Here is a 288,358-nt window from a genome sequence, read left to right as displayed (position 1 = left end):
ATCAATTTGAAATCATGCTTTTTATTTGTTTTTGTTTCTAATGTCTCTGTAAAGCACTTTGAATCACCTTGTTGTTGAATTGTCTGTGAAGGTTCTCAGTCATCCAGGTCATCGTAGTCAATGGAGCTTGCAAAGAAAAGCTTCTGGACTTCTTTAAGTTGCTTGAAGACGTTTCACTTCACAGCAGGGGCCCTTGACTCCTTCAGGGGCCCTTGACTCCAGCAGGGGCCCCATGACTCAAGCAGGGGCCCTTGACTCCAACAGGGGCCCTTGACTCCAGGGACGCGTCATTTGAGGTGCAGGGACCCTTCACTGCAGCAGGGGCCCTTCACTCCAGCAGGGGCCCTTGAGTCAAGCAGGGGCCCTTGACTCAAGCAGGGGCCATTGACTCCAGCAGGGGCCCTTGACTCCAGCAGGGGCCCCATGACTCCAGGGATGCGTCACTGGAGGCGCAGGGGCCCTTGACTAAAGAAGGGGCCCTTGATTCAATCAGGGGCCCTTGACTCCAGCAGGGGCCCTTGACTCCAGGGACGCGTCACTGGAGGTGCAGGGGCCCTTGACTCCAGCAGGGGCCCTTGACTCCAGCAGGGGCCCTTGACTCCAGGGACGCGTCACTGGAGGCGCAGGGGCCCTTGACTCAAGCAGGGGCCCTTGACTCCAGCAGGGGCCCATGACTTGAGGGACGCGTCACTGGAGGCGCAGGGGCCCTTGACTCCAGCAGGGGACCTTGACTCCAGGGACGCGTCACTGGAGGCGCAGGGGCCCTTGACTCCAGCAGGGGCCCTTGACTAAAGAAGGGGCCCTTGACTCAAGCAGGGGCCCTTAACTCCAGCAGGGGTGCTTGACTCAAGCAGGGGCCCTTGACTCCAGTAGGGGCCCTTGAGTAAAGCAGGGGCCCTTGACTCCAGCCGGGCCCCTTTACTCACGCAGGGGCCCTTGACTCCAGCAGGGGCCCTTGACTAAAGCAGGGGCCATTGACTCCAGCAGGGGCCCTTGACTCCAGCAGGGGCCCCATTACTCAAGCAGGGGCCCTTGACTCCAGCAGGGGTCCTTCACTCCAGCAGGGGCCCCATGACTCCAGGGATGCGTCACTGGAGGCGCAGGGGTCCTTCACTCCAGCAGGGGCCCTTGACTCCAGGGACAGGTCACTGTAGGCGCAGGGGCCCTTGACTCCAGCAGGGGCCCTTGACTCCAGCAGGGGCCCTTGACAAAAGTAGGGGCCCTTGACTCCAGTAAGGGCCCTTGAATCAAGCAGGGGCCCTTGACTCCAGCAGGTGCCCATGACTCCAGGGATGCGTCACTGGAGGTGCAGGGGCCCTTGACTCCATCAGGGGCCCTTGACTCCAGCAGGGGCCCCATGACTCAACCAGGGGCCCTTGACTCCAGCAGGGGCCCTTGACTCCAGGGACGCGTCATTTGAGGTGCAGGGGCCCTTGACTCCAGCAGGGGCCCATTACTCCAGCAGCAGCCCTTTACTCCAGCGACGCGTCACTGGAGGCGCAGGGGCCCTTGACTAAAGCAGGGGCCCTTGACTCCAGAAGGGGCCCTTGACTCCAGGGACGCGTCACTGGAGGCGCAGGGGCCCTTGACTCCAGCAGGGGCCCTTGACTCGAGGGACTCGTCACTGGAGGCGCAGGGGACATTGACTCCAGCAGGGGCCCTTGACTCCAGGGACGCGTCACTGGAGGCACAGGGGCCCTTGACTCCAGCAGGGGCCCTTGACTCCAGCAGGGGCCCTTGACTCCAGCAGGGGCCCTTGACTAAAGCAGGGGTCCTTGACTACAGCAGGGGACCTTGACTCCAGCGGGGGCCCATGACTCCAGCAGCGGCCCTTGACTCCAGGGACGCGTCACTGGAGGTGCAGGGGCCCTTGATTCCAGCAGGGGCCCTTGACTTAAGCAGGGGCCCTTGACTCCAGCAGGGGCCCTTGACTCCAGCAGGGCCCATGACTCCAGGGATGCGTCACTGGAGGCGCAGGGGCCCTTAACTCCAGCAGTGGCCCTTGACTCCAGCAGGGGCCCATGACTCCAGGGATGCGTCATTGGAGGCGCAGGGGCCCTTGACTCCAGCAGGGGCCCTTGACTAAAGCAGGGGCCCTTGACTCCAGGGACGCGTCACTGGAGGCGCAGGGGCCCATGACTCCAGGGATGCGTCACTGGAGGTGCAGGGGCCCTTAACTCCAGCAGTGGCCCTTGACTCCAGCAGGGGCCCATGACTCCAGGGATGGGTCATTGGAGGCGCAGGGGCCCTTGACTCCAGCAGGGGCCCTTGACTCCAGCAGGGGCCCTTGACTTAAGCAGGGGCCCTTGACTCCAGCAAGGGCCCATGACTCCAGGGATGCGTCATTGGAGGCGCAGGGCCCTTGACTCAAGCAGGGGCCCTTGACTCCAGCAGGGGCCCTTGACTTAAGCAGGGGCCCTTGACTCCAGCATGGGCCCTTGACCCCAGGGACGCGTCACTGGAGCCGTCACTGTCAGTCTTAGTTTTACTGGATCTCAGTGCAGCATTTGACACAGTTGACCACAACATATTACTCAAACGACTGGAGAACTGGGCAGGTTTTTCAGGAACTGTACTAAACTGGTTCAAAACATACTTAGAAAACAGGAAATACTTTGTATCAATAGGTAACTTCACATCTGAGCAGACAAGTATCACATGTGGAGTTCCCCAAGGTTCCATCTTGGGACCCCCTCTGTTTAACATTTACATGCTCCCACTGGCACAGATTATAAAGAACAACAAAATAAACTATCATAGCTATGCAGATGACACACAAATATATATCACAATGTCACCAGGAGACCAAGGCCCTGTACAGGCTCTTGGTAAATGCATTGAGGAAATTAATGACTGGTTGTGCCATAATTTTCTCCAGCTAAACAAAAACAAAACTGAAGTAATACTCTTTGGCGCCAAAGAAAAACGATTACAGGTCACCAGAGAACTTCAATCTATACACCTAAAAACCACAAACCAGGCGAGAAATTTGGGTGTAGTGATGGATGCAGACCTAAACTTAGAAAAACACATTAAGACAATAACAAAATCAGCTTACTATCACCTCAAGAATATATCAAGGATAAAAGATCTGATGTCTCAACAGGACCTGGAAAAACTAGTCCATGCATTCATCTTTAGTAGGCTTGATTATTGTAACAGCATCTTTACAGGTCTACCTAAAAAATCAGTCAGACAACTACAGCTCATTCAGAACTCTGCTGCTCGAGTCCTCACTAAGACCAAAAAAGTGGACCACATCAGTCCAGCTCTGAGGTCTTTACACTGGCTGCCTGTCCGTCAGAGGATAGACTTTAAAGTTCTGATGCTGGTCTATAAAGCTCAGAATGGTTTAGGACCAAAATACATCAGTGACCTCCTGACCCAGTATGAACCTTCCAGATCCCTCAGGTCATCTGGATCCGATCTTTTATCAGTTCCCAGAGTCAGAACCAGACACGGAGAAGCTGCATTCAGCTTTTATGCTCCTTATATCTGGAACAAACTCCCAGAAAGCCTCAGATCAGCTGAAACACTCAGTTTATTTAAATCCAGGTTGAAGACTCACCTATTCTCAGCTGCATTTGAATAAAGCACCAAATCCACACTTTTAAACTTAAATTTCAAAACTAACATTTTAACTACTGATTTTATCTATTTCTGATTTTATCTGTTTTGATTTTATATACTGTTTTGTTTGTTTGTTTGTTTGTTAATTAGTTAGTTAGTTTGATTGTTTTAATCAATTTTAAATCATGCTTTTTATTTGTTTTTGTTTCTAATGTCTCTGTAAAGCACTTTGAATCACCTTGTTGTTGAATTGTGCTATACAAATAAACTTGCCTTGCCTTGACTCCAGCAGGGACCCTTTACTCCAGGAACGCGTCACTGGAGGCACAGGGGCCCTTGACTCCAGCAGGGGCCCTTGTCTAAAGCAGGGGCCCTTGACTCCAGCAGGGGCCCTTGACTTCAGCAGGGGCCCCATGACTCCAGGGATGCGTCACTGGAGGCGCAGGGGCCTTTGACTCCAGCAGTGGCCCTTGACTCCAGGGATGCGTCACTGGAGGCGCAGGGGCCCTTGACTCCAGCAGGGGCCCTTGACTCCAGCAGGGGCCCCATGACTCCAGGGATGCGTCACTGGAGGCGCAGGGGCCTTTGACTCCAGCAGGGGCCCTTGACTCCAGGGATGCGTCACTGGAGGCGCAGGGGCCCTTGACTCCAGCAGGGGCCCTTGACTCAAGCAGGGGCCCTTGACTCCAGCAGGGGCCCATGACTCCAGGGATGGGTCATTGGAGGCGCAGGGGCCCTTGACTCCAGCAGGGGCCCTTGACTCCAGCAGGGGCCCTTGACTAAAGCAGGTGCCCTTGACTCCAGCAGGGGCCCTTGACTCCAGCGGGGGCCCATGACTCCAGCAGCGGCCCTTGACTCCAGGGACGCGTCACTGGAGGCGCAGGGGCCCTTCACTCCACCAGGGGCCCATGACTCCAGGGACGCGTCACTGGAGGCGCAGGGGCCCATGACTCCAGGGATGCGTCACTGGAGGTGCAGGGGCCCTTCACTCCACCAGGGGCCCTTGACTCCAGCAGGTGCCCATGACTCCAGGGATGGGTCATTGGAGGTGCAGGGGCCCTTGACTCCAGCAGGGCCCCTTGACTCCAGCAAGGGCCCTTGACTCCAGGGACACGTCATTTGAGGCGCAGGGGCCCTTGACTCCAGCAGGGGCCCTTGACCCCAGGGACGCGTCATTTGAGGCGCAGGGGCCCTTGACTCCAGCAGGGGCCCTTGACTAAAGCAGGGGCCCTTGACTCAAGCAGGGGCCCTTGACTCCAGCAGGGGCCCTTGACTCCAGCAGGGCCCATGACTCCAGGGATGCGTCACTGGAGGCGCAGGGACCCTTGACTCCAGCAGGGGCCCTTGACTAAAGCAGGGGCCCTTGACTCCAGCAGGGGCCCTTGACTCCAGCGGGGGCCCATGACTCCAGCAGCGGCCCTTGACTCCAGGGACGCGACACTGGAGGCGCAGGGGCCCTTCACTCCACCAGGGGCCCATGACTCCAGGGACGCGTCACTGGAGGCGCAGGGGCCCATGACTCCAGGGATGCGTCACTGGAGGCGCAGGGGCCCATGACTCCAGGGACGCGTCACTGGAGGCGCAGGGGCCCATGACTCCAGGGATGCGTCACTGGAGGCGCAGGGGCCCATGACTCCAGGGATGCGTCACTGGAGGTGCAGGGGCCCTTCACTCCACCAGGGGCCCTTGACTCCAGCAGGGGCCCATGACTCCAGGGATGGGTCATTGGAGGCGCAGGGGCCCTTGACTCCAGCAGGGGCCCTTGACTCCAGCAAGGGCCCTTGACTCCAGGGACGCGTCATTTGAGGCGCAGGGGCCCTTGACTCCAGCAGGGGCCCTTGACCCCAGGGACGCGTCATTTGAGGCGCAGGGGCCCTTGACTCCAGCAGGGGCCCTTGTCTAAAGCAGGGGCCCTTGACTCCAGCAGGGGCCCATGACTCCAGGGATGCGTCACTGGAGGCGCAGGGGCCTTTGACTCCAGCAGGGGCCCTTGACTCCAGCAGGGGCCCCATGACTCCAGGGATGCGTCACTGGAGGCGCAGGGGCCTTTGACTCCAGCAGGGGCCCTTGACTCCAGGGATGCGTCACTGGAGGCGCAGGGGCCTTTGACTCCAGCAGGGGCCCTTGACTCCAGCAGGGGCCCCATGACTCCAGGGATGCGTCACTGGAGGCGCAGGGGCCTTTGACTCCAGCAGGGGCCCTTGACTCCAGGGATGCGTCACTGGAGGCGCAGGGGCCCTTGACTCCAGCCGGGGCCCTTGACTCACGCAGGGGCCCTTGACTCCAGCAGGGGCCCTTGACTAAAGCAGGGGCCATTGACTCCAGCAGGGGCCCTTGACTCCAGCAGGGGCCCCATGACTCAAGCAGGGGCCCTTCACTCCAGCAGGGGCCCCATGACTCCAGGGATGCGTCACTGGAGGCGCAGGGGCCCTTGACTCCAGCAGGGGCCCTTGACCCAAGCAGGGGCCCTTGACTCCCGGGACGCGTCACTGGAGGCGTCTCTATCAGTCTTAGTTTCACTGGATCTCAGTGCAGCATTTCACACAGTTGACCACAACATATTACTCAAACGACTGGAGAACTGGGCAGGTTTTTCAGGAACTGTACTAAACTCGTTAAAAAACATACTTGAAGACTCACCTGTTCTCAGCTGCATTTGAATAAAGCACCAAATCCACACTTTTAAGCTTAAATTTCAAAACTAACATTTTAACTACTGATTTTATCTATTTCTGATTTTATTTGTTTTGATTTTATATACTGTTTTTGTTTGTTTGTTTTTTTGCTTGTTAAATAGTTAGCTACTTTGTTTGCTTGTTTAAATCAATTTGAAATCATGCTTTTTATTTGTTTTTGTTTCTAATGTCTCTGTAAAGCACTTTGAATCACCTTGTTGTTGAATTGTCTGTGAAGGTTCTCAGTCATCCAGGTCATCGTAGTCAATGGAGCTTGCAAAGAAAAGCGTCTGGACTTCTTTAAGTTGCTTGAAGACGTTTCACTTCACAGCAGGGGCCCTTGACTCCATCAGGGGCCCTTGACTTAAGCAGGGGCCCTTGACTCCAGCAGGGGCCCTTGACTCCAGCAAGGGCCCTTGACTCCAGGGACGCGTCATTTGAGGCGCAGGGGCCCTTGACTCCAGCAGGGGCCCTTGACCCCAGGGACGCGTCATTTGAGGCGCAGGGGCCCTTGACTCCAGCAGGGGCCCTTGTCTAAAGCAGGGGCCCTTGACTCCAGCAGGGGCCCATGACTCCAGGGATGCGTCACTGGAGGCGCAGGGGCCTTTGACTCCAGCAGGGGCCCTTGACTCCAGGGATGCGTCACTGGAGGCGCAGGGGCCTTTGACTCCAGCAGGGGCCCTTGACTCCAGCAGGGGCCCCATGACTCCAGGGATGCGTCACTGGAGGCGCAGGGGCCTTTGACTCCAGCAGGGGCCCTTGACTCCAGGGATGCGTCACTGGAGGCGCAGGGGCCCTTGACTCCAGCCGGGGCCCTTGACTCACGCAGGGGCCCTTGACTCCAGCAGGGGCCCTTGACTAAAGCAGGGGCCATTGACTCCAGCAGGGGCCCTTGACTCCAGCAGGGGCCCCATGACTCAAGCAGGGGCCCTTCACTCCAGCAGGGGCCCCATGACTCCAGGGATGCGTCACTGGAGGCGCAGGGGCCCTTGACTCCAGCAGGGGCCCTTGACCCAAGCAGGGGCCCTTGACTCCCGGGACGCATCACTGGAGGCGTCTCTATCAGTCTTAGTTTCACTGGATCTCAGTGCAGCATTTGACACAGTTGACCACAACATATTACTCAAACGACTGGAGAACTGGGCAGGTTTTTCAGGAACTGTACTAAACTCGTTAAAAAACATACTTGAAGACTCACCTGTTCTCAGCTGCATTTGAATAAAGCACCAAATCCACACTTTTAAGCTTAAATTTCAAAACTAACATTTTAACTACTGATTTTATCTATTTCTGATTTTATTTGTTTTGATTTTATATACTGTTTTTGTTTGTTTGTTTTTTTGCTTGTTAAATAGTTAGCTACTTTGTTTGCTTGTTTAAATCAATTTGAAATCATGCTTTTTATTTGTTTTTGTTTCTAATGTCTCTGTAAAGCACTTTGAATCACCTTGTTGTTGAATTGTCTGTGAAGGTTCTCAGTCATCCAGGTCATCGTAGTCAATGGAGCTTGCAAAGAAAAGCGTCTGGACTTCTTTAAGTTGCTTGAAGACGTTTCACTTCACAGCAGGGGCCCTTGACTCCATCAGGGGCCCTTGACTTAAGCAGGGGCCCTTGACTCCAGCAGGGGCCCTTGACTCCAGCAGCGGCCCTTGACTCCAGGGACGCGTCACTGGAGGTGCAGGGGCCCTTGATTCCAGCAGGGGCCCTTGACTTAAGCAGGGGCCCTTGACTCCAGCAGGGGCCCTTGACTCCAGCAGGGCCCATGACTCCAGGGATGCGTCACTGGAGGCGCAGGGGCCCTTAACTCCAGCAGTGGCCCTTGACTCCAGCAGGGGCCCATGACTCCAGGGATGCGTCATTGGAGGCGCAGGGGCCCTTCACTCCAGCAGGGGCCCTTGACTCCAGCAGGGGCCCTTGACTAAAGCAGGGGCCCTTGACTCCAGGGACGCGTCACTGGAGGCGCAGGGGCCCATGACTCCAGGGATGCGTCACTGGAGGTGCAGGGGCCCTTAACTCCAGCAGTGGCCCTTGACTCCAGCAGGGGCCCATGACTCCAGGGATGCGTCACTGGAGGCGCAGGGACCCTTGACTCCAGCAGGGGCCCTTGACTAAAGCAGGGGCCCTTGACTCCAGCAGGGGCCCTTGACTCCAGCGGGGGCCCATGACTCCAGCAGCGGCCCTTGACTCCAGGGACGCGTCACTGGAGGCGCAGGGGCCCTTCACTCCACCAGGGGCCCATGACTCCAGGGACGCGTCACTGGAGGCGCAGGGGCCCATGACTGCAGGGATGCGTCACTGGAGGCGCAGGGGCCCATGACTCCAGGGATGCGTCACTGGAGGTGCAGGGGCCCTTCACTCCACCAGGGGCCCTTGACTCCAGCAGGGGCCCATGACTCCAGGGATGGGTCATTGGAGGCGCAGGGGCCCTTGACTCCAGCAGGGGCCCTTGACTCCAGCAAGGGCCCTTGACTCCAGGGACGCGTCATTTGAGGCGCAGGGGCCCTTGACTCCAGCAGGGGCCCTTGACCCCAGGGACGCGTCATTTGAGTCGCAGGGGCCCTTGACTCCAGCAGGGGCCCTTGTCTAAAGCAGGGGCCCTTGACTCCAGCAGGGGCCCATGACTCCAGGGATGCGTCACTGGAGGCGCAGGGGCCTTTGACTCCAGCAGGGGCCCTTGACTCCAGCAGGGGCCCCATGACTCCAGGGATGCGTCACTGGAGGCGCAGGGGCCTTTGACTCCAGCAGGGGCCCTTGACTCCAGGGATGCGTCACTGGAGGCGCAGGGGCCTTTGACTCCAGCAGGGGCCCTTGACTCCAGCAGGGGCCCCATGACTCCAGGGATGCGTCACTGGAGGCGCAGGGGCCTTTGACTCCAGCAGGGGCCCTTGACTCCAGGGATGCGTCACTGGAGGCGCAGGGGCCCTTGACTCCAGCCGGGGCCCTTGACTCACGCAGGGGCCCTTGACTCCAGCAGGGGCCCTTGACTAAAGCAGGGGCCATTGACTCCAGCAGGGGCCCTTGACTCCAGCAGGGGCCCCATGACTCAAGCAGGGGCCCTTCACTCCAGCAGGGGCCCCATGACTCCAGGGATGCGTCACTGGAGGCGCAGGGGCCCTTGACTCCAGCAGGGGCCCTTGACCCAAGCAGGGGCCCTTGACTCCCGGGACGCGTCACTGGAGGCGTCTCTATCAGTCTTAGTTTCACTGGATCTCAGTGCAGCATTTGACACAGTTGACCACAACATATTACTCAAACGACTGGAGAACTGGGCAGGTTTTTCAGGAACTGTACTATACTCGTTAAAAAACATACTTGAAGACTCACCTGTTCTCAGCTGCATTTGAATAAAGCACCAAATCCACACTTTTAAGCTTAAATTTCAAAACTAACATTTTAACTACTGATTTTATCTATTTCTGATTTTATTTGTTTTGATTTTATATACTGTTTTTGTTTGTTTGTTTTTTTGCTTGTTAAATAGTTAGCTACTTTGTTTGCTTGTTTAAATCAATTTGAAATCATGCTTTTTATTTGTTTTTGTTTCTAATGTCTCTGTAAAGCACTTTGAATCACCTTGTTGTTGAATTGTCTGTGAAGGTTCTCAGTCATCCAGGTCATCGTAGTCAATGGAGCTTGCAAAGAAAAGCGTCTGGACTTCTTTAAGTTGCTTGAAGACGTTTCACTTCACAGCAGGGGCCCTTGACTCCATCAGGGGCCCTTGACTTAAGCAGGGGCCCTTGACTCCAGCAGGGGCCCTTGACTCCAGCAGCGGCCCTTGACTCCAGGGACGCGTCACTGGAGGTGCAGGGGCCCTTGATTCCAGCAGGGGCCCTTGACTTAAGCAGGGGCCCTTGACTCCAGCAGGGGCCCTTGACTCCAGCAGGGCCCATGACTCCAGGGATGCGTCACTGGAGGCGCAGGGGCCCTTAACTCCAGCAGTGGCCCTTGACTCCAGCAGGGGCCCATGACTCCAGGGATGCGTCATTGGAGGCGCAGGGGCCCTTGACTCCAGCAGGGGCCCTTGACTCCAGCAGGGGCCCTTGACTCCAGCAGGGGCCCTTGACTAAAGCAGGGGCCCTTGACTCCAGGGACGCGTCACTGGAGGCGCAGGGGCCCATGACTCCAGGGATGCGTCACTGGAGGTGCAGGGGCCCTTAACTCCAGCAGTGGCCCTTGACTCCAGCAGGGGCCCATGACTCCAGGGATGGGTCATTGGAGGCGCAGGGGCCCTTGACTCCAGCAGGGGCCCTTGACTCCAGCAGGGGCCCTTGACTTAAGCAGGGGCCCTTGACTCCAGCAAGGGCCCATGACTCCAGGGATGCGTCATTGGAGGCGCAGGGCCCTTGACTCAAGCAGGGGCCCTTGACTCCAGCAGGGGCCCTTGACTTAAGCAGGGGCCCTTGACTCCAGCAGGGGCCCTTGACCCCAGGGACGCGTCACTGGAGGCGCAGGGGCCCTTGACTCCAGCAGGGGCCCTTGACTCCAGGGACGCGTCACTGGAGCCGTCACTGTCAGTCTTAGTTTTACTGGATCTCAGTGCAGCATTTGACACAGTTGACCACAACATATTACTCAAACGACTGGAGAACTGGGCAGGTTTTTCAGGAACTGTACTAAACTGGTTCAAAACATACTTAGAAAACAGGAAATACTTTGTATCAATAGGTAACTTCACATCTGAGCAGACAAGTATCACATGTGGAGTTCCCCAAGGTTCCATCTTGGGACCCCCTCTGTTTAACATTTACATGCTCCCACTGGCACAGATTATAAAGAACAACAAAATAAACTATCATAGCTATGCAGATGACACACAAATATATATCACAATGTCACCAGGAGACCAAGGCCCTGTACAGGCTCTTGGTAAATGCATTGAGGAAATTAATGACTGGTTGTGCCATAATTTTCTCCAGCTAAACAAAAACAAAACTGAAGTAATACTCTTTGGCGCCAAAGAAAAACGATTACAGGTCACCAGAGAACTTCAATCTATACACCTAAAAACCACAAACCAGGCGAGAAATTTGGGTGTAGTGATGGATGCAGACCTAAACTTAGAAAAACACATTAAGACAATAACAAAATCAGCTTACTATCACCTCAAGAATATATCAAGGATAAAAGATCTGATGTCTCAACAGGACCTGGAAAAACTAGTCCATGCATTCATCTTTAGTAGGCTTGATTATTGTAACAGCATCTTTACAGGTCTACCTAAAAAATCAGTCAGACAACTACAGCTCATTCAGAACTCTGCTGCTCGAGTCCTCACTAAGACCAAAAAAGTGGACCACATCAGTCCAGCTCTGAGGTCTTTACACTGGCTGCCTGTCCGTCAGAGGATAGACTTTAAAGTTCTGATGCTGGTCTATAAAGCTCAGAATGGTTTAGGACCAAAATACATCAGTGACCTCCTGACCCAGTATGAACCTTCCAGATCCCTCAGGTCATCTGGATCCGATCTTTTATCAGTTCCCAGAGTCAGAACCAGACACGGAGAAGCTGCATTCAGCTTTTATGCTCCTTATATCTGGAACAAACTCCCAGAAAGCCTCAGATCAGCTGAAACACTCAGTTTATTTAAATCCAGGTTGAAGACTCACCTATTCTCAGCTGCATTTGAATAAAGCACCAAATCCACACTTTTAAACTTAAATTTCAAAACTAACATTTTAACTACTGATTTTATCTATTTCTGATTTTATCTGTTTTGATTTTATATACTGTTTTGTTTGTTTGTTTGTTAATTAGTTAGTTAGTTTGCTTGTTTTAATCAATTTTAAATCATGCTTTTTATTTGTTTTTGTTTCTAATGTCTCTGTAAAGCACTTTGAATCACCTTGTTGTTGAATTGTGCTATACAAATAAACTTGCCTTGCCTTGACTCCAGCAGGGACCCTTTACTCCAGGAACGCGTCACTGGAGGCACAGGGGCCCTTGACTCCAGCAGGGGCCCTTGTCTAAAGCAGGGGCCCTTGACTCCAGCAGGGGCCCTTGACTTCAGCAGGGGCCCCATGACTCCAGGGATGCGTCACTGGAGGCGCAGGGGCCTTTGACTCCAGCAGGGGCCCTTGACTCCAGGGATGCGTCACTGGAGGCGCAGGGGCCCTTGACTCCAGCAGGGGCCCTTGACTCCAGCAGGGGCCCCATGACTCCAGGGATGCGTCACTGGAGGCGCAGGGGCCTTTGACTCCAGCAGGGGCCCTTGACTCCAGGGATGCGTCACTGGAGGCGCAGGGGCCCTTGACTCAAGCAGGGGCCCTTGACTCAAGCAGGGGCCCTTGACTCCAGCAGGGGCCCATGACTCCAGGGATGGGTCATTGGAGGCGCAGGGGCCCTTGACTCCAGCAGGGGCCCTTGACTCCAGCAGGGGCCCTTGACTAAAGCAGGGGCCCTTGACTCCAGCAGGGGCCCTTGACTCCAGCGGGGGCCCATGACTCCAGCAGCGGCCCTTGACTCCAGGGACGCGTCACTGGAGGTGCAGGGGCCCTTCACTCCAGCAGGGGCCCTTGACTCCAGCAGGGGCCCATGACTCCAGCAGGGGCCCTTGACTCCAGCGGGGGGACTCCAGCAGCGGCCCTTGACTCCAGGGACGCGTCACTGGAGGCGCAGGGGCCCTTCACTCCACCAGGGGCCCATGACTCCAGGGACGCGTCACTGGAGGCGCAGGGGCCCATGACTCCAGGGATGCGTCACTGGAGGTGCAGGGGCCCTTCACTCCACCAGGGGCCCTTGACTCCAGCAGGGGCCCATGACTCCAGGGATGGGTCATTGGAGGTGCAGGGGCCCTTGACTCCAGCAGGGGCCCTTGACTCCAGCAAGGGCCCTTGACTCCAGGGACACGTCATTTGAGGCGCAGGGGCCCTTGACTCCAGCAGGGGCCCTTGACCCCAGGGACGCGTCATTTGAGGCGCAGGGGCCCTTGACTCCAGCAGGGGCCCTTGACTCAAGCAGGGGCCCTTGACTCCAGCAGGGGCCCTTGACTCCAGCAGGGCCCATGACTCTAGGGATGCGTCACTGGAGGCGCAGGGACCCTTGACTCCAGCAGGGGCCCTTGACTAAAGCAGGGGCCCTTGACTCCAGCAGGGGCCCTTGACTCCAGCGGGGGCCCATGACTCCAGCAGCGGCCCTTGACTCCAGGGACGCGTCACTGGAGGCGCAGGGGCCCTTGACTCCAGCAGGGGCCCATGACTCGAGGGACGCGTCACTGGAGGCGCAGGGGCCCATGACTCCAGGGATGCGTCACTAGAGGCGCAGGGGCCCATGACTCCAGGGATGCGTCACTGGAGGTGCAGGGGCCCTTCACTCCAGCAGGGGCCCTTGACTCCAGCAGGGGCCCATGACTCCAGGGATGGGTCATTGGAGGCGCAGGGGCCCATGACTCCAGGGATGCGTCACTGGAGGCGCAGGGGCCTTTGGCTCCAGGGATGCGTCACTGGAGGTGCAGGGGCCCTTCACTCCACCAGGGGCCCTTGACTCCAGCAGGGGCCCTTGACTCCAGCAGGGGCCCCATGACTCCAGGGATGCGTCACTGGAGGCGCAGGGGCCTTTGACTCCAGCAGGGGCCCTTGACTCCAGCAGGGGCCCCATGACTCCAGGGATGCGTCACTGGAGGCGCAGGGGCCTTTGACTCCAGCAGGGGCCCTTGACTCCAGGGATGCGTCACTGGAGGCGCAGGGGCCTTTGACTCCAGCAGGGGCCCTTGACTCCAGCAGGGGCCCCATGACTCCAGGGATGCGTCACTGGAGGCGCAGGGGCCTTTGACTCCAGCAGGGGCCCTTGACTCCAGGGATGCGTCACTGGAGGCGCAGGGGCCCTTGACTCCAGCCGGGGCCCTTGACTCACGCAGGGGCCCTTGACTCCAGCAGGGGCCCTTGACTAAAGCAGGGGCCATTGACTCCAGCAGGGGCCCTTGACTCCAGCAGGGGCCCCATGACTCAAGCAGGGGCCCTTGACTCCAGCAGGGGCCCTTCACTCCAGCAGGGGCCCCATGACTCCAGGGATGCGTCACTGGAGGCGCAGGGGCCCTTGACTCCAGCAGGGGCCCTTGACCCAAGCAGGGGCCCTTGACTCCCGGGACGCCTCACTGGAGGCGTCTCTATCAGTCTTAGTTTCACTGGATCTCAGTGCAGCATTTGACACAGTTGACCACAACATATTACTCAAACGACTGGAGAACTGGGCAGGTTTTTCAGGAACTGTACTAAACTCGTTAAAAAACATACTTGAAGACTCACCTGTTCTCAGCTGCATTTGAATAAAGCACCAAATCCACACTTTTAAGCTTAAATTTCAAAACTAACATTTTAACTACTGATTTTATCTATTTCTGATTTTATTTGTTTTGATTTTATATACTGTTTTTGTTTGTATGCTTTTTTGCTTGTTAATTAGTTAGCTACTTTGTTTGCTTGTTTAAATCAATTTGAAATCATGCTTTTTATTTGTTTTTGTTTCTAATGTCTCTGTAAAGCACTTTGAATCACCTTGTTGTTGAATTGTCTGTGAAGGTTCTCAGTCATCCAGGTCATCGTAGTCAATGGAGCTTGCAAAGAAAAGCGTCTGGACTTCTTTAAGTTGCTTGAAGACGTTTCACTTCACAGCAGGGGCCCTTGACTCCATCAGGGGCCCTTGACTCCAGCAGGGGCCCCATGACTCAAGCAGGGGCCCTTGACTCCAACAGGGGCCCTTGACTCCAGGGACGCGTAATTTGAGGTGCAGGGACCCTTCACTCCAGCAGGGGCCCTTCACTCCAGCAGGGGCCCTTGATTCAATCAGGGGCCCTTGACTCCAGCAGGGGCCCATGACTCCAGGGATGCGTCACTGGAGGCGCAGGGGCCTTTGACTCCAGCAGGGGCCCTTGACTCCAGGAACACTTCACTTGAGGAGCAGGGGCCCTTGACTCCAGCAGGGGCCCTTGACTCCAGGGACGCGTCACTGGAGGCGCAGGGGCCCTTGACTCAAGCAGGGGCCCTTGACTCCAGCAGGGGCCCATGACTCGAGGGACGCGTCACTGGAGGCGCAGGGGCCCTTGACTCCAGCAGGGGCCCTTGACTCCAGGGACGCGTCACTGGAGGCGCAGGGGCCCTTGACTCACGCAGGGGCCCTTGACTCCAGCAGGGGCCCTTGACTCCAGCAGGGGCCCTTGACTAAAGAAGGGGCCCTTGACTCAAGCAGGGGCCCTTAACTCCAGCAGGGGCGCTTGACTCAAGCAGGGGCCCTTGACTCCAGCAGGGGCCCTTGAGTAAAGCAGGGGCCCTTGACTCCAGCCGGGCCCCTTGACTCACGCAGGGGCCCTTGACTCCAGCAGGGGCCCTTGACTAAAGCAGGGGCCATTGACTCCAGCAGGGGCCCTTGACTCCAGCAGGGGCCCCATTACTCAAGCAGGGGCCCTTGACTCCAGCAGGGGCCCTTCACTCCAGCAGGGGCCCCATGACTCCAGGGATGCGTCACTGGAGGCGCAGGGGCCCTTGACTCCAGCAGGGGCCCTTGACCCAAGCAGGGGCCCTTGACTCCAGGGACGCCTCACTGGAGGCGTCTCTATCAGTCTTAGTTTCACTGGATCTCAGTGCAGCATTTGACACAGTTGACCACAACATATTACTCAAACGACTGGAGAACTGGACAGGTTTTTCAGGAACTGTACTAAACTCGTTAAAAAACATACTTGAAGACTCACCTGTTCTCAGCTGCATTTGAATAAAGCACCAAATCCACACTTTTAAGCTTAAATTTCAAAACTAACATTTTAACTACTGATTTTATCTATTTCTGATTTTATTTGTTTTGATTTTATATACTGTTTTTGTTTGTTTGTTTTTTTGCTTGTTAATTAGTTAGTTACTTTGTTTGCTTGTTTAAATCAATTTTAAATCATGCTTTTTATTTGTTTTTGTTTCTAATGTCTCTGTAAAGCACTTTGAATCACCTTGTTGTTGAATTGTCTGTGAAGGTTCTCAGTCATCCAGGTCATCGTAGTCAATGGAGCTTGCAAAGAAAAGCGTCTGGACTTCTTTAAGTTGCTTGAAGATGTTTCACTTCACAGCAGGGGCCCTTGACTCCAGGGACAGGTCACTGTAGGCGCAGGGGCCCTTGACTCCAGCAGGGGCCCTTGACTCCAGCAGGGGCCCTTGACAAAAGCAGGGGCCCTTGACTCCAGTAAGGGCCCTTGAATCAAGCAGGGGCCCTTGACTCCAGCAGGTGCCAATGACTCCAGGGATGCGTCACTGAAGGTGCAGGGGCCCTTGACTAAAGCAGGGGCCCTTGACTCCAGCAGGGGCCCTTGACTCCAGGGACGCGTCACTGGAGGTGCAGGGGCCCTTGACTCCAGCAGGGGCCCTTGACTCCAGCAGGGGCCCTTGACTCCAGCAGGGGCCCTTGACTCGAGGGACTCGTCACTGGAGGCGCAGGGGACATTGACTCCAGCAGGGGCCCTTGACTCCAGGGACGCGTCACTGGAGGCACAGGGGCCCTTGACTCCAGCAGGGGCCCTTGACTCCAGCAGGGGCCCTTGACTAAAGCAGGGGTCCTTGACTACAGCAGGGGACCTTGACTCCAGCGGGGGCCCATGACTCCAGCAGCGGCCCTTGACTCCAGGGACGCGTCACTGGAGGTGCAGGGGCCCTTGATTCCAGCAGGGGCCCTTGACTTAAGCAGGGGCCCTTGACTCCAGCAGGGGCCCTTGACTCCAGCAGGGCCCATGACTCCAGGGATGCGTCACTGGAGGCGCAGGGGCCCTTAACTCCAGCAGTGGCCCTTGACTCCAGCAGGGGCCCATGACTCCAGGGATGCGTCATTGGAGGCGCAGGGGCCCTTGACTCCAGCAGGGGCCCTTGACTCCAGCAGGGGCCCTTGACTAAAGCAGGGGCCCTTGACTCCAGGGACGCGTCACTGGAGGCGCAGGGGCCCATGACTCCAGGGATGCGTCACTGGAGGTGCAGGGGCCCTTAACTCCAGCAGTGGCCCTTGACTCCAGCAGGGGCCCATGACTCCAGGGATGGGTCATTGGAGGCGCAGGGGCCCTTGACTCCAGCAGGGGCCCTTGACTCCAGCAGGGGCCCTTGACTTAAGCAGGGGCCCTTGACTCCAGCAAGGGCCCATGACTCCAGGGATGCGTCATTGGAGGCGCAGGGCCCTTGACTCCAGCAGGGGCCCTTGACTCCAGCAGGGGCCCTTGACAAAAGCAGGGGCCCTTGACTCCAGTAAGGGCCCTTGAATCAAGCAGGGGCCCTTGACTCCAGCAGGTGCCAATGACTCCAGGGATGCGTCACTGGAGGTGCAGGGGCCCTTGACTCCATCAGGGGCCCTTGACTCCAGCAGGGGCCCCATGACTCAACCAGGGGCCCTTGACTACAGCAGGGGCCCTTGACTCCAGGGACGCGTCATTTGAGGTGCAGGGGCCCTTGACTCCAGCAGGGGCCCATTACTCCAGCAGCAGCCCTTTACTCCAGCGACGCGTCACTGGAGGCGCAGGGGCCCTTGACTAAAGCAGGGGCCCTTGACTCCAGCAGGGGCCCTTGACTCCAGGGATGCGTCATTGGAGGCGCAGGGGCCCTTGACTCCAGCAGGGGCCCTTGACTCCAGCAGGGGCCCTTGACTAAAGCAGGGGCCCTTGACTCCAGGGACGCGTCACTGGAGGCGCAGGGGCCCATGACTCCAGGGATGCGTCACTGGAGGTGCAGGGGCCCTTAACTCCAGCAGTGGCCCTTGACTCCAGCAGGGGCCCATGACTCCAGGGATGGGTCATTGGAGGCGCAGGGGCCCTTGACTCCAGCAGGGGCCCTTGACTCCAGCAGGGGCCCTTGACTTAAGCAGGGGCCCTTGACTCCAGCAAGGGCCCATGACTCCAGGGATGCGTCATTGGAGGCGCAGGGCCCTTGACTCCAGCAGGGGCCCTTGACTCCAGCAGGGGCCCTTGACAAAAGCAGGGGCCCTTGACTCCAGTAAGGGCCCTTGAATCAAGCAGGGGCCCTTGACTCCAGCAGGTGCCAATGACTCCAGGGATGCGTCACTGGAGGTGCAGGGGCCCTTGACTCCATCAGGGGCCCTTGACTCCAGCAGGGGCCCCATGACTCAACCAGGGGCCCTTGACTACAGCAGGGGCCCTTGACTCCAGGGACGCGTCATTTGAGGTGCAGGGGCCCTTGACTCCAGCAGGGGCCCATTACTCCAGCAGCAGCCCTTTACTCCAGCGACGCGTCACTGGAGGCGCAGGGGCCCTTGACTAAAGCAGGGGCCCTTGACTCCAGCAGGGGCCCTTGACTCCAGGGACGCGTCACTGGAGGTGCAGGGGCCCTTGACTCCAGCAGGGGCCCTTGACTCCAGCAGGGGCCCTTGACTCGAGGGACTCGTCACTGGAGGCGCAGGGGACATTGACTCCAGCAGGGGCCCTTGACTCCAGGGACGCGTCACTGGAGGCACAGGGGCCCTTGACTCCAGCAGGGGCCCTTGACTCCAGCAGGGGCCCTTGACTAAAGCAGGGGTCCTTGACTACAGCAGGGGACCTTGACTCCAGCGGGGGCCCATGACTCCAGCAGCGGCCCTTGACTCCAGGGACGCGTCACTGGAGGTGCAGGGGCCCTTGATTCCAGCAGGGGCCCTTGACTTAAGCAGGGGCCCTTGACTCCAGCACGGGCCCTTGACTCCAGCAGGGCCCATGACTCCAGGGATGCGTCACTGGAGGCGCAGGGGCCCTTAACTCCAGCAGTGGCCCTTGACTCCAGCAGGGGCCCATGACTCCAGGGATGCGTCATTGGAGGCGCAGGGGCCCTTGACTCCAGCAGGGGCCCTTGACTCCAGCAGGGGCCCTTGACTAAAGCAGGGGCCCTTGACTCCAGGGACGCGTCACTGGAGGCGCAGGGGCCCATGACTCCAGGGATGCGTCACTGGCGGTGCAGGGGCCCTAAACTCCATCAGTGGCCCTTGACTCCAGCAGGGGCCCATGACTCCAGGGATGGGTCATTGGAGGCGCAGGGGCCCTTGACTCCAGCAGGGGCCCTTGACTCCAGCAGGGGCCCTTGACTTAAGCAGGGGCCCTTGACTCCAGCAAGGGCCCTTGTCTAAAGCAGGGGCCCTTGACTCCAGCAGGGGCCCTTGACTCCAGGGATGCGTCACTGGAGGCGCAGGGGCCCTTGACTCAAGCAGGGGCCCTTGACTCAAGCAGGTGCCTTTGACTCCAGCAGGGGCCCTTAACTCCAGGGACACTTCACTGGAGGCGCAGGGGACCTTGACTCCAGCAGGGGCCCTTGACTCAAGCAGGGGCCTTTGAGGCGCAGGGGCCCTTGACTCCAGCAGGGGCCCTTCACTCCAGCAGGGACCCCATGACTCCAGGGACGCGTCACTGGAGGTGCCGGGGCCCTTGACTCCACCAGGGGCCCTTGACTAAAGCAGGGGCCCTTAACTCACGCAGGGGCCCATGACTCCAGGGATGCGTCACTAAAGGCGCAGGGGCCCTTGACTCCAGCAGGGGCCCTTGACTCCAGCAGGGGCCCTTGACTCCAGGGACATGTCACTGGAGGTGCAGGGGCCCTTGACTCCAGCAGGGGCCCTTGACTCCAGGGACGCGTCACTGGAAGCGCAGGGGCCCTTGACTCCAGCAGGGGCCCTTGACTCAAGCAGGGGCCCTTGACTCCAGCAGGGGCCCTTGACTCCAGGGATGCGTCACTGGAGGCGCAGGGGCCCTTGAGTCCAGCAGGGGCCCTTGACTCAAGCAGGGGCCCTTGACTCCATCAGGGGCCCTTGACTCCAGGGACGCGTCACTGGAGGCGCCGGGGACCTTGACTCCAGCAGGGGCCATTGACTCAAGCAGGGGCCTTTGAGGCACAGGGGCCCTTGACTCCAGGTAACTCTAATTTGTATTTACTTCAGTTTGTTCATCTTGGAGTTGTGTGCAGCTGAGGACAGTCTTATTATTACCAGGTGAGGATATGTAACAGCCACAGTCTGTAGAGATGATGTCACCATGGAGTGGTGATGTCACTGGAGCTGCCAATATGTGCTCCAGCCAAAGCTACACCAGAGGGTTGTGCTGTGTAACAGGTTGGTGCAGGTGGTGTTATCTACATTTGAACATTAGGCAACAGTCTCATGAAGACACTTTATATTGTTCACTAAAGACCAACAATAACAGAGACAAAGGGAGAGCAGCAGAACTAGTGCTAACAATTAGCACTGCTAGCCTGCCCACCAACACCAGCTAATGTTCTAAAAACGATGATCAATGATTTTGCTGTAACGGCTCCAGCTGTCTGTGTCAGGGACACGTTGGAGATGAAGTGAGTGATCCAGTGACAAAGGTTTGGAAAGCTGCAGTCAGCTGAGACTAAAGGAGTCACCTGACCGAGAGACCAAATGTTTCACTGAGAACGTCCAGATGAACAGAATCAACCTTTGGGATAATCTGTTCCACACATCCATGTTTCACTTACTGCATTATATTTCCTCATTGCTGCGCACACAGGCCTGTGGCTTATAACCAACTCCAAGTTCAGACTCAGAGGCTGCTGAAGCTGTTTTCTGGAACAGAGACGTGTTGGATATAAAACCAACTCTTCTTTATGTGTCAGCACTGAGGAAAGGAGCAGCTTCGTTTCTAAGTGTATGAAGGACTGTAGCAGTGTGTGTGTGAGCTTTATTTCACAGACAGAACCATGTCAAAAACACAACTTCAGGTAAAAACAATACAAAATCAAAGAGTCTGATCAGAAGGATTAAACAGAGGAGTGTGGGACTGTTTTTAACAGACAGCAGGTTAAGCCAGGCTGGAGGAGTAAACTGAGCCTCGGTGTGAGCAGCAGTGTGTTTGACAGGAAGCTGAGATAAACAGTCTGGAGCCCATTTAGTGCTTCATATGAAAGTGTGAGGATTTGAAAGCAAATCTAAAATCAAGCAGGAGTCAGTGTGAGAATGATTTGTGCTTTTCCTCAGTCAGATGCTGGGAGTTTCAGTTCATCCATGTTCAGCGTGCTGTGCTTTGTGTAACAGGAGAATATGACAGTATAAATCAAGTCTTCATGTCACTGAAAGCCTCCACAGTCTGCTATGGAGGTGCATCAGTTTGGATTTACAAGAAGAACATTTCTTAAACCTGCCACAAGATGGCGCTCCAACAGAAGGGATGTCCACAGTGTAACACAGACACACACATACTGTGTGAATGTGTGAGTGAATGGGCTTTCAACACAAGGCTTCTGCTGCTACCTTTAATTACATAATTAGCTAACAAGAACAAACTGTTAATTACCACCAAAGAACGGCTCCAGATTTTAGCTGCTGACCATTTTGTGAGACGTTGATTACATCAGCTTATTGTTGATTTTTCAACCTTAATATCAGCTGCTTTAAAGGAGCCTCGTTCTCTCGCAGTAACACTTTTCTTCACTAGATGCAGTGCAGGCACAGTCTGTGTTTCTAAACTACACACTAATGTTCATTGTTGTGCAGCTAAATCCTCCCTCTGGATGGGAAGAATCCCTGTCAGGCTTCAAACACCTGGCTTGGTGTTCTGGAGCTAATGTGTCACCTGTGAGGACTCTGAGATGAACACACAGCAGACACTTCAGTTCTCCGTCTGTGTGTCCTCAGTTTCCCAGCATGCCTTGGCTGTGGTGGTGGAGGTGAATGAGGGGGAACATGCTGCTCTGTCAGCACTCAGGTTTCATACCTGGTGATCTCAGAGGACAAAGCGGCGTTACAGCAGCGCACGTTGATGAGACCTGATGCTCTGAACAGTTCAGACTTCAGCCTCACTCTGAGAAAACAAACGACTGACTGTCAGCAGCAACTACACCTGCTCCATCAGTGACGGAGAGAAGAACTGAGACTGAGAGACATACAGCTGCAGGTCAAAGGTCAGAAACGCCCGCTCTTTGTACGGGTCAGGAGTTAGTACTGCAGAGGTCAGAGGTCAGCTTGCTGACAAACCATTTGAAACAGTTTGGAGCTAAAAGCACAACAGCAGAGGAAAGAAGAGACACTGCAGAGATGATGCAAAATATTGTGTTTTGTTCTCAGCTGTCAAAAAGTGTAACACACGTGTTCCAGCACAGCCTTTGTGTACTTTCACTTCTCCATACTGTCCATTGGAAATCCTGTTTGTTACTTTTTGATTTCAGTCCATGTGTCCAAAGCAAACTTCTGTCCCACACTTTCTCTGCTGACTCTTCACCGATGCTCAGATGATCTCAGATGATTTCACCAGAACTCATCAAAATTCGGGCTCCACAGAAACCCAGACGTCACTAAACAAGCGTAACAAGCAAAGTGAAAACTGGTCGTTCAGCTTTATTGACCAAAGATAAGCTCACATGTCACCTCATGACACAGACACTTATTTCCACAGCATGCACGAGGACTGACAATAAGTGTCTATAAAGCCACTTCTATCTGCCACACCTGTGCTTCTGTCATGGTTGCTCTCCTCTCACTCTGTCATTTATCCACAGTCTGCCTCCCTCTGCTCCGTCAGCTGACGTCCTCTCTACACCACCTGCTGTGTTTTATCCTGCAAAAACACATTTAAGAAGCGTTGCACCGAGTAACGGGAGTAACTGCTATAAAATACATTTAAAGGAGGTGGTGCTGAGTGCTGTGACTGGGGTCCCACCACTGACATCACGGGTGGAGGACATGTTGGAAAACTGCTACAAAGTGCTGTGCAGCCAGCAGAGCTTACAGTCTGTCCTGTGTGTCATACAGGCTCTCACACTTAGTGTTTCTGTGACACATTGAAGAGAAGTTTGTGTTGTTCACAGTTGTGCTTGTACTGAGTGACAGCTGACATGACCTAACAGGAATAATGTGTCTGTGCTGAATGAGAAGTAACACACAATGAAGTCTTGATGCATCTCAATCATCCAGGAAAGTGAGTCTGTTGCTTCTGTTCATCTGGACGCAGCGTTTTGTGGGAGAAACGTGTCGTCATCATCAGGTGACGTCTTCAGTCTCAGCTGCAGGTCTTACAAACAGGACATTTGCATAAAGACTGAAAGCAGCTGCAGGAACGATGGGCTGGGAGCTCCGTTCCTTCATCTTAATTATGCAGATTCTCAGGACCATTGATCAACAACCACTGATCCATGTCCATGAGTCCCATTCACAGAGATGTGGGAATGGCTGCAGTCACAGCATGTAAGATGGAAATAAATGAGAAGTATTTAGCTGAAGTGGATTTGATTTATGTTACTTCTTTTTTAACTTGTAGTTCTACATTGGAAGATTATTGTGATATTGAAATAGAAAAATACATTTATATTCTATTATTTTCTCAAAATAAGCGTCACACTCGTGGAAGCCGGTGTAGCCGCCGAAACGCCTGCATTTATGGAGACTTTCAGCCCCAGGTAGGCCAGTTATGGATCTTCGGATCCACATTATGTCAGCAGCTGTTCTCCACCGTGAACTGTGTTCAAACAAACACGCTCACGCCTCACAGACGACAGCTTACAGTCTGTAGAGATAAAGTGACTTCGTACAGCCCCGTCTTCAGTCTTGTGGAGATGATCTCGACGCTTTGGTGGATGTTACTAGCTCCTGTGCAGTATTTTGTAAAGACATGATTATACCCCGTAAGCGCGTTAAAATTTACGCTAACAATAAGCCATGGCTCACTAAAAGTGTCAAATCCTGTTTAAGGAAAAAGAGACAGGCCTTTAAAGAGGGGCTGTTACCGATTTTCAGACAGCTACCAAGGAAATGAAAATCGAGATGTTGAAAGCAAAACAGACAAAAACCTTCTTGAAAGCAAATTTGCTGCAAAAACTTTTGGGTCTGCCTGGACTTGTATGAAAACCATAGCAGGGTTTCAAAATCCCCAGAGCAGCAGTCAGGTCATTTTAGATGTTTTAATTCAGACAGAGATTTTCAAATGCTTTAAACATGTTTTATGCTCGTTTTAGTTCTTCTGATTTCAGCGAGGATATTTGGGAAGTGAAACAGAAACTGAGAGATACTCAGCACTTTATCATTGAACTCAGCGATGTTAAAAAGGCCTTTCATACAGTCAATGTGAACAAGAGCCAGGGTCCTGATAATATTAGTGGCCGCCTAATTAAACCTTGTGCTGATGAACTCAGGCCTATATTTCAGGTTATTTTTAACAAATCCTTGCAAACACAACATGTGCCCTCTCTTTGCAAAGAAGCAGTCGTGGTTCCTGTCCCTAAATCTAAACGACTTCAGGCCTGCTGCCTCACTTCAGTTGTCATGAAAGTCTTTGAAAAAATCCTCAGAAATGTGATTATGAAGAGACTGAAGGTCAGCTGGATCCAATGCAGTTTGCATACAGGCCCAACAGAGGAGTGGAGGACGCACTTTTGACTTTACTAAATCTGATTCTTAAACATGTAGAGAGTAAAGGGACTTTTGCAAGACTTCTTTTCATTGATTTTTCTTCGGCTTTTAATACAATACAGCCCCATATTTTAATTAAAAGACTTTTAGAACAGTTTGAAATCAGGAAAAACCTGGTGGGCTGGATTTTAGATTTTCTAACTGACAGGTCACAAAGAGTGAGAATAAATGGGGTTCTGTCTGACCCAGTGTTCTCCTCCACAGGTTCTCCTCAAGGCTGCGTCCTATCGCCCTTATTATTCACTCTCTATACAAACATGTGTCAGGGCAGACATGAAAACAGGGTCATTATTAAATATGCAGATGACTCTGTTATTGTCAGCTTACTGAAAGAGGGTGAAACTAACCACGGCCCAGTCATTGATGACTTTGTTCAGTGGTGGGAGGAGTCTTATCTCCAGCTGAACATATCTAAAACAAAAGACATGGTTGTTGATTTTAGGAAACAGCAAAATGGGCACGGAGTCACTTTAATTAAAGGTCAGAAAATAGAGCAAGTACAATCATATAAATATCTTGGGACCATAATCAATGAAAAACTGAACTTTGATCAAAATTGCAAATCAGTTTGTAAAAAGGGTCACCAGCACCTTTATTGCCTTAGGAAACTTGTTCATTTCCACATTGACCAAAAAATTTTAACTTTGTTTATCGTTCTTTTATTGAGTCTGTTTTATCCTTTTGTTTGGTGGCATGGTTCGGTCAGACCTCTGTCACAGAGAAAAACTCTCTGAATCAGATAGTGAGATGGTCCAGTCGTCTGATAGGTGAGCCACAGTCTTGTTTAGCCTCCCTGTACTCTGAGCAGGTACAGAGGATGGCTTTATCAATCCTTAAAAATGGTTCCCATCCTCTAAGGGGTGAATTTCAGCTTCTTCCCTCAGGACGGAGGTTTCTATGTCCGAGATGCAGGACAAAGAGTTATAAAAATAGCTTTGTCCCCGTTGCTGTCACTGAATTAAACAAGAACTGTTTTTGATTCGAAATATTAAAGTATGTGTCACAGTGAGCTTTATATATTTACTAGGTATGTGTGTAAAATACATACTTGGGCAGAATTTTGCAAATATCTATTTTTCATTTTGTAGCAGCATAGAGCTTTTTTCCAATTATTTTTTAAAAGTCAGGTCAAGGCTCCAAAAGCCCAAAGGCGATATAACAGTTTGTGTTTGCTACATGGATCATTGTAGTTCAGCTTTCCTTTGTTATATTTCTTTAAGAGCTCAAAATGTGTTCATTACATAAATCAAATGTAATTTTCTCTGTAGCACTTCATGGATTTCATAAGCAACACACTGTAGTTGTTCACACAAAGCATAAAGGTAAAAACAATATACACAGTGTTATCTTCATTTTAGATGTCACAAAGTATTTGCGGCTCCCAGTGTTTTCCCGAACCCTGACCCTTTGCGTGGAAACCGGGTCCAAAAGGCTCTTTGGGTGTTAAAGGTTGCTGACCCCTGCACTAGGCCCAACTGACACATATATTTGATTCCAAATACAAAAAATAATGTGTAACCTGCTGGAAGAATGTAGGAGGTTGAGACAGGATCTCAACACTTGGTGTCTGCAACAAAAGACAACAATATGTGGGCCGATCGTGGCTCAAGAGTTGGCAGCTCGTCTTGTAATCGGAAGGTTGCCGGTTCGAGCCCCGGCTTGGACATGTTGTGTCCTTGGGCAAAAAAGCACTTTGAGGTCCTTAGGGACGAGTAAAGCGCTCTACAAATTCAGGCCATGTAATGGCAGAAACATTCTCTAGTGTAAATCCTGACTAGTTCATTAACTACAGATCAGTTTCAGTGAACATTATTCACAGAGGGATCTGAGTTCCTTATACCAGACTCTACAGAAACTGTAACACTGTACAGCTCTGCGACTCAACAATATGACAACAATGTAACACACACTAGAATCATCAAATAAAGCCCCACTAACCACTAGAACTAGAACTAACTAACTAGCACTGGACACTTGCATATTAGAGATTTCTACCACCATAGGAGGCGAGATATCATCCTTGAACCAGAGCATCCAGCCCTCAATTTCGGACATAAAAAGCAACGTGGCCAGGCATGATAACACTTTGACTGAACTGCAGGACTGTGCCTCGAACCACTCTGACACCATCGCCACTCTCCAGGCCACTGTGGAGCGTTTGTCTGCGGAGGTAAAGAAGTTAGATGAGAGATGTGGAGCTCTTGAGGCACTCCAGGAGGAATAATTTAAGAACTGCAGGAATACCAGAAGGCACAGAGGGACCCAAGATGACTGAGTTGGTTCACACCTGTTGGCGGAGGCGCTATCTCTCGAGGAGAAGCCACTCATCGATCGAGCACATAGAGTGAATCGCCAGCGTCCCAAACAAAGTCATCTTCCTCGGCCCATCATCTTGAGATTGCACTACTACCACATTGGTGAGGAAATTCTGCTGAAAGCTGCAGAGAACAAGAACCTGATGTATAAGGGTTTTTAAAATAAACATCCTCCCAGATTTCCCTCCCTCTGTTGGAAACGCAGAGCCGCATTTGCAAATATGAGAGGAAGACTACGTGGGATGACCGGCGTCAGGTACAGACTGCTATACCCTGCAAAGCTGTTAGTGACCCATGGTGATGTGAGGAAAAGCTTTACCGATCCCAAAGAGACCGTAGACTACGCGGAGAAGCACCTCTCCCACCCACCTTCAAATGTATTAAAAGCAAGGATATATCTATATGTCTAACGCTGACACAGCACTGTGTTTCTTCTTTTCCTTTATATTCCATGTAAAGGTGAATATGGAGCGTTTATGGAGCTCGTTTATTGACCAGCTGTCAGTTAGAAGGTAAGAGTTACTAGGTTAACAGAGGTTAGCAGTAACAGTACGGGGAAGTATATTGTGTTGTTCTTTTGTTGGTTTTTATTTTATCGTACTTTACTTTGTTATTTGGATTTTACCTGTTGTGAGTGCTTCCCGTAATTCTCCTTTTTCTTGCGCCGCTGCGGCCAGAGTTCACAACATTACATATTTTTGTATCTATAAACAGGAAGCTGACACTCTCCAGACTTTATCAAAGGTGTGAGCGTCACAGCAGAGGCCTTTGTGTCAACGTAGCTGAAGACAAAACACAGAAACACATGAAGGAGATTTTCCTGGCCTGGATTTTATACAAATATTCTGCAGTACATCAAAAATGAAAGAAAACCATTAGTCAACATATGAACATCACCTCTGAAGTTACAGAGCTTTGATTGGAGACACAGCTGAGCGTTTTGCATTTTGCATAATTAATTACATAATTAATTATGTAACCATAATTAAATGGTTACATCATCTTTAAAGTCCCCAGAGATCAGGAAAAGGGCCTGAGGGTGCTGTGTTTGGAGTCTGCTGGTTACAGTGTGCAGGACCTCACAGGCTGCTGCAGCGTTAGCAGAGGGCGGGACATACACAGCTATCATGATCACGTGTGTAAACTCTCGTGGTAGATAGTACGGTCTCATGCTAACCGCTAGCAGCTCAATGTCCTTACAGCATAGCGTCTCTTTGATAGAGAAATGCCCAGAGTTACACCATCTATCGTTCACAAACACAGCCAGACCCCCTCCTCCCTTCTTACCACTCTCCGCTGTTCTGTCATAAGAGGCTCAGCAGCTAAAGCAGCACACCTGGGTCTCCCAGCCTATTAAAAGCAGCCCTTTGCTTCACCTGCTTCACTAAACATTATTATTTTAAGCAGAGTGGTGTGATTTATGTAGGCATTGCTGTGTGACAGGATGACTTTTCTTGCACACCCACCAAATGAGGGCGCACATGCTTCCACGCCCACTGGTGACTGCACACATCCTTTCAAGGAAGCATTTCATTCATCCCTAACAAATGGAACAAAACACTGTGCAGCGTGTTCAGGTTTGAACGTGGCCCTGGCCTCTCTCTGCATCCACCTGGCACATGCAACACACATCCACTCCCTGCTGAACTGCTTGTATTTGGTGTGTTGAAGTTTTGGTAAAGTTTGAATAAATTCCACTTTATTTATAGGAACATTTCATCTGTGGACTCCTGCTTCCCCTCTCCTTGAGCCAGTTTGTGACGGGAACATGACATAAGAAAAGTAATTTATCCCTTTTTGATTCTGTGTATCTGGCGCTCATCCAGTGAGTTCACACTTGGCAGAAACAGACTGAATTTGTCTGGAGAACTTTGGCTTCAGCCAAGTTAGATAAACACACTGTGTCTCTGTCAAAACAGCAGTGTAGTTGTGGCACCCCTGTGAGGGAATGACCACATGAATATTATTTTGTGTAAAACACTCATGTAACGGGACATTTTTCATTGCTATATGTATTTATTTTCAGTTTCTTTAAGAGGATAGAAAATCCATGTAACAGGGATTCATTTTATGTTAGAAAGCAGTGAGGGCGGAACTTTGGTGCTTGCTCCGGGGTTTCGGGGAGCAGTAAGTGGAGCCCACCTTCCGCTGCTTCCTCAGACACGTTCTGGAGGAAAGCAGAGACGCATCGTGTCTTCCTTACTCTGCTCTTCACCTGCTTTTACAGGTCGGTACACGGTGCTCGCACCGAAAATGTTGTTTATTGTCACCATGGTTACCCACGTTAATGTGAATGGGAGAGTTAAGGCGGTCCGCCAAAGTTATTTATATGTAAACACGGGAGAAAACCAGAGGAGTGTCCCGCGCGACCGCACCGCGAGCCCGCTCGTTAGGTGGAGCGCTCGTGAAGCAGAGTCAGTGCGCTCCTATGCTCTGTGCAAACGTGTTGTAATGCTCCAATCAAATCAGTTCTGTGAGATGTGAATGTTAATAGTTCTGTTAAAGTGACTGAGTAGATTAGCTAGTGTAACACAAGCACTCTGAGCAACTCTGTGTAGCTAACAGAGGCATTCATGGGTTGATTAAACAAGCTGTGTTTCATGATGCACTAAATAGTGATTTTGCCAGTAAATTACTGGAGGGAACAAATGTAATGTATTTACCAATGCTGTTATTGAATAGAACTGTTTAGCCAGTAAGACACTGCAGAAGACAATGTGATGTGTTTATTGATATGATAAAAGGATGTAGCTGTTATGGAAAGAAGTGTGAACTTGAGAAACTGAACCAGTTAAAAAGAGTATATTTCACTGATGTTGTGAAATAAGTAAATGTAATTGATGTGAATGAGGAACCAGCTGAACAGTATATTGAAAGCTCATGTTTAGTGTTTTATAGCATTTATTTGTGTGAAATAAATCAGACTCAGACACGTTCTGGAGGAAAGCAGAGACGCATCGTGTCTTCCTTACTCTGCTCTTCACCTGCTTTTACAGGTAACATATTTGTCATCGAGGTCTTCATCCTTGGGACCCGTAACATAGTAACTTCTTCATTGTTATACTTCTATAGTTTTCCCATTTTGTGAGCTGTGGATGTGGAAAGTGTCTCAGTGACACATCCACATGAAAACGGCGTTACCTTCGTTCATTTGCACGTCAAATGAACGAGCTGTTTGGACTTTAACGTCACAGCTGATGCTTCGATACTCGAACTCAAGAGTTCAGCTTCCACTCAGAGGTACAAGTACACACAGCAAAGATAAACGTGTACACAAGGTGGAACCCACAAGTGCACAGCTCCAACCAGAGATGGGAAGTAATCCGATTACTTTTTTCAAGAAACGAGTAAAGTGAGGGATTACTATTGCAAAAAAGGTAATTAGATTACTGTTACTTTGCCGTAAGCACGCTGCGTTACTGCGTTACTAAAACCGCAGCTGTGTGCAGATGAACAATGGATAATCTATCGAGTGTGGAGAGAGTGTGAGCGTGCAGCGTTTAAAGCGTGGAAGCACTGACCTTACTTTGAGTTTGACTCTGTAAAAAGTGACAAAAACATTAGCGTCCGCTGTTCACTGCGTGGGAAGACAACATGCTCACTCACTATGTGTTAATGGGCATGCTTATTTATAACTTTGATAAAATGTCATAAAAATAATTCCATGCCAGCTCACCATTGGTGATCAGGTAGTTTCTGTTCCAGTTCCAGTCCCATAAATCATGAAGCTTGCTGCCAGAAAAGCTTCAAATCTCCTTTGAAAGCTGTTTGTGGTCTTGATTGTGGGAGCTTCAGTTGTCTGACTCCAGCTGCCACACAGTGCTCACTGATATCATTTGCAAAAACCCCAGTGTGACAATATTTATCAGTGAAGCAGAAATCAGGAAGTGACGACTTTTCTTTGAACATTTGCTAAGGCTAAGCTGTGCTTTCTACCACAGTTGGGAATTTCCTGGTTTACAACAAATTATTGTGTCAACACCGCATAAGATTTCAAACTACAGGAAAATCACTGGAGTTATAAGAGGCAGACAACGACACACACACCACATGCATGCTGTTGCTATTTATTGTGGATTAACCTGTCAAGGGCAAGAACAAAATAATTCTGCCTCAAATACAGGAAATCATAGCTTTCCTGTATTTCCTCCATTGTTGGCATGCTGGTTAGTGCTGTTGCTCCACAGTAAGAAGGTCCTGGGCTAAATTATCCATGAATGTAAACGGCTGTGTGTTTCTATCTGATAGACTGGTGAGCTGTCCAGGGTGTACCCTGCCTGGTAACCTATCACTTCAGGGTTATTTCCCAGCCCTGCTGCAACCAGGATAGAGATAGGAGGATGGTAGTTGTTGTAGACCCATTCAATTTCAATTGAAGGATTAAAATGTTCCAGGAGCTCAACTTACTCCATCTGAACATGTTTCAATCGTGTTTTATGAACACAACATGCAGCTTTACTGAATATGAAAAGGTTGTGTTGATTTAACTCAGTTGTTTAAGTTTCTGCCAAAGCAAAACCTTTGTGTGCAACCAGTGTCCACTATTGAATCAAGTCAATCCAACATGTTTTTGTCAGTGCAAAAGGAGTTACGGTGCCTGTATTCCTGCACAATATTGTCCCGGGAGGGAGGAAAACTTTCTGGTGAAGTTTTGGTTGATTTTTGGGTTTTGCTTGACACTAGGTTGATTTTATCAGTGAGGTTTGGATTGTTTTCTTTCTCTAAGAGAGAGAAAGATGGTTTTATCCTTGGACATGTTTGCAATGGGCCCCAGTATTTGTTACTTTATTAGTATTTTATTGGTTGCGTTTGTTTGTGCTTTTGTTACAGTGCACTGAGATAAGAACATCTGAGAGGTGTGATCCACCGGTGGTGATATTTTGGTATTTTGTGAGTTCCCGATTTAACAAATCAGCTCTTTAATCCAGACCTGAGAGGTTGAACTTTAAAGCGCTATAAAATATTCTTACTGGAAACAGTGGCAAAGTGTTTTTCTCCATGATTATAATGGGCTTGGGAGAAATTCACTTATGTGACATTGATCACATGAGAAGTCCTGAGCCTAAAAGGATTGCAGCGAGTCAATCCAGTCCAAAAACAAGGAGCTGTTTTCCTTTAAAATGATGACATCATCTTGCTGGTGATGGAGGCTCGAATAGGCTGCGCGTGAGACTCCATTATCAGCAATATCTGGTATGAATGTGTGTGGATGTATGCATGTGACTGGACTGTGATGGACTGACGACTAAAAGTTTAACTGACTTGATACTGAGACAAAAACGGTGCCGACTTTAGGATTAGTGAATGTCCACAACAATTCACCCAGCCTGTAGAAGAAGGGTGGAGGTTTTGTCTTGCTTTGTTTGTGCAGGAGCAGAAGGATGACAGAGACTAAAGGGGGAGGCTGTAGCTTCACATGAGTGTGAGCTGCAGACTGAACCCTTTGGTTGCTAATGTTGAGTCACTGATGTTTGCATTAAGAAAATTGTGTTTTATTAGCTGTGTTTTAATTAAGGTATCACATTATATTGTTGGGAATGTTAAATGCTAAAGTGAAGAAAAGCTTTGATTTCACTCATGACTGAACATGTCATTATTAACCATAGCAGGCCACTGTAAAGAGTCAATTAGCTTTTATAGATGGAAAAAAAGGCCAAAAACTCTGTTAATACCTATGAATAACAGGGAATGATAGACTTGTCACATTCAAAATAGAGATATGTAATAACAAACACGGGTCCGTGTCATTTAGGTTCTCCATTGAAATAGTCAATCATTTAGAAAAGTAGAATATATATATATATATATATATATATATATATATGTCTCAATGCTGTTTCTCAATAATATTAAAAACCTAAAAACTATTGTTGTGGAAGATAGAAGTCACTGTGACAGCCCTCTGACTGTGGAGGACGTTTGTAATCCTATTTCTGCACTTAAGGCCAACAAATCTCCCGGCACAGATGGTTTAACTGCAGAGTTTTATGAATCATTTTCTAATCTCCTGGCTCCGTTCTTACTGCAGCTTTTCATAGGAAGTGTAGAGAATAACATCCTCCCTCCTACTCTTACTCAGGGTCTCATAACACTTATTCCAAAGCCAAACAAAGACTTACTTCTTATTGATAATTGGAGACCCATCTGTCTGCTCAATGATGACTATGAGATTATGGCTTTAGTACTTGCTAACAGAATGAAAGAGTTCTTGGACACAATTATCGATGAGACACAATCAGGCTTTATGAGAAACAGACACCTTTCTAAGAACATGAGACTGGTTTTAGATCTACTTGATTACTCTGATTTGGTATCTGACTATAGCTTCATTCTCTTCCTGGATTTTTAAAAGGCTTTTGATACAATTGAACATCAATTTATTTTCCACTCTTTGGAAAAATTTGGCATTTTTCTGTAAAGCTATCAAAACCTTGTACACAAATGGCAATAGCTCAATTAAAATGATTAAGACTCCACCCCGAGATTTGACCTGTTATACAAGGAATCAGCACAGCTGATAAGGAGCTCATCAGCCAGCTAGCTGATGACACCACACTCTTCTTGAAGAATGCAAATCAAATCCGTCCAGCCCTTAGTGTTATTAGTGATTTCTCTGAGGCATGTTAATACTTTTAGCTATTTTATATGCATAAATGTAAGTTTATTAATAAAACACCATATTTCTGCCTTTTTATAAGGATATGAATTGTACATACAATCAATTTCAGACTCAACCAACAAAAAGCCTCTCAGAACAATATTTATATTGTAACAGTTGCTATTGTAATGCAGTGTATCACCACATGGCGGCGCCTCCTGTCTCACGACTGGTGTCACCCCCTTTTTGTTCTTCTTTGCACTCCTCCTGTAATGGATGCTCCCATGTGTACGCAGACTAGTGTGCTCTTTAGTAATGTGTGGTAGAGGTAGCACTTTTATTTTTGATATTGTAAATAAATGAGTACTTTTTGGAAAGTCAGAAGCTGTTGCTCATTCGCTATCCACCTGCACACCTCCGCGGCTGGCTTCATCTCCACTGCACGTTACAATATGTTGATTTTTTTCGCCTACTCATATCATCATTTTTTTACTCCTGGTTCTGTATGTTCATGTTCTGTTCTTTTGTAAACTTCATCTGTTTGTATGTTGTATACTCATTGTGTTTCAATAAAGTTCGATTTAATAAAAGGTACGTTCTAAACGAAGCTTCAGACGTCACTGATCACGTGACTCTGGCCAAACGAATCAAGCCTCGACACGGTGCTTCTGAAGCAGCGCGTTGATCTTTCTGACACACGCACCGGAGCGTCAGCTTCAAGCGGACCATCACTACGTCTCACATCTAAAGGTGTCAAGGTAACTTTGAACTGAGTTCAGTCAATCTGGAGTTTTTCCAAGTTTTCTCTTGCTCTCTGTGAGAGAAGAGCGTTAAAGGCGGGGCTCTCCAGAGTCCAGCAAAACAGGAAACCACAGCTGGGTGTGTGTAAGTGTGCAAACCAATAGAATGCATCGTGGTGGGGGGGGCATCACGGGCATTGGCAAGAAAAAAAGAAAATAATCGGTCGTACCCATGCTTCCCCGACGTCATGCCAGCGCATATTGGGAAATTCGTAGGCACCGATCGGTTTTCTATCAGCCATTTGCTGGGAGTAAGGGCGCCCTCCGTTTGCGAGGTGCGCCTGCTTCTGGCGGCACAGGGAGGAGAGGGCGGGGCGGCGGGGAGTCTCTGGCTGGCTGGAGCGGCATCTAATAACCAACTCGCAAAAGAAAATAAAAACAACACAACAAACAGATATTATGATACAGACTTATAATCTGCACCGATGTTTTTTCTAAATTCTATAAAGTGAGCGCGAGAGCCCTCGGTGCGCCTGCGCGCTGCTGAAGTCAAAGTAAACTTTATTGTCATCTCCGCTACAGACAGTCCAGCATATAGAGAGACGAGACGACGAGGCTGCAGTTACAGCGGTGCAAGTAAACAAACAATAAATATAAGAAGAGTAAGAAAATAAATCTACACTTTAGGACTCAGGGTAAAGGATCAATAACAATTTAATTTATAATTTACAGTTTGATGATTTAAAGTCTCACACAACCCGTCAAAAGGGGCGGGGCCGGCTGCTTCCAAGTAGAGCACATTTCATTTATAATGATGTAAATCCAAGCCCATCATGGATTCACGATCTGAATCCTGGGTTGTGTGAAATCCCAGAAATCAACCTTAGACAAAGTGAATCTGTGAACTAAGGTGTAGGTCTGTTAGGTTAATTGTGCTGATCCTCGGGTTGGGGGATTTGTGTTTGTACTGGAGCGCAAAATTCAAACCAATGGAAGATGGACAACAAAAGTTCAAAGCCATCAGGTGCTCAGGTTAGAAAAAAGAGAAAAGATGCAGGTAAGCAGACGTGTGATTGGATAATGGCAGCTCATCCTGAACCAATCAGACTAAACTCCAAACAATACATTATGTTACAGATTTTAATATTAATTAGTCATTGTTACTTGTTGATTTGTCCTTTTCTCATTGTGTGACGAATTATGACGACTGTTTGGTAGCTGTTATTGTCTCTCTCTCTCTCTTCATGTGTGTTTCTCTGGTGAAACAATAGTTTTGTGTTAATGTTAGGGCTGCACGATTTTGCATAAAATGAGAATCACGATTTTTTGGCTTAGAATTGAGATCATGATTCTCTCATAACAATAAATAAACATAAAACAACAAATGTCTCACGTTTTGTTGTTGCAGCAAAATGTTGTCCTGCTTGAAATTCCGTCTCCACCGTTGCTCGACGCTGCGTGTACAGAGCAGGTAGTGCAACAATAGAAAAATAGTTGCGGGACGGCACTGTGTAGCGTTTGTCTAGGGTGTTGATCGTTTTCCTAAATCCCTCGTTTTGCACAGTGTTGATGGAGCCATATCTTTGGTCAGGTGATAAGTGATAGCCTCCGTGATGTCTTTGTGCCTGCGGGAGTTCGACGTGTATAGGGAAGCGCTGTATAAGGTTCCCGTTATTAATGTTTGGGTGGTTGACCGGGACGGATTTTCTCCTGTCACTTTCTCGTCATCCCTGACGTGCTCTCCGTTGTTTTTTCCTGCTAATTTTAGCATCACACGGCACAGCTTCTGTATCACGTGGTATAAGGCTCCGCCCTTGTCATTTGTTGAGCAGGAAGAGTGAGCGCTTGGTTTCATGCAGAGTACGTCCCGGATCAAAATGTGAAGTTTTACAAATCACCACTTCTTTAGTTAATATCATTTCAGTCTCAGACAACCTCGTTTCTCTTACAGAGGTTGAATGCACCTTCTGCGGATGGCGGTACCACACAGTGTGCGTGGACTTCCCCTGCACAGAAGGCAACTACAAATGCTGTGAATGCTAAATAAACAGAAACAAATGATCCCTGTTGTCTTTGCTTGATGATTGGTTTGAGTCTTGACAATCCACATTGCTGGCGTTGCATCTTTCAATGGCAGCAATGGCAGGTATCAGTGCTCAAACCTTTTGTGTTTGTTTCCAACAAGTTGCCCACCTCGGGAAACAAAAATGTGTTCTTTTACTTGTCAGATGAACATATGAGCCACTTTGACTCTTCAGTGCAGTGTGGAGCCTAACAAAGATCTGTTTTGTGTCCCAGCTGATCAGCAGGAGGAGGAGAGTCTGACGGAGCAGCAGAGGAACATTTTCAGCTACTTGGACTCAGCTCAGCCACTACAGAGGAAACAATGAGCTCAACACAGAAGGTGACAGACAGAGCAGGACCATATGACCAAAGATATTTATCACCATATACATTTGAACATTTGCCATAACGATGTAGCTGACGATAGAATTGACACCAGACAAAATACTTTACAGCTGCACAACTTTATTAAAAAGCCATCAATGTATTTTCACTGAAACAAGCAGCTGTTGTTTATGTGCATTAAAGTTATATAAAAATGTAACAGTGCAAATGCAAATTCCTCACTGACAGTTTAACCAAAAGGCGTTTCCAGTGGAAACTGGCCGACACATCCTGAGCATAACCATGTATAATATCCACTAAACTTCAGAAGAGGTTATACAGTCGTGGCCAAAAGGTTTGAGAATTGCATAAATATTGGAACCTGGAGAAGTTGCTGCTTAAGTTTTTATAATAGCATTTTGCCTGCACTCCAGAATGTTATGAGGAGTGATCAGATGAACTGCATCATCCTTCTTTGCCATGAAAACGAACTTAATCCCCAAAAAGCCTTACCACTGCATTTCATTGCTGTCATCAAAGGACCTGCTGAGACCATTTCAGTGATCGTCTTTGATAGGTTTTAGAGTATAAACCTATTCGCTGGAACGTTGAAGACAATATAATTACACTGCAAAAGCAAGACACTTGTAGGCAAGCTTCTTCATGTTACTCGTGCACGGGAGAGAACTGGACAACCGCTTGACTCCAGTTGGTCTCGTCCGTCCTCCCATACCACTGTCCTTTTATTGAGGTTACATGAATATGCATAGGTTCATTAACATATGACGTCCACATACACACAAAGAGTACCTTGCCTGGGTGTGTGTGTGTGTGTGTGTGTGTGTGTGAGGTACTGCTGATCAAAGGGTCATAAAAGCACACAAGCAAACATCCTTGGTCAGGAAGAGGGTAGACTAGACCCCCCCCCCCCCCCCGGTAAGGAAGTCCAGCAGGTCATCTGAACAGAAAAGCACTCAGACTAGAACAGACATAGCTACGTTAATCCTACCATAAATCAGCAAGGGAAGATACGATCTCTCCTCTCTTCATGCTACACAGAGTTGTTACAGACCTCTTAGGATGAGACATTCTTTAAATCTACAAATGATTATATACTTCTAAGCATATGTGAGTAAATGTTTCTAAGCATAAATGACAATCAACAATACAACTCTAACAGTCTTCTTAACTCAGGTGAAAATGTTGGCGAGCACGAGGCTGGAGATCGTCATGGCTGTATCCCGATTCAGGTTCTGCAGCTTTAAAGTCCTCAAGGGCCGCGTACTCAAAGACCGCTAAGGCCGAAGTGCGAGGCTCGTAGGCTCGTGAAATGGGACGTCTAGCCTCCGTCGCGCTGCCCAGGTTGCCTAGCAACCATGATACTAACAGCTGGAAACGTTTCATACAGCTTTGTTTGACAGAAATGAAGGAGAACATATTTAGTTCATTTGTTTCTACATGAGCTCTGTGTGATTTGATGAGTATCTGAGGCTGAGACCACAGGACTGTGAAACATGATTGTTGGGCTTCATTTCTGTGCTGAACAGTCGTTTAAGATTAGCTGTAAATAACAATTAGCTGATGTTGTTCATGAGACTAAAGTCATCTCACTGTGGTAATGTAAATATAATATGACCAATATTATAGTTATTATATTAATCACTTCACTCACAGACAAGTATCTGTGACAGCGTGTATATAGATGTATCATATATAAGAGACAAATATTGTTCATTTAATATGTTGGTACTAAATTTGGCTCAGTGCTTACATATATGTGTAAAAAGCAAATGTAGGAGCTGTGATAACTGTGTCTGATAGAATGAAGAGTAGACTGATATATGAAATATTCCTTTATTGGGTGAGAAAATCAGACCATGTCATAACTGCTTTAAGTCACACAGAATAGATATCAGAGCCTTAAACAGGCTGACTTCTGCTAAATGGGTCAAACTGGGCAGAAAGTCTACAAACACATAACATCCTTATAGAATATGATGTAACACTATAGATCAACTTAGCTCAGAATATATAAAGCATATAAACAGTTACAGCAATACGTTGGCGATTCTGTTCTCAGACATGTGAAGCTAGAGACACCGGCAACCATAGTCAATTGTCTTCCAGGGGCCAGAGCAGGCGACATTGAAGGAAATTTAAAACTGCTGGCTAAGGGTAAACGTAAATTCAGTAAAATCATAATTCACGTCGGCAGTAATGACACCCGGTTACGCCAATCGGAGGTCACTAAAATCAATATTGAATCGGTGTGCAACTTTGCCAAAACAATGTCGGACTCTGTAGTTTTCTCTGGTCCCCTCCCCAATCAGACCAGGAGTGACATGTTTAGCCGCATGTTCTCCTTAAATTGCTGGCTGTCTGAGTGGTGTCCCAGAAACGATGTGGGCTTCATAGATAATTGGCAAACCTTCTGGAGGAAACCTGGTCTTGTTACGAGAGACGGCATCCATCCCACTTTGGATGGAGCAGCTCTCATTTCTAGAAATATGGACAAATTTATTAAACCCCCCCAAAATATGACTATCCAGAGTTGGGACCAGGAAGCAGCGTTGCAGTCTTACACGCCTCTCTGCAGCTTCTCTCCTCCTGCTACCCCCCCCCCCCCCCCCCCCAAAAAAACCCCCATCTCCATAGAGACTGTGTCAGCTTCCAAAAAGACAAAAAACAAACTAAAAACCAGCAACAAACAACTTAAACATAAACAATTACAAAGAAAGAACAATACAGTATCCACATCTGAACCAAAGAGTAAAACAGTGAAATGTGGATTATTAAATATTAGGTCTCTCTCCTCCAAGTCTCTGTTAGTACATGACTTAATAATTGATCAACAAATTGATTTACTCTGCCTTACAGAAACCTGGTTGCAGCAGGATGATTATGTTAGTTTAAATGAATCAACACCCCCGAGTCATTCTAACTACCAGAAATCTCGAAGCACAGGCTGAGGGGGCGGTGTGGCAGCAATTTTTTCACACCAGCCTATTAATTAATGAAAGACCAAAACTAGGGATGGGTATTGATAAGATTTTAACGATTCCGATTAGAGCAGGGCGATATGGCCAAAAATATTTATCACGATATATATTTGAAAATTTGCGATAACAATATAACTGACGATATAATTGATGCGAGACAAAATACAACTCCACAACATTACTAGCGCAAAAAGACAACCTTCCATTTATTTTCACTTAAACAAGAAGCTGGTTTTTATGTACATTAAAGCTTTATAAAAATGTAACAGTGCAAATGCAAATTCCTTGCTGAAAGTTTAACCAAAAGGCATTTCCAGTAGAAATGGGCTGACATATCCTGAGCATAACCATGTATAATATCGACTGAAGTTAAAAAGAGGTGCTTTGCAACATTAAACTGCAGTGTGCAGTACGTATTTTTCGGACCATAAGGTGCACGTGATTATAAGGCACATTAAGCGAAACAAAGCAGTCAGATAAATCAAACTTTATTAAACTCATTCTTCTTGCTTCCTCCACTTCTGTACCATTGATTCATTAATGTTGAATTCTCTGGCAGCTGTTCTATTCCCATGTTGTTGCAGTATATTAATGACTAACCTTGTATTGTGGATGGATTATCTCAGTTGTTCTCCTGACTGAAGTTTGGTCCGTTTACAGCATCCTGCCATGCGATTGCATTTGTCTCTAACTATCAGGCACGTTAACTTTTCTAAGTGGAAAAGTGTTGGTGTTCGTCCTCCAGCTTCACTGTTTATGTTATGCTAACATAGCTGTGTTGCTAGCGATCACGTAGCATATCGTTATATACCAGTTAGCCCACCTTCAGTAACCCTACAAACGTCACTGCTGTTTAGTTTCCTGTCTTCATTTATGTTGGAAGTGATAGCAGAGCTGTACGTTTGAATTTTTCCAGAAATCTCTGTCAGAACATGCTATATCATGCTTGGGTAACTAGCAAAACTAGTGAGCTAACTTCCGCTAGCTTCCTGCTAACTTCTAACTCCGTTAAATGTAATAACTTTTGTTTTCATGGATGCCTGGAAGCTAAACTTCATAGTTACACCTGGTAAAGCAGCAATGCTGATCGTTTTATTAAAGATGAAAGAATTTAGACAGTTTTTAAGTCTAGGTGATGCTGCAGTGTTCGTTTGACCTATAGCATACGGAGTTTAGGACCCAGATTACTCCCAGATTTAAGAGCATCTTAGTCCGACAAATACGACAATAACGACGGCCGCTTGCATGTTCTGCAAAAAATGTGCTTTGTGTATCTGACGGACAAACACCAAACCAGTTCCACATCACTGAAGTTGCACCATTTTTACAAACCAATTCTGGTTCATTTGTTTCACTCAACAATCGGCCATGTGCGTATGAAAACAAAGGCACTGCGCATGCGCGTTTTACTCATATTCTATCGCGATATTTCATTTTCCTATCGTTGCCTAACTTTATACCGGTATTACCGTGAACGGTATAATATGGCCCAGCCCTAATTCCGATTCCATTTTCGATTCTGTTTAACGATTCGATTCTTTATCGATTCTCTTATCGATTCTTATTTTTAAAAAAGGAGAACACTGAGGTCGATTAGCTTAGAACTTTATTTTTTATCTTCTCTTTGAACAAGATAGAAATTTAGGAGTAACATGGCCTTACAAACCCAACAGTGAGATCTTAAGAGATCCAGCCTGCGGCTCTTCAATGGGGTGTCACAGGGTCCCCAGGAAAAAAATGTAAATGTAAAATAATAAAATAAATATTCTCCTGTAGCAATAACAAAGTGTAACATAAATTATTCTGTAGCAATTACACAAGAATATCCAGTAATGTCCCTGCCTACAATTAAACACATTCACTTACCAAAGTGAAATCGGGGGCATCTGCTGTGGCAAACGGGTGCAAGCCTTTGACCACAAACTCAGTCACTGCTCGGTGACATTCGTCTATCCTGGCCTGAAAGGAGACGCTACCGGTAGACTGCAGTGAGAACTGCCAGCATCTGAGCCAGCCAGACTCTGTCTGTCTCATCACGGTCCCCTAAATGCACAGTAATGGCAGGTTTGTAATAAGGCAGATCGCGCTAACATAATATGCACTGTTAGTTGATTATTTACCTGCCGCATTAACGGGAGAGGACGTGCAAACGTTACTGCTGCTGCTGGGTTGAGATTCACGAGTCCGGAGCGGAATTAAAAACACGACATTCATTTAAGGTTATCACGTGTTTTGTGAGCAAATGCTTTTGCATATTCGTAGTGTTTCCTCCCTTAAATGAAATATCTACTTTGCAAGTATTGCAAGTTGCCCTGTTGTCATCCGTTCTCGTAAAGTATAACCAAGCTTTTGAGCATTTGAGCCGCTGGCGCCGTGTTTCCTGCCAGGTAAATGACGCTCTGCAACGTGGTGACGTCATTCGGGGCGACTGGAATCGATAAGGGAATCGTTTGCAAAAATGGCAAACGATTCCAAGGAATTGAAACAGTGGGAACCGGTTCTCAACAAGAACCGGGTTTCGATACCCATCCCTAACCAAGACAGACTTTTAATTCATTTGAAAGCCTGATGCTTAACATTGTCCACCCCAGCTGTGAAACTCAGAAACCAGTCTTACTTGTTATCATCTATCGTCCACCTGGGCCTTACACAGAGTTTCTGTCTGATTTCTCAGACTGTATATCTAATTTAGTTCTGAGCTCAGATAAAATAATTATTGTGGGTGATTTTAACATCCATGTAGATGCGAAGAATGACAGCCTCAACATGGCATTTAATCTGTTATTAGACTCAATTGGTTTCTCTCAAAATGTAAAAGAACCCACCCACCACTTTAATCACACTCTAGATCTTGTTTTAACATATGGCATCGAACCTGAACATTTAACAGTGTTTCCTGAAAACCCTCTCCTGTCTGATCATTTCCTGATAACATTTACTTTTACAATAATTGATTACACAGCGGTGGAGAGTAGACTTTATCAAAGTAGATGTCTTTCTGAAAGCACTGTAACTAAGTTTAAGAATATAATCCACCCACTGTTATCATCTCCAATGCCCTGTACCAACACAGAGCAGAGCAGCTATCTGAACGCTACCCCAACAGAGGTCGATTATCTTGTTAATAATTTCACCTCCTCACTACGTACGACTCTGGATACTGTAGCTCCTGTGAAAACTAAGGCCTCAAATCAGAAGTACCTGACTCCGTGGTATAATTCTCAAACACGTACCCTAAAGCAGATGACTCGTAATCTGGAGAGGAAATGGCGTGTCACAAATCTAGAGGATCATCATTTAGCCTGGAGAAATAGTTTGCTGCTTTATAAGAAAGCCCTCCGCAAAGCCAGAACATCTTACTATTCATCACTGATTGAAGAAAATAAGAACAACCCTAGGTTTCTCTTCAGCACTGTAGCCAGGCTGACAAAAAGTCAGAGCTCTTTTGAGCCAACCATCCCTTTAACGTTAACTAGTAATGACTTCATGAACTTCTTCACAAATAAAATTGTTATCATTAGAGAAAAAATTACCAATAATCATCCCAAAGATGTAATATTATCTACAGTTACTCTTAGTACCATTGATGTTAAGTTAGACTCTTTTTCTCCAATTGATCTTTCTGAGTTAACTTCAATAATTACTTCCTCCAAACCATCAACGTGTCTTTTAGACCCCATTCCTACAAAACTGCTCAAAGAAGTCCTGCCATTAATTAATTCTTCGATCTTAAATATGATCAACCTATCTCTAATAATCGGCTATGTACCACAGGCCTTCAAGCTGGCTGTAGTTAAACCTTTACTCAAAAAGCCATCTCTAGACCCAGCAGTCTTAGCTAATTATAGGCCAATCTCCAACCTTCCTTTCATATCAAAAATCCTTGAAAGAGTAGTTGTCAAACAGCTAACAGATCATCTGCAGAGGAATGGTTTATTTGAAGAGTTTCAGTCAGGTTTCAGAGCTCAGCACAGCACAGAAACAGCCTTAGTGAAGGTTACAAATGATCTTCTTATGGCCTCTGACAGTGGACTCATCTCTGTGCTTGTCCTGCTAGACCTCAGTGCAGCTTTCGATACTGTTGACCATAATATCCTATTAGAGCGATTAGAACATGCTGTAGTTATTTCAGGTACTGCACTGCAGTGGTTTGTATCATATCTATCTAATAGACTCCAATTCGTGCATGTAAATGGAGAGTCCTCTTCACACACTGAGGTTAATTATGGAGTTCCACAGGGTTCAGTGCTAGGACCAATTCTGTTTACATTATACATGCTTCCCTTAGGCAGTATCATTAGAAGACATAGCATACATTTTCACTGCTATGCAGATGACACCCAGCTCTATCTGTCCATGAAGCCAGATAACACACACCAATTAGTTAAACTGCAGGAATGTCTTAAAGACATAAAGACCTGGATGGCCGCTAACTTTCTGCTTCTTAATTCAGATAAAACTGAGGTTATTGTACTCGGCCCTGAAAATCTTAGAAATATGGTATCTAACCAGATTCTTACTCTGGATGGCATTACCTTGGCCTCCAGTAACGCGGTGAGGAACCTTGGAGTCATTTTTGACCAGGACATGTCCTTCAACGCACATATTAAACAAATATGTAAGACTGCTTTCTTCCATTTGCGCAACATCTCTAAAATTAGAAATATCCTGTCTCAGAGTGACGCTGAAAAACTAGTTAATGCATTTATTACTTCCAGGCTGGACTACTGTAATTCATTATTATCAGGATGTCCAAAAAACTCACTGAAAAGCCTTCAGCTAATCCAAAATGCTGCAGCAAGAGTCCTGACAGGGACTAGAAAGAGAGAGCATATTTCTCCTGTTTTGGCTTCCCTTCATTGGCTTCCTGTTAAATCCAGAATTGAATTCAAAATCCTGCTCCTCACATACAAGGTCTTAAATAATCAGGCCCCATCTTATCTTAATGACCTTATAGTACCATATCACCCTATTAGAGCGCTCCGCTCTCGCTCTGCAGGCCTACTTGTTGTTCCTAGAGTATTTAAAAGTAGAATGGGAGGGAGAGCCTTCAGTTTTCAGGCCCCTCTTCTGTGGAACCAGCTTCCAGTTTGGATTCGGGAGACAGACACTATCTCTACTTTTAAGATTAGGCTTAAAACTTTCCTTTTTGCTAAAGCATATAGTTAGGGCTGGACCAGGTGACCCTGGATCCTCCCTTAGTTATGCTGCAATAGATGTAGGCTGCCGGGGGATTCCCATGATAGTGTTTGAACAGTCATGAATTATCTTTAACAGCAGGTTGGATGTAATGTGTTAGAACTACCAGCAGGTGGGGATAAGAGACCTTTAAGGTGTTTGGTGCCACGCTCCACCTTCAGGTTTAAAACTAGTGTTAATGGAGTTTGAAGGTTGAGTTTGTTCCACGACTGCATTTCACTCACTGCCTCTGTTTGTATCTCTGTCACTGCAGGACCAACATGGAGCCAGAAGTCAGCGCTCTCAGGAGGCCGACAAACCTCACAGAAGAAAGGGAGAGAAAAAACACACCTGTGACGAGTGTGGGAAGGGTTTTACTGTGAGGGCTTCACTAAAACGGCATCAGGTCATCCACACTGGAGAGAGACCGTTCAGCTGCGACTTGTGTGGAAAGTCTTTTTCCTTGAAGGGTTCCCTAAAACAACACCAACTCGTCCACAGTGGAGTTAAAGCGTACAGCTGTGATCAGTGTGGCAGAGCTTTTACTCGCAGTAGCCACTTACAGAGTCATCTAGTTACCCACTCTGGAATTAAGGCATACAGCTGTGATCAGTGTGGCAGAGCTTTTACTCACAGTAGCCACTTACAGAGGCATCTAGTTACCCACTCTGGAATTAAGGCATACAGCTGTGACGAGTGTGGGATGGAGTTTACTCTGAAGGCTTCACTAAAACAGCATCAGGTCATCCACACTGGAGAGAGACCGTTCAGCTGTGACTTGTGTGGAAAGTCTTTTTCCTTCAAGGTTTCCCTAAAACAACACCAACTCATCCACAGTGGAGTTAAAGCGTACAGCTGTGATCAGTGTGGCAGAGCTTTTACTCGCAGTAGCAACTTACAGAGTCATCTAGTTACCCACTCTGGAATTAAGGCATACAGCTGTGACATCTGTGGAAAAACTTTCAGCCAGAGAGGGCACCGAAATACACACCTACGTACACACATGGAAGGAAACTACAGCTGTGACCAGTGTGACAAGAGCTTCAGGAATCTCATATCATACTCTGCACACAAACGATACCACGTTACTAATAAACTGTTTCACTGTTACCAATGTGCCCAAACATTCACCTCATTGTCTGCTCTGTGCAAACATCAGCGCGATCACTCAGGGCTGAAATCACTCCCATCACTGGATCACAGTGAATCTGAAGACACAGAAAGATCCTCTGGTCAGACTCAAAAAGCTTGAGATCAGGCTCCACAGAGTTCAGATAGAATCATTTAAACTTGTGTGGAACTGAACTGGTTGCTGGGATGAACTTCTACATAATACAGATCTACATGAGATCTTCTTTTCTGTTGTTTTACTGAGTCAGTTTTGTCCTTTTTTCTCTGTCCTGGTTTTGCTCGTCTGTAAATGATTGAAACTCAGTCCAATAGTTCATTGTTCTCCAGCAAAACGTTTTGGAAACTCATGTTTAACCTTTAAAACTCTAACATGTTTTAGCACACAAGGCTTCATCGGGGAGTTCACTCATGATTGGACCATGAGAACAAAGGTTTGTAGTTCTTTCAAAGAGAGTCTTGGAGATGTTTGATGTTTCTGTTTTTTCTACATAAAGGAATAAACTATTTTTCTTGCTTCATGTAGTGTGGAAGTTTTTAATGTTTCTTCATCTGTTATGTTCTTGAATGTGTTCACGTGAAGATGGTACAAATAAACTGTTGTCAGAGATTTACAGTTATCAAACAGTTAGGTGAATAAACAACACTGAGACACTTGGAGACGGTTAACGTGCTGCACGGGTGAGGGCTCAGAGAGGACTCACACCGAGCTGCAGTAGTCGTTTATTATTTATAGCAGGGTGAAACAAGCATAGCAGTTTCCTCTAATTTTGCATATGTGTGCGTGTGTGTCTAAGTTCGTATAAATGTCATAGGGTGAACTTCCTCTTTCTATAAACAGAGCGAGTAGTACATTTTGTTCTTTTCCTATTAAGAGTAAAATATGAACATATACTTTAATGCAACATAAAACTCATAAAAGCGTTTCTTCTTTAACATCCCCTCCTGATGTTAATATTTTTCACTTAATCATACTTTATTATCAGCCAACAATCACTTGCTTATAACATTTTCAATTGTAGCATCATTCAGTATGTGTGTGTGTGTTTCTATACTAAATCTTCTTCATCCGGTTCATCTTCTAGTGGCAGTCCAACATAGGTAATTACTGTGGCCTGTACCATTTTGTCAATCATGGATCTTATGCATGGTAGGATACATGTAGAAAACAAGCACAATAATAGAAGCAGAACTCCTATCAGTACGAGTCCTTTTATCACGAGGGTCTTCCAGCTGCCACTCAGCAGCCAGGTCAGCCAGTCCTCATTGTTCGTGACATAGTCTTGTTGCTGCGCATTACTCAGTTGTCGCAACTTGTCTAGGGCGGTGGTCATGGTCAAGGATTGCACGTTGTCCGGGATATAGGTGCAACAAGTAGTGTTGAATAAGACACAGAGGCCCCCTCTCTCAGCGAGAATCATGTCCAGGGCGACCCTGTGTTGCATGACCACTATTCTGATCGCGTCGATTTCCTCATTCTGAGCCTTACCAAGAGCCTGCACAAGGCCCTGTGCAGGCTCTTGGTAAATGCATTGAGGAAATCAATGACTGGTTGTGCCACAATTTTCTCCAGCTAAACAAAAACAAAACTGAGGTAATAGTCTTTGGCGCCAAACAAAAAACGATTACAGGTCACCAGAGAACTTCAATCTATACATCTAAAAACCACAAACCAGGCGAGAAATTTGGGTGTAGTGATGGATGCAGACCTAAACTTAGAAAAACACATTAAGACAATAACAAAATCAGCTTACTATCACCTCAAGAATATTTCAAGGATAAAAGATCTGATGTCTCAACAGGAACTGGAAAAACTAGTCCATGCATTCATCTTTAGTAGGCTTGATTACTGTAACAGCATCTTTACAGGTCTACCTAAAAAATCAGTCAGACAACTACAGCTCATTCAGAACTCTGCTGCTCGAGTCCTCACTAAGACCAAAAAAGTGGACCACATCAGTCCAGCTCTGAGGTCTTTACACTGGCTGCCTGTCCGTCAGAGGATAGACTTTAAAGTTCTAATGCTGGTCTATAAAGCTCTGAATGGTTTAGGACCAAAATACATCAATGACCTCCTGACCCAGTATGAACCTTCCAGATCCCTCAGGTCATCTGGATCCGGTCTTTTATCAGTTCCCAGAGTCAGAACCAGACACGGAGAAGCTGCATTCAGCTTTTATGCTCCTTATATCTGGAACAAACTCCCAGAAAGCCTCAGATCAGCTGAAACACTCAGTTTATTTAAATCCAGGTTGAAGACTCACCTGTTCTCAGCTGCATTTGAATAAAGCACCAAATCCACACTTTAAGCTTAAATTTCAAAACATACATTTAACTACTGATTTTATCTACTGTTCTGATTTTATCTGTTTTGATTTTATATACTGTTTTGTTTGTTTGTTTGTTAATTAGTTAGTTAGTTTATTTGCTTGTTTTAATCAATTTTAAATCATGCTTTTTATTTGTTTTTGTTTCTAATGTCTCTGTAAAGCACTTTGAATCACCTTGCTGTTGAATTGTGCTATACAAATAAACTTGCCTTGCCTTGCCTTGCCTTATTCATCTTTGTTGAGCTGTTCAGGAAAAGTCCAAATTGGTAGTCAAGAGTCTCAATTCTTAACGTGTTTTTTCCAGTTCCGACCCATGGGAACAGTGAGTGCAGGACCTTCTGTCCGGTGGTCCACAACTTGAACTCCGCTGGTACATCACTGCCCCAGATTGGGTCATGGGGTTGCACGTCATCAGTGTTCCTCTTGCGTCGTGGTTGGTTCTGATGGAATACTCTGAATGTGTGGTCTGACACTAAAATTGGGGCGCAGAGTCCGGTACTGTTGGGTGGGATGGTGAAGTATGTCCTTGAGCCACATGCCCATGCTGTACCCTGCACCCAATATGTGCCATTCAGGAAGCTTGTCTGTGCCTTTCTGTCCTGCGGCATTCGGAAAGTCTGGGAGCAGTTTCGGTTCCTTCCCAGCTTTCTGTTGCCGTGTGCAAAGTTGAAACACATTGGATGTTGTATTCCTGGTTCCGTTCTGACGTTGAATGTTCCATTGATGGCTTTGGAATATACATAGGGCTTCGGGAAGGCTGGGTGATTTTCCATATAGGGTGGCTTGCATTGCTGTTGTTGGGAGGTGAGAACAGACGTAGCAGCCTGTGTGGTTGTCTTCTGCATGTACTCGGTTGTAGACGTACCGGTACCAGGCATTGTTCAGCCAGGGGTGGTTGTGCTCTTTGTCCATATCCTTCAGGTGTGAGTTGTCATATGACCATTTCTTCTGCAGGTGGTGCTGTGGGACCTCGTCCTTCCAGGTGAGTATCAATAGGCTCACTAGGAGCGCGATGCCAGCCACTATGAGGACAAGTTTCTTCATGATTACCAGGCACACCTAGACTTCTGGTGAGTAGACTACCAGCGAAGTGGAGAGGCGGGATATACCCAATCAGCCCTTCCTCCACCGGTAGATCACCTGGAAGCTAGGGGAACCGGCGTCTAAGCGTCTGGATTGTCACTCACTTTTTTACAGTGGCGTTGGTGGATCCAAGATAGTCTTTCTGATATTTTGCAGGCGGTTGGCGTGGTGAGTAGGACCTGATATAGGCCCTCCCACCTAGGTGAACTCCAATTTTTCCTCTGGAGCACTTTGATCAGGATCCAATCTCCTGGTTGTAACCTGCAAGACACTGGAGAGATATCACTCGGCAGTTGGTTGTTTAGCACAATCTCTTTATTCTCAAGCAAGTGCTTAGGGAGGATATCTGATATTCCCCCCCTTTCGACACACATCCGTGTGTCGCTAATGCTGCTGTCTTGTGTAGGGATTTTAGCAATACTGGTTTGCCATTACAGGTCATTAAGTCATTGTGTAGTTCTGCTCCACACTTTAGCCATTTCTTTTGCTCTGCGATAGGTGCGGCTTTCTGTTCATCTTTAAGTACATCAAGTGGTATCAGCTGTGAAGTTTCAGATACTAAAGTTTGTATTGGTTGCTGTGCGGCCTTCTTTGCGGCTCGGTCATTTTGCCATATTTTTGCAAAATGATGCACTGCTGCAAAAACATATTGACTGTCAGTGTGTATATTTATGCACTTCCCCTTGTGCAGCCTGCACGCTCGCACAACAGCCGTCAGTTCCGCACTTTGTGCAGAGTTTGAGGAAGTTAAAGGCTTTGCTTCTATAACTGTTTTTAGATGCTGAGCCATCTACGAAGACGTCTGTAAAGGTAGACTGTGGTATACTGTAAATATCACTTCTCGGTTTCGTTTCCTCTTCCAGTTTTTTTATACAGCAGTGTTTTTCACCATCTACTGATGCGGGGAGAAGTGTGCTAGGGTTCAACTGACCACAATTCTCGATTGTAATGTGTGACTGTGAAAGCAGAATGCCTACATATGAAAGTTGTCTAGCATGAGTTAAATAAGATAAGTTTTCTTGTAAAGTAAGTAAGTAAACTTTATTTATTAAGCGCTTTTCACAGACAGGCAATCACAAAGCGCTGTACACAAATATTAAAATATTAAAATAAACAATAAAATCAATAGACATTATATACAATGTAAAAGATCAAATGTAGATAATGTAAAAAAAATATAAAATATGTAGATCAACAAAAGGCTTGTTTGAACAGAAGAGTTTTTAACTGTTTTTTAAAATAATCCACAGAGTCAAGCAAACGTAATTGTAGTGGTAAACTGTTCCACAGCCTTGGTGCAACAGACTGAAAGGCTCTGTCCCCTTGTAGCAAGATGGAGGTTACAGCGTGAGGAACTTCAGCTGATTTTTTAACTGCCTCTGCTGCAGCGGCACAAGCTTGTACACATGTTGGTAAACTTTTTAACTGCCTCTGCTGCAGCGGCACAAGCTTGTACACATGTTGGTAAACCGGAGGCGACTGAGTCTAATTTGCAGGAATAGAATGCAAGTGGGCGTTGTTTTTCCCCGAAAGCTTGCGTTAGAACGGCTTTCATATAACTGGCCACGCTGTCAACATGCAAATAAAAAGTTTTTTCATAGTCTGGCAATGCTAAAACTATGCGCGTCTGCAATGCAAGTTTTAGATCATTAAATGCTTTTTCTGCTTCTGGTGTCCATTCTATTTTATCTTTCAGTGCTAGATTTTTTCTATAAATTAAGTTTTGCAATGGTTCAGCTAACAGAGCATATTCAGGTATCCAGCATCTGCAAAAATTGCAGAGACCTAAATAACTCATCATTTGTTTTTTTGTAAGTGGTTTTGGAGCATTCTGCACTGTTAGTTTTCTGCTGTCTAACAGTGTTCTGCCTTCTCCTGTAAGCTTATGTCCGAGGTACGTGACCTCTTTGCTCCACAACTGTAACTTGTGTTGTGAGACTTTGTGACCTTGCTCTGCTAGCTGTTGCAACACTGTCAGTGTGTTGCGTGTCTCCTGTGTGTTTATCCTGGGCTCAGGATAAAGCCCAAGCTCGTCAGGCAGAGTTGGAACTTCGCAGGTTGGAAGCAGAGACAGAAAAGGTGTTAAAGCTGAAAAAGTTGGAGCTGGAGTTGCAGATTGAAAGGGAGGTCAGACTGCGTCAGTTGGAGTTACAGGCACAGACTTCAAGAAGTACTACTACTCAACCTAGTTCTGCAAATTCATCTGTTGGTGAAACAACCTCCTCCCCTGTAAACCCAGGTGGTTTCAATGTGAGTAAAAACATTGTGTTGGTACCTCCATTTCGTGAATCAGAAGTTGATACATATTTCAATGTGTTTGAACGTGTTGCTGCCTCATTGCACTGGCCGAGAGAAGTTTGGCCATTGCTTCTTCAGTGCAAATTGGTAGGCAAAGCACAAGAAGTCTGTTCTGCTTTGTCTTTGGAAGAAAGTTTGAAATATGATGTAGTGAAGTCTGCTATCCTTGCTGCTTATGAACTTGTTCCCGAAGCGTATAGGCAACGCTTTCGCAATCACAAAAGAACAGCAAATCAGACTTTTGTAGAGTTTGCTCGTGAAAAAGCTACTCTTTTTGATAGATGGATAACAGCAAGTAAAGTTCCTGACTACAACTCCTTACGTGAACTGATACTGCTGGAAGAGTTCAAAAATGGCCTGCCAGGACGCATTGTTGTACACCTTAATGAACAGAAGGTTTCCACTTTGAAAGAAGCAGCTGTGATAGCTGATGAATTTGTGCTGACTCATAAAACTGTTTTTGTGCAGAAACGTGAAGTTACCACCAGAGAACCTCCCCCACGAAAGGATCCTTCAAGCCCACGACAGACTTTTGCTCCAAGGACTGAAAGGGAATGTTTCTATTGTCATAAACTTGGTAATGTTGTTGTTGAATGTCCCGCTTTGAAGCGCAAGAACCAGTCACCAAAAGGAGTAGGCTTAATTAAAACCATCCGTGCTGAGAGAAGGGACCAAAGTGAAGGAGTTGATCCCTGCTTCAAACCCTTCCTCTTAGATGGCACTGTGTCATTGACTGGGAAGCCTGAGGATGAAAAACCCATTCGAATACTCCGAGATACGGGAGGGTCAAGATCTGTGATTTTATCTGATGTATTACCCCTGAGTGACCATTCCTCTTGTCATGGTAGTATTCTGATTCAAGGAGTTGAAATGGGCTATGTCGAAGCTCCTTTGCATTATGTACACATCAAGTCAAAGTTGGTTAATGGCATCTTCTCTGTGGCAGTACGCCCCTCACTTCCCATAAAAGGGGTGCAGTTCATTTTGGGAAATGATATTGCTGGTGGAAAAGTGCAACCTGTTCCCGAAGTAACAAATGATCCAGAATCAAACTTGAAGAGCAACGACCTAGCAACATGTTTCCCATCTGTTTTTCCTGCTTGTGTTCTCACCAGGGCTCAAGCAAGACGTAAAGCTGCAGAAATTGATTTGTCAGACTCTTCGTTGGCTCAGGCTCTAGCTACAGATGATTTGCAAACCCTGATTGATCTTAAAAGTGGTTCAAAGGATACTACTGAGAAGTGGAAGGATCTACATCTCCCACAGTTAGACTTGCCAGTCACACGTGAAAGCCTTGTTGCTTCTCAGAAGTCTGATCCCTCATTGACTAAATGCTTTACTTCTCTTTCTGAAACAGGAAATAAAAAGGCTTCTTATTTCTTGGAAGATGGGGTCTTGATGCGCAAGTGGACTGCCCACCCAAGTCTAACAGCGGACGTAGAGGAAAGCTGTTCTGTGATGCCAGCTACCAGAATGCTTAATTCTGAGGTACTGTCCCAGTTGTCTATATATCTGTCTCACTTGACCCGTGAGCAACAGTTGGACATTGAAAGGCTCGTCACCATTCATTTAACACTCTTTGGGGACATGCCTTCCTGTACTACTGTAATAGAGCACGACATTGATGTTGGGAATGCGGTGCCTATTAAGCAGCATGCTGTCACAGGCTGGGTCTCCGACCCAGCACTCTGAGTTTTCTTTGTATTTTTTGATATGTTATTAGTTTGTGTTATTTCCTATTTGCCTTTAGTTTAGGCAGTTATTGTTCCTGGGTTTTCTATGTTTTGGGGTTTTCTATTTATTTCATCACGTATTAGGTCTGTTAAGTTGTGTTGTCATTTCCTGTTTTATTCTGACAATGTCATGTGTTCTTTGTTCATTATATTTAGCTTTCCTCTCCTGGTCCTGTCATTAGGTTTATGTCTGTCAGCTGTTTCCCCCATGTGTCCCTACTTCCCCTGATCACCTCATGTCTGTATTTAAGCCTTTTGTTTTCTTCATGCCATTGTCGGTTCGTCTGTTTACATCACCGCAGTCATAGTTCTAGTTTTCGTCTGTTTATTTCACCAGAGTTACAGTTACAGTTATAGTCTTAGTCTGTTTATTTTCCACCTCAGTTATAGTTTTTGGTCTTAGTACTGTAAAATTATGATATTATTTTATGCCATGTTATACCCCTAATTAAAGATTGTGAATTATTATGTAGTTTTAGTTTGCATTATTCTCCTGAATTAGAAGAAGCTGATAACTATTGCATTAGTTAAACTGATTTGCATTACATTAAATTGCTGACTTGTTGTGAATGAATGATATTGTTTTATGATGCATTATATTGCTGAGTTATAAGAAATACTGTTCGCAGAAGGTTATTGTCTAATTTGTCTGAGTAGAAGAGAACAGAGTGTGCTGGAGTTTTCTGCCCCATTTTAGCAGGAGCAGATAAACAGGGAGCCAAGGTCGTAGCTTAGGCGCTGTGTGAGAGAGAGCATGTGAATGTTTAGGCTTTTTATGATAAGGTGGAGGCACCAGAGGTTATAAAAGTTTGAGCAATGCTCCACCATTTTGAGATTTTGAGGCTGTCTGCATCAGTGTCCATCTCCCACGTGTGTGATCATTAAATCATCGTTTGACTCAACCCGGCCGGACCAGTGTTGTTATTGTGGTTTTTCTCTTGTCTCCATCCCCAATATTTTGAACCTTAACAGCTTGGGGGCTCGTCCTGTGGTATTGGGGTGGAATTTAAAAGTTTGGACGGTCCGAGGTTGTCGAACGGACAGGCACGAGCCAGTGGTCTGATGTGAGTGGACAAAAGCCGGCTTATCTAAAGGTAAGGCACTACCTGTTGAATGATTTCCAAAATGTGCCAAATTGGATATGACTAAATTAAAGTCTACTCACTGAAATTACTGGTAGAGTGTCTGTTTTGATTTTGATGAGAATCACCGTGTGTTATGCAGTTAAAGTTGCTTAAGAATGTTTAATGAAGTTGAAGAAATATGAAAGTAATAATGTTGGGTTTGAGTCCCTGGATATTGAGCTGAAGGCTCAGGTAGTTTGGTAGGGAAATTAGGACAGAAACTGTTCCAGAAGTAACAGATACTGTTTAATAGTTTTACAAATTAGGACAGAAACTGTTCCCAGAAGTAACAGAGACTGTTTAATTGGTCGTAAAAAAGTTATCTTTCTTCGGTGAGACCCGTTATGGTAAAATTTTTCAAAATCGGTTAGGTTAAAATTATTATAGGACGGCACTGGAAGATGCTAAGAAGCACATAGCCCGGAGGTTACGCTCCCTCCTGGCCGTGGACGCGCGGTCTTGACCTGTCGGCGAACAGGGGTAGTTCAGTTTTGGTTTAACTGTGGGGTACAGGGCATCCCGAAATAAGCTAGGAGTTACCGAGACTCCTCATCGTTTAAAACGGTGTCATGTGCTTGTTTGGACAAAGTTAAATTGAGTTAGGGATTTAGAAGTTAGGTCAGAAACTGTTCCCAGAAGTAACAGATACTGTTTAATTGATTACAAAAAAGTGAAGCTTTCTTCGGTTGGACCCGTTATGATAAATTTGTCGAAATTGTTTAGGTTCTTTAGAAATCAGGCCATAGGCTGTTCTGGAGGAAACAGATACTGGTTAATTGATTACAAAAAAGTGAAGCTTTCTTCGGTTGGACCCGTTAACTTAAATTTGTCGAAATTTGTTAGGTGCTGAATCTGTCAGGCCTGTCAGTAATTGTAAATATAAGACGTCTTTGTAATATAAAATAGAAGAGTTTTGTCTGAGCTTTGTGTGACCCTGTGTGTGACGTGCAGCTGCAGCACTGCGAGCTATTTTTAGACGGTGTGTGAACATGCAAATGAGCTGTGACGCGCACAGAGGACTTTGCTTCCTGTTTAGCGTGTTTTTGAGTTTTATAATTTTGATTTGCAAACAATGATACATGCCTGTAAGTAAAACGCTGATTTTGCTGATTATGATACTACAAATAAGGTGTTGAATGACTGGGGTGTGAATGATGTTGGAGTTTAAAGCTGAAACTCAGAGAGGAGTGTGTTGGGAGACTGGCATGTAGTCTGCAGTGCAAAGGTGGGCGTCTTGCCTGCTAGTCTATTTAACAGTAATGAAAATGATATTAAATAAATCTCTCAGTGTGTTGATACAGGTGGCTATGGGGCTGGACCAACTGCCCCCACAAGCACGGCGGCCGAAGCAAAATTATAGTAATGGACACAAAATCAGCAAGAATCAGCAGCTGTGGAAAAGACAGCAGCTAGCAGAGAATTAAAGGAGAAATTAAGAGAAGTTTTACACATAAAATTGCGGCCAACACACTTGTGGAGGTTGGGAAGGCGCCTGGAGCATCACAACAAAAAGGTGAAATAGAAACACACACAAGCAGAGAAATGTGAGAGAGAGGCACGTGCTAGAGAAATGCCTCGTTTGAGAAAAAACGTTAAATTAGCCCATGTACAAACGCACATACACGCAATGAAGAAACAGCTTACACCCATGAACACGTGAAGATTTTCCAGCAAGTTTAAAGCAGTGAAACTTAACATACACCCGCCGTTACACAATAAAGTTTATCCACTACTAACAAATAAACCCTCTGGGTTGCAGGACAACAATTTGACTCAAAAAAAAAAAAAATCACAACCAGTGATTACACGACAAATTTAGTGGTTAATAAAAGTCAAATTGTGACATGTTTTCTTCTGATTGATTAATACAAGTGATTACTGAATGAAAGAAAATTCCATTTTTGTGCTTTAAACATGATCTTAAGAATTTTAACATGTACCTGTGTTGTCCTGTCAGCTTGGTGAGTTATGAGAGGATTATATGGTGAGAAAAAAAAAAAAAAAAAAAAAGGGGGAGAGAAGGCTGACACAGGGCCTGGTCCCGTTGTTTTTCCCCTCTCTGAGTAACACAGCCAATACAACATGATTTTCCTGTTCGTTTGTTTTTGTTTTGTTTTGTTTTTTCTCTTTATGCTTGATTACAGGCTGCTTTGTCGGCCCGGAAAAGCCGAGGCTGACCCTGGACTCCTGCTCTCCCCTCTACCATCTTTGCTCTCTCCTCTACCATCTTTGATGTGACCCTGACTAAATGCTAAAGCAGCTGAACCCGCAACAACAACTTGAAAATGTCAACAGTGCTGCAGGAAAATGATCTCATGCAGCAGAGACGGAGAGCGGTAATCCAAGGCCCGTTTCACTACACGGGGAGATTTCTGTCAGCGTCTTTTCTTTCTGAGAAGATTGAGAAAGGCCCGGCTCCCACCACCGATTCTGACCACTTTATATAAAGGAACTATTGAGAGCATCCTGAGCAGCTATATCACTGTCTGGTTCGGGAACAGCACCATGCCGGACAGACAAGCACTACAGAGGGTTGTGCAATCAGCTGAGCGCACCATCCGCTCCGAGCACCCTGACCTGCACTCAATCTACAGCAGGCGGTGCTGGACCAAGACCAGGAAGATCGTGAAGGACCTCAGCCATCCCAACAACAGACTGTTCTCTCTGTTGCTGTGTACGTGACAAAGAAACATCTGGATTTGGAAAACGAGGCACTCGCAAAGCCACCAGCATTGTGCCTGATTGGACACACCCCTCTCACACACTCTTTACATTCTTGCCATATGGAAAAAGACAGCTTCAGCTGACAGAGCTGTGACGAGACGCCCATCAAGCCCAGATGAAAAGTGAGGCCGAGCAAAACCATGCTGACCTTAACCACTCTGCATTAAAACTGTGCAGGACAGTGACGGACCAACAATGACCAGCGGGCAGCAAAAAGGGCGTGCCAGGGACAGGAGGAGTAACTGAGGTCACCTCAGAATGGACAAAACACCAGGAGAAAATAAGCTGAAGGCACAGGTGTCGGGGCTCGGCCAGGAGCTGACCTCTGAGAAGAGCCGAACAGCAGAGCCGCAAAAGGCCGTGGAGCAAAGCAAGGAAAACATCAATGGACTTAAATCTGATTTCTACGGAAAAGACTCTGAGGTTTCTGCCCTCAATAAGACCTCGAGGCATCAGAGCAGAAACTGAGCATGGCCCAGGAGGAGCTAGCTGAAAATCGAACCCATCAGGCTTGGAGTCCTAGACACCGGACTTGAAATCAGGCCGGAGCATCCTGGAGCTAGATGAGCAGTGTGATTTGTCCGGTCTGCTATGGAGCGAACGTTAGGGGGATGGCTTCCTGTCGCCTCTGCCGTCCTCCGATCGCTCAGCGTCCTGGGCTGCCCAGCTCTGGACTGAACGCTCGGGCCGAGACACCCAAACAACCATGGACTCCATTCCCGTGGAATGGGACCACGACTACGACCTCAGCCGTGGGCTTGAGAGTGTAAGAAGGGATCCCAGAGAGCCTTGAGGCCTGTGTAAAACTAACAGAACAAAGATTGAGGTCTTCCACTGGGGAGGTGGAAGCTGCAGACTCTCCTATACACCTTCTGGATGTCAGCCGTTCCACCGGCAAACAAACGGACAGCAGTCGTACTTCTGCAAGCAACAAACGGACATCCAGACAATTGAGCTGCGTATCAAAACCCTGAAGGAAGACCGAAGCAAAAGGGTCAAGTTAAGGAGGAGCGAAATAAGGAGAAGATGCTGGACACTGGAGAAAAGGACTGCCTCAATTGGGGCCAGAACCAGTATGGACAGAACTCTGAGCAGCAGCACCAATGGATGCAAACAGACTGAAAAGGAGGAGGGCAGGACCCAGGGCACGCTTCAGGCCGTGGTTTACCCAGAACACTACAACAGGAAAGTGATGAACACAAACACCCACACAAACACACACATCTACATGCACCGACTCAGAGTGACAAGAAACATACATATGAACATATGCACTCGTTGATTGAGGGAGAAATGACACACACACACACACACAAATTAAAATGTTGATTCAATGAACTGAGAAGTGATCCACACACACACACACACGCTGATGCAATGAAGAATGCTTTACTAACAAATGCTGCACACAAACATCCAAATACGGAGTTGGTTACAACAGCAAGAACTGATTGATTATTTATTGCTTAAATGTATTTCATGCCACGCAGAGGGCATTTGTGTAGATTTAGAGGACATGGTCTGAAGCACTTTGATAATGAAAACAATGTCTGTGCGTGATGTCTGTTTATGGCTCAAAGCCTCCACTGAATTGTTTACTGTGCTTCACACAGTCTAACAAGGAGCAGTGGTACAGAGCGAAAATGATGAATGAATGGTGTGAGTTTTATTTCGAAGAGATTATGAAAAGGTTGTGTTTATTCAACTTAGTTGTTTACGTTTTTGCCAAGGTAAAGAGTGGTGTGTAACTAGTGTCCACTATTGAGTCAAGTAAATCCAACATGTTTTGTTGGTGCAAAAAGGAGTTTTGGTTGATCTTTGGGTTTTGTTTGACACTAGGTTGATTCTATCAGTGAGGTTTGGATTGTTCTCTTTCTCTAAGAGAGAGAAAGATGGTTTGAACTTTGGACATGTTTGCAATGGGCCCCAGTATCTGTTATTATATGAGTGTTTAATTGGTTACGTCTGTGTTTGCTTTTGTTACAGTGCACTGAGATAAGAACATCTGAGAGGTGTGATCCACTGGTGGTGATATTTTGGTATTTTGTGAGTTCCTGATTTAACAAATCAGCTCTTTAATCCAGGCCTGAGAGATTGAACTTTAAAGCGCTATAAAATATTCTTATTGAAAACAGTCGCAAAGTATTTTTTCTCCATGATTATAATGAGCTTGGGAGAAAATTGACTTATATGGGACACTGATCCTGAAGCCTAAAAGGATTGCAGCGAGTCAATCCAGTCCAAAGAAGGAAAAACAAACAAGGAGCTGTTTCCTTTAAAATGATGACGTCATCTTGCTGGTGATGGAGCCTCGAATAGGCTGCGCGTGAGACTCCATTATCAGCAACTTTTGGTATGAATGTGTGTGGATGTATGCATATGACTGACGACTAAAAGTCATGGACTGACGACTAAAAGTTTAACTGACTTGATACTGAGACAAAAACGGTGCTGACTTTAGGATTATTGAATGTCCACAGACAATTCACCCAGCCTGTAAAAGAAGGGTGGATGTTTTGTTTTGCTTTGTTTTGTCTGCAAGAACAGAAGAATGACAGAGACTAAAGAGCTGTAGCTTCACAGCAGTGTGAACTGCAGACTGAACCCTTTGGTTGCTAATTTTGAGCTACTGATGTTTGCATTAAGGAAATTGTGTTTTAGTAGCTGTGTTTTAATTAAGGTATTACATTATATTGTTGGGAATATTAAATGCTAAAGTGAAGAAAAGGTTTGATCCCACTCATGACTGAGCATGTTATTATTAACCATAGTGGGTCACTATAGAGAGTCAATTAATTTTAGAAAAAAAAAAAAACAAACAAACAAAAAACCCTCCACCGAGGTCTATGAATAAGAGGGGAATGATAGACAGCCACACTCAAAATGGAGATATGTAACGATAAACACTGGTCCCCGTCTTTTGGGCGCTCTCTTGAAGTAGTCAACAATTTAAAAGTAAGATAAAATAACAGGGGCATGTGCTGAGGGGTGGTGCTGCACAAGAACAAGAGTAAAATAAAGAAAATATTGTTTTAGAAGTCCAAATTAAAATGTACCATTACACTCAGAGGATCAATATGAAGCTTAATATTTGTTAATTTTGAATGAAGTACATGACTGGTGACTGTTCTGTCCTGAGCTTTTGTTTTTACAGCACCCGCTTGATCACACCAACAGTTTCTCGCCACCGAAGAGGGGTACTTGAAAAAAATAAAGAACGGGGAGGAATATCATCAAAACTGGAAACAGGTAATCCCCAAAGGGGGTGATAATGCCATAACTTTCACTATGGTCAAATTCTCAAAATTTGACCCTCAAAAATTCTTCAAACATTTAGACACAAAGTGGAGATTTAGATAAATATAATGTCGTAAACCACATAAGCATGAAGTATTTGATTCAATAAGATGGTGAAGTAACAAGCAGCAAAAGGTTGATCATGTTAATGGTGTTTATTCAAGGGTGCAGAGGAGATTATTATTATTAAAGACAACAAATGAAATAACGAAAAGTAGAAGTGGAAAAATTTGCGTTAACGGCAATAAAATCAAAAAAAAAAGAAATACTAACTAAAACTGTACTGAATGTTCACAAAACTAACTAAAATTAACTAGATTTATAGCAAAATGTGTTTGGTTGCATTGATGTGTGCGTGCCCTGCTATAGTGAAATTAAGGTAGTACGTTAGTCGAGTCGTCTGTGTTGCTGCTCCGTCCACGCGCAGAATCAGGTCAGGAAAAGTCGGGAGACAGCGCCAGAATAGAATTGAGGATGATTTTAATATGATTGTGTTGTAGACATAACAAGAGTCTTGTAGTGGAGAGGGACGTAATGTCCTCCTGAGACCCAGAGAATAAGAAAAAACAGGGAGAAAATATTTTCGTTTTTTCTTTTTTCTTTTTTTTCTTTTTTCTTTTAAATGAATCAAGTGTTATTAAAATAACAATCTCATAAGATGAAGATCAGGGACCAACCCAGAAGTCACTGACACTTCACTAACTGTAAACTATTGGTTTAGGAATAAGTGATGGCACTGAACTTTCTATTTCACAAAAGTCAATTTATTTAGGATATCTGAGTAAGTACTGATTTTATTTGGAGACACAAAGGAACATTTGGCACTTCCCTCATCTCACATCTGTTTCATTGTTGTACCCAATCATTCTACAACTGAAATGCCTTGGACTGCTAACCATTTCAGGCAAGTGGAGTGAACCATATTTTGCTAGACTCTCATCAGATTGGGGCTTCCTTTTATTGATCTTTGGAGAGAAGTCTTCATTACTGGTATTATTCAGGTCTTGTTCACATGTTTGTCCCAGGTTTCTCAGCCAAGAGGAGCTTAAACCCCAAATACTGTGAGTTCTTTTCACACGTTGAGATCACTGATAACTCTCAGCAACGACGTGATCTCGTAGAAACAATTAGGTGTTATGGATTCAACTATAATTGCGACTCTTATTTTTTACTTTACTGGAAAACATTTCTGCATTTTACCCATATTTTATTTTTAACTCAAAATCAAAATTCCAGATTCTACTACAGGTTGGTTTTGCACCAGATAGGACGACAGATTTCAGGTGGCCCTGTGTCTTTCTCTATTACATCTGCCACTGCATCTCGATAATCTTTGTGTGGCTTTTAGTGGGTCCTGACCCTCTCATATTTTGAAAAATCTATGTTTGAATCTCCCTTAATAATTGTGTTAAGAATTCTCTCCGCCTTTGTCAAAAGTTGGGTATTAGGAAAAAGTGAAATAAATATAAATATAAAGTCCCAATGTGTAGAGCACACATTAATAAATTAGTCATGTTCCCTGTGAAAGTAAATGAGCCTAATTCTTAAAGACCCCTGAAATTATTTACCAGATGTTTATTTTTTGAATAAAATAAGAATCTGAGTTTAACAAAACATTTTAATTGTAAATATCAAGCTTACCTTTCTTTCTTCCATAAAATGTGCTTGTGGGCACGCCAGCCATTTTGAAAAGGTGGGAAAAACAATTGGCAAGGCCACACCCCCACACATGGGATATAATTTTAAAGGTTCTGTTGTCCTTTCTAAGAAACATCAGGACTTAGAGGAGTGGCAAGTAGAGTATGAGAGCTACAAGCAAAAACTAAATGTGTACTACAGTGCGCAAAAATGAATTACTGGGTCATCAGGGGGTCTTGAGGGACATTTATAAAACAAAAAATCCCACAAACTTTAAAAGTGCACTTGAAAAGCTCACACAAGAAGGTTAACCTAGCTTACCTAGAAGACCTCATCAGGGGGAGCACACTCCCCCTCTTTTTAGAGCTCACCCACTTAACTCGCATCCCAAGAAAATAGCTAACCCCAGATAAGGCAGCGTGATGTATCCCGAGATAACAGGACTGAGACATCTAAATAAATGTGTGAAACAATCGCCTTCAAAAGGTTATCAATTGACTTCAACCAAAATTAGGAACACTCGGTGCGGCAAGAGTTAATAGTTATTAGTCTCAACACCCAAGGATAATTAGAAGAGCATGACTGATATGATGGAACTGAGATTTTGTTACACTTAACTTTTGCAAAACACAAATAAAACTAAATTGAAACTAAGGATTTTCAGAAAATAAAAACTAGACTAAACTAGCAAAGAATTGGTAAAAACTAATTACAACTGGCAAAAAATTGAAAATCTGGAGTCGAAACTAAATAAAAGATAAAACCTAATGAAAATGGCGAAACGTTTAAAACTCTGGTGCAGAGATTGGCAAATCTGACCAGGAACGTTATAAAATTGATTGTCAGAACAGTCAGCGTTAAAGCCACATTTGACAGTCCATACTAGGATGGCATTGGACATCTTGGGGGTGGAAAGGGGGTTGGTGTGACCAAGGTGTGGTTTGGCTTGTTGTATGTATATTTGAGATCATATGGCTCTGGATGGACCAGTTACCAGGGCATGGAAGGAGGACAGACTCATTAAAGGAGGAGAAGGCATTTCCTGGGATTGGAGATCCTCTGGGTGAGTGGTTGATTAAAAGCATGCATAAAATAGAAGTTATCTGTTGTTATTGATTGGTAATAGATTGATAATTGGCCTCATTTACAGCTGTATTGACTTGTTGTGGACGTAGTCGACTTCAGGTTTAAACACTCTCATTAACAGGTTGAAAATAGTGATATTAAAGGAAGAGTATGCAGCACCACCCTGTCAGACGCCAGTGATGGTGGAGCTCACTGATGAATCAGGTGAGCTGGATTCATGGCTGATTCAAAACTAAGATCCCCCTGCTGTGGTCAGTAAGGGGAGAAAAGGGGGAAATAAAATCAAGAATTAGAGAGGCATTTATAAACGTTTAGGTGTCAAGTGAAACGGGACAAAAGGGGGTGTTATACTGTTATTTTCAATGTCAGCATTATTATTGTATGAGAATCATGCAACAAGCATTGCATCGATGATCATTTATTGAAGCTTTTGACCTTATACTAACATCTGTGTTCCTGTGATTGTTATAACCTCTGATGAATCTTCTATTTACAGGTGTTAGGATAATGATATAATTTTTCATTGCAGGTGTAATCATGATCATTTTTATACATATTGCAACTTGTTGCTCATTGTAGAGTTGTGCTCAAGTTAATAAGGGTTAAAAGCTACAGTCAGCGCGAATGTCTGACTGATCTATTGAGGGGAAAGGCTTCGAGCATAGAAGGCCGCACGCGCTTACAAAACACTGATATCATGTTATTCTTTGTGATCTTTTCTTAAATTATGTCTTTAAGGTTAGTTTAAATAGTGGCAGTTAATTAAACGAGATTTATTAAAATATTAAATACCTGAGTCAGAACGTTACACGCGGATCACCTTAAGAGTCTGGGAAACTTTGTAGCTGCCTAACTTTTTTTTTGAATGTTCTAGCTCCGTTGATTTGACACATTGAAATGTGTCAAAAAAGGGGGGGAAGGTTGAGCTTTAACATCAAACCAGGATTATTTGAACATTTTATAACTTCATTTGTGTCTTTAATAACTTAGGAATGGTAAAGCTTAAGCTAATAGCGGTCCGAGAAGACGGACCTTTTAGAGAATCAGTGAAAAAGCATAAACTATCACTTTCATGTTTAATCATTACTCATTGAAATGAACTGAATAGCGTTTAGAAGATTTGTTAATTTTTTGTCTTTTGTTAAAAAGAGGGGTTTCAATAATTTTCAGACACACCTTGCAAATGTGCTTATAACGAGTTGGCACTCGGCCTTTTGAAGGTCAGAAGCTTCGTTCGGCGTGACTGTCCGGACTGATAAAGTGTAAGAAATGCCTTGAGTGCGGAGGGCTAAATGCAAACACTGCTTACACACACATAAGATATGATTAGAATAAGTCCCTGGGACATTCTGAATGTTTTAGACCAATTCTGAATCACTAGAAGGTCAGTAGATAAGAACATTAGATTATTAGGGTTAGGAAGAGAGGTGTTTTGGTTTTCTGTCTCTTACAGAGAAAGGAACAGACACCAGACGAGGTCACAGAGATGCGAGGATCCTCCGTAGCAGAGTCAGACACAGTGACTGCCGAGACATCAACTGGGTCCAAGGGTCATGGCGTTTGGGCTCCAGCTAGTCACCACAAAAGGATGGATCCCATAAACACAGCAATAACCATGAAGGGGTTGGCGGAAATCCGGGAACACCAGACCAACGAAGTTCGAGAGGCTTTTGGGCAAAAAGGGGACACCTTCCTGTTCCTTTTTCTGGAGAATACACAGATCGTTGTTTGAAATCGGAGCAGAATAATCCCCTGATCTGTGTTACAACTGAAAGGTTGTCTAACCCCTAAGGCGGAAGAATTAAGAGCAGAGGATCACCCAACTGGACGACACTGGTAGCTGCAGCAATAAAATAAAGGTTAAGAGCTCTTCGGACAGAGGTTCTAGTCTACGTCTGAATGGTATAAGGGAACACCAAATAAAGCTGTGGGAGAACAGGGGGGTGTCATCTGGACCTGCTATCCTCGCAGTAATAGTTTGTCTTGCACCTGACTTGCGCAAACACAGAGGTCATCTTACATATGGTTTGCCCCTCAGGGGGACAAAGGACCTCAGGAGTGAGAAGAGATGAACCCGGCCACACTGGGCTACAGGGTGTTTGTGAGGTCATTATTCTAATGACCTCATCAGGGGGAATTGTAAAATTATGATATTATTTTATGCCATGTTATACCCCTAATTAAAGATTGTGAATTATTATGTAGTTTTAGTTTGCATTATTCTCCTGAATTAGAAGAAGCTGATAACTATTGCATTAGTTAAACTGATTTGCATTACATTAAATTGCTGACTTGTTGTGAATGAATGATATTGTTTTATGATGCATTATATTGCTGAGTTATAAGAAATACTGTTCGCAGAAGGTTATTGTCTAATTTGTCTGAGTAGAAGAGAACAGAGTGTGCTGGAGTTTTCTGCCCCATTTTAGCAGGAGCAGATAAACAGGGAGCCAAGGTCGTAGCTTAGGCGCTGTGTGAGAGAGAGCATGTGAATGTTTAGGCTTTTTATGATAAGGTGGAGGCACCAGAGGTTATAAAAGTTTGAGCAATGCTCCACCATTTTGAGATTTTGAGGCTGTCTGCATCAGTGTCCATCTCCCACGTGTGTGATCATTAAATCATCGTTTGACTCAACCCGGCCGGACCAGTGTTGTTATTGTGGTTTTTCTCTTGTCTCCATCCCCAATATTTTGAACCTTAACAGTACCTTTAGTGTTTTGTTTCTTAGTGTTTTGCCAGCTTAGTGTTTTGTTTCTTAGTGTTTTTCCTGTTTGTTTTGGTCTCTTGGTTCATTTCCTGCCGTCATCGCAATAAAGGTTCACTTTTCTGTTAATCATTACAATTCCTCGTCATCATCTGCTTTTGGGTCCTGTTTCCACATACATCGGCGCACCACGCCGTGACACATGCTTACCGTGTGAATATGGCAAAAAGGGAAATGATGAACACAGAAGTAGACTACCTTCTGAAGCATGGATTGGCTATCCCAAGCTATAGTCCATGGAGTTCTCCGTGCCTGGTTACGCCAAAATCAGATGGAACACCTCGCTTTTGCACAGATTTCCGCAAGGTAAATGCAGTAACAGTACCTGATTCCTTCCCACTACCCTGTGTTGAGGACTGTATTGACAGCGTCGGATCTGCTGCTTATATGAGTAAGCTTGACCTTCTTAAAGGTTATTGGCAAGTACCTCTGACAGAAAGAGCATCAGAAATCTCAGCTTTCGTAACACCTGATCACTTTTTTTACATGCCATGACTTTTTTACAGTCATGGCATTTGGAATGAAAAATGCTCCTGCTACCTTTCAGAGGTTAATGTCAACTGTATTATCTGGTGTGGCGAATTGTAATGTTTATCTTGATGATGTGGTCATCTATTCTTCCAACTGGTCAGAGCATGTCGACACTTTAACTACTGTGTTCAAGCGTTTAGCTGATGCTTCCTTGACCCTCAACTTGGCTAAATGCGAGTTTGGTAAGGCTACAGTGACCTACCTTGGAAAGGAAGTTGGACAGGGCAAGGTTCGCCCTATCAGTGCAAAGGTTAATGCCATCCTCAACTGTCCTGTGCCAACAACACGCCGTGAGCTGCGCAGATTTCTGGGGATGGTTGGTTACTACAGGTGTTTCTGTAGGAATTTTTCTGAAGTTGTAACACCACTGACAAACCTGTGCAGCCCGAAGGTACCATTCATTTGGAGTCCTGAGTGTCAACATGCTTTTGAATGTGCAAAAGGTCTTCTGTCGAGTTCACCTGTTCTTGTCACTCCAGACTTTTCTAAACCTTTCAAGCTTGAAGTGGATGCCAGTGGGGTGGGGGCTGGAGCTGTTCTTCTTCAGGATGATGGACAAGGAGTGAGTCATCCTGTCTGCTTCTTTGGCAAGAAGTTCGATACTCATCAAAGACGGTACTCGACAATTGAAAAGGAGACTCTGGCCATGCTTCTGGCTCTTCAGCATTTTGACGTGTATGTGGGATCTACTTCCCAACCTGTAGAGGTCTTCACTGATCACAATCCTCTCATGTTCCTCTCTCGTATGTATAACAACAATCAGCGACTGATGAGGTGGGCTTTAATTTCACAAAACTACAACATTGAAATAAAGCATAAAAGAGGATGTGATGTGTAAGGTTAACAAACTTATACGTTTGTTTTTCTGGGTGGGGGTGTTACATCCCCCAGGAGGATGTCTCTTCTCCCTATTAACCCTTTGTTTTGTCCAGGCTCCACCTCCTCTGTCCTGATCGAGGACGCTGAAGATATCTACCTATTCGGAACCATGATAACAGGGTTCATGCTGATCGGCGTTGGCTTAGCCCTGGTTTATCAGAGAAATAAGAAAGCGGAACCGGCTGTTCAAACCCCCCCAAGGCTGCCCGCTGGATTCGAAGCGACGGGACGAGGTGCGACCTCTCACAACGAACGTAATATGGTCAACACTTTGGAGACGCTTACAGCTGCCGTGAAGGCTCAAAACAACACCATTGAGCGTATGACGGGATACATCAGAGAGAGGCCTGCTCAAAATGAGACCCTTGAGCGACAGTTGGAAAACATCGTGGAACGGATCACTGCAGCTGTGAGGTTTCAGAATCAAAAGACTGACAACACCACGGAACAGAAGTTTGATACCATCATGGGGAGGCTCGCAGCTCTTCAACGGGAGATCGAGAGACCAGTCTCGGAGTGCTAGAATTCGAGCTGCTCACAAAGGAGAAATCAACAATATTCAACATTTGGACACCACGGCGCCAGCTGCAGGCCCAAGGCTGGAGCCGAACAATCACTCCCTGATAACGACTGTGTTACGGCTGTTCTTCCCGTCCCATGAAGGACACCTGGATTGGCTGGAGGACTGTTTACTTAGCCTGATAGGCCGAAGGACACTGTCTCAGCTAAACTATGGACACGCACACACACACACTTACACTGATAAGCACTCACTCATCCCCCCTCCCTTCCAAACGCCTTTGATGCTTGTGCCCTACCGGGGAAGATGGCAGTCAACTGGACCAGCACAGATGCTGCAGGACCGGATGCGCTGTCTACGCCGGCTCTCTCTCACCTTTACCCGCCCCTGTTGCTTGTCTCGTGTTTCTGTGGTGTGTTGATAGTCATGTGCTTTTGTGCTGAGGTGTTTTTTCTGTTATCAAACTGTTCTCCCACTAGGAGCTCAGTCTGAGTGGAGTTTTTTTTCTCCTCCTCTTACCTCATGTAGTGTATTTTCGTTGTTTTTTCCTATCAGCCTACCTTCTGACATGTCTGCCCAATGTGATGTTTGTGTGAAGTTGGTCAGAAGGTTCCTTTGTAAGTGCGCATGCGCCATTAGCATGCTGCCTGCTGTAACCCTAATTTCCCTCGGGATGAATAAAGTATTCTGATTCTGATTCTGATTCTGATTGGATGTTGCGCAGAGTCTGGCTGATTGGTAATCAGCAGAGCACTATTTAAGGCCTGTGGAGCTGTGCTTTCTGGGCCCTCCGGCCATTTTGGTTGCCATACTTGTGCAGGCTTGCATGCCTTTGTATTTTGTGTGAGCATTATTGTTTCATGTTCAGACTGCTTGTAGGGGAGAGCTGCCTTTTGTTTTGACACCCTGTTTTCTCCTGTTTATGTGTTGTTAGGTAGGTTATGGTTATAGGTTGTATATTTTGTTTCTTTGGAGTTAGGTAAGTTTCTTTTATTTCTACGTCAGGGATGTTTTGTTTGTTATGTTGGCCTTGGCTCTCCCTGACGTTACACCTCGGTCTGAACCCACGTCCCATCACCAGTATTAAATAAACCTTTTAAATTTACCATCTTGGCTCCTCCTTCTCTATCCACATTTATGTTCGTCACTTCAACCCCCTAGACTAGCCAGGGGACGTAACACCTGTAACGAGAATATCATCAACGTATAGAAAAAAAAAAAAACTGACCTGTGGCAGGGAGCGTGCATAATGACATAGATTTCTTTAATGCCTCTGCATTCAGGGTGGGGCTATTTTGAAAACCCTGCGGCAGTCTGGTGTAGGTGTACTTTTCATTGTCAAAAGTGAATCCGAACAGGTTTTGTAAATCTGGGTGTAATGGCACAGAGAAACGCATTTGAGAGATCTACAACTGAGAACCATTGTTCTTTTGGTGTCACTTGATTTAAAATTGTGTGTATTTGCTACCACAGGTGGGATTTGTTCTGTTACCTCGTTTATTGCTCTAAGATCATGAACTAGACGATATTTTTCTGTGTTTGCTTTTTTCACTTCCTGGTCACTTGCTGTTCCTATCGTCTTCTTCCTCACTGTCATTCCTTTTCCTTTGCCTACACTCGCGGGCAAAATGCCCTTGTTTTCCACAGTTGTAGCAAATTGTATTTTTTGTTCTACGATCTGTGTTCCTTCGACCTGCCTTTCCCTTCCCTTTGTAGGGGCCTGGCTTATGTCTCCTATGTTCACCAGAAAATGCTACAAATCCTGTTGCAGGATCTACGGTAAAAACTCCTCCTTTTTGTTTTTGTACTTTAACCGCATGTTCAGCGTATTGTAAGGCGTCTGGCAGACTTCCTGTATTTTGGGTCCTTACTTTTGGGAGGAGGCCATTTAAAAATGCATTTTTTTTTATTGTTGTTGATTAGATGCCAATGCATTCTAATTAGCTCAACTGCTTCTCTCCACGACTCAAAACCTTCATTTAATGGCAGAACGTCTTTCAAAACATTTTCACTTGAGGCATTTTCAGATACCTCCTAGTTTTTCAAAGAATCCACACATCTTACATATGTCAAACTTTGAAGTTAGGGTTTTGTATGTGTGTGTGTGTGTGTGTGTGTGTGTGTGTGTGTGTGTGTGTACATATAAATAAATAATTAAACTTTACATAACTCACAGCTCTAAAACTGGGCATTTGTAAATCTTATGCCTAATCACTATGTGTCACTGTGATCCACAAGTATTGGCACAAATTTGTTTCCAAAATAATCAAACAAAACAAAAACATACATGAGTCAGGACACAAAAAGACAAAGAAAAAATGCTGCCAGAAAGAAAGCAGAAGTGTGAGGGGAAACTGAGCTCACAGACAGCTGCATGTGTTGGCTTTTAATAGCATGCAGCCTCTGCTCTAAAAAACAAATAAAAAAGAAAATGTGTAACATGCTGTTATGGTTCAAAAATATTGGGGATGGAGACAAGAGAAAAACCACAATAACAACACTGGTCCGGTCGGGTTGAGTCAAACGATGATTTTAATGATCACACACGTGGGAGATGGAAACTGTATGCAGACAGCATCAGATCTCAAAATGATGGAGCATTGCTCAAACTTTTATAGCCTCTGGTGTCTCCACCTTATCATACAAAGCCTAAACATTCACATGCTTTCTCTCACACAGCGCCTAAGCTACGACCTTGGCTCCCTGTTTATCTGCTCCTGCTGAGATGGGGCAGAAAACTCCAGCATATTCTGTTCTCTTCTAATCAGACAAATAAGGCGATGACTTTCTGCAAACAGTATTTCTTATAACTCAGCAGTATAATGCATCATAAAACAATATCATTCATTCACAATAAGTCAACAGTTTAATATAATGCACATCAGTTTAACTAATGCAATAGTTATCAGCTTCTTCTAATTCAGGAGAATAATGCAAACTAAAACTACATAATAATTCACAATCTTTAATTAGGGGTATAACATGGCATAAAATAATATTATAATCTAACAATTCCCCCTGATGAGCTCATTAGAATAATGACCTCACCAACACCCTTCAATTCAGTGTGGCCGGGTTCATCTCTTCTCACTCCTGAGGTCTTCTGTCCCCCTGAGGGGCGAACCATATGTGGGATGACCTCTGTGTTTGCGCAGTTCAGATGCAAGAAAAACTATTATTCCAACAATAGCGGGTACAGATGACACTCCCCAGGTCTCCCACAGCTTTTAGCCTTTATTTGTTAGGTTAGCTGGATTACACAGATGGATTACGTGGCAGAAACACACACGGACGCAGAATAGTTTGTGATGCAAGTTTTTATATACACGAGTAAGGGGGAATATTTACAAGGGAAAGGGCTATATACAGTGATAAATAAAAATGTGCCAGGAGAAAAACACCGAGGCGATGAGATGGAGCCGAAGCATACAGGTAGGTAGCAGACGCACCGGAGCTACCTGACAACAGGGAACAAAACAGGGTTTATGGCGTACCGTTGATAGCCGAACGTTAAACACAAGTGGACGGAGAGAGTTGGAGAGCTTACTTGACCACCCAAACCACAGCCGCTGCGGTGATCGCCGCCTGATGGTACGTAGCACTCCGTCGCGGATCCAGAATAGCCAACACAAAATCCTATGTAGGCGGGCAGGCGATGGAAGAGGCTAAGACAAAGAAAAGTAGGCGAAACGTGGATCCTTTAAAACATACAGCTCCACAGCGTAAAATCAACAGATGCAGCCTGTGCTAACTCGTTACCACTTGTGACAGCGATAATACTCCGACACCAGACGTCCGTGACTCTGCTCCCTAAAAGCGCTCACTGATGACGTCCGATGCGTCGCAGGTGTGTTGGAATGCCATCAAGCCCCACCTCGCCTACCTATAACCAAAAGGAAAACAAAACCCAAACAACAACAGTACACCTACCCACCACCTCCTAACAGTATCCCCCCCTCAAGGAACGCCACCCGGCGGTCCTCCAGGCTTGTCAGGATGCCTCCTGTAAAAATCCACAATAAGCGCTGGGTCCACAATGAAGGCCCTCGAGACCCAGGAGCGCTCCTCCGGGCCATACCCCTCCCAGTCCACCAGAAACTGGAAACATCGGCCACGACGGCGCACATCCAGCAGCCGCCGGACTGAATAGACAGGACCCCCGTCCACCACCCGGGCGGGCGGAGGAGGTTCCACGGGCGGGCACAGCGGGATGCAGCAACCCGGGAGGGGCCAGGTGACGGCTCTTATTGCGCGCACAAGTGTCACAGGCCAGCACATACTCGCGGGCATCCCTCGCCAAAGCGGGCCACCAAAAGGAGCGCTGTAGCAGGGAAACCGTACGACGCACGCCAGGATGACAAGCAAAACGAGACGCGTGCGCCCAGTGCAAGACACACGCGCGCACGGCCACCGGAACAAACAGTTTACCCTGCGGGCCCGAACCCGGGTCCGGATCCTGCCGCTGTGCCTGGCGCACCAAGCTCTCGATCTCCCATGTCACGGCCCCCACCACGCAAGACGAGGGGATGATCGGAACCACCCCCGTAGACTCAGACGCGGGGGAAAACTGACGGGACAAAGCGTCCGGCTTAACATTGCGAGAACCCGGGGGAAACGAGATCGTAAAATGGAACCGGCTAAAAAACAGCTGCCACCTGGCCTGCCTGGAGTTAAGCCGCTTCGCACTCCGAATATAAGAGAGGTTCCTATGGTCCGTCCAAACCACAAACGGCTGTTCCGCCCCCTCCAACCAGTGACGCCACTCCTCCAAAGCCAGCTTAACCGCCAGCAGCTCACGATTACCCACGTCATAGTTCCGCTCAGCCGGAGAAAACCGCCGCGAAAAAAATGCGCACGGATGGAGACGGCCATCATCGGGCGAGCGCTGCGACAACACCGCCCCCGCACCCACATCAGAAGCATCCACCTCCACCACAAACTGTCTGGCACCATCCGGGTGGGCGAGAATGGGCGCGGAACAAAACAACTCCTTCAACCGAGCAAACGCCTGCTCGGCCTCAGGAGACCAACAGAAAACTCGAGCCGAGGACGTAAGCCGGGTGAGCGGAAGGGTGATCTGACTGAAGTTCTTAATAAATCGGCGATAAAAATTAGCAAACCCCAAAAACCTCTGCAGGTGTTTGCGCGAGGAAGGAGTCGGCCAATCAGCAATCGCCCTGATTTTGCCAGGATCCGGCCCCACCCGCCCCTTAGCAAAGACATAGCCCAGGAACGACACAGAATGAGCATGAAACTCACACTTCTCCGCTTTCACAAAAAGTTTGTTTTCCAGGAGGCGCTGCAAAACGCTGCGCACCTGCTGAACATGGTCCTCAAACGACCGCGAAAAAACAAGGATGTCATCCAAATAAACGAACACACACCGATTCAAAAAGTCCCGAAGCACATCATTAATCAACGCCTGAAACACTGCCGGCGCATTCGTCAGACCAAAAGGCATTACCAAGTATTCGTAATGTCCACGGTGAGTGTTAAAGGCCGTCTTCCACTCATCTCCCTGGCGCATGCACACCAGATGGTACGCATTGCGAAGGTCCAGCTTCGTAAAAATGACCGCGTCCTGTAAAGGTTCAAAAGCAGAAGAGATCAGGGGAAGAGGATATTTGTTTTTCACAGTAATGTCATTAAGACCCCGAAAATCAATGCAGGGTCGGAGAGATCCATCTTTCTTATCCACAAAGAAAAAACCCGCCGCCAACGGCGAAGACGATGGACGAATCAGGCCCGCCTCCAGTGACTCCGTAATATACCTCTCCATGGCTGCCTTCTCTGGACCAGAGAGGTTATACAGCCGGCTGGTGGGCAAAGGAGCTCCAGGTAACAGTTCAATGCCACAATCATAAGGGCGATGGGGGGGAAGCGAGAGCGCACAGCGTTTACTGAAAACCGCCCCCAGATCATGATATTGTTCAGGTACAGACGAAAGATCCACCTCCTCGGGCGCCAGCTTAGACGAGCAGACAGGCGAAGGCGGAAGAGCAGACTGTAAACAGTGAGACAAGCAGTGGCTACTCCAACTCTCAATGCGACGGGAGGACCAATTGATATGAGGATTATGACGCTCGAACCACGGATAACCTAAAACAATGGGAGACTCCGGGGAGGAAAAAACAAAAAAACGAAGAACCTCACGATGATTACCAGAAAGAATCAACGAAACCGGTTCACGAGTGGCGAGCTCATCCTTCATGCGATCGTCCAATCCAATGACGAAAGCCCCGCGCAACGCGTCCTCACCCCACCCCGTCTCCGCGGCTTTAACCCGGAAATCAATAGAAAACTCCGCCACCAACCGGCCCCCTTGGCGGAGCCCGTGCAGTTGCCGCGCGGCCTCATCCGAGCGCAGGGGGTGGTGAAAAACCGCCTTAAAATCCCGAACAAACTGCTCATACGTGACAGTCTCCACGGGATGCAGAGCGAGATAAGACTCGGCCCAGTCCAAAGCACGATCATGAAGGGCACCGATAACATGAGAAATCTTAACAGCATCAGTGGAAAACGCTTGGGGATAACGCTGAAAAAGCAGAGAAACCTGAATCAAAAAACCCCCGCAACGGCCCAACTCTCCCGTAAAAGGCACCAGAGCCGGGGGAGCGGGGTCATGAACAGAGCCCACACTCAGTGAGGCAGACGGTACGGGCGGGGGAGCAGGAACAGCGGGAGCAGTAGGAGGAACTAGCCGAGCCAAAGTCTCTTGAATGGCCGACAGGGTCTCATTAACTCGGCCTGCCCATTGCTCGGACGCCGCCAACTGCCGAGACAAGCTAGACAAAGACTCCTCGTGTTTCCAGTGATCTGAGACCGAGACACTAACCCAGGATCATGATATGATGTTGTGAGAGTTTCACTAAGAATTAGCTCTGATTACAAGATTTCAATCTATCGTAACTCTAGTTTGTATTTACTTCAGTTTGTTCATCTTGGAGCTGTGTGCAGCTGAGGTCAGTCTTATTATTACCAGGTGAGGATATGTAACAGCCACAGTCTGTAGAGATGATGTCACCATGGAGTGGTGATGTCACTGGAGCTGCCAATATGTGCTCCAGCCAAAGCTACACCAGAGGGTTGTGCTGTGTAACAGGTTGGTGCAGGTGGTGTTATCTACATTTGAACATTAGGCAACAGTCTCATGAAGACACTTTATATTGTTCACTAAAGACCAACAATAACAGAGACAAAGGGAGAGCAGCAGAACTAGTGCTAACAATTAGCACTGCTAGCCTGCCCACCAACACCAGCTAATGTTCTAAAAACGATGATCAATGATTTTGCTGTAACGGCTCCAGCTGTCTGTGTCAGGGACACGTTGGAGATGAAGTGAGTGATCCAGTGACAAAGGTTTGGAAAGCTGCAGTCAGCTGAGACTAAAGGAGTCACCTGACCGAGAGACCAAATGTTTCACTGAGAACGTCCAGATGAACAGAATCAACCTTTGAGATAATCTGTTACACACATCCATGTTTCACTTACTGCATTATATTTCCTCATTGCTGTGCACACAGGCCTGTGGCTTATAACCAACTCCAAGTTCAGACTCAGAGGCTGCTGAAGCTGTTTTCTGGAACAGAGACGTGTTGGATATAAAACCAACTCTTCTTTATGTGTCAGCACTGAGGAAAGGAGCAGCTTCGTTTCTAAGTGTATGAAGGACTGTAGCAGTGTGTGTGTGAGCTTTATTTCACAGACAGAACCATGTCAAAAACACAACTTCAGGTAAAAACAATACAAAATCAAAGAGTCTGATCAGAAGGATTAAACAGAGGAGTGTGGGACTGTTTTTAACAGACAGCAGGTTAAGCCAGGCTGGAGGAGTAAACTGAGCCTCGGTGTGAGCAGCAGTGTGTTTGACAGGAAGCTGAGATAAACAGTCTGGAGCCCATTTAGTGCTTCATATGAAAGTGTGAGGATTTGAAAGCAAATCTAAAATCAAGCAGGAGTCAGTGTGAGAATGATTTGTGCTTTTCCTCAGTCAGATGCTGGGAGTTTCAGTTCATCCATGTTCAGCGTGCTGTGCTTTGTGTAACAGGAGAATATGACAGTATAAATCAAGTCTTCATGTCACTGAAAGCCTCCACAGTCTGCTATGGAGGTGCATCAGTTTGGATTTACAAGAAGAACATTTCTTAAACCTGCCACAAGATGGCGCTCCAACAGAAGGGATGTCCACAGTGTAACACAGACACACACATACTGTGTGAATGTGTGAGTGAATGGGCTTTCAACACAAGGCTTCTGCTGCTACCTTTAATGACATAATTAGCTAACAAGAACAAACTGTTAATTACCACCAAAGAACGGCTCCAGATTTTAGCTGCTGACCATTTTGTGAAACGTTGATTACATCAGCTTATTGTTGATTTTTCAACCTTAATATCAGCTGCTTTAAAGGAGCCTCGTTCTCTCGCAGTAACACTTTTCTTCACTAGATGCAGTGCAGGCACAGTCTGTGTTTCTAAACTACACACTAATGTTCATTGTTGTGCAGCTAAATCCTCCCTCTGGATGGGAAGAATCCCTGTCAGGCTTCAAACACCTGGCTTGGTGTTCTGGAGCTAATGTGTCACCTGTGAGGACTCTGAGATGAACACACAGCAGACACTTCAGTTCTCCGTCTGTGTGTCCTCAGTTTCCCAGCATGCCTTGGCTGTGGTGGTGGAGGTGAATGAGGGGGAACATGCTGCTCTGTCAGCACTCAGGTTTCATACCTGGTGATCTCAGAGGACAAAGCGGCGTTACAGCAGCGCACGTTGATGAGACCTGATGCTCTGAACAGTTCAGACTTCAGCCTCACTCTGAGAAAACAAACGACTGACTGTCAGCAGCAACTACACCTGCTCCATCAGTGACGGAGAGAAGAACTGAGACTGAGAGACATACAGCTGCAGGTCAAAGGTCAGAAACGCCCGCTCTTTGTACGGGTCAGGAGTTAGTACTGCAGAGGTCAGAGGTCAGCTTGCTGACAAACCATTTGAAACAGTTTGGAGCTAAAAGCACAACAGCAGAGGAAAGAAGAGACACTGCAGAGATGATGCAAAATATTGTGTTTTGTTCTCAGCTGTCAAAAAGTGTAACACACGTGTTCCAGCACAGCCTTTGTGTACTTTCACTTCTCCATACTGTCCATTGGAAATCCTGTTTGTTACTTTTTGATTTCAGTCCATGTGTCCAAAGCAAACTTCTGTCCCACACTTTCTCTGCTGACTCTTCACCGATGCTCAGATGATCTCAGATGATTTCACCAGAACTCATCAAAATTCGGGCTCCACAGAAACCCAGACGTCACTAAACAAGCGTAACAAGCAAAGTGAAAACTGGTCGTTCAGCTTTATTGACCAAAGATAAGCTCACATGTCACCTCATGACACAGACACTTATTTCCACAGCATGCACGAGGACTGACAATAAGTGTCTATAAAGCCACTTCTATCTGCCACACCTGTGCTTCTGTCATGGTTGCTCTCCTCTCACTCTGTCATTTATCCACAGTCTGCCTCCCTCTGCTCCGTCAGCTGACGTCCTCTCTACACCACCTGCTGTGTTTTATCCTGCAAAAACACATTTAAGAAGCGTTGCACCGAGTAACGGGAGGAACTGCTATAAAATACATTTAAAGGAGGTGGTGCTGAGTGCTGTGACTGGGGTCCCACCACTGACATCACGGGTGGAGGACATGTTGGAAAACTGCTACAAAGTGCTGTGCAGCCAGCAGAGCTTACAGTCTGTCCTGTGTGTCATACAGGCTCTCACACTTAGTGTTTCTGTGACACATTGAAGAGAAGTTTGTGTTGTTCACAGTTGTGCTTGTACTGAGTGACAGCTGACATGACCTAACAGGAATAATGTGTCTGTGCTGAATGAGAAGTAACACACAATGAAGTCTTGATGCATCTCAATCATCCAGGAAAGTGAGTCTGTTGCTTCTGTTCATCTGGACGCAGCGTTTTGTGGGAGAAACGTGTCGTCATCATCAGGTGACGTCTTCAGTCTCAGCTGCAGGTTTCAGTCTTACAAACAGGACATTTGCATAAAGACTGAAAGCAGCTGCAGGAACGATGGGCTGGGAGCTCCGTTCCTTCATCTTAATTATGCAGATTCTCAGGACCATTGATCAACAACCACTGATCCATGTCCATGAGTCCCATTCACAGAGATGTGGGAATGGCTGCAGTCACAGCATGTAAGATGGAAATAAATGAGAAGTATTTAGCTGAAGTGGATTTGATTTATGTTAGTTCTTTTTTAACTTGTAGTTCTACATTGGAAGATTATTGTGATATTGGAATATAAAAATACATTTATATTCTATTATTTTCTCAAAATAAGCGTCACACTCGTGGAAGCCGGTGTAGCCGCCGAAACGCCTGCATTTATGGAGACTTTCAGCCCCAGGTAGGCCAGTTATGGATCTTGGGATCCACATTATGTCAGCAGCTGTTCTCCACCGTGAACTGTGTTCAAACAAACACGCTCACGCCTCACAGACGACAGCTTACAGTCTGTAGAGATAAAGTGACTTCGTACAGCCCCGTCTTCAGTCTTGTGGAGATGATCTCGACGCTTTGGTGGATGTTACTAGCTCCTGTGCAGTATTTTGTAAAGACATGATTATACCCCGTAAGCGCGTTAAAATTTACGCTAACAATAAGCCATGGCTCACTAAAAGTGTCAAATCCTGTTTAAGGAAAAAGAGACAGGCCTTTAAAGAGGGGCTGTTACCGATTTTCAGACAGCTACCAAGGAAATGAAAATCGAGATCTTGAAAGCAAAACAGACAAAAACCTTCTTGAAAGCAAATTTGCTGCAAAAACTTTTGGGTCTGCCTGGACTTGTATGAAAACCATAGCAGGGTTTCAAAATCCCCAGAGCAGCAGTCAGGTCATTTTAGATGTTTTAATTCAGACAGAGATTTTCAAATGCTTTAAACATGTTTTATGCTCGTTTTAGTTCTTCTGATTTCAGCGAGGATATTTGGGAAGTGAAACAGAAACTGAGAGATACTCAGCACTTTATCATTGAACTCAGCGATGTTAAAAAGGCCTTTCATACAGTCAATGTGAACAAGAGCCAGGGTCCTGATAATATTAGTGGCCGCCTAATTAAATCTTGTGCTGATGAACTCAGTCCTATATTTCAGGTTATTTTTAACAAATCCTTGCAAACACAACATGTGCCCTCTCTTTGCAAAGAAGCAGTCGTGGTTCCTGTCCCTAAATCTAAACGACTTCAGGCCTGCTGCCTCACTTCAGTTGTCATGAAAGTCTTTGAAAAAATCCTCAGAAATGTGATTATGAAGAGACTGAAGGTCAGCTGGATCCAATGCAGTTTGCATACAGGCCCAACAGAGGAGTGGAGGACGCACTTTTGACTTTAATAAATCTGATTCTTAAACATGTAGAGAGTAAAGGGACTTTTGCAAGACTTCTTTTCATTGATTTTTCTTCGGCTTTTAATACAACACAGCCCCACATTTTAATTAAAAGACTTTTAGAACAGTTTGAAATCAGGAAAAACCTGGTGGGCTGGATTTTAGATTTTCTAACTGACAGGTCACAAAGAGTGAGAATAAATGGGGTTCTGTCTGACCCAGTGTTCTCCTCCACAGGTTCTCCTCAAGGCTGCGTCCTATCGCCCTTATTATTCACTCTCTATACAAACATGTGTCAGGGCAGACATGAAAACAGGGTCATTATTAAATATGCAGATGACTCTGTTATTGTCAGCTTACTGAAAGAGGGTGAAACTGACCACGGCCCAGTCATTGATGACTTTGTTCAGTGGTGGGAGGAGTCTTATCTCCAGCTGAACATATCTAAAACAAAAGACATGGTTGTTGATTTTAGGAAACAACAAAATGGGCACGGAGTCACTTTAATTAAAGGTCAGAAAATAGAGCAAGTACAATCATATAAATATCTTGGGACCATAATCAATGAAAAACTGAACTTTGATCAAAATTGCAAATCAGTTTGTAAAAAGGGTCACCAGCACCTTTATTGCCTTAGGAAACTTGTTCATTTCCACATTGACCAAAAAATTTTAACTTTGTTTATCGTTCTTTTATTGAGTCTGTTTTATCCTTTTGTTTGGTGGCATGGTTCGGTCAGACCTCTGTCACAGAGAAAAACTCTCTGAATCAGATAGTGAGATGGTCCAGTCGTCTGATAGGTGAGCCACAGTCTTGTTTAGCCTCCCTGTACTCTGAGCAGGTACAGAGGATGGCTTTATCAATCCTTAAAAATGGTTCCCATCCTCTAAGGGGTGAATTTCAGCTTCTTCCCTCAGGACGGAGGTTTCTATTTCCGAGATGCAGGACAAAGCGTTATAAAAATAGCTTTGTCCCCATTGCTGTCACTGAATTAAATAAGAACTGTTTTTGATTCGAAATATTAAAGTATGTGTCACAGTGAGTTTTATATATTTACTAGGTATGTGTGTAAAATACATACTTGGGCAGAATTTTGCAAATATCTATTTTTCATTTTGTAGCAGCATAGAGCTTTTTTCCAATTATTTTTTAAAAGTCAGGTCAAGGCTCCAAAAGCCCAAAGGCGATATAACAGTTTGTGTTTGCTACATGGATCATTGTAGTTCAGCTTTCCTTTGTTATATTTCTTTAAGAGCTCAAAATGTGTTCATTACATAAATCAAATGTAATTTTCTCTGTAGCACTTCATGGATTTCATAAGCAACACACTGTAGTTGTTCACACAAAGCATAAAGGTAAAAACAATATACACAGTGTTATCTTCATTTTAGATGTCACAAAGTATTTGCGGCTCCCAGTGTTTTCCCGAACCCTGACCCTTTGCGTGGAAACCGGGTCCAAAAGGCTCTTTGGGTGTTAAAGGTTGCTGACCCCTGCACTAGGCCCAACTGACACATATATTTGATTCCAAATACAAAAAATAATGTGTAACCTGCTGGAAGAATGTAGGAGGTTGAGACAGGATCTCAACACTTGGTGTCTGCAACAAAAGACAACAATATGTGGGCCGATCGTGGCTCAAGAGTTGGCAGCTCGTCTTGTAATCGGAAGGTTGCCGGTTCGAGCCCCGGCTTGGACATGTTGTGTCCTTGGGCAAAAAAGCACTTTGGGGTCCTTAGGGACGAGTAAAGCGCTCTACAAATACAGGCCATGTAATGGCAGAAACATTCTCTAGTGTAAATCCTGACTAGTTCATTAACTACAGATCAGTTTCAGTGAACATTATTCACAGAGGGATCTGAGTTCCTTATACCAGACTCTACAGAAACTGTAACACTGTACAGCTCTGCGACTCAACAATATGACAACAATGTAACACACACTAGAATCATCAAATAAAGCCCCACTAACCACTAGAACTAGAACTAACTAACTAGCACTGGACACTTGCATATTAGAGATTTCTACCACCATAGGAGGCGAGATATCATCCTTGAACCAGAGCATCCAGCCCTCAATTTCGGACATAAAAAGCGACGTGGCCAGGCATGATAACACTTTGACTGAACTGCAGGACTGTGCCTCGAACCACTCTGACACCATCGCCACTCTCCAGGCCACTGTGGAGCGTTTGTCTGCGGAGGTAAAGAAGTTAGATGAGAGATGTGGAGCTCTTGAGGCACTCCAGGAGGAATCATTTAAGAACTGCAGGAATACCAGAAGGCACAGAGGGACCCAAGATGACTGAGTTGGTTCACACCTGTTGGCGGAGGCGCTATCTCTCGAGGAGAAGCCACTCATCGATCGAGCACATAGAGTGAATCGCCAGCGTCCCAAACAAAGTCATCTTCCTCATCATCTTGAGATTGCACTACTACCACATTGGTGAGGAAATTCTGCTGAAAGCTGCAGAGAACAAGAACCTGATGTATAAGGGTTTTTAAAATAAACATCCTCCCAGATTTCCCTCCCTCTGTTGGAAACGCAGAGCCGCATTTGCAAATATGAGAGGAAGACTACGTGGGATGACCGGCGTCAGGTACAGACTGCTATACCCTGCAAAGCTGTTAGTGACCCATGGTGATGTGAGGAAAAGCTTTACCGATCCCAAAGAGACCGTAGACTACGCGGAGAAGCACCTCTCCCACCCACCTTCAAATGTATTAAAAGCAAGGATATATCTATATGTCTAACGCTGACACAGCACTGTGTTTCTTCTTTTCCCTTTATATTCCATGTAAAGGTGAATATGGAGCGTTTATGGAGCTCGTTTATTGACCAGCTGTCAGTTAGAAGGTAAGAGTTACTAGGTTAACAGAGGTTAGCAGTAACAGTACGGGGAAGTATATTGTGTTGTTCTTTTGTTGGTTTTTATTTTATCCTACTTTACTTTGTTATTTTGATTTTACCTGTTGTGAGTGCTTCCCGTAATTCTCCTTTTTCTTGCGCCGCTGCGGCCAGAGTTCACAACATTACATATTTTTGTATCTATAAACAGGAAGCTGACACTCTCCAGACTTTATCAAAGGTGTGAGCGTCACAGCAGAGGCCTTTGTGTCAACGTAGCTGAAGACAAAACACAGAAACACATGAAGGAGATTTTCCTGGCCTGGATTTTATACAAATATTCTGCAGTACATCAAAAATGAAAGAAAACCATTAGTCAACATATGAACATCACCTCTGAAGTTACAGAGCTTTGACTGGAGACACAGCTGAGCGTTTTGCATTTTGCATAATTAATTACACAATTAATTATGTAACCATAATTAAATGGTTACATCATCTTTAAAGTCCCCAGAGATCAGGAAAAGGGCCTGAGGGTGCTGTGTTTGGAGTCTGCTGTTTACAGTGTGCAGGACCTCACAGGCTGCTGCAGCGTTAGCAGAGGGCGGGACATACACAGCTATCATAATCACGTGTGTAAACTCTCGTGGTAGATAGTACGGTCTCATGCTAACCGCTAGCAGCTCAATGTCCTTACAGCATAGCGTCTCTTTGATAGAGAAATGCCCAGAGTTACACCATCTATCGTTCACAAACACAGCCAGACCCCCTCCTCCCTTCTTACCACTCTCCGCTGTTCTGTCATAAGAGGCTCAGCAGCTAAAGCAGCACACCTGGGTCTCCCAGCCTATTAAAAGCAGCCCTTTGCTTCACCTGCTTCACTAAACATTATTATTTTAAGCAGAGTGGTGTGATTTATGTAGGCATTGCTGTGTGACAGGATGACTTTTCTTGCACACCCACCAAATGAGGGCGCACATGCTTCCACGCCCACTGGTGACTGCACACATCCTTTCAAGGAAGCATTTCATTCATCCCTAACAAATGGAACAAAACACTGTGCAGCGTGTTCAGGTTTGAACGTGGCCCTGGCCTCTCTCTGCATCCACCTGGCACATGCAACACACATCCACTCCCTGCTGAACTGCTTGTATTTGATGTGTTGAAGTTTTGGTAAAGTTTGAATAAATTCCACTTTATTTATAGGAACATTTCATCTGTGGACTCCTGCTTCCCCTCTCCTTGAGCCAGTTTGTGACGGGAACATGACATAAGAAAACTAATTTATCCCTTTTTGATTCTGTGTATCTGGCGCTCATCCAGTGAGTTCACACTTGGCAGAAACAGACTGAATTTGTCTGGAGAACTTTGGCTTCAGCCAAGTTAGATAAACACACTGTGTCTCTGTCAAAACAGCAGTGTAGTTGTGGCACCCCTGTGAGGGAATGACCACATTAATATTATTTTGTGTAAAACACTCATGTAACGGGACATTTTTCATTGCTATATGTATTTATTTTCAGTTTCTTTAAGAGGATAGAAAATCCATGTAACAGGGATTCATTTTATGTTAGAAAGCAGTGAGGGCGGAACTTTGGTGCTTGCTCCGGGGTTTCGGGGAGCAGTAAGTGGAGCCCACCTTCCGCTGCTTCCTCAGACACGTTCTGGAGGAAAGCAGAGACGCATCGTGTCTTCCTTACTCTGCTCTTCACCTGCTTTTACAGGTCGGTACACGGTGCTCGCACCGAAAATGTTGTTTATTGTCACCATGGTTACCCACGTTAATGTGAATGGGAGAGTTAAGGCGGTCCGCCAAAGTTATTTATATGTAAACACGGGAGAAAACCAGAGGAGTGTCCCGCGCGACCGCACCGCGAGCCCGCTCGTTAGGTGGAGCGCTCGTGAAGCAGAGTCAGTGCGCTCCTATGCTCTGTGCAAACGTGTTGTAATGCTCCAATCAAATCAGTTCTGTGAGATGTGAATGTTAATAGTTCTGTTAAAGTGACTGAGTAGATTAGCTAGTGTAACACAAGCACTCTGAGCAACTCTGTGTAGCTAACAGAGGCATTCATGGGTTGATTCAACAAGCTGTGTTTCATGATGCACTAAATAGTGATTTTGCCAGTAAATTACTGGAGGGAACAAATGTAATGTATTTACCAATGCTGTTATTGAATAGAACTGTTTAGCCAGTAAGACACTGCAGAAGACAATGTGATGTGTTTATTGATATGATAAAAGGATGTAGCTGTTATGGAAAGAAGTGTGAACTTGAGAAACTGAACCAGTTAAAAAGAGTATATTTCACTGATGTTGTGAAATAAGTAAATGTCATTGATGTGAATGAGGAACCAGCTGAACAGTATATTGAAAGCTCATGTTTAGTGTTTTATAGCATTTATTTGTGTGAAATAAATCAGACTCAGACACGTTCTGGAGGAAAGCAGAGACGCATCGTGTCTTCCTTACTCTGCTCTTCACCTGCTTTTACAGGTAACATATTTGTCATCGAGGTCTTCATCCTTGGGACCCGTAACATAGTAACTTCTTCATTGTTATACTTCTATAGTTTTCCCATTTTGTGAGCTGTGGATGTGGAAAGTGTCTCAGTGACACATCCACATGAAAACGGCGTTACCTTCGTTCATTTGCACGTCAAATGAACGAGCTGTTTGGACTTTAACGTCACAGCTGATGCTTCGATACTCGAACTCAAGAGTTCAGCTTCCACTCAGAGGTACAAGTACACACAGCAAAGATAAACGTGTACACAAGGTTGAACCCACAAGTGCACAGCTCCAACCAGAGATGGGCAGTGATCCGATTACTTTTTTCAAGAAACGAGTAAAGTGAGGGATTACTATTGCAAAAAAGGTAATTAGATTACTGTTACTTTCCCGTAAGCACGCTGCGTTACTGCGTTACTAAAACCGCAGCTGTGTGCAGATGAACAATGGATAATCTATCGAGTGTGGAGAGAGTGTGAGCGTGCAGCGTTTAAAGCGTGGAAGCACTGACCTTACTTTGAGTTTGACTCTGTAAAAAGTGACAAAAACATTAGCATCCGCTGTTCACTGCGTGGGACGACAACATGCTCACTCACTATGTGTTAATGGGCATGCTTATTTATAACTTTGATAAAATGTCATAAAAATAATTCCATGCCAGCTCACCATTGGTGATCAGGTAGTTTCTGTTCCAGTTCCAGTCCCATAAATCATGAAGCTTGCTGCCAGAAAAGCTTCAAATCTCCTTTGAAAGCTGTTTGTGGTCTTGATTGTGGGAGCTTCAGTTGTCTGACTCCAGCTGCCACACAGTGCTCACTGATATCATTTGCAAAAACCCCAGTGTGACAATATTTATCAGTGAAGCAGAAATCAGGAAGTGACGACTTTTCTTTGAACATTTGCTAAGGCTAAGCTGTGCTTTCTACCACAGTTGGGAATTTCCTGGTTTACAACAAATTATTGTGTCAACACCGCATAAGATTTCAAACTACAGGAAAATCACTGGAGTTATAAGAGGCAGACAACGACACACACACCACATGCATGCTGTTGCTATTTATTGTGGATTAACCTGTCAAGGGCAAGAACAAAAGAATTCTGCCTCAAATACAGGAAATCATAGCTTTCCTGTATTTCCTCCATTGTTGGCATGCTGGTTAGTGCTGTTGCTCCACAGTAAGAAGGTCCTGGGCTAAATTATCCATGAATGTAAACGGCTGTGTGTTTCTATCTGATAGACTGGTGAGCTGTCCAGGGTGTACCCTGCCTGGTAACCTATCACTTCAGGGTTATTTCCCAGCCCTGCTGCAACCAGGATAGAGATAGGAGGATGGTGGTTGTTGTAGACCCATTCAATTTCAATTGAAGGATTAAAATGTTCCAGGAGCTCAACTTACTCCATCTGAACATGTTTCAATCGTGTTTTATGAACACAACATGCAGCTTTACTGAATATGAAAAGGTTGTGTTGATTTAACTCAGTTGTTTAAGTTTCTGCCAAAGCAAAACCTTTGTGTGCAACCAGTGTCCACTATTGAATCAAGTAAATCCAACATGTTTTTGTCAGTGCAAAAGGAGTTACGGTGCCTGTATTCCTGCACAATATTGTCCCGGGAGGGAGGAAAACTTTCTGGTGAAGTTTTGGTTGATTTTTGGGTTTTGCTTGACACTAGGTTGATTTTATCAGTGAGGTTTGGATTGTTTTCTTTCTCTAAGAGAGAGAAAGATGGTTTTATGCTTGGACATGTTTGCAATGGGCCCCAGTATTTGTTACTTTATTAGTATTTTATTGGTTGCGTTTGTTTGTGCTTTTGTTACAGTGCACTGAGATAAGAACATCTGAGAGGTGTGATCCACCGGTGGTGATATTTTGGTATTTTGTGAGTTCCCGATTTAACAAATCAGCTCTTTAATCCAGACCTGAGAGGTTGAACTTTAAAGCGCTATAAAATATTCTTACTGGAAACAGTGGCAAAGTGTTTTTCTCCATGATTATAATGGGCTTGGGAGAAATTCACTGATATGTGACATTGATCACATGAGAAGTCCTGAGCCTAAAAGGATTGCAGCGAGTCAATCCAGTCCAAAAACAAGGAGCTGTTTTCCTTTAAAATGATGACGTCATCTTGCTGGTGATGGAGGCTCGAATAGGTTGCGCGTGAGACTCCATTATCAGCAATATCTGGTATGAATGTGTGTGGATGTATGCATGTGACTGGACTGTGATGGACTGACGACTAAAAGTTTAACTGACTTGATACTGAGACAAAAACGGTGCCGACTTTAGGATTAGTGAATGTCCACAACAATTCACCCAGCCTGTAGAAGAAGGGTGGAGGTTTTGTCTTGCTTTGTTTTGTTGTTGCAGGAGCAGAAGGATGACAGAGACTAAAGGGGGAGGCTGTAGCTTCACATGAGTGTGAGCTGCAGACTGAACCCTTTGGTTGCTAATGTTGAGTCACTGATGTTTGCATTAAGAAAATTGTGTTTTATTAGCTGTGTTTTAATTAAGGTATCACATTATATTGTTGGGAATGTTAAATGCTAAAGTGAAGAAAAGCTTTGATTTCACTCATGACTGAACATGTTGTTATTAACCATAGCAGGCCACTGTAAAGAGTCAATTAGCTTTTATAGAGGAAAAAAAGGCCAAAAACTCTGTGAATACCTATGAATAACAGGCAATGATAGACTTGTCACATTCAAAATAGAGATATGTAATAACAAACACGGGTCCGTGTCATTTAGGTTCTCCATTGAAATAGTCAATCATTTAGAAAAGTAGAATATATATATATATGTCTCAACGCTGTTTCTCAATAATATTAAAAACCTAAAAACTATTGTTGTGGAAGATAGAAGTCACTGTGACAGCCCTCTGACTGTGGAGGACGTTTGTAATCCTATTTCTGCACTTAAGGCCAACAAATCTCCCGGCACAGATGGTTTAACTGCAGAGTTTTATGAATCATTTTCTAATCTCCTGGCTCCGTCTTACTGCAGCTTTTCATAGGAAGTGTAGAGAATAACATCCTCCCTCCTACTCTTACTCAGGGTCTCATAACACTTATTCCAAAGCCAAACAAAGACTTACTTCTTATTGATAATTGGAGACCCATCTGTCTGCTCAATGATGACTATGAGATTATGGCTTTAGTACTTGCTAACAGAATGAAAGAGTTCTTGGACACAATTATCGATGAGACACAATCAGGCTTTATGAGAAACAGACACCTTTCTAAGAACATGAGACTGGTTTTAGATCTACTTGATTACTCTGATTTGGTATCTGACTATAGCTTCATTCTCTTCCTGGATTTTTAAAAGGCTTTTGATACAATTGAACATCAATTTATTTTCCACTCTTTGGAAAAATTTGGCATTTTTCTGTAAAGCTATCAAAACCTTGTACACGAATGGCAATAGCTCAATTAAAATGATTAAGACTCCACCCCGAGATTTGACCTGTTATACAAGGAATCAGCACAGCTGATAAGGAGCTCATCATCAGCCAGCTAGCTGATGACACCACACTCTTCTTGAAGAATGCAAATCAAATCCATCCAGCCCTTAGTGTTATTAGTGATTTCTCTGAGGCATCTGCTTTATGTCGAAATCTAAAAAAAATGTGAATTACTAGCAATTAAAGGCTGCACTGCAAATGCTCTCTGTAACATTTCTGTTAAACAAGAAGTCACATATCCAGGACTGTTAATATCCAAAGACCAAAAGTCAAGATGCTCGTCAAACTTGTCAAACAGTGTTGGGGAATTCTCAATGGTGCTTGGTGCCATACCCTCAGGGACTTTAATGTTATATAAAAACACCGACAGCTCAATATCTGCCTCAGTCACTCTCCCTGATCCAGCTGAGTCAGCAGTGGGAAAAATCTGCTTTTCACAGGAACTTGGTAACAGCAATAAGAGAATACGTAGTTTATTCCAAGAAGATATCATGTCTCTCCCATATATAGAATATCTTACTGGAATCGACATGTTCCAGATATCACCTGGAAGACAGTCTGGATGATCCCATAAATATCTAATTGTGAACAAGGTGAAAGAAATCTCATATAAAATTCTTCATAAATGTTACCCAGCCAGTCACTATATGGTAACATTTAAAAGAGACATAAATACTAATTGAACTTTCTGTGGGGATCATCCAGAAACTTTGGCACATCTCTTTTGGTTCCTCTACACAGAGATTCTGGAAGAATTTAGCAGTTTTGTTATTGTCTATAGTTTAAGGGAGTTTTCTTTACGATGGGAAAATGTTTTATTCTTTTTCTTTAAGTTCCCCAGGAAGAATGATAAATGTTTTTTTATAAAAAAATTGTTAATACTTTTAGCTATTTTATATCCATAAATGTAAGTTTATTAATAAAACACCATATTTCTGCCTTTTTATAAGGATATGAATTGTACATACAATCAATTTCAGACTCAACAAACAAAAAAAGCCTCTCAGAACAATATTTATATTGTAACAGTTGCTATTGTAATGCAGTGTATCACCACATGGCGGCGCCTCCTGTCTCACGACTGGTGTCACCCCCTTTTTGTTCTTCTTTGCACTCCTCCTGTAATGGATGCTCCCGTGTGTACGCAGACTAGTGTGCTCTTTAGTAATGTGTGGTAGAGGTAGCACTTTTATTTTTGATATTGTAAATAAATGAGTACTTTTTGGAAAGTCAGAAGCTGTTGCTCATTCGCTATCCACCTGCACACCTCCGCGGCTGGCTTCATCTCCACTGCACGTTACAATATGTTGATTTTTTTCGCCTACTCATATCATAATTTTTTTACTCCTGGTTCTGTATGTTCATGTTCTGTTCTTTTGTAAACTTCATCTGTTTGTATGTTGTATACTCATTGTGTTTCAATAAAGTTCGATTTAAAAAAAGGTACGTTCTAAACGAAGCTTCAGACGTCACTGATCACGTGACTCTGGCCAAACGAATCAAGCCTCGACACGGTGCTTCTGAAGCAGCGCGTTGATCTTTCTGACACACGCACCGGAGCGTCAGCTTCAAGCGGACCATCACTACGTCTCACATCTAAAGGTGTCAAGGTAACTTTGAACTGAGTTCAGTCAATCTGGAGTTTTTCCAAGTTTTCTGTTGCTCTCTGTGAGAGAAGAGCGTTAAAGGCGGGGCTCTCCAGAGTCCAGCAAAACAGGAAACCACAGCTGGGTGTGTGTAAGTGTGCAAACCAATAGAATGCATCGTGGTGGGGGGGCATCACGGGCATTGGCAAGAAAAAAAGAAAATAATCGGTCGTACCCATGCTTCCCCGACGTCATGCCAGCGCATATTGGGAAATTCGTAGGCACCGATCGGTTTTCTATCAGCCATTTGCTGGGAGTAAGGGCGCCCTCCGTTTGCGAGGTGCGCCTGCTGCTGGCGGCACAGGGAGGAGAGGGCGGGGCGGCGGGGAGTCTCTGGCTGGCTGGAGCGGCATCTAATAACCAACTCGCAAAACAAAATAAAAACAACAAACAGATATTATGATACAGACTTATAATCTGCACCGATGTTTTTTCTAAATTCTATAAAGTGAGCGCGAGAGCCCTCGGTGCGCCTGCGCGCTGCTGAAGTCAAAGTAAACTTTATTGTCATCTCCGCTACAGACAGTCCAGCATATAGAGAGACGAGACGACGAGGCTGCAGTTACAGCGGTGCAAGTAAACAAACAATAAATATAAGAAGAGTAAGAAAATAAATCTACACTTTAGGACTCGGGGTAAAGGATCAATAAAAATTAAAATTTATAATTTACAGTTTGATGATTTAAAGTCTCACACAACCCGTCAAAAGGGGCGGGGCCGGCTGCTTCCAAGTAGAGCACATTTCATTTATAATGATGTAAATCCAAGCCCATCATGGATTCACGATCTGAATCCTGGGTTGTGTGAAATCCCAGAAATCAACCTTAGACAAAGTGAATCTGTGAACTAAGGTGTAGGTCTGTTAGGTTAATTGTGCTGATCCTCGGGTTGGGGGATTTGTGTTTGTACTGGAGCGCAAAATTCAAACCAATGGAAGATGGACAACAAAAGTTCAAAGCCATCGGGTGCTCAGTTTATGTATTTATTTTTGGCCTACATCAGTAAGAAATGCCAAATTATATACACAAAGTTACAGGAATCACCACTCCTGTTATTCATGATGATTTCAGTAACATCACATAATAACATGTAACGTTATTATGTGATGTGCGTACTGTTAATGCTGATACTGTGGTGAAATTCTCTGCTTCTTTTGTGTATTCTGCATCTATTACGTCAGATTGTCTTACCCCTCATATGGTTGAGAATTTTGCCAATACCCTGTTAACTACATGTTCCTCCATCCTCGACACTGTGGCACCTATTAAAATGAAGCGCCCCAGAACTTACTCACAATGTTGGTTAAGTGACTCTGTTCGCGCTCTACGACGTGCGTGTCGGCGGGATGAGAGAAGGTGGAGGAAAGATAAACTCCAGGCATCTTACGACATCCTACGTACTAGTCGCTTGAAGTTTCAAACTGCTGCCAAAATGGCTAAAGCAGCTTTTCTTTCAAAAGTTATCTCTACCAATGGTAACAATCCTCGAATTTTATTTAAAATTTTTAACTCTGTAGTCAACCCCTGCCCCACTATGCCGCTGCCGTGCTCCACGGTTCTTTGCGAACAATTTTTAAATTATTTTTTAGATAAAGTCTCATCTCTTAAATCTGCTCTTCCTTTAATGACAGGCCCTGCGTTTACCCCTGACTGTTCCTCTTCCTTCTATCAGTTTGAACCCGTTTCACTCCCTACTCTTAAGCGTCTGGTTGAACAACTGAACAATACTAATCTCGTATATGATGTTCTTCCATCTCGTATAGTTAAGGACTGTTTTAGTGCAATTGGACCTAGTATATTGTCCCTTTTGAACTCTTCTTTGCTCTCTGGTTGCGTACCATCAGCCTTTAAACATGCTATAATTCAGCCTGTTCTTAAAAAAAGGAACCTCGATTATAATGATTATGCGAACTATAGGCCGATTTCCAAGCTTCCGTTCTTGGCCAAAATTCTTGAGAAGATAGTGTTGCTTCAACTCCAGGCCTACCTGGATGAGAATAGCATTAATGATAAATTCCAATCGGCCTTCAAACCACATCATAGCACTGAGTCAGCGCTGCTCCGAGTTCTCAATGACCTTCTACTAATGGCTGACAATGGACGCTCCTCGGTCCTAGTGCTATTGGATTTATCGTCGGCTTTCGATATGGTTGATCATAAAATCCTATTGGCGAGACTTGAGCACACTGTAGGCATCAAGGGTGTTGCCTTGGATTGGTTTAAATCATACTTGTCCAATCGGCTCTCCTCGGTTCACTTGGCCACTTCCTCTTCCTCCGCTGTACCTGTCTGTTGTGGTGTCCCTCAGGGATCTGTGTTAGGCCCTACTCTGTTCTCATTGTACATGCTTCCATTAAGCGCTATCTTTGAGAAATATCACATCGCTTTTCATTATTATGCTGATGACATTCAGATCTACTTTGAGTTAAATGATGACCTAGCTTTGTCCTTGAATAGTTTTCGAGGGTGCATGTGTGAGGTCAGGCAATGGCTCCTGGCAAATACTCTTATCCTTTATGATAAGAAAACTGAAATTGTGGTCTTTGGCAGTGATGTCCTTCGTGCCAAACTTCGTGATGCTTTTGGTTTTCTCACTAGCTCCTTTTACGACACTGTTAGGAATTTGGGCGTGTTACTTGACAGCTCATTTAAACTTGATAGACAAGTGTCTGCTGTTGTTAGATCCAGTTTATACCAACTCCGCCTTATTTCTAAGGCCAGGCAGTATATCCCGCATAAAGACCTGGAAAAACTCATCCATGCCTTTGTAACTTCGAGGCTGGATTACTGCAATTCACTCTATTTTGGACTCCACTCTGCCCTCCTCCATAGATTACAGACAGTCCAAAATGCTGCTGCACGCATTCTAACCAAAACTAAGAAGTTTGCCCACATTACTCCCGTCCTAGCTGATTTGCACTGGTTGCCTGTGAAATACCGTATCCAATTTAAAATTCTGCTGTTTACTTTTAAAATCACTAATAACACAGCACCGAGCTATCTTAAGGAACTCTTAAGCTTATATGTTCCTGCTAGGGCTTTAAGATCATCCTCACAGTTACTGTTGGTGCAGCCTAGATCTCGGCTGAAGTCTAGAGGTGATCGAGCGTTTGCCCTGGCCGCACCAGAGTTGTGGAACAACCTTCCCATTTGCATTCGGGCATCTGACTCTATTCAATCTTTTAAATCACGGCTTAAAACGTATTTGTTTAATCTTGCGTTTTCTACCGGTTAAATGCTGGCCTTGTCTGCAGTGATTTATTTTACTAATTTTCCTATCTTGCTTTTTATTTGCGCTGTGTATGTCTTATCCCCATTGTGTGTTGATGGCACAGTTATATTGTGCTATAGCTATGTGCTATAGTTATATTTTTTCTATTGGTGGCTTTTTCCTGTGAACATAATTCTACACTTTTATTTTTATGACTCTGATTATACTTGTGTTAATTTGTTCTATGTTAAGCACTTTGGCATGCCGTTGGTTTTTAAATGTGCTCTATAAATAAAGATTGTTGTTGTTGTTGTCCTGTAAGCACAGTCTGCCTGTGTCTTTTCTCTGCAAATGAACATTTTCAGCCAATATAGGTAATACATCAACATGGCTGCCGTGGCTAAGTTAGGAATATTTATAATGTCATTTCCAAAACTTGCATATGGTCTGCAATTTGTAGCAGATCTACTGACTGTCACAGAGCAGCTGGAGCAGTCTCAAATGGAGGTCAGTCCACTGCTGCCCCCTGTGGCCAAGTGCCATAGCTACTGCTGGATGAACTCGTGACACATGTGCACCTGTTTCTATGAACACATTGAGTCTGAGTGGCTGCACTTACACTGGTGCATTCAAACATATTGAAAGATGCCAGCAATGTGGATTGTCAAGACTCAAACCAATCCACATTGCTGGCGTTGCATCTTTCAATGCCAGCAATGGCAGGTATCAGTGCTCAAACCTTTTGTGTTTGTTTCCAACAAGTTGCCCACCTCGGGAAACAAAAATGTGTTCTTTTACTTGTCAGATGAACATATGAGACACTTTGACTCTTCAGTGCAGTGTGGAGCCTAACAAAGATCTGTTTTGTGTCCCAGCTGATCAGCAGGAGGAGGAGAGTCTGACGGAGCAGCAGAGGAACATTTTCAGCTACTTGGACTTCTCAGCTACTTGGACTCAGCCACTACAGAGGAAAACAATGAGCTCAACACAGAAGGTGACAGACAGAGCAGGACCATATGACCAAAGATATTTATCACCATATACATTTGAACATTTGCCATAACGATGTAGCTGACGATAGAATTGACACCAGACAAAATACTTTACAGCTGCACAACTTTATTAAAATCCCATCAATGTATTTTCACTGAAACAAGCAGCTGTTGTTTATGTGTTTATGTACTAACAGCTGGAAACGTTTCATACAGCTGTGTTTGACAGAAATGAAGGAGAACATATTTAGTTCATTTGTTTCTACATGAGCTCTGTGTGATTTGATGAGTATCTGAGGCTGAGACCACAGGACTGTGAAACATGATTGTTGGGCTTCATTTCTGTGCTGAACAGTCGTTTAAGATTAGCTGTAAATAACAATTAGCTGATGTTGTTCATGAGACTAAAGTCATCTCACTGTGGTAATGTAAATATAATATGGCCAATATTATAGTTATTATATTGTTGGCATTACTAAATTTGGCTCAATGCTTACATATATGCGTAAAAAGCAAATGTAGGAGCTGTGATAACTGTTTCTGATAAAATGAAGAGTAGACTGATATATGAAATATTCCTTTATTGGGTGAGAAAATCAGACCATGTCATAACTGCTTTAAGTCACACAGAATAGATATCAGAGCCTTAAACAGGCTGACTTCTGCTAAATGGGTCAAACTGGGCAGAAGGTCTACAAACACATAACATCCTTATAGAATATGATGTAACACTATAGATCAACTTAGCTCAGAATATATAAAGCATATAAACAGTTACAGCAACATGATGCAACAAACACAGCAGCTACTGATCCAAAATACTCAAAGCTTCATAGTCAAAGGAGCTTGCAAAGAAAAGCGTCTGGACTTCTTTAAGTTACTTGAAGACGTTTCACCTCTCATCCGAGAAGCTTCTTCAGTTCTAAGGTCAAATGGTGGAGAGTCCCAGATATAAACCTAGTGGGAGTGACCCCCCACAGAGGGACAAAAGGACCCCCTGATGATCCTCTAATCGCCTGAGCCAAGGTGTGAAACTGGGTGTGGGTCCCAATCAGCCAGAGTTTCGGGTGAGTTCATTGTGAAACCTGGCCCCACCTTATCATGCGAATTCCTGAGATCAGATGGCCCAGGATGTGAGTGGGCGTTAAGGCGTCTGGGAAGGGATCTCAAAACTGGATTATAGATGGCAGAGAGGTGGTGTCGTAAACCCCGCCTCTGTTCAAAGATGGTCGCTCACAGTGGACATAGATGGCTTCCTTCACTCCTCTTTCAAACCATCTGTCCTCTCTGTCCAAAATGTGAACATTGGCATCCTCGAAAGAGTGACCTTTATCCTTAAGATGCAGATGGACTGCTGAGTCTTGTCCTGTGGAGGTGGCTCTTCTGTGTTGTGCCATGCGCTTGTGAAGTGGCTGTTTGGTCTCTCCAATGTAGAGGTCTGGGCATTCCTCGCTGCACTGTACAGCATACACCACATTGTTAAGTTTGTGTTTTGGCGTTTTATCTTTCGGGTGAACCAGTTTCTGTCTGAGCGTGTTGCTGGGTCTGAAATGCACCGGGATGTCATGCTTGGAGAAAACTCTCCTGAGTTTTTCTGATACACCGGCTACATAGGGGATGACAATGTTGTTGCGTCTGTCCTTCTTATCCTCCCTCGCTGGTGTCTGATCTTCTTTTCTGTGCCTCTTTGCTGACTTTAAGAACGCCCGTTTAGGATAGCCGCACGTTTTGAGTGCTTCCTTTACATGTGTGTGTTCCTTCTTTTTTCCTTCAGGCTTAGAGGGAACATGTTCTGCCCGGTGGTGTAGGGTCCTAATTACTCCAAGTTTGTGTTCCAGAGGGTGATGGGAGTCAAACAGGAGGTACTGGTCCGTGTGTGTGGGCTTCCGGTAAACTTCGATGTTGAGGTTGCCGTTCTCTTCAATGTGCACAGCGCAGTCCAGGAAAGGCAAACAGTTATCCTTTGTGTCTTCCCTGGTGAACTTGATGTTTTTATCCACAGCGTTAATGTGCGCAGTGAAGGATTCCACTTCTTGTGTCTTGATTTTGACCCAGGTGTCGTCCACATATCTGTACCAGTGGCTGGGTACTCTTCCTTTGAAAGAGACAAGAGCCTTCCTTTCCACTTCCTCCATGTAAAGGTTGGCTACAATAGGTGACACGGGGGAGCCCATGGCACAGCCATGTTTTTGTCTGTAAAAGCCTTCGTTGTATTTGAAATATGTAGTGGTGAGGCAGAGGTCTAACAGTGTGCAAATCTGATCGGCTGTGAAGTTGGTCCTGTCCTCCAAGGAGCTGTCTTCTTGTAGTCGTTTTCTGACCGTCTCCACGGCCTCCGTGGTGGGTATGCAAGTGAAGAGAGAGAACTGAAGAAGCTTCTCGGATGAGAGGTGAAATGTCTTCAAGTAACTTAAAGAAGTCCAGACGCTTTTCTTTGCAAGCTCCTTTGACTACGATGACCTGGATGACTGAGAACCTTCACAGACTCAAAGCTTCATAGAACTGAAACCAACATTTATTTTTAGCTCCATCCTGCTGCTGATACAGACTTTAGGTTTCTGAACATTAAACTTGTTGCTGTCTTTCATAGTGTGTAACTTGAAGGCCCTGAGTACTTTCTCCCACACTGGAAACACTGGGATGATCACATTATTTGAACATTACCTAATAAGACGGATTCAGCACAGACAGTTGTGTTAAACTTTCCTAGCAGTCCTTCACAAACAGGGAACAGTCTGTCTATTCTCTCCATCTGTCAGCTGCTGCTGGCTCTTCCTCCTCCTCTTCCTCACACACTGTTGAGTTTGTCCTGGTGGATCATCAGGGCTGCAAAGCCTCACAGATGATGTGCAGCAGTGGCTCCCTCAGTCTGTCCTCACTCTGGACACTTGCAGTCGTCACACATGGAAATCAAATGTGTGATAAGCTGCAGGATTCAAACACAAGTGTAACTTATAAACACATGTTCATACTTTTATTCCACAATCAGAGAGAAAGAAACAGAGAGAGAGTGCAGGACAGACAGACAGGTGACAGTCTCAGGTGTACACACTGCTACACAACAGCACCAGAGAAGCAGGATTTAGTGTTTGTGTTATTACGAGTGTAAACAAGAAGAGTTCCAGATGGTGCAGTGGACACATGTGTGACTGCTGTGATTAAAGCATCTTTCTTTCAGCTTAACGAGTGAACCGTCAGCTCGTTCAAACACACGTTAAAGTGCGTTTGGCTCGACACCAGCGAACAGAGGCAGCAATATAACACAGCTAACATTAACAGTGCAGTGGATCCTGCTTGTGCCGTGATGTTCAGGACTGCAAACCGAGCAGCATCACTGACTTTCAGCTTGTTGTGTTTGTGGATATATGACTGACTTTAATTATCCACAAAATCATCACATTCTCTGTCAGATTAAGGTCGACTATTGAACGGCGTATATTTTAAAGGCTTTAAAACCAAGTTAACGCTGAAAGTACAAACATCACTAATGTCACATAACTCTGCCGACAAGGCATAGCTATGGCTATGAAATGCTCTTTGTGTATCACTTCTTCATTATGAAAGATGTCATTAATGCACTAGTAATGTCTCATCTGGAGTATTGTTCAATCATTTGGTCAGCAGCTAATAAGACAGATCTTAACAGACTTCAGTTAGTCCAGAATAAGGCGTCCAGATTAGTGTGAAGATGTTCATACTATACTAATATTGATAAAATGCATAATAACCTTTCTTGGCTTCCTGTACAGGCTAAAATATTCTATGGCTTACTTGTAGTTCTAAAGAAAGCAATTCTGTTAAACACACCACATTTATTCTGCTCAGCTGCAGTATCCAAATGAAATACATCATCATATTACACAGTTTTCAACAAACTGCAATTTAGTAAATGCTCGAGTTAAAAGTAACGTTTTGTAAAACTGTTACATTTAGAGCAACTTTTAAGTGGAATAAGTTGCCTTAAAAAATTAGAGAATTATTCAAAACTTCAATGAACACTTAAAAGCCGATTTACAGAGCTTTTAGTTGTTGTAAATATTGTAAGACATGATTTGTTTTTGAAATTTGTGTAATGTGCCTCAATGTTATTAATATTATTATTATTATTATTATTGATTGCTTATATTTGAACAATTGTGAAACCTCACTGTGGATGTAAGAGTGAAATTATGTGGATATCTTGAATCCACTTTATTGTGTAATATTTTATGTGAGTATTTGACGGAAGACGAGCAAAATCTGTTGTGGAAGCTAACGGGGTTCCTTTAGAATAAACAAACATAGGATTTATTATCACTGAATAATTCTGTATAAATCTATACAAATTATAGAAATATGTAATAGGAAACAACAAAATAATCTAAATTATAAAATAGTGTGTGTGTGTGTGTGTGTGTGTGTGTGTGTGTGTGTGTGTGTGTGTGTGTGTACACAATCAGGAGTGATGGGCATGATTTTAGTGTTTGAACAGTCATGAATTATCTTTAACAGCAGGTTGGATGTAATGTGTTAGAACTACCAGCAGGTGGGTATAGGTGGTGCCACGCTCCACCTTCAGGTTTAAAACTAGTGTTAATGGAGTTTGAAGGTTGAGTTTGTTCCACGACTGCATTTCACTCACTGCCTCTGTTTGTATCTCTGTCACTGCAGGACCAACATGGAGCCAGAAGTCAGCGCTCTCAGGAGGCCGACAAACCTCACAGAAGAAAGGGAGAGAAAAAACACACCTGTGACGAGTGTGGGAAGGGTTTTACTGTGAGGGCTAAACTAAAACGGCATCAGGTCATCCACACTGGAGAGAGACCGTTCAGCTGTGACTTGTGTGGAAAGTCTTTTTCCTTGAAGGGTTCCCTAAAAACACACCAACTCATCCACAGTGGAGTTAAAGCGTACAGCTGTGATCAGTGTGGCAGAGCTTTTACTCACAGTAGCAACTTACAGAGGCATCTAGTTACCCACTCTGGAATTAAGCCATACAGCTGTGACATCTGTGGAAAAACTTTCAGTCAGAGAGGGAACCGAAATACACACCTACGCATTCACACCAGACATGATGTGTACTGCTGTGAACAGTGTGGCAAACAGTTTATAACTCACACAGACTTACAACGACACATGTTTACCCACACTGAGGAGAGGCCTTATCAATGTGACCTGTGTGAGAAGACTTTTAAATCTCCACGTCACCTGAGACAACACCAACAGATCCACACCAGAAAGAGACTCTACAAGTGCAGCTACTGTGAGGTATGTATTTATATTGTTATCTCGTCATTTTAGCCTGACTGTTTGGAACAACTCTGCTCATTAAACTGTGTTAGCATGTTAGCAATTCTACTGCATGGAAAAGCAGCTCTGAGTGATTATTCAGATTTTCCTTTCAGTTATGATTTTAGTATTACTGTAGTATTATGGTGGTAGTATTGTAGTTATTGCAGCCCAGTAAACTGAGTGTGTTAACTGAAACAGTCAAATGTAGTTGGACGTCTGCAGAGATGCTCTTTATTTCAGGCGACGTTCAGGATACAAATGTTGAAGGACTGACTTACACTGCCTTTGTGTCTTTGTTTAGAAGCAGAGCGACACAGATGGATCCAGTTCTCAACCCTGTCATCACTGTGGTGGTGGGAAAGACTTTCATTGTGACCTCTGTGGAAAAACTTTCAGTTGGCAAAAGACCCTAAAAGTACATCAACGTAGACACACTGGAGACAAACTGAAATACTGCAAAGAATGTGGGAGAAGCTTCACCACACCAAGTGAGTTAAAACGACATGAACTGATTCACAGTGGGGTTAAAAAGCACCTCTGTGATCAGTGTGGGTCATCCTTCACCACTGCATGGAAGCTTAAAACACACAAAGGAGTCCACACAGGAGAGAAACCACACAAGTGCAGACACTGTGAGAGAAGCTTCTCACAGTCAGGTAGTCGTAACATTCATGAACGTGCACACATGGAAGGAAACTACAGCTGTGACCAGTGTGACAAGAGCTTCAGGAATCTCAGATCATACTCTGCACACAAACGATCCCACGTTACTAATAAACTGTTTCACTGTTACCAATGTGCCCAAACATTCACCTCATTGTCTGCTCTGTGCAAACATCAGCGCGATCACTCAGGGCTGAAATCACTCCCATCACTGGATCACAGTGAATCTGAAGACACAGAAAGATCCTCTGGTTTCTGTGTCAGACTCAAAAAGCTTGAGATCAGGCTCCACAGAGTTCAGATAGAATCATTTAAACTTGTGTTGAACTGAACTGGTTGCTGGGCTGAACTTCTACATAATACAGATCTACATGGGATCTTCTTTTCTGTTGTTTTACTGAGTCAGTTTTGTCCTTTTTTCTCTGTCCTGGTTTTGCTCGTCTGTAAATGATTGAAACTCAGTCAAATAGTTCATTGTTCTCCAGCAAAACGTTTTGGAAACTCATGTTTAACCTTTAAAACTCTGACATGTTTTAGCACACAAGGCTTAATCGGGGAGTTCACTCATGATTGGACCATGAGAACAAAGGTTTTTAGTTCTTTCAAAGAGAGTTTTGGAGATGTTTGATGTTTCTGTTTTTCTGAAACCACCTGAAAGAAAAACTATTTTTCTTGCTTTATGTAGTGTGGAAGTTTTTAATGTTTCTTCATCTGTGATGTTCTTGAATGTGTTCGCGTGAAGATGGTACAAATAAACTGTCCTTTCAGCTTTAGCTCCTAATTTATTCATTATTTATGGATGTAGCACAGCAGCCGTCTCTTGATTAACACATGGAGGGCTCGGGATCTGATGGTGTCGTCTCCCTAATTTGCCCACTCAGTAAATCTCACTCATGGCCAAGAAATTGAAATAAACCTTGTTTCCCTGCTGGATAGTGATCCACTATAACTCTGCTCCTCCTTCCTGTTTAGGATTTCTGTGGCTGAAGTAAAATTCCCTCCATCCATCACTTATCCCAGCTAACCCAAAGTGAAATAAAGTTTTGCTCGTCTTAAAAAAGCGTTACAATAATGGGCATTACCAATGCAAACTGAATGATACAGAAGATGAAAGAAGAGACTTTGATCAGTTAATAAAGGTCATGATCTGGATTCATTGTGGCTGCTACACAGATACTTCTGGGTCACTTCTCTCAGATAAGATAAGATAACCTTTATTAGTCCCACACGTGGGAAATTTGTTTTGTCACAGCAGGAAGTGGACAGTGCAAAAGTTATGAGGCAAAAATTAGAATACAATAAGAATAAATACAGTACACAACTGTACAGAATAGAATAAAATAAAATACTATATACAGAAGAATAAAATAAAATAAATATACAATAAGATAAAAATAGAATACAAATACAAATACTATATACAACTGAGTAAAAATACAACGATGACAGAAAGGATTATTGCACTTAGTACTATTGCATATGTATGGATGTGTGTGCTTGATCAGTTAAAGTCTTTATTATGGAGTCTGACAGCAGTGGGGAGGAAAGACCTGCGAAATCTCTCCGTCCCACACCGTGGGTGCCGCAGTCTCCCACTGAAGGAGCTGCTCAGTGCTGTCACAGTCTGCTGCATGGGGTGGGAGATGTTGTCCAACAGGGATGACAGCTTAGCCGCCGTTCTCCTGTCACTCACCACCTCCACTGGGTCCAGAGGGCATCCTAGAACAGAGCTGGCCCTTCGGATCACCCTGTTCAGTCTCTTCCTGTCCCCAGCAGAGATGCTGCCGCCCCAGCAGACCACACCATAGAAGATAGCAGAAGCCACAACAGAGTCATAGAAGGTCTTCAGCAGTGGGCCCTCCACTCCAAACGACCTGAGTCTCCGCAGCAGGTACAGCCTGCTCTGCCCTTTCCTGTAGAGGGCGTCTGAGTTATGAGTCCAGTCCAGTCTATTGTTCAGATGAACACCAAGGTACCTGTAGGTGTCCACAGCCTCAATGTCCATACCTTGGATGTTCAGTGGTTGCAGTGGAGAATGCTTGTGCCTGCGGAAGTCTACCACCAGTTCCTTGGTTTTACTGGCGTTGATCTGGAGGTAGTTCAGCTGGCACCAGTCCACAAAGTCTTGGGTCAGACCTCTGTACTCCTTGTCGTCCCCATCAGTGATGAGGCCGACTATTGCAGAGTCATCAGAGAACTTCTGCAGGAAGCACTGGGTGGAATTGTGGGAGAAGTCTGCAGTGTAGATGGTGAAGAGGAACGGAGCCAGAACCGTTCCCTGTGGGGCCCCCGTACTGCAGACGACCCTGTCCGACACACAGCCCTGAGTCCTCACATACTGTGGTCGGTCGGTGAGGTAGTCCAGGATCCAGGTAGTGAGGTGATGGTCCACTCCAGAGTTCTCCAGCTTGTCCTTCAGAACCGAGGGAAGAATAGTGTTGAAGCCACTGGAGAAATCAAAGAACATGATTCTCACAGTGCTTCCAGCGGTCTCCAGGTGAGCGAGGGAACGATGTAGTTAGGAACCTTCCTCACCAAACTGACTGTTGGACCACACCCCTGGTTTCATGAGAAATTGTTTCAGCCATGATTTCTCTTCCTGTATTTCAGAGTAAAGACTGAAGTGACAAATGGAAGCATGTTTAAAAAACACAATGTGAGAGAGACGTTGAGGTCCATAGAAGTTACCCTGGGTTTTTCTGTCACCCTGCTAGATGTTACACACCTTGTTATTGGACTGATTTCTACTGCTGGACTACTCCTGCGGAGAGTAACAATACTCTTACTAATTAGCTCCCTTTCACACCTTTGGGGATATTTATTTTTGTGTTTGCAGCGCTGTGAGCCAGAACAGCGAGAGAAAAATCTGCAACAGCGACGAGCCGAATGCTTACGTGAATCGCAGCAGCTGCACATGTGCAACGCTGAATTAGAGGATATCTTTGCTCTGGATTTCTATTTCTACTTTTTCGTTTCTATATGATTCTTCTTGCATCTAAACAAAGATGATTCAATTTGCTAAATGTTGATGGCTCTTCATGCTCAGGTGTAAATGAGACGTAATATTTGCTCTTGGTTTGGTTCTCCTGTACAGAACCTTGCAGTACAACAGAAACCTAAAAACATTATTTGTAGTTGTTATTCTTAGTAGTTCTGCTGCCTAAATACCACAGGGTCTGATTATGAAGTTATTGAGCTGCACATACGTTACGACCTGCTTAAGTTCGAGGTCACAGCGTCTGTAGAGCAGCTGGAACATAATGAAGTCTACAAGGTTAAAGTTTTCTCTTCAGTTATTGTTCTTTCTGCTGCTTGGTTTGATGGATCTGAGAGCTTTTGTTTTTATTATTGTTATTATAATTATCATTAATATTTTACTCTCTAGAAGCTTTAAAATAGTGTTTGTGTTTGAAAAAATTGATTTAAGAATTGAACAGAAACATCTGTCCTTCTGAAAATCGCCCAAAGGCACGGAGACAAAGTCAAAGGATGCAACCTGTAACTTTCTCTTCCTTCATGTCAGGACCATCATCCATGATTTATATAAAATGCATATAGCAACAGTAGCACTTTAGTTTGGACTTTATGATTTCTGTAACTGGAAAATATTATTTTGTTTAAAGACAGAAGTGACCGCATAGTTGCAACATCAAAGGGAAATATTAATTAATTAGCATCAAGTATATTTGTTGCTTAAGCGTTTGCACTATAACTTAAGTAGGATTATAACTTTTAAGGAAGGAAAGATTTCAGATATTTAGTTCACTGTTTCAGTTATTTTATATGAAATTAAAACATTTACGTTGGTCAAACATGATGCTCTAAATCAAATAAAAGTTTGAAAATAAATGATGTATTTTTAAATGCTGCAACAAATGTTCACAAAAAGTAACTATAATTAAAACCAGTTAAACAAAATCAAATGTTTGAATCATGCTTAACCAAATGCCAGGCTGGAGAGCTGAACCTAAAGTATACGTAGAAAGATTTCAACATGTGAGCAGTTTTTAATGTTTTTATCACATATAAATGTCACAGCAGTGGGTCCTGGCCCAATGCTTTGTGTTTTTGGTTTTCTTTGACTCTTGTTTTTCTTGGTTTTTGTTCTTCTTATTTATCAGGCTCTCAGTAATCTTAGTTCTCCCTCCCTCAGTGTTCATTTCAGCCTGTGTTTAGTTTCTGTTCCCGTGTCCCACGTTTCATCGTTTCATGTCGAGTCAGCCCTGTCTCTCTGTTTCCTGTGTCTCCCCAGTCAGCCCCGCCTCCCTCGGGCACTCATGTGTGATACAGAGTAATAAACCTGACTACATTTGCTACACTCTCTTTATTACCTGTTACTTTAAAATTCATACACTAATTATGTCTGCCCATCTCTCTAATGTGAAGGTCAAAGGTCAACATCCCAGTGACATAAGAATAATCCCAAATCAGAATCAGAATCAGAATACTTTATTGATCCCTGGGGGAAATTATTTTTTGTTACAGTGCTCCATTTTAAACCAACATTAAGACAAGACAGACAATACACTAACTAAGAATAGTACAATATATACATATATATACATACATACATACATAAGTCACTCATAAATAAATAGTTGGAAAAGAAACATGTGTAGCTGTAGCAGCAAACAGTGTGTTAAGTGGATGCGTTGTACAGGGAGATGGCCACAGGCAGGAAAGATTTCCTGTGTCGTTCAGTGGTGCTTTTCGGTAATCTCAGTCTCTCACTGAACGTGCTCCTGTGACTGACCAGCATGTCATGGAGTGGGTGGGAGGTGTTATCCAACATTGTCTTTATCTTGGACAGCATCCGCCTCTCCGACACCACCTTGAGGGTGTCCAGCACCATCCCCACAACATTGCTGGCCTTACGGATTAGTTTATTAAGTCTGTTGGCATCTGCGACCCTCAGCCTGCTCCCCCAGCATGCAACAGCATAGAGGATCGCACTGGCCACAACAGACTCATAGAAAATCCTCAGCATTTTCTGGCAGATGTTGAAGGACCTCAGTCGCCTCAAAAAATAGAGACGACTCTGGCCCTTCCTGTAAAGTGCTGTGGTGTTTTTAGCCCAGTCCAGTTTATTGTCAATGTGTACTCCAAGGTATTTATAGTCCTCCACAATGTCAACACTGACCCCCTGAATTGAAACAGGGGTCAAGTGTTTCCTGGTCTTCCTGAAGTCCACGATCAGTTCCTTGGTCTTTGCCACGTTGAGCTGCAGATGATTCTGCTCACACCACGTGACAAAGGAGTCGATCACAGCCCGGTACTCTGTCTCATCATCCCTGCTGATGCATCCAACCACCGCAGAGTCATCAGAAAACTTCTGAAGATGGCAGGTCTCTGTGCAGTGGCTGAAGTCTGTGGTGTAGAGGGTGAAGAGGAAGGGGGAGAGGACAGTCCCCTGTGGTGCCCCTGTGTTGCTGATCACCTTGTCAGACACACACTGTGGGAGACGTACAGTGGGGCAAAAAAGTATTTAGTCAGCCACCGATTGTGCAAGTTCCCCCACTTAAAATGATGACAGAGGTCAGTAATTTGCACCAGAGGTACACTTCAACTGTGAGAGACAGAATGTGAAAAAAAAAATCCATGAATTCACATGGTAGGATTTGTAAAGAATTTATTCGTAAATTAGGGTGGAAAATAAGTATTTGGTCACCTCAAACAAGGAAAATCTCTGGCTCTCACAGACCTGTAACGTCTTCTGTAAGAAGCTTTTCTGTCCCCCACTCGTTACCTGTATGAATGGCACCTGTTTGAACTCATCATCTGTATAAAAGACACCTGTCCACAGCCTCAAACAGTCAGGCTCCAAACTCCGCCATGGCCAAGACCAAAGAGCTTTCGAAGGACACCAGGAAAAGTATTGTAGACCTGCACCAGACTGGGAAGAGTGAATCTACAATAGGCAAGCAGCTTGGTGTGAAAAAATCAACTGTGGGAGCAATCATCAGAAAATGGAAGACATACAAGACCACTGATAATCTCCCTCGATCTGGGGCTCCATGCAAGATCTCATCCCGTGGGGTCAAAATGATCATGAGAACGGTGAGCAAAGATCCCAGAACCACACGGGGGGACCTGGTGAATGACCTGCAGAGAGCTGGGACCAAAGTAACAAAGGTCACCATCAGTAACACACTACAACGGCAGGGAATCAAATCCCGCACTGTCAGACGTGTTCCGCTGCTGAAGCCAGTGCATGTCCAGGCCCGTCTGAAGTTTGCCAGAGAGCACATGGATGATACAGCAGAGGATTGGGAGAATGTCATGTGGTCAGATGAAACCAAAGTAGAACTTTTTGGTATAAACTCAACTCGTCGTGTTTGGAGGAAGAAGAATACTGAGTTGCATCCCAAGAACACCATACCTACTGTGAAGCATGGGGGTGGAAACATCATGCTATGGGGCTGTTTTTCTGCCAAGGGGACAGGACGACTGATCCGTGTTAAGGACAGAATGAATGGGGCCATGTATCGTGAGATTTTGAGCCAAAACCTCCTTCCATCAGTGAGAACTTTGAAGATGAAACGAGGCTGGGTCTTCCAACATGACAATGATCCAAAACACACCGCCCGGGCAACAAAGGAGTGGCTCCGTAAGAAGCATTTGAAAGTCCTGGAGTGGCCTAGCCAGTCTCCAGACCTCAACCCCATAGAAAATCTGTGGCGGGAGTTGAAAGTCCGTGTTGCTCGGCGACAGCCCCAAAACATCACTGCTCTCGAGAAGATCTGCATGGAGGAATGGGCCAAAATACCAGCTACTGTGTGTGCAAACCTGGTAAAGACCTATAGTAAACGTTTGACCTCTGTTATTGCCAACAAAGGTTATGTTACAAAGTATTGAGTTGTATTTTTGTTATTGACCAAATACTTATTTTCCACCCTGATTTACCAATAAATTCTTTACAAATCCTACCATGTGGATTCATGGATTTTTTTTTCACATTCTGTCTCTCACAGTTGAAGTGTACCTCTGGTGCAAATTACTGACCTGTGTCATCATTTTAGGTGGGGGAACTTGCACAATCGGTGGCTGACTAAATACTTTTTTGCCCCACTGTACATATTGTGGTCTTCCTGTCAGGTAATCAACAATCCAGGACACCAGAGAAGCATCCACCTGCATCGCTGCTAACTTATCACCCAGGAGGGTCGGCCTGATGGTGTTGAAAGCACTGGAAAAGTCAAAAAACATGACCCTCACAGTGCTCGCCGGCTGGTCCAGATGGGTGTAGACACGATTGAGCAGGTAGATGATGGCGTCCTCAGTTCCGAGACGAGGCTGATAAGCGAACTGAAGGGGATCCAGGTGTGGTCTTACTATGGGTCGCAGCTGGTCCAGGATGAGCCTTTCCAGGGTCTTCATGATGTGGGAGGTCAATGCCACGGGCCTGTAATCCTGGGGGCCACTGGGACGTGGCGTCTTTGGTACAGGGACGAGGCATGATGTCTTCCACATCACTGGGACCCTCTGCAGACTCAGACTCAGCATAAACAGTTTATGAAAGACTCCACACAGCTGGGGGGCACAGGTCTTGAGGACAAGGGGACTCACTCCGTCTGGTCCAGCAGACTTGCCTGAGTGAAGTCTCCTCATTTGCATCTCAACCTGGTATTGAGTGAAGGTGATGGGTGGGGGAGGGGTGTCAGGAATCTCACAGGAGGCAACATGTGAAGAGAGAGGCTGGCACAGTGGTGTGGCTCTGGATTCCAGGCTGACTGCAGGTGAGGTTGTGGGGGTGGGAGCAGACACTGTGGTGTCGAATCTATTGAAAAACAGATTCAACTCATTGGCTCTATTCTCACCTCCCTCAGCTCCCCTGCTGTTGGTTGGCCTGAATCCAGTGATGGTCTTCATGCCCCTCCACACCTCTCTCATGCTGTTCTGCTGGAGTTTCCACTCCAGCTTCCTCCTGTAATTGTCCTTAGCCTCTCTGATCTAAGGGGCAAAGGCAGCGGTTAATTTAGCACATTTAGCATTAAGGGTACAGCAAGGATATACTTTTACTTATTGTGGCAGGGGTGTGGTCTCTGGCCTGCTGCAGTGGAGGCTGGTGGCGGGACGTTGGACGGCACAGGTGAGGGTGATGGAGCTCATGACTCTCCCCTTTATAGTGACGGAGGAGACTGGCGTGGGGGAAGCGTGTAGTGGAGGAAGCCGAGGAGAGAGCTGGTTTCTGGCTACAAAGACGGCGTCAAACCAGAAAAGATTGCTCGTGGTCAAATAATGTGTCAATCACCTGTGAATCAAACTGTGTGGCTCAGTTCATGTCACAGTGTTGTTTAGTATATCTTCACTTGTCTCACTCTCCTTCTGTTCTGTCCATCAGGACGATCCTCAGCGCTTACACAGATCCTCCATCGATGTTTTGGATCCAATCAGTGATCAGTTCTACGAGGAGGCCTGGATGTTCACCAGCGCTCGCTGTGCAGTGATGTGTGTGAAACCTCTGAGGACTCACACGTGTGTGCTTCAGCCCACACACACATATGAAGCACTGCGACCTCACACAGAAGTGTTTTACACATCCAGCCTGAATCCTGATCATTTCTACAGTTTATTAAGTTCAGCTTCACCTGAACATCAGTGATGAAGCTGCTCTGACTCCATCACAGCTCACAGCTGTTGGAATGAGTCAAACAATGAAGAAGGTTCAGAAACAGCTGATGATTTTACAGAAACATGATGCAAACATGAAAATGGACACATGATTTTTTATTAACAGAAACTGTTTATGTTTCACTGTGCATGACGTCATCAACACTGACACCAGGGGGCGCTCATCACCAGCCTGAGGAAGTGTGATAATGGGGGGAGACGCAGTGTTGTGTGTACTGCAGTCGGACAGAAGGAAAAACTTCCTCCTGAAAACATTTTCATCCTTCCCAAAAGTGTTTGAGTCAAATGTTACAAATATATAAATACAATAAAACACAGGGTCTTACATAAAATCAGTGATGCAGTTGTGCACTGAGCACCTTTCCAATGTTCCTTCCTCAGATGAGTCCAGCTGCTGAACACATTAACATCTGTATGTAAATGTAGCTGAGAACCAACCTGAGCACTGCTGGGAAAATACAAAGGCAACCATCAAAGTGCTGTATTATCTTATTTATTCTGAATGTTGACTTAGATCCACACCACGATTTATGAAACTATAGAACTAAAATAACAACAATCGTCTGCTTCTTTAAAATTTCTTTCATTACATCAAACCAGTGAAAACTGAAAAAAACAAAGAGCTGTTAGCATGTTCAGACCAACTTTGAGACAGAGACTGTAAAGTTCTGCACTTTAAATCCTGCCTGTGTTCCTGCAAATGATTCACACTGAAAGTATCTTAGTTTAGTATTGAGTGAGCCACAAAGCAGCCTGATAGCTTTAAAACAGTAAAAGTAAATGAAATTGACAGTTTCAGTGTAGCTGGATCTATTATTGGGGGGTCATGACCCCCGTAACCCCGCCTGGTCCTGAGGTCAAATCCACCATCTTTGTTTCAGTGCTTCATGTTCTCCCGTGTTTGTGTGCGTCCTCTCCGGTACTCCGGCTTCCTCCCACAGTCCAAACACATGCAGTTAGTGGGGTCAGGTTAGCTGTGAGTGGTTGTGTCTCTGTGTTATTCCACCTTAATAAATGACTTCCTGTTAGCATGAAGTGCTTCTGTAGGACTGATGTCATTTTCATGGTTGGATCATTTAAATGAAGCTGGACTCAGATGCAGTAAATAAGCTGATTGATCATTAATGAATAAAGCTGGTCAAACACATCACGTGGACACATGTGATTGTGTGTTGTAGTATTGATCCTAATGCTGGTATCAGTCCTGGATCAATAACACTGGATGGATGCGTTCAGCATGGAGCCCTGAGCTGTGTTACAGACAAACATGGAAACTGACAGGTCTGTGTCATTCACAGTCTGTAACACTTCTAAACAACAGAGGCTGACCCAAGTGCCTCAGAGCCAGGCACGCTCACATCACAGCTCTCTAAATAAGCCAGTTTCAAAATAAGAGCTGAAAGCTGTGTTTGCTTGTGTTAGCTTATTATTGTGGAGACTAACATTCAGTGATCATGTGTTCAGACTCATAATGATTACTCTCAGAAATCCTGATCTTTGTATTTACTGTGTGTTGGATCAATAACTGAGATTCATGGTATCACACAGCTGTGCTGCTGCTGATGTCAGCACATCTGGAACAATACGAGGTATCTGCTACCAGACTGAGCAGGACGTGAGACCTGTGGACTGTTTAAAGCTGTCCCTCCACAGCTCACTCAGACCTGATCCACACCTCAGTGATATTCTCTGACTTCCTCAGTAGAGACAGAAACCATTCAGATCTGGGACCATCAGCTGACTGATGATGTCACACAGACTGTGTTTTTCAGGAACAGTGATTCTGATGTGAGCCTGCTAGCTGACAGCAGACCTGATGAAAGCACATGTTCACATCTGTGAGGACAGACTGGACTCTTTGACTGCACCTTGGTTCTCCTCAGAGGTCTGTACAGGAGCATGTCCACCCCCACTGAAGATCTCAGTCACTGTGAAACATAGAAAGCTGCTTGTGTGGCCTCTGCCTCACATGTAGATACAGCTACAGGTTTCTCTGTCAGTCAGACTGAAACAGTGTCCTGATGCTGCATCATTCAGCTCTGTGCCCCAGTCAGCATCACTGGGAGCTACCAGTGTTTCTGCCCTTTTCCTGTAACACTACACTCAGCACAGGCTCAGCTGGTATCCAGTGTTGGACTTTGGCTTCAGCTGCTGTGATAGATCCTCTAACATAGATCAGCTCTGCTACATGTTGTTAGATAAGTGCAGCTGCTGTCATGTCCTGATGTTTCTCTGGCTCAGCAGCTTCTCCATCAGAGGTTCACATGGAGCTGATCCAGTATCTCCAGTAACTGTGTTCTGTGCCTCACTGGTTCATCCTTCTGTCTGTGTGACGTCAGTCAGATGTTGAAGTTAAACTCTGTAATCTTCACTGTGTCACAGAGTTCAGTGAGTCCCGTTATTCACAGTATCAATCAGATCATCAGAGAACAGCTGATCAGCAATCAGTGGTGCCAACAGCGCCTCCTGTGGTGAGAGGATGCAATAATGCAATGTAGCATTTTTCCACTCAACACTTGCAGTCATGGAAACTGTCTGTTGGATCTGTGTGACGTTGCTTTCTTGGTTAGAGTTCCTCACAAATGTCCAGATGATTCTTCTAATGAGGCGTCGACCATGTTTTCAGCTCTTTGGAAGAAAACGTCGCCCTTTGCCATCCTTACTTTTCTTTGACTTCTTCAAATGCAGCTGAACTCCAGCTGGTATTTTCTTGGACTTTGCAGCTGTTTCTGGTCATCAGTTCATTCCTGCAAACCTCTGAAGCTGAACAACAATGATGCTGCATTGCTGGCTGATCCCAAAAGGTTGATTCTGTTCATCTGGACGTTTTCAGAAACGTTTGCTCACTGATCAGGTGACTTCTTCAGTCTCAGCTGACTGCAGCTTTACAACCTTACAAACAGCACATTTGCACAATGACTGAAAGCAGCAGCACCTGATATATATGATACTAATATAATACATATACATATATAATCCATACTAATGATGAAGGAACTGAGCTCACAGTCCATTGTTCATTCAGTGAACTACTCAGTTTATTTTGGGCCTCAGAAATGCTCACTCTGTTTGTACATCACTGTCAGCAATAGACTCATTCTGCTGTGTGGACAGGAACACATGTGACATCACTTCCTGTTTGTTTGTGACTGAAGAGGAAGAAGTTTACAAGGAATCATTTAGAAGAGTTTCAAACATCAACTGATTGAATCCATGAATCTGAAAACGTGTTTGTGAGTGAAAGAGACAGACATGTACAGACTGAACTATCTGTTCAACAGTCAGAGTGTTTCTGTAACAGGAGACACTCTTTACACTCCACTCAGCACAGGGACACTGAGGAACCAGGAAACCAGACCATAAACCCAGGATAAAGAGTTTGAGTGAATGTGGTGTTGAAGGTGTGGAGGTAGATCAGAGTGTCAGAGGAGACTCTGTAGAAGGACAGAGTGCCAGCAGGACAGTCCACATACACTGCTGCTCTGTTAGAGACAGAGGAGGAGGAGGAGGAGGAGGAGATGGATGTTTTTATTTTATTGTGCCTGACAGACTGAGGACCACGATCAGAGCAGAACAGACTCCAGGACTGATCATTCCATCCAAACCAACAGTCATAACTGACTCCTTTCCTTCTGATGCTTCTGTAACTCACTGATATACAAACGTCTCCTCTCCACTCGACCTCCCAGTAACAGCGACCAGTCAGACCATTTCTACACAGCAGCTGATGAACATCATCAAATCTGTCTGGATGATCAGGATATGACTGAACCTCCTCCACATGTGTCACCTTCCTGTTGTTGTCAGACAGTTGGAGCTTTGTGTGCACTGTGTTTGTGTCGATTGTGAGTTGACAGGAATCTGATGGAGAGAACAAACACAATCCAGCTGCAGTTATTGATCCATCATCTGTTCATTGATTGACACTTTGATGATGACTCCTGACATGATGAAGATGGTTGAATGTGTGCTGCTTTGTTTTCATGAATCCCATTAAAAACACACTTACACTTCCTCAGACCTGGTCTCAACCATCGGACTCCAGCAGGCTCCACTCTGAAAGGAGGAGGGGGGTCAGAGCAGCACAGTCAGCATGCACACATGGACATTACATGGCTCTCACACACACACTGTTACACACTGAGCTCAAAGCTCGGCTCCACTGTTTTATTCAAAGAAATCTACATTTATTTATCAGCACATTTAAAAACAGCTTGAGCCAAAGTGATGCACAGAGTAGAGAGAAAATAGGAAACATACACAGTAATGACTATAAAGACTGGTCAGGATTGAAAGCTACAGAGTACAAATGTGTTTCCAACCGGCTTTTAAAAATGTCCAGTGTTGGTGACGACCTGATGTGAAGGGCGACTGTTCCAGAGTTTGGCTGCAGCCATCGATAAAGCTCACCTCTGTTTTTACGTCTAGTTCTGGTCAGAAGCTGCTTATCTGCAGACCTGAGGGCTCCACTTGGATTATTTTGTTAAAGAGAGATAAGATGGAGCCAATCCATTCACAGATTTAAAGACAACCAGATCTGGAAGTGGATTCTACCACGTACTGGTAACCAGTGGAAAAAGCTGGTGATGGGTCGTCTAGCACAGACCCACCGCTGGAACCAGACAATTGATGAGGGAGAGAACTGTGACAGCGCCGTTCCTTCACTTGACCTCAGTCGCTCTCGTCTGCTCCCTCGTAACACTGCTCTTTATTGAGCTTACATGAATATGCACAAGTTCATTATGACGTCTTACACAGGTATGAACAAAGAGTACCAGTCTGTGCATAGTGTGTGTGTGTGTGTGTGTGTGTGTGTGTGTGTGTGTGTGTTCCAGATGTGACCCTGTGACCCCAAAGCTGGTGCTAAGAGTCCAGCGGTCCCCCTAACAAAGGGCTCTTATACTTAACCAGACGCAGAGTAGGTGTCCTCCTACACCAGGGGTCTCAAACTCGCGGCCCGCGGGCCAGTTGCGGCCCGCAGGACGATAGTTTTTGGCCCCACCTTAATATGAAAATGTAATGTTAGTTTGATAACGTATGACACTTTACAGTGTTGTGGGCGGAGCTGAATTAACCCACCAATCAGGGTTGGATATGGATCTCATGGGACACCAGCCGGGCTTGATGCAAGCAGGGAAACATTTCTCAATGAGTCAAAGTTCCAGCAGCGTTGCCCTGGAGTGTTTCTTTCTTTCCTGTGCCTGGCTGGCTTCCTCCTTTCTATTGGGCAAACGCCGACATTCGCCCCAGCGCGCTGCGTTCACAACACTTCAAAAAAACTTGTTTTTTTAAGTTGCTGCCCAGCGGGACATTATACATATATAGATTTATACACACGTCAGTGGGATTTAAAGTTATTTTTCCACAGAGAGAGATCTCATATTAACTCTCACAGTGATGCGTAGGCGGCGGGATAAAAGAAAAGTCATGAACTCAATGCAGCCCAATTTAGTTTGCAGTCACATAGCGACGTCCCACCACCAGCCTCCACTGCAGCAGGCCAGAGACCACACCCCTGCCGCAATAAGTAAAAGTATATCCTTGCTTTACCCTTAATGGTAAATATGCTAAATTAACCGCTGCCTTTGCCCCTTTGGGATTATTCTTATGTCACTGGGATGTTGACCTTTGACCTTCACATTAGAGAGATGGGCAGACATAATTAGTGTATGAATTTTAAAGTAACAGGTAATAAAGAGAGTGTAGCAAATGTAGTCAGGTTTATTACTCTGTATCACACATGAGTGCCCGAGGGAGGCGGGGCTGACTGGGGAGACACAGGAAACAAAGAGACAGGGCTGACTCCACATGAAACGATGAAACGTGGGACACGGGAACAGAAACTAAACACAGGCTGAAATGAACACTGAGGGAGGGAGAACTAAGATTACTGAGAGCCTGATAAATAAGAAGAACAAAAACCAAGAAAAACAAGAGTCAAAGAAAACCAAAAACACAAAGCATTGGGCCAGGACCCACTGCGGTTGTGGGATTCATCGGGAAACTAGCGGATGATACCGTGGAGACAAAGACTATCACAACGTTTCCCAACCAGAAGCCGTGGGTGGATAAAACCATCCGCGATGCTCTGAGATCCCGCACCGCTGCCTACAACACGGGACTCATGACGGGGGACATGGACCCGTACAAAGCCGCGTCATATAACGTGCGGAGGGCGGTGAAAGAGGCGAAGCAGCGCTACGGGAGGAAACTAGAGTCACAACTCCAACAGAGTGACTCTAGGAGCCTGTGGCGGGGACTAAGGACAATAACGGACTATAAAGCACCAACAACCGGTATGACGAACGCGGCCGTGACTCTGGCAGACGAGCTGAACACTTTCTATGCTCGCTTCGAGGCTGCAGCTAAGGTCTCCAACAATGCTAGTGTTAGCGGCGCTAACGGCTGCAGACAGGAAGATACTGCCAGCACCGGAAACGTGCTCGTCATCTCCGAGCATGAAGTAAGGAGAGCCTTCAAGAGAGTGAACACCAGGAAAGCAGCAGGACCAGACGGCATCCCAGGTCGTATCCTAAGAGACTGCGCATACCAGCTAGCTCCTGTGTTCACTGAGATATTCAACATCTCTTTATCTCAGTCGGTGATCCCCACATGCTTCAAAGAGTCCATCATTGTTCCTGTCCCGAAGAAACCCCACCCTGCTTCTCTCAATGACTATTGCCCTGTAGCCCTCACCTCAGTAGTGATGAAGTGCTTTGAACGCCTGGTCAGAGACTTCATCATTTCTTCACTACCAGACACACTGGACCCACTACAGTTCGCTTACCGTCCAAATCGTTCCACAGACGATGCCATCTCTCATCTCCTCCACACATCACTCACTCACTTGGACACTAGAAGGGGGAATTATGTTAAAATGCTCTTCATAGACTACAGCTCTGCATTTAACACCATAATTCCCTCCACACTCACCACCAAGCTGGAGCATCTGGGACTCAGCTCATCTATGTGTCAGTGGATCTCCAACTTCCTAACTGGCAGACCACAGGCAGTAAGGATGGGCGGACATGTCTCAGCCTCCACCACTCTCAGCACTGGAGCCCCCCAGGGGTGTGTTCTGAGCCCCCTGCTGTACTCTTTGTACACATATGACTGTGTGGCCACTACCAGCTCCACCACCATCATCAAGTTTGCTGACGACACCGTCATGGTGGGCCTGATCTCTGATAACAACGAGACGGCCTACCTGAAGGAGATTAGGAATCTGGAGAACTGGTGCCAGAGGAACAACCTCCTTCTAAACGTCAGTAAGACAAAGGAGCTGATAGTGGACTTCAGCACTAAGCAGGAGAGGAACTACCAGACCCCCGTCATCAACGAGTGCCCAGTGGAGAGAGTGGACAGCTTCAAATACCTCGGAGTTCACATCACGCAGGACCTGTCATGGTCCTGTCACATCAACACCGTGGTGAAAAAGGCCCGACAGCGTCTCTACCACCTCAGACGCTTGAGAGACTTCCAACTGCCCTCCAAGGTGCTCAGGAACTTTTACTCGTGCACCATAGAGAGCATCCTGGCGGGAAACATCTTAACCTGGTTCGGGAATAGCACCATGCAGGACAGACGAGCTCTACAGAGGGTTGTGCGGTCAGCTGAGCGCACCATCCGCTCCGAGCTCCCTGACCTGCACTCAATCTACAGCAGGCGGTGCTGGACCAAGGCCAGGAAGATCGTGAAGGACCTCAGCCATCCCAACAACAGACTGTTCTCTCTGTTGAGGTCAGGAAAGCGATTCCGCTCCCTGAAGACCAACACAGAGAGACTGAGGAGGAGCTTCTTCCCGCAGGCGATACGGTCTCTCAATCACACCACCACACAGTACTGACCCACACATATGGTTCTTACACACACACTGGACTTTCTGGACTTTGGTTTTGCACAAAACTGGTCACTATATTCTTCATTTCCGGTTAATACTTGTACAGCTGCTGTTATTGTGTATATATTTATTTATATTTAGATTTCTTCATACATTCTTATATAGTTCTATATTGTGTATTGTGTATTTTGTTGTACAGTTATTTTATTTTCAACTTTAATTTATATATTTATCTTTATCTTATTCTTCCCAGTTAAATTTACCCTTCATTCTAATTTGTGTTGTACAGTTATTTCATTTTTAACCTTAATTTATATTCTATTCCTTCCTAGTTAAATTTACCCTTTTTAATTTTTCATATTTATTTCCTATCTTATTCATAGCCTTTTCCTTTTTTGTTTTCTTTAGGTCACGAGCAGTTGTCCAAGCATTTCACTACATATCGTACTGTGTATGACTGTGTACGTGACAAATAAAATTTGAATTTGAATTTGAATTTTATATGTGATAAAAACATTAAAAACTGCTCAGATGTTGAAATCTTTCTACGTATACTTTAGGTTCAGCTCTCCAGCCTGGCATTTGGTTAAGCATGATTCAAACATTTGATTTTGTTTAACTGGTTTTAATTATAGTTACTTTTTGTGAACATTTGTTGCAGCATTTAAAAATACATCATTTATTTTCAAACTTTTATTTGATTTAGAGCATCATATTTGACCAAAGTAAATGTTTTAATTTCATATAAAATAACTGAAGCAGTGAACTAAATATCTGAAATCTTTCCTTCCTTAAAAGTTATAATCCTACTTAAGTTATAGTGCAAACGCTTAAGCAACAAATATACTTGATGCTAATTAATTCATATTTCCCTTTGATGTTGCAACTATGCGGTCACTTCTGTCTTTAAACAAAATAATATTTTCCAGTTACAGAAATCATAAAGTCCAAACTAAAGTGCTACTGTTGCTATATGCATTTTATATAAATCATGGATGATGGTCCTGACATGAAGGAAGAGAAAGTTACAGGTTGCATCCTTTGACTTTGTCTCCGTGCCTTTGGGCGATTTTCAGAAGGACAGATGTTTCTGTTCAATTCTTAAATCAATTTTTTCAAACACAAACACTATTTTAAAGCTTCTAGAGAGTAAAATATTAATGATAATTATAATAACAATAATAAAAACAAAAGCTCTCAGATCCATCAAACCAAGCAGCAGAAAGAACAATAACTGAAGAGAAAACTTTAACCTTGTAGACTTCATTATGTTCCAGCTGCTCTACAGACGCTGTGACCTCGAACTTAAGCAGGTCGTAACTTATGTGCAGCTCAATAACTTCATAATCAGACCCTGTGGTATTTAGGCAGCAGAACAACTAAGAATAACAACTACAAATAATGTTTTTAGGTTTCTGTTGTACTGCAAGGTTCTGTACAGGAGAACCAAACCAAGAGCAAATATTACGTCTCATTTACACCTGAGCACGAAGAGCCATCAACATTTAGCAAATTGAATCATCTTTGTTTAGATGCAAGAAGAATCATATAGAAATGAAAAAGTAGAAATAGAAATCCAGAGCAAAGATATCCTCTAATTCAGCATAGCACATGTGCAGCTGCTGCGATTCACGTAAGCATTCGGCTCGTCGCTGTTGCACATTTTTCTCTCGCTGTTCTGGCTCACAGCGCTGCAAACACAAAAATAAATATCCCCAAAGCTGTGAAAGGGAGCTAATTAGTAAGAGTATTGTTACTCTCCGCAGGAGTAGTCCAGCAGTAGAAATCAGTCCAATAACAAGGTGTGTAACATCTAGCAGGGTGACAGAAAAACCCAGGGTAACTTCTAAGGACCTCAACGTCTCTCACATTGTGTTTTTTAAACATGCTTCCATTCGTCACTTCAGTCTTTACTCTGAAATACAGGAAGAGAAATTATGGCTGAAACAATTTCTCATGAAACCAGGGGTGTGGTCCAACAGTCAGTTTGGTGAGGAAGGTTCCTAACTGAGAGAAGTGACCCAGAAGTATCTGTGTAGCAGCCACAATGAATCCAGATCATGAGCTTTATTAACTGATCAAAGTCTCTTCTTTCATCTTCTGTATCATTCAGTTTGCATTGGTAATGCCCATTATTGTAATGCTTTTTTAAGACGAGCAAAACTTTATTTCACTTTGGGTTAGCTGGGATAAGTGATGGATGGAGGGAATTTTACTTCAGCCACAGAAATCCTAAACAGGAAGGAGGAGCAGAGTTACAGTGGATCACTATCCAGCAGGGAAACAAGGTTTATTTCAATTTCTTGGCCATGAGTGAGATTTACTGAGTGGGCAAATTAGGGAGACGACACCATCAGATCCCGAGCCCTCCATGTGTTAATCAAGAGACGGCTGCTGTGCTACATCCATAAATAATGAATAAATTAGGAGCTAAAGCTGAAAGGACAGTTTATTTGTACCATCTTCACGTGAACACATTCAAGAACATCACAGATGAAGAAACATTAAAAACTTCCACACTACATAAAGCAAGAAAAATAGTTTTTCTTTCAGGTGGTTTCAGAAAAACAGAAACATCAAACATCTCCAAGACTCTCTTTGAAAGAACTAAAAACCTTTGTTCTCATGGTCCAATCATGAGTGAACTCCCCGATGAAGCCTTGTGTGCTAAAACATGTCAGAGTTTTAAAGGTTAAACATGAGTTTCCAAAACGTTTTGCTGGAGAACAATGAACTATTTGACTGAGTTTCAATCATTTACAGACGAGCAAAACCAGGACAGAGAAAAAAGGACAAAACTGACTCAGTAAAACAACAGAAAAGAAGATCCCATGTAGATCTGTATTATGTAGAAGTTCAGCCCAGCAACCAGTTCAGTTCAACACAAGTTTAAATGATTCTATCTGAACTCTGTGGAGCCTGATCTCAAGCTTTTTGAGTCTGACACAGAAACCAGAGGATCTTTCTGTGTCTTCAGATTCACTGTGATCCAGTGATGGGAGTGATTTCAGCCCTGAGTGATCGCGCTGATGTTTGCACAGAGCAGACAATGAGGTGAATGTTTGGGCACATTGGTAACAGTGAAACAGTTTATTAGTAACGTGGGATCGTTTGTGTGCAGAGTATGAACTGAGATTCCTGAAGCTCTTGTCACACTGGTCACAGCTGTAGTTTCCTTCCATGTGTGTACGTTCATGAATGTTACGATGACCTGAATGTGAGAAGCTTCTCTCACAGTGTCTGCACTTGTGTGGTTTCTCTCCTGTGTGGACTCGTTCGTGTGATTTAAGATGACCTTCAGTGGTGAAAGATGACCCACACTGATCACAGAGGTGCTTTTTAACCCCACTGTGAATCAGTTCATGTCGTTTTAACTCACTTGGTGTGGTGAAGCTTCTCCCACATTCTTTGCAGTATTTCAGTTTGTCTCCAGTGTGTCTACGTTGATGTAGTTTTAGGGTCTTTTGCTGACTGAAAGTTTTTCCACAGAGGTCACAATGAAAGTCTTTCCCACCACCACAGTGATGACAGGGTTGAGAACTGGATCCATCTGTGTCGCTCTGCTTCTAAACAAAGACACAAAGACAGTGTAAGTCAGTCCTTCAACATTTGTATCCTGAACGTCGCCTGAAATAAAGAGCATCTCTGCAGACGTCCAACTACATTTGACTGTTTCAGTTAACACACTCAGTTTACTGGGCTGCAATAACTACAATACTACCACCATAATACTACAGTAATACTAAAATCATAACTGAAAGGAAAATCTGAATAATCACTCAGAGCTGCTTTTCCATGCAGTAGAATTGCTAACATGCTAACACAGTTTAATGAGCAGAGTTGTTCCAAACAGTCAGGCTAAAATGACAAGATAACAATATAAATACATACCTCACAGTAGCTGCACTTGTAGAGTCTCTTTCTGGTGTGGATCTGTTGGTGTTCTCTCAGGTAACGTGGAGCTTTAAAAGTCTTCTCACACAGGTCACATCGATAAGGTCTCTCCTCAGTGTGGGTAAACATGTGTCGTTGTAAGACTGAGTCTGTTGTAAACTGTTTGCCACACTGTTCACAGCAGTACACATCATGTCTGGTGTGAATGCGTAGGTGTGTATTTCGGCTTCCTCTCCGGCTGAAAGTTTTTCCACAGATGTCACAGCTGTATGCCTTAATTCCAGAGTGGGTAACTAGATGCCTCTGTAAGCTGCTACTGTGAGTAAAAGCTCTGCCACACTGATCACAGCTGTACGCTTTAACTCCACTGTGGATGAGTTGGTGTTTTTTTAGAGAATCCTTCCAGGAAAAAGACTTTCCACACAAGTCACAGCTGAACGGTCTCTCTCCAGTGTGGATGACCTGATGCTGTTTTAGTGAAGCCTTCAGAGTAAACTCCATCCCACACTCGTCACAGCTGTATGGCTTAATTCCAGAGTGGGTAACTAGATGACTCTGTAAGTTGCTACTGCGAGTAAAAGCTCTGCCACACTGATCACAGCTGTACGCTTTAACTCCACTGTGCATGAGTTGGTGTTTTTTTAGGTAACCCTTCAAGGAAAAAGACTTTCCACACAAGTCACAGCTGAACGGTCTCTCTCCAGTGTGGATGACCTGATGCTGTTTTAGTGAAGCCTTCTCAGTAAAACCCTTCCCACACTCGTCACAGCTGTACGCTTTAACTCCAGTGTGGATGACCTGATGCTGTTTTAGTTTAGCCCTCACAGTAAAACCCTTCCCACACTCGTCACAGCTGTATGGCTTAATTCCAGAGTGGGTAACTAGATGCCTCTGTAAGTGGCTACTGTGAGTAAAAGCTCTGCCACACTGATCACAGCTGTACGCTTTAACTCCACTGTGGATGAGTTGGTGTTTTTTTAGGTAACCCTTCAAGGAAAAAGACTTTCCACACAAGTCACAGCTGAACGGTCTCTCTCCAGTGTGGATGACCTGATGCTGTTTTAGTGAAGCCTTCTCAGTAAAACCCTTCCCACACTCGTCACAGCTGTACGCTTTAACTCCAGTGTGGATGACCTGATGCCGTTTTAGTTTAGCCCTCACAGTAAAACCCTTCCCACACTCGTCACAGGTGTGTTTTTTCTCTCCCTTTCTTCTGTGAGGTTTGTCGGCCTCCTGAGAGCGCTGACTTCTGGCTCCATGTTGGTCCTGCAGTGACAGAGATACAAACAGAGGCAGTGAGTGAAATGCAGTCGTGGAACAAACTCAACCTTCAAACTCCATTAACACTAGTTTTAAACCTGAAGGTGGAGCGTGGCACCAAACACCTTAAAGGTCTCTTATCCCCACCTGCTGGTAGTTCTAACACATTACATCCAACCTGCTGTTAAAGATAATTCATGACTGTTCAAACACTAAAATCATGCACACACACACACACACACACACACACACACATTATTTTATAATTTAGATTATTTTGTTGTTTCCTATTACATATTTCTATAATTTGTATAGATTTATACAGAATTATTCAGTGATAATAAATCCTATGTTTGTTTATTTTAAAGGAACCCCGTTAGCTTCCACAACAGATGTTGCTCGTCTTCCGTCAAATACTCACATAAAATATTACACAATAAAGTGGATTCAAGATATCCACATAATTTCACTCTTACATCCACAGTGAGGTTTCACAATTGTTCAAATATAAGCAATCAATAAGTGACGGAAGTGACGAGTAAGGTAAGCGGAGTGACGAGTAAGGTAAGCGACCCATGTTGTAGGTGACGTCAGACGCCGGAGATTTGGCGGAATAAAAAAAAAGCAAATGGTAGCACAGAGTTTAACAAAGGTTTTTCAAGCTTCAGTATTACCAAATATACTAATCGATTGTCATATAACTAACAACATCTGTTCTATCATCTCTAACACCCTGGAGGACAACGGGGAGAGTTTAGACGCTCTCCAAGATTACATCGACCGCTGTTTTCAAGATCTAGTAATGAAGAAGGCCCTCAGTGCATCCTCCCCGACCAAAATTGAGACGCCGTCATCGAAGAGATGTCGCCCGGCAGACTCCCCCGGTACAACATCGCCTGCCGGCAAAGACATCGCAGACATCCTGGAGTCAATCGACAAGCGATTGTCCAGTTTCGATGCGAGGCTGGCCCTGGTGGAGATTTTACACCGGGAATTTAAATCTCTGAGAGAATCCCTGGAATTCAGCCAGCAGCAGGTGGAAACGCTTGCCGCTGAAAATGCCACGCTACGGGAGTCGGTCAAATCTCTCACCGATAACGTGACCCAGCTAAACATTGAAAATAAAAAAATAAAAGAGTCCGTTATCGATCTACAAGCCCGTAGCATGAGAGATAATCTTGTGTTCTCTGGTATTCCAGAATCTGTCGGAGAGGATGCGGAGGCAACGGTGAAAAGCTTCATCAAAATCCACCTGATGCTGCCGGAGGACACCGTAAAGAACATCGACTTCGATAGAGTACATCGCTTGGGGGGGCGTGAGGTCGCGGACCGGGAGACCACGGCCTATTGTGGCCAAATTCGGGCAATTCAAACAGAAGGAACAGGTGAAGAGTCGCGGCAGAGAGCTGAAAGGAACGGACTTCAGCGTGAACGACCAGTTCCCCAAAGAGATCCTGGAACGACGCAAGGTCCTGTTCCCAGTTCGACGTAGCTTCATCCAGAAAGGCTCCCGTGCTGTCATCGCCGTGGACCGGCTCTACGTGGACGGACAGCTGTACCGCGACCCCGGCACCACACTGTGGTTATACTGACTGCACTCCAGATAAGAACCCGCTACACTCTTTTCTTATTCATTCACACTTTCTCCTTTAACATGGGTTTAACCTAGTAATATCAATATGATGTCATAGCAGATATAACACCGTCACCCTCCGTCATTGCTTTAATTGGAATGTTTCCGTTTCGTTTCTTTTTTTTGTTGTTGCTCACAGTTCATGTGGTTTCTTTCTTTCTCTTGTCTTTCACTGCTGTGATCACCTACTTCCCCACTCACCTACAAACAACACCCTCTATTTCCTCCATATTTTCACACCACGATCACGCAAACACATCCGCTCAACGGCAGCACATTCACAACAGCCTCACAGCACGCACAGACTTGCAGGACACATAAGCAAGCCACGCTTGTTCATATTAGTGAATATTCACACATAGTCAGACTTATGGAGCCTCTCACCACACTTGTTTTTCTCTCTCTCTCTTTCTATTTACAAACAAGGGATGTTTCCACACTCTCTCCACCTGTCTAAACGAAACACCCAGCGTACATCATTCGACATACACACACAATTATGGGCATGCTGAGGTTTGTCACATGGAATGTAAATGGAGCTGGCACCAGAGGAAAGAGGTTAAAGCTATTTAACCAGCTTAAAAAACTACAGGCAGATGTTTTATTACAAGAAACTCACAGACCTGTCACAGGTTTAAACGAACTTAAAACACCTGAGTTTCCTAACGTGTTTGCAGCCTGTTATAATTCTAGACAACGGGGAGTAGCAATTTTAATACATAAAAATGTTAATTTTACAGTACTCGATACAGTTATAGATCCAGAGGGTAGATTTCTAATTATTAAACTATCAATATTGAACAAAAAACTATGTATTGTAAGTATATATGGTCCAAATGTTGATGAACCCTCATTCTTCCACGGATTTTTTAGTGCACTCTCTGAGCACCTCGATTGCGCACTCATTCTTGGCAGTGACCTCAACCTTGGACTAAATGAAGAAATGGATAGGCTCAACACAACAGGAACTCAGCGCAATTGGCAATCCACAAATATAATCAAACAGTATATGAGCGACTTTGGCCTTCGCGATGCATGGCGCTCCCTTCACCCCAACAGTAAGGAATATACTTTTTTCTCGCATGTTCATCACTCTTACTCTCGTCTGGATTATTTTTTGGTCACCAGCTCACTGCTGAGTGACATTTCAGACACTGAGATTCATCCTATAGCTGTCAGCGATCATGCTCCTGTATCTTTAACACTAATGCACAAGAATAATACTACGCTAAGTAAAAACTGGAGATTTAATACATCACTGCTTAAAGATGAAGACTTTATTACATATTTTAAAAAGGAATGGACTTCATATTTAGACTTTAATGACACTCCCGGAATATCTGCTTCTGTTCTATGGGAAGCAGGGAAAGCTGTGATGAGAGGTAAAATAATTTCTTTCTCATCACACAAAAAGAAAGAAGAAAACAAAAATATTCAGGAATTAGAAAAAAACATAAAATCACTAGAAGAAGCCTATGCGTGCGACCAAGATCAGGAAACATTGAACAAAATATGCAAGACAAAACTAGAATTAAATGAAACTATTAATAAAAAAACCCACAATTCCTTATACAAAGACTTCGCTTGCAGAATTTTGAACACAGTAACAAATCAGGCCGATTTCTAGCTAACCAGTTAAAAATAAATAAAGAAAAAACAACTATATGTGCTGCTAAAGATTTATCGGGGAACACAATATATGACCCTGGAAGAATAAACAACATTTTTAGGGATTTCTATGAAACTTTATACTCACCACAAATAAACCCATCTAAAAATGAAATTGATCGGTTTCTTGACAACGTAACTCTCCCAAAATTACTAGACAGTCAAGCAATGGAACTGGATTCGCCACTGACGCCAAGTGAATTCCAGGAAGCCCTGATAAGTATGCCCAATAATAAGGCTCCAGGTCCAGACGGCTTCCCTGCAGAATTCTACAAAGAATTCTGGACAATTCTGGCACCAGTATTCCACGGAATGTTGCAAGAAATCAAGGAAAATGGCAGACTACCACCAAATATGAATTCTGCCAACATTAGTCTCCTGCTAAAACCAGGCAAAGACCCTTTATTTCCCTCAAGCTATCGTCCAATTTCTCTTTTAAATGTAGACCTTAAAATAATCTGCAAAGCTCTCTCAAAGAGATTAGAGAAAATAACCCCCCTCTTAATTCATCCTGACCAAACTGGTTTCATAAAAGGTCGGCACTCCTCAACAAACACTCGTAGATTACTTAATTTAATAGACTACTCATACAATAAAAACATCGAAACCATAATATTTTCTTTAGATGCAGAAAAAGCATTTGACAGAGTTAACTGGAAATTTTTATTCGCAACTTTACACAAATTTGGTTTCGGAAACTCTTTTATAAACTGGATAAGAATATTATACAATTCCCCAACAGCTCGTATCAGAACAAATGACCAGACATCCTCCAGCTTCTGTCTCCTGAGGGGCACCAGACAGGGATGCCCACTCTCCCCTTCACTTTTTGCAATTTTTATCGAACCTCTAGCAGCAGCATTTAGACAGGCTACAACAATTAAGGGCATAAAATGTAAGAACATAGAGCATAAAATCAGTCTCTATGCGGATAATGTGTTGCTTTTTCTGCAAAACACACAAACCAACCTCTCTGAGGTAATTACTCTAATAAACTGGTTTTCAAGAGTTTCAGATTATTCAATTAACTGGCCAAAATCTACAGTTCTCCCCATTAACTGCTCCTTCCATAATTCTTCCTCTGCCCCACTGCAATCCGAAAATATTAAACATTTAGGTATTAATGTTTCTCCTAAGCTTTCAGACTTAACTAAATTAAATCACATCCCACTTCTAAAGAAAGTAGAAGGCGATCTGACTAGATGGAAATCTTTACCCATATCACTCATGGGAAGGGTCGCCACTATAAAAATGATCTTGCCAAAAATAAATTACTTATTTTTGATGATCCCTAACAAACCATCACAAGATTGGTTCAGATCTCTGGATTCATATATTTCCAAATTCCTTTGGAAAAATAAACCTCCGCATATCAGCTTAAAAACGCTACAAAGAACCAAGGATAGAGGAGGATTAGATCTGCCTAATTTTCACCAATACTTCTTAGCCAACAGGCTTCAGTTCATCTCAGAATGGTCAAAACATACCTTCTTAGATGAGCCCTGGCTAGATGTTGAACAGGCACTATGCAAGGATCTAGAGATTTCAGACCTACCATTTATTAGCTCAAACATCAAAAGACATGAATGCTTTAAAAGTATCAACATCAGCTTCTCTCTGACAGCATGGTGGGAGTTTCTAAAAATAACGGAGTCTTCATTAATCCCATGCAAACGTACACCTATCTGGAATAACCCTGACATATTACAAAACAATAATATGATTAATTTCCCAGAATGGAGTTGTAAAGGAATTAAATACTTAGAACATATATTAGAGGGAACAGAATTTATCCCATTTGACAGACTAGTTGCACAATATGGGATCAACAAGAAAAGATTTTTAGAATATCAACAAATTAAATCCATAATAAAAAAGAAATTCAACCTCAGTCAAGGTGAATTACAAACACCACCAAGTGCGGCACATCTCCTTACTCTTAAATCCCCCAAATTATTATCTAAAATATACAGAACACTTTCTAAATTAGATGAATCAATATCACTTCCTATTGCAAAGTGGGAAGCAGATTTATCAGTCAGTATAGACCAAAACTTCTGGTCTCAGGTATGCTTAAAAACCTTTAAATTGATTAAAAATCCCAGTCTGCAATTAATACAATACAAAATACTACATAGAGTGCACTATACAGGTCATCGGATGTTCAAGATGGGCTTTACATCTTCAAACAACTGCTCATACTGTCAAAGCAATACACCAGACAATTACATTCACGCTCTTTGGTTCTGTCCACCAGTGCAGAAGTTTTGGCGCGAGATATGTGAAGACTTATCAAAGTGTCTGAAATGTAACATTCCAACTTCCCCCTTAGTGTGTTTGTTGGGCAGCTTAGATAATGTCACTTCAGAAAAGAATATAGCCCATATGGTTTTCCCTGCCCTATGCATAGCCAAGAAAACTGTCCTCATGAACTGGAAAAATAAAAACAATCTTAATTCTAACCAATATAGAAATTATCTATTAGATTACATTAGTTTTGATACAGCCTCTGCCACCACATCAGATCAATTGCTCTGGGCTCCTTTGATCAGCTCCATCACCTAGTGGGGGTGGGGGGTCATAGTTTGGTCCAGCCTTCAATGTTGTGATTGGTGTGGGGGTAGGGACAGGCTTAGGGCGTCGGGGGTTTCCCCGGAGGCATCTTCGTTGGGGGGCTCAACCCGGGGTAGCGGTCATGTCCGGTTGGGGGCTTTTCTGACTATTTCCTCGTGGCTGCGTGCAGCGGGGCTAGGGGAGGGTCTGTGCTGATGGACGTGGGTTACTGACCTGGTAGCCTGTCTGCCCCTGGGTGGGTCCGGGATGGGCGTGAGGGTCTGGGGGCGCGCCGTCTCTGGGCCGGGGCCCTGGCCGGGCCTCGGGGCCTTGGGTCCTGGTTTGTGTGTTGCCGGGGTTGTGGGCGGGTGGGTGCATGGGGGCCCATCCCTGGCGCAGGGTGCTGCCGGTGTGTCGAGCCACCTGTGGGGCTCTTCAACCGGTGGGGAAGATTGTCACACCTTGCAGGAGCTTTCCTCTCCTCAGGAGCTCTCTGCAGGAGGGGGAGATACAGGAGAAGTGAAGGAAGATCTCAGCCTGGGTGTCTATTGTCTCATGTAGTCTGGAAGATGAGTGGATGGTGGGGTGGGTGCAGTTTTCTCTATGGTGGGTTTAGGTGGACTGTCCCGGGCTCTGTGGGGCCGGGGGGGCGCTGCTGCGCTGGGCCCCGGTCTGGATGGGCCTGAGCCCCCTTTCCCTGGTGGGTCGCGGAGTATGGGAGTGCCTACTGGGGTCAGTGGGGGAGCTGGCCCCAGGGAGGGGTCACCTGCCCCTCCCTTCCTTCCCTCCCCATCTCCAGCTGCCTCCCTCTTCCCGCTCCACCACAACCACCCACACATGCAGGGCCTTGGAGTAGGGGTATGTCACCAGGGTGCAGAGGAGGCTACCCCCCTCTGTCCCCTTCTGGCTGCCTCTGCCTCAATTTTATCCCACAACTTAGACATTCACATTACTCACACCCTCATTACACATACATATAGGATCTTGGGGGTGGGCACGATACACGGAGTCCAAGTTACCATCAGGGTGTACACCTCACACCTGGCATCGTTGCCCACCTCTCAATATTAAATACACGTAGACATTGAGGGCTAGCAGGAGGGACTATGCGCTTACCTGCTGCTCTCTGGCAGGTAGCTCCATGCCCTCCTGGGTTTTAATTGCACCTTAGAACACACATGCATCAACACTACTATAAGCGGTTTGGAGTCTTCTCTCACCCCCATTCTCTGCGGCCTGCTGGAGCGGGGGGGCTAGGAGGAGTTGGCCGTCCGACTGCGGTCTGGGGTGTGTGAAGTGCATATGAGAGCATGAGGGTGGGAATAGATGTTTGTGTCTGTGTGTGCCTGTATGTGGGCAGGGATAGCTCAGTAGGTAAAGTGGTCGCCCCATGATCGGAAGGTCGGCGGTTCGAATCCACTTAACGGCTACCCTGAGGTACCCCTGAGCAAGGTACCGTCCCTACACACTGCTCCCCGGGCGCCTGCTTAGTGGGCTGCCCACTGCTTCACTGAGTGAATGGGTCAAATGCAGAGAAAAACAAGTAATTTCCCCATGGGGATCAATAAAGTATCCATTATTATTATTATTATTATTATTGTCTGTGTCTATATGTCAGGTTGGGTATCAGACGCCACCTCTCTGGGGACATCTCGGGCCCTCCAAGGTTTGGAGGCCTATCTCCACCCACCACCACTTCCTCTGCCGGTGGCGGACTCCCTCAGGTGTCGGTGCGTTGGTGGTTCTTTGTATCTGGGGGTGGGCGTCCGGGAACACACCGGCTCACTCCTTAGCGGCCGCTTATTGGGGCTCGCTCGGGCCACTTCGGAGGTGGGGTGCCCCCAGCCTCTCGGCCTGGGGCTCGGTCACTCAGGCACAGCTGGCTGCCGGCGGACCTCACAGACGCGTCGCTGCAACTCCCCCTGGCTTCTGCTCCGCGGCTGCTGAGTGAGCCCTCATCTGGGACTCTCCTTAGCTCTTACTGGGACAGTGGTGCGGCTGCCCCTCTGTGGGTCTTCCTTGGTCTCTTGTGTTCTGGGGGCCTCTGGATGTCTGGAGTTTTGATCTCCTCCATACCTGCTTGATACCATAGAGCACAGGGCTGTGGCTCCCCACACTCCCTAGCAGATCATTACATGGAGATTTATTGCTAGCTAGTTTATTGTGATGGTGCTTTTTTTTTCTTATTATGTTGCTCTTTGTTGTTTGCTTTCTCCTCTGTTTTTTTTTCTCCATACAGGTGACTCAGGAGTTTTGTTTTTTTATTTGTTTGTTTTTTTTCTCTCTTCCCCCCCTTCTCACAGTCTCTTCTCCCCTTTGGTTTTCTTTCATTCTCTCCCTCTCTTTCTTTCATTCTTTCCCCCTGTCCTATCGCACAGTCATGTATGTCCCGTTTGTAGCAACTGAAAATAAAATAAATTCATAATTATAATAAAGGTCAATCAAATGGACCAATATGGCAAGGTCATGATGATCCACTTGGTAAAATAAATCCGCTTGGCATCTTTCTTGGCCTTAAGACAACAATTCTGATGGCTATAGATCCAAACGGGACAAAAAAAAAAATATGATGATGTATTTTATCTGGATACTGCAGCTGAGCAGAATAAATGTGGTGTGTTTAATAGAATTGCTTTTTTTAGAACTACAAGTAAGCCATAGAATATTTTAGCCTGTACAGGAAGCCAAGAAAGGTTATTATGCATTTTATCAATATTAGTATAGTATGAACATCTTCACACTAATCTGGACGCCTTATTCTGGACTAACTGAAGTCTGTTAAGATCTGTCTTATTAGCTGCTGACCAAATGATTGAACAATACTCCAGATGAGACATTACTAGTGCATTAATGACATCTTTCATAATGAAGAAGTGATACACAAAGAGCATTTCATAGCCATAGCTATGCCTTGTCGGCAGAGTTATGTGACATTAGTGATGTTTGTACTTTCAGCGTTAACTTGGTTTTAAAGCCTTTAAAATATACGCCGTTCAATAGTCGACCTTCATCTGACAGAGAATGTGATGATTTTGTGGATAATTAAAGTCAGTCATATATCCACAAACACAACAAGCAGAAAGTCAGTGATGCTGCTCGGTTTGCAGTCCTGAACATCACGGCACAAGCAGGATCCACTGCACTGTTAATGTTAGCTGTGTTATATTGCTGCCTCTGTTCGCTGGTGTTGAGCCAAACGCACTTTAACGTGTGTTTGAATGAGCTGACGGTTCACTCGTTAAGCTGAAAGAAAGATGCTTTAATCACAGCAGTCACACATGTGTCCACTGCACCATCTGGAACTCTTCTTGTTTACACTCGTAATAACACAAACACTAAATCCTGCTTCTCTGGTGCTGTTGTGTAGCAGTGTGTACACCTGAGACTGTCACCTGTCTGTCTGTCCTGCACTCTCTCTCTGTTTCTTTTTCTCTGATTGTGGAATAAAAGTATGAACATGTGTTTATAAGTTACACTTGTGTTTGAATCCTGCAGCTCATCACACATTTGATTTCCATGTGTGACGACTGCAAGTGTCCAGAGTGAGGACAGACTGAGGGAGCCACTGCTGCACATCATCTGTGAGGCTTTGCAGCCCTGATGATCCACCAGGACAAACTCAGCAGTGTCTGAGGAAGAGGAGGAGGAAGAGCCAGCAGCAGCTGACAGATGGAGAGAATAGACAGACTGTTCCCTGTTTGTGAAGGACTGCTAGGAAAGTTTAACATAACTGTCTGTCCTGAGTCTTATTAGGTAATGTTCAAATAATGTGATCATCCCAGTGTTTCCAGTGTGGGAGAAAGTACTCAGGGCCTTCAAGTTACACACTATAAAAGGCAGCAACAAGTTTAATGTTCAGAAACCTAAAGTCTGTATCAGCAGCAGAATGGAGCTAAAAATAAATGTTGGTTTCAGTTCTATGAAGCTTTGAGTATTTTGGATCAGTAGCTGCTGTGTTTGTTGCATCAATTCAATTTAAATCAATTCAATTTTATTTATATAGCGCCAAATCACAACAAAAGTCGCCTCAAGGCGCTTCATAGATACAGAGAAAAAACCCAACAATCATATGACCCCCTATGAGCAAGCACTTTGGCGACAGTGGGAAGGAAAAACTCCCTTTTAACAGGAAGAAACCTCCGGCAGAACCAGGCTCAGGGAGGGGCGGCCATCTGCTGCGACCGGTTGGGGTGAGAGAAGGAAGACAGGATAAAGACATGCTGTGGAAGAGAGACAGAGGTTAATAACAGATATGATTCAATGCAGAGAGGTCTATTAATACATAGTGAGTGAGAAAGGTGACTGGAAAGGAAAAACTCAATGCATCATGGGAATCGCCCGGCAGCCTACATCTATTGCAGCATAACTAAGGGAGGATTCAGGGTCACCTGGTCCAGCCCTAACTATATGCTTTAGCAAAAAGGAAAGTTTTAAGCCTAATCTTGAAAGTAGAGATAGTGTCTGTCTCCCGAATCCAAACTGGAAGCTGGTTCCACAGAAGAGGGGCCTGAAAACTGAAGGCTCTCCCTCCCATTCTACTCTTAAATACTCTAGGAACAACAAGTAGGCCTGCAGAGCGAGAGCGGAGCGCTCTAATAGGGTGATATGGTACTACAAGGTCATTAAGATAAGATGGGGCCTGATTATTTGAGACCTTGTATGTGAGGAGCAGGATTTTGAATTCAATTCTGGATTTAACAGGAAGCCAATGAAGGGAAGCCGAAACAGGAGAAATATGCTCTCTCTTTCTAGTCCCTGTCAGTACTCTTGCTGCAGCATTTTGGATTAGCTGAAGGCTTTTCAGTGAGTTTTTTGGACATCCTGATAATAATGAATTACAGTCGTCCAGCCTGGAAGTAATAAATGCATGAACTAGTTTTTCAGCATCGCTCTGAGACAGGATATTTCTAATTTTAGAGATGTTGCACAAATGGAAGAAAGCAGTCTTACATATTTGTTTAATATGTGCGTTGAAGGACATGTCCTGGTCAAAAATGACTCCAAGGTTCCTCACCGCGTTACTGGAGGCCAAGGTAATGCCATCCAGAGTAAGAATCTGGTTAGATACCATATTTCTAAGATTTTCAGGGCCGAGTACAATAACCTCAGTTTTATCTGAATTAAGAAGCAGAAGGTTAGCGGCCATCCAGGTCTTTATGTCTTTAAGACATTCCTGCAGTTTAACTAATTGTTGTGTGTTATCTGGCTTCATGGACAGATAGAGCTGGGTGTCATCTGCATAGCAGTGAAAATGTATGCTATGTCTTCTAATGATACTGCCTAAGGGAAGCATGTATAATGTAAACAGAATTGGTCCTAGCACTGAACCCTGTGGAACTCCATAATTAACCTCAGTGTGTGAAGAGGACTCTCCATTTACATGCACAAATTGGAGTCTATTAGATAGATATGATACAAACCACTGCAGCGCAGTACTTGTAATACCTACAGCATGTTCTAATCGCTCTAATAGGATATTATGGTCAACAGTATCGAACGCTGCACTGAGGTCTAGCAGGACAAGCACAGAGATGAGTCCACTGTCAGAGGCCATAAGAAGATCATTTGTAACCTTCACTAAAGCTGTTTCTGTGCTGTGCTGAGCTCTGAAACCTGACTGAAACTCTTCAAATAAACAATTCCTCTGCAGATGATCTGTTAGCTGTTTGACAACTACTCTTTCAAGGATTTTTGATATGAAAGGAAGGTTGGAGATTGGCCTATAATTAGCTAGACTGCTGGGTCTAGAGATGGCTTTTTGAGTAAAGGTTTAACTACAGCCAGCTTGAAGGCCTGTGGTACATAGCCGATTATTAGAGATAGGTTGATCATATTTAAGATCGAAGAATTAATTAATGGCAGGACTTCTTTGAGCAGTTTTGTAGGAATGGGGTCTAAAAGACACGTTGATGGTTTGGAGGAAGTAATTATTGAAGTTAACTCAGAAAGATCAATTGGAGAAAAAGAGTCTAACTTAACATCAATGGTACTAAGAGTAACTGTAGATAATATTACATCTGTGGGATGATTATTGGTAATTTTTTCTCTAATGATAAAAATTTTATTTGTGAAGAAGTTCATGAAGTCATTACTAGTTAACGTTAAAGGGATGGTTGGCTCAAAAGAGCTCTGACTTTTTGTCAGCCTGGCTACAGTGCTGAAGAGAAACCTGGGGTTGTTCTTATTTTCTTCAATCAGTGATGAATAGTAAGATGTTCTGGCTTTGCGGAGGGCTTTCTTATAAAGCAGCAAACTATTTCTCCAGGCTAAATGATGATCCTCTAGATTTGTGACACGCCATTTCCTCTCCAGATTACGAGTCATCTGCTTTAGGGTACGTGTTTGAGAATTATACCACGGAGTCAGGTACTTCTGATTTGAGGCCTTAGTTTTCACAGGAGCTACAGTATCCAGAGTCGTACGTAGTGAGGAGGTGAAATTATTAACAAGATAATCGACCTCTGTTGGGGTAGCGTTCAGATAGCTGCTCTGCTCTGTGTTGGTACAGGGCATTGGAGATGATAACAGTGGGTGGATTATATTCTTAAACTTAGTTACAGTGCTTTCAGAAAGACATCTACTTTGATAAAGTCTACTCTCCACCGCTGTGTAATCAATTATTGTAAAAGTAAATGTTATCAGGAAATGATCAGACAGGAGAGGGTTTTCAGGAAACACTGTTAAATGTTCAGGTTCGATGCCATATGTTAAAACAAGATCTAGAGTGTGATTAAAGTGGTGGGTGGGTTCTTTTACATTTTGAGAGAAACCAATTGAGTCTAATAACAGATTAAATGCCATGTTGAGGCTGTCATTCTTCGCATCTACATGGATGTTAAAATCACCCACAATAATTATTTTATCTGAGCTCAGAACTAAATTAGATATACAGTCTGAGAAATCAGACAGAAACTCTGTGTAAGGCCCAGGTGGACGATAGATGATAACAAGTAAGACTGGTTTCTGAGTTTCACAGCTGGGGTGGACAATGTTAAGCATCAGGCTTTCAAATGAATTAAAAGTCTGTCTTGGTTAGGGATGGGTATCGAAACCCGGTTCTTGTTGAGAACCGGTTCCCACTGTTTCAATTCCTTGGAATCGTTTGCCATTTTTGCAAACGATTCCCTTATCGATTCCAGTCGCCCCGAATGACGTCACCACGTTGCGGAGCGTCATTTACCTGGCAGGAAACACGGCACCAGCGGCTCAAATGCTCAAAAGCTTGGTTATACTTTACGAGAACGGATGACAACAGGGCAACTTGCAATACTTGCAAAGTAGATATTTCATTTAAGGGAGGAAACACTACGAATATGCAAAAGCATTTGCTCACAAAACACGTGATAACCTTAAATGAATGTCGTGTTTTTAATTCCGCTCCGGACTCGTGAATCTCAACCCAGCAGCAGCAGTAACGTTTGCACGTCCTCTCCCGTTAATGCGGCAGGTAAATAATCAACTAACAGTGCATATTATGTTAGCGCGATCTGCCTTATTACAAACCTGCCATTACTGTGCATTTAGGGGACCGTGATGAGACAGACAGAGTCTGGCTGGCTCAGATGCTGGCAGTTCTCACTGCAGTCTACCAGTAGCGTCTCCTTTCAGGCCAGGATAGACGAATGTCACCGAGCAGTGACTGAGTTTGTGGTCAAAGGCTTGCACCCGTTTGCCACAGCAGATGCCCCCGATTTCACTTTGGTAAGTGAATGTGTTTAATTGTAGGCAGGGACATTACTGGATATTCTTGTGTAATTGCTACAGAATAATTTATGTTACACTTTGTTATTGCTACAGGAGAATATTTATTTTATTATTTTACATTTACATTTTTTTCCTGGGGACCCTGTGACACCCCATTGAAGAGCCGCAGGCTGGATCTCTTAAGATCTCACTGTTGGGTTTGTAAGGCCATGTTACTCCTAAATTTCTATCTTGTTCAAAGAGAAGATAAAAAATAAAGTTCTAAGCTAATCGACCTCAGTGTTCTCCTTTTTTAAAAATAAGAATCGATAAGAGAATCGATAAAGAATCGAATCGTTAAACAGAATCGAAAATGGAATCGGAATTAGGGCTGGGCCATATTATACCGTTCACGGTAATACCGGTATAAAGTTAGGCAACGATAGGAAAATGAAATATCGCGATAGAATATGAGTAAAACGCGCATGCGCAGTGCCTTTGTTTTCATACGCACATGGCCGATTGTTGAGTGAAACAAATGAACCAGAATTGGTTTGTAAAAATGGTGCAACTTCAGTGATGTGGAACTGGTTTGGTGTTTGTCCGTCAGATACACAAAGCACATTTTTTGCAGAACATGCAAGCGGCCGTCGTTATTGTCGTATTTGTCGGACTAAGATGCTCTTAAATCTGGGAGTAATCTGGGTCCTAAACTCCGTATGCTATAGGTCAAACGAACACTGCAGCATCACCTAGACTTAAAAACTGTCTAAATTCTTTCATCTTTAATAAAACGATCAGCATTGCTGCTTTACCAGGTGTAACTATGAAGTTTAGCTTCCAGGCATCCATGAAAACAAAAGTTATTACATTTAACGGAGTTAGAAGTTAGCAGGAAGCTAGCGGAAGTTAGCTCACTAGTTTTGCTAGTTACCCAAGCATGATATACCATGTTCTGACAGAGATTTCTGGAAAAATTCAAACGTACAGCTCTGCTATCACTTCCAACATAAATGAAGACAGGAAACTAAACAGCAGTGACGTTTGTAGGGTTACTGAAGGTGGGCTAACTGGTATATAACGATATGCTACGTGATCGCTAGCAACACAGCTATGTTAGCATAACATAAACAGTGAAGCTGGAGGACGAACACCAACACTTTTCCACTTAGAAAAGTTAACGTGCCTGATAGTTAGAGACAAATGCAATCGCATGGCAGGATGCTGTAAACGGACCAAACTTCAGTCAGGAGAACAACTGAGATAATCCATCCACAATACAAGGTTAGTCATTAATATACTGCAACAACATGGGAATAGAACAGCTGCCAGAGAATTCAACATTAATGAATCAATGGTACAGAAGTGGAGGAAGCAAGAAGAATGAGTTTAATAAAGTTTGATTTATCTGACTGCTTTGTTTCGCTTAATGTGCCTTATAATCACGTGCACCTTATGGTCCGAAAAATACGTACTGCACACTGCAGTTTAATGTTGCAAAGCACCTCTTTTTAACTTCAGTCGATATTATACATGGTTATGCTCAGGATATGTCAGCCCATTTCTACTGGAAATGCCTTTTGGTTAAACTTTCAGCAAGGAATTTGCATTTGCACTGTTACATTTTTATAAAGCTTTAATGTACATAAAAACCAGCTTCTTGTTTAAGTGAAAATAAATGGAAGGTTGTCTTTTTGCGCTAGTAATGTTGTGGAGTTGTATTTTGTCTCGCATCAATTATATCGTCAGTTATATCGTTATCGCAAATTTTCAAATATATATCGTGATAAATATTTTTGGCCATATCGCCCTGCTCTAATCGGAATCGTTAAAATCTTATCAATACCCATCCCTAGTTTTGGTCTTTCATTAATTAATAGGCTGGTGTGAAAAATTGCTGCCACACCGCCCCCTCAGCCTGTGCTTCGAGATTTCTGGTAGTTAGAATGACTCGGGGGTGTTGATTCATTTAAACTAACATAATCATCCTGCTGCAACCAGGTTTCTGTAAGGCAGAGTAAATCAATTTGTTGATCAATTATTAAGTCATGTACTAACAGAGACTTGGAGGAGAGAGACCTAATATTTAATAATCCACATTTCACTGTTTTACTCTTTGGTTCAGATGTGGATACTGTATTGTTCTTTCTTTGTAATTGTTTATGTTTAAGTTGTTTGTTGCTGGTTTTTAGTTTGTTTTTTGTCTTTTTGGAAGCTGACACAGTCTCTATGGAGATGGGGTTTTTTTTGGGGGGGGGGGGGGGGTAGCAGGAGGAGAGAAGCTGCAGAGAGGCGTGTAAGACTGCAACTCTGCTTCCTGGTCCCAACTCTGGATAGTCATATTTTGGGGGGGTTTAATAAATTTGTCCATATTTCTAGAAATGAGAGCTGCTCCATCCAAAGTGGGATGGATGCCGTCTCTCGTAACAAGACCAGGTTTCCTCCAGAAGGTTTGCCAATTATCTATGAAGCCCACATCGTTTCTGGGACACCACTCAGACAGCCAGCAATTTAAGGAGAACATGCGGCTAAACATGTCACTCCTGGTCTGATTGGGGAGGGGACCAGAGAAAACTACAGAGTCCGACATTGTTTTGGCAAAGTTGCACACCGATTCAATATTGATTTTAGTGACCTCCGATTGGCGTAACCGGGTGTCATTACTGCCGACGTGAATTATGATTTTACTGAATTTACGTTTACCCTTAGCCAGCAGTTTTAAATTTCCTTCAATGTCGCCTGCTCTGGCCCCTGGAAGACAATTGACTATGGTTGCCGGTGTCTCTAGCTTCACATGTCTGAGAACAGAATCGCCAACGTATTGCTGTAACTGTTTATATGCTTTATATATTCTGAGCTAAGTTGATCTATAGTGTTACATCATATTCTATAAGGATGTTATGTGTTTGTAGACTTTCTGCCCAGTTTGACCCATTTAGCAGAAGTCAGCCTGTTTAAGGCTCTGATATCTATTCTGTGTGACTTACAGCAGTTATGACATGGTCTGATTTTCTCACCCAATAAAGGAATATTTCATATATCAGTCTACTCTTCATTCTATCAGACACAGTTATCACAGCTCCTACATTTGCTTTTTACACATATATGTAAGCACTGAGCCAAATTTAGTACCAACATATTAAATGAACAATATTTGTCTCTTATATATGATACATCTGTATACACACTGTCACAGATACTTGTCTGTGAGTGAAGTGATTAATATAATAACTATAATATTGGTCATATTATATTTACATTACCACAGTGAGATGACTTTAGTCTCATGAACAACATCAGCTAATTGTTATTTACAGCTAATCTTAAACGACTGTTCAGCACAGAAATGAAGCCCAACAATCATGTTTCACAGTCCTGTGGTCTCAGCCTCAGATACTCATCAAATCACACAGAGCTCATGTAGAAACAAATGAACTAAATATGTTCTCCTTCATTTCTGTCAAACAAAGCTGTATGAAACGTTTCCAGCTGTTAGTATCATGGTTGCTAGGCAACCTGGGCAGCGCGACGGAGGCTAGACGTCCCATTTCACGAGCCTACGAGCCTCGCACATCGGCCTTAGCGGTCTTTGAGTACGCGGCCCTTGAGGACTTTAAAGCTGCAGAACCTGAATCGGGATACAGCCATGATGATCTCCAGCCTCGTGCTCGCCAACATTCTCACCTGAGTTAAGAAGACTGTTAGAGTTGTATTGTTGATTGTCATTTATGCTTAGAAACATTTACTCACATATGCTTAGAAGTATATAATCATTTGTAGATTTAAAGAATGTCTCATCCTAAGAGGTCTGTAACAACTCTGTGTAGCATGAAGAGAGGAGAGATCGTATCTTCCCTTGCTGATTTATGGTAGGATTAACGTAGCTATGTCTGTTCTAGTCTGAGTGCTTTTCTGTTCAGATGACCTGCTGGACTTCCTTACCGGGGGGGGTCTAGTCTACCCTCTTCCTGACCAAGGATGTTTGCTTGTGTGCTTTTATGACCCTTTGATCAGCAGTACCTCACACACACACACACACACATACACACACCCAGGCAAGGTACTCTTTGTGTGTATGTGGACGTCATATGTTAATGAACCTATGCATATTCATGTAACCTCAATAAAAGGACAGTGGTATGGGAGGACGGACGAGACCAACTGGAGTCAAGCGGTTGTCCAGTTCTCTCCCGTGCACGAGTAACATGAAGAAGCTTGCCTACAAGTGTTTTGCTTTTGCAGTGTAATTATATTGTCTTCAACGTTCCAGCGAATAGGTTTATACTCTAAAACCTATCAAAGACGATCACTGAAATGGTCTCAGCAGGTCCTTTGATGACAGCAATGAAATGCAGTGGTAAGGCTTTTTGGGGATTAAGTTCGTTTTCATGGCAAAGAAGGACGATGCAGTTCATCTGATCACTCCTCATAACATTCTGGAGTGCAGGCAAAATGCTATTATAAAAACTTAAGCAGCAACTTCTCCAGGTTCCAATATTTATGCAATTCTCAAACCTTTTGGCCACGACTGTATAACCTCTTCTGAAGTTTAGTGGATATTATACATGGTTATGCTCAGGATGTGTCGGCCAGTTTCCACTGGAAACGCCTTTTGGTTAAACTGTCAGCGAGGAATTTGCATTTGCACTGTTACATTTTTATATAACTTTAATGCACATAAACAACAGCTGCTTGTTTCAGTGAAAATACATTGATGGGTTTTTAATAAAGTTGTGCAGCTGTAAAGTATTTTGTCTGGTGTCAATTCTATCGTCAGCTACATCGTTATGGCAAATGTTCAAATGTATATGGTGATAAATATCTTTGGTCATATGGTCCTGCTCTGTCTGTCACCTTCTGTGTTGAGCTCATTGTTTCCTCTGTAGTGGCTGAGCTGAGTCCAAGTAGCTGAAAATGTTCCTCTGCTGCTCCGTCAGACTCTCCTCCTCCTGCTGATCAGCTGGGACACAAAACAGATCTTTGTTAGGCTCCACACTGCACTGAAGAGTCAAAGTGTCTCATATGTTCATCTGACAAGTAAAAGAACACATTTTTGTTTCCCGAGGTGGGCAACTTGTTGGAAACAAACACAAAAGGTTTGAGCACTGATACCTGCCATTGCTGCCATTGAAAGATGCAACGCCAGCAATGTGGATTGTCAAGACTCAAACCAATCATCAAGCAAAGACAACAGGGATCATTTGTTTCTGTTTATTTAGCATTCACAGCATTTGTAGTTGCCTTCTGTGCAGGGGAAGTCCACGCACACTGTGTGGTACCGCCATCCGCAGAAGGTGCATTCAACCTCTGTAAGAGAAACGAGATTGTCTGAGACTGAAATGATATTCACTAAAGAAGTGGTGATTTGTAAAACTTCACATTTTGATCCGGGACGTACTCTGCATGAAAACAAGCGCTCACTCTTCCTGCTCAACAAATGACAAGGGCGGAGCCTTATACCACGTGATACAGAAGCTGTGCCGTGTGATGCTAAAATTAGCAGGGAAACAACAACGGAGAGCACGTCAGGGATGACGAGAAAGTGACAGGAGAAAATCCGTCCCGGTCAACCACCCAAACATCAATAACGGGAACCTTATACAGCGCTTCCCTATACACGTCGAACTCCCGCAGGCACAAAGACATCACGGAGGCTATCACTTATCACCTGACCAAAGATATGGCTCCATCAACACTGTGCAAAACGAGGGATTTAGGAAAACGATCAACACCCTAGACAAACGCTACACAGTGCCGTCCCACAACTATTTTTCTATTGTTGCACTACCTGCTCTGTACACGCAGCGTCGAGCAACGGTGGAGACGGAATTTCAAGCAGGACAACATTTTGCTGCAACAACAAAACGTGAGACATTTGTTGTTTTATGTTTATTTATTGTTATGAGAGAATCATGATCTCAATTCTAAGCCAAAAAATCGTGATTCTCATTTTATGCAAAATCGTGCAGCCCTAACATTAACATAAAACTATTGTTTCACCAGAGAAACAAACATGAAGAGAGAGAGAGAGACAATAACAGCTACCAAACAGTCATCATAATTCGTCACACAATGAGAAAAGGACAAATCAACAAGTAACAATGACTAATTAATATTAAAATCTGTAACATAATGTATTGTTTGGAGTTTAGTCTGATTGGTTCAGGATGACCTGCCATTATCCAATCACACGTCTGCTTACCTGCATCTTTTCTCTTTTTTCTAACCTGAGCACCTGATGGCTTTGAACTTTTGTTGTCCATCTTCCATTGGTTTGAATTTTGCGCTCCAGTACAAACACAAATCCCCCAACCCGAGGATCAGCACAATTAACCTAACAGACCTACACCTTAGTTCACAGATTCACTTTGTCTAAGGTTGATTTCTGGGATTTCACACAACCCAGGATTCAGATCGTGAATCCATGATGGGCTTGGATTTACATCATTATAAATGAAATGTGCTCTACTTGGAAGCAGCCGGCCCCGCCCCTTTTGACGGCTTGTGTGAGACTTTAAATCATCAAACTGTAAATTATAAATTTAAATTCTTATTGATCCTTTACCCCAAGTCCTAAAGTGTAGATTTATTTTCTTACTCTTCTTATATTTATTGTTTGTTTACTTGCACCGCTGTAACTGCAGCCTCGTCGTCTCGTCTCTCTATATGCTGGACTGTCTGTAGCGGAGATGACAATAAAGTTTACTTTGACTTCAGCAGCGCGCAGGCGCACCGAGGGCTCTCGCGCTCACTTTATAGAATTTAGAAAAAACATCGGTGCAGATTATAAGTCTGTATCATAATATCTGTTTGTTGTGTTGTTTTTATTTTCTTTTGCGAGTTGGTTATTAGATGCCGCTCCAGCCAGCCAGAGACTCCCCGCCGCCCCGCCCTCTCCTCCCTGTGCCGCCAGCAGCAGGCGCACCTCGCAAACGGAGGGCGCCCTTACTCCCAGCAAATGGCTGATAGAAAACCGATCGGTGCCTACGAATTTCCCAATATGCGCTGGCATGACGTCGGGGAAGCATGGGTACGACCGATTCTTTTATTTTTTTCTTGCCAATGCCCGTGATGCCCCCCCCACCACGATGCATTCTATTGGTTTGCACACTTACACACACCCAGCTGTGGTTTCCTGTTTTGCTGGACTCTGGAGAGCCCCGCCTTTAACGCTCTTCTCTCACAGAGAGCAACAGAAAACTTGGAAAAACTCCAGATTGACTGAACTCAGTTCAAAGTTACCTTGACACCTTTAGATGTGAGACGTAGTGATGGTCCGCTTGAAGCTGACGCTCCGGTGCGTGTGTCAGAAAGATCAACGCGCTGCTTCAGAAGCACCGTGTCGAGGCTTGATTCGTTTGGCCAGAGTCACGTGATCAGTGACGTCTGAAGCTTCGTTTAGAACGTACCTTTTTTTAAATCGAACTTTATTGAAACACAATGAGTATACAACATACAAACAGATGAAGTTTACAAAAGAACAGAACATGAACATACAGAACCAGGAGTAAAAAAATGATGATATGAGTAGGCGAAAAAAATCAACATATTGTAACGTGCAGTGGAGATGAAGCCAGCCGCGGAGGTGTGCAGGTGGATAGCGAATGAGCAACAGCTTCTGACTTTCCAAAAAGTACTCATTTATTTACAATATCAAAAATAAAAGTGCTACCTCTACCATACATTACTAAAGAGCACACTAGTCTGCGTACACACGGGAGCATCCATTACAGGAGGAGTGCAAAGAAGAACAAAAAGGGGGTGACACCAGTCGTGAGACAGGAGGCGCCGCCATGTGGTGATACACTGCATTACAATAGCAACTGTTACAATATAAATATTGTTCTGAGAGGCTTTTTGTTGGTTGAGTCTGAAATTGATTGTATGTACAATTCATATCCTTATAAAAAGGCAGAAATATGGTGTTTTATTAATAAACTTACATTTATGGATATAAAATAGCTAAAAGTATTAACATGCCTCAGAGAAATCACTAATAACACTAAGGGCTGGACGGATTTGATTTGCATTCTTCAAGAAGAGTGTGGTGTCATCAGCTAGCTGGCTGATGATGAGCTCCTTATCAGCTGTGCTGATTCCTTGTATAACAGGTCAAATCTCGGGGTGGAGTCTTAATCATTTTAATTGAGCTATTGCCATTCGTGTACAAGGTTTTGATAGCTTTACAGAAAAATGCCAAATTTTTCCAAAGAGTGGAAAATAAATTGATGTTCAATTGTATCAAAAGCCTTTTAAAAATCCAGGAAGAGAATGAAGCTATAGTCAGATACCAAATCAGAGTAATCAAGTAGATCTAAAACCAGTCTCGTGTTCTTAGAAAGGTGTCTGTTTCTCATAAAGCCTGATTGTGTCTCATCGATAATTGTGTCCAAGAACTCTTTCATTCTGTTAGCAAGTACTAAAGCCTTAATCTCATAGTCATCATTGAGCAGACAGATGGGTCTCCAATTGTCAATAAGAAGTAAGTCTTTGTTTGGCTTTGGAATAAGTGTTATGAGACCCTGAGTAAGAGTAGGAGGGAGGATGTTATTCTCTACACTTCCTATGAAAAGCTGCAGTAAGAACGGAGCCAGGAGATTAGAAAATGATTCATAAAACTCTGCAGTTAAACCATCTGTGCCGGGAGATTTGTTGGCCTTAAGTGCAGAAATAGGATTACAAACGTCCTCCACAGTCAGAGGGCTGTCACAGTGACTTCTATCTTCCACAACAATAGTTTTTAGGTTTTTAATATTATTGAGAAACAGCGTTGAGACATATATATATATATTCTACTTTTCTAAATGATTGACTATTTCAATGGAGAACCTAAATGACACGGACCCGTGTTTGTTATTACATATCTCTATTTTGAATGTGACAAGTCTATCATTGCCTGTTATTCATAGGTATTAACAGAGTTTTTGGCCTTTTTTTCCATCTATAAAAGCTAATTGACTCTTTACAGCCTGCTATGGTTAATAATAACATGTTCAGTCATGAGTGAAATCAAAGCTTTTCTTCACTTTAGCATTTAACATTCCCAACAATATAATGTGATACCTTAATTAAAACACAGCTAATAAAACACAATTTTCTTAATGCAAACATCAGTGACTCAACATTAGCAACCAAAGGGTTCAGTCTGCAGCTCACACTCATGTGAAGCTACAGCCTCCCCCTTTAGTCTCTGTCATCCTTCTGCTCCTGCACAAACAAAGCAAGACAAAACCTCCACCCTTCTTCTACAGGCTGGGTGAATTGTTGTGGACATTCACTAATCCTAAAGTCGGCACCGTTTTTGTCTCAGTATCAAGTCAGTTAAACTTTTAGTCGTCAGTCCGTCACAGTCCAGTCACGTGCATACATCCACACACATTCATACCAGATATTGCTGATAATGGAGTCTCACGCGCAGCCTATTCGAGCCTCCATCACCAGCAAGATGACGTCATCATTTTAAAGGAAAACAGCTCCTTGTTTTTGGACTGGATTGACTCGCTGCAATCCTTTTAGGCTCAGGACTTCTCATGTGATCAATGTCCCATATAAGTGAATTTCTCCCAAGCCCATTATAATCATGGAGAAAAACACTTTGCCACTGTTTCCAGTAAGAATATTTTATAGCGCTTTAAAGTTCAATCTCTCAGGTCTGGATTAAAGAGCTGATTTGTTAAATCAGGAACTCACAAAATACCAAAATATCACCACCGGTGGATCACACCTCTCAGATGTTCTTATCTCAGTGCACTGTAACAAAAGCACAAACAAACGCAACCAATAAAATACTAATAAAGTAACAAATACTGGGGCCCATTGCAAACATGTCCAAGCATAAAACCATCTTTCTCTCTCTTAGAGAAAGAAAACAATCCAAACCTCACTGATAAAATCAACCTAGTGTCAAGCAAAACCCAAAAATCAACCAAAATTTCACCAGAAAGTTTTCCTCCCTCCCGGGACAATATTGTGCAGGAATACAGGCACCGTAACTCCTTTTGCACTGACAAAAACATGTTGGATTTACTTGATTCAATAGTGGACACTGGTTGCACACAAAGGTTTTGCTTTGGCAGAAACTTAAACAACTGAGTTAAATCAACACAACCTTTTCATATTCAGTAAAGCTGCATGTTGTGTTCATAAAACACGATTGAAACATGTTCAGATGGAGTAAGTTGAGCTCCTGGAACATTTTAATCCTTCAATTGAAATTGAATGGGTCTACAACAACTACCATCCTCCTATCTCTATCCTGGTTGCAGCAGGGCTGGGAAATAACCCTGAAGTGATAGGTTACCAGGCAGGGTACACCCTGGACAGCTCACCAGTCTATCAGATAGAAACACACAGCCGTTTACATTCATGGATAATTTAGCCCAGGACCTTCTTACTGTGGAGCAACAGCACTAACCAGCATGCCAACAATGGAGGAAATACAGGAAAGCTATGATTTCCTGTATTTGAGGCAGAATTATTTTGTTCTTGCCCTTGACAGGTTAATCCACAATAAATAGCAACAGCATGCATGTGGTGTGTGTGTCGTTGTCTGCCTCTTATAACTCCAGTGATTTTCCTGTAGTTTGAAATCTTATGCGGTGTTGACACAATAATTTGTTGTAAACCAGGAAATTCCCAACTGTGGTAGAAAGCACAGCTTAGCCTTAGCAAATGTTCAAAGAAAAGTCGTCACTTCCTGATTTCTGCTTCACTGATAAATATTGTCACACTGGGGTTTTTGCAAATGATATCAGTGAGCACTGTGTGGCAGCTGGAGTCAGACAACTGAAGCTCCCACAATCAAGACCACAAACAGCTTTCAAAGGAGATTTGAAGCTTTTCTGGCAGCAAGCTTCATGATTTATGGGACTGGAACTGGAACAGAAACTACCTGATCACCAATGGTGAGCTGGCATGGAATTATTTTTATGACATTTTATCAAAGTTATAAATAAGCATGCCCATTAACACATAGTGAGTGAGCATGTTGTCTTCCCACGCAGTGAACAGCGGACGCTAATGTTTTTGTCACTTTTTACAGAGTCAAACTCAAAGTAAGGTCAGTGCTTCCACGCTTTAAACGCTGCACGCTCACACTCTCTCCACACTCGATAGATTATCCATTGTTCATCTGCACACAGCTGCGGTTTTAGTAACGCAGTAACGCAGCGTGCTTACGGGAAAGTAACAGTAATCTAATTACCTTTTTTGCAATAGTAATCCCTCACTTTACTTGTTTCTTGAAAAAAGTAATCGGATTACTGCCCATCTCTGGTTGGAGCTGTGCACTTGTGGGTTCAACCTTGTGTACACGTTTATCTTTGCTGTGTGTACTTGTACCTCTGAGTGGAAGCTGAACTCTTGAGTTCGAGTATCGAAGCATCAGCTGTGACGTTAAAGTCCAAACAGCTCGTTCATTTGACGTGCAAATGAACGAAGGTAACGCCGTTTTCATGTGGATGTGTCACTGAGACACTTTCCACATCCACAGCTCACAAAATGGGAAAACTATAGAAGTATAACAATGAAGAAGTTACTATGTTACGGGTCCCAAGGATGAAGACCTCGATGACAAATATGTTACCTGTAAAAGCAGGTGAAGAGCAGAGTAAGGAAGACACGATGCGTCTCTGCTTTCCTCCAGAACGTGTCTGAGTCTGATTTATTTCACACAAATAAATGCTATAAAACACTAAACATGAGCTTTCAATATACTGTTCAGCTGGTTCCTCATTCACATCAATGACATTTACTTATTTCACAACATCAGTGAAATATACTCTTTTTAACTGGTTCAGTTTCTCAAGTTCACACTTCTTTCCATAACAGCTACATCCTTTTATCATATCAATAAACACATCACATTGTCTTCTGCAGTGTCTTACTGGCTAAACAGTTCTATTCAATAACAGCATTGGTAAATACATTACATTTGTTCCCTCCAGTAATTTACTGGCAAAATCACTATTTAGTGCATCATGAAACACAGCTTGTTGAATCAACCCATGAATGCCTCTGTTAGCTACACAGAGTTGCTCAGAGTGCTTGTGTTACACTAGCTAATCTACTCAGTCACTTTAACAGAACTATTAACATTCACATCTCACAGAACTGATTTGATTGGAGCATTACAACACGTTTGCACAGAGCATAGGAGCGCACTGACTCTGCTTCACGAGCGCTCCACCTAACGAGCGGGCTCGCGGTGCGGTCGCGCGGGACACTCTGGTTTTCTCCCGTGTTTACATATAAATAACTTTGGCGGACCGCCTTAACTCTCCCATTCACATTAACGTGGGTAACCATGGTGACAATAAACAACATTTTCGGTGCGAGCACCGTGTACCGACCTGTAAAAGCAGGTGAAGAGCAGAGTAAGGAAGACACGATGCGTCTCTGCTTTCCTCCAGAACGTGTCTGAGGAAGCAGCGGAAGGTGGGCTCCACTTACTGCACCCCGAAACCCCGGAGCAAGCACCAAAGTTCCGCCCTCACTGCTTTCTAACATAAAATGAATCCCTGTTACATGGATTTTCTATCCTCTTAAAGAAACTGAAAATAAATACATATAGCAATGAAAAATGTCCCGTTACATGAGTGTTTTACACAAAATAATATTAATGTGGTCATTCCCTCACAGGGGTGCCACAACTACACTGCTGTTTTGACAGAGACACAGTGTGTTTATCTAACTTGGCTGAAGCCAAAGTTCTCCAGACAAATTCAGTCTGTTTCTGCCAAGTGTGAACTCACTGGATGAGCGCCAGATACACAGAATCAAAAAGGGATAAATTAGTTTTCTTATGTCATGTTCCCGTCACAAACTGGCTCAAGGAGAGGGGAAGCAGGAGTCCACAGATGAAATGTTCCTATAAATAAAGTGGAATTTATTCAAACTTTACCAAAACTTCAACACATCAAATACAAGCAGTTCAGCAGGGAGTGGATGTGTGTTGCATGTGCCAGGTGGATGCAGAGAGAGGCCAGGGCCACGTTCAAACCTGAACACGCTGCACAGTGTTTTCTTCCATTTGTTAGGGATGAATGAAATGCTTCCTTGAAAGGATGTGTGCAGTCACCAGTGGGCGTGGAAGCATGCGCGCCCTCATTTGGTGGGTGTGCAAGAAAAGTCATCCTGTCACACAGCAATGCCTACATAAATCACACCACTCTGCTTAAAATAATAATGTTTAGTGAAGCAGGTGAAGCAAAGGGCTGCTTTTAATAGGCTGGGAGACCCAGGTGTGCTGCTTTAGCTGCTGAGCCTCTTATGACAGAACAGCAGAGAGTGGTAAGAAGGGAGGACGGGGTCTGGCTGTGTTTGTGAACGATAGATGGTGTAACTCTGGGCATTTCTCTATCAAAGAGACGCTATGCTGTAAGGACATTGAGCTGCTAGCGGTTAGCATGAGACCGTACTATCTACCACGAGAGTTTACACACGTGATCATGATAGCTGTGTATGTCCCGCCCTCTGCTAACGCTGCAGCAGCCTGTGAGGTCCTGCACACTGTAACCAGCAGACTCCAAACACAGCACCCTCAGGCCCTTTTCCTGATCTCTGGGGACTTTAAAGATGATGTAACCATTTAATTATGGTTACATAATTAATTGTGTAATTAATTATGCAAAATGCAAAACGCTCAGCTGTGTCTCCAATCAAAGCTCTGTAACTTCAGAGGTGATGTTCATATGTTGACTAATGGTTTTCTTTCATTTTTGATGTACTGCAGAATATTTGTATAAAATCCAGGCCAGGAAAATCTCCTTCATGTGTTTCTGTGTTTTGTCTTCAGCTACGTTGACACAAAGGCCTCTGCTGTGACGCTCACACCTTTGATAAAGTCTGGAGAGTGTCAGCTTCCTGTTTATAGATACAAAAATATGTAATGTTGTGAACTCTGGCCGCAGCGGCGCAAGAAAAAGGAGAATTACGGGAAGCACTCACAACAGGTAAAATCAAAATAACAAAGTAAAGTACGATAAAATAAAAACCAACAAAAGAACAACACAATATACTTCCCCGTACTGTTACTGCTAACCTCTGTTAACCTAGTAACTCTTACCTTCTAACTGACAGCTGGTCAATAAACGAGCTCCATAAACGCTCCATATTCACCTTTACATGGAATATAAAGGGAAAAGAAGAAACACAGTGCTGTGTCAGCGTTAGACATATAGATATATCCTTGCTTTTAATACATTTGAAGGTGGGTGGGAGAGGTGCTTCTCCGCGTAGTCTACGGTCTCTTTGGGATCGGTAAAGCTTTTCCTCACATCACCATGGGTCACTAACAGCTTTGCAGGGTATAGCAGTCTGTACCTGACGCCGGTCATCCCACGTAGTCTTCCTCTCATATTTGCAAATGCGGCTCTGCGTTTCCAACAGAGGGAGGGAAATCTGGGAGGATGTTTATTTTAAAAACCCTTATACATCAGGTTCTTGTTCTCTGCAGCTTTCAGCAGAATTTCCTCACCAATGTGGTAGTAGTGCAATCTCAAGATGATGGGCCGAGGAAGATGACTTTGTTTGGGACGCTGGCGATTCACTCTATGTGCTCGATCGATGAGTGGCTTCTCCTCGAGAGATAGCGCCTCCGCCAACAGGTGTGAACCAACTCAGTCATCTTGGGTCCCTCTGTGCCTTCTGGTATTCCTGCAGTTCTTAAATGATTCCTCCTGGAGTGCCTCAAGAGCTCCACATCTCTCATCTAACTTCTTTACCTCCGCAGACAAACGCTCCACAGTGGCCTGGAGAGTGGCGATGGTGTCAGAGTGGTTCCAGGCACAGTCCTGCAGTTCAGTCAAAGTGTTATCATGCCTGGCCACGTCGCTTTTTATGTCCGAAATTGAGGGCTGGATGCTCTGGTTCAAGGATGATATCTCGCCTCCTATGGTGGTAGAAATCTCTAATATGCAAGTGTCCAGTGCTAGTTAGTTAGTTCTAGTTCTAGTGGTTAGTGGGGCTTTATTTGATGATTCTAGTGTGTGTTACATTGTTGTCATATTGTTGAGTCGCAGAGCTGTACAGTGTTACAGTTTCTGTAGAGTCTGGTATAAGGAACTCAGATCCCTCTGTGAATAATGTTCACTGAAACTGATCTGTAGTTAATGAACTAGTCAGGATTTACACTAGAGAATGTTTCTGCCATTACATGGCCTGTATTTGTAGAGCGCTTTACTCGTCCCTAAGGACCCCAAAGTGCTTTTTTGCCCAAGGACACAACATGTCCAAGCAGGGGCTCGAACCGGCAACCTTCCGATTACAAGACGAGCTGCCAACTCTTGAGCCACGATCGGCCCACATATTGTTGTCTTTTGTTGCAGACACCAAGTGTTGAGATCCTGTCTCAACCTCCTACATTCTTCCAGCAGGTTACACATTATTTTTTGTATTTGGAATCAAATATATGTGTCAGTTGGGCCTAGTGCAGGGGTCAGCAACCTTTAACACCCAAAGAGCCTTTTGGACCCGGTTTCCACGCAAAGGGTCAGGGTTCGGGAAAACACTGGGAGCCGCAAATACTTTGTGACATCTAAAATGAAGATAACACTGTGTATATTGTTTTTACCTTTATGCTTTGTGTGAATAACTACAGTGTGTTGCTTATGAAATCCATGAAGTGCTACAGAGAAAATTACATTTGATTTATGTAATGAACACATTTTGAGCTCTTAAAGAAATATAACAAAGGAAAGCTGAACTACAATGATCCATGTAGCAAACACAAACTGTTATATCGCCTTTGGGCTTTTGGAGCCTTGACCTGACTTTTAAAAAAAGCGCGTTCATGCAAACATCGTCGGGTCTGCCGTGATATGTTTACAACGGGACTTCTGCTCCTGAACCTCTGCGCACAGCGTCTGCAGGTAAGGTAACTTTATTTATACCCAAAGGCAAGGTAAATTTGCTTTACAGAAAAATGACAGCATTTGACATCCCTTTAAAAACACACATACCTAGTAAATATATAAAGCTCACTGTGACACATACTTTAATATTTCGAATCAAAAACAGTTCTTATTTAATTCAGTGACAGCAACGGGGACAAAGCTGTTTTTATAACGCTTTGTCCTGCATCTCGGAAATAGAAACCTCCGTCCTGAGGGAAGAAGCTGAAATTCACCCCTTAGAGGATGGGAACCATTTTTAAGGATTGATAAAGCCATCCTCTGTACCTGCTCAGAGTACAGGGAGGCTAAACAAGACTGTGGCTCACCTATCAGACGACTGGACCATCTCACTATCTGATTCAGAGAGTTTTTCTCTGTGACAGAGGTCTGACCGAACCATGCCACCAAACAAAAGGATAAAACAGACTCAATAAAAGAACGATAAAACAAAGTTAAAATTTTTTGGTCAATGTGGAAATGAACAAGTTTCCTAAGGCAATAAAGGTGCTGGTGACCCTTTTTACAAACTGATTTGCAATTTTGATCAAAGTTCAGTTTTTCATTGATTATGGTCCCAAGATATTTATATGATTGTACTTGCTCTATTTTCTGACCTTTAATTAAAGTGACTCCGTGCCCATTTTGTTGTTTCCTAAAATCAACAACCATGTCTTTTGTTTTAGATATGTTCAGCTGGAGATAAGACTCCTCCCACCACTGAACAAAGTCATCAATGACTGGGCCGTGGTCAGATTCACCCTCTTTCAGTAAGCTGACAATAATAGAGTCATCTGCATATTTAATAATGACCCTGTTTTCATGTCTGCCCTGACACATGTTTGTATAGAGAGTGAATAATAAGGGCGATAGGACGCAGCCTTGAGGAGAACCTGTGGAGGAGAACACTGGGTCAGACAGAACCCCATTTATTCTCACTCTTTGTGACCTGTCAGTTAGAAAATCTAAAATCCAGCCCAGCAGGTTTTTCCTGATTTCAAACTGTTCTAAAAGTCTTTTAATTAAAATATGGGGCTGTGTTGTATTAAAAGCCGAAGAAAAATCAATGAAAAGAAGTCTTGCAAAAGTCCCTTTACTCTCTTCATGTTTAAGAATCAGATTTAGTAAAGTCAAAAGTGCGTCCTCCACTCCTCTGTTGGGCCTGTATGCAAACTGCATTGGATCCAGCTGACCTTCAGTCTCTTCATAATCACATTTCTGATGATTTTTTCAAAGACTTTCATGACAACTGAAGTGAGGCAACAGGCCTGAAGTCGTTTAGATTTAGGGACAGGAACCACGACTGCTTCTTTGCAAAGAGAGGGCACATGTTGTGTTTGCAAGGATTTGTTAAAAATAACCTGAAATATAGGACTGAGTTCATCAGCACAAGATTTAATTAGGCGGCCACTAATATTATCAGGACCTGGCTCTTGTTCACATTGACTGTATGAAAGGCCTTTTTAACATCGCTGAGTTCAATGATAAAGTGCTGAGTATCTCTTAGTTTCTGTTTCAGTTCCCAAATATCCTCGCTGAAATCAGAAGAACTAAAACGAGCATAAAACCTGTTTAAAGCATTTGAAAATCTCTGTCTGAATTAAAACATCTAAAATGACCTGACTGCTGCTCTGGGGATTTTGAAACCCTGCTATGGTTTTCATACAAGTCCAGGCAGACCCAAAAGTTTTTGCAGCAAATTTGCTTTCAAGAAGGTTTTTGTCTGTTTTGCTTTCAAGATCTCGATTTTCATTTCCTTGGTAGCTGTCTGAAAATCGGTAACAGCCCCTCTTTAAAGGCCTGTCTCTTTTTCCTTAAACAGGATTTGACACTTTTAGTGACCCATGGCTTATTGTTAGCGTAAATTTTAACGCGCTTACGGGGTGTAATCATGTCTTTACAAAATACTGCACAGGAGCTAGTAACATCCACCAAAGCGTCGAGATCATCTCCACAAGACTGAAGACGGGGCTGTACGAAGTCACTTTATCTCTACAGGACTGTAAGCTGTCGTCTGTGAGGCGTGAGCGTGTTTGTTTGAACACAGTTCACGGTGGAGAACAGCTGCTGACATAATGTGGATCCCAAGATCCATAACTGGCCTACCTGGGGCTGAAAGTCTCCATAAATGCAGGCGTTTCGGCGGCTACACCGGCTTCCACGAGTGTGACGCTTATTTTGAGAAAATAATAGAATATAAATGTATTTTTATATTTCAATATCACAATAATCTTCCAATGTAGAACTACAAGTTAAAAAAGAAGTAACATAAATCAAATCCACTTCAGCTAAATACTTCTCATTTATTTCCATCTTACATGCTGTGACTGCAGCCATTCCCACATCTCTGTGAATGGGACTCATGGACATGGATCAGTGGTTGTTGATCAATGGTCCTGAGAATCTGCATAATTAAGATGAAGGAACGGAGCTCCCAGCCCATCGTTCCTGCAGCTGCTTTCAGTCTTTATGCAAATGTCCTGTTTGTAAGACTGAAACCTGCAGCTGAGACTGAAGACGTCACCTGATGATGACGACACGTTTCTCCCACAAAACGCTGCGTCCAGATGAACAGAAGCAACAGACTCACTTTCCTGGATGATTGAGATGCATCAAGACTTCATTGTGTGTTACTTCTCATTCAGCACAGACACATTATTGCTGTTAGGTCATGTCAGCTGTCACTCAGTACAAGCACAACTGTGAACAACACAAACTTCTCTTCAATGTGTCACAGAAACACTAAGTGTGAGAGCCTGTATGACACACAGGACAGACTGTAAGCTCTGCTGGCTGCACAGCACTTTGTAGCAGTTTTCCAACATGTCCTCCACCCGTGATGTCAGTGGTGGGACCCCAGTCACAGCACTCAGCACCACCTCCTTTAAATGTATTTTATAGCAGTTACTCCCGTTACTCGGTGCAACGCTTCTTAAATGTGTTTTTGCAGGATAAAACACAGCAGGTGGTGTAGAGAGGACGTCAGCTGACGGAGCAGAGGGAGGCAGACTGTGGATAAATGACAGAGTGAGAGGAGAGCAACCATGACAGAAGCACAGGTGTGGCAGATAGAAGTGGCTTTATAGACACTTATTGTCAGTCCTCGTGCATGCTGTGGAAATAAGTGTCTGTGTCATGAGGTGACATGTGAGCTTATCTTTGGTCAATAAAGCTGAACGACCAGTTTTCACTTTGCTTGTTACGCTTGTTTAGTGACGTCTGGGTTTCTGTGGAGCCCGAATTTTGATGAGTTCTGGTGAAATCATCTGAGATCATCTGAGCATCGGTGAAGAGTCAGCAGAGAAAGTGTGGGACAGAAGTTTGCTTTGGACACATGGACTGAAATCAAAAAGTAACAAACAGGATTTCCAATGGACAGTATGGAGAAGTGAAAGTACACAAAGGCTGTGCTGGAACACGTGTGTTACACTTTTTGACAGCTGAGAACAAAACACAATATTTTGCATCATCTCTGCAGTGTCTCTTCTTTCCTCTGCTGTTGTGCTTTTAGCTCCAAACTGTTTCAAATGGTTTGTCAGCAAGCTGACCTCTGACCTCTGCAGTACTAACTCCTGACCCGTACAAAGAGTGGGCGTTTCTGACCTTTGACCTGCAGCTGTATGTCTCTCAGTCTCAGTTCTTCTCTCCGTCACTGATGGAGCAGGTGTAGTTGCTGCTGACAGTCAGTCGTTTGTTTTCTCAGAGTGAGGCTGAAGTCTGAACTGTTCAGAGCATCAGGTCTCATCAACGTGCGCTGCTGTAACGCCGCTTTGTCCTCTGAGATCACCAGGTATGAAACCTGAGTGCTGACAGAGCAGCATGTTCCCCCTCATTCACCTCCACCACCACAGCCAAGGCATGCTGGGAAACTGAGGACACACAGACGGAGAACTGAAGTGTCTGCTGTGTGTTCATCTCAGAGTCCTCACAGGTGACACATTAGCTCCAGAACACCAAGCCAGGTGTTTGAAGCCTGACAGGGATTCTTCCCATCCAGAGGGAGGATTTAGCTGCACAACAATGAACATTAGTGTGTAGTTTAGAAACACAGACTGTGCCTGCACTGCATCTAGTGAAGAAAAGTGTTACTGCGAGAGAACGAGGCTCCTTTAAAGCAGCTGATATTAAGGTTGAAAAATCAACAATAAGCTGATGTAATCAACGTTTCACAAAATGGTCAGCAGCTAAAATCTGGAGCCGTTCTTTGGTGGTAATTAACAGTTTGTTCTTGTTAGCTAATTATGTAATTAAAGGTAGCAGCAGAAGCCTTGTGTTGAAAGCCCATTCACTCACACATTCACACAGCATGTGTGTGTCTGTGTTACACTGTGGACATCCCTTCTGTTGGAGCACCATCTTGTGGCAGGTTTAAGAAATGTTCTTCTTGTAAATCCAAACTGATGCACCTCCATAGCAGACTGTGGAGGCTTTCAGTGACATGAAGACTTGATTTATACTGTCATATTCTCCTGTTACACAAAGCACAGCACGCTGAACATGGATGAACTGAAACTCCCAGCATCTGACTGAGGAAAAGCACAAATCATTCTCACACTGACTCCTGCTTGATTTTAGATTTGCTTTCAAATCCTCACACTTTCATATGAAGCACTAAATGGGCTCCAGACTGTTTATCTCAGCTTCCTGTCAAACACACTGCTGCTCACACCGAGGCTCAGTTTACTCCTCCAGCCTGGCTTAACCTGCTGTCTGTTAAAAACAGTCCCACACTCCTCTGTTTAATCCTTCTGATCAGACTCTTTGATTTTGTATTGTTTTTACCTGAAGTTGTGTTTTTGACATGGTTCTGTCTGTGAAATAAAGCTCACACACACACTGCTACAGTCCTTCATACACTTAGAAACGAAGCTGCTCCTTTCCTCAGTGCTGACACATAAAGAAGAGTTGGTTTTATATCCAACACGTCTCTGTTCCAGAAAACAGCTTCAGCAGCCTCTGAGTCTGAACTTGGAGTTGGTTATAAGCCACAGGCCTGTGTGCGCAGCAATGAGGAAATATAATGCAGTAAGTGAAACATGGATGTGTGGAACAGATTATCCCAAAGGTTGATTCTGTTCATCTGGACGTTCTCAGTGAAACATTTGGTCTCTCGGTCAGGTGACTCCTTTAGTCTCAGCTGACTGCAGGTTTCCAAACCTTTGTCACTGGATCACTCACTTCATCTCCAACGTGTCCCTGACACAGACAGCTGGAGCCGTTACAGCAAAATCATTGATCATCGTTTTTAGAACATTAGCTGGTGTTGGTGGGCAGGCTAGCAGTGCTAATTGTTAGCACTAGTTCTGCTGCTCTCCCTTTGTCTCTGTTATTGTTGGTCTTTAGTGAACAATAGAAAGTGTCTTCATGAGACTGTTGCCTAATGTTCAAATGTAGATAACACCACCTGCACCAACCTGTTACACAGCACAACCCTCTGGTGTAGCTTTGGCTGGAGCACATATTGGCAGCTCCAGTGACATCACCACTCCATGGTGACATCATCTCTACAGACTGTGGCTGTTACATATCCTCACCTGGTAATAATAAGACTGTCCTCAGCTGCACACAGCTCCAAGATGAACAAACTGAAGTAAATACAAATTAGAGTTACGATAGATTGAAATCTTGTAATCAGAGCTGATTCTTAGTGAAACTCTCACAACATCATATCATGATCCTGGGTTAGTGTCTCGGTCTCAGATCACAACATCAGCACAGGCTTGGCTTGGGTGAGGTATTGAGTGGTTCTTGTCCATGACAGCTGCAGGTACAGTGCCATCAGCCATGCTGCACCACATGTCTGCCCAGGAACATTAGTGTGGCTGAGTCTCATGTAAACATTGTGCTAAAGTGGTGGGAAAGTGGCTGCAAGCTGGCTGCACTGTGTCCAATACTCTCAGTATGATATCCACAAACCTCTGAGTGTCACAGAGTGGGCCTGTGCTCAGCTCACTGTGCCCCATTCAATTCTACTTGCATAGTTTTACAAGTAAAATTAAATATACAAGTTGCTCAATGATAAGTTATTGTAGTAACAACTAAGTCCATGGTCATTATTTGTTAATAGTAGCTTAAAGCTTCTGCACCAATCATGGAGCAGCAGGTTTAGAGCATGTGGATCTACAAAAGTAAGTCCCAGTAAGATGGGCTGAGCCTTACATACTAGAAGAAACATGTCATTCCCAGCAGATGAAGCGCCCTTTAAAGCAGGATCTCACTTTAAACCTAAAGAACTTGCTATGAGCATGCAGTGCATTCATGGTTATTATTCATACGATTGTGGGGAGCTAATAAAGTGCAACTATCACATTACATTTTATTATTAAATTGTTGTTAACAATCCCTTCACTTCTGCTTATCTAATTCATGGTTGCAGGATGGCTGACAGCTTCCATTAGGCAGGAGGTAATGTCCATTCTGGCCACAGTGCAACCCACAATGTGTAACTGACACTATTATATTGCATTATGTCACATTGTTACATCTTTTTAATAAATGATGACAGTCAGCTGAATTTGCTGCCCCCTTGGTGGAGGACATCAGGATCAGCAGCTGCTGCTCCATCACAAACACCACAGAAGAAGAACAACACTGGATCAGATTATCTGGACGTGTTTGACAGGGACAGTGTTCATGTTCATGGACATCAGGACAAAAACAGACGATGGAAACCTGCCAGATTTGAGCTAAACTGCTCGTTTCCATGTGTAGTCCCTGGGAGGTCACATGACCAACAAAGACACAAGCTGTGTCCCAAAACGTCGGCTGCATCCTCCGGAGGCCGCATTTGAAGGCCGATGACGTCATAGCCAGGCGACGAAGGCTGTCCCGATTCCTCGACTCCTTCAAATGCGTCCTTCATTCCCCCGAGTTTGAAGGATGGGTCGGGTGTGTCCTTCGTGGCCCACCATATCCCAGAATTCATAGCGCGGCCCAGCCAAATTTCAGCTGCCAACAATAGCGGCCGCTACTAAGTTTTAAAATTTAACGAGGGAGTACTACTTACTTACAATGAATTCCTTACACTATATAATTTTCCCGTCAGTGTTGGGGAATTCTCAATGGTGCTTGGTGCCATACCCTCAGGGACTTTAATGTTATATAAAAACACTGACAGCTCAATATCTGCCTCAGTCACTCTCCCTGATCCAGCTGAGTCAGCAGTGGGAAAAATCTGCTTTTCACAGGAACTTGGTAACAGCAATAAGAGAATACGTAGTTTATTCCAAGAAGATATCATGTCTCTCCCATATATAGAATATCTTACTGGAACCGACATGTTCCAGATATCACCTGGAAGACAGTCTGGATGATCCCATAAATATCTAATTGTGAACAAGGTGAAGGAAATCTCATATAAAATTCTTCATAAATGTTACCCAGCCAGTCACTATATGGTAACATTTAAAAGAGACATAAATACTAATTGAACTTTCTGTGGGGATCATCCAGAAACTGTGGCACATCTCTTTTGGTTCCTCTACACAGAGATTCTGGAAGAATTTAGCAGTTTTGTTATTGTCCATATTTTAAGGGAGTTTTCTTTACGATGGGAAAATGTTTTATTCTGTTTCTTTAAGGTCCCCAGGAAGAATGATAAATGTTTTTTTATAAAAAAATTGTTAATACTTTTAGCTATTTTATATCCATGAATGTAAGTTTATTAATAAAACACCATATTTCTGCCTTTTTATAAGGATATGAATTGTACATACAATCAATTTCAGACTCAACCAACAAAAAGCCTCTCAGAACAATATTTATATGTTGATTTTTTTCGCCTACTCATATCATCATTTTTTTACTCCTGGTTCTGTATGTTCATGTTCTGTTCTTTTGTAAACTTCATCTGTTTGTATGTTGTATACTCATTGTGTTTCAATAAAGTTCGATTTAAAAAAAGGTACGTTCTAAACGAAGCTTCAGACGTCACTGATCACGTGACTCTGGCCAAACGAATCAAGCCTCGACACGGTGCTTCTGAAGCAGCGCGTTGATCTTTCTGACACACGCACCGGAGCGTCAGCTTCAAGCGGACCATCGCTACGTCTCACATCTAAAGGTGTCAAGGTAACTTTGAACTGAGTTCAGTCAATCTGGAGTTTTTCCAAGTTTTCTGTTGCTCTCTGTGAGAGAAGAGCGTTAAAGGCGGGGCTCTCCAGAGTCCAGCAAAACAGGAAACCACAGCTGGGTGTGTGTAAGTGTGCAAACCAATAGAATGCATCGTGGTGGGGGGGCATCACGGGCAAGAAAAAAATAAAATAATCGGTCGTACCCATGCTTCCCCGACGTCATGCCAGCGCATATTGGGAAATTCGTAGGCACCGATCGGTTTTCTATCAGCCATTTGCTGGGAGTAAGGGCGCCCTCCGTTTGCGAGGTGCGCCTGCTGCTGGCGGCACAGGGAGGAGAGGGCGGGGCGGCGGGGAGTCTCTGGCTGGCTGCAGCGGCATCTAATAACCAACTCGCAAAACAAAATAAAAACAACAAACAGATATTATGATACAGACTTATAATCTGCACCCATGTTTTTTCTAAATTCTATAAAGTGAGCGCGAGAGCCCTCGGTGCGCCTGCGCGCTGCTGAAGTCAAAGTAAACTTTATTGTCATCTCCGCTACAGACAGTCCAGCATATAGAGAGACGAGACGACGAGGCTGCAGTTACAGCGGTGCAAGTAAACAAACAATAAATATAAGAAGAGTAAGAAAATAAATCTACACTTTAGGACTCGGGGTAAAGGATCAATAACAATTTAAATTTATAATTTACAGTTTGATGATTTAAAGTCTCACACAAGCCGTCAAAAGGGGCGGGGCCGGCTGCTTCCAAGTAGAGCACATTTCATTTATAATGATGTAAATCCAAGCCCATCATGGATTCACGATCTGAATCCTGGGTTGTGTGAAATCCCAGAAATCAACCTTAGACAAAGTGAATCTGTGAACTAAGGTGTAGGTCTGTTAGGTTAATTGTGCTGATCCTCGGGTTGGGGGATTTGTGTTTGTACTGGAGCACAAAATTCAAACCAATGGAAGATGGACAACAAAAGTTCAAAGCCATCAGGTGCTCAGGTTAGAAAAAAGAGAAAAGATGCAGGTAAGCAGACGTGTGATTGGATAATGGCAGGTCATCCTGAACCAATCAGACTAAACTCCAAACAATACATTATGTTACAGATTTTAATATTAATTAGTCATTGTTACTTGTTGATTTGTCCTTTTCTCATTGTGTGACGAATTATGACGACTGTTTGGTAGCTGTTATTGTCTCTCTCTCTCTCTTCATGTGTGTTTCTCTGGTGAAACAATAGTTTTGTGTTAATGTTAGGGCTGCACGATTTTGCATAAAATGAGAATCACGATTTTTTGGCTTAGAATTGAGATCATGATTCTCTCATAACAATAAATAAACATAAAACAACAAATGTCTCACGTTTTGTTGTTGCAGCAAAATGTTGTCCTGCTTGAAATTCCGTCTCCACCGTTGCTCGACGCTGCGTGTACAGAGCAGGTAGTGCAACAATAGAAAAATAGTTGCGGGACGGCACTGTGTAGCGTTTGTCTAGGGTGTTGATCGTTTTCCTAAATCCCTCGTTTTGCACAGTGTTGATGGAGCCATATCTTTGGTCAGGTGATAAGTGATAGCCTCCGTAATGTCTTTGTGCCTGCGGGAGTTCGACGTGTATAGGGAAGCGCTGTATAAGGTTCCCGTTATTGATGTTTGGGTGGTTGACCGGGACGGATTTTCTCCTGTCACTTTCTCGTCATCCCTGACGTGCTCTCCGTTGTTTTTTCCCTGCTAATTTTAGCATCACACGGCACAGCTTCTGTATCACGTGGTATAAGGCTCCGCCCTTGGCATTTGTTGAGCAGGAAGAGTGAGCGCTTGTTTTCATGCAGAGTACGTCCCGGATCAAAATGCGGTACATTTGATCCCTGTTGTCTTTGCTTGATGATTGGTTTGAGTCTTGACAATCCACATTGCTGGCGTTGCATCTTTCAATGCCAGCAATGGCAGGTATCAGTGCTCAAACCTTTTGTGTTTGTTTCCAACAAGTTGCCCACCTCGGGAAACAAAAATGTGTTCTTTTACTTGTCAGATGAACATATGAGACACTTTGACTCTTCAGTGCAGTGTGGAGCCTAACAAAGATCTGTTTTGTGTCCCAGCTGATCAGCAGGAGGAGGAGAGTCTGACGGAGCAGCAGAGGAACATTTTCAGCTACTTGGACTCAGCTCAGCCACTACAGAGGAAACAATGAGCTCAACACAGAAGGTGACAGACAGAGCAGGACCATATGACCAAAGATATTTATCACCATATACAGGGAGTGCAGAATTATTAGGCAAGTTGTATTTTTGAGGAATAATTTTATTATTGAACAACAACCATGTTCTCAATGAACCCAAAAAACTCATTAATATCAAAGCTGAATGTTTTTGGAAGTAGTTTTTAGTTTGTTTTTAGTTTTAGCTGTTTTAGGGGGATATCTGTGTGTGCAGGTGACTATTACTGTGCACAATTATTAGGCAACTTAACAAAAAACAAATATATACCCACTTCAATTATTTATTTTTACCAGTGAAACCAATATAACATCTCCACATTCACAAATATACATTTCTGACATTCAAAAACAAAACAAAAACAAATCAGCGACCAATATAGCCACCTTTCTTTGCAAGGACACTCAAAAGCCTGCCATCCATGGATTCTGTCAGTGTTTTGATCTGTTCACCATCAACATTGCGTGCAGCAGCAACCACAGCCTCCCAGACACTGTTCAGAGAGGTGCACTGTTTTCCCTCCTTGTAAATCTCACATTTGATGATGGACCACAGGTTCTCAATGGGGTTCAGATCAGGTGAACAAGGAGGCCATGTCATTAGTTTTTCTTCTTTTATACCCTTTCTTGCCAGCCACGCTGTGGAGTACTTGGATGCGTGTGATGGAGCATTGTCCTGCATGAAAATCATGTTTTTCTTGAAGGATGCAGACTTCTTCCTGTACCACTGCTTGAAGAAGGTGTCTTCCAGAAACTGGCAGTAGGACTGGGAGTTGAGCTTGACTCCATCCTCAACCCGAAAAGGCCCCACAAGCTCATCTTTGATGATACCAGCCCAAACCAGTACTCCACCTCCACCTTGCTGGCGTCTGAGTGGGACTGGAGCTCTCTGCCCTTTACCAATCCAGCCACGGGCCCATCCATCTGGCCCATCAAGACTCACTCTCATTTCATCAGTCCATAAAACCTTAGAAAAACCAGTCTTGAGATATTTCTTGGCCCAGTCTTGACGTTTCAGCTTGTTAGAATTAGAATTAGAATTCAACTTTATTGTCATTGCACATGCACAGGTACAGGGCAACGAAATGCAGTTTGCATCCATCCAGAAGTGCTTTAGTGATATAGATATATTACAATATATATTAGCAATAGTATAGATATGTAAGTATATTACAGAAATGGCTCTATTATGGTATGTTATAATGTACACGGTATGAAGTATGTTGTGAATATTCTATAACTATAAGTATGTACAGGCTATGAACAGGATATAAATATGAAAAACTATACAGAATATGAAATAAATAACTTTACAGAAATCTGAGATATGCAGCTATACAGAAATGGGAACTATGCAAGTTGTAAACAGTTGTAGGATTAAAGATTATCGAATGTACAGAATGATTATTTACACAGAGCTATACAGTAGTGCAGTTAAGATAAGTGAGGGTGTGGATAATTTCTACAGAGGCTATATAAAGTGCTAGTGGTTGTGAGTGGTGGTTCACTCCATGTTATTATTGTGTGTTTGAGGGTCCAGGGCCCTATTTCAGGAAGCCGGTTTAGTGCAAACTCTGACTAAGTATACCCTGAGTTAACGAAAACTCTGGGTTTTCAGTTTCACAAAGCGAGTTCAGATGAAGCCTGAGTGAGTCACTATAACGACACACTCCGTGAAGCTAACCTGCCCCCTAGCAGGTTTACTTCAACTAACCCTGACTTTCTCCGCCTCTGTGTCGGAAACCTGACTGTAGGAAGTGTCAGACATGGCGTGCCACTTCCTTGAAGAGCCAGTAGATGTTGAAGCCCAAATTCTCCGCAGAGCTCTCCGCCGGGAGAGAGTGATTAGAGCGCGTTTGGACATTTTATCATTTCCTGATGATTTTCTGTGTGAACGTTACCGTTGTTCAGCACAATCTCTAAGTTATTTGAATAACATCCTCAGGCCTAATATTACTCATAAGACACATCGTGGACATTCTCTCAGTTCTGTACATATTATTTGTATTGCACTTCGGTTTTTTGCAAACGGGAGCTTTCTGTATAATATTGGTGACGCTGAGCACGTTTCCAAGGCTACCGTCTGTCGGGCAGTCAGGAATGTTACAGTTGCACTGAAACGTCTCCTGCACTCTTCTGTGGTGTTCCCCGGTCATAGACCCACAAGATTCATCAAAGAGGGATTCCACAAAATTGGAGGTAGCAGGATGAACAAAACTTAATTTATGATGTGGTGATACTTGGAGTACTACTTAAATTTTACATTTATTTTCACGGTTCCCAGGCGTGATTGGCTGTACAGATGGCACTCACATTCCAATCATTGCTCCTTCAGTAAATGAAGGAGACTATGTGAACAGGAAGTCTTTCCACAGCATTAATGTGCAGGTACATAGTTCCCTGTAGCATTTCAAACTAACAAATTATTTCATTATAGTAATGGATGCTAATTTGTGTTCTCTGCACTGTGAAGATCATTTGTGATGCTGCCAACATTATCACAAATGTGGAAGCCAAGTGGCCAGGCTCTGTGAGTGGTGGTGGTGGAGGACCCCCACCTGTTATTCGGGCCTCCGTTTTTTTTCTAGTGGCCATAACGGGTCACATTTGAGCATACAGAGTAAGCAAATATGTACTTGTAATGTGCTCAGATAATTTCAATAAGTGCTTACAGAAAGAAAATTAATGTAGCCTCTAACTGCAATCGATTTACATTGGACAAACAGACCAAGCACTATGGCTCATAATACAATTACACCTTACCTGTTTCGACTATATTTTTATACTTCATTTTTACTTGATGCCAGGAACGTTTGGGGCCTGTTGGGTTGCACTTGTGCTCACATCATCACAAAATAAAATGTATAAAATAAAAAATAAAATATAATAAAATAATGTGTTAAATGGGTGGAAATCCCTAGATCAATGTTTAAATTAACACTCACGCATTGACTCTGTCGGCTATGTTTTGCCATGCATGCTCTCTTTCTTTTGCAGCTGAGGCTCGTGCACGCACTTAACTTGGGGTTAAAGCAACTCCGCGTTGATTGAACTGCTTGTTATCAGCGTTTCTGAAACCGAATATTCCGAGTTGGACAGTTCGGGGTTACTCAACCCTGAGTATCGTTTTTCACTCTGTGTTTTCTAAACCGGCTTCCTGAAATAGGCAAGGCAAGGCAAATTTATTTGTATAGCACAATTCAACAACAAGGTGATTCAAATAGGGTACAGTTGTCCATTGTGGGTGTGTGTATGTTGAGTCCATAAGTTAACGTGGGTCAGATGTCAGGAGGCAGAGTTCAGGAGTCTGACAGCTGTGGGGAAGAAGCTGTTCCGGTACCTGGTGGTCTTAGTCCGGAGGCTCCTGTAGCGCCTCCCAGAGGGCAGGAGGGTGAAGAGTCCATGTGATGGGTGACTGGGGTCTTTGATGATTTTCCCAGCCCTTTTCAGTAGATGTCCTGTAGATGTCTTTTATGGCAGGAAGTGGTGCTCCGGCGATGCGCTGGGCAGTTTTCACGACCCTCTGCAACGCCTTCCGGTCCGAGGCAGAGCAGTTCCCGTACCAGACTGTTATACAGTTGGTCAGGATGCTCTCGATGGTGCAACGATAGAAGTTCACCAGGATGTCTGAGGACAGGTGGTTCTTCCTCAGAGTCCTCAAGAAGAAGAGGCGCTGGTGAGCCTTCTTGACCAGCTTGGAGCAGTTGGTCGACCAGGTGAGATCCTCGGAGATGTGGACTCCCAGGAACTTGAAGCTGCTCACACGCTCCACAGCCGTCCCCTTAATGTGGATGGGTGGATGTGGGTCAGCATTCCTCCTGTAGTCCACGATGAGCTCCTTGGTCTTCTCGGTGTTAAGCAGCAGGTTGTTTGTGTCGCACCACTCAGCCAGACGATCCACCTCCTCCCTGTAGGCGGCCTCATCGTTGTCACTGATGAGGCCAATCACCGTGGTGTCATCTGCAAACTTAATGATGGTGTTGGAACCATCAGCAGGTCTGCAGTCGTGGGTGAAGAGGGAGTAGAGGAAAGGGCTCATCACACAGCCTTGTGGTACACCGGTGTTCATTGTGATGGTTGATGAGCAGTGGTTATCCAGCCGGACATATTGGGGGCGATTGGTCAGGAAGTCCAGTAACCATTTGCAGATGAGGGAACTGATGCCCAGGTCTGTCAGTTTCCTGATGAGTTGTGAGGGGTGGATTGTATTGAATGCTGAACTGAAGTCTATAAACAGCGTTCTGGCGTAGGTGTTGTTGTTGTCCAGGTGTGAGAGGACAGAGTGCAGTGCGATGGAGACTGCATCCTCTGTGCTCCTGTTCTGGCGGTATGCGAATTGGTGGGGATCCAGGGTGGGGGGGAGACAGGATTTGAAGTGTGCTAGGACCAGCTGCTCTAAGCACTTAGTGATGATGGGGGTGAGTGCTACTGGGCGGTAGTCATTGAGGCAAGATGGGTTGGAGTTTTTGGGTATCGGGACGATTGATTGATTGGTAATTGATTGATTGGTAATTTCACGATGGAGGTGGATTTGAAGCAGGCCGGTACCACAGCGTGGGCCAAGGACAGGTTGAATATGTCTGTGAGCACTCCTGCAAGCTTCCCAGAACACGCTCCAGGGCTCTAGAGTGCGACCAATTTGGTCGCAAATGCGACCAAATTTTTCAGTGGTGCGACTAAAAAAAATATTTGGTTGCACCTGTGCGACCAACTGTGCGGGTAGCAAAAAAAAAAAAAAAAAAAAATCTGCAACCTTCCCTGTGGTCAACAACAGACACACATTTTGCCCCTATCGTGGACTAAACCAATCAGAGATAGTCAGGGGCGGGACCTCTCTGATTGGCCGTGGTCCAGTTGAAAGTGCAGGTGGAAGTGGGAGGTGAGTAGCTTGAATAAAGCGTTATCGATTCATTAAATCCTGAATCGACTTTTAAATATAACTGTGTTTTGCCAGAAACGCCAGATTCTCAGATTAAAGCTCACAAAACCAGTTCAACAACAACCAAACAGCAAATGAGAGCAGGTACACGGATTCCACACAAAGACGTAAACACAGCACAGACCCGACGCATCAGAATTAACTTTGTCTTTCTCGGCTTTCTCACCCGACGGCCCGTAGACGGACACGCTGTCGGAGCTTAGCGATCCTGATGCGTCCGGTCCGCGCTGTGTTTACGTCTTTTTGCGCTGATTCTGAGCTGCAGGTTTTGTCTCTCCAACCAAAATTCACCGAGCTGAATTTTGCTGTTTTGCTTCCACGACTATTAAAATCGCACTTCATGCACAGCTAGCTCTCTCTCTCTGTACTTCAAGAACAGTTTCCCGTCTCCAATCTCTGTTTTCTGTATTATTCATTCGCTTATTACCCACCAGTCTACCGTTGTTTACAGCGCTGCGGCTGCTGTCTTTTTCTTTTCTTTTTCTTTTTTTCACTTAAATGACCTCGAACAAGAAAGCCTGTTTTTTTCTGTTGTTCAATACTGAAGAAATTTAAACTTTATATGCAGAACATTGTAGAATATTTTTAAGGTTATCTGCTATAAAAAGCCAGACCAGGAAAATCTCCTTCATGTTTTTCTGTGTTTTATTCTCAGTTACTTTCACACAAAGGCATCTGCTGTGATGCTCACAATTCTGATGAAGTCAGTACTGATAAATGATCAGAATTATAATATTTCTGACTGTCTGAGGCTAAGTTGAATCGAATCGGGACTTTGAAAACCGGAATCGAATGGATTATAGAAATCAGTGATGATACCCAGCCCTAGTGAGCAGCCTAGGCACGACAGACGTGGATGTAGCTGTAATAGGAAAAGAACTATTGCTAACTTTTCTTTAAGGCCTGATCCTTCTGAAATTCATAGCCAGTGCTCTGACACGGTGTCATCAATCTTTGAATGCTGAAAAAGCACAGTGTATCCAGAAAAACACATTATATTATATCAATTATTATAAAATTTGTGTGCGCCTAACTTTTGTGCCGGTAATCCTAACTTTTTAAAGTTAGGCGTACTGGTACGCCCGTGGCAAAAAGTTAGTCTAGAGCCCTGTGCTCTGAGAACACGCCCGGGGATGCCATCAGGACCTGCAGCCTTGTGGACATTGATCCTGTTCAGCACCGCTCCTACATCGGTGGGGGAGAGAGTCAGAGGTTGGTGGTCTGGCGTCATGTCTGCTTTGGTTGTGGTTGTGGGGTTCCCTCGCTCAAAACGAGCATAAAAGTTGTTGAGCTCGTTGAGGAAGGAGACATCAGAGGATGCGGGGGAGGGTTTGTTGGTCCTGTAGTCTGTAATGGTCTGGAGTCCTTGCCACATGCGTCGGAGGTTGGAGTTGGAGAAGTGTTCTTCTACCTTCTTTTTGTAATGGTGTTTGGCTTTTTTGATGCCCTTCTTTAGATTAGCCCTGGCTGTGCTGTAGGCGTGTGCATCTCCTGACCTAAAGGCGGTGTTGCGGGCGTTCAGGAGGAGACGAACATCCCGGTTCATCCAAGTACATGGTGATCCGTTTCTGGGTGGTGACACTGTCTGTGGTTTCGGAGATGTAATCCAGTACAGATGAGGCGTACTGGTCCAGGTCTGTGTGGGTGAACATATTCCAGTCTGTGTTTTTAAATCTGTCCTGGAGCACTGCGTCTGTCCCCTCTGGCCACACTTTAATTGTCCTCACAGCAGGTTTCACACGTTGGATGAGTGGTGAATACCTAGGTGTGAGGAACAGGGAGAGATGGTCCGATTGTCCAATGTGGGGGAGGGGTGTGGCTTTGTAGGCTCCAGCCAGATTGGAATACACATGGTCTAAAGTCTTGTCTCCTCTGGTGTGGCAGGAGACATGTTGGTGGAATCTGGGGAGGACTGTCTTTAAGTTGGTGTGGTTGAAGTCGCCAGCAACAATAAAAGCAGCCTCGGGGTGTTTGTTCTGGTGTTTGTTAATGGCTGCAGAAAGTTCTTTCATGGCCAACCTAGCATCACAAGTATCTGTGACAGTGTGTATACAGATGTATCATATATAAGAGACAAATATTGTTCGTTTAATATGTTGGCATTACTAAATTTGGCTCAATGCTTACATACATGTGTAAAAAGCAAATGTACGAGCTGTGATAACTGTTTCTGATAAAATGAAGAGTAGACTGATATATGAAATATTCCTTTATTGGGTGAGAAAATCAGACCATGTCATAACTGCTGTAAGTCACACAGAATAGATATCAGAGCCTTAAACAGGCTGACTTCTGCTAAATGGGTCAAACTGGGCAGGAAGTCTACAAACACATAACATCCTTATAGAATATGATGTAACACTATAGATCAACTTAGCTCAGAATATATAAAGCATATAAACAGTTACAGCAATATGATGCAACAAACACAGCAGCTACTGATCCAAAATACTCAAAGCTTCATAGAACTGAAACCAACATTTATTTTTAGCTCCATTCTGCTGCTGATACAGACTTTAGGTTTCTGAACATTAAACTTGTTGCTGCCTTTCATAGTGTGTAACTTGAAGGCCCTGAGTACTTTCTCCCACACTGAAAACACTGGGATGATCACATTATTTGAACATTACCTAATAAGACTGATTCAGCACAGACAGTTATGTTAAACTTTCCTAGCAGTCCTTCACAAACAGGGAACAGTCTGTCTATTCTCTCCATCTGTCAGCTGCTGCTGGCTCTTCCTCCTCCTCTTCCTCACACACTGCTGAGTTTGTCCTGGTGGATCATCAGGGCTGCAAAGCCTCACAGATGATGTGCAGCAGTGGCTCCCTCAGTCTGTCCTCACTCTGGACACTTGCAGTCGTCACACATGGAAATCAAATGTGTGATAAGCTGCAGGATTCAGACACAAGTGTAACTTATAAACACATGTTCATACTTTTATTCCACAATCAGAGAGAAAGAAACAGAGAGAGAGTGCAGGACAGACAGACAGGTGACAGTCTCAGGTGTACACACTGTTACACAACAGCACCAGAGAAGCAGGATTTAGTGTTTGTGTTATTACGAGTGTAAACAAGAGTTCCAGATGGTGCAGTGGACACATGTGTGACTGCTGTGATTAAAGCATCTTTCTTTCAGCTTAACGAGTGAACCGTCAGCTCATTTTGGAAAAGCTCCCAGTTTTGGTAACCTGGACTTTTATTTCCCCTCTTCTGCTACAGATGTTGACTGTGACCTCAGAGGCCAACTGGACCACACAGCTGCAGCAGGAGTGAGGGAGAGGAGTCTTCATCCAGCTTCAAAGAAAACATCCAGGTAAAGTGACGTGGATCAGCGGATAAAGCCGTCTCCACTTTCAAAGGAGATCCTCTGAGAGAGAGACTCTCTGAGCCATTTTAGCCTCAAATTATAGGACTTTATAGTACAGCAACACTTTTAAAGGACAAAAATAACATAAACTGTGACTGTAATACAAACAAAGTATTGCATGTGTTTTTAAAAGTGTTCCTCCGATGGGCAGGATATCACTATTAGACTGTCCCACCAGCCAACTTCAACAAGAGACCACAGCAGCATTCAGTGATCAGCACAGATGTTCCTCTAACACTCAGCATCTGATCCCTGTTGGTCTGTGTGCTTCTGCTTTTGCTCAGTTAGAAACCCTGCAGCAACCCGACCCAAAACTGTGTCTTCTTGTTGGCCTCAACGTTGAAGTGTCAAACGTCCAACATCTGGAAAGGAAACCACGCCAGTGTACTGTGATGTTTCACCAACATGTGGCAGACGCTGGTCCTGCCTTTCATGCTGACATCAGCAGAGAGCCCCGCCTACCTCAAAGCCTCCCCTGTCATGTATTGATCAGGATGATTATGAAGATGAGCGAGTGCAAATAAAACTGTAAAAGTCCACGAGCAGAGTGTTTGGATGCTTTCTAATGATTCATGAATATCATGAGAGTGTTTGTGTGTTTTGTCTTTTCTTTGCTGACGTTTGTTACTAACAAAGACAATTTACGCTCTGTGTGTGTTTTCATCCTTACCAGCCGCACTCTAACTGCAATGAAGGAAACAAACTGTAGAAATGGTCGACTCAGTGACTTCATAAAATATTGAAGTGGTTCAGGTAGAGCCAGTTTTTAAATGACCATGAACACTGAGCGTATTGTATCTGTACAGCATGTTTTTCTATTAGACAGATTTGTAACAGAGGCCTTGCTCTCAGTAAGTTTGAAATCCTTTTCTGATTTATTTTGTAATCTCTGATCTTTGTGTATCCTGCTCAGTTTGCATGCTGCCTGTAGGAGTTTCTGTCTTTGTATTTGAAGATAATTCATTGAATATACTCAGCTGCTTCCCTTTGGTGCCTCACACATCACTGAAGTTTTTCAGTGTCCAGTTATTTGTTTTTAATAGCTGTTTGAATTCTCTGTATGTTTGACCCTGTAGACTGTTTAATGGACTGCTCGTCTTCCTGTTTGTAACCACTGCCTGTTTAGGACTAAAGATTTGGATTTTTGACTTTAACACAGCCTCTGCGTGTCGTCCCTTTGTGTCCTCGTCCTCTGTGAATGTGTCACAGATGTTTCCATGATAATAACACAGCTTTCCCACAGTGGCTTGCAGCAGCATTTATTCACAGCACATTTGAGAAAGGTTCAGATTAACTCGATGAGTTTATATTCAGAATGATTCTGACAGTGGGCCACTGTGAATTGTGATCTTTCATCAGGTCAATGTTTAAGTTCAGTATTTCAAAGCAGGAGCTATGAACAGTCATCATGTTGGCATTAGAATTATTATTATTAATCATTATTAATAATGTCGTTACTCATGTATAACTTTGATTAGTATACATGAATTTTATCAATAGTAAAAATAATGAATAATTCATGTATAACTTTTATTGTGTTTTGTATATTAATTATATTTAAATAGAGATGTTGACCCTGTCTCTACAGTAGCATCAGTGTAACATACATTATTGGTCCAAGCTGTCATAAATGGGGAGCCTGATCCTTTATTATGAAAACATGACGAGTATTTTTCTTGTCAGTTGGGAAGAAGTTGGTCTTTTTTTCCTTCTTTTTGCTCAGTTTGTCTTTTCTTTGATAATTGAAACTCTGATCAAACCTACTCATGTTCACAGCATGTAAAAGCAGCTGACAGTCCGTGGCATTGTTGTTTGTAGAGGTGCAGTGTAGTGGGAGCATAAATCAAAAGAAAACAGTAACATTTATGTAATAAAACATCTGAATGAAAATGAACAGGCCCTTTATGAACTTCAAAGGGATCTGAAAACAACACTTTTTAAAAGAGTATCTTGGGGTGTAGGTGGTCAAAATAGAAAACTGAGCTGAGACTCTTAAGTTCAATCCATCCATTGGTTTTTACTTAGGAGGAAGAAATGTCAGGCTGGTGCAGGCTGGTTAGGTGCATGTGGTTATCTTTACCTAAATGAGTTCACTTTGTGGCTGCCAGGTTGGGCAGAAGTACCTGTCCCCTGTTAGGCTTAGCAAGGTTCTCCAGGAGTTTCTCCATGGGTAGAGCTTCTAGCTCCTCCAGCACATCTGTGGCCGTGCAGGCTGCCACTTTCTTGGTTGCTCTTTTTACCCCACTGGTTGTGAGTGTCTAAATACCCCCACTAGCTCGCTTTGGCTGCAGTTAACTTGGGAGGAAGGGGTGGGTGTCCCATGACTAGATGAAAAACAATTATCTGGGACACATAAATATAATAACACATGCATATATCTCTATCAATTTTTATTTCTCTCAGAAATATTGGATCTAAATTGCAAATGTGTTCCAGTTATACTGTTACTGTGTGACAAAGTGGATGAGCTGCAATGGTCTCCATTTGTCCCATATGTGTTTACTTCTTCTTCTTCTTTTGCATATTAAACACATTATTCTGTTTCTATGTATTTGCTATGATTTGCTATTTGTTAAGTAACATTGCTTCACTCACTATGCCGGGTTTGTGTGTGGAAGCATTCAGTTGCTGGCAAATCAAACATTCTGCAAATGAAGCTGAATACTCAGTTACATGTTTCTTTACATTTTATTATGTTAATAATAATAATAATAATAATGGATTGGATTTATATAGCGCTTTTCAAGGCACCCAAAGCGCTTTACAATGCCACTATTCATTCACTCTCACATTCACACACTGGTGGAGGCAAGCTACGGTTGTAGCCACAGCTGCCCTGGGGCAGACTGACAGAAGCGAGGCTGCCATATCGCGCCATCGGCCCCTCTGGCCAACACCAGTAGGCAACACCAATGTTACAGATTAAGTCATTTGTTCTTACTTTGTTTGTCTTTTCAGTCTTCATGAGGGTCAGGTGTGGGGAAACGCCCGCCCAGCATTTCCTCATTTTAAAGTCCAACCAAGTGGAGGGGTTTGTTTTTCCATAGAGATGCTTCCTTTTGAGGTTTAACCCTTTAAGACCTACCATAGAACCAAGTCCGCCAGAGCTTATATTATATTTTTACATGCTGTGGAGCCATTTTTGGGAGCATTTCAAGTTGCTATACATCAATACAACCATTATAGCCCAAACTTTAATAATATGTCTGCATTAGGTGCATAGTAATTACATAAATTGCAAAAAAGTGCAATAAACTACAAAAAAATTGAAAATCGTTTTTGTTTTTTTAACATATATTTCTAGTTAGAGAAATTTAAGAGGCTCATCCCTCAAAACTGTAAATACAAAAAAGTTGCACAAACTAGTTTCCCACCACAGGAAATTTATTTTGAGTGTCTTCATAGTTTTATTTTTGAAATACACCAATTTTTATATACTGCAGGAAAAACGAAAATAAATATTATAGTGCAAATTTGCAAAATAACAGCATATGCATCAAAATAAACTATTTCCAGCAGTGCAATATGAGTCCTAAGCATCCCAGAAACGACACAGAAAGTCATAAACTCAAACATAACTTTTTAAAACACAAGTATAGGCTCATAAGGCCCCGATCGTAAAAAAACTACATTTCCGCAAAATGACGTCACTTCCGGTTTCGGGCAGGTCATGCGGTCATGTGATAGTTCGCGCTGATGGACGTAGGAAGTGTTACAAACAGCTGATCGGATCGGCGAAGCGTGTTTCTGGAATATCATGTTTTTGTTGCTGCAAGTGATTTTTATGCAGTTTTTGCAAAGCTATATGTGGAAGGAAACTGTGACCGAGGACAAGCTGATGGCATAAGATGTAAGTACAACTCCTCTGGTTTCATATGCAAAAAAAATTATTGCGCTAGCTTACGTGGTTGCAGTGCTACCGGGATTTAAAAATAGTTACGCAAAATGGAGCGTGCCCGCTCCGATCGGCTGTAAAGGGTTAAATGGATTTGTTGAATGTGTTTCTTTTCATCAATACTGCCATTTAGTTGTGTAAATGTGCATGTTAGAAGTGTGAAGAGGTTTTGTGTTTTAGATCATCTGTGGAGAGTTTTAGATCCCTCAATTTGAGTGAGTGGTACTGGCTGGGCAATTGGAGGGAAATTGATGGCCCTATTTAAAGCCAGTCTCTACCATAGTGATGGCTAAATGAAGCTTTCTGAAGCTTGTATTGAAAAACGGTTCATTACTCGAAGCTTTTCAACACAGTCCTCTCTGGTGACATCTGCTGGCCAAAAATATGAAGAGCATATTGAAACCACAAAAGAAAACCAACTGCTTCATAATGACTGCTCACTCTACAGAGTGGAGTTCTGTCTGATATTGGGCCTCCGTTGTGTTGTTTTGAACGTGTATTTTTGGTGTTAAAAAAATGTTTTTTATTTGTTTCATAAATAATTTTGACCAGTAAACTCTCCTTGTTTAAACATGCACCATTGTGTGGTCTTTCTTTGCTTGTGACTTCTTGATGTTGGTAAATACAATAATTGAAAAATACCACGTTACATATAACATACAGTTTGTATCATATCTATCTAATAGACTCCAATTTGTGCATGTAAATGGAGAGTCCTCTTCACACACTGAGGTTAATTATGGAGTTCCACAGGGCTCAGTGCTAGGACCAATTCTGTTTACATTATACATGCTTCCCTTAGGCAGCATCATTAGAAGACATAGTATACATTTACACTGCTATGCTGATGACACCCAGCTCTATCTGTCCATGAAGCCAGATAACACACACCAATGAGTTAAACTGCAGGAATGTCTTAAAGACACAAAGACATGGATGGCCGCTAACTTTCTGCTTCTTAATTCAGATAAAACTGAGGTTATTGTACTCAGCCCTGAAAATCTTAGAAATATGGTATCTAAGCAGATTCTTACTCTGGATGGCATTACCTTGGCCTCCAGTAACGCTGTGAGGAACCTTGGAGTCATTTTTGACCAGGACATGTCCTTCAACACACATATTAAACAAATATGTAAGACTGCGTTCTTCCATTTGTGCAACATCTATAAAGTTAGAAATATCCTGTCTCAGAGTGACGCTGAAAAACTAGTTCATGCATTTATTACTTTCAGGCTGGACGACTGTAATTCATTATTATCAGGATGTCCTAAAAACTCCCTGAAAAGCCTTCAGTTAATCCAAAATGCTGCAGCAAGAGTCCTGACAGGGACTAGAAAGAGAGAGCAGATTTCTCCTGTTTTGGCTTCCCTTCACTGGCTTCCTGTTAAATCCAGAATTCAAAATCCTGCTCCTCACATACAAGGTCTTAAATAATCAGGCCCCATCTTATCTTAATGACCTTGTAGTACCATATCACCCTATTAGAGCACTCCGCTCTCGCTCTGCAGGCCTACTTGTTGTTCCTAGAGTATTTAAAAGTAGAATGGGAGGGAGAGCCTTCAGTTTTCAGGCCCCTCTTCTGTGGAACCAGCTTCCAGTTTGGATTCGGGAGACAGACACTATCTCTACTTTCAAGATTAGGCTTCAAACTTTCCTTTTTGCTAAAGCATATAGTTAGGGCTGGACCAGTTGACCCTGCACCCTCCCTTAGTTATGCTGCAATAGACGTATGCTGCCCGGGATTCCCATGATGCATTGAGTTTTTCCTTTCCAGTCACCTTTCTCACTCACTATGTATTAACAAACCTCTCTGCATTGAATCATATCTGTTATTAACCTCTGTCTCTCTTCCACAGCATGTCTTTATCCTGTCTTCCTTCTCTCACCCCAACCAATCACAGCAGATTGCCCCGCCCCTCCCTGAGCCTGGTTCTGTCGGAGGTTTCTTCCTGTTAAAAGGGAGTTTTTCCTTCCCACTGTCGCCAAAGTGCTGCTCATAGGGGGTCATATGATTGTTGGGTTTTTCTCTGCATCGCCTTGAGGCGACTTTTGTTGTGATTTGGCGCTATATAAATAAAATTGAATTGAATTGAATAATTTCTCCTGCCTTAAGAAAAATCCCTTCACATGGCACAGAAGAGGCTGGAGTGCAGAGAAACTAGTAAAGATGCAGTTATACAGTCTACCTGGGCCCCACAAACTATCAGCTAAAGAGAATAAATACAGTAAATTGCTGCACATTTTGTAGACTAACATTTTAAGATTATTTTAAAAATAAAATATATCTTTTTATAACATTAAATGTTACGAGTCAAATGGAAGTCTTTCTAAAGATATTTAATGATATTTATATTATGAAAAACAGATTTTTGACATTTTAAGTTTTTCCCGTTTCCAAATAAAATAAACACGCACAAAACAAAAGCAAACAGCCAGAACACAAAGCTGGAAAACCCACCCGATTGACCAAAATCTACTCAAAATACTCCCACACAACAGAACCTCCTCTATTCCTCGCTGGCTCCAAATCTCTCAGTAGAAATATCAGTGGTTTGCTATCTGTCACCATCAAAACCCCGCGAATGATTCACCTGCTTATAAACCATTGAATCAGATACCGAAGCAGTCACGCTCTAAATGAAGCACTGATCACGTGACTCTGGCCAAACGAATCAAGGTTCGACACAGTGCTTCTGAAGCAGTGTGTTCATTTTTTTGACACACGCACCGGAGCTTCAGCTTCAAGCGAGCCATCACTACTCTACCAGATTAAAGAGAGAGGAGAGGTGAGCTGTGTTACCAGATCCATGGTCTGTTGAGTTTTGTTGATACAGTTGATTTGGGGGAAGTTTCACATTAAATTAAGTTCACTGTAAATAAATTGCTCACCTTTGGAAACCTGAAATGTCTGCGTAGTCTGCTTCCCTACCACCTTCCTTGACATTTGAGTCTGACTATCTCACATACTGGTTAGTGTAAATGGGACATAGAAACCTTTACATTTAATCCCTTCACCTGATATCTAGTGTCAAAGAATATCAAAGCTGTAAAAGCTGTGTACAGCTATTAAAACAAGCTCGGCTTTACAAAAGACATGCCCTTGGATAAAAGAGTCTATCTTAAACTTAAGGAGAATATGCTGCAAAACGGGACGACTATGGAAGAAAACCAAACTCCTTAAATGACAAATGAAAACTGTTAGATCAAATATTTTTCTAGACTCATATCAAAAAACAAGAGAAATCCCAAGTTTCTTTTTGACAAAATTAGTGATATTGTCTCCCCAGATGTGGTACCTTTAGATGTACACTCTAAAGTAGATAGTAGTAAACTCCTCCGATTTTTTGTTGACATGATTAAAGAAATCAATGCTGAAATCTCCCCAAAGCTTTCTTGTTCTCCGAGTCAGGCACTCCCTTTGTACTCCTGGTCAACGTTTACAACTGCAAAATATATATTGAAATAGCAGCCCTGGTGGACAAAATGAAGCCACCTACAAGCCCCTAAGACATTGTCCCCACTAAGCTCTTCATCAGTGCTTTTGACACCATTGGTCCTTGGGTTGGGAACCTTTTTAATGTTTCTCTTCAGACTGGGGTGTTCTCCAGCTTTTTAAACATGCCATTGTGGAACCAAGGCTCAAAAAACCCACCCTGGATCCAACACTACTTTAAAATTTAATCTCCAAACTCCCATTTATGTCAAAACTCCTTGAGAAGGCAGTAGCTGTCCACCTCACAGCATACTTGGAGAACTATAACTTCAATGAGCGTTTTCAGTCTGGGTTCCGTAAATTGCATTCCACTGAGACAGCACTACTGAAAGTTACTAATGATATTATGTCAGCAAACTCCGGAGAATACACAGTCCTAGTCTTGTTAGACCTTACCTCAGCCTTTGATACAGTCAACCATACCATCCTGATAAACAGACTGAGAGACCTGGTTGGGATGTCTGCTCTGTTCACTGGTTTTCTTTTGATATATCTGAAAGGAGTTTTAGTGTGTCTGCAAACCAGATCACGTCGGAATCTACAGAGTTGTTGTGTGGAGTTCCTCAGGGCTCTGTGCTGGGACCTATTCTGTTTTTAATATACAAGTTTCCTTTAAGCCAGATAATACAGCAGTTTCCTGAAGTATCTTATCATTTCTTTGCTGACAATATTCAGCTATATTATTCTTTTAAGCCTGCTGAAGCTCATAAGCTCTCCAATCTGATTGACTGTTTAACCAACATTAAACAAGGGTTGAACAATAATTGCTTACAGATAAACCCGGCAGAAACTTTGATTATTGCACCAGACAGTGCCTGATATTAAACGGCGACTGGGTGACTGAGGTTCCTCACAGAAACATAACCTTAGAAACCTGGGTGTTATTTTCGATGAAGCTTTTTCTTTGGAGGGACATTTAAATCAGACAGTAAGAACCTGCTTTTTTCACTTGAGGAACATTTCTAAACTTAGATCCATCGTGTCAACAAGTGAACTCGAGATGATAATACATGCTTTTGTCTCTACAAGACTTGACTACTGCAACAGCCTGTTTACTTGTCTAAACAAGAAAGGGCTGGCTCGTCTACAGGTTGTTCAAAACTGACAGCAAGGCTACTGACCTGCTCGAACAAGGGAGCTCATATGACCCCTGTTTTAAAGTCGGTGCACTGGCTACCAATCAGATTTAGGTTCCATTTTAAAATTCTAGCTTTAACTTTTACATTTTACATTACAGGAACTTTTCTCTTTGTGTCCACTATCAACACTGTGACTCCTCAGAGTGTAAACTTTACTTCAGCAAAACCAAAAACTGAGTTATAGAAGTCGTCACACCAAATGTCTTATGATAACAAGAAAAAAGATGTTTTCAGTACACGGCCTGAATTTCTTCCTCAATTTCTTCTTCTTTCGTCAGCTTATGTTGAGATTATTTCAGTTTGTAGATGATCAGATTACATAATTGTAATTTACATAATTAAACTAAGGGTTAAGATGGCTCCAGTGTGTGTGCTTGCTGTTTACCTCTGTCAATTTTCTTACTGTTTGTTCTGTTTCTGATGATTCTTGTCACTGAAATCAACTCAAAACTGGGGAACACCAAAAACCTTTGGATCTTCAGTTTTTTGCCATCAGCTTTCAGAGCTCTAATCAGAAGAAACAAACAGGGTATCCTCTGCTCCTGGCTGATGTTCCTTAAATACTTGCTACATAAAGTGCCACCACCTGCTCGGACACACCGCCACAGACACCGGGGTAAACGTGCCGGTCAGCTGGTGAAGTTTAAAGCTTGACTTATCTTTTCTTCAGCGGCCGCTCAAGCTGGTTATGGTCCGTTCCGCCACATCCCAAGGCGTCTCCTGGATCCTGTTATCTCCTGTCTGGTTACTGTTGTGGGCTTAGGTGTCCAGAACCCTGCTCACCACTGTTTTTTGCATCGTGGGAGTCATGGAATAAACTTTTTGAATTTGCTCCCATTAACTTGGGCTTCACCGACAACTTCTACCCAGGCTCCAGCTCCAATGAAGATGACTCTAACAAATGCGTGGTCCTTAGCAAACAAAGCTTCATTATAAATTATTTTTTCCTCCAATGGATTGGATCTCCTTTTTGTGACTGAGACACAGATGAGAGTTGGTGAGTCTAGCATTATTTCTGGACTGTTACCCTCTGACGGCTCATTTCTTAATGCTCCAAGGATATCAGGTAGAGGAGAAGGAATATTGACTGTGTTGAAAAATAACTTTCACTGCAAACAACTCCATGTACCTGTTTAAACAAGTGACAATATTCACTAAATAAGCACTAATAATATATTAATTTTGTAACACACTGAAAACAGTTCATCTAACTGTGACTGTAAACATGTTTCCATTTGTCACTTCAGTTTTTACTCTGAAACACAGGAAATGACATCATGGCTCAAATCTTTGTCATTAAAATCTTTCTTTATTTAACATTTGAATTTTTTATTTAACATTTCCAAGATTCAATAACATAAAGAACCCAAACAAGAAAACATTTATGTGCATCAAAATACATTAAAACAAAAACTTTATAATAGGAAACAGAGTTTTCAACCAACTGATGAAAAGAAAGCTAACCACTTGACATGAACACTACAGTAGGACAGTTTTGAAAGCTTAAAATGGAACTAGGGGAAGAGTTTGATTCACAGCTGCCTCATCAGATTTTTACAGGAGATTCTATCTGAACTCTGTGGAGCCTGATCTCAAGCTTTTTGAGTCCACCGTGCCACCGTTGTTCCAAACAGTCAGGCTAAAATGACAAGATAACAATATAAATACATACCTCACAGTAGCTGCACTTGTAGAGTCTCTTTCTGGTGTGGACCTGTTGCTGTCGTCTCAGGTGACGTGGAGATTTAAAAGTCTTCTCACACAGGTCACATTGATAAGGTCTCTCCTCAGTGTGGGTAAACATGTGTTGTTGTAAGTGTGTGTGAGTTGTAAACTCTTTGCCACACTGTTCACAGCAGTACACATCATGTCTGGTGTGAATGCGTAGGTGTGTATTTCGTCTCCCTCTCTGGCTGAAAGTTTTTCCACAGATGTCACAGCTGTATGGCTTAATTCCAGAGTGGGTAACTAGATGTCTCTGTAAGCTGCTACTGTGAGTAAAAGCTCTGCCACACTGATCACAGCTGTATGCCTTAATTCCAGAGTGGGTAACTAGATGCCTCTGTAAGTGGCTACTTTGAGTAAAAGCTCTGCCACACTGATCACAGCTGTACGCTTTAACTCCACTGTGGATGAGTTGGTGTTTTTTTAGGGAACCCTTGAAGGAAAAAGACTTTCCACACAAGTCACAGCTGAACGGTCTCTCTCCAGTGTGGATGAACTGATGCTGTTTTAGTTCAGCCTTCCCAGTAAAACCCTTCCCACACTCGTCACAGCTGTATGGCTTAATTCCAGAGTGGGTAACTAGATGACTCTGTAAGCTGCTACTGTGAGTAAAAGCTCTGCCACACTGATCATAGCTGTATGGCTTAATTCCAGAGTGGGTATTTAGATGACTCTGTAAGTTGCTACTGTGAGTAAAAGCTGAATTGAATCATTTTTGTTTAGATGCAAGAAGAATCGTATAGAAATGAAAAAGTAGAAATAGAAATCCAGAGCAAAGATATCCTCTAATTCAGCGTAGCACATGTGCAGCTGCTGCGATTCACGTAAGCATTCGGCTCGTCGCTGTTGCAGATTTTTCTCTCGCTGTTCTGGCTCACAGCGCTGCAAACACAAAAATAAATATCCCCAAAGGTGTGAAAGGGAGCTAATTAGTAAGAGTATTGTTACTCTCCGCAGGAGTAGTCCAGCAGTAGAAATCAGTCCAATAACAAGGTGTGTAACATCTAGCAGGGTGACAGAAAAACCCAGGGTAACTTCTAAGGACCTCAACGTCTCTCTCACATTGTGTTTTTTAAACATGTTTCCATTTGTGTTACGTTCCCCTGGGGGGTGGGGGGTGGGGGTCTAGGAGGGGGAAGTAACAAAAGTGACCGGGTCAGAAAAAGGAGTCAAGGAGGCGAAACAGTTAAATAAAACAGTTTTATTGATGTAATTAAACTAAAAGAGACGGACAAGCCGCTATCACCATAAGAGTAACACAAACAAAACTCAGGCGTTGGTCAGTAATGCAAAATGTCAAAAGGAAAACGCAGCTCACTAGCTGAAAACCACAAAACACAGCTCACCAGCTGGAAACACCGCAAAAACACTCAGCTCACTGGCTGTACCCACACAAATGGCACTCTGGCCCAGAGCTCACCCTGCTCTGGGCTTAAATACCTTTAATTGCTGATGGGAGTCAGCTGTACAGGAGGGAAAGGTGGCACCTCGGGCAGGAGGTAGTGGGACACTCCCACACAGGCATCCTCAGGAGAGAGAGAGGCCCTGCTAGGGCCGTAACACCCCCTCACATAAATGCAAACCCATGGTTTGTCAAATTTACGATAACACAAAGTGAGTCCATAGCCGTTTCATGAAGAAATTGCAGGCTTTCCACCTACCAAACCCCATAGCACCGGTTAGGCATTGCCTGCGGAAACTGCCAATCCCATCTCAGTGGGTTCACAACATTCCCAGAGAGTGGCCCCAAACCCTCGAAACAGTGTCCCATGGGATAACCAGGGCTTCGAACTATCACGTGTGGAGAACCCAGCAGGCAGCTAGCAGGCTTCGCTGAAACACAGACATACTTGTTAGCAAGGGGTGCAGATCTGAAGGGTGGTTTTGAACATGAACCGGAGAAAGGATCAACCAGCGGCAGCTCAGGGTTAGTTGGCCTCGTACACTGATTACGGGGTGCTACCAAGCAATTATGCTCCAGGTTTAGCCTTTCCGTAGGCCTGGCAAGCTTGTCAGTTTGAGAGCCACGACTGACTTTTCTCAAAACAGGCCCCTTTTGTGTTGAGTGGGCTTTCTGTTTGAGTGCCAGTTTGACACAATTGGCAACCACATGGCCAGGCTTGTGACAGAAAAAACACAGTTTGGGCCTAGGTCTTAACACCATAACTGCATTTTCCTTCTTAGCTGGCCCACTTTTACCTGTCCAGGCTGCGCTATAGTGCAGAGGGATATCCTGTTCTACCGCACTTGCTGTATGAGTCAGCTTAAACTCATCTGCCAGGGTGGCAGCTTGCTGTAGAGTTGTAACCCTCTGTTCACTTAAATAAAGGGCCACAGACTTAGGAACAGAGTTTTTAAAATCCTCCACCAGCATAAGCTCACGTATGGACCCCACATCATTAACCTGGCTTGCCGCACACCACCTATCAAAGAGCCTCGCCTTCTCCCTGGCGAAGTCAAGACTGTCCCTGCGCCAACTCCAACCCTCGAAAATGCTGCCTATAGGCCTCAGGTACCAGTTCATAGGCTTGGAGGATGGCACTTTTGATCTTTCCATAAACCAGGCCGTCCTGCCTAGACAGACCAGAACACGCTTCTTGAGCCTTACCTGTCAACCGACACAGCAACATCACCCCCCACACATCTTGAGGCCACTGCAGTGCAGTTGCCAGGCGTTCGAACACACTGAAAAAGCTGTGAACACTGGATTCAGAGAAGTCTGGAACCAGGTGAATGTTATTGCTCACAAACGAGCCTCTAGACACCTGTACACTAGCAGCTGTGTCAACCATTTTGGGGATGGTGAAGAGTTAACAAAACACAACCTAATTAAGACAGTTAACAGACCACTACACAACTTACTTTAGCTGACCAACGTACCTCCCGCCACACACACGTTAACAAAACAACTTACCCAGTTCCAAAACCTTGCCCTGTCTATCTTCCGGAGCGTGCTGGGCTCGAGGCAACTTTAAAGGCAGAACTTCAGCGACCGGAGCCCTGAATTGCTTACCCCCGACAGAGAATTAATCCCCACCCAGGATTACTCCAAAAACAACAAAGGCAAAATAACAAAAGAGTGCCCGAAGGAGGAACTTAAAAAGCTCAGCTGGGCACTCACCTACCTTAACTGGGAAGTTATTAATCTCTAAAAGGTGCCAAAGCGAGATAATCAAAAAGAAAACCAAATCCAACACAGAACTCCCTTTTCAAAGATCCCGGACGAGCCCCCACTTGTTATGTTCCCCTGGGGGGGAACGTCACTTTGGGTTAGCTGGGATAAGTGATGGATGGAGGGAATTTTACTTCAGCCAGAGAAATCCTAAACAGGAAGGAGGAGCAGAGTTACAGTGGATCACTATCCAGCAGGGAAACAAGGTTTATTTCAATTTCTTGGCCATGAGTGAGATTTACTGAGTGGGCAAATTAGGGAGATGACACCATCAGATCCCGAGCCCTCCATGTGTTAATCAAGAGACGGCTGCTGTGCTACATCCATAAATAATGAATAAATTAGGAGCTAAAGCTGAAAGGACAGTTTATTTGTACCATCTTCACGTGAACACATTCAAGAACATCACAGATGAAGAAACATTAAAAACTTCCACACTACATAAAGCAAGAAAAATAGTTTTTCTTTCAGGTGGTTTCAGAAAAACAGAAACATCAAAAATCTCCAAGACTCTCTTTGAAAGAACTAAAATCCTTTGTTCTCATGGTCCAATCATGAGTGAACTCCCCGATGAAGCCTTGTGTGCTAAAACATGTCAGAGTTTTAAAGGTTAAACATGAGTTTCCAAAACGTTTTGCTGGAGAACAATGAACTATTTGACTGAGTTTCAATCATTTACAGACGAGCAAAACCAGAACAGAGAAAAAAGGACAAAATTGACCCAGTAAAACAACAGAAAAGAAGATCCCATGTAGATCTGTATTATGTAGAAGTTCAGCCCAGCAACCAGTTCAGTTCAACACAAGTTTAAATGATTCTATCTGAACTCTGTGGAGCCTGATCTCAAGCTTTTTGAGTCTGACCAGAGGATCTTTCTGTGTCTTCAGATTCACTGTGATCCAGTGATGGGAGTGATTTCAGCCCTGAGTGATCACGCTGATGTTTGCACAGAGCAGACAATGAGGTGAATGTTTGGGCACATTGGTAACAGTGAAACAGTTTATTAGTAACGTGGGATCGTTTGTGTGCAGAGTATGAACTGAGATTCCTGAAGCTCTTGTCACACTGGTCACAGCTGTAGTTTCCTTCCATGTGTGCACGTTCATGCCTGTTACAATTACCTGAATGTGAGAAGCTTCTCTCACAGTGTCTGCACTTGTGTGGTTTCTCTCCTGTGTGGACTCGTTTGTGTGATTTAAGATGACTTGCACTGGTGAAGGATGACCCACACTGATCACAGAGGTGCTTTTTAACCCCACTGTGAATCAGTTCATGTTTTTTTAACTCACTTGATGTGGTGAAGCTTCTCCCACATTCTTTGCAGTATTTCAGTTTGTCTCCAGTGTGTCTACGTTGATGTCTTTTTAGGGTCTTTTGCCAACTGAAAGTTTTGCCACAGAGGTCACAATGAAAGTCTTTCCCACCACCACAGTGATGACAGGGTTGAGAACTGGATCCATCTGTGTCGCTCTGCTTCTAAACAAAGACACAAAGACAGTGTAAGTCAGTCCTTCAACATTTGTATCCTGAACGTCGCCTGAAATAAAGAGCATCTCTGCAGACGTCCAACTACATTTGACTGTTTCAGTTAACACACTCAGTTTACTGGGCTGCAATAACTACAATACTACCACCATAATACTACAGTAATACTAAAATCATAACTGAAAGGAAAATCTGAATAATCACTCAGAGCTGCTTTTCCATGCAGTAGAATTGCTAACATGCTAACACAGTTTAATGAGCAGAGTTGTTCCAAACAGTCAGGCTAAAATGACAAGATAACAATATAAATACATACCTCACAGTAACTGCACTTGTAGAGTCTCTTTCTGGTGTGGATCTGTTGGTGTCGTCTCAGGTGATGTGGAGATTTAAAAGTCTTCTCACACAGGTCACATTGATAAGGTCTCTCCTCAGTGTGGGTAAATATGTGTTGTTGTAACTGTGCGTCTGTTGTAAAGTATTTGCCACACTGTTCACAGCAGTACACATCATGTCTGGTGTGAATGCGTAGGTGTATATTTCGGCTCCCTCTCTGGCTGAAAGTTTTTCCACAGATGTCACAGCTGTATGGCTTAATTCCAGAGTGGGTAACTAGATGACTCTGTAAGCTGCTACTGTGAGTAAAAGCTCTGCCACACTGATCACAGCTGTACGCTTTAACTCCACTGTGGATGAGCTGGTGTTGTTTTAGGGAATCCTTCAAGGAAAAAGACTTTCCACACAAGTCACAGCTGAACGGTCTCTCTCCAGTGTGGATGACCTGATGCTGTTTTAGTTTAGCCTTCAGAGTAAAACCCTTCCCACACTCGTCACAGCTGTATGGCTTAATTCCAGAGTGGGTACCTAGATGACTCTGTAAGTGGCTACTGTGAGTAAAAGCTCTGCCACACTGATCACAGCTGTACGCTTTAACTCCACTGTGGATGAGTTGGTGTTGTTTTAGGGAATCCTTCAAGGAAAAAGACTTCCCACACAAGTCACAGCTGAACGGTCTCTCTCCAGTGTGGATGACCTGATGCCGTTTTAGTTTAGCCCTCACAGTAAAACCCTTCCCACACTCGTCACAGGTGTGTTTTTTCTCTCCCTTTCTTCTGTGAGGTTTGTCGGCCTCCTGAGAGCGCTGACTTCTGGCTCCATGTTGGTCCTGCAGTGACAGAGATACAAACAGAGGCAGTGAGTGAAATGCAGTCGTGGAACAAACTCAACCTTCAAACTCCATTAACACTAGTTTTAAACCTGAAGGTGGAGCGTGGCACCTTAAAGGTCTCTTATCCCCACCTGCTGGTAGTTCTAACACATTACATCCAACCTGCTGTTAAAGATAATTCATGACTGTTAAAACACTAAAATCATGCCCATCACTCCTGATTGTACACACACACACACACACACACACACACACACACACACACACACACACACACACACACACACACACATATTATTTTATAATTTAGATTATTTTGTTGTTTCCTATTACATATTTCTATAATTTGTATAGATCTATACATAATTATTCAGTGATAATAAATCCTATCTTTGTTTATTCTAAAGGAACCCCGTTAGCTTCCACAACAGATGTTGCTCGTCTTCCATCAAATACTCACATAAAATATTACACAATAAAGTGGATTCAAGATATCCACATAATTTCACTCTTACATCCACAGTGAGGTTTCACAATTGTTCAAATATAAGCAATCAATAATAATAATAATAATATCAATAACATTGAGGCACATTACACAAATTTCAAAAACAAATCATGTCTTACAATATTTACAACAACTAAAAGCTCTGTAAATCGGCTTTTAAGTGTTCATTGAAGTTTTGAATAATTCTCTAATTTTTTAAGGCAACTTATTCCACTTAAAAGTTGCTCTAAATGTAACAGTTTTACAAAACGTTACTTTTAACTCGAGCATTTACTAAATTGCAGCTTGTTGAAAACTGTGTAATATGATGATGTATTTCATCTGGATACTGCAGCTGAGTAGAATAAATGTGGTGTGTTTAACAGAATTGCTTTCTTTAGAACTACAAGTAATCCATAGAATATTTTAGCCTGTACAGGAAGCCAAGAAAGTTTATTATGCATTTGATCAATATTAGTATAGTATGAACATCTTCACACTAATCTGGACGCCTTATTCTGGACTAACTGAAGTCTGTTAAGATCTGTCTTATTAGCTGCTGACCAAATGATTGAACAATACTCCAGATGAGACATTACTAGTGCATTAATGACATCTTTCATAATGAAGAAGTGATACACAAAGAGCATTTCATAGCCATAGCTATGCCTTGTCGGCAGAGTTATGTGACATTAGTGATGTTTGTACTTTCAGCGTTAACTTGGTTTTAAAGCCTTTAAAATATACGCCGTTCAATAGTCGACCTTAATCTGACAGAGAATGTGATGATTTTGTGGATAATTAAAGTCAGTCATATATCCACAAACACAACAAGCTGAAAGTCAGTGATGCTGCTCGGTTTGCAGTCCTGAACATCACGGCACAAGCAGGATTCACTGCACTGTTAATGTTAGCTGTGTTATATTGCTGCCTCTGGTGTCGAGCCAAACGCACTTTAACGTGTGTTTGAACGAGCTGACGGTTCACTCGTTAAGCTGAAAGAAAGATGCTTTAATCACAGCAGTCACACATGTGTCCACTGCACCATCTGGAACTCTTCTTGTTTACACTCGTAATAACACAAACACTAAATCCTGCTTCTCTGGTGCTGTTGTGTAGCAGTGTGTACACCTGAGACTGTCACCTGTCTGTCTGTCCTGCACTCTCTCTCTGTTTCTTTCTCTCTGGTTGTGGAATAAAAGTATGAACATGTGTTTATAAGTTACACTTGTGTCTGAATCCTGCAGCTTATCACACATTTGATTTCCATGTGTGACGACTGCAAGTGTCCAGAGTGAGGACAGACTGAGGGAGCCACTGCTGCACATCATCTGTGAGGCTTTGCAGCCCTGATGATCCACCAGGACAAACTCAGCAGTGTGTGAGGAAGAGGAGGAGGAAGAGCCAGCAGCAGCTGACAGATGGAGAGAATAGACAGACTGTTCCCTGTTTGTGAAGGACTGCTAGGAAAGTTTAACATAACTGTCTGTGCTGAATCAGTCTTATTAGGTAATGTTCAAATAATGTGATCATCCCAGTGTTTTCAGAGTGGGAGAAAGTACTCAGGGCCTTCAAGTTACACACTATGAAAGACAGCAACAAGTTTAATGTTCAGAAACCTAAAGTATGTATCAGCAGCAGAATGGAGCTAAAAATAAATGTTGGTTTCAGTTCTATGAAGCTTTGAGTATTTTGGATCAGTAGCTGCTGTGTTTGTTGCATCATATTGCTGTAACTGTTTATATGCTTTATATATTCTGAGCTAAGTTGATCTATAGTGTTACATCATATTCTATAAGGATGTTATGTGTTTGTAGACTTTCTGCCCAGTTTGACCCATTTAGCAGAAGTCAGCCTGTTTAAGGCTCTGATATCTATTCTGTGTGACTTACAGCAGTTATGACATGGTCTGATTTTCTCACCCAATAAAGGAATATTTCATATATCATATATTTTTGGGGATTAAGTTCGTTTTCATGGCAAAGAAGGACGATGCAGTTCATCTGATCACTCCTCATAACATTCTGGAGTGCAGGCAAAATGCTATTATAAAAACTTAAGCAGCAACTTCTCCAGGTTCCAATATTTATGCAATTCTCAAACCTTTTGGCCACGACTGTATAACCTCTTCTGAAGTTTAGTGGATATTATACATGGTTATGCTCAGGATGTGTCGGCCAGTTTCCACTGGAAACGCCTTTTGGTTAAACTGTCAGCGAGGAATTTGCATTTGCACTGTTACATTTTTATATAACTTTAATGCACATAAACAACAGCTGCTTGTTTCAGTGAAAATACATTGATGGGTTTTTAATAAAGTTGTGCAGCTGTAAAGTATTTTGTCTGGTGTCAATTATATCGTCAGCTACATCGTTATGGCAAATGTTCAGATGTATATGGTGATAAATATCTTTGGTCATATGGTCCTGCTCTGTCTGTCACCTTCTGTGTTGAGCTCATTGTTTCCTCTGTAGTGGCTGAGCTGAGTCCAAGTAGCTGAAAATGTTCCTCTGCTGCTCCGTCAGACTCTCCTCCTCCTGCTGATCAGCTGGGACACAAAACAGATCTTTGTTAGGCTCCACACTGCACTGAAGAGTCAAAGTGTCTCATATGTTCATCTGACAAGTAAAAGAACACATTTTTGTTTCCCGAGGTGGGCAACTTGTTGGAAACAAACACAAAAGGTTTGAGCACTGATACCTGCCATTGCTGCCATTGAAAGATGCAACGCCAGCAATGTGGATTGTCAAGACTCAAACCAATCATCAAGCAAAGACAACAGGGATCATTTGTTTCTGTTTATTTAGCATTCACAGCATTTGTAGTTGCCTTCTGTGCAGGGGAAGTCCACGCACACTGTGTGGTACCGCCATCCGCAGAAGGTGCATTCAACCTCTGTAAGAGAAACGAGGTTGTCTGAGACTGAAATGATATTCACTAAAGAAGTGGTGATTTGTAAAACTTCAAGTGTATGATAAGGTGAAAACAAATACACAACTGCATGTCATGTAGTTGAAGGTTTTTTTTCCTTTGGAAGACCGGAAAACACTGAAAGTTATATATTAGTCCTTTATTTATCCAGGTAAAAAAAAATCTCATTGAGATTAAAAATCTCATTTCCAAGAGAGACCTGGCGTCATGGCAACACAAGTCACATACCACACAGGTATATAACATTTAAAACAAACACAATATCCCAACATGTGTAACAAATGTATTGTGCTTGAAACAAATTCAGAATAGGTGATAAAGCAGCTGCACATGTGTGTCACGAGTAAATCTGGCTGTATAACAAACAGAAACAAGTGATCCTGCTGTCTTTGCTCAATGGTTGGTTTGAGTCTTGACAATCCACATTGCTGGCATCTTTCAATATGTTTGAATGCACCAGTGTAAGTGCAGCCACTCAGACTCAATGTGTTCATAGAAACAGGTGCAGATGTGTCACGAGTTCATCCAGCAGTAGCTATGGCACTTGGCCACAGGGGGCAGCAGTGCACTGACCTGCATTCGAGACTGCTCCAGCTGCTCTGTGACAGTCAGTAGATCTGCTACAAATTGCAGATCATATGCAAGTTTTGGAAATGACATTTTAAATATTCCTAACTTAGCCACGGCAGCATTGTTGATGTATTACCTATATACTACAAATTATTCCACCTGCTGAAAAGTGGATCTAATGTGGGCGGACTCACACTTAGCAAATAAACCTGTGATGTGAGAATGTAATCAAACTGTTGATCAGAGGCAAAGTAATTTAAAGTTTATGATGCTATCGTCTAATGTTAGCTGACATGATGTTAGCTTGTAAACTTATGTTGTTGTCTGGGTCTCATGTCTGATCTGATGATAATAACTGTGACAACACAGAGATTAAATAAAGGACGTTGGTGGGACTTCTTATGTTAGAACTATAACTTCAGTTAAGGAGTGAGACGTAAGGTGACAAGGAGAATGAAGAGAATGAGAAAGAAGTAACTGGGAAGAGAAAATGAAAACAAAAATTTGAAATGATCAAATTTGTGTTAACAGATGGTGGTGATTTTAAAAATTCAAGTAATTTAAAGTTTTTATCCTATTTGTTGTTGTTTTTTTCATATTCTTCTATTTGCAAGAGGTTATTAATAAAACAGGTTCTCTTTCTGGTTTCTCTTTTTGGACGCACTCTCTACAGCTTATCACATCCAAAATGGCGGATGTCAAGTACAAAACCTCGACAGAAACAATCAGCAAGAATTTTAGCATCAGTCCAAAATAAAACTGTCCAACTACAGAGTTTTAAAATCCAACTAAACTATGAACAGAGATCTTTTACAAATAGGCTATTGATGAGATGACAGTGGTAACAAAAACGTACACATCCGCGCACACAGACAAAATGGCGGGAGAGCGTTTAACGGTCGATCTCATGAGTCCGTTACCGTGAACTATGGAGCGGCAGATTTGTGCTGGAACTGAGCTGCACACAGCTGATGTTAGCCAGGAAACATTACACACTGCTAACGTTACCTTCACACGGAGCTCCACACGGAGACGATCAGCGTCAGGCACAAACACCAAGTTCAGAAAAGAGGAACTTTGAGCAGGAAGGAAAGAGTCAGAGCGGCGTTTGAGGACACGTTTACAACCACGAACATCAGAATCTGTCTGTGCTGCATTCAAGTGCAAGTTGGAAACTCACTAATCTCTGTCATGTTGTCCAAAGATGATTTATTTCTGCTGGTTTTCTTGTTTGAAACACAAACATGTGTCAGCACTTTGTTGTTCTTCACCCTGCAGCATTTGAATATTTCAGGAGTAAACTGATCATAAATTCATGAAGTCATGAATGAAAGTGCAGACTGAGAGTGGATCACATGATGTTTGAGGTGTGTCATGTGACATGTTCAGTATTGTCACACATGTCTAGATTGTCCCTGATATCATAACTGCTCAAACACTGATGATTATATTTGAAGAATTATTCCTGATGGCAGCAAAGTTTGAATGGAGCTCTCTGTCTGTGCTGATTTGTCGCCCTCTGGAGGTCAAAGCACAAACTGCATGATGTCAATGTAACCACCACAGTGACAGGAAGTGTTTTTAAATGATGAAATATGTCAGTGATGCTGATAGTGTGTTCATCACAGACGTTCAGGATTCGTGTTGACATGAATCAAAGTTAATGTCATTATGGACCAAGGACAGTACTCTGGGTCTCCTGCAGAACAACTCGAGCTGTGATACCTGAATGAAGAGCCTCTGCTGCTTTAAAGAAGGAGGCTCGAGGCAGCGGTGAGGTGCAGACCAACCAGCTTTTATTCAGCAACTTTAACAGAAGGATCAGAAAAATAAAACTATACAGCACAGTGATGCTGACTGAAGCCACAGCATTAAACTAAACAAACATCTGATCATCTTTAACAACATCTAATAAATAATGACAACTATTTAATCCTGTATTTCCTACAATAAAGCCTGTTCAGATATTTGTTGCTGATGGAAATGTAAAAGGCTCCCAGGAACCAAAGGACAAAAACAGAGGCAACAGTCACAACTGCAAAGGATCCCCTAACACATAAACTGGTTCGAAGATATTTTCTAGCTCTGCAGAGGAGCTTGATTGCACGGACAGTAAAAAGTGGATTCAATAACAGCAGCGAGCGCTGAGTGATATAACGGTGCTGCGAGCAGCAGTGCAAAGGCTCACACAGAGACAGCAGCTACACTGTGTGTGGATGTGATCCACAGTCACAGCTGTGGGTTTCAGTCAGTGTGTCTCTAACTTCATGGTCACATTTCAAAGCTTATTGGAGCCAGAAGATGTTCAAGTAAAAGATTTATTGCTGTACTCGTCTACCAGGATAACAGGAGGTTCATAAAGCTGTGTAATACTTCAGCTTTACATCATGGAGTAGTAGTTGTGTCCCTTTGTGTTTATTAGTGTGTTCACACGTCTACTTTAACTTCACTCTGTAATGAAAGGATTCAAATCACTGATAAATACATACATGCTGACTCTGAGTCTCAGTGAAGGAGGAAAGGATGGATGAAGGCAGCCTAGTGTGGGTCATGTGTGTCCAGCAGTCATCCAGGGCCTGGATCCATCTGTAACAGGAAGACAAAGTCCAGCCTGTAATCATCCTGTCAGGCACAGCGTTTCCATCCAGCATCCTGACTACGCTAACAACCCGTCAAACGTCTCCTCTGGTCCACAGAAGTCACACTTCCTGTGTCATGTTTACCTTTTTAAGTGTGCTATTCAAGCCTGTGTGACCAACTCTGACTCTCCAGATTCCATCCTGGTCTCTGCTGCAGCTTCTTCTACACGACTGTTTTCTGTATAATAATATCTGCCTTTCCCGTCTCTGTCCCAGTGTGCCTGCCACTCGTCCTTCATCTTTACCTTCATTATACTCTTCACCTCACTTTCACTGTATTTTATAGTCAAACCTGCACGACTTCTTCTTGCTGCACCTTTTTAAACTTATCGTCCTGTTCATTGCATCAACACCGATATTCACAGGGAGCCATAAGAAATCCACTTCTATCCCTCTGTGTTTGATTCTATACAGTAAATGAAGTATATCAAAAACAATATGTTGCCTAGAGTCTGAAGACATATCACCTGTACTCACTAGCACGCTGCTAGAGTCCCAGCAAACCACATACCTCCATATTAGTGCGTCCTCCACCCAGTTCAAGCCAGTAACATCACTACCAGCTCCCAGTATAAACTGCCACATCATCTGTAATTCTTTTACTCATCACCAAACTTATTTCTGGGAGAACAAATGCAGCAGCCGTTCTTTTATCTGACAGTGTTGACGCATCAGTAAATATCCTCACATGACCTGAGGACTTTCCCACTATATGAACCTGCTTTTAGTCGCCCCTCCTCCCTCGCCACAAGCTTCCTTTACAACATAACTTATAAAAAACAACTTTATTGACAATCAGCAATAACAATTACAGACAGTCTAGAAGAAGAATCACATGATCAAGGAGCAGAAGTTTATGGTTTTAATAGCTTTTACATTTTGGGAAAGTTTTAAAAACATTGTTTGGTTTTCTTTCTAAAGCGTTGAAAGGACGGCTTTGCATCAGAAAAGTAAGATCAGCAAATGAATCCATTAAAGTTCTTTTGCCTTGTTTGCAAAAGAAGCCAAACAACATTTGTGTTACAAAGAGAGACTTCAGAACAGATCAAAGATCACAAACATCAGGCACTGATGGAAACAGCCAAACACAGAAACAGAGGCACCAGCAGGTGAAGGAGGCCTGTTGTAGAAATGACTCTGAGTGCTCAGGTAGAAACGCATGAAGAACCAGTGCGTCTAATATTTGGAAACCAATCTGTGTTTGAGCGTCCTGGATGAAACACAGATCATGTTGCAGAGCGAGGACGTCGTCTTTCCTCCCGAGTGTGTAACTACAGGACGTGTGCAGAAGGTTTAATCGTCCTCCTGACAGTTACTGATGAACGAGTCCTTCAGGGAGGCTCCAGGATCACTGTGGCTTTTACCAGCTGCTGCTAAACTGAGAGGTGTTGCTGCTTCATGTGTGAAGATGTTTGCATGGCTTTAACAGTGCAGACGTTCCTCATGTGCACCCATTTCATATGTTTTATTGTGATGTTTAGTAACATCTGCTTTCCTCCTTCAGGCAGACGATAAAGTGAGCTCAGCCTTAAACATGTGGAGAGAACGTTTGACCCACAGTCCTGGGACGACTGCAGAACAATGGTTTGTTTTTAATGATAAAGTTTCATAATGGAAATAAATGCTGAGCCTGTTTCATGATGTTGGCCCTGCAGCATCAGGCAGGATTAATACTGTAACAAACGTGTGTCACAGTTATAATGACTTTAAATGAAGACTTGGGTTGGATGGAGATGTCAGCTGGATTTGTGCTGACTGTCACTTTAAATGTTTTCAGTTCTGTTCAGCTTCTAAATCTACTTTTGTATAATGTTTGCTGAGTTTTGCACTTCATGACGCTTTTAAGAAGAGCCAATAAATCCTGACTTTACACAAAAATAAAGGTTTAATGTGTTTAGTGTGACAGTGGAGGAGGGCGCACATAATAAGAGTCATTAACAGAATGGTGACAATTATAATCTGTCTCATTTTAGGAGCAGCTCACAGGCACAACAGACTACAGAGCAATCAAAGCACCAGTTAAACGTCCATGTGACCGGCTTACAGCCAATGAACAATCAGTCCCCACTGTCCCCACCAACATCACTGTACTGGAAAGACTGTGCTGCCATGGTCAGAGATGAACTGGTACTAAAATGTAAGGCAGCTGATGTGTGTGGCCTTAGCAGCACAAATGCATCACGGCTGCAACGCTGCAGTGTGTTTAAACATTTGAACATTTCTGTGGCTTCAAACCAGCAGCTCCTCTGTACTCAGTCGTGTTTGTGTGTCTGTCAAAGTGATTGTTGTCTTTAAAAAGCCTTTTGTGTTTGAGTTTTGTGAGCAGTGCCGAGCTTCTCTGTAGTCTAAGCTGAGTCGATATATTTGATTCCATGTTTGGTGTGATTTTCAAAGTCAGCAGCAGCAAACGCTGAACAAGCAAAGTTTGGGCCCATCAGAGACAGCAGTGGACCTGCTGACCTGTAGGTGTTGGAGGTGTTTGTGTGCAGCTGTGGGTCAGTCAGCTTTATTTCACTTATCCATGACAGAGCGCTGTTAGCTGTGAGTTAGCATCCACTGAGCTGTTTCATCTACTCTGTCACTGCCAGCAAGCAGAGCCCAGGGTTGGCTTCAGAAGCTGGACGTGGCCTTGCTCAAGGGCACTTTAGCAGCACGTTCCCAGCAGTAACAGAGGGATTCAAACTGGTGACCCTGGAGTAGGAATCACCCAGAAAAGTCACCTTATGCCAGAAGTTTTAGTGAGACGGGAACAACATTACAGCTCTGATGTCATTGACCTGTGCAGTGAGGACATATTGAACTGTGAGGACACAGCTTATAGGTTCAACACTGACCCTGGGTCAGCATGTGCAGGTGACATGGTGTTGGTGTCACCACTACAGACAGCTCAGGTTCAACTGGTTCTTCTTTGATTTGCTTCTATAGCACAAAGGTTGACACCAGTCTGGTCCAGTTAGCATCTGAATCCATAAACGTGTGAGCTCGTCCCACCAGAGGACGTCAGCATCATGGGGATAATGTCTACAGCAGGAAAACACAGGGACAGTTGGGTTTGCTGCACATCTGGAACACACAGTTAGCTCAGATATGTTCATGTCGCTAACACCAATACAGTGACTGAGTGCTCTATAGCAGCTAATGCTAACAACTGTAACACTGCTGTTTGTCATGGTTTTCAGACCAAATGATAACAAAACATTGGGAAAAGTGAAATATTGGAACATGAAATCATAAATTATTACATTTAAACAACAATAATACAGCTAAATTTCCCCTGTTGGCTCATAAGCTGCTCACCTGGATGCTACATCAGTGCAGTCCTCTCTGAACATTAGATAATCAACACACACACACTTATTGTTGAGAGGCTGACTTCACTAAACTCACAGAAACTCTTAAGAAGCTCCTCAAATGATGACTTTGGAGTTTTGTGTTACTGTCAGTGTATAAAAGCTAGAAAAGGAAGAAAAGCAGGAGAAATGATCAAAGTGCTGCTGTGTGCAGGAAGAACTACAACATGTTAGTGAGAAACACAAACAGGGTGTGAAACACACTCCAGAGGAAACGCTGTGTGCAGGCTGTCTGTGACTTCCTGTGTCTCTGCCACAGACTGGGACAGACACCAGTGAAACCAGTCACTGTGGTCATGTGCTTGTAGCCAGCAGCCTGTGATGTGAGGCTGAAAACTGGTCTAGGCAAACCACTTGAAGGAACTGCAGCATCTAATATTGTTGAATTGGGGAAAGGAGGGCTAGCAGCCAGAACTGCACCAGAGTGACGGCTAAACAGCATGAGAGAGGTGTGGAGGGGCATGAAGACCATCACTGGATTCAGGCCAACCAACAGCAGGGGAGCTGAGGGAGGTGAGAATAGAGCCGACGAGTTGAATCTGTTTTTCAATAGATTCGACACCACAGTGTCTGCTCCCACCCCCACAACCTCACCTGCAGTCAGCCTGGAATCCAGAGCCACACCACTGTGCCAGCCTCTCTCTTCACATGTTGCCTCCTGTGAGATTCCTGACACCCCTCCCCCACCCATCACCTTCACTCAATACCAGGTTGAGATGCAAATGAGGAGACTTCACTCAGTCTGCTGGACCAGACGGAGTGAGTCCCCTTGTCCTCAAGGCCTGTGCCCCCCAGCTGTGTGGAGTCTTTCATAAACTGTTTATGCTGAGTCTGAGTCTGCAGAGGGTCCCGGTGATGTGGAAGACATCATGCCTCGTCCCTGTACCAAAGACGCCTCGTCCCAGTGGCCCCCAGGATTACAGGCCCGTGGCACTGACCTCCCACATCATGAAGACCCTGGAAAGGCTCATCCTGGACCAGCTGCGACCCATAGTAAGACCACATCTGGATCCCCTTCAGTTCGCTTATCAGCCTCGTCTCGGAACAGAGGACGCCATCATATACCTGCTCAATCGTGTCTACACCCATCTGGACCAGCCGGCGAGCACTGTGAGGGTCATGTTTTTTGACTTTTCCAGTGCTTTCAACACCATCAGGCCGACCCTCCTGGGTGATAAGTTAGCAGCGATGCAGGTGGATGCTTCTCTGGTGTCCTGGATTGTTGATTACCTGACAGGAAGACCACAATATGTACGTCTCCCACAGTGTGTGTCTGACAAGGTGATTAGCAACACAGGGGCACCACAGGGGACTGTCCTCTCCCCCTTCCTCTTCACCCTCTACACCACAGACTTCAGCCACTGCACAGAGACCTGCCATCTTCAGAAGTTTTCTGATGACTCTGCGGTGGTTGGATGCATCAGCAGGGATGATGAGACAGAGTACCGGGCTGTGGTCGACTCCTTTGTCACGTGGTGTGAGCAGAATCATCTGCAGCTCAACGTGGCAAAGACCAAGGAACTGATCGTGGACTTCAGGAAGACCAGGAAACATTTGACCCCTGTTTCAATCCAGGGGGTCAGTGTTGACATTGTGGAGGACTATAAATACCTTGGAGTACACATTGACAATAAACTGGACTGGGCTAAAAACACCACAGCACTTTACAGGAAGGGCCAGAGTCGTCTCTATTTTTTGAGGCGACTGAGGTCCTTCAACATCTGCCAGAAAATGCTGAGGATTTTCTATGAGTCTGTTGTGGCCAGTGCGATCCTCTATGCTGTTGCATGCTGGGGGAGCAGGCTGAGGGTCGCAGATGCCAACAGACTTAATAAACTGATCCGTAAGGCCAACAATGTTGTGGGGATGGAGCTGGACTCCCTCAAGGTGGTGTCGGAGAGGCGGATGCTGTCCAAGATAAAGACAATGTTGGATAACACCTCCCACCCACTCCATGACATGTTGGTCAGTCACAGGAGCACGTTCAGTGAGAGACTGAGATTACCGAAAAGCACCACTGAACGACACAGGAAATCATTCCTGCCTGTGGCCATCTCCCTGTACAACGCATCCACTTAACACACTGTTTGCTGCTACAACTACACATGTTTCTTTTCCAAATATTTATTTATAAGTGACTTATGTATGTATGTATGTATATATATGTTATATATTGTACTATTCTTAGTTAGTGTATTGTCTGTCTTGTCTTAATGTTGGTTTAAAATGGAGCACTGTAACAAAAAATAATTTCCCCCAGGGATCAATAAAGTATTCTGATTCTGATTCTGATTCTGATTCTGAAACTGGGGGGGCTGAGAGGGTGATTGACATGTTGCTGGATCAATCACTGGGAACTGCTCATGTTGCTGATGTGTTTGGGGAATGGCTTGTAAACCGCAAACAGAGGATTTGCTTTCATCAGAGACAGTGTGAATTGAAGATCTGGAGGAACTGCGAGAATGGGGAGGAGATGACTGAATCAGGAGTTGCCTAATCTCCCTCATTGTCATCAGGAGTTCCCTCATCACCTCATCTTGATTGGTGGGTAAAGGAGCAGGCGATGTCTCTGGTAGACTTCCTGACTCCCCATCAGGATCCTGCAGCCCATGTGTGTCTGTATCACTATGCTGGCATTCTGTTTGACTCTCTGTATCACATCGAGCACTTCTACTTCCAGGATACTGAACGTCATACTGCTGCAGGTGGGCAAGAGGTCGACTATCACGACCGGAACGCCTCAAATCTTCAGTCAATGGCTGCTGTGAATCCATGACGCTAATGCTACTCCGGCTCGAAGGACCATGTTTTGGAGGAAGGAAGGTTCAGGGTTTCAGTAGTCATCATCATGGGCTCATCGGATTAGAATGAGAATAAGCAGTCATTATTTGCAGGTTTTGTCGTTTTATTGTATAACGGGTAAAGGAAAGAAAGACACACATGGACTGCTCTCTCTCAGCTGCCGCCCCATGTGGGAGTGAAGAAAAAGTGAGAGGTAGGTGAGTGCAGTCCTTCTATAACGAGTGACAGGTAAGTGCAATTAAGGCCAAGCACCACACCCAATCAAAGGTGAGGAAAAGAAACAAGGTGCATCTGGTGAAGTGAATGTGCTAGAAGGTGAGCCTTTACAACAGCCTACATCAGTAAGAAATGCCAAATTATATACACAAAGTTACAGGAATCACCACTCCTGTTGTTCATGATGATTTCAGTAACGTCACATAATAACATGTAAGATCCTGTAAGTATAGTCTGCCTGTGTCTTTTCTCTGCAAATGAACATTTTCAGCCAATATAGGTAATACATCAACATGGCTTCTATCTATCTATCTATCTGAACTCTGTGGACAAAACTGACTCAGTAAAAAACAGAAAAGAAGATCCCATGTAGATCTGTATTATGTAGAAGTTCAGCCCAGCAACCAGTTCAGTTCAACACAAGTTTAAATGATTCTATCTGAACTCTGTGGAGCCTGATCTCAAGCTTTTTGAGTCTGACACAGAAACCAGAGGATCTTTCAGTGTCTTCAGATTCACTGTGATCCAGTTATGGGAGTGATTTCAGCCCTGAGTGATCACGCTGATGTTTGCACAGAGCAGACAATGAAGTGAATGTTTGGGCACATTGGTAACAGTGAAACAGTTTATTAGTAACGTGGGATCGTTTGTGTGCAGAGTATGAACTGAGATTCCTGAAGCTCTTGTCACACTGGTCACAGCTGTAGTTTCCTTCCATGTGTGCACGTTCATGAATGTTACGATTACTTGAATGTGAGAAGCTTCTCTCACAGTGTCTGCACTTGTGTGGTTTCTCTCCTGTGTGGACTTGTTTGTGTGATTTAAGCTCACCTTCAGTGGTGAAGGATGACCCACACTGATCACAGAGGTGCTTTTTAACCCCACTGTGAATCAGTTCATGTTGTTTTAACTCACTTGTTGTGGTGAAGCTTCTCCCACATTCTTTGCAGTATTTCAGTTTGTCTCCAGTGTGTCTACGTTGATGTGTTTTAAGGGCAGCTTGCCGACTGAAAGTTTTTCCACAGAGGTCACAATGAAAGTCTTTCCCACCACCACAGTGATGACAGGGTTGAGAACTGGATCCATCTGTGTCGCTCTGCTTCTAAACAAAGACACAAAGACAGTGTAAGTCAGTCCTTCAACATTTGTATCCTGAACGTCGCCTGAAATAAAGAGCATCTCTGCAGACGTCCAACTACATTTGACTGTTTCAGTTAACACACTCAGTTTACTGGGCTGCAATAACTACAATACTACCACCATAATACTACAGTAATACTAAAATCATAACTGAAAGGAAAATCTGAATAATCACTCAGAGCTGCTTTTCCATGCAGTAGAATTGCTAACATGCTAACACAGTTTAATGAGCAGAGTTGTTCCAAACAGTCAGGCTAAAATGACAAGATAACAATATAAATACATACCTCACAGTAGCTGCACTTGTAGAGTCTCTTTCTGGTGTGGATCTGTTGGTGTCGTCTCAGGTCATGTGGAGATTTAAAAGTCTTCTCACACAGGTCACATCGACAAGGTCTCTCCTCAGTGTGGGTAAACATGTGTCGTTGTAACTGTGCGTCTGTTGTAAAGTATTTGCCACACTGTTCACAGCAGTACACATCATGTCTGGTGTGAATGCGTAGGTGTGTATTTCGGCTTCCTCTCCGGCTGAAAGTTTTTCCACAGATGTCACAGCTGTATGGCTTAATTCCAGAGTGGGTAACTAGATGACTCTGTAAGTGGCTACTGCGAGTAAAAGCTCTGCCACACTGATCACAGCTGTACGCTTTAACTCCACTGTGGATGAGCTGGTGTTTTTTTAGGGAACGCTTCAAGGAAAAAGACTTTCCACACAAGTCACAGCTGAACGGTCTCTCTCCAGTGTGGATGACCTGATGCTGTTTTAGTGAAGCCCTCACAGTAAAACCCTTCCCACACTCGTCACAGGTGTGTTTTTTCTCTCCCTTTCTTCTGTGAGGTTTGTCGGCCTCCTGAGAGCGCTGACTTCTGGCTCCATGTTGGTCCTGCAGTGACAGAGATACAAACAGAGGCAGTGAGTGAAATGCAGTCGTGGAACAAACTCAACCTTCAAACTCCATTAACACTAGTTTTAAACCTGAAGGTGGAGCGTGGCACCACCTATCCCCACCTGCTGGTAGTTCTAACACATTACACCCAACCTGCTGTTAAAGATAATTCATGACTGTTCAAACACTAAAATCATGCCCATCACTCCTGATTGTACACACACACACACACACACACACACACACACACACACACACACACACACACACACACACACACACACACACACACTATTTTATAATTTAGATTATTTTGTTGTTTCCTATTACATATTTCTATAATTTGTATAGATTTATACAGAATTATTCAGTGATAATAAATCCTATGTTTGTTTATTCTAAAGGAACCCCGTTAGCTTCCACAACAGATGTTGCTCGTCTTCCGTCAAATACTCACATAAAATATTACACAAAGTGGATTCAAGATATCCACATAATTTCACTCTTACATCCACAGTGAGGTTTCACAATTGTTCAAATATAAGCAATCAATAATAATAATAATAATATCAATAACATTGAGGCACATTACACAAGTTTCAAAAACAAATCATGTCTTACAATATTTACAACAACTAAAAGCTCTGTAAATCGGCTTTTAAGTGTTCATTGAAGTTTTGAATAATTCTCTAATTTTTTAAGTCAACTTATTCCACTTAAAAGTTGCTCTAAATGTAACAGTTTTACAAAACGTTACTTTTAACTCGAGCATTTACTAAATTGCAGCTTGTTGAAAACTGTGTAATATGATGATGTATTTCATCTGGATACTGCAGCTGAGCAGAATAAATGTGGTGTGTTTAACAGAATTGCTTTCTTTAGAACTACAAGTAAGCCATAGAATATTTTAGCCTGTACAGGAAGCCAAGAAAGGTTATTATGCATTTGATCAATATTAGTATAGTATGAACATCTTCACACATCTGGACGCCTTATTCTGGACTAACTGAAGTCTGTTAAGATCTGTCTTATTAGCTGCTAACCAAATGATTGAACAATACTCCAGATGAGACATTACTAGTGCATTAATGACATCTTTCATAATGAAGAAGTGATACACAAAGAGCATTTCATAGCCATAGCTATGCCTTGTCGGCAGAGTTATGTGACATTAGTGATGTTTGTACTTTCAGCGTTAACTTGGTTTTAAAGCCTTTAAAATATACGCCGTTCAATAGTCGACCTTAATCTGACAGAGAATGTGATGATTTTGTGGATAATTAAAGTCAGTCATATATCCACAAACACAACAAGCTGAAAGTCAGTGATGCTGCTCGGTTTGCAGTCCTGAACATCACGGCACAAGCAGGATTCACTGCACTGTTAATGTTAGCTGTGTTATATTGCTGCCTCTGTTCGGTGGTGTCGAGCCAAACGCACTTTAACGTGTGTTTGAACGAGCTGACGGTTCACTCGTTAAGCTGAAAGAAAGATGCTTTAATCACAGCAGTCACACATGTGTCCACTGCACCATCTGGAACTCTTCTTGTTTACACTCGTAATAACACAAACACTAAATCCTGCTTCTCTGCTGCTGTTGTGTAGCAGTGTGTACACCTGAGACTGTCACCTGTGTCTGTCCTGCACTCTCTCTCTGTTTCTTTCTCTCTGATTGTGGAATAAAAGTATGAACATGTGTTTATAAGTTACACTTGTGTTTGAATCCTGCAGCTTATCACACATTTGATTTCCATGTGTGACGACTGCAAGTGTCCAGAGTGAGGACAGACTGAGGGAGCCACTGCTGCACATCATCTGTGAGGCTTTGCAGCCCTGATGATCCACCAGGACAAACTCAGCAGTGTGTGAGGAAGAGGAGGAGGAAGAGCCAACAGCAGCTGACAGATGGAGAGAATAGACAGACTGTTCCCTGTTTGTGAAGGACTGCTAGGAAAGTTTAACATAACTGTCTGTGCTGAATCAGTCTTATTAGGTAATGTTCAAATAATGTGATCATCCCAGTGTTTTCAGTGTGGGAGAAAGTACTCAGGGCCTTCAAGTTACACACTATGAAAGGCAGCAACAAGTTTAATGTTCAGAAACCTAAAGTCTGTATCAGCAGCAGAATGGAGCTAAAAATAAATGTTGGTTTCAGTTCTATGAAGCTTTGAGTATTTTGGATCAGCAGCTGCTGTGTTTGTTGCATCATATTGCTGTAACTGTTTATATGCTTTATATATTCTGAGCTAAGTTGATCTATAGTGTTAGATGATACACTCTAATAGAGGTACGAGAGAAGAACATTTTTGTACCTATAGGAACATTTTTTTAAATGTTCCCTTAAAAGTACATTACTGGTCTTTAAAAGTCCAGAAATGCCCCTTTAAAGGTTCAATTTGAAATAAAGTACAAATGTGTATTATAAAAACTTAAGCAGCAACTTCTCCAGGTTCCAATATTTATAAAATTCTCAAACCTTTTGGCCACGACTGTATAACCTCTTCTGAAGTTTAGTGGATATTATACATGGTTATGCTCAGGATGTGTCGGCCAGTTTCCACTGGAAACGCCTTTTGGTTAAACTGTCAGCGAGGAATTTGCATTTGCACTGTTACATTTTTATATAACTTTAATGCACATAAACAACAGCTGCTTGTTTCAGTGAAAATACATTGATGGCTTTTTAATAAAGTTGTGGAGCTGTAAAGTATTTTGTCTGGTGTCAATTCTATCGTCAGCTACATCGTTATGGCAAATGTTCAGATGTATATGGTGATAAATATCTTTGGTCATATGGTCCTGCTCTGTCTGTCACCTTCTGTGTTGAGCTCATTGTTTCCTCTGTAGTGGCTGAGCTGAGTCCAAGTAGCTGAAAATGTTCCTCTGCTGCTCCGTCAGACTCTCCTCCTCCTGCTGATCAGCTGGGACACAAAACAGATCTTTGTTAGGCTCCACACTGCACTGAAGAGTCAAAGTGTCTCATATGTTCATCTGACAAGTAAAAGAACACATTTTTGTTTCCCGAGGTGGGCAACTTGTTGGAAACAAACACAAAAGGTTTGAACACTGATACCTGCCATTGCTGGCATTGAAAGATGCAACGCCAGCAATGTGGATTGTCAAGACTCAAACCAATCATCAAGCAAAGACAACAGGGATCATTTGTTTCTGTTTATTTAGCATTCACAGCATTTGTAGTTGCCTTCTGTGCAGGGGAAGTCCACGCACACTGTGTGGTACCGCCATCCGCAGAAGGTGCATTCAACCTCTGTAAGAGAAACGAGGTTGTCTGAGACTGAAGTGATATTCACTAAAGAAGTGGTGATTTGTAAAACTTCACATTTTGATCCGGGACGTACTCTGCATGAAAACAAGTGCTCACTCTTCCTGCTCAACAAATGACAAGGGCGGAGCCTTATACCACGTGATACAGAAGCTGTGCCGTGTGATGCTAAAATTAGCAGGGAAACAACAACGGAGAGCACGTCAGGGATGACGAGAAAGTGACAGGAGAAAATCCGTCCCGGTCAACCACCCAAACATCAATAACGGGAACCTTATACAGCGCTTCCCTATACACGTCGAACTCCCGCAGGCACAAAGACATCACGGAGGCTATCACTTATCACCTGACCAAAGATATGGCTCCATCAACACTGTGCAAAACGAGGGATTTAGGAAAACGATCAACACCCTAGACAAACGCTACACAGTGCCGTCCAGCAACTATTTTTCTATTGTTGCACTACCTGCTCTGTACACGCAGCGTCGAGCAACGGTGGAGACGGAATTTCAAGCAGGACAACATTTTGCTGCAACAACAAAACGTGAGACATTTGTTGTTTTATGTTTATTTATTGTTATGAGAGAATCATGACCTCAATTCTAAGCCAAAAAATCGTGATTCTCATTTTATGCAAAATCGTGCAGCCCTAACATTAACACAAAACTATTGTTTCACCAGAGAAACACACATGAAGAGAGAGAGAGAGACAATAACAGCTACCAAACAGTCGTCATAATTCGTCACACAATGAGAAAAGGACAAATCAACAAGTAACAATGACTAATTAATATTAAAATCTGTAACATAATGTATTGTTTGGAGTTTAGTCTGATTGGTTCAGGATGAGCTGCCATTATCCAATCACACGTCTGCTTACCTGCATCTTTTCTCTTTTTTCTAACCTGAGCACCTGATGGCTTTGAACTTTTGTTGTCCATCTTCCATTGGTTTGAATTTTGCGCTCCAGTACAAACACAAATCCCCCAACCCGAGGATCAGCACAATTAACCTAACAGACCTACACCTTAGTTCACAGATTCACTTTGTCTAAGGTTGATTTCTGGGATTTCACACAACCCAGGATTCACATCGTGAATCCATGATGGGCTTGGATTTACATCATTATAAATGAAATGTGCTCTACTTGGAAGCAGCCGGCCCCGCCCCTTTTGACGGGTTGTGTGAGACTTTAAATCATCAAACTGTAAATTATAAATTAAATTGTTATTGATCCTTTACCCCGAGTCCTAAAGTGTAGATTTATTTTCTTCTTATATTTATTGTTTGTTTACTTGCACCGCTGTAACTGCAGCCTCGTCGTCTCGTCTCTCTATATGCTGGACTGTCTGTAGCGGAGATGACAATAAAGTTTACTTTGACTTCAGCAGCGCGCAGGCGCACCGAGGGCTCTCGCGCTCACTTTATAGAATTTAGAAAAAACATCGGTGCAGATTATAAGTCTGTATCATAATATCTGTTTGTTGTTTTTATTTTGTTTTGCGAGTTGGTTATTAGATGCCGCTGCAGCCAGCCAGAGACTCCCCGCCCTCTCCTCCCTGTGCCGCCAGCAGCAGGCGCACCTCGCAAACTGAGGGCGCCCTTACTCCCAGCAAATGGCTGATAGAAAACCGATCGGTGCCTACGAATTTCCCAATATGCGCTGGCATGACGTCGGGGAAGCATGGGTACGACCGATTCTTTTATTTTTTTCTTGCCAATGCCCGTGATGCCCCCCCCACCACGATGCATTCTATTGGTTTGCACACTTACACACACCCAGCTGTGGTTTCCTGTTTTGCTGGACTCTGGAGAGCCCCGCCTTTAACGCTCTTCTCTCACAGAGAGCAACAGAAAACTTGGAAAAACTCCAGATTGACTGAACTCAGTTCAAAGTTACCTTGACACCTTTAGATGTGAGACGTAGTGATGGTCCGCTTGAAGCTGACGCTCCGGTGCGTGTGTCAGAAAGATCAACGCGCTGCTTCAGAAGCACCGTGTCGAGGCTTGATTCGTTTGGCCAGAGTCACGTGATCAGTGACGTCTGAAGCTTCGTTTAGAACGTACCTTTTTTTAAATCGAACTTTATTGAAACACAATGAGTATACAACATACAAACAGATGAAGTTTACAAAAGAACAGAACATGAACATACAGAACAGCAATCTTTAAAGCCTGAGGCAATCGTGTTAAACACACGCGAGATGCTCACGTAAATCCAAGAGCTGCCCTTTTTTGTTCCCTTTTTTTCTCAGTGTGTTCCTCCTTCAGTTTGTCAATATAAAATTGTACTTAGTAGTCAGTATAAGCTTTGAGTGATATAAGTTTGTATTTGACAGAATACTGCATGATGACCTTTTGATGACTTAGACTTGATAAATTCTTCCTCACAGCGATAATAGCTGAACCAGCTGTGATTATTTCACTCCTGCCAGGAAGAGGAGAGCTGGACACTTTGATCTGCACTAACAAGAAGAGAACCACACACACACTCCCTACACACTAACATCCCTCTGCCTATGAATAGATGTATTCACTGTTGTATTACGTTTGTATATAAATAAAGAAAAGTGCAGGAACAGAGCGCACATCACAGGCCCCACTCTGGTGGGAGCATCTGTGTTCATGCCCTTGCAAGTAAAATCTGCAGCGTCTGTGTGTTTCTACCTTTAGATTCTCAGCTGAAGAAGTGTCTTTAGAATAAATCTCTTGACACAATTAAATCTCAATCACAAAATGTGGCGCTCCGAAATAAGACTCACACCGTTAATTCATCATTTTCACTCTGCGCCACTGCTCTTTATCAGGCCGTGTGAAGCACAGCAAACAGTTCAGTCGAGGCCTTGAGCCACAAACAGACGTTGTTTTCATAACCAAACTGCTTTAGACCCTGTCCCCTAAATCTGCACAAATGCCCTCTGGGTGACATGAAACGCATTTAACCAATAAACAATCAATGGCTTCTTGTTGTTGGAACAGATGCTGTGTTTGGATGTTTGTGTGCAGCATTTTGTGTGTCAGCATAAGCATCTGTTAGTAAAGCATTCTTCATTGCACAAGTGTGTGTGTGTGTGTGTGTGTGTGTGTGTGTGTGTGTGTGTGTATCACTCTTCATTGCACAAGTGTGTGCATGTGTGTGTGTGTGTATCACTCTTCATTGCACAAGCGTGTGCATGTGTGTGTGTTTGTATCACTCTTCATTGCACAAGCGTGTGCATGTGTGTGTGTTTGTATCACTCTTCATTGCACAAGCGTGTGCATGTGTGTGTGTTTGTATCACTCTTCATTGCACAAGCGTGTGCATGTGTGTGTGTGTATGGATCACGTCTCAGTGAATTGAATCAGCATTTCGACTTGTGTGCGTGTGTGTGTGTCATTTCTCACTCAATCAACGAGTGCAGATGTGTTCATATGTGTGTTTCTCTTCATTCTGAGTCGGTGTGTGTAGATGTGTGTGTTGGTTTACTTAACAGTAAATTACCATGGTAACATATAGCATGAATTTAACCTGCTCTGGCTTCAATTAGGGAATTATAAATGGGTAGTGTTGGCAACTTGTGACGCACCAGAAAAGAGCTGCTATGCTAGTAAATTGTAGCCTAAATGGAAGCAGGGAGACAAAACAGCAAACATGTCACAGATAGACCATTATCAAAACTCTAAGATTAGGACACAGCAGAATCTGACTGATGAAAACTGAGTGTTTCTTTGAGTTTGTCATGATGTGCTGTGTGACATGCAGGAAGGACCCAAATGAAGGGCTCACAGATGGAAACTTAAAGCGTAGCTTCATTCGCTAGAAATACTTTCATAGGAAATTAACAGAAAAACTAGAAACTAAACTAAACTCAAGAAACGAAGGAAAAACAAAAGCAGGAGCACAGAAGCACGGACTAGATACAGGACACAGTGACAAGAGTTAGTAGAGAAATGACTGGAACAAGAAAAAACATGAAGACAGAACTAAAGCTACACTTGACTTGACTCCAGCAAATCCTGCTTCCTCCCTGGGGCCTCCTCATGCCCCAAAACCCTCTGGACACCCAGGAGGCATCATAGTCAGATACCCAAAGCACCGTAAAAGGGGTCAATCAGCATTCTGCAGAGGTTGGCTGGCCTCTGCCTTAGATATAAGGGGAGGAGCAGGTGGTCAGAGTAGAGCAGCTGCTCCTCTGCATCGAAAGGAGCCATTTATTGCCTCAGTTTCAGCTTCAGTGGTGTTAATTGTCTGAGAGTAAGGCTTAAATCTAAAAATATATGTAGAAAACACATCAAATATAGCATGCTCAATCGTAGCTAAGTCCATGTGCAAAACATATTTAAAGTCACCAAGTACAGTGCAGGTGTGCGTCTCCTCTGCAGGGAGAGTTCAGGTCCAGGATCAAACAGGGACATCAGGAACAGAAGCAGCTCCATTGATCCGACTCCTCTGATGGCTGAGCGATCAGTTCATAGATCCTCTGAACTGTGACAGAGGTCTCACTCTGGAGGAAGCTCTCAGCACTTTCCAGCAGCTCCTCCATCATGGAGGACGTTCCCTCACTGTAACAGGTGGAGGAGAGAGGAGAGGAAGCACAGGTGGATCCTCTGAGGAAGAGGAGCGTTCCTACAAACCACGTGATCACATGAGCAGAGGGGCGTGGCCTTCAGTGGTAGTAATAAAGGAACAGTCCACATGTTCCACTTTGAAGGCTCCAACAAAAAAGACCTGTGATCACTTTGACTCAGTATGATGGATTCTTTGGATTTGCCTTTGTTTCTCTGGCTTTTCTTGTGTGTCTGTAGCTGTGTCCCAAAACGTCAGCCGCATCCTTCGGAGGACCCGGCCTTCCTAGCCTACGTGGGCCGGTGTTAAGTCTAATTGTTGAATGTTGCCATTGTGTTTCTTAAATTTGTACAGTCTTAGTTTAAGCAGTAGGATCAAAGCCATTCCTTTGATTCTGACTCTGACCACCTCTCCAGCCACTCTGTGCTGGGGGAGGTTTTATTGTAGATACATCCTTTCTGAAAGGTCTGTTTCTTCTGATGTAAGCTTCCTGGGTTTATGACCCTTTGATCAGCAGACACACACACACACACACACACACACACACACACACACACACACACACACACACACACTCAGTGTATGTCATTTACATACAGTGCCTTGTCTTTGTAACCAAAGGGGGGTTGCAAGGGGAGGTGTTTTGTAAACTATTGTTTGAAGTTTGTCAATAAAAGGCAGCGAGAGGAGGCCACCATTGTGGTCATTTCGACGTGCTGGTCACAGATGGAAGGGCCTCCCTTGCGCAAGAAATCGATCGAACACTGTTGCCTTGTTTTTCTTTCATGGGAATAAGTCCTGGATACAGCGGGGTCTGAGTTTAGACCCAACAGCCGGGTCCTGCAAAGACCGAGAAGGCCAGAAGTGCGAGGCTGTGAAATGGGACGGTCCAGCCTTCAGATCTGTGTCACCGCTGTGTGGGTGGAGTTTAATAAACTCGCCGTCTGCTCCTTGCTATCTAAAATATTACAGGACACTGGAGTAAACTCTCGACCGTCTCACACTTCTGTTTCATCAGTTTTCTGTTTGACGTTTATTCAGCTGTGTGAAAATCCCGGAGGAACTTTGATCTCAGCCAAACCGATTTACTCCGGAACAAATGAAACACAGAAAAAAGGCAAACAATTACATTTTTAAGTTATCCGAGTGACTTATGGTAAATGGCCTGTACAGCGTTTTACTTGGTCCTAAGGACCCCAAAGCGCGTCACACATCCAGTCATCCACACATCCACACACTGGTGATGGCAGCTACAGTGTAGCCACAGCCGCCCTGGGGCGCACTGACAGAGGCTGCCGGACACTGGCGCCACCGGGCCCTCTGACTTATATATCGTGTTTAACCTGAGTAGCCAAAGAGCAGGGGTCTGAAAACGATGAAGCTGGGAGTCCGCTGCTCTCGCCGGCTGGAGTGACCATTGAACCCCCCGGCTTGCTATCGAGCGGGTGGGTAACAGACGTCTCTGAAAACGTCGGCGCGCTTTTGCAAATATGCGATGTCTTGATGAACCCAGCAGATATTTTAAGTTTACATAGCTACTTTCTCCCCTTAATATATGTTAAAAATTTATTTTGTGGCCCAGAAAGATTAATAAGACTAATTTTAAAACTTAGTAGCGGCCGCCATTGTTGGCAGCTGAAATTAGCTGGGCCGCGCTATGAATTCTGGGATATGGTGGGCCACGAAGGACACACCCGACCCATCCTTCAAACTCGGGGGAATGAAGGACGCATTTGAAGAAGTCGAGAAATCGGGACAGCCTTCGTCGCCTGGCTGTGACGTCATCGGCCTTCAAATGCGGCCTCCGGAGGATGCAGCCGACGTTTTGGGACACAGCTTGGGTGTCTTTGTTGGTCATGTGACCTCCCAGGGACTACACATGGAAACGAGCAGTTTAGCTCAAATCTGGCAGGTTTCCATCGTCTGTTTTTGTCCTGATGTCCATGAACATGAACACTGTCCCTGTCAAACACGTCCAGATAATCTGATCCAGTGTTGTTCTTCTTCTGTGGTGTTTGTGATGGAGCTGCTGATCCTGATGTCCTCCACCAAGGGGGCAGCAAATTCAGCTGACTGTCATCATTTATTAAAAAGATGTAACAATGTGACATAATGCAATATAATAGTGTCAGTTACACATTGTGGGTTGCACTGTGGCCAGAATGGACATTACCTCCTGCCTAATGGAAGCTGTCAGCCATCCTGCAACCATGAATTAGATAAGCAGAAGTGAAGGGATTGTCAACAACAATTTAATAATAAAATGTAATGTGATAGTTGCACTTTATTAGCTCCCCACAATCGTATGAATAATAACCATGAATGCACTGCATGCTCATAGCAAGTTCTTTAGGTTTAAAGTGAGATCCTGCTTTAAAGGGCGCTTCATCTGCTGGGAATGACATGTTTCTTCTAGTATGTAAGGCTCAGCCCATCTTACTGGGACTTACTTTTGTAGATCCACATGCTCTAAACCTGGTGCTCCATGATTGGTGCAGAAGCTTTAAGCTACTATCCATCCATCCATCCATCTTCATCCGCTTATCCGAGGTCGGGTCGCGGGGGTAGCAGCCTAAGCAAAGAGGTCCAGACCTCCCTCTCCCCAGCCACCTCCTCCAGCTTGTCCGGGGGAATACCAAGGCGTTCCCAGGCCAGCCGAGAGATATAATCTCTCCAGCGTGTCCTGGGTCTGCCCCGGGGCCTCCTCCCGGTGGGACATGCCTGGAACACCTCGCCCAGGAGGCGCCCAGGGGGCATCCTTGCCAGATGCCCGAACCACCTCAGCTGGTTCCTTTCGATGTGGAGCAGCAGCTGCTCTACTCTAAGCCCCTCCCGGATGGCCGAACCTCTCACCCTATCTCTAAGGGAGAGGCCAGCCACCCTTCGGAGGAAGCTCATTTCCGCCGCTTGTATCCGCGATCTCGTTCTTTCGGTCACTACCCACAGCTCGTGGCCATAGGTGAGGGTAGGGACGTAGATCGACCGGTAAATTGAGAGCTTCGCTTTTACACTCAGCTCCCTCTTCACCACGACTGACCGGTGCAGCGTCCGCATTACTGCAGCCGCAGCCCCAATCCGTCTGTCGATCTCCAGCTCCCTTCTCCCATCACTCGCGAACAAGACCCCGAGATACTTGAACTCCTCCACTTGGGGCAGGAACTCATCCCCGACCCGGAGTGGGCACTCCACCCTTTTCCGGCTGAGAACCATGGCCTCAGATTTGGAGGTGCTGATCCTCATTCCCGCTGCGTTACACTCGGCTGCGAACCGCTCCAGTGCGAGCTGGAGGCCCTCACCCGATGAAGCCAACAGAACCACATCATCCGCAAAAATCAGAGATGAGATTCTGAGGCCACCAAAGCGAAAGCCCTCCGCCACTTGGCTGCGCCTAGAAATCCTGTCCATAAAAATTATGAACAGAACCGGAGACAAAGGGCAGCCTTGGCGGAGCCCATCACCCACCGGGAACGAGTCCGACTTATTGCCGGCAATGCGAACCAAGCTCTTGCAACGGTTGTATAGGGATTGAATGGCCCGTAGCAATGGGCCAGACACCCCATACTCGCGCAACACCTCCCACAGGACGCCCCGAGGGACACGGTCGAATGCCTTCTCCAAGTCCACAAAACACATGTAGACTGGTTGGGCAAACTCCCATGCACCCTCAAGTATCCTCGAGAGGACAAAGAGCTGGTCCAGTGTTCCGCGACCAGGACGAAAACCGCATTGTTCCTCCTGTATCCGAGGTTCGACTAGCGGACGAACCCTCCTCTCCAGCACCCTGGCATAGACTTTCCCGGGGAGGCTGAGGAGTGTGATCCCCCTGTAGTTGGAACACACCCTCCGGTCCCCCTTCTTGAAGATGGGGACCACCACCCCGGTCTGCCAGTCCACAGGTACTGCCCCTGATCTCCACGCAACATTGTAGAGACGTGTCAACCAAGACAGCCCTACAACGTCCAGAGCCTTCAGGAACTCGGGGCGGACCTCATCGACACCAGGGGCTCTGCCACCAAGGAGTTGTTTAACTGCCTCAGTGACCTCGCCCCCGGAAATCGGTGGGTCACACCCCTCATCCCCAGACTCTGCTTCCTCCCCGGAAGACGTGTCAGTGGGATTAAGGAGGTCCTCGAAGTACTCCTTCCACCGCCCGACAATTTTCTCAGTCGACGTCAACAGCGCTCCGCCAGCACTATACACAGTGCAGGTAGAGCACCGCTTTCCCCTCCTGAGACGCCTGACGGTTTGCCAGAATCTCTTCGAGGCAGTCCGAAAGTCTTTTTCCATGGCCTCTCCGAACTCCTCCCACACCCGAGTTTTTGCTTCAGCCACTGCCCGAGCCGCATTCCGCTTGGCCTGTCGATACCTGTCGGCTGCCTCCGGAGTCCCACAGGCTAACCAAGCCCGATAGGCCTCCTTCTTCAGCCTGGTGGCTCCCTTCACCTCTGGTGTCCACCATTTGGTTCGGGGATTACCACCACGGCAGGCACCAACCACCTTGCGGCCGCAGCTCAATGCAGCAGCTTCGGCAATGGAGACGCTGAACATGGTCCATTCGGACTCAATGTCCCCAGTCTCCCTCGGAATGCTGTTGAAGCTCTGCCGGAGGTGTGCGTTGAAGATCTCGCGGACTGGGGCCTCTGCTAGACGTTCCCAGCACACCCTCACTACGCGTTTAGGTGCACCAGGTCTGTCCAGCGTCCTCCCCCGCCACCTGATCCAACTCACCACCAGGTGGTGATCAGTTGACAGCTCAGCCCCTCTCTTTACCCGAGTGTCCAGAACATATGGTCGCAGGTCTGGTGATACGATTACAAAATCGATCATCGACCTACGGCCTAGAGCATCCTGGTGCCACGTGCACTTATGGACACTCTTATGTTCGAACAGGGTGTTCGTTATGGCCAAACTGTGATTAGCACAGAAGTCCAATAACAAAGCACCGCTCGGGTTCAGATCAGGGAGGCCGTTCCTCCCAATCACGCCCCTCCAGGTCTCGCTGTCGTTACCCACGTGAGCATTGAAGTCTCCCAGCAGGACAACAGAGTCTCCAGGTGGAGCACCTTCCAGCACCCCCCCCCCAGGGACTCTAAGAAGGCTGGGTACTCCGAACTGCCACTCGGCGCATAAGCGCAGATGACAGTCAGGACCCGTTCCCCGACCCTAAGGCGCAGGGAACAAACCCTCTCGTCCGCCGGGAAAAACCCCAACGTACCGGCAGCAAGCCGAGGGGATATAAGAATACCCACCCCAGCCCGCCGCCTCTCACCAGGGGCAACTCCAGACTGAGACAGAGTCCAGCCCCTCTCCAGGAGACTGGTTCCAGAGCCCAGACAATGCGTAGAGGTGAGCCCAACTATATCTAGCCGGTACCTCTCAACCTCACGCACCAACTCAGGCTCCTTCCCCACCAGAGAGGTGACATTCCATGTCCCTATTGCCAGTCTTGGCAGCCGGGGGTCGGTCCGCCAGGGCCTCCGCTCCTGGCCGCCACCCGGCTCACAATGCACCCGACCCCTATGGCGCCTCCTGCGGGTGGTGGGCCTGCGGGAGGATGGGCCCATGTCTCCTCTTCGGGCTGTGCCCGGCCGGGCCCCATGGACTAAGGCCCGGCCACCAGACGCTCGCCCTCGGGCACCCTCCCCGGGCCTGGCTCCAGGGCGGGGCCCCGGTAACCCTATCCCGGGCAGGGTAAACTGTTCCCTCGATATTCTTTTCATGGGGGTCTTCTGAATCGCTCTTTGTCTGGTCCCTCACCCAGGACCAGTTTGCCATGGGAGACCCTACCAGGGGGCAAAAGCCCCCAGACAACATAGCCCCTGGGATCCCTGGGACACACAAACCCCTCCACCACGATAAGGTAGCGATTCAAGGAGGAAACCGCATTGTTCCTCCTGTATCCGAGGTTCGACTAGCGGACGAACCCTCCTCTCCAGCACCCTAGCTTTAAGCTACTATTAACAAATAATGACCATGGACTTAGTTGTTACTACAATAACTTATCATTGAGCAACTTTTAATTTTACTTGTAAAACTATGCAAGTAGAATTGAATGGGGCACAGTGAGCTGAGCACAGGCCCACTCTGTGACACTCAGAGGTTTGTGGATATCATACTGAGAGTATTGGACACAGTGCAGCCAGCTTGCAGCCACTTTCCCACCACTTTAGCACAATGTTTACATGAGACTCAGCCACACTAATGTTCCTGGGCATACATGTGGTGCAGCATGGCTGATGGCACTGTACCTGCAGCTGTCATGGACAAGAACCACTCAATACCTCACCCAAGCCAAGCCTGTGCTGATGTTGTGATCTGAGACCGAGACACTAACCCAGGATCATGATATGATGTTGTGAGAGTTTCACTAAGAATTAGCTCTGATTACAAGATTTCAATCTATCGTAACTCTAGTTTGTATTTACTTCAGTTTGTTCATCTTGGAGCTGTTTGCAGCTGAGGACAGTCTTATTATTACCAGGTGAGGATATGTAACAGCCACAGTCTGTAGAGATGATGTCACCATGGAGTGGTGATGTCACTGGAGCTGCCAATATGTGCTCCAGCCAAAGCTACACCAGAGGGTTGTGCTGTGTAACAGGTTGGTGCAGGTGGTGTTATCTACATTTGAACATTAGGCAACAGTCTCATGAAGACACTTTCTATTGTTCACTAAAGACCAACAATAACAGAGACAAAGGGAGAGCAGCAGAACTAGTGCTAACAATTAGCACTGCTAGCCTGCCCACCAACACCAGCTAATGTTCTAAAAACGATGATCAATGATTTTGCTGTAACGGCTCCAGCTGTCTGTGTCAGGGACACGTTGGAGATGAAGTGAGTGATCCAGTGACAAAGGTTTGGAAAGCTGCAGTCAGCTGAGACTAAAGGAGTCACCTGACCGAGAGACCAAATGTTTCACTGAGAACGTCCAGATGAACAGAATCAACCTTTGGGATAATCTGTTCCACACATCCATGTTTCACTTACTGCATTATATTTCCTCATTGCTGTGCACACAGGCCTGTGGCTTATAACCAACTCCAAGTTCAGACTCAGAGGCTGCTGAAGCTGTTTTCTGGAACAGAGACGTGTTGGATATAAAACCAACTCTTCTTTATGTGTCAGCACTGAGGAAAGGAGCAGCTTCGTTTCTAAGTGTATGAAGGACTGTAGCAGTGTGTGTGTGAGCTTTATTTCACAGACAGAACCATGTCAAAAACACAACTTCAGGTAAAAACAATACAAAATCAAAGAGTCTGATCAGAAGGATTAAACAGAGGAGTGTGGGACTGTTTTTAACAGACAGCAGGTTAAGCCAGGCTGGAGGAGTAAACTGAGCCTCGGTGTGAGCAGCAGTGTGTTTGACAGGAAGCTGAGATAAACAGTCTGGAGCCCATTTAGTGCTTCATATGAAAGTGTGAGGATTTGAAAGCAAATCTAAAATCAAGCAGGAGTCAGTGTGAGAATGATTTGTGCTTTTCCTCAGTCAGATGCTGGGAGTTTCAGTTCATCCATGTTCAGCGTGCTGTGCTTTGTGTAACAGGAGAATATGACAGTATAAATCAAGTCTTCATGTCACTGAAAGCCTCCACAGTCTGCTATGGAGGTGCATCAGTTTGGATTTACAAGAAGAACATTTCTTAAACCTGCCACAAGATGGCGCTCCAACAGAAGGGATGTCCACAGTGTAACACAGACACACACATACTGTGTGAATGTGTGAGTGAATGGGCTTTCAACACAAGGCTTCTGCTGATACCTTTAATTACATAATTAGCTAACAAGAACAAACTGTTAATTACCACCAAAGAACGGCTCCAGATTTTAGCTGCTGACCATTTTGTGAAACGTTGATTACATCAGCTTATTGTTGATTTTTCAACCTTAATATCAGCTGCTTTAAAGGAGCCTGGTTCTCTCGCAGTAACACTTTTCTTCACTAGATGCAGTGCAGGCACAGTCTGTGTTTCTAAACTACACACTAATGTTCATTGTTGTGCAGCTAAATCCTCCCTCTGGATGGGAAGAATCCCTGTCAGGCTTCAAACACCTGGCTTGGTGTTCTGGAGCTAATGTGTCACCTGTGAGGACTCTGAGATGAACACACAGCAGACACTTCAGTTCTCCGTCTGTGTGTCCTCAGTTTCCCAGCATGCCTTGGCTGTGGTGGTGGAGGTGAATGAGGGGGAACATGCTGCTCTGTCAGCACTCAGGTTTCATACCTGGTGATCTCAGAGGACAAAGCGGCGTTACAGCAGCGCACGTTGATGAGACCTGATGCTCTGAACAGTTCAGACTTCAGCCTCACTCTGAGAAAACAAACGACTGACTGTCAGCAGCAACTACACCTGCTCCATCAGTGACGGAGAGAAGAACTGAGACTGAGAGACATACAGCTGCAGGTCAAAGGTCAGAAACGCCCGCTCTTTGTACGGGTCAGGAGTTAGTACTGCAGAGGTCAGAGGTCAGCTTGCTGACAAACCATTTGAAACAGTTTGGAGCTAAAAGCACAACAGCAGAGGAAAGAAGAGACACTGCAGAGATGATGCAAAATATTGTGTTTTGTTCTCAGCTGTCAAAAAGTGTAACACACGTGTTCCAGCACAGCCTTTGTGTACTTTCACTTCTCCATACTGTCCATTGGAAATCCTGTTTGTTACTTTTTGATTTCAGTCCATGTGTCCAAAGCAAACTTCTGTCCCACACTTTCTCTGCTGACTCTTCACCGATGCTCAGATGATCTCAGATGATTTCACCAGAACTCATCAAAATTCGGGCTCCACAGAAACCCAGACGTCACTAAACAAGCGTAACAAGCAAAGTGAAAACTGGTCGTTCAGCTTTATTGACCAAAGATAAGCTCACATGTCACCTCATGACACAGACACTTATTTCCACAGCATGCACGAGGACTGACAATAAGTGTCTATAAAGCCACTTCTATCTGACACACCTGTGCTTCTGTCATGGTTGCTCTCCTCTCACTCTGTCATTTATCCACAGTCTGCCTCCCTCTGCTCCGTCAGCTGACGTCCTCTCTACACCACCTGCTGTGTTTTATCCTGCAAAAACACATTTAAGAAGCGTTGCACCGAGTAACGGGAGGAACTGCTATAAAATACATTTAAAGGAGGTGGTGCTGAGTGCTGTGACTGGGGTCCCACCACTGACATCACGGGTGGAGGACATGTTGGAAAACTGCTACAAAGTGCTGTGCAGCCAGCAGAGCTTACAGTCTGTCCTGTGTGTCATACAGGCTCTCACACTTAGTGTTTCTGTGACACATTGAAGAGAAGTTTGTGTTGTTCACAGTTGTGCTTGTACTGAGTGACAGCTGACATGACCTAACAGGAATAATGTGTCTGTGCTGAATGAGAAGTAACACACAATGAAGTCTTGATGCATCTCAATCATCCAGGAAAGTGAGTCTGTTGCTTCTGTTCATCTGGACGCAGCGTTTTGTGGGAGAAACGTGTCGTCATCATCAGGTGACGTCTTCAGTCTCAGCTGCAGGTTTCAGTCTTACAAACAGGACATTTGCATAAAGACTGAAAGCAGCTGCAGGAACGATGGGCTGGGAGCTCCGTTCCTTCATCTTAATTATGCAGATTCTCAGGACCATTGATCAACAACCACTGATCCATGTCCATGAGTCCCATTCACAGAGATGTGGGAATGGCTGCAGTCACAGCATGTAAGATGGAAATAAATGAGAAGTATTTAGCTGAAGTGGATTTGATTTATGTTACTTCTTTTTTAACTTGTAGTTCTACATTGGAAGATTATTGTGATATTGGAATATAAAAATACATTTATATTCTATTATTTTCTCAAAATAAGCATCACACTCGTGGAAGCCGGTGTAGCCGCCGAAACGCCTGCATTTATGGAGACTTTCAGCCCCAGGTAGGCCAGTTATGGATCTTCGGATCCACATTATGTCAGCAGCTGTTCTCCACCGTGAACTGTGTTCAAACAAACACGCTCACGCCTCACAGACGACAGCTTACAGTCCTGTAGAGATAAAGTGACTTCGTACAGCCCCGTCTTCAGTCTTGTGGAGATGATCTCGACGCTTTGGTGGATGTTACTAGCTCCTGTGCAGTATTTTGTAAAGACATGATTATACCCCGTAAGCGCGTTAAAATTTACGCTAACAATAAGCCATGGCTCACTAAAAGTGTCAAATCCTGTTTAAGGAAAAAGAGACAGGCCTTTAAAGAGGGGCTGTTACCGATTTTCAGACAGCTACCAAGGAAATGAAAATCGAGATCTTGAAAGCAAAACAGACAAAAACCTTCTTGAAAGCAAATTTGCTGCAAAAACTTTTGGGTCTGCCTGGACTTGTATGAAAACCATAGCATGGTTTCAAAATCCCCAGAGCAGCAGTCAGGTCATTTTAGATGGTTTTAATTCAGACAGAGATTTTCAAATGCTTTAAACATGTTTTATGCTCGTTTTAGTTCTTCTGATTTCAGCGAGGATATTTGGGAAGTGAAACAGAAACTGAGAGATACTCAGCACTTTATCATTGAACTCAGCGATGTTAAAAAGGCCTTTCATACAGTCAATGTGAACAAGAGCCAGGTCCTGATAATATTAGTGGCCGCCTAATTAAATCTTGTGCTGATGAACTCAGTCCTATATTTCAGGTTATTTTTAACAAATCCTTGCAAACACAACATGTGCCCTCTCTTTGCAAAGAAGCAGTCGTGGTTCCTGTCCCTAAATCTAAACGACTTCAGGCCTGTTGCCTCACTTCAGTTGTCATGAAAGTCTTTGAAAAAATCATCAGAAATGTGATTATGAAGAGACTGAAGGTCAGCTGGATCCAATGCAGTTTGCATACAGGCCCAACAGAGGAGTGGAGGACGCAGTTTTGACTTTACTAAATCTGATTCTTAAACATGTAGAGAGTAAAGGGACTTTTGCAAGACTTCTTTTCATTGATTTTTCTTCGGCTTTTAATACAACACAGCCCCATATTTTAATTAAAAGACTTTTAGAACAGTTTGAAATCAGGAAAAACCTGCTGGGCTGGATTTTAGATTTTCTAACTGACAGGTCACAAAGAGTGAGAATAAATGGGGTTCTGTCTGACCCAGTGTTCTCCTCCACAGGTTCTCCTCAAGGCTGCGTCCTATCGCCCTTATTATTCACTCTCTATACAAACATGTGTCAGGGCAGACATGAAAACAGGGTCATTGTTAAATATGCAGATGACTCTGTTATTGTCAGCTTACTGAAAGAGGGTGAAACTAACCACGGCCCAGTCATTGATGACTTTGTTCAGTGGTGGGAGGAGTCTTATCTCCAGCTGAACTTATCTAAAACAAAAGACATGGTTGTTGATTTTAGGAAACAGCAAAATGGGCACGGAGTCACTTTAATTAAAGGTCAGAAAATAGAGCAAGTACAATCATATAAATATCTTGGGACCATAATCAATGAAAAACTGAACTTTGATCAAAATTGCAAATCAGTTTGTAAAAAGGGTCACCAGCACCTTTATTGCCTTAGGAAACTTGTTCATTTCCACATTAACCAAAAAATTTTAACTTTGTTTTATCGTTCTTTTATTGAGTCTGTTTTATCCTTTTGTTTGGTGGCATGGTTCGGTCAGACCTCTGTCACAGAGAAAAACTCTCTGAATCAGATAGTGAGATGGTCCAGTCGTCTGATAGGTGAGCCACAGTCTTGTTTAGCCTCCCTGTACTCTGAGCAGGTACAGAGGATGGCTTTATCAATCCTTAAAAATGGTTCCCATCCTCTAAGGGGTGAATTTCAGCTTCTTCCCTCAGGACGGAGGTTTCTATTTCCGAGATGCAGGACAAAGCGTTATAAAAATAGCTTTGTCCCCGTTGCTGTCACTGAATTAAATAAGAACTGTTTTTGATTCGAAATATTAAAGTATGTGTCACAGTGAGCTTTATATATTTACTAGGTATGTGTGTTTTTAAAGGGATGTCAAATGCTGTCATTTTTCTGTAAAGCAAATTTACCTTGCCTTTGGGTATAAATAAAGTTACCTTACCTGCAGACGCTGTGCGCAGAGGTTCAGGAGCAGAAGTCCCGTTGTAAACATATCACGGCAGACCCGACGATGTTTGCATGAACGCGCTTTTTTTAAAAGTCAGGTCAAGGCTCCAAAAGCCCAAAGGCGATATAACAGTTTGTGTTTGCTACATGGATCATTGTAGTTCAGCTTTCCTTTGTTATATTTCTTTAAGAGCTCAAAATGTGTTCATTACATAAATCAAATGTAATTTTCTCTGTAGCACTTCATGGATTTCATAAGCAACACACTGTAGTTGTTCACACAAAGCATAAAGGTAAAAACAATATACACAGTGTTATCTTCATTTTAGATGTCACAAAGTATTTGCGGCTCCCAGTGTTTTCCCGAACCCTGACCCTTTGCGTGGAAACCGGGTCCAAAAGGCTCTTTGGGTGTTAAAGGTTGCTGACCCCTGCACTAGGCCCAACTGACACATATATTTGATTCCAAATACAAAAAATAATGTGTAACCTGCTGGAAGAATGTAGGAGGTTGAGACAGGATCTCAACACTTGGTGTCTGCAACAAAAGACAACAATATGTGGGGCGATCGTGGCTCAAGAGTTGGCAGCTCGTCTTGTAATCGGAAGGTTGCCGGTTCGAGCCCCGGCTTGGACAGTCTCGGTCGTTGTGTCCTTAGGTGAGACACTTCACCCGTTCCCTACTGGTGGTGGTCAGAGGGCCCGGTGGCGCCAGTGTCCGGCAGCCTCGCCTCTGTCGGTGCGCCCCAGGGTGGCTGTGGCTACAAGCTTGCCATCACCAGTGTGTGAATGGGTGGATGACTGGATGTGTAAAGCACTTTGGGGTCCTTAGGGACGAGTAAAGCGCTCTACAAATACAGGCCATGTAATGGCAGAAACATTCTCTAGTGTAAATCCTGACTAGTTCATTAACTACTGTGGAGAAGGGAAATTATTTTACTGCTATTGTTAAATAATTGTCATTATTACCATTGCATTAATAATATAATCTGGAGTTTATATTGCATTCAGGGGTAGAACAGTGTGTGTCTTTCAGAAAGGCTAAAAGTCACAGGCTGACAGGAAACAGGCTTGCAGAGAGTTTGCAGAACTCTCTGCTTATGCACACAGTTATTATGTTTAGTAGAGGTTCTTGATTAAAACATTTATTTAGTAAAAGTCATATCCATAGTTTCAGTTCGATTATTACATATACGAGAGTGGTTTCTGTCTCTCTGTCTGGTGAGGGGTCAGGAGCTAGTCGCGAGGTGAAACAGGGTGCAATTGTGGTTAGCACACAGACGCAGACACACACACACACTCAGTTAGAGAATCATTTATAGGTGAAAGTTTAATCATGTTTTGCTTGGGGTGGCAAAAAGAGCAGTTTGTCGCAGAACTGCTGCTGAGGTGTCAAGATGACAAGCGAGCATCCGGCAGTGACAGGATGCACCTGTTATGAAGATGGAAGACGATGTTCTTTTAAACTGTGTTAAAAGGTCATTGTGGTTTTGATTTGACGTATGTATATATCCTGTCTGTGACGTATGAAGGGGCGTCAGTAAACAAACCCTGATGCTATAAAATATCTGTTCATGCTTTGATTAAGTCGAGGACTACTGGCTGTCTGCGTACAGAGTGTCTTCCCACACGTGTGTTCATTAAAATCATCGTTTGACTTCACCCGGCCGGATCGGTGTGGTTATTCTTCGATCACCTCTTGTACCCTTCCTCAATATTGAACCTTAACACTACAGATCAGTGTCAGTGAACATTATTCACAGAGGGATCTGAGTTCCTTATACCAGACTCTACAGAAACTGTAACACTGTGCAGCTCTGCGACTCAACAATGTAACACACACTAGAATCATCAAATAAAGCCCCACTAACCACTAGAACTAGAACTAACTAACTAGCACTGGACACTTGCATATTAGAGATTTCTACCACCATAGGAGGCGAGATATCATCCTTGAACCAGAGCATCCAGCCCTCAATTTCGGACATAAAAAGCGACGTGGCCAGGCATGATAACACTTTGACTGAACTGCAGGACTGTGCCTCGAACCACTCTGACACCATCGCCACTCTCCAGGCCACTGTGGAGCGTTTGTCTGCGGAGGTAAAGAAGTTAGATGAGAGATGTGGAGCTCTTGAGGCACTCCAGGAGGAATAATTTAAGAACTGCAGGAATACCAGAAGGCACAGAGGGACCCAAGATGACTGAGTTGGTTCACACCTGTTGGCGGAGGCGCTATCTCTCGAGGAGAAGCCACTCATCGATCGAGCACATAGAGTGAATCGCCAGCGTCCCAAACAAAGTCATCTTCCTCGGCCCATCATCTTGAGATTGCACTACTACCACATTGGTGAGGAAATTCTGCTGAAAGCTGCAGAGAACAAGAACCTGATGTATAAGGGTTTTTAAAATAAACATCCTCCCAGATTTCCCTCCCTCTGTTGGAAACGCAGAGCCGCATTTGCAAATATGAGAGGAAGACTACGTGGGATGACCGGCGTCAGGTACAGACTGCTATACCCTGCAAAGCTGTTAGTGACCCATGGTGATGTGAGGAAAAGCTTTACCGATCCCAAAGAGACCGTAGACTACGCGGAGAAGCACCTCTCCCACCCACCTTCAAATGTATTAAAAGCAAGGATATATCTATATGTCTAACGCTGACACAGCACTGTGTTTCTTCTTTTCCCTTTATATTCCATGTAAAGGTGAATATGGAGCGTTTATGGAGCTCGTTTATTGACCAGCTGTCAGTTAGAAGGTAAGAGTTACTAGGTTAACAGAGGTTAGCAGTAACAGTACGGGGAAGTATATTGTGTTGTTCTTTTGTTGGTTTTTATTTTATCGTACTTTACTTTGTTATTTTGATTTTACCTGTTGTGAGTGCTTCCCGTAATTCTCCTTTTTCTTGCGCCGCTGCGGCCAGAGTTCACAACATTACATATTTTTGTATCTATAAACAGGAAGCTGACACTCTCCAGACTTTATCAAAGGTGTGAGCGTCACAGCAGAGGCCTTTGTGTCAACGTAGCTGAAGACAAAACACAGAAACACATGAAGGAGATTTTCCTGGCCTGGATTTTATACAAATATTCTGCAGTACATCAAAAATGAAAGAAAACCATTAGTCAACATATGAACATCACCTCTGAAGTTACAGAGCTTTGATTGGAGACACATTTTTGCATAATTAATTACATAATTAATTATGTAACCATAATTAAATGGTTACATCATCTTTAAAGTCCCCAGAGATCAGGAAAAGGGCCTGAGGGTGCTGTGTTTGGAGTCTGCTGGTTACAGTGTGCAGGACCTCACAGGCTGCTGCAGCGTTAGCAGAGGGCGGGACATACACAGCTATCATAATCACGTGTGTAAACTCTCGTGGTAGATAGTACGGTCTCATGCTAACCGCTAGCAGCTCAATGTCCTTACAGCATAGCGTCTCTTTGATAGAGAAATGCCCAGAGTTACACCATCTATCGTTCACAAACACAGCCAGACCCCCTCCTCCCTTCTTACCACTCTCCGCTGTTCTGTCATAAGAGGCTCAGCAGCTAAAGCAGCACACCTGGGTCTCCCAGCCTATTAAAAGCAGCCCTTTGCTTCACCTGCTTCACTAAACATTATTATTTTAAGCAGAGTGGTGTGATTTATGTAGGCATTGCTGTGTGACAGGATGACTTTTCTTGCACACCCACCAAATGAGGGCGCACATGCTTCCACGCCCACTGGTGACTGCACACATCCTTTCAAGGAAGCATTTCATTCATCCCTAACAAATGGAACAAAACACTGTGCAGCGTGTTCAGGTTTGAACGTGGCCCTGGCCTCTCTCTGCATCCACCTGGCACATGCAACACACATCCACTCCCTGCTGAACTGCTTGTATTTGATGTGTTGAAGTTTTGGTAAAGTTTGAATAAATTCCACTTTATTTATAGGAACATTTCATCTGTGGACTCCTGCTTCCCCTCTCCTTGAGCCAGTTTGTGACGGGAACATGACATAAGAAAAGTAATTTATCCCTTTTTGATTCTGTGTATCTGGCGCTCATCCAGTGAGTTCACACTTGGCAGAAACAGACTGAATTTGTCTGGAGAACTTTGGCTTCAGCCAAGTTAGATAAACACACTGTGTCTCTGTCAAAACAGCAGTGTAGTTGTGGCACCCCTGTGAGGGAATGACCACATTAATATTATTTTGTGTAAAACACTCATGTAACGGGACATTTTTCATTGCTATATGTATTTATTTTCAGTTTCTTTAAGAGGATAGAAAATCCATGTAACAGGGATTCATTTTATGTTAGAAAGCAGTGAGGGCGGAACTTTGGTGCTTGCTCCGGGGTTTCGGGGAGCAGTAAGTGGAGCCCACCTTCCGCTGCTTCCTCAGACACGTTCTGGAGGAAAGCAGAGACGCATCGTGTCTTCCTTACTCTGCTCTTCACCTGCTTTTACAGGTCGGTACACGGTGCTCGCACCGAAAATGTTGTTTATTGTCACCATGGTTACCCACGTTAATGTGAATGGGAGAGTTAAGGCGGTCCGCCAAAGTTATTTATATGTAAACACGGGAGAAAACCAGAGGAGTGTCCCGCGCGACCGCACCGCGAGCCCGCTCGTTAGGTGGAGCGCTCGTGAAGCAGAGTCAGTGCGCTCCTATGCTCTGTGCAAACGTGTTGTAATGCTCCAATCAAATCAGTTCTGTGAGATGTGAATGTTAATAGTTCTGTTAAAGTGACTGAGTAGATTAGCTAGTGTAACACAAGCACTCTGAGCAACTCTGTGTAGCTAACAGAGGCATTCATGGGTTGATTAAACAAGCTGTGTTTCATGATGCACTAAATAGTGATTTTGCCAGTAAATTACTGGAGGGAACAAATGTAATGTATTTACCAATGCTGTTATTGAATAGAACTGTTTAGCCAGTAAGACACTGCAGAAGACAATGTGATGTGTTTATTGATATGATAAAAGGATGTAGCTGTTATGGAAAGAAGTGTGAACTTGAGAAACTGAACCAGTTAAAAAGAGTATATTTCACTGATGTTGTGAAATAAGTAAATGTAATTGATGTGAATGAGGAACCAGCTGAACAGTATATTGAAAGCTCATGTTTAGTGTTTTATAGCATTTATTTGTGTGAAATAAATCAGACTCAGACACGTTCTGGAGGAAAGCAGAGACGCATCGTGTCTTCCTTACTCTGCTCTTCACCTGCTTTTACAGGTAACATATTTGTCATCGAGGTCTTCATCCTTGGGACCCGTAACATAGTAACTTCTTCATTGTTATACTTCTATAGTTTTCCCATTTTGTGAGCTGTGGATGTGGAAAGTGTCTCAGTGACACATCCACATGAAAACGGCGTTACCTTCGTTCATTTGCACGTCAAATGAACGAGCTGTTTGGACTTTAACGTCACAGCTGATGCTTCGATACTCGAACTCAAGAGTTCAGCTTCCACTCAGAGGTACAAGTACACACAGCAAAGATAAACGTGTACACAAGGTTGAACCCACAAGTGCACAGCTCCAACCAGAGATGGGCAGTAATCCGATTACTTTCTTCAAGAAACAAGTAAAGTGAGGGATTACTATTGCAAAAAAGGTAATTAGATTACTGTTACTTTCCCGTAAGCACGCTGCGTTACTGCGTTACTAAAACCGCAGCTGTGTGCAGATGAACAATGGATAATCTATCGAGTGTGGAGAGAGTGTGAGTGTGCAGCGTTTAAAGCGTGGAAGCACTGACCTTACTTTGAGTTTGACTCTGTAAAAAGTGACAGAAACATTAGCATCCGCTGTTCACTGCGTGGGAAGACAACATGCTCACTCACTATGTGTTAATGGGCATGCTTATTTATAACTTTGATAAAATGTCATAAAAATAATTCCATGCCAGCTCACCATTGGTGATCAGGTAGTTTCTGTTCCAGTTCCAGTCCCATAAATCATGAAGCTTGCTGCCAGAAAAGCTTCAAATCTCCTTTGAAAGCTGTTTGTGGTCTTGATTGTGGGAGCTTCAGTTGTCTGACTCCAGCTGCCACACAGTGCTCACTGATATCATTTGCAAAAACCCCAGTGTGACAATATTTATCAGTGAAGCAGAAATCAGGAAGTGACGACTTTTCTTTGAACATTTGCTCAGGCTAAGCTGTGCTTTCTACCACAGTTGGGAATTTCCTGGTTTACAACAAATTATTGTGTCAACACCGCATAAGATTTCAAACTACAGGAAAATCACTGGAGTTATAAGAGGCAGACAACGACACACACAACACATGCATGCTGTTGCTATTTATTGTGGATTAACCTGTCAAGGGCAAGAACAAAATAATTCTGCCTCAAATACAGGAAATCATAGCTTTCCTGTATTTCCTCCATTGTTGGCATGCTGGTTAGTGCTGTTGCTCCACAGTAAGAAGGTCCTGGGCTAAATTATCCATGAATGTAAACGGCTGTGTGTTTCTATCTGATAGACTGGTGAGCTGTCCAGGGTGTACCCTGCCTGGTAACCTATCACTTCAGGGTTATTTCCCAGCCCTGCTGCAACCAGGATAGAGATAGGAGGATGGTAGTTGTTGTAGACCCATTCAATTTCAATTGAAGGATTAAAATGTTCCAGGAGCTCAACTTACTCCATCTGAACATGTTTCAATCGTGTTTTATGAACACAACATGCAGGTTTACTGAATATGAAAAGGTTGTGTTGATTTAACTCAGTTGTTTAAGTTTCTGCCAAAGCAAAACCTTTGTGTGCAACCAGTGTCCACTATTGAATCAAGTAAATCCAACATGTTTTTGTCAGTGCAAAAGGAGTTACGGTGCCTGTATTCCTGCACAATATTGTCCCGGGAGGGAGGAAAACTTTCTGGTGAAGTTTTGGTTGATTTTTGGGTTTTGCTTGACACTAGGTTGATTTTATCAGTGAGGTTTGGATTGTTTTCTTTCTCTAAGAGAGAGAAAGATGGTTTTATGCTTGGACATGTTTGCAATGGGCCCCAGTATTTGTTACTTTATTAGTATTTTATTGGTTGCGTTTGTTTGTGCTTTTGTTACAGTGCACTGAGATAAGAACATCTGAGAGGTGTGATCCACCGGTGGTGATATTTTGGTATTTTGTGAGTTCCCGATTTAACAAATCAGCTCTTTAATCCAGACCTGAGAGGTTGAACTTTAAAGCGCTATAAAATATTCTTACTGGAAACAGTGGCAAAGTGTTTTTCTCCATGATTATAATGGGCTTGGGAGAAATTCACTTATATGGGACATTGATCACATGAGAAGTCCTGAGCCTAAAAGGATTGCAGCGAGTCAATCCAGTCCAAAAACAAGGAGCTGTTTTCCTTTAAAATGATGACGTCATCTTGCTGGTGATGGAGGCTCGAATAGGCTGCGCGTGAGACTCCATTATCAGCAATATCTGGTATGAATGTGTGTGGATGTATGCATGTGACTGGACTGTGACGGACTGACGACTAAAAGTTTAACTGACTTGATACTGAGACAAAAACGGTGCCGACTTTAGGATTAGTGAATGTCCACAACAATTCACCCAGCCTGTAGAAGAAGGGTGGAGGTTTTGTCTTGCTTTGTTTGTGCAGGAGCAGAAGGATGACAGAGACTAAAGGGGGAGGCTGTAGCTTCACATGAGTGTGAGCTGCAGACTGAACCCTTTGGTTGCTAATGTTGAGTCACTGATGTTTGCATTAAGAAAATTGTGTTTTATTAGCTGTGTTTTAATTAAGGTATCACATTATATTGTTGGGAATGTTAAATGCTAAAGTGAAGAAAAGCTTTGATTTCACTCATGACTGAACATGTCATTATTAACCATAGCAGGCCACTGTAAAGAGTCAATTAACTTTTATAGAGGAAAAAAGGCCAAAAACTCTGTGAATACCTATGAATAACAGGCAATGATAGACTTGTCACATTCAAAATAGAGATATGTAATAACAAACACGGGTCCGTGTCATTTAGGTTCTCCATTGAAATAGTCAATCATTTAGAAAAGTAGAATATATATATATATGTCTCAACGCTGTTTTTCAATAATATTAAAAACCTAAAAACTATTGTTGTGGAAGATAGAAGTCACTGTGACAGCCCTCTGACTGTGGAGGACGTTTGTAATCCTATTTCTGCACTTAAGGCCAACAAATCTCCCGGCACAGATGGTTTAACTGCAGAGTTTTATGAATCATTTTCTAATCTCCTGGCTCCGTTCTTACTGCAGCTTTTCATAGGAAGTGTAGAGAATAACATCCTCCCTCCTACTCTTACTCAGGGTCTCATAACACTTATTCCAAAGCCAAACAAAGACTTACTTCTTATTGATAATTGGAGACCCATCTGTCTGCTCAATGATGACTATGAGATTATGGCTTTAGTACTTGCTAACAGAATGAAAGAGTTCTTGGACACAATTATCGATGAGACACAATCAGGCTTTATGAGAAACAGACACCTTTCTAAGAACATGAGACTGGTTTTAGATCTACTTGATTACTCTGATTTGGTATCTGACTATAGCTTCATTCTCTTCCTGGATTTTTAAAAGGCTTTTGATACAATTGAACATCAATTTATTTTCCACTCTTTGGAAAAATTTGGCATTTTTCTGTAAAGCTATCAAAACCTTGTACACGAATGGCAATAGCTCAATTAAAATGATTAAGACTCCACCCCGAGATTTGACCTGTTATACAAGGAATCAGCACAGCTGATAAGGAGCTCATCATCAGCCAGCTAGCTGATGACACCACACTCTTCTTGAAGAATGCAAATCAAATCCGTCCAGCCCTTAGTGTTATTAGTGATTTCTCTGAGGCATTTGATTTTTGTCGAAATCTAAAAAAATGTGAATTACTAGCAATTAAAGGCTGCACTGCAAATGCTCTCTGTAACATTTCTGTTAAACAAGAAGTCACATATCCAGGACTGTTAATATCCAAAGACCAAAAGTCAAGATGCTCGTCAAACTTGTCAAACAGTGTTGGGGAATTCTCAATGGTGCTTGGTGCCATACCCTCAGGGACTTTAATGTTATATAAAAACACTGACATCTCAATATCTGCCTCAGTCACTCTCCCTGATCCAGCTGAGTCAGCAGTGGGAAAAATCTGCTTTTCACAGGAACTTGGTAACAGCAATAAGAGAATACGTAGTTTATTCCAAGAAGATCTCATGTCTCTCCCATATATAGAATATCTTACTGGAACCGACATGTTCCAGATATCACCTGGAAGACAGTCTGGATGATCCCATAAATATCTAATTGTGAACAAGGTGAAGGAAATCTCATAAAATTCTTCATAAATGTTACCCAGCCAGTCACTATATGGTAACATTTAAAAGAGACATAAATACTAATTGAACTTTCTGTGGGGATCATCCAGAAACTGTGGCACATCTCTTTTGGTTCCTCTACACAGAGATTCTGGAAGAATTTAGCAGTTTTGTTATTGTCCATATTTTAAGGGAGTTTTCTTTACGATGGGAAAATGTTTTATTCTTTTTCTTTAAGGTCCCCAGGAAGAATGATAAATGTTTTTTTATAAAAAAAATTGTTAATACTTTTAGCTATTTTATATCCATAAATGTAAGTTTATTAATAAAACACCATATTTCTGCCTTTTTATAAGGATATGAATTGTACATACAATCAATTTCAGACTCAACCAATAAAAAAGCCTCTCAGAACAATATTTATATGTTGATTTTTTTCGCCTACTCATATCATCATTTTTTTACTCCTGGTTCTGTATGTTCATGTTCTGTTCTTTTGTAAACTTCATCTGTTTGTATGTTGTATACTCATTGTGTTTCAATAAAGTTCGATTTAAAAAAAGGTACGTTCTAAACGAAGCTTCAGACGTCACTGATCACGTGACTCTGGCCAAACGAATCAAGCCTCGACACGGTGCTTCTGAAGCAGCGTGTTGATCTTTCTGACACACCATCACTACCTCTCACATCTAAAGGTGTCAAGGTAACTTTGAACTGAGTTCAGTCAATCTGGAGTTTTTCCAAGTTTTCTGTTGCTCTCTGTGAGAGAAGAGCGTTAAAGGCGGGGCTCTCCAGAGTCCAGCAAAACAGGAAACCACAGCTGGGTGTGTGTAAGTGTGCAAACCAATAGAATGCATCGTGGTGGGGGGGGGCATCACGGGCAAGAAAAAAATAAAATAATCGGTCGTACCCATGCTTCCCCGACGTCATGCCAGCGCATATTGGGAAATTCGTAGGCACCGATCGGTTTTCTGTCAGCCATTTGCTGGGAGTAAGGGCGCCCTCCATTTGCGAGGTGCGCCTGCTGCTGGCGGCACAGGGAGGAGAGGGCGGGGAGTCTCTGGCTGGCTGGAGCGGCATCTAATAACCAACTCGCAAAACAAAATAAAAACAAACAGATATTATGATACAGACTTATAATCTGCACCGATGTTTTTTCTAAATTCTATAAAGTGAGCGCGAGAGCCCTCGGTGCGCCTGCGCGCTGCTGAAGTCAAAGTAAACTTTATTGTCATCTCCGCTACAGACAGTCCAGCATATAGAGAGACGAGACGACGAGGCTGCAGTTACAGCGGTGCAAGTAAACAAACAATAAATATAAGAAGAGTAAGAAAATAAATCTACACTTTAGGACTTGGGGTAAAGGATCAATAACAATTTAAATTTATAGTTTACAGTTTGATGATTTAAAGTCTCACACAACCCGTCAAAAGGGGCGGGGCCGGCTGCTTCCAAGTAGAGCGCATTTCATTTATAATGATGTAAATCCAAGCCCATCATGGATTCACGATCTGAATCCTGGGTTGTGTGAAATCCCAGAAATCAACCTTAGACAAAGTGAATCTGTGAACTAAGGTGTAGGTCTGTTAGGTTAATTGTGCTGATCCTCGGGTTGGGGGATTTGTGTTTGTACTGGAGCGCAAAATTCAAACCAATGGAAGATGGACAACAAAAGTTCAAAGCCATCAGGTGCTCAGGTTAGAAAAGAGAGAAAAGATGCAGGTAAGCAGACGTGTGATTGGATAATGGCAGGTCATCCTGAACCAATCAGACTAAACTCCAAACAATACATTATGTTACAGATTTTAATATTAATTAGTCATTGTTACTTGTTGATTTGTCCTTTTCTCATTGTGTGACGAATTATGACGACTGTTTGGTAGCTGTTATTGTCTCTCTCTCTCTCTTCATGTGTGTTTCTCTGGTGAAACAATAGTTTTGTGTTAATGTTAGGGCTGCACGATTTTGCATAAAATGAGAATCACCATTTTTTGGCTTAGAATTGAGATCATGATTCTCTCATAACAATAAATAAACATAAAACAACAAATGTCTCACGTTTTGTTGTTGCAGCAAAATGTTGTCCTGCTTGAAATTCCGTCTCCACCGTTGCTCGACGCTGCGTGTACAGAGCAGGTAGTGCAACAATAGAAAAATAGTTGCGGGACGGCACTGTGTAGCGTTTGTCTAGGGTGTTGATCGTTTTCCTAAATCCCTCGTTTTGCACAGTGTTGATGGAGCCATATCTTTGGTCAGGTGATAAGTGATAGCCTCCGTGATGTCTTTGTGCCTGCGGGAGTTCGACGTGTATAGGGAAGCGCTGTATAAGGTTCCCGTTATTGATGTTTGGGTGGTTGACCGGGACGGATTTTCTCCTGTCACTTTCTCGTCATCCCTGACGTGCTCTCCGTTGTTGTTTCCCTGCTAATTTTAGCATCACACGGCACAGCTTCTGTATCACGTGGTATAAGGCTCCGCCCTTGTCATTTGTTGAGCAGGAAGAGTGAGCGCTTGTTTTCATGCAGAGTACGTCCCGGATCAAAATGTGAAGTTTTACAAATCACCACTTCTTTAGTGAATATCATTTCAGTCTCAGACAACCTTGTTTCTCTTACAGAGGTTGAATGCACCTTCTGCGGATGGCGGTACCACACAGTGTGCGTGGACTTCCCCTGCACAGAAGGCAACTACAAATGCTGTGAATGCTAAATAAACAGAAACAAATGATCCCTGTTGTCTTTGCTTGATGATTGGTTTGAGTCTTGACAATCCACATTGCTGGCGTTGCATCTTTCAATGCCAGCAATGGCAGGTATCAGTGTTCAAACCTTTTGTGTTTGTTTCCAACAAGTTGCCCACCTCGGGAAACAAAAATGTGTTCTTTTACTTGTCAGATGAACATATGAGACACTTTGACTCTTCAGTGCAGTGTGGAGCCTAACAAAGATCTGTTTTGTGTCCCAGCTGATCAGCAGGAGGAGGAGAGTCTGACGGAGCAGCAGAGGAACATTTTCAGCTACTTGGACTCAGCTCAGCCACTACAGAGGAAACAATGAGCTCAACACAGAAGGTGACAGACAGAGCAGGACCATATGACCAAAGATATTTATCACCATATACATCTGAACATTTGCCATAACGATGTAGCTGACGATAGAATTGACACCAGACAAAATACTTTACAGCTCCACAACTTTATTAAAAACCCATCAATGTATTTTCACTGAAACAAGCAGCTGTTGTTTATATGCATTAAAGTTATATAAAAATGTAACAGTGCAAATGCAAATTCCTCGCTGACAGTTTAACCAAAAGGCGTTTCCAGTGGAAACTGGCCGACACATCCTGAGCATAACCATGTATAATATCCACTAAACTTCAGAAGAGGTTATACAGTCGTGGCCAAAAGGTTTGAGAATTGCATAAATATTGGAACCTGGAGAAGTTGCTGCTTAAGATTTTATAATACAGATTTGTACTTTATTTCAGATTGAACCTTTAAAGGGGCATTTCTGGACTTTTAAAGACCAGTAATGTACTTTTAAGGGAACATTTTAAAAAAAAATGTTCCTATAGGTACAAAAATGTTCTTCTCTCGTACCTCCATTTCTGAGAGTGTATCATGTAACACTATAGATCAACTTAGCTCAGAATATATAAAGCATATAAACAGTTACAGCAATATGATGCAACAAACACAGCAGCTACTGATCCAAAATACTCAAAGCTTCATAGAACTCAAACCAACATTTATTTTTAGCTCCATTCTGCTGCTGATACAGACTTTAGGTTTCTGAACATTAAACTTGTTGCTGTCTTTCATAGTGTGTAACTTGAAGGCCCTGAGTACTTTCTCCCACACTGAAAACACTGGGATGATCACATTATTTGAACATTACCTAATAAGACTGATTCAGCACAGACAGTTATGTTAAACTTTCCTAGCAGTCCTTCACAAACAGGGAACAGTCTGTCTATTCTCTCCATCTGTCAGCTGCTGCTGGCTCTTCCTCCTCCTCTTCCTCACACACTGCTGAGTTTGTCCTGGTGGATCATCAGGGCTGCAAAGCCTCACAGATGATGTGCAGCAGTGGCTCCCTCAGTCTGTCCTCACTCTGGACACTTGCAGTCGTCACACATGGAAATCAAATGTGTGATAACCTGCAGGATTCAAACACAAGTGTAACTTATAAACACATGTTCATACTTTTATTCCACAATCAGAGAGAAAGAAACAGAGAGAGAGTGCAGGACAGACACAGGTGACAGTCTCAGGTGTACACACTGCTACACAACAGCACAGAGAAGCAGGATTTAGTGTTTGTGTTATTACGAGTGTAAACAAGAAGAGTTCCAGATGGTGCAGTGGACACATGTGTGACTGCTGTGATTAAACCATCTTTCTTTCAGCTTAACAAGTGAACCGTCAGCTCGTTCAAACACACGTTAAAGTGCGTTTGGCTCGACACCACCGAACAGAGGCAGCAATATAACACAGCTAACATTAACAGTGCAGTGAATCCTGCTTGTGCCGTGATGTTCAGGACTGCAAACCGAGCAGCATCACTGACTTTCAGCTTGTTGTGTTTGTGGATATATGACTGACTTTAATTATCCACAAAATCATCACATTCTCTGTCAGATTAAGGTCGACTATTGAACGGCGTATATTTTAAAGGCTTTAAAACCAAGTTAACGCTGAAAGTACAAACATCACTAATGTCACATAACTCTGCCGACAAGGCATAGCTATGGCTATGAAATGCTCTTTGTGTATCACTTCTTCATTATGAAAGATGTCATTAATGCACTAGTAATGTCTCATCTGGAGTATTGTTCAATCATTTGGTCAGCAGCTAATAAGACAGATCTTAACAGACTTCAGTTAGTCCAGAATAAGGCGTCCAGATGTGTGAAGATGTTCATACTATACTAATATTGATCAAATGCATAATAACCTTTCTTGGCTTCCTGTACAGGCTAAAATATTCTATGGCTTACTTGTAGTTCTAAAGAAAGCAATTCTGTTAAACACACCACATTTATTCTGCTCAGCTGCAGTATCCAGATGAAATACATCATCATATTACACAGTTTTCAACAAGCTGCAATTTAGTAAATGCTCGAGTTAAAAGTAACGTTTTGTAAAACTGTTACATTTAGAGCAACTTTTAAGTGGAATAAGTTGCCTTAAAGAATTAGAGAATTATTCAAAACTTCAATGAACACTTAAAAGCCGATTTACAGAGCTTTTAGTTGTTGTAAATATTGTAAGACATGATTTGTTTTTGAAATTTGTGTAATGTGCCTCAATGTTATTGATATTATTATTATTGATTGCTTATATTTGAACAATTGTGAAACCTCACTGTGGATGTAAGAGTGAAATTATGTGGATATCTTGAATCCACTTTATTGTGTAATATTTTATGTGAGTATTTGACGGAAGACGAGCAACATCTGTTGTGGAAGCTAACAGGTTTAGAATAAACAAACATAGGATTTATTATCACTGAATAATTCTGTATAAATCTATACAAATTATAGAAATATGTAATAGGAACCAACAAAATAATCTAAATTATAAAATTGTGTGTGTGTGTGTGTGTGTGTGTGTGTGTGTGTGTGTGTGTGTGTGTGTGTACACAATCAGGAGGGATGGGCATGATTTTAGTGTTTGAACAGTCATGAATTATCTTTAACAGCAGGTTGGATGTAATGTGTTAGAACTACCAGCAGGTGGGGATAAGAGACCTTTAAGGTGTTTGGTGCCACGCTCCACCTTCAGGTTTAAAACTAGTGTTAATGGAGTTTGAAGGTTGAGTTTGTTCCACGACTGCATTTCACTCACTGCCTCTGTTTGTATCTCTGTCACTGCAGGACCAACATGGAGCCAGAAGTCAGCGCTCTCAGGAGGCCGACAAACCTCACAGAAGAAAGGGAGAGAAAAAACACACCTGTGACGAGTGTGGGAAGGGTTTTACTGTGAGGGCTTCACTAAAACAACACCAAATCATCCACACTGGAGTTAAAGCGTACAGCTGTGATCAGTGTGGCAGAGCTTTTACTCACAGTAGCAGCTTACAGAGGCATCTAGTTACCCACTCTGGAATTAAGGCATACAGCTGTGACGAGTGTGGGATGGAGTTTACTCTGAAGGCTTCACTAAAACAGCATCAGGTCATCCACACTGGAGAGAGACCATTCAGCTGTGACTTGTGTGGAAAGTCTTTTTCCTTCAAGGTTTCCCTAAAAAAACACCAACTCGTCCACAGTGGAGTTAAAGCGTACAGCTGTGATCAGTGTGGCAGAGCTTTTACTCACAGTAGCCACTTACAGAGTCATCTAGTTACCCACTCTGGAATTAAGGCATACAGCTGTGACATCTGTGGAAAAACTTTCAGCCAGAGAGGGAGCCGAAATGAACACCTACGCATTCACACCAGACATGATGTGTACTGCTGTGAACAGTGTGGCAAAGAGTTTACAACAGACGCACACTTACAACGACACATGTTTACCCACACTGAGGAGAGACCTTGTCGATGTGACCTGTGTGAGAAGACTTTTAAATCTCCACATGACCTGAGACGACACCAACAGATCCACACCAGAAAGAGACTCTACAAGTGCAGCTACTGTGAGGTATGTATTTATATTGTTATCTTGTCATTTTAGCCTGACTGTTTGGAACAACTCTGCTCATTAAACTGTGTTAGCATGTTAGCAATTCTACTGCATGGAAAAGCAGCTCTGAGTGATTATTCAGATTTTCCTTTCAGCTATGATTTTAGTATTACTGTAGTATTGTGGTGGTAGTATTGTAGTTATTGCAGCCCAGTAAACTGAGTGTGTTAACTGAAACAGTCAAATGTAGTTGGACGTCTGCAGAGATGCTCTTTATTTCAGGCGACGTTCAGGATACAAATGTTGAAGGACTGACTTACACTGTCTTTGTGTCTTTGTTTAGAAGCAGAGCAACACAGATGGATCCAGTTCTCAACCCTGTCATCACTGTGGTGGTGGGAAAGACTTTCATTGTGACCTCTGTGGAAAAACTTTCAGTCAGCAAAAGACCCTAAAAGTACATCAACGTAGACACACTGGAGACAAACTGAAATACTGCAAAGAATGTGGGAGAAGCTTCACCACACCAAGTGATTTAAAACGACATGAACTGATTCACAGTGGGGTTAAAAAGCACCTCTGTGATCAGTGTGGGTCATCCTTCACCACAGCAGGTCAGCTTAAAACACACAAACGAGTCCACACAGGAGAGAAACCACACAAGTGCAGACACTGTGAGAGAAGCTTCTCACATTCACATAATCGTAACATTCATGAACGTGCACACATGGAAGGAAACTACAGCTGTGACCAGTGTGACAAGAGCTTCAGGAATCTCAGTTCATACTCTGCACACAAACGATCCCACGTTACTAATAAACTGTTTCACTGTTACCAATGTGCCCAAACATTCACCTCATTGTCTGCTCTGTGCAAACATCAGCGTGATCACTCAGGGCTGAAATCACTCCCATCACTGGATCACAGTGAATCTGAAGACACAGAAAGATCCTCTGGTCAGACTCAAAAAGCTTGAGATCAGGCTCCACAGAGTTCAGATAGAATCATTTAAACTTGTGTTGAACTGAACTTGTTGCTGGGCTGAACTTCTACATAATACAGATCTACATGGGATCTTCTTTTCTGTTGTTTTACTGAGTCAGTTTTGTCCTTTTTTCTCTGTCCTGGTTTTGCTCGTCTGTAAATGATTGAAACTCAGTCAAATAGTTCATTGTTCTCCAGCAAAACGTTTTGGAAACTCATGTTTAACCTTTAAAACTCTGACATGTTTTAGCACACAAGGCTTCATCGGGGAGTTCACTCATGATTGGACCATGAGAACAAAGGTTTTTAGTTCTTTCAAAGAGAGTCTTGGAGATGTTTGATGTTTCTGTTTTTCTGAAACCACCTGAAAGAAAAACTATTTTTCTTGCTTTATGTAGTGTGGAAGTTTTTAATGTTTCTTCATCTGTGATGTTCTTGAATGTGTTCACGTGAAGATGGTACAAATAAACTGTCCTTTCAGCTTTAGCTCCTAATTTATTCATTATTTATGGATGTAGCACAGCAGCCGTCTCTTGATTAACACATGGAGGGCTCGGGATCTGATGGTGTCGTCTCCCTAATTTGCCCACTCCACTGCAGCAGGCCAGAGACCACACCCCTGCCACAATAAGTAAAAGTATATCCTTGCTGTACCCTTAATGCTAAATGTGCTAAATTAACCGCTGCCTTTGCCCCTTTGGGATTATTCTTATGTCACTGGGATGTTGACCTTTGACCTTCACATTAGAGAGATGGGCAGACATAATTAGTGTATGAATTTTAAAGTAACAGGTAATAAAGAGAGTGTAGCAAATGTAGTCAGGTTTATTACTCTGTATCACACATGAGTGCCCGAGGGAGGCGGGGCTGACTGGGGAGACACAGGAAACAGAGAGACAGGGCTGACTCGACATGAAACGATGAAACGTGGGACATGGGAACAGAAACTAAACACAGGCTGAAATGAACACTGAGGGAGGGAGAACTAAGATTACTGAGAGCCTGATAAATAAGAAGAACAAAAACCAAGAAAAACAAGAGTCAAAGAAAACCAAAAACACAAAGCATTGGGCCAGGACCCACTGCTGTGACATTTATATGTGATAAAAATAGGGGTGTCAAATTATCGCGTTAATTGCGATTAATTAATTACAATGCTATTTAGCGCGTTGTGTTTTTTAATCTCGTTAATCTAATTTTTAATCTCTTGACGTCATTGATTTTGTATGAGAGTTGCTATGTTATAAAATCCGTTTTTATGTGCTGGGCTCCTTGTGCTTGACTTGTTGGGGGTGGAGTCACGTCGTGAGGTCAAGGTGAGAAGTGGTGATTAGCTTACAGTGTGGATATGGAGGCGCATCTGAGAGTTGTTGGCCCAATGAACGGGAAATTTGTATTTCATAAACGCCCCGACGGCACCATTGACAAAGGTAAAGTGGTCTGCCTAGAGTGTAAGAAGGAGTTTGCTTACCGCCGAAGCAGCTCAAGTTTGGCCTATCACCTCAACGCAAAGCACCCAGCCGCGAGTGCAGCAACAGCTAGCAGTGAAGACGTTAGCAATATAGCAAGCCAGAGCAAAGCTTTTCGCCAAACAAAACTAGAGAATACCCCTCGTATGAGCAAGTCTGCGAACGACAGGCTGACTAATGTTATTGCCAAGTGGATAGCGATGAACTGTAGGCCGATAAATATAGTAGAGGACGAAGGATTGACAGAGGTGTTGCAAATTGCGTCCAATGACCCGTCATACAAGCCGCCGTGCAGGACTACAGTAACGACCAAAATCAGCAAAATGTACGACGGCGAAAAGAAAAACAAACTTGAGATTTTGGCGGAGGATTCTCCCAACTGTGTTGCTATAACCGGAGATCACTGGACCTCAGCTGGCAACCACAGCTATTTTGGGGTGACTGGACACTTTATTGATAGTGAGTGGAACCTCAACTCATTTGCACTGACCGTCATGAGAACAGAAACCAGGCACTTTGCTGATAAATGCGCCGAACAGTTCCTCAAGGTAGCAAATGACTGGGGTATTGAAAACAAGATATCCACCATTGGCACAGACAGCGCAGCAAACATGCTGGCTGCTATGAGAGCACTTCCATATGAGCACATCGCCTGCAATGCTCACATTCTCCAGAGGACCATCACGGTATGTCTCGATAGCAGTGGTTTTGTCGGTGTACTGGCAAAGTGCCGCAAGATTGTTGGTCATTTTAAACAAAGCCCTGCGAGTACCACAGAACTTAACCAACAACAAGTAGCACTCGGAAAGAAGAGCGATCAACTTATACAGGATGTACCCACCAGGTGGAACTCGACTCTCGCAATGGTCTCACGCCTCCTATGTAACCGAGAGGCTGTCCAGGCTACGTTGGACCAACAGAACCACAGGTTGGTCTTGCCAACCGAAGCTGAGTGGGCAAAACTGCAGAGGCTGGAGCTCCTGCTTGAACCATGCAAGTAAGTTCAAATAAACACCTTCCCATTTTAATTATATAAACTACTGTTACATGTGTAAAATCAAAATTAATGAACATAACAAGGAACTTTTAAGGACAATTAAATTGGAAATCAGTTACACTTTGATTTAAATGAATCCAGCTAGGTTTATTTAGCAAACCTCTCCACCTCTGCAGGTATGTGACAGAGCTGCTGGGTGGTGAGGCCTACGTCTCTTGCTCTGTAGTGCTGCCTGCTTTTCGCCATCTGTACCGTGTCATGGACATTACTGATGATGATCCTGCCTACGTGGTGAAGTTCAAGAATGCCTTCCAGAAGGATCTGGCAGCACGACGAGCTAATGGCAACGAGATATGGTTCGAGGTGGCCACAGCATTGGATCCACGGTTTAAGGATTTGAAATGTCTTCCAAGAGAAAAGAGGGAACAGGTAGGACAATAAGGTTAAGCTGGACTAATGAGTCCAATTCATTATCAAATCAAACTTTTATTTATTATATGGAACACAAAGTTCTTTACAAGATTAAATAAAATAAAATAAAAAGCACTTAGTTTTAATCACAATCATTCATTCATTCATTCATTCATTCATTCAGGTGTGGACCATTCTGGAGAATATGCTCCAGGCAGCAGAGCCCAGAAGAGCAGATAGTCTCCAGCCCTCCACAGAGGATGATGGACCAGCTCAGAAGAAGAGGAGGAGCGAACTCCTTCTGGGGTCTGACTCTGACTCAGAAGATGGAATTGAGTCTGGAGAGCTGCAGCGCTACAGAGCAGAACCCAGCATCAGTATTGATGACTGTCCCCTGCAGTGGTGGTATGCTCACTCAGGAGTCTATGAAAAGCTGTCAGTCCTAGCACAAAAGTACCTGGCCTCCCCAGCTACCTCTGTACCCTGTGAGAGACTCTTTAGCCTTGCAGGCCACATAGTGCAAAAGAAAAGGGCAGCCTTGCTTCCAGAAAATGTTACCAGGCTGGTGTGTCTTAGCGACTGGCTGAGGAAGAAGAAATGAGACACATGTGGTCAGCATAGCTGCTGTGTCATTTGTAGCCTACTAGAATAGATTGCTTGATGTTCAGCACTTTTTTTTTGTGATGGAAGAATACTTTGATGTGCTAACTTGCAGCACTGCAATGTCAGTTTTATTTTTCATTATCTGAAGCAGAGGAATTTCAGTGCTGTATTGCTCAGAAAAGAGCAACTCTGATGTGCTAACTTGCAGCACTTAATTTATTTGATTTTATTTGTATTTATTTTTCCACTTATTTTACAAAAGAATACAACAGTATGTAAATGGTTGCATCTGTTTAACGTTTGTTAAACAATAAATGACTTTATAAAGTCACTTTCTTTGTTATATCAGTCTTTTGGTCTGCCACAATAAGTTGAGGGCTTTCCTCAGCTATTTTTAGGTGAGATTAAAAAAGAGATTAATTAGATCAATTAATTAAAAATCATAATTAATTAATCTCTATTTTTTTTTAATCTCTTGACAGCACTAGATAAAAACATTAAAAACTGCTCAGATGTTGAAATCTTTCTACGTATACTTTAGGTTCAGCTCTCCAGCCTGGCATTTGGTTAAGCATGATTCAAACATTTGATTTTGTTTAACTGGTTTTAATTATAGTTACTTTTTGTGAACATTTGTTGCAGCATTTAAAAATACATCATTTATTTTCAAACTTTTATTTGATTTAGAGCATCATATTTGACCAACGTAAATGTTTTAATTTCATATAAAATAACTGAAGCAGTGAACTAAATATCTGAAATCTTTCCTTCCTTAAAAGTTATAATCCTACTTAAGTTATAGTGCAAACGCTTAAGCAACAAATATACTTGATGCTAATTAATTAATATTTCCCTTTGATGTTGCAACTATGCGGTCACTTCTGTCTTTGGTTTTGTTTTACAGCCTCTCACAGCCCCGCTCTCGGCATTCCCTGCGCGGTTCACCTTCCCAGTCCCTCGGTTTCTTCTGGTTCCATACGTTGTTTTTCCGGCTACCCTCACGGGACACCTTTAGTTGTAATAAAATGTACTTTCTTTATTCTCTCCTACCCTGGTGTGTGTGTTCTGCTACTGAGTCCAGCCTGCGCTCGGAACTTCGGTTCATGACAGTACGGACTGGCCAGTATGGACCCAGCAGATCCACTCCGCTCCGCTATTAATAAACAGGGCGCTATCCTCGGTCGCCACAATCAGCAGCTCCAGTCCAAGACCGTTGTCAAGAGCTGAGTGACACTCAGAATAAGTTACAAACTAGGCCTCCCGACCCCGTGCACCGCGGCGTTTCACCTCCGCCGCTGGAACCCTTTCACGCGGAGTTGGACCTGTGTGGGGGGTTCCTTTTCCAGTGCTCCTTGTTTTTCAGTCGCACGCCTCACGCGTTTCCCACGGATGCTGCTAAGATCTCCCACTTCGTGGGATTGTTACGGGGGCGTGCTCTAGCATGGGCTGAAGCTTACTTAAACTCTCACCCCATTCGTGATTGTGATTACGATGAATTCCTGGAGGAGTTCCAGGCTACGTTTTCCCCTCCGGTTTCGGAGGACGATGCCGCGCAGAAGTTGCTGGGGCTCCGTCAGGGGCGGCGCAGTATTGCAGAGTACCTAGTTGAATTCCGTACCCGAGCGGTCGCCGTAGGTTGGCCCGATTCGGCCCTTCGTGGGTTTTTTTTACGGTCATTAAACGACCAGATGAAGGACCAACTAGCGTTTCACGAGGAGACCAGATCCTTTGAAGAATTAGCCTCCCTCGCCCGTAGGATCGATAGACGCTTGCGGGAGAGGGATGCTGAGCGGCGGCCTAAGCCTATGGGCTCCGTAGTACGCCCCGGGATCCGCGTTTCTCCGCCCCCAGCTGCGTGTGCGCGCTCTCCGTCGCCTCCCCCGCCCGAACCCATGCAGATCGGACGCTCTCGGCTTTCTCCGGAGGAGAGGGAACGCCGATTTCGGGCTGGAGAATGCCTGTACTGTGGGAGGCCCGGTCACCGCATCGCTGTTTGCCCGGTCCGCTCAAACGACCCGGCCCACCGGTAAGTCCGGGGATACGGGTGGGCAGCACTCTTAAGTACTACTATACCCCGATTGTTACTGTCCGTTACTATCGTGACTCCTAATCAGACTTTTACATGCCCCGCGTTGGTGGACTCCAGGGCGGAACAGAACCTTATGGATGAGAAGCTGGCTAAGAGGTTAGCTGTGTCTCTTACTCCACTCGAACCGCCCATCCCTGCGTCTACATTAAACAATCAAGTGTTTGCATACATAACTCACCAAACCGCGCCTGTACGGTTAATCACATCAGGTAACCACCAAGAGCAGCTGTCTTTTTTCACTTTTCCCGCTCCTGACACCCCGCTTATCCTAGGCTACCCCTGGTTACAGAGACATAACCCACACATAGATTGGGCCGGAAAGAGTATCGCGAGCTGGAGTGTGTTTTGTCTAGCGAACTGCCTGAGGTCAGCCGTTCCCTCCGCCTCAACGGAACGGAGGCCCGCCCCGCCACCCGCGCCGGATCTCTCTTCCGTGCCCCCCGACTATCACGATCTCCGGCAGGTGTTCAGTAAAGACGAGGCGCTCTCACTCCCGCCTCACCGTCCATATGACTGTGCTATTGATCTGCTCCCGGGTGCTTCGCTGCCCTCTAGCAGATTATACAACCTGTCTCGCCCCGAAAGAGAAACCATGGAGAATTACATCCAGGAGTCGCTAACTGCAGGACGTATTAGGCCGTCATCCTCCCCCGTGGCTGCGGGTTTTTTCTTCGTGGGAAAGAAAGACGGGACGCTCCGCCCGTGCATTGATTACAGGGGGCTGAGCGACGTCACCGTCAAAAACAAATATCCCCTCCCACTCATTAGTTCTGTTTTTAACTCACTCCAGGGAGCTACTGTCTTCACCAAACTGGATCTGCGGAACGCCTACCACCTGGTACGGATACGTGAGGGCGACGAGTGGAAGACCGCCTTCAATACCCCACTAGGGCATTTCGAATATCTGGTGATGCCGTTCGGGTTAACGAACGCCCCAGCGGTTTTTCAAGCCCTAGTCAACGACGTGTTACGGGATTTCCTGAACGTGTTTGTTTTTGTTTACCTGGATGATATTCTGATTTTTTCCAAGACGCTCGAGGACCATCGCATCCATGTGAGGAGCGTGCTACAACGGCTGCTCGAAAATAGACTGTACGTAAAAGCGGAAAAATGTGAGTTCCACGCCTCATCCATTTCCTTCTTGGGCTACATCCTCGCTGGTGGGCAGGTGAAGACCGACCCGGTGAAGATCAAAGCGATATTGGAATGGCCGGTTCCGGAGACACGGAAGAAGCTTTAGAGCTTCCTGGGGTTTGCGAATTTTTATCGCCGTTTCATTCGAAACTACAGCCAGGTGGCCGCGCCTCTCACCCAACTCACCTCACCCAAGGTGTCTTTCACATGGTCCCCTGAGGCCCACGCAGCCTTCGCTAAGTTGAAGCGATTATTCACGTCCACACCCATTCTAACCCATCCTGACTCTTCTAAACAGTTTGTTGTTGAGGTTGACGCGTCTGATGCGGGAGTTGGGGCGGTTCTCTCCCAGCGGTCTGGGCCCCTGAATAAACTCCGGCCGTGCGCCTTTTTCTCACGCCGACTCACCCCCGCGGAGAGGAATTACGACATCGGCGACAGGGAACTCCTAGCGGTAAAACTCGCATTGGAGGAATGGCGTCACTGGCTGGAGGGGGCCGAACAGCCCTTCATTATATGGACAGATCATAAAAACCTACTGTACCTTAGAACCGCCAAGAGGTTGAATCCCCGTCAAGCTCGCTGGTCCCTATTCTTCGCCCGCTTCAACTTCACACTCTCCTATCGTCCCGGGTCACGAAACGTCAAACCCGATCCGCTCTCCCGTCTGTATTCCCCCGACAGTGAGGCGCCCCCCCCCCGCCACCATCCTACCAGCCACCTGCGTGGTGGGTGCTCTCACCTGGGAAATTGAGGAGACCATTTGCAGAGAGCTCCCGGGGGACCCTGACCCAGGGACTGGACCGCCAGGACGGCGCTTCGTTCCCGCCGCCGCCCGGGGAGCAGTCATCCACTGGATTCGCGTGCCACCCGGGCGTGAGCAGAACGGCGCGCCTCCTCAGCAGACACTTCTGGTGGAAATCGCTACTACAGGACGTGAGGGACTACGTGTCTGCCTGTGCCGTCTGCGCTCGTAATAAGTCATCCACGAAGCATCCCGTAGGTCAGCTCCACCCACTCACTACTCCCCACCGGCCCTGGTCTCACATCTCCCTCGACTTTGTTACCGGTCTCCCCACCTCTTCTGGAAAATGTGTCATCCTCACCGTTGTGGATCGGTTTTCTAAGGCCGCTCACTTCATCCCGCTAGCCAAGCTGCCCTCGGCTGCTGAGACTGCCCAAGCATTGATCACTGATGTTTTCAGGCTCCACGGAATTCCCCTGGACATTGTCTCCGATCGAGGTCCCCAGTTCACCTCACAAGTGTGGAGGACCTTCTGCTCCATTCTCGGCGCCAAGGTCAGTTTGAGTTCCGGTTTCCACCCGCAATCCAATGGGCAAACTGAACGTCTTAATCAGGAGCTGGAGACTATGCTGAGGTGCGTAGCCAGTCAAAACCCCTCCTCCTGGGTTACTTACCTGCCCTGGGTGGAGTACGCCCACAATACTCTCACCTCGTCTTCCACCGGCTTGTCTCCTTTCGAAGCGTCCCTCGGGTATCAGCCTCCGCTCTTCCCGGAAGAGGACCTGTCCCTCTCCGTCCCGTCGGCCTCTCATCACCTCCGGCGCTGCCAACGTGTGTGGCGCTGCACTCGCCGCGCCCTCCTGCGCGCGAAGGAACGACAGGCGCACTACGCCGATCATCGCCGCGCCCCAGCCCCTGACTACCAGCTGGGACAGAAGGTTTGGTTGGCTGCTGGGAATATCCCGCTCCGGGGCACGTCCCGCAAACTGGCTCCCCGTTTCATCGAGCCGTACGAAGTGGACCGGGTCATCAACCCGGTGGCGGTCAGGCTCCGGCTTCCGGCCTCTTGGCGTGTACATCCCACGTTCCATGTATCTCAACTTAAGCTGGTCCGCCTCAGCCCCCTGTGCCCTCCTTCCGAGCCCCCTCCTCCCGCCCGGCTCATCGGCGGCCATCCGGCCTATGCGGTCCGGCGGATCCTGGATGCGCGCCGGCGCGGGCGCGGCTGGCAGTATCTCGTGGATTGGGAGGGGTACGGCCCCGAGGACCGCCTCTGGGTCCCGCGCTCCTTCGTTCTGGACCCTCGTCTAATCTCTGCTTTCCGTGCTTCTCTCCGCAGGCGGGGTCCCGGCCAGTCGCCTGGGGGCGACCCTTGAGGGGGGGGTACTGTCATGGTCCGCAGCCCGGCGTCTGGGGTGCTGTTGGGATGCCCACGCCCACGGGCGTGGCTGCTAACCCCACACCTGCACCCCATCCCAGGCGATCACCAGGTGGACTATTTAATCCTGCCCTACCTGCTGCTCCACGCCAGTCCGTAGTCGTCTCTCAGCGGTAACGTACACCTGCGGGAAAAACTCTTATGACAAACTCTCCATCGGAACTAACACTGTTTTTTTGCCCTGTGTACCCAGATCACAACTCGGCGTTTTTTACGAGCCACCTGCCTGTCCACCTGTCCGCCTGAGATTCAGATCACCATCAGCCTCGCTGTCTCGACCCCTTTGGAGCTCCCCCCCCTCTGGTTCACTCAGCCCGGCTATCACTGTGAGACACATACTCCACCTTCCCTGGTATGCTGCCTTTTTTTTCCGCACCCCAGTAATCTGTTTCTCTTTTTGTTTTACAGCCTCTCACAGCCCCGCTCTCGGCGTTCCCTGCGCGGTTCACCTTCCCAGTCCCTCGGTTTCTTCTGGTTCCATACGTTGTTTTTCCGGCTACCCTCACGGGACACCTTTAGTTGTAATAAAATGTACTTTCTTTATTCTCTCCTACCCTGGTGTGTGTGTTCTGCTACTGGGTCCAGCCTGCGCTCGGAACTTCGGTTCATGACAGTTTAAAGTTTTCTCTTCAGTTATTGTTCTTTCTGCTGCTTGGTTTGATGGATCTGAGAGCTTTTGTTTTTATTATTGTTATTATAATTATCATTAATATTTTACTCTCTAGAAGCTTTAAAATAGTGTTTGTGTTTGAAAAAATTGATTTAAGAATTGAACAGAAACATCTGTCCTTCTGAAAATGGCCCAAAGGCACGGAGACAAAGTCAAAGGATGCAACCTGTAACTTTCTCTTCCTTCATGTCAGGACCATCATCCATGATTTATATAAAATGCATATAGCAACAGTAGCACTTTAGTTTGGACTTTATGATTTCTGTAACTGGAAAATATTATTTTGTTTAAAGACAGAAGTGACCGCATAGTTGCAACATCAAAGGGAAATATTAATTAATTAGCATCAAGTATATTTGTTGCTTAAGCGTTTGCACTATAACTTAAGTAGGATTATAACTTTTAAGGAAGGAAAGATTTCAGATATTTAGTTCACTGCTTCAGTTATTTTATATGAAATTAAAACATTTACGTTGGTCAAATATGATGCTCTAAATCAAATAAAAGTTTGAAAATAAATGATGTATTTTTAAATGCTGCAACAAATGTTCACAAAAAGTAACTATAATTAAAACCAGTTAAACAAAATCAAATGTTTGAATCATGCTTAACCAAATGCCAGGCTGGAGAGCTGAACCTAAAGTATACGTAGAAAGATTTCAACATCTGAGCAGTTTTTAATGTTTTTATCACATATAAATGTCACAGCAGTGGGTCCTGGCCCAATGCTTTGTGTTTTTGGTTTTCTTTGACTCTTGTTTGTCTTGGTTTTTGTTCTTCTTATTTATCAGGCTCTCAGTAATCTTAGTTCTCCCTCCCTCAGTGTTCATTTCAGCCTGTGTTTAGTTTCTGTTCCCATGTCCCACGTTTCATCGTTTCATGTCGAGTCAGCCCTGTCTCTCTGTTTCCTGTGTCTCCCCAGTCAGCCCCGCCTCCCTCGGGCACTCATGTGTGATACAGAGTAATAAACCTGACTACATTTGCTACACTCTCTTTATTACCTGTTACTTTAAAATTCATACACTAATTATGTCTGCCCATCTCTCTAACGTGAAGGTCAAAGGTCAACATCCCAGTGACATAAGAATAATCCCAAAGGGGCAAAGGCAGCGGTTAATTTAGCACATTTAGCATTAAGGGTACAGCAAGGATATACTTTTACTTATTGTGGCAGGGGTGTGGTCTCTGGCCTGCTGCATCTACCAGAAGGTGAGTGTACTCCTTTGTACTCAGATTAACATTTTACTTCTTAAAATACATTTTCATATATGAGCTTTCTATTATTTCATGGGCCATTTAATCAATATTAAAATTACAAGCATATCAACAAAGGTCAAGCTGGTTTTTTCCACTTGCTGTCACACAGTCATGGAGGAATACAATAAATACATAATCAGTCATAGATCCTGAACAATGACATTAAAAGAAAGTCTGTGGCTCTAAAAACTAAACAGTATAAAGACATGCTCCAAGCTGCTGTTTCTCTCCTACTCCTCTAGGTTTTCCACTGTCGGCCATCCAGCGATGCTGGAGGGCTACCTGGCCAATGCTGGCCTACACAAAGAGGTCCTGGCTCGAAGGAGCCGAAGAAGATCCTTGCCTTCCTCGTCAGTTTCCTCTTCAGTTCCTATCCCAACAAAACCTTCTTGCACCTATTAGCTCCAAAGAGGCTATGGTGCCCGTGGAGGTCTGGACCTGAGGCCTGTGCTCATCACGTGGATAGAAAACACTCTGACACCATTCTGGAGGTCTGATGGGACTCTGACCAAAACACAGATGAAATAAAACTTGTGGCTGGAGCTTTTAAAATGACTTTTTCACCTCATAGATTAATGCTCATGATTGCATGGTAGCAAGACAGCATCTCCCCAAGGTGAAACTCTCAGGAGACATTTACTCTTAAACTGTAATCTGGTTGAGACTACTTGAGGAGATCTTAGTAGCGAGTATGTGGATTTAGTCTCTTCACCAACAGCAGACAGACCCATGCCAAGAAAGCAGACATGTTCTCAAAGAAAGCCGAGAGCAGAGATTGGAAAAAGCTAAAAAGAAAAAGCTGCAGCTTCAGACGACTATCTGCCTGTAAGGCTGAAAAAGTCCAGTTACGCTCTATTTTGGAAAAGCTCCCAGTTTTGGTAACCTGGACTTTTATTTCCCCTCTTCTGCTACAGATGTTGACTGTGACCTCAGAGGCCAACTGGACCACACAGCTGCAGCAGGAGTGAGGGAGAGGAGTCTTCATCCAGCTTCAAAGAAAACATCCAGGTAAAGTGACGTGGATCAGCGGATAAAGTCGTCTCCACTTTCAAAGGAGATCCTCTGAGAGAGAGACTCTCTGAGCCATTTTAGCCTCAAATTATAGGACTTTATAGTACAGCAACACTTTTAAAGGACAAAAATAACATAAACTGTGACTGTAATACAAACAAAGTATTGCATGTGTTTTTAAAAGTGTTCCTCCGATGGGCAGGATATCACTATTAGACTGTCCCACCAGCCAACTTCAACAAGAGACCACAGCAGCATTCAGTGATCAGCACAGATGTTCCTCTAACACTCAGCATCTGATCCCTGTTGGTCTGTGTGCTTCTGCTTTTGCTCAGTTAGAAACCCTGCAGCAACCCGACCCAAAACTGTGTCTTCTTGTTGGCCTCAACGTTGAAGTGTCAAACGTCCAACATCTGGAAAGGAAACCACGCCAGTGTACTGTGATGTTTCACCAACATGTGGCAGACGCTGGTCCTGCCTTTCATGCTGACATCAGCAGAGAGCCCCGCCTACCTCAAAGCCTCCCCTGTCATGTATTGATCAGGATGATTATGAAGATGAGCGAGTGCAAATAAGACTGTAAAAGTCCACGAGCAGAATGTTTGGATGCTTTCTAATGATTCATGAATATCATGAGAGTGTTTGTGTGTTTTGTCTTTTCTTTGCTGACGTTTGTTACTAACAAAGACAATTTACGCTCTGTGTGTGTTTTCATCCTTACCAGCCGCACTCTAACTGCAATGAAGGAAACAAACTGTAGAAATGGTCGACTCAGTGACTTCATAAAATATTGAAGTGGTTCAGGTAGAGCCAGTTTTTAAATGACCATGAACACTGACCGTATTGTATCTGTACAGCATGTTTTTCTATTAGACAGATTTGTAACAGAGGCCTTGCTCTCAGTAAGTTTGAAGTCATTTTCTGATTTATTTTGTAATCTCTGATCTTTGTGTATCCTGCTCAGTTTGCGTGCTGCCTGTAGGAGTTTCTGTCTTTGTATTTGAAGATAATTCATTGAATATACTCAGCTGCTTCCCTTTGGTGCCTCACACATCACTGAAGTTTTTCAGTGTCCAGTTATTTGTTTTTAATAGCTGTTTGAATTCTCTGTATGTTTGACCCTGTAGACTGTTTAATGGACTGCTCGTCTTCCTGTTTGTAACCACTGCCTGTTTAGGACTAAAGATTTGGATTTGGATCTGTACAAAGGATGTAAACACTTGATTACAAAGGAGATCTCAGCTGTGTTGTTATGGATGGACTTCAACGTATTTGTTAAAAAAGAGAATAAAGCAAAGTGTTTTAGCTGTTTGGGAGTTTTTGTTTGATTTGATTCAGTTTTATTTCTATGGAGTCAAATAATAACAAAGGCTCTAGAACAGCCCTGAGTTTGTCCAGGTGACACTCCTCTGAAGAACAAAGACAAAGAGGAAGAAGGGGATTCGTTTTCAAGTCTTGTTTCTTTCAAAATAAAAGCTGAAATGTTTTGGAAGCATGATAATATTTTCAGCCAGGATGCCGTCTCCAAGGAGACCTGCACCTCAGCGCTGAGCTCCACATCACGCCCTGTGAAAGCACAGATATAAATCTGCTGCAGTGAGAAGAACTTTACCCAACACAAGTGTAGAAGTAGACATTTGACTTTACCTACAACCTGTTAACAACAAAGCTTTCATTGCCTCTGTTGTTGATGTCATGTAGGACTAATCATACTTCACATCAGCCATGCACACGTCAGAGGATCTCCAGGCTTTCAGTAATAAAGCCAAGCAGATGATGTGAACATAGCAATAGTAAAACATGCATCATAATCAGCTGTATGTGTCGACTATGTGGCACCTCAGTCTTGTTGGCATGAAGAAAAGTTGTGTAACATGTAGCATAAGGGCTGCAAAGACATCATGTAGACAGCAGTCGTCTGTTAGTCGTAACGTATCTCCTGTTAAAGAGTTAAATGTGCGTTCTCCATCTCTGTCCTCTCACAGCTCGCCGTACACCAACTCCAGCTGTGGTAACCATGGCTGTGCCCATCAACACGCTGAAGCTGAGACGCCACCCGTCACTATGGCGACTCCAATAGGGTTACCTGTCAGCTGTGGACGCATGAAAGGAAAACAGCAGAAACACAGACATGTTTACTGGAACATTTCCTATTGACAGCTTTATGGAAAAGTGGGTTTAAACACTTTTCTATGTTTTATTTTGTTTATTTATGGATTTATTGTGAAAGGAATTTCAAAGTTTTAATTTGACCTTTCCCCTGTTTTTCATACAGACTGGAGACGAATGGATGGTGCTTTCTTTGTTTGTCTAAAGATAATGAATAAAACTCTACACACATCTTAAACCACCCTCCTTTCTATATATTTTGTTATATAAATGGAAAGTATATAAGACACAAACTGAGCTTATATGATACTAAGGACCCTGGAGGTCAGTCCACCTTTATAATTCAGCACAGCCTGGAGTCTCTTAGTCAAGCTTGTTTGTGTTTTCTGTGAGGAAGTTTTCAGCAGCAGCTCTTTTCTTGGATGTTGGTTCCCTTTGTTTCCATCCTCTGTTAAGATGTTTCAGTAATGTTGAGGTCTGGGGAGGCCAATCCATGGCTGACGTCCTGTGATGCTGCATTAGCAGTTTGTTCATAGTGAAAAATGAAGCCACTGCCAATCAGACATTTGCACAGTGGATCAACTTCTGATGGTACTGTCCTGAATTCCACACCTATAATATGTTTGCACATACTGATGAATATGTGCAGCTGATTTTCAGTCCAGTTCCTGTGTGACAGACGCCAGTCTTTCTGCCTGTGTCCTTCCTTAACAATAGAGCCATCCTTCCACTGAGACTGTTTCTGATGAGGCTTCACTGAGCAGTAGATGGATCCCTCAGCTCATCTAATCGTCCTATTTCTAACACATGACTGTCAGAAACTGTTAATCTGCTGCAGCTCTTTAACTCCTCCACTTCTTTTTTTGTAATCTCTTAGTTTCCTCATCTTTTAAGGTGGCACTGCACACCAGATCCAAAGTCAACATGCTGTTATATAATGGAGTTGAACCTGTAATGGAGTTTGATTTAAACCAATCAGCAATTAAGTGAATGATGATGAGCAAAGATGGTGGAGGTGGTGGATGAAGACCCGGACAGCTGTGGTTGGCTCCTCGTATAGAGCAGAGTGAGGTTGTGTTTGCACATTATTATAAAACCATGTTCACCATATATTTTAGCTGCAGACAATAACATTGTTTCTTTGCTGTGGTGATTTTATTCCACTTTGGTAAAATGGAAAACCATCATTTCTTGCTGTAATTCACACATTATTCCAAGAGCCTCAACACAAGCCTTGTAGTCCGACCATATATAGACAAATCAATAGTTGTGTTTGTAACAGCTCATGAACATGAATCATTCCACATTACTTTAAAATCATTGCAAACTAAACTGGAATAAATGAGTGTTTATATATAGTTTTGTCTCAGCTGTTCATACACAGTGTTTCAGTTCTTATCAGAGTCCCACCGTCTCACTGTGGTGAACCTTTAGCTCTGTTGTAAGCGTGTTGTTAGACCAGGTTTCCCTCATTTAAAAATAATCTCTCATTAGAAATGGACATGATGTCTAAGACATAGAAATGCTTATTATGGGTTCACTTGATGTCACTGAAAAGATGCACATGGGTAACGTGCAGGCCATCCAGCTCCGAGGTTTATCTCCTCACCTCGAGTCTGCGACACTCGCTCCGTGTCCTCTCAGATAAGGGCGCGCACATTTCTGCACGATCTTCTAAATTACAAAGAGCGATTCACAAAACAGAAGCTCACAAAACACTCATCACAAACCAAAAATGGCTCCACTGAGCGTCAAACTGTCACCAGAATTTACTGATAATCTAAAGACTCACAGAACTCATTTTGTCTCATTGTGTCTTAGTTTGAGACATAAGTGCATGATCATAATACTGTGTAGTTAGATGAGACAGAGCTGATGCTTGCTCTTAATTATCCTCTTCATGTTTCCCGAGCCTCAGCAGTGGAAGCTACCATGGATAGAAAGACTATGACTCATCTTAAATCTCAAATCTTTGTCTCCAAAGAGCTGCTGATGTGTCCGATATGATCCACAAGCTTAAACTAGGATTATAAGTGTGTGCAGTGATGTGTGTGAAACCTCTGAGGACTCACACGTGTGTGCTTCAGCCCACACACACATATGAAGCACTGCGACCTCACACAGAAGTGTTTTACACATCCAACCTGAATCCTGATCATTTCTACAGTTTATTAAGTTCAGCTTCACCTGAACATCAGTGATGAAGCTGCTCTGACTCCATCACAGCTCACAGCTGTTGGAATGAGTCAAACAATGAAGAAGGTTCAGAAACAGCTGATGATTTTACAGAAACATGATGCAAACATGAGAATGGGCACATGATTTTTTATTAACAGACACTGTTTATGTTTCACTGTGCATGACGTCATCAACACTGACACCAGGGGGCGCTCATCACCAGCCTGAGGAAGTGTGATAATGGGGGGAGACGCAGTGTTGTGTGTACTACAGTCGGACAGAAGGAAAAACTTCCTCCTGAAAACATTTTCATCCTTCCCAAAAGTGTTTGAGTCAAATGTTACAAATATATAAATACAATAAAACACAGGGTCTTACATAAAATTAGTGATGTAGTTGTGCACTGAGCACCTTTCCAATGTTCCTTCCTCAGATGAGTCCAGCTGCTGAACACATTAACATCTGTATGTAAATGTAGCCGAGAACCAACCTGAGCACTGCTGGGAAAATACAAAGGCAACCATCAAAGTGCTGTATTATCTTATTTATTCTGAATGTTGACTTAGATCCACACCACGATTTATGAAACTATAGAACTAAAATAACAACAATCGTCTGCTTCTTTAAAATTTCTTTCATTACATCAAACCAGTGAAAACTGAAAAAAACAAAGAGCTGTTAGCATGTTCAGACCAACTTTGAGACAGAGACTGTAAAGTTCTGCACCTTAAATCCTGCCTGTGTTCCTGCAAATGATTCACACTGAAAGTATCTTAGTTTAGTATTGAGTGAGCCACAAAGCAGCCTGATAGCTTTAAAACAGGAAAAGTAAATGAAATTGACAGTTTCAGTGTAGCTGGATCTATTATTGGGGGGTCATGGCCCCCGTAACCCCGCCTGGTCCTGAGGTCAAATCCACCATCTTTGTTTCAGAGCTTCATGTTCTCCCGTGTTTGTGTGCGTCCTCTCCAGTACTCCGGCTTCCTCCCACAGTCCAAACACATGCAGTTAGTGGGGTCAGGTTAGCTGTGAGTGGTTGTGTCTCTGTGTTATTCCACCTTAATAAATGACTTCCTGTTAGCATGAAGTGCTTCTGTAGGACTGATGTCATTTTCATGGTTGGATCATTTAAATGAAGCTGGACTCAGATGCAGTAAATAAGCTGATTGATCATTAATGAATAAAGCTGGTCAAACACATCACGTGGACACATGTGATTGTGTGTTGTAGTATTGATCCCAATGCTGGTATCAGTCCTGGATCAATAACACTGGATGGATGCGTTCAGCATGGAGCCCCTGAGCTGTGTTACAGACAAACATGGAAACTGACAGGTCTGTGTCATTCACAGTCTGTAACACTTCTAAACAACAGAGGCTGACCCAAGTGCCTCAGAGCCAGGCACGCTCACATCACAGCTCTCTAAATAAGCCAGTTTCAAAATAAGAGCTGAAAGCTGTGTTTGCTTGTGTTAGCTTATTATTGTGGAGACTAACATTCAGTGATCATGTGTTCAGACTCATAATGATTACTCTCAGAAATCCTGATCTTTGTATTTACTGTGTGTTGGATCAATAACTGAGATTCATGGTATCACACAGCTGTGCTGCTGCTGATGTCAGCACATCTGGAACAATACGAGGTATCTGCTACCAGACTGAGCAGGACGTGAGACCTGTGGACTGTTTAAAGCTGTCCCTCCACAGCTCACTCAGACCTGATCCACACCTCAGTGATATTCTCTGACTTCCTCAGTAGAGACAGAAACCATTCAGATCTGGGACCATCAGCTGACTGATGATGTCACACAGACTGTGTTTTTCAGGAACAGTGATTCTGATGTGAGCCTGCTAGCTGACAGCAGACCTGATGAAAGCACATGTTCACATCTGTGAGGACAGACTGGACTCTTTGACTGCACCTTGGTTCTCCTCAGAGGTCTGTACAGGAGCATGTCCACCCCCACTGAAGATCTCAGTCACTGTGAAACATAGAAAGCTGCTTGTGTGGCCTCTGCCTCACATGTAGATACAGCTACAGGTTTCTCTGTCAGTCAGACTGAAACAGTGTCCTGATGCTGCATCATTCAGCTCTGTGCCCCAGTCAGCATCACTGGGAGCTACCAGTGTTTCTGCCCTTTTCCTGTAACACTACACTCAGCACAGGCTCAGCTGGTATCCAGTGTTGGACTTTGGCTTCAGCTGCTGTGATAGATCCTCTAACATAGATCAGCTCTGCTACATGTTGTTAGATAAGTGCAGCTGCTGTCATGTCCTGATGTTTCTCTGGCTCAGCAGCTTCTCCATCAGAGGTTCACATGGAGCTGATCCAGTATCTCCAGTAACTGTGTTCTGTGCCTCACTGGTTCATCCTTCTGTCTGTGTGACGTCAGTCAGATGTTGAAGTTAAACTCTGTAATCTTCACTGTGTCACAGAGTTCAGTGAGTCCCGTTATTCACAGTATCAATCAGATCATCAGAGAACAGCTGATCAGCAATCAGTGGTGCCAACAGCGCCTCCTGTGGTGAGAGGATGCAATAATGCAATGTAGCATTTTTCCACTCAACACTTGCAGTCATGGAAACTGTCTGTTGGATCTGTGTGACGTTGCTTTCTTGGTTAGAGTTCCTCACAAATGTCCAGATGATTCTTCTAATGAGGCGTCGACCATGTTTGCAGCTCTTTGGAAGAAAACGTCGCCCTTTGCCATCCTTACTTTTCTTTGACTTCTTCAAATGCAGCTGAACTCCAGCTGGTATTTTCTTGGACTTTGCAGCTGTTTCTGGTCATCAGTTCATTCCTGCAAACCTCTGAAGCTGAACAACAATGATGCTGCATTGCTGGCTGATCCCAAAAGGTTGATTCTGTTCATCTGGACGTTTTCAGAAACATTTGCTCACTGATCAGGTGACTTCTTCAGTCTCAGCTGACTGCAGCTTTACAACCTTACAAACAGCACATTTGCACAATGACTGAAAGCAGCAGCACCTGATATATATGATACTAATATAATACATATACATATATAATCCATACTAATGATGAAGGAACTGAGCTCACAGTCCATTGTTCATTCAGTGAACTACTCAGTTTATTTTGGGCCTCAGAAATGCTCACTCTGTTTGTACATCACTGTCAGCAATAGACTCATTCTGCTGTGTGGACAGGAACACATGTGACATCACTTCCTGTTTGTTTGTGACTGAAGAGGAAGAAGTTTACAAGGAATCATTTAGAAGAGTTTCAAACATCAACTGATTGAATCCATGAATCTGAAAACGTGTTTGTGAGTGAAAGAGACAGACATGTACAGACTGAACTATCTGTTCAACAGTCAGAGTGTTTCTGTAACAGGAGACACTCTTTACACTCCACTCAGCACAGGGACACTGAGGCACCAGGAGACCAGACCCAAAACCCAGGATAAAGAGTTTGAGTGAATGTGGTGTTGAAGGTGTGGAGGTGGATCAGCGTGTCAGAGGAGACTCTGTAGAAGGACAGAGTGCCAGCAGGACAGTCCACATACACTGCTGCTCTGTTAGAGACAGAGGAGGAGGAGGAGGAGGAGATGGATGTTCGACTGTTATTGTGCCTGACAGAATAAGGACCATCATCAGAGCAGCTCAGACTCCAGGACTGATCATTGTATCCAAACACACAGTCATCTCTGCGTCCTTTCCTTCTGATGCTTCTGTAACTCACTGATATACAAACGTTTCCTCTCCACTCGACCTCCCAGTAACAGCGACCAGTCAGACCATTTCTACACAGCAGCTGAGGAACATCAAATCTGTCTGGATGATCAGGATATGACTGAACCTCCTCCACACGTGTCACCTTCCTGTTGTTGTCAGACAGTTGGAGCTTTGTGTTCACTGTGTTTGTGTCGATTGTGAGTTGACAGGAATCTGATGGAGAGAACAAACACAATCCAGCTGCAGTTATTGATCCATCATCTGTTCATTGATTGACACTTTGATGATGACTCCTGACATGATGAAGATGGTTGAATGTGTGCTGCTTTGTTTTCATGAATCCCATTAAAAACACACTTACACTTCCTCAGACCTGGTCTCAACCATCGGACTCCAGCAGGCTCCACCCTGAAAGGAGGAGGGGGGTCAGAGCAGCACAGTCAGCATGCACACATGGACATTACATGGCTCTCACACACACACTGTTACACACTGAGCTCAAAGCTCGGCTCCACTGTTTTATTCAAAGAAATCTACATTTATTTATCAGCACATTTAAAAACAGCTTGAGCCAAAGTGCTGCACAGAGTAGAGAGAAAATAGGAAACATACACAGTAATGACTATAAAGACTGGTCAGGATTGAAAGCTACAGAGTACAAATGTGTTTCCAACCGGCTTTTAAAAATGTCCAGTGTTGGTGACGACCTGATGTGAAGGGCGACTGTTCCAGAGTTTGGCTGCAGCCATCGATAAAGCTCACCTCTGTTTTTACGTCTAGTTCTGGTCAGAAGCTGCTTATCTGCAGACCTGAGGGCTCCACTTGGATTATTTTGTTAAAGAGAGATAAGATGGAGCCAATCCATTCACAGATTTAAAGACAACCAGATCTGGAAGTGGATTCTACCACGTACTGGTAACCAGTGGAAAAAGCTGGTGATGGGTCGTCTAGCACAGACCCACCGCTGGAACCAGACAATTGATGAGGGAGAGAACTGTGACAGCGCCGTTCCTTCACTTGACCTCAGTCGCTCTCGTCTGCTCCCTCGTAACACTGCTCTTTATTGAGCTTACATGAATATGCACAAGTTCATTAACATATGACGTCTTACACAGGTATGAACAAAGAGTACCAGTCTGTGCATAGTGTGTGTGTGTGTGTGTGTGTGTGTGTGTGTGTGTGTGACCCTGTGACCCCAAAGCTGGTGCTAAGAGTCCAGCGGTCCCCCTAACAAAGGGCTCTTATACTTAACCAGACACAGAGTAGGTGTCCTCCTACACCAGGGGTCTCAAACTCGCGGCCCGCGGGCCAATTGCGGCCCGCAGGACGATAGTTTTTGGCCCCACCTTAATGTGAAAATGTAATGTTAGTTTGATAATGTATGACACTTTACAGTGTTGTGGGCGGAGCTGAATTAACCCACCAATCAGGGTGGGATATGGATCTCAGGGGACACCAGCCGGGCTTGATGCAAGCAGGGAAACATTTCTCAATGAGTCAAAGTTCCAGCAGCGTTGCCCTGGAGTGTTTCTTTCTTTCCTGTGCCTGGCTGGCTTCCTCCTTTCTATTGGGCAAACGCCGACATTCGCCCCAGCGCGCTGTGTTCACAACACTTCAAAAAAAGTTGTTTTTTTAAGTTGCTGCCCAGAGGGACGTTATACGTATATAGATTTATACACACGTCAGTGGGATTTAAAGTTATTTTTCCACAGAGAGAGATCTCATATTAACTCTCACAGTGATGCGTAGGCGGCGGGATAAAAGAAAAGTCATGAACTCAATGCAGCCCAATTTAGTCTGCAGTCACATAGCGACGTCCCGCCACTTCCTCCACTACACGCTTCCCCCACGCCAGTCTCCTCCGTCACTATAAAGGGGAGAGTCATGAGCTCCATCACCCTCACCTGTGCCGTCCAACGTCCCGCCACCAGCCTCCACTGCAGCAGGCCAGAGACCACACCCCTGCCACAATAAGTAAAAGTATATCCTTGCTGTACCCTTAATGGTAAATGTGCTAAATTAACCGCTGCCTTTGCCCCTTTGGGATTATTCTTATGTCACTGGGATGTTGACCTTTGACCTTCACATTAGAGAGATGGGCAGACATAATTAGTGTATGAATTTTAAAGTAACAGGTAATAAAGAGAGTGCAGCAAATGTAGTCAGGTTTATTACTCTGTATCACACATGAGTGCCCGAGGGAGGCGGGGCTGACTGGGGAGACACAGGAAACAGAGAGACAGGGCTGACTCGACATGAAACGATGAAACGTGGGACACGGGAACAGAAACTAAACACAGGCTGAAATGAACACTGAGGGAGGGAGAACTAAGATTACTGAGAGCCTGATAAATAAGAAGAACAAAAACCAAGAAAAACAAGAGTCAAAGAAAACCAAAAACACAAAGCATTGGGCCAGGACCCACTGCTGTGAGCATCATATTTGACCAACGTAAATGTTTAAATAATATAAAATAACTGAAACAGTGAACTAAATATCTGAAATCTTTCCTTCCTTAAAAGTTATAATCCTACTTAAGTTATAGTGCAAACGCTTAAGCAACAAATATACTTGATGCTAATTAATTAATATTTCCCTTTGATGTTGCAACAATGCGGTCACTTCTGTCTTTAAACAAAATAATATTTTCCAGTTACAGAAATCATAAAGTCCAAACTAAAGTGCTACTGTTGCTATATGCATTTTATATAAATCATGGATGATGGTCCTGACATGAAGGAAGAGAAAGTTACAGGTTGCATCCTTTGACTTTGTCTCCGTGCCTTTGGGCGATTTTCAGAAGGACAGATGTTTCTGTTCAATTCTTAAATCAATTTTTTCAAACACAAACACTATTTTAAAGCTTCTAGAGAGTAAAATATTCATGATAATTATAATAACAATAATAAAAACAAAAGCTCTCAGATCCATCAAACCAAGCAGCAGAAAGAACAATAACTGAAGAGAAAACTTTAACCTTGTAGACTTCATTATGTTCCAGCTGCTCTACAGACGCTGTGACCTCGAACTTAAGCAGGTCGTAAAGTATGTGCAGCTCAATAACTTCATAATCAGACCCTGTGGTATTTAGGCAGCAGAACAACTAAGAATAACAACTACAAATAATGTTTTTAGGTTTAGAAATCAGTCCAATAACAAGGTGTGTAACATCTAGCAGGGTGACAGAAAAACCCAGGGTAACTTCTAAGGACCTCAACGTCTCTCTCACATTGTGTTTTTTAAACATGTTTCCATTCGTAATACGTTCCCCTGTGGGGGGGGGGTCTAGGCGGGGAGGGGGAAGTAACAAAAGTGACCGGGTCAGAAAAAAGAGTCAAGGAGGCAAAACAGTTAAATAAAACAGTTTTATTGAAGTAATTCAACTAAAAGAGACGGACAAGCTGCTATCACCATAAGAGTAACACAAACAAAACTCAGGCGTTGGTCAGTAATGCAAAATGTCAAAAGGAAAACGCAGCTCACTAGCTGAAAACCACAAAACACAGCTCACCAGCTGGAAACACCGCAAAAACACTCAGCTCACTAGCTGTACCCACACAAATGGCACTCTGGCCCAGAGCTCACCCTGCTCTGGGCTTAAATACCTTTAATTGCTGATGGGAGTCAGCTGTACAGGAGGGAAAGGTGGCACCTCGGGCAGGAGGTAGTGGGACACTCCCACACAGGCATCCTCAGGAGAGAGAGAGGCCCTGCTAGGGCCGTAACACCCCCTCCCATAAATGCAAACCCATGGTTTGTCAAATTTACGATAACACAAAGTGAGTCCATAGCCGTTTCATGAAGAAATTGCAGGCTTTCCACCTACCAAACCCCATAGCACCGGTTAGGCATTGCCTGCGGGAGCTGCCAATCCCATCTCAGTGGGTTCACAACATTCCCAGAGAGTGGCCCCAAACCCTTGAAACAGTGTCCCATGGGATAGCCAGGGCTTCGAACTATCACGTGTGGAGAACCCAGCAGGCAGCTAGCAGGCTTCGCTGAAACACAGACATACTTGTTAGCAAGGGGTGCAGATCTGAAGGGTGGTTTTGAACATGAACCGGAGAAAGGATCAACCAGCGGCAGCTCAGGGTTAGTTGGCCTCGTACACTGATTACGGGGTGCTACCAAGCAATTATGCTCCAGGTTTAGCCTTTCCGTAGGTCTGGCAAGCTTGTCAGTTTGAGAGCCTTTTCTCAAAACAGGCCCCTTTTGTGTTGAGTGGGCTTTCTGTTTGAGTGCCAGTTTGACACAATTGGCAACCACATGGCCAGGCTTGTGACAGAAAAAACACAGTTTGGGCCTAGGTCTTAACACCATAACTGCATTTTCCTTCTTAGCTGGCCCACTTTTACCTGTCCAGGCTGCGCTATAGTGCAGAGGGATATCCTGTCCTACCGCACTTGCTGAATGAGTCAGCTTAAACTCATCTGCCAGGGTGGCAGCTTGCTGTAGAGTTGTAACCCTCTGTTCACTTAAATAAAGGGCCACAGACTTAGGGACAGAGTTTTTAAAATCCTCCACCAGCATAAGCTCACGTATGGACCCCACATCATTAACCTGGCTTGCCGCACACCACCTATCAAAGAGCCTCGCCTTCTCCCTGGCGAAGTCAAGATAGAACTGTCCCTGCGCCAACTCCAACCCTCGAAAATGCTGCCTATAGGCCTCAGGTACCAGTTCATAGGCTTGGAGGATGGCACTTTTGATCTTTCCATAAACCAGGCCGTCCTGCCTAGACAGACCAGAACACGCTTCTTGAGCCTTACCTGTCAACCGACACAGCAACATCACCCCCCACACATCTTGAGGCTACTGCAGTGCAGTTGCCAGGCGTTCGAACACACTGAAAAAGCTGTGAACACTGGATTCACAGAAGTCTGGAACCAGGTGAATGTTATTGCTCACAAACGAGCCTCTAGACACCTGTACACTAGCAGCTGTGTCAACCATTTTGGGGATGGTGAAGAGTTAGCAAAACACAACCTAATTAAGACAGTTAACAGACCACACACAACTTACTTTAGCTGACCAACGTACCTCACGCCACACACACGTTAACAAAACAACTTACCCAGTTCCAAAACCTTGCCCTGTCTATCTTCCGGAGCGTGCTGGGCTCGAGGCAACTTTAAAGGCAGAACTTCAGCGACCGGAGCCCTGAATTGCTTACCCCCGACAGAGAATTAATCCCCACCCAGGATTACTCCAAAAACAACAAAGGCAAAAAAACAAAAGACTGCCCGAAGGAGGAACTTAAAAAGCTCAGCTGGGCACTCACCTACCTTAACTGGGAAGTTATTAATCTCTAAAAGGTGCCAAAGCGAGATAATCAAAAAGAAAACCAAATCCAACACAGAACTCCCTTTTCAAAGATCCCGGACGAGCCCCCACTTGTTACGTTCCCCTGGGGGGGAACGTCACTTTGGGTTAGCTGGGATAAGTGATGGATGGAGGGAATTTTACTTCAGCCACAGAAATCCTAAACAGGAAGGAGGAGCAGAGTTACAGTGGATCAGTATCCAGCAGGGAAACAAGGTTTATTTCAATTTCTTGGCCATGAGTGAGATTTACTGAGTGGGCAAATTAGGGAGACGACACCATCAGATCCCGAGCCCTCCATGTGTTAATCAAGAGACGGCTGCTGTGCTACATCCATAAATAATGAATAAATTAGGAGCTAAAGCTGAAAGGACAGTTTATTTGTACCATCTTCACGTGAACACATTCAAGAACATCACAGATGAAGAAACATTAAAAACTTCCACACTACATAAAGCAAGAAAAATAGTTTTTCTTTCAGGTGGTTTCAGAAAAACAGAAACATCAAACATCTCCAAGACTCTCTTTGAAAGAACTAAAAACCTTTGTTCTCATGGTCCAATCATGAGTGAACTCCCCGATGAAGCCTTGTGTGCTAAAACATGTCAGAGTTTTAAAGGTTAAACATGAGTTTCCAAAACGTTTTGCTGGAGAACAATGAACTATTTGACTGAGTTTCAATCATTTACAGACGAGCAAAACCAGGACAGAGAAAAAAGGACAAAACTGACCCAGTAAAACAACAGAAAAGAAGATCCCATGTAGATCTGTATTATGTAGAAGTTCATCCCAGCAACCAGTTCAGTTCAACACAAGTTTAAATGATTCTATCTGAACTCTGTGGAGCCTGATCTCAAGCTTTTTGAGTCTGACCAGAGGATCTTTCTGTGTCTTCAGATTCACTGTGATCCAGTGATGGGAGTGATTTCAGCCCTGAGTGATCACGCTGATGTTTGCACAGAGCAGACAATGAGGTGAATGTTTGGGCACATTGGTAACAGTGAAACAGTTTATTAGTAACGTGGGATCGTTTGTGTGCAGAGTATGAACTGAGATTCCTGAAGCTCTTGTCACACTGGTCACAGCTGTAGTTTCCTTCCATGTGTGCACGTTCATGAATGTTACGATTACCTGACTGTGAGAAGCTTCTCTCACAGTGTCTGCACTTGTGTGGTTTCTCTCCTGTGTGGACTCGTTTGTGTGTTTTAAGGTCCCATGCAGTGGTGAAGGATGACCCACACTGATCACAGAGGTGCTTTTTAACCCCACTGTGAATCAGTTCATGTTTTTTTAACTCACTTGGTGTGGTGAAGCTTCTCTCACATTCTTTGCAGTATTTCAGTTTGTCTCCAGTGTGTCTACGTTGATGTAGTTTTAGGGTCTTTTGCCGACGGAAAGTTTTTCCACAGAGGTCACAATGAAAGTCTTTCCCACCACAACAGTGATGACAGGGTTGAGAACTGGATCCATCTGTGTCGCTCTGCTTCTAAACAAAGACACAAAGACAGTGTAAGTCAGTCCTTCAACATTTGTATCCTGAACGTCGCCTGAAATAAAGAGCATCTCTGCAGACGTCCAACTACATTTGACTGTTTCAGTTAACACACTCTGTTTACTGGGCTGCAATAACTACAATACTACCACCATAATACTACAGTAATACTAAAATCATAACTGAAAGGAAAATCTGAATAATCACTCAGAGCTGCTTTTCCATGCAGTAGAATTGCTAACACAGTTTAATGAGCAGAGTTGTTCCAAACAGTCAGGCTAAAATGACAAGATAACAATATAAATACATACCTCACAATAGCTGCACTTGTAGAGTCTCTTTCTGGTGTGGATCTGTTGGTGTTGTCTCAGGTGATGTGGAGATTTAAAAGTCTTCTCACACAGGTCACATTGATAAGGTCTCTCCTCAGTGTGGGTAAATATGTGTTGTTGTAAGTGTGCGTCTGTTGTAAACTGTTTGCCACACTGTTCACAGCAGTACACATCATGTCTGGTGTGAATGCGTAGGTGTATATTTCGGCTCCCTCTCTGGCTGAAAGTTTTTCCACAGATGTCACAGCTGTATGCCTTAATTCCAGAGTGGGTAACTAGATGACTCTGTAAGCTGCTACTGTGAGTAAAAGCTCTGCCACACTGATCACAGCTGTACGCTTTAACTCCACTGTGGATGAGCTGGTGTTGTTTTAGGTAACCCTTCAAGGAAAAAGACTTTCCACACAAGTCACAGCTGAACGGTCTCTCTCCAGTGTGGATGACCTGATGCTGTTTTAGTTTAGCCTTCAGAGTAAAACCCTTCCCACACTCGTCACAGCTGTATGGCTTAATTCCAGAGTGGGTAACTAGATGACTCTGTAAGTGGCTACTGTGAGTAAAAGCTCTGCCACACTGATCACAGCTGTACGCTTTAACTCCACTGTGGATGAGTTGGTGTTGTTTTAGGGAATCTTTCAAGGAAAAAGACTTTCCACACAAGTCACAGCTGAACGGTCTCTCTCCAGTGTGGATGACCTGATGCCGTTTTAGTTTAGCCCTCACAGTAAAACCCTTCCCACACTCGTCACAGGTGTGTTTTTTCTCTCCCTTTCTTCTGTGAGGTTTGTCGGCCTCCTGAGAGCGCTGACTTCTGGCTCCATGTTGGTCCTGCAGTGACAGAGATACAAACAGAGGCAGTGAGTGAAATGCAGTCGTGGAACAAACTCAACCTTCAAACTCCATTAACACTAGTTTTAAACCTGAAGGTGGAGCGTGGCACCAAACACCTTAAAGGTCTCTTATCCCCACCTGCTGGTAGTTCTAACACATTACATCCAACCTGCTGTTAAAGATAATTCATGACTGTTCAAACACTAAAATCATGCCCATCCCTCCTGATTGTGTACACACACACACACACACACACGCACACACACACACACACACACACTATTTTATAATTAAGATTATTTTGTTGTTTCCTATTACATATTTCTATAATTTGTATAGATTTATACAGAATTATTCAGTGATAATAAATCCTATGTTTGTTTATTCTAAAGGAACCCCGTTAGCTTCCACAACAGATGTTGCTCGTCTTCCGTCAAATACTCACATAAAATATTACACAATGAAGTGGATTCAAGATATCCACATAATTTCACTCTTACATCCACAGTGAGGTTTCATAACTGTTCAAATATAAGCAATCAATAATAATAATAATATTTCTCTGTCAGCCTTCTCGGTTACGAATCGTCTTCTGCTCCTCTGTCATGCGGCGTCCCACAGGGCTCAATTTTAGGGCCACTGCTCTTTTCACTGTATCTATTGCCTCTGGGTTCTATCCTTAGAAGGCATGGGATCTCATTTCATTGTTATGCCGATGACTGCCAAATTTATTTGCCACTAAAACACAAGGATGGCATCTCCATAAAACCTCTCTTGACTTGTCTAGATGACATTAAAGCTTGGTTGGTTCTAAACTTTTTAAATTTTAATGAAAACAAAACAGAGCTGTTGGTGTTTGGACCCAGTGGTCCCTGTGAGTCCTCCCCTGTTGTTTTAGGATCCCTGGAAGTCTATTTTAAATCTGTTGTTACTGACCTTGGTTTTAAGTTGGACAGTGATTTTAAATTGGACAACAAAATCAGAGCAGTGGTGAAGTCCGGTTTTTATCATTTAAGGCGACTGGCAAGAGTAAAATCTTTTCTTTCGAGGCAGCACCTTGAAACAGTGATCCATGCTTTTATTTCTTCCCGCCTGGACGACTGTAACTCACTTTATGTGGGGGTCAGTCAGTCATTGCTCTCACGTCTGCAGCTGGTTCAAAATGCGGCTGCACGACTCCTAACAGGAACTCAAAAAAAGGGAGCATATAACCCCCGTGCTGGCCTCTCTGCACTGGCTGCCTGTGTCTTTTAGAGTTCATTTTAAAATTCTTATGTTTGTTTTTAAATGCCTTCACAGTCTTGCCCCGCCTTACCTCACTGAGCTTCTTCATCTCCACACACCCTGTCGGTCTCTCAGGTCAGCTGACCAGCTGATCCTGGAGGTACCGAGATCCAGGAGGAAGCTCAGAGGGGGCGGGGCCTTCTCTATTGTGGCTCCAAAGTTATGGAATCATTTGCCCATGCACGTTAGAGAGGCCCCTTCACTGTCCACTTTTAAATCACGTCTTAAAACCCACTTTTATTCCTTGGCTTTTAACCTCAGTGAGACTTAGTTTCTCTTTTAATTGAAGTAGTTGTTTAATTAATGATTTCACTCTTCTTTTATTTGTGTTTTATTTATATCTCATGTAATTTTATGTTACAGTTCCAATGTACAGCACTTTGTGTCAGCTGTGGTTGTTTTAAAGTGCTTTATAAATAAAGTTGATGATGTTGATGATGAATATCAATAACATTGAGGCACATTACACAAATTTCAAAAACAAATCATGTCTTACAATATTTACAACAACTAAAAGCTCTGTAAATCGGCTTTTAAGTGTTCATTGAAGTTTTGAATAATTCTCTAATTTTTTAAGGCAACTTATTCCACTTAAAAGTTGCTCTAAATGTAACAGTTTTACAAAACGTTACTTTTAACTCGAGCATTTACTAAATTGCAGTTTGTTGAAAACTGTGTAATATGATGATGTATTTCATCTGGATACTGCAGCTGAGCAGAATAAATGTGGTGTGTTTAACAGAATTGCTTTCTTTAGAACTACAAGTAAGCCATAGAATATTTTAGCCTGTACAGGAAGCCAAGAAAGGTTATTATGCATTTTATCAATATTAGTATAGTATGAACATCTTCACACTAATCTGGACGCCTTATTCTGGACTAACTGAAGTCTGTTAAGATCTGTCTTATTAGCTGCTGACCAAATGATTGAACAATACTCCAGATGAGACATTACTAACGCATTAATGACATCTTTCATAATGAAGAAGTGATACACAAAGAGCATTTCATAGCCATAGCTATGCCTTGTCGGCAGAGTTATGTGACATTAGTGATGTTTGTACTTTCAGGGTTAACTTGGTTTTAAAGCCTTTAAAATATACGCCGTTCAATAGTCGACCTTAATCTGACAGAGAATGTGATGATTTTGTGGATAATTAAAGTCAGTCATATATCCACAAACACAACAAGCTGAAAATCAGTGATGCTGCTCGGTTTGCAGTCCTGAACATCACGGCACAAGCAGGATCCACTGCACTGTTAATGTTAGCTGTGTTATATTGCTGCCTCTGTTCGGTGGTGTTGAGCCAAACGCACTTTAACGTGTGTTTGAACGAGCTGACGGTTCACTCGTTAAGCTGAAAGAAAGATGCTTTAATCACAGCAGTCACACATGTGTCCACTGCACCATCTGGAACTCTTCTTGTTTACACTCGTAATAACACAAACACTAAATCCTGCTTCTCTGGTGCTGTTGTGTAGCAGTGTGTACACCTGAGACTGTCACCTGTCTGTCTGTCCTGCACTCTCTCTCTGTTTCTTTCTCTCTGATTGTGGAATAAAAGTATGAACATGTGTTTATAAGTTACACTTGTGTTTGAATCCTGCAGCTTATCACACATTTGATTTCCATGTGTGACGACTGCAAGTGTCCAGAGTGAGGACAGACTGAGGGACCCACTGCTGCACATCATCTGTGAGGCTTTGCAGCCCTGATGATCCACCAGGACAAACTCAGCAGTGTGTGAGGAAGAGGAGGAGGAAGAGCCAGCAGGAGCTGACAGATGGAGAGAATAGACAGACTGTTCCCTGTTTGTGAAGGACTGCTAGGAAAGTTTAACATAACTGTCTGTGCTGAATCAGTCTTATTAGGTAATGTTCAAATAATGTGATCATCCCAGTGTTTCCAGTGTGGGAGAAAGTACTCAGGGCCTTCAAGTTACACACTATGAAAGGCAGCAACAAGTTTAATGTTCAGAAACCTAAAGTCAATATTTGTCAATATTTGTCTCTTATATATGATACATCTATATACACACTGTCACAGATACTTGTCTGTGAGTGAAGTGATTAATATAATAACTATAATATTGGCCATATTATATTTACATTACCACAGTGAGATGACTTTAGTCTCATGAACAACATCAGCTAATTGTTATTTACAGCTAATCTTAAACGACTGTTCAGCACAGAAATGAAGCCCAACAATCATGTTTCACAGTCCTGTGGTCTCAGCCTCAGATACTCATCAAATCACACAGAGCTCATGTAGAAACAAATGAACTAAATATGTTCTCCTTCATTTCTGTCAAACAAAGCTGTATGAAACGTTTCCAGCTGTTTAGTATCATGGTTGCTAGGCAACCTGGGCCGCGCGACGGAGGCTAGACGTCCCATTTCACGAGCCTACGAGCCTCGCACTTCGGCCTTAGCGGTCTTTGAGTACGCGGCCCTTGAGGACTTTAAAGCTGCAGAACCTGAATCGGGATACAGCCATGATGATCTCCAGCCTCGTGCTCGCCAACATTCTCACCTGAGTTAAGAAGACGATCACTGAAATGGTCTCAGCAGGTCCTTTGATGACAGCAATGAAATGCAGTGGTAAGGCTTTTTGGGGATTAAGTTCGTTTTCATGGCAAAGAAGGACGATGCAGTTCATCTGATCACTCCTCATAACATTCTGGAGTGCAGGCAAAATGCTATTATAAAAACTTAAGCAGCAACTTCTCCAGGTTCCAATATTTATGCAATTCTCAAACCTTTTGGCCACGACTGTATAACCTCTTCTGAAGTTTAGTGGATATTATACATGGTTATGCTCAAGATGTGTCGGCCAGTTTCCACTGGAAACGCCTTTTGGTTAAACTGTCAGCGAGGAATTTGCATTTGCACTGTTACATTTTTATATAACTTTAATGCACATAAACAACAGCTGCTTGTTTCAGTGAAAATACATTGATGGCTTTTTAATAAAGTTGTGCAGCTGTAAAGTATTTTGTCTGGTGTCAATTCTATCGTCAGCTACATCGTTATGGCAAATGTTCAAATGTATATGGTGATAAATATCTTTGGTCATATGGTCCTGCTCTGTCTGTCACCTTCTGTGTTGAGCTCATTGTTTCCTCTGTAGTGGCTGAGCTGAGTCCAAGTAGCTGAAAATGTTCCTCTGCTGCTCCGTCAGACTCTCCTCCTCCTGCTGATCAGCTGGGACACAAAACAGATCTTTGTTAGGCTCCACACTGCACTGAAGAGTCAAAGTGTCTCATATGTTCATCTGACAAGTAAAAGAACACATTTTTGTTTCCCGAGGTGGGCAACTTGTTGGAAACAAACACAAAAGGTTTGAGCACTGATACCTGCCATTGCTGGCATTGAAAGATGCAACGCCAGCAATGTGGATTGTCAAGACTCAAACCAATCATCAAGCAAAGACAACAGGGATCAAATGTACCGCATTTTGATCCGGGACGTACTCTGCATGAAAACAAGCGCCCACTCTTCCTGCTCAACAAATGCCAAGGGCGGAGCCTTATACCACGTGATACAGAAGCTGTGCCGTGTGATGCTAAAATTAGCAGGGAAACAACAACGGAGAGCACGTCAGGGATGACGAGAAAGTGACAGGAGAAAATCCGTCCCGGTCAACCACCCAAACATCAATAACGGGAACCTTATACAGCGCTTCCCTATACACGTCGAACTCCCGCAGGCACAAAGACATTACGGAGGCTATCACTTATCACCTGACCAAAGATATGGCTCCATCAACACTGTGCAAAACGAGGGATTTAGGAAAACGATCAACACCCTAGACAAACGCTACACAGTGCCGTCCCGCAACTATTTTTCTATTGTTGCACTACCTGCTCTGTACACGCAGCGTCGAGCAATGGTGGAGACGGAATTTCGAGCAGGGCCCTGTTTCAGGAAGCCGGTTTAGTGGAAAAACTGAGTAAGTATACCCTGAGTTAACGAAAACTCTGGGTTTTCGGTTTCACAAAGCGAGTTCAGCTGAAGCCTGAGTGAGTCACTATGACGACACACGCCGTGAAGCTAACCTGCCCCCTAGCAGGTTTACTACAACTAACCCTGACTGTCTCCGCCCCTTTGTCGGAAACCTGACAGTAGGAAGTGTCAGACATGGCGTGTCCCTTCCTTGAAGAGCCAGTAGATCGTGAAGCCCAAATTCTCCGCAGAGCTCTCCGCCGGGAGAGAGTGATCAGAGCGCGTTTGGACATTTTATCATTTCCTGATGATTGTCTGTGCGAACGTTACCGTTTCTCAGCACAATCTATAATTTATTTGGATAACATCCTCAGGCCATATATTACGCATGTGACACATCGCGGACATGCTCTCAGTTCTGTACATATTATTTGTATTGCACTTCGGTTTTTTGCAAACGGGAGCTTTCTGTATAATATTGGTGACGCTGAGCACGTTTCCAAGGCTACCGTCTGTCGGGCAGTCAGGAATGTTACAGTTGCACTGAAACGTCTCCTGTACTCGTTTGTGGTGTTCCCCGGTCATAGACCCACAAGATTCATCAAAGAGGGATGCCACAAAATTGCAGGTATCAGGATGACCAAAACTTAATTTATGATGTGGTGATACTTGAACTACTACTTAAATTTTACATTTATTTTCAGGGTTCCCAGGCGTGATTGGCTGTATAGATGGTACTCACATTCCAATCATTGCTCCTTCAGTAAATGAAGGAGACTATGTGAACAGGAAGTCTTTCCACAGCATTAATGTACAGGTACATAGTTCCCTGTAGCATTTCAAACTAACAAATTATTTCATCATAGTAATGGATGCTAATTTGTGTTCTCTGCACTGTGAAGATCATATGTGATGCTGCCAACATTATCACAAATGTGGAAGCCAAGTGGCCAGGCTCTGTCCATGACTCACAAATATTCCGTGAATGTACACTGAGCACAAAATTTGGACATGGTGAGTTGAAAATACTTTAAAATATATAAAGACCAATTGCTTCAGGGACATTTGAACTGAAGTGTATCCTTCTGTCTTAGGAGAGTTCACTGGCTACTTGCTTGGTGATAGGGGGTATCCATGTTTACCGTATTTGCTTACCCCTTACTCTGACCCTGAACCGGGCCCACAGCAGCGATATAATCTGGCTAATTGCAGGACAAGAGCCAGAGTTGAAATGACTATCGGAATGCTTAAGGCCCGGTTCCAGTGCCTGCAAAGACTCAGGGTCACCCCAGAAAGGGCATGTGACATTATTGTGGCATGTGTGATTCTTCACAACATTGCCACAATTAGAGGAGAACACTGTCCTTCTGAACCAAACATCAGCAGTGATCCAAACCATGAACATCCTGACCCTCCCACGGACATACAAGATGGAAGAGCAGTCAGAGACACCATATGTCACAATCATTTCTTTTGACCCATCACCTCAACATGTTGAAAGAAGAATAAACAGATTTTTTGTTCAACTGGCTTTATTGGTCACCTGTGTTTCCTGTACACAAAGTATTAAAAGATGTAAACCTCATAAAGTGGCTCTGTTGCTTCCTCCTCTGTAACAGCTGTCAATGTTTCTTCATTATTTTCCTGTAGTAAAGAAATAAACAACATTGCTGTTCTACTGTAAACTCATATAATCTGTGGAGTAATACTCACAACTGCATGTTGGTCTGGCTCAACAGGAGGCTGCACCAGATGCAGTACACCATCACCATCTACTGATAGAATATGAGGTTTATACAGGTCACTTATAACTTACAAGGGACCAAATGGCAATTAACAAACATACCAATCACCTTACACTTCATTGTCATTATGCTCTCAAAGACAACCAAGACTGAGGGAAGGCAAAATCAGTAGGAAAATAACTTCACTACAAAATAATCCATTATGGTAAAGAGTTTATCAAATGAATGAGTAGCACTGCAAAGGTGACTGTGAAGAAAGGATGTATGCACATCATGTATTATTTTGAATTTACCCCCTATGTAGGCACTTGTGTCTTGCGGGGTTATTGACTCAGAGGATGTCCCCGCAGAGATGCCTTCGGCCACAGGGCGCCCACTGTTTTGGCTGAGGGCCAACTGCTCAGCCTCTGTGAGTGGTGGTGGTGGAGGACCCCCACCTGTTTTTCGGGCCTCCGCTTTTTTTCTGTTGGCTATAACGGGTCACATTTGAGCATACAGAGTAAGCAAATATGTACTTGTAATGTGCTCAGATAATTTCAATAAGTGCTTACAGACAGAAAATTTATGTAGCCTCTAACTGCAATTGATTTACATCGGACAAACAGACCAAGCACTATGGCTCATAATACAATTACACCTTACCTGTTTGGACTATATTTTTATATTTCATTTTTACTTGCTGCCAGGAACGTTTGGGGCCTGTTGGGTTGCACCTGCGCTCACATCACGTCACAAAATAAAATGTATAAAATAACAAATAAAATAACATATGATAAAATAACGTGTTAAATGGGTGGAAATCCCTAGATCAATGTTTAAATTAACACTCATGCATTGACTCTGTCGGCTATGTTTTGCCATGCATGCTCACTTTCTTTTGCAGCTGTCGCTGTGTTACTTTTTTTCCGCGGAATTTGCATGTTATCGGCATATGCTGCCATCAGAATTTCGGCCTCAAGCGCTGTAAAATACATTGACCGCGCCTTCTTTCCCTCCGTCTCCATGGTGACTCGCTTAATCTGTGCTCCACTGATCAGGGCTTTATGTATCCTCGTCCGCGCGCTTCACTTGGGGTTAAAGCAACTCCGCGTTGACTGAACTACTTGTTATCAACCTTTCTGAAACCGAATATTCCGAGTTGGACAGTTCGGGGTTACTCAACCCTGCGTATCGTTTTTCACTCTGAGTTTTCTAAACCGGCTTCCTGAAACAGGGCCCAGGACAACATTTTGCTGCAACAACAAAACGTGAGACATTTGTTGTTTTATGTTTATTTATTGTTATGAGAGAATCATGATCTCAATTCTAAGCCAAAAAATGTTGATTCTCATTTTATGCAAAATCGTGCAGCCCTAACATTAACACAAAACTATTGTTTCACCAGAGAAACACACATGAAGAGAGAGAGAGAGACAATAACAGCTACCAAACAGTCGTCATAATTCGTCACACAATGAGAAAAGGACAAATCAACAAGTAACAATGACTAATTAATATTAAAATCTGTAACATAATGTAATGTTTGGAGTTTAGTCTGATTGGTTCAGGATGACCTGCCATTATCCAATCACACGTCTGCTTACCTGCATCTTTTCTCTTTTTTCTAACCTGAGCACCTGATGGCTTTGAACTTTTGTTGTCCATCTTCCATTGGTTTGAATTTTGCGCTCCAGTACAAACACAAATCCCCCAACCCGAGGATCAGCACAATTAACCTAACAGACCTACACCTTAGTTCACAGATTCACTTTGTCTAAGGTTGATTTCTGGGATTTCACACAACCCAGGATTCAGATCGTGAATCCATGATGGGCTTGGATTTACATCATTATAAATGAAATGTGCTCTACTTGGAAGCAGCCGGCCCCGCCCCTTTTGACGGCTTGTGTGAGACTTTAAATCATCAAACTGTAATTTATAAATTTAAATTGTTATTGATCCTTTACCCCGAGTCCTAAAGTGTAGATTTATTTTCTTACTCTTCTTATATTTATTGCTTGTTTACTTGCACTGCTGTAACTGCAGCCTCGTCGTCTCGTCTCTCTATATGCTGGACTGTCTGTGGCGGAGATGACAATAAAGTTTACTTTGACTTCAGCAGCGCGCAGGCGCACCGAGGGCTCTCGCGCTCACTTTATAGAATTTAGAAAGAACATCGGTGCAGAGTATAAGTCTGTATCATAATATCTGTTTGTTGTGTTGTTTTTATTTTGTTTTGCGAGTTGGTTATTAGATGCCGCTCCAGCCAGCCAGAGACTCCCCGCCCTCTCCTCCCTGTGCCGCCAGCAGCAGGCGCACCTCGCAAACGGAGGGCGCCCTTACTCCCAGCAAATGGCTGATAGAAAACCGATCGGTGCCTACGAATTTCCCAATATGCGCTGGCATGACGTCGGGGAAGCATGGGTACGACCGATTCTTTTATTTTTTTCTTGCCCGTGATGCCCCCCCCCACCACGATGCATTCTATTGGTTTGCACACTTACACACACCCAGCTGTGGTTTCCTGTTTTGCTGGACTCTGGAGAGCCCCGCCTTTAACGCTCTTCTCTCACAGAGAGCAACAGAAAACTTGGAAAAACTCCAGATTGACTGAACTCAGTTCAAAGTTACCTTGACACCTTTAGATGTGAGACGTAGTGATGGTCCGCTTGAAGCTGACGCTCCGGTGCGTGTGTCAGAAAGATCAACGCGCTGCTTCAGAAAAACCGTGTCGAGGCTTGATTCGTTTGGCCAGAGTCACGTGATCAGTGACGTCTGAAGCTTCGTTTAGAACGTACCTTTTTTTAAATCGAACTTTATTGAAACACAATGAGTATACAACATACAAACAGATGAAGTTTACAAAAGAACAGAACATGAACATACAGAACCAGGAGTAAAAAAATGATGATATGAGTAGGCGAAAAAAATCAACATATTGTAACGTGCAGTGGAGATGAAGCCAGCCGCGGAGGTGTGCAGGTGGATAGCGAATGAGCAACAGCTTCTGACTTTCCAAAAAGTACTCATTTATTTACAATATCAAAAATAAAAGTGCTACCTCTACCACACATTACTAAAGAGCACACTAGTCCGCGTACACACGGGAGCATCCATTACAGGAGGAGTGCGAAGAAGAACAAAAAGGGGGTGACACCAGTCGTGAGACAGGAGGCGCCGCCATGTGGTGATACACTGCATTACAATAGCAACTGTTACATAGTCCCCCCCTGGTGAGAAAAAGGCTGTCCTCAGCCGTACACAGCTGAAAAAGCACACACCACACCAAACAGTACCCTATACATAGAGGTTACAGCTAAGATTGGTGCACACACACAGGGCAAAAGACCATTTAAAAATGAAATTGGTGAAAATAAGACGAATATGTACAGTGGAAAATCAGTTTTCTTAGTTTTTTTCACTTTTTTCTTTTGTTCTTTTTTTTTTTTCTAAGTAAATGCCAAGAATGAACCTTAACGCACGAAAGAGCCATAAAACTGGATTAAGTAGAGCAAACAGAAACATCTACATATCATGACTCAAAGTAGCAATGCAACAAGACAGCATCAAACAGGTTTAACCAAAACATTTCACTTCAGATCAAGCCTGGTTGTGTGAAAATCATTAGTCCATCTTTTGTTGCTCCAGCCAGACGTAACTCTGGGGCAACGTCTGGGCCTGAGATTGTAATGTCCACCAGCAGCTGGGTGCTGGACAGATCTGGGTGAAACACTCTCTGGAACAGCGCCCACACCAGAAGAAGAGTCAATGTCCGGTAAATCAAAGGGGAATGGCTCAGAGTCAATGTCAGTGTCTGCAGGGGGGCCAGGGTGGGCCTGAGAGTCAGAGTTCAGACCCTCTGCGGTCTCTCTCTCAGCAGGCAATGAAACAGAATGTTCTTTGGAAGTGAGAGAGTCCCAGGTATGGAACGGTTGCATGTTCACAACATGATAAACACCTGCATCCACACCGGAGTCCACCCAAGTGAGCCTGTAATTAACATCACTGAGTCTCTGAGATACACACAATGGTCCCTGAAACAGTGGTGCAAGTTTAGCAGTAAAGTTAGACTGAGCGTCTGACCTGGGGTGCGTCTTAACTCTCACAAGGTCACCAACACGAAACGTGGCATGTCGATGTCTCAAGTCATAGTAATGTTTTTGTCTGTCATGGCTATAGTCCAAAGCTGCTTTGGCGTGGTCGTGAGCTTCCTGCAGGGAGGCTCTCAGAGTCTCAGGGTAAGGCACACCCGGTTCATCAACACCTGCTGTAGAAGGCTGAGTGATAAGGTCAAGCGGGGTGTCTAACTCACGACCATAAAGCATCATGGCAGGAGTCATACCTGTACTGTCATGGGGGGCGGTGCGCAGAGCAAAGCAAATCTGAGGGAGAAACTTGTCCCATGATGTGTGCTTATCACCTACATAAGCGCGGATTGCAGTTTTCAGAGTCCGGTTGACGCGTTCAGTAGCATTTGTCTGAGGGTGATATGCCGTAGTGAGTCTGTGCACCGAGCCTAAGGCAGAAACAACATGTTCAAAAAGCTCACTCACAAAAGGAGACCCTCTGTCAGAAATGAGGTAAGTGGGTGTACCATGCCTAGCAAAAATGTCAGTGACGAATTTACCAGCTGCTACCTGAGATGTAGCTTCTTTGACAGCACTGGCTTCAACCCATTTAGTCAAATAGTCAACAAACACGATCAAATAAGCATTACCAGTGGGGGTGCGGGGAAGTGGCCCAACAAAATCCACACCCACATACTGCCAGGGTTTCTGGGGGACAATGGGAACCATAAGACCGGCTGCTTTTTTCTGACTTGGCTTGGTGAGTTGGCACACTGAGCATGAAATCACATAGCGTTTCACATCAGCTGCCATTTTGGGCCAGAAAAACCTAAAACGCAGTCTAGCCAATGTCTTAGAAACACCCAAGTGACCTGCTGTGGGGTGGTCATGGTAATAGTCCAGCAAGGTGCCTCTCATGGAAGTAGGGGCAAACAGTTTCAGCTCTTTCAAAGGGTGCAAAGCACATGTGGACTTGGGTTCTCTGTGATACAAAAGAGAGTCATACACAACATACTGTAACAAGGTGGCATTGTCCGAGCTGTTCAGAGAGTCTGCTTCAATGTCTCTGAGGAGTGGACCTGTGACATGATCATCTAACTGCAGCTGTCTGAATTGTGAACGGTCAGCCAGAATGACGGGGGGCAGAGTACGAATGTCCAGGCTGCCCATAACAGCATGATCTGGTAAAAGATCAGTCGGCCTGTCACAGGTCAGAGGCAAAGGGTTGCGTGACAGTGCGTCGGGAACTTTGTTCTGTGCACCAGGTTTGTGCACTATTGTGAAATCAAAGTCCTGCAAACGAAGTGACCAGCGGGCGAGTCGGCCCGTTGGGTTTTGACGAGACATGAGCCACCTGAGACTGTTGTGGTCAGTGAAGATAGTAACATGAACACCTTCAACATATGGGCGGAAGTGTTCCAGAGCCCATATCACAGCGAGGCACTCCTTCTCTGAAGTGCAGTAGGGGAGTTCAGCTTTGTGAAGGGAGCGACTAGCAAAAGCCACAACGTACTCACGACCCTTGTCATCCTTTTGCATCAACACTGCCCCAAGACCAATGTCACATGCATTGGCGTGAATGGAAAAGGGACGGTTGAAGTCTGGAAATGACAGGATCGGGGCTGATGTGACATGATCCTTCAAAGTGTCCATGGCCCTTCGACAGCTGTCGTCCCAGAGGAAAGCATTGTCCTTTCTGGTGATGGCGTGAAGAGGTTTGGCATGGCGGGCATAATTCTGAATGAAGCGTCGATAATAGCCAGTCAAGCCAAGGAACTGACGGACGTGTTTCACTGAGGTTGGGGTATCAAACTCCTTAACCGCCTTTACTTTGCCCGGATCGGGCTTAACACCTGATGATGTGATGCGGTACCCGAGAAAGGTGAATTAATCGAGGCAGAATTAGCACTTTTTGAGCTTCAATGACAAGCCAGCAGCCTGGAGTCTGTCCAGCACCTCCTCAAGATCCACTAAGTGCTGTTCAAAGGTAGTTGAGGCGATAACAATGTCATCCAGGTAGACTGCGCACGTTTTGTAAATGAGGCCAGCAAGCACAGAGTTCATGAGTCTCTGAAAAGTTGCAGGTGCGTTGCAGAGCCCAATGGGGCACCACCCGAAAATGGAAGAGACCGCAGTGAGAGATGGCAGTTTTAGGCTTCGAGTCCTCTGCTACAGCAACCTGCCAATAGCCTCGCGCTAAGTCCAATGTCGAGACAAACTTTCCTCTTGCCAGAAAGTCCAAAGACTCATCTACACGAGGCAGGGGATAAGAGTCTTTTTGGGTAACTTGGTTGAGCCCTCGAAAGTCCACACAAAACCTTGGTTCCGTGGCCGCTCTATTTACAATGACTACAGGAGCTGCCCAAGGGCTTGTGGAAGGTTCAATGATGTTGTCCTTCAACATTTGTTGCACTTGTTCTTCAATCACACATTTCTTAGCAGGTGACGTGCGATAGGGTGGGAGATTGACAGGTGTTGCATTTCCAGTCTCTATGGCGTGCTCAGTGAGAGCCGTTCGACCAAGTTGACCATCAAACAAGGAGCTAAACTTGCTGAGCAGATTTAGTAAAGCATCCTTGTTGTTCTCTGAGAGACTTGCTTCAGACAGTTTGGCTGTTAAGTCTGAGCGAACCAAGTCCAAAGACATCAGTGTTCCAGGTGAATATGAGTAATCATTTTGAAGGTCCTCGTCATTGTCTGCGAGTGGGCAGGGGATGTCCTCAATGTAGACTGTTCTAGTGGGAATGTGAATAGAAACAGAAGCTCTTGCCATAAAATCCATTCCCAGAATGAAAGGAGAGGACAAATCTGGTATTATGGCAAAACGCTGGTAAAAGTTCTTGTTCATGAATCCAATATTGAGCCAAATAACACCAACAGGCATACAGGGAGCATTATTGGCGAGGTTAACTGCAGGACCATTCCACTCACTTGTGTTTCTAGGGTAAGAGTCATTTACTTGAATGAGATCTGTTCGTACAGCCGAAAGTAAAGCACCCGTGTCGAGGGTAGCATCCACAGATGAAGCATTGAAGTTCACTTTCGTTCTTAGTGGGGTATTCCAGTGGACTTGTGAAAAATTGTCTTCCAAGTGTCCAAGACTGTGTCCACCCTGTAGTGAATCGGGCGTGTGAGGCTCCGTTAGTAACTGGGGGAAGGTTGGCCTCTGTGAAATGTCCTCCCCCCCCTGTAGTTTCCCAACTGCCTGTATTGTGGCTGGGATGTGGTGCTGCTTAATTCCACCTTTTCATGGCCAGGGTCAGAGGGGCCAGGTGCTGGCAATGGCTGGACTGGGCCATGCCTAGCGGTGTTCGAGGCTCGTTGTGGCAAGTGAGGTTGGGTGTTACAGTTTGGGCAGGTGCGTGTAGTGAACCCTGGCTGAGAGCATTTGAAGTAGTAAGGTTCAGGCTTATAGTTGTCTTTGCTACATAAAGCAGGCTGTGGTCTTTGTGGTCCAAGCACTGAGTGAAGCTCATGAGCGCGTAGCAGCAGGTCCATTACAGAAGTGACATTAGCGCCATACAGGGCAACTCTGTCTTTTTCAGGTGGGGGGCTCTTCAGTTTGTCAAACTCACTCAACATGTGGGCGACAAAGGTTGGGAGCGGCTCGTCCTGAGCCTGAACACGATCCAAAATTCCTCTCAGGATGCGTTCTTGGTTGTCAGGGGGCAGAAAAACTGTCTTAAACAGTTGACAGAATTGAGCCCTTAACTCCACCACTTGTTGGCTAAGGCTAGGAGTCACATTTTCAACTATCTGGCACATAGTTGAAAATGTGCCAGACGTGTGCCAGATGTGCCATGGAACGAGGTAAGTTCCATGTCTGAGTCAGAGTCGTCTGGGCAGTGTGCCATTGCGATTTCAAAAAAATTAAGCCGCTCCAGGGCACAGCACAGTTATTGATATAGCAGTAAAAGAGTCAGTTAGGTCAGACTAGAAAGACAAAACTGCAAAAATGCGTTCAAGATTAAATTTAGAAAAACCACATATAAAATTTCGCCCAACAACTGAAATTAGACTGGAGTGATCAGAACCATGTTATTACAATAGCATGTCTGCAACACTAGAACTCAATGCAAGATTAGTTTTAAGTCGTTTTGTTATACTGAGCCGAAGACCAGCACCAACGGTTGTAGTCGGCCAAGCTATCACTTACATGTGCTACAGTCAGTCTCAGCAGAGGGAAAGGGGAATGAAAAGCCAGCAGAAATGTTCATGTCCAGGCTCTCCACAGAAGAATTAATCCTTAGAAGACGAAACCAACAACAAATAACAAATCCACGGAGTCCATTCGCGTCGCGGAGTCAGCTTCTCTCTTTTTCTTTCTCCCAAGCGGAGCAGCGGCACACCACGGTATCCAGAAATTAGTCGGGTCCCACCTGAGCTGAGGCTGCGGCCATGGCTGGAGAAAATGTCCGAGCGTCCGCAAAACTGGGGGGATTTCCGAGACAGTTCACGTGCTAGAAGAGAAGAATCCTCGGCGGGATGCAAAAATCGTCTGAAGTCCAAGGGGAAAAAGTTCGGGCGCCAGTTGTAACGTGCAGTGGAGATGAAGCCAGCCGCGGAGGTGTGCAGGTGGATAGTGAATGAGCAACAGCTTCTGACTTTCCAAAAAGTACTCATTTATTTACAATATCAAAAATAAAAGTGCTACCTCTACCACACATTACTAAAGAGCACACTAGTCCGCGTACACACGGGAGCATCCATTACAGGAGGAGTGCAAAGAAGAACAAAAAGGGGGTGACACCAGTCGTGAGACAGGAGGCGCCGCCATGTGGTGATACACTGCATTTCAATAGCAACTATTACAATATAAATATTGTTCTGAGAGGCTTTTTGTTGGTTGAGTCTGAAATTGATTGTATGTACAATTCATATCCTTATAAAAAGGCAGAAATATGGTGTTTTATTAATAAACTTACATTTGTGGATATAAAATAGCTAAAAGTATTAACAAATATTTTATAAAAAAACATTTATCATTCTTCCTGGGGAACTTAAAGAAACAGAATAAAACATTTTCCCATCGTAAAGAAAACTCCCTTAAAATATGGACAATAACAAAACTGTTAAATTCTTCCAGAATCTCCGTGTAGAGGAACCAAAAGAGATGTGCCACAGTTTCTGGATGATCCCCACAGAAAGTTCAATTAGTATTTATGTCTCTTTTAAATGTTACCATATAGTGACTGGCTGGGTAACATTTATGAAGAATTTTATATGAGATTTCCTTCACCTTGTTCACAATTAGATATTTATGGGATCATCCAGACTGTCTTCCAGGTGATATCTGGAACATGTCGGTTCCAGTAAGATATTCTATATATGGGAGAGACATGATATCTTCTTGGAATAAACTACGTATTCTCTTATTGCTGTTACCAAGTTCCTGTGAAAAGCAGATTTTTCCCACTGCTGACTCAGCTGGATCAGGGAGAGTGACTGAGGCAGATATTGAGCTGTCAGTGTTTTTATATAACATTAAAGTCCCTGAGGGTATGGCACCAAGCACCATTGAGAATTCCCCAACACTGTTTGACAAGTTTGACGAGCATCTTGACTTTTGGTCTTTGGATATTAACAGTCCTGGGCATGTGACTTCTTGTTTAACAGAAATGTTACAGAGAGCATTTGCAGTGCAGCCTTTAATTGCTAGTAATTCACATTTTTTTAGATTTCGACATAAAGCAGATGCCTCAGAGAAATCACTAATAACACTAAGGGCTGGACGGATTTGATTTGCATTCTTCAAGAAGAGTGTGGTGTCATCAGCTAGCTGGCTGATGATGAGCTCCTTATCAGCTGTGCTGATTCCTTGTATAACAGGTCAAATCTCGGGGTGGAGTCTTAATCATTTTAATTGAGCTATTGCCATTCGTGTACAAGGTTTTGATAGCTTTACAGAAAAATGCCAAATTTTTCCAAAGAGTGGAAAATAAATTGATGTTCAATTGTATCAAAAGCCTTTTAAAAATCCAGGAAGAGAATGAAGCTATAGTCAGATACCAAATCAGAGTAATCAAGTAGATCTAAAACCAGTCTCATGTTCTTAGAAAGGTGTCTGTTTCTCATAAAGCCTGATTGTGTCTCATCGATAATTGTGTCCAAGAACTCTTTCATTCTGTTAGCAAGTACTAAAGCCATAATCTCATAGTCATCATTGAGCAGACAGATGGGTCTCCAATTGTCAATAAGAAGTAAGTCTTTGTTTGGCTTTGGAATAAGTGTTATGAGACCCTGAGTAAGAGTAGGAGGGAGGATGTTATTCTCTACACTTCCTATGAAAAGCTGCAGTAAGAACGGAGCCAGGAGATTAGAAAATGATTCATAAAACTCTGCAGTTAAACCATCTGTGCCGGGAGATTTGTTGGCCTTAAGTGCAGAAATAGGATTACAAACGTCCTCCACAGTCAGAGGGCTGTCACAGTGACTTCTATCTTCCACAACAATAGTTTTTAGGTTTTTAATATTATTGAAAAACAGCGTTGAGACATATATATATATATATATATATATATATATATATATATATATATATATACACAAGAAGGCATCGGTGGGCAAGAGACGAAAACAGGGCATTGTTGGAATGCTACTACGCAAGTAACCCTGGCGGAAGGGGCTACATGAATAGGATGAGGGACCTATGGATTCTTCGATACCCAACATCCACAATGACGGCGAAACAACTAGTAGCTCAGTGTTCCAACATTCGAAAGAAGGGACTGCTCTCACAGCTAGAGATTGACGAGGTACAACACAAATGCTACGGCAAGGAGGAGTCAGGACGCCAGGTCAGGGGGGCGATTTCATCACCCCCACCCGAGATTGGGTACGTAGCCCCAAGTGCGATAGGAGAAGGATCGTTGAGTGCGAGAGGAACTGACCTGAAAAATAGGATAGCTTGAAACCTGGATCCCCCGTAGCCGGTTACCAAGATTACGTGAAGTACCCTCAGAAGGTCTGCTAGATGATGTTAATGCAGCACTACGGGCAATACCTACAACCACGATTATCGACACTAACAAGCTCATCTACAATACGGCAACAGTGATCAGTGAGATGCTTGGCTACAAGTTGAACAGCGACAAGGGGCAGTACCCTCCATGGAGAAGGAGGCTAGAGGGCAAGATCAAAGTAGCACGGAGGGAGGTTAGCCAACTAACGGAGTTGCAGAAAGGTGCGACAAATAAGGTGCCTAAGAAATACAGCAAGCTGTCCATACCTGAGGCCTTGGAAACTGCCAAGCAAAGACTCACAGCCTTGGCCAGCCGCTTGAGGAGGTACACCAGAGAGATAGAAGGCAGGAGAATAAACCAGCTGTTCTCCACAGAACCAGCAAAGGTGTACTCTCAGTGGCAAGGGAACAATAAGAGAACAGCACCACCAAGGCTGGAGACGGAGCAATACTGGAAGAGCATATGGGAGAAGGATGCAACCCATAACGGCAATGCTCAGTGGCTAGAGGATCTGAGGGCAGACCACAGCGACCTCCCTGAACAGGGTCCAGTAACCATCACAGTGGCAGATATCCAAGAAAGGGTCTCCAGTATGAAGAGTTGGACAGCACCAGGGCCCAACATGGTTCACGCCTACTGGCTGAAGAAGCTGACTGCACTCCACGAGCGTCTGGCAGCACAAATGAACCAGCTGCTAGTTAACGAGAGACACCCGGAATGGCTAACTGAAGGCCGGACGGTCCTGATCCCCAAGGACCCCAAGAAGGGACCGGTCCCCTCCAACTACCGACCAATAACCTGCCTCAGTACTACATGGAAGCTCCTGTCAGGCATCATATCGGCTAAGATGAACAGGCACATGGGTCAATACATGAGCGGGACACAGAAAGGAATTGGCAAGAATACCAGAGGCGCAAAACACCAGCTACTGGTAGACAGAACAATCAGCCGAGACTGCAAGACCAGACTGACCAACCTGTGCACTGCCTGGATTGATTACAAGAAGGCCTATGACTCAATGCCCCACAGCTGGATACTGGAATGCCTAGAATTGTACAAGATCAATGGGACCCTAAGAGCCTTCATCAGGAACTCAATGGGGATGTGGCGTACAACACTAGAGGCCAACTCCAAGCCCATAGCACAAGTCACCATCAAGTGCGGGATCTACCAAGGAGATGCTCTGTCCCCACTGCTGTTCTGCATAGGCCTGAACCCCCTCAGTGAGATCATTAACAAGACTGGCTACGGATACCGACTACGGAACGGAGCAGTTGTCAGCCACCTCCTGTACATGGATGACATCAAGCTGTATGCCAAGAGTGAACGAGATATCGATTCACTGATCCACACTACCAGGCTATACAGCAATGACATTGGAATGTCGTTCGGACTGGAGAAGTGTAGTCGGATGGTAACAAAGAGAGGGAAGGTAGTCAGAACTGAGGGGACTGAACTACCAGAAGGCAACATTGCAGACATAGAGGACAGTTACAAGTACTTGGGGATCCCACAGGCGAATGGGAACCATGAAGAGGCCGCTAGAAAAGCTGCAACCACCAAGTACCTGCAGAGGGTCAGGCAAGTCCTGAGGAGTCAGCTGAATGGTAAGAACAAGATCCGGGCCATCAACACGTACGCCCTGCCCATGATCAGGTACCCTGCTGGGGTAATAGGCTGGCCAAAGGAGGAGATAGAAGCCACTGACATAAAGACAAGAAAGCTCCTTACCATGCATGGAGGGTTTCACCCCAAATCCAGCACCCTGAGGCTGTACGCTAAGCGGAAGGAAGGGGGCCGGGGACTGGTGAGTGTCAGCACCACAGTCCAGGATGAGACAAGGAACATCCAAGAATACATTGGGAAGATGGCCCCAACTGACCGAGTGCTCAGTGAATACCTCAGGCAGCAGAAACCCAAGAAAGAGGAGGGAGACGAGGAACCATCATGGAAGGACAGGCCCCTGCACGGTATGTACCACCGGCAGATAGAGGAGGTGGCTGATATCCAGAAATCCTACCAGTGGCTGGACAAAGCTGGACTGAAAGACAGCACAGAAGCACTAATCATGGCAGCACAAGAACAAGCTCTGAGCACAAGATCCATAGAGGCTGGGGTCTATCACACCAGGCAAGACCCCAGGTGCAGGCTGTGTAAAGATGCCCCAGAGACAATCCAGCACATAACAGCAGGGTGCAAGATGCTAGCAGGCAAGGCATACATGGAACGCCATAACCAAGTGGCCGGCATAGTGTACAGGAACATCTGTGCCGAGTATAACCTGGAAGTCCTGAGGTCAAAATGGGAGATGCCCCCAAGGGTGGTGGAGAATGACCGAGCTAAGATCCTGTGGGACTTCCAGATACAGACGGACAAAATGGTGGTGGCTAACCAACCGGACATAGTGGTGGTAGACAAACAGAAGAAGACGGCCGTAGTGATCGATGTAGCGGTTCCGAATGACAGCAATATCAGGAAGAAGGAACACGAGAAGCTGGAGAAATACCAAGGGCTCAGAGAAGAGCTCGAGAGGATGTGGAGGGTGAAGGTAACGGTGGTCCCCGTGGTAATCGGAGCACTAGGTGCGGTGACTCCCAAGCTAGGCGAGTGGCTCCAGCAGATCCCGGGAACAACATCGGAGATCTCTGTCCAGAAGAGCGCAGTCCTGGGAACAGCTAAGATACTGCGCAGGACCCTCAAGCTCCCAGGCCTCTGGTAGAGGACCCGAGCTTGAAGGATAAACCGCCCGCAGGGGCGTGCTGGGTGTTTTATATATATATATATATATATATATATATTCTACTTTTCTAAATGATTGACTATTTCAATGGAGAACCTAAATGACACGGACCCGTGTTTGTTATTACATATCTCTATTTTGAATGTGACAAGTCTATCATTCCCTGTTATTCATAGGTATTAACATAGTTTTTGGCCTTTTTTCCTCTATAACAGTTAATTGACTCTTTACAGTGGCCTGCTATGGTTAATAATAACATGTTCAGTCATGAGTGAAATCAAAGCTTTTCTTCACTTTAGCATTTAACATTCCCAACAATATAATGTGATACCTTAATTAAAACACAGCTAATAAAACACAATTTTCTTAATGCAAACATCAGTGACTCAACATTAGCAACCAAAGGGTTCAGTCTGCAGCTCACACTCATGTGAAGCTACAGCCTCCCCCTTTAGTCTCTGTCATCCTTCTGCTCCTGCAACAACAAAACAAAGCAAGACAAAACCTCCACCCTTCTTCTACAGGCTGGGTGAATTGTTGTGGACATTCACTAATCCTAAAGTCGGCACCGTTTTTGTCTCAGTATCAAGTCAGTTAAACTTTTAGTCGTCAGTCCATCACAGTCCAGTCACATGCATACATCCACACACATTCATACCAGATATTGCTGATAATGGAGTCTCACGCGCAGCCTATTCGAGCCTCCATCACCAGCAAGATGACGTCATCATTTTAAAGGAAAACAGCTCCTTGTTTTTGGACTGGATTGACTCGCTGCAATCCTTTTAGGCTCAGGACTTCTCATGTGATCAATGTCACATATAAGTGAATTTCTCCCAAGCCCATTATAATCATGGAGAAAAACACTTTGCCACTGTTTCCAGTAAGAATATTTTATAGCGCTTTAAAGTTCAACCTCTCAGGTCTGGATTAAAGAGCTGATTTGTTAAATCGGGAACTCACAAAATACCAAAATATCACCACCGGTGGATCACACCTCTCAGATGTTCTTATCTCAGTGCACTGTAACAAAAGCACAAACAAACGCAACCAATAAAATACTAATAAAGTAACAAATACTGGGGCCCATTGCAAACATGTCCAAGCATAAAACCATCTTTCTCTCTCTTAGAGAAAGAAAACAATCCAAACCTCACTGATAAAATCAACCTAGTGTCAAGCAAAACCCAAAAATCAACCAAAACTTCACCAGAAAGTTTTCCTCCCTCCCGGGACAATATTGTGCAGGAATACAGGCACCGTAACTCCTTTTGCACTGACAAAAACATGTTGGATTTACTTGATTCAATAGTGGACACTGGTTGCACACAAAGGTTTTGCTTTGGCAGAAACTTAAACAACTGAGTTAAATCAACACAACCTTTTCATATTCAGTAAACCTGCATGTTGTGTTCATAAAACACGATTGAAACATGTTCAGATGGAGTAAGTTGAGCTCCTGGAACATTTTAATCCTTCAATTGAAATTGAATGGGTCTACAACAACTACCATCCTCCTATCTCTATCCTGGTTGCAGCAGGGCTGGGAAATAACCCTGAAGTGATAGGTTACCAGGCAGGGTACACCCTGGACAGCTCACCAGTCTATCAGATAGAAACACACAGCCGTTTACATTCATGGATAATTTAGCCCAGGACCTTCTTACTGTGGAGCAACAGCACTAACCAGCATGCCAACAATGGAGGAAATACAGGAAAGCTATGATTTCCTGTATTTGAGGCAGAATTATTTTGTTCTTGCCCTTGACAGGTTAATCCACAATAAATAGCAACAGCATGCATGTGGTGTGTGTGTCGTTGTCTGCCTCTTATAACTCCAGTGATTTTCCTGTAGTTTGAAATCTTATGCGGTGTTGACACAATAATTTGTTGTAAACCAGGAAATTCCCAACTGTGGTAGAAAGCACAGCTTAGCCTGAGCAAATGTTCAAAGAAAAGTCGTCACTTCCTGATTTCTGCTTCCCTGATAAATATTGTCACACTGGGGTTTTTGCAAATGATATCAGTGAGCACTGTGTGGCAGCTGGAGTCAGACAACTGAAGCTCCCACAATCAAGACCACAAACAGCTTTCAAAGGAGATTTGAAGCTTTTCTGGCAGCAAGCTTCATGATTTATGGGACTGGAACTGGAACAGAAACTACCTGATCACCAATGGTGAGCTGGCATGGAATTATTTTTATGACATTTTATCAAAGTTATAAATAAGCATGCCCATTAACACATAGTGAGTGAGCATGTTGTCTTCCCACGCAGTGAACAGCGGATGCTAATGTTTCTGTCACTTTTTACAGAGTCAAACTCAAAGTAAGGTCAGTGCTTCCACGCTTTAAACGCTGCACGCTCACACTCTCTCCACACTCGATAGA

General features: G+C 44.1%; 6 protein-coding genes across 16 annotated transcripts; 5 read left to right on the top strand and 1 right to left on the bottom strand.

Annotated features, from left to right (window-relative positions):
• The first annotated feature begins 29,087 nt into the window (after positions 1-29,087).
• On the top strand, positions 29,088-49,707 carry LOC309702338 (uncharacterized protein). 5 transcript variants are annotated; one of them, XM_082527023.1, is made up of 5 exons: positions 29,088-29,907; positions 36,018-36,109; positions 36,201-36,266; positions 36,548-36,653; positions 45,089-49,707. In XM_082527023.1, the coding sequence occupies exons 4-5, from the start codon at positions 36,636-36,638 to the stop codon at positions 46,064-46,066; spliced, it is 996 nt and encodes a 331-aa protein (XP_082383149.1). In that variant the 5' UTR covers positions 29,088-29,907; positions 36,018-36,109; positions 36,201-36,266; positions 36,548-36,635; the 3' UTR covers positions 46,067-49,707. The 5 variants fall into 5 exon arrangements, with proteins under 5 accessions (XP_082383149.1, XP_082383150.1, XP_082383147.1 ...); XM_082527024.1 differs by lacking the exon at positions 36,018-36,109; XM_082527022.1 differs by lacking the exon at positions 29,088-29,907 and having other exon boundaries at positions 35,189-36,109.
• A 44,244-nt stretch (positions 49,708-93,951) lies between these two features.
• Positions 93,952-108,361, top strand: LOC309702320 (uncharacterized protein). 2 transcript variants are annotated; one of them, XM_082526985.1, is made up of 4 exons: positions 93,952-94,002; positions 98,651-99,247; positions 99,573-99,759; positions 108,276-108,361. In XM_082526985.1, exons 1-4 carry the CDS (start codon positions 93,985-93,987, stop codon positions 108,329-108,331), a joined length of 858 nt encoding a protein of 285 aa, XP_082383111.1. In that variant the 5' UTR covers positions 93,952-93,984; the 3' UTR covers positions 108,332-108,361. The 2 variants fall into 2 exon arrangements, with proteins under 2 accessions (XP_082383111.1, XP_082383110.1); XM_082526984.1 differs by lacking the exon at positions 108,276-108,361 and having other exon boundaries at positions 99,573-100,764.
• Positions 108,362-118,547: 10,186 nt separating this feature from the next.
• Positions 118,548-190,777, bottom strand: LOC309702220 (uncharacterized protein). 3 transcript variants are annotated; one of them, XM_082526746.1, is made up of 6 exons: positions 146,681-147,594; positions 140,338-140,403; positions 139,951-140,056; positions 127,648-127,906; positions 120,297-121,565; positions 118,548-119,971 (listed from the first exon to the last, which is right to left on the bottom strand). In XM_082526746.1, the coding sequence occupies exons 4-6, from the start codon at positions 127,789-127,791 to the stop codon at positions 119,279-119,281; spliced, it is 2,106 nt and encodes a 701-aa protein (XP_082382872.1). In that variant the 5' UTR covers positions 127,792-127,906; positions 139,951-140,056; positions 140,338-140,403; positions 146,681-147,594; the 3' UTR covers positions 118,548-119,278. The 3 variants fall into 3 exon arrangements, with proteins under 3 accessions (XP_082382872.1, XP_082382873.1, XP_082382871.1); XM_082526747.1 differs by lacking the exon at positions 146,681-147,594 and adding an exon at positions 142,339-144,438; XM_082526745.1 differs by lacking the exons at positions 127,648-127,906; positions 139,951-140,056; positions 140,338-140,403; positions 146,681-147,594 and adding exons at positions 184,810-185,658; positions 188,591-188,696; positions 190,658-190,777.
• On the top strand, positions 165,652-272,065 carry LOC309702335 (putative nuclease HARBI1). 2 transcript variants are annotated; one of them, XM_082527016.1, is made up of 5 exons: positions 165,652-166,296; positions 270,446-271,104; positions 271,181-271,293; positions 271,379-271,490; positions 271,571-272,065. In XM_082527016.1, the coding sequence occupies exons 2-5, from the start codon at positions 270,672-270,674 to the stop codon at positions 271,951-271,953; spliced, it is 1,041 nt and encodes a 346-aa protein (XP_082383142.1). In that variant the 5' UTR covers positions 165,652-166,296; positions 270,446-270,671; the 3' UTR covers positions 271,954-272,065. The 2 variants fall into 2 exon arrangements, with proteins under 2 accessions (XP_082383142.1, XP_082383143.1); XM_082527017.1 differs by lacking the exon at positions 165,652-166,296 and having other exon boundaries at positions 270,095-271,104.
• On the top strand, positions 224,917-237,946 carry LOC309702302 (uncharacterized protein). Of its 3 annotated transcripts, XM_082526923.1 has the most exons (5): positions 230,559-232,375; positions 232,467-232,532; positions 232,814-232,919; positions 235,730-236,494; positions 236,820-237,946. In XM_082526923.1, the coding sequence occupies exons 3-5, from the start codon at positions 232,902-232,904 to the stop codon at positions 237,450-237,452; spliced, it is 1,416 nt and encodes a 471-aa protein (XP_082383049.1). In that variant the 5' UTR covers positions 230,559-232,375; positions 232,467-232,532; positions 232,814-232,901; the 3' UTR covers positions 237,453-237,946. The 3 variants fall into 3 exon arrangements, with proteins under 3 accessions (XP_082383048.1, XP_082383050.1, XP_082383049.1); XM_082526922.1 differs by lacking the exons at positions 230,559-232,375; positions 232,467-232,532 and adding an exon at positions 224,917-225,785; XM_082526924.1 differs by lacking the exons at positions 230,559-232,375; positions 232,467-232,532 and adding an exon at positions 230,174-230,552.
• Positions 238,639-241,412, top strand: LOC309703762 (E3 SUMO-protein ligase ZBED1-like). The gene is made up of 3 exons (XM_082528655.1): positions 238,639-239,926; positions 240,103-240,355; positions 240,522-241,412. Exons 1-3 carry the CDS (start codon positions 238,809-238,811, stop codon positions 240,936-240,938), a joined length of 1,788 nt encoding a protein of 595 aa, XP_082384781.1. The 5' UTR covers positions 238,639-238,808; the 3' UTR covers positions 240,939-241,412.
• Positions 272,066-288,358: the final 16,293 nt, after the last annotated feature.

Source organism: Aulonocara stuartgranti (genome assembly GCF_965226115.1).
Source record: "Aulonocara stuartgranti genome assembly, chromosome: 3".
Classification (NCBI taxonomy): Eukaryota; Metazoa; Chordata; class Actinopteri; order Cichliformes; family Cichlidae; genus Aulonocara; species Aulonocara stuartgranti.
This window is presented reverse-complemented; position numbering and strand designations above follow the sequence as displayed.

What these genes read in the sequence shown, in the direction of transcription:
- LOC309702320 (XM_082526984.1), top strand. An exon ending in ACAAGTGCAGCTACTGTGAG is followed by an intron (nt 99,248 to 99,572) that starts GTATGTATTTAT and finishes GTCTTTGTTTAG; the next exon opens with AAGCAGAGCGACACAGATGG.
- LOC309702220 (XM_082526745.1), bottom strand. An exon ending in ACAAGTGCAGTTACTGTGAG is followed by an intron (nt 121,566 to 184,809) that starts GTATGTATTTAT and finishes CTGTCACTGCAG; the next exon opens with GACCAACATGGAGCCAGAAG. An exon ending in ACAAGTGCAGCTACTGTGAG is followed by an intron (nt 119,972 to 120,296) that starts GTATGTATTTAT and finishes GTCTTTGTTTAG; the next exon opens with AAGCAGAGCGACACAGATGG.
- LOC309702302 (XM_082526922.1), top strand. An exon ending in ACAAGTGCAGCTACTGTGAG is followed by an intron (nt 236,495 to 236,819) that starts GTATGTATTTAT and finishes GTCTTTGTTTAG; the next exon opens with AAGCAGAGCAACACAGATGG.
- LOC309703762 (XM_082528655.1), top strand. Translation starts at nt 238,809, where the DNA reads ATGGAGGCGCATCTGAGAGTTGTTGGCCCAATGAACGGGAAATTTGTA. An exon ending in CTCCTGCTTGAACCATGCAA is followed by an intron (nt 239,927 to 240,102) that starts GTAAGTTCAAAT and finishes CCACCTCTGCAG; the next exon opens with GTATGTGACAGAGCTGCTGG. An exon ending in CAAGAGAAAAGAGGGAACAG is followed by an intron (nt 240,356 to 240,521) that starts GTAGGACAATAA and finishes TCATTCATTCAG; the next exon opens with GTGTGGACCATTCTGGAGAA.
- LOC309702335 (XM_082527016.1), top strand. Translation starts at nt 270,672, where the DNA reads ATGGCGTGTCCCTTCCTTGAAGAGCCAGTAGATCGTGAAGCCCAAATT. An exon ending in TCCACAGCATTAATGTACAG is followed by an intron (nt 271,294 to 271,378) that starts GTACATAGTTCC and finishes TGCACTGTGAAG; the next exon opens with ATCATATGTGATGCTGCCAA. An exon ending in GAGCACAAAATTTGGACATG is followed by an intron (nt 271,491 to 271,570) that starts GTGAGTTGAAAA and finishes CTTCTGTCTTAG; the next exon opens with GAGAGTTCACTGGCTACTTG.